The sequence below is a fragment of the Capra hircus genome, chromosome 5 (assembly GCF_001704415.2).
Source record: "Capra hircus breed San Clemente chromosome 5, ASM170441v1, whole genome shotgun sequence".
In the NCBI taxonomy this organism is placed as follows: Eukaryota; Metazoa; Chordata; class Mammalia; order Artiodactyla; family Bovidae; genus Capra; species Capra hircus.
Window position 1 is genome coordinate 892,827 of NC_030812.1, and position 288,358 is coordinate 1,181,184.

Genomic DNA, 288,358 nt, shown 5'->3' on the forward strand with positions numbered 1-288,358 from the left:
CCCTGTAATACATCAGGTCTCATTTGCTAGCAAGCTCTGCAGACATGGTACAACTGTCCTCATCTTGCAGATGAAGAAACTAGGCTCACAGGTGAAGTTGCTCCAAATCCCACAGCTTGTAAATGACAGAACAGAGATCTGAACCCTGGCCTGTGAGGACTCAAAACCTATGCTGTGCTGCCATGTCCTGTGGCCCTTCTCACTGGTGACCTAGCCAATGACCTTCACACCATTCCACCCACTCCCAGAGACCCTGATGCGAAGTTAGAGAAGATGGGAGTAGGAAAAAAACAGAAAGAATGTGAACAAAGGAGAGCAAGGGATGGCAAGAAAAAGACATGGATCACCTCTTAGAAAATGTATTTAGTATACTAATATATTTTTAAAGCTGCAATGAGATTTTTTTCTTTCAAGTACAATCTAAAATCTATGCAAAAGGAGAAAAGTCAATGAAACTTACAATCAAAATCTTAGTCCTTGTTAAAGAAAAATTAAAATAAACAGGCTCTTTTATTAATCCACAAACCTAACAGCACTCAACAAAAAGTTTCTGTAAATTTTAATTGCAGCAATCTGGGCAATGTTTTATTATGACTCATTGACTTGAGCCACAAAGTTTGTGCAATATAATTTGCCCTGCTTTATGAGACTGTAACTGCGGTGAAATGCTACTATGTGTACTCAATTAAAATGCACCAGACTTATCAAAATAAAGCATTTGGGGAAATAGCGTGCTCTGAATTTACTTACTTTCCTTTGTAAATTTGACATGTCCATGAAATAAAACCCATAAATTTGTTCTTCTAAGTGAGCTGAACAATTCCTTCTCACTTTTTACTATTACTTATCTGTTCAACACCTCTGGTTTTTCTTTCCTGAAATGTGTTTCCCAATCATTATTAATCCTCTAGTGTTTGAGAGAGAGAGAGCTCCTAATATACAGAATGGTCTCTACCAGCTACGCTACAGATACATGTGTACCCAGAGGAAGAAACAGGAAGCTGTGCCCTGTACTCTGCAGAGGGGGACGTGTCCAGTAACAAGTGCTCACTCCCCTGAGCTGACCATTTTGCTTTGGGTTTTACTTGCAATGGAACTTCCTACCTTTGCCTCATCCAATGCTCCTTTTTTCTGTCTTTCTTCTAAAAATCATTTATGAGATGACTATTACAAAGCTTATTGATGATTTATAGGTATATAATCCCTTTGCCAAAAATCTCAAGGGCGCAGATGCTGTAAATGCAGAATATGGGGTGATTTTAAAATTGAGACTAATAGCCCATACATTGTCTAAAATATTTAGACCGATGGCTCCATGTATTATATAAAAACCCACTCAAGTCTGAGGAAGCAGCCTGCAATCAACCACATCAACATTTCTGCAGCAAACTGAGCCAATAACAACATGAAATGGGAGGGAGAATATAAACAAATTCATCCCTTCCATTCACACTGTGCTACCAAATTTGTTTCAAAAAACCTTTCCTTTTGCAGAGCTCACTGGGTTTCAGAATTGCAGTTGAGAGAACAGAGATCTGAATATACTCAAGCATGAGGCCTTGGGAGAGGCATCTCTGCCAATGGAAACCTGCCAGGATCTCATCATTTGGAAGCATGGTGTGGGCTCTGTCTGAGCATGTGGACATGATAGATGGTTAAAAATTCTAAAAGTGTAGTTTTAAAGAAATCATAAAAAGAGTCATCACAATGGGTATAAGGAAAAGTCTGTCTGTATACTAAGGGGATTGCTATTGCTAAGTCACTTCAGTCGTGTCTGACTCTGTGCGACCCCATAGATGGCAGCCCACCAGGCTCCCCCGTCCCTGGGATTTTCCAGGCAAGAACACTGGAGTGGGTTGCCATTTTCTTCTCCAATGCATGAAAGCGAAATGTGAAAGTGAAGTCGCTCAGTCATGTCCGACTTAGCGACCCCATGGACTGCAGCCTACCAGGCTCCTCTGCCCATGGGATTTTCCAGGCAAGAGTACTGGAGTGGGGTGCCATTGCCTTCTCCATATACTAAGGGGATATTTAGCAGAATTTGAAAAGCATAGGAATAAACAAGAAAATCATTTAATTGTGTTTTATTATTTTTCCTCATTAATCTTATTCTTAGTTTGCAAAGAAAACCTCCTCCTGATTTACATGTGAGTTTGGACACATGTTCCCAGAAAGTAGGTGGCCCACCAGCAGACTATGTTCACTATCACACTCGAAATAAAACAAGGAAATCAAAATGAGCTACAGAATTACAATACCATGTACCACTGTCCTTTCTTTTAGCATGTTGTGAACATGTGGATATATTTAAAGGTTTCCTTTATGTTGGGTAATATCAAAGACAGATCCGATTGATATTATATAATAGGCTGCTTCAAAGTAATGAATTAGCTGAATGAATGCTTTCTTGCTAAATAAATAATTCTGAAAGAAAATAGATCTTTATTCTTAAATCCCCCTCCTTTCTCAATTAATTAGGCTTTGTTGGTAAAAGGAAGTGAAGAAATTCAGCATAAGCCTGATTATATCATGAATGTAAAATGAGCAGGACAAATAATGGACTCTATACTCTTTCAAACAAGTTAAATAAGTCCATAATAGCCCACCAGTTGTGTAAACACAATTTCACTATACTTGTAAAAGAAATATTGACTTACCTGTTAGCTTAAATTATCCTGGCATGCTTCAACTAAGCTTATTAGTAATTCATGTGGTGTACACGAATGTTTTTAGTTGTGGACTTTTATCAAAGATTAAAGAATTAGGAAATCATCTGTTTAGCAAGCCCAGAAACACGTACCAGACTGTACTTTACCAGAATTGACTTTCGGAACTTAGTCTAAAAACTACAAAGGGATTACAGTCCTGGCTTGAGATATTCCCATTACACACCAACTCATTAACAGTCAGATACCTTCCAAAATCATGAATCATACAAACATCTCACCCAGACAAAACACCAAATGGACCTACTTCACCCTACTAACATTATTACATGTAAGGAGTGGAGTTGTTTTCCTCTGATGTATCACCAGTATGTATGCGTGTAACTGGTTGTTGAGAGAAACTAGAAATATGTATATATATATATTAAGGTGGAAAAGTTGAATATATACTTGTCCCTACTGTTCACATAAAAACACACCATTCTCTGCTCCAACTGGTTCCAGTGACAGTCCAAAAAGGCTTTAGTTTTTTTCTTTACCAAAATATGTGAATTTTTTTCTCAATAAAACAAGTCTAAGATTCTATGCAGCTTAAGTCTCTGTATGTTTAGAATTTCCAAGGGATTTGGGAAAAGGTACAGGGGCTTCCAAGGTGGCACTAGTAGTAAAGAATCCACCCGCCACTGCAGGAGACGTAAGAGATAGGCGCTTGAATTTGATCCCTGGGTAGGGAAAATCCCCTGGAGAAGGGCATGGCAACCCATTCCAGTATTCCTGTCCACTACTAGAAACTACTACTCAGAGGCCTTACAAGAACTTTCTTTTTTCTTTGTAGTACACAGGAATCTGCTTTGCTGTATTTTCATTTTATTAGCTAAGGTAAAGTAATTAACATGTGCATTCAGACAACAAAATTACCATTAAAAGAACTATTCTTATTTTCAACTCATATGTTTTAAGGTCTGCAAGACCTTGAATTTCATCAGGTCACACTCAAGTATTCATGTTTCCTGGACTTTTACGTTTTTACTAAGCATCTCTGATTGCAAGTGATCACAGAAAAATCCTTACTCGTCACCTTAACCAACAAGACAAAATAAAATTGACTGGTTCATCCAATTGGGAGGTGATAGTGTAGTAACAGCTTTAAAATCAGACATTGAAAAGAGGACCTTAGGATTTTGCTTTTTTCCTCGCTAAAGCTGATGTTCACTTTGTGGTGAGCTCTCTCCACAAGGCAGAATGACGGCTCCCTTGAGCTCCAGGCTTCCTTGTCCTGAACTCATGAAGTCAGAAAAGACCCTCTCATCCCAGGGTTCATGACAAGCCCTCAGATGGATTCAGACTGCTCTGCTGGGGTCATATACTTACCCCAGGGGCAGGAAACTGGGACACATGATCGACAGTTCTACCAGAGTCACCTAAGGTTTGGGAAGTGTTTCCCAAAGGAAAAGTGTGGCATGCATTAACCAAAAAAGAAAGAGGAGAAATGTTGGGCATGTGGCAAAAAAGAAAAAAAATGTTCATTACACCTGGCTTCTTCCAGAATAGCTGTCTTTCCCCTTTGTAACTGAGTCAGAAATCCCTCTGCTTTACATAAATTTGTTAACAAGCTTCAATCCCTGAACAGAAGAGGAAAGGCACAGACACAGGTGGGAAATTTGCTCTAGGCCAAGTTTCAGACATTTCCATGTTTAGAACTCCGTAGGTGAATAACAATCCTTCTTTCAGTTCAGTTCAATCGCTCAGTCGTGTCCAACTCTTTGCGACTCCATGAATCGCAGCACGCCAAGCCTCCCTGTCCATCACCATCTCCCGGAGTTCACTCAGATTCACATCCATCGAGTCCGTGATGCCCTCCAGCCATCTCATCCTCTGTCGTCCCCTTCTCCTCCTGCCCCCAATCCCTCCCAGCATCAGAGTCTTTTCCAATGAGTCAACTCTTTGCATGAGGTGGCCAAAGTACTGGAGTTTTAGCTTTAGCATCAGTCCTTCCAAAGAAATCCCAGGACTGATCTCCTTTAGAATGCACTGGTTGGATCTCCTTGCAGTCCAAGGGACTCTCAAGAGTCTTCTCCAACACCACAGTTCAAAAGCATCAATTCTTCGGCGCTCAGCCTTCACAGTCCAACTCTCACATCCATACATGACCACTGGAAAAACCAAAGCCTTGACTAGATGGACCTTAGTCAGCAAAGTAATGTCTCTGCTTTTGAATATGCTATCTAGGTTGGTCATAACTTTTCTTCCAAGGAGTAAGCGTCTTTTAATTTCATGACTGCAGTCACCATCTGCAGTGATTTTGGAGCCCCCAAAAATAAAGTCTGACACTGTTTCCACTGTCTCCCCATCTATTTCCCATGAAGTGATGGGACCAGATGCCATGATCTTCGTTTTCTGAATGTTGAGCTTTAAGCCAACTTTTTCACTCTCCTCTTTCACTTTCATCAAGAGGCTTTTTAGTTCCTCTTCACTTTCTGCCATAAGGGTGGTGTCATCGGCATATCTGAGGTTACTGATATTTCTCCCGGCAATCTTAATTCCAGTTTTTGTTTCTTCCAGTCCAGCGTTTCTCATGATGTACTCTGCATAGAAGTTAAATAAGCAGGGTGACAATATACAGCCTTGACGTACTCCTTTTCCTATTTGGAACCAGTCTGTTGTTCCATGTCCAGTTCTAACTGTTGCTTCCTGACCTGCATACAGATTTCTCAAGAGGAAGGTCAGGTGGTCTGGTATTCCCATCTCTTTCAGAATTTTCCACAGTTTATTGGGATCCACACAGTCAAAGGCTTTGGCATAGTCAATAAACAAAAATAGATGTTTTTCTGGAACTCTCTTGCTTTTTCCATGATCCAGCGGATGTTGGCAATTTGATATCTGGTTCCTCTGCCTTTTCTAAAACCAGCTTGAACATCAGGGAGTTCACAGTTCACGTACTGCTGAAGCCTGGCTTGGAGAATTTTGAGCATTACTTTACTAGCATGTGAGATGAGTGCAATTGTGCAGTAGTTTGAGCATTCTTTGGCATTGCCTTTCTTTGGAATTGGAATCCTTCTTTACAGAGACTTATACAGGCTCATTCTGTGCTTTCAGTCATACTGTCAGAATCTAGATTCAAGTCTAGTTCTACCTGATTCATTCAATGAAGTGCTATACTCTTTTTGGAACCCTGAAGTCATAGAAACTATTGACAAAAACCCTTAGTAAGATGGTGGACACGATCATATTTGGATGCCTACATTGATAAATCAGTCAGTCAGTAAAAATTGGTTAAGTTTCCACTGATTCCATTGATACAGTGAGTTCATCGTAGGAGTCCTCCACATAAAGACAAGCGCCCTAGTCCCTGTCTCCAAAGCTATCACAATAAAGTTGGGAAAGCAAAACACATGTGCATTCAAGAAAATTTTAGGGCTCAGTTGTGTGATATTTAGAAGATACACTTTCAGTGAGATTCCTAGAATTTCTGTGCAGTCTGTGATCTTCCTTAGACTGCAAGCTCCATGGAAGAGAGGTAACTGGGCCACTGTTGTATCACAACTGTAGCTGTTCTACAAAGATTTGTTGCTTGATGACTAATATAGACTATGGTTACAGAAGGTTTTACAGAAAAAGTAAGTCTTGAATTGCTTTCTTACAAAATAAGTAATCTGGGGCTAAGTTTTTTTTAAGGGAAAGAAAATGAGTAATCAGTAGGCGTTCTATAAATGTGGAAGGAATGGCTAGGAGAAGCAAGAATAAAAAAATTAGCAAAGGCGGACTGGATAAAGAAGGTCTATCACAGCATTGTTAATCAGTTATACTCCAATATAAAATTAAAATTAAAAAAAAAAACAAGCAGAGGTACAGTAGTGGTCGTGATGTGCAAAGAGACAAGTGAAGGACCGAGAAAGAAGTAGGCCCTGCACTGATATCCAGAAACCAGGGTTCACTCACAGTTTTCAGCAGCCATTGTCAAATGTTCCCAAATCTCTGGGCTGCAATGTCTTTATTTGCAAAATGAAGAGGATGGGGTATATACAAAGCTTAGCCACTCTCTCCTTCCATCCAATCCAAGGACTCAAGAACTCGCTAATGATGAGATTCATGATAGAAAAGAGCATGTTCGGAATACTGACTTAGGTCCAGGAATCTAGATATTTTTTAAAGTTCCACAGGACGTCAGCCAGGTTTGCAGACCACTTCTTAAACAAAGGAGAGTAAATACACTTAATGACAAAAATCTTTCCAGCTGTAAAATTCAGAAGTTTATATGGGAAACTCAGCAGGATGAACTAAGTGGGAGAAGGCTGAGAGGCCTTCAAAGCCATAAGCGTTCTCCCTCTTCATGAAACCAGCAGGCATTGTGCCCAGAGTGAAAACTGTGCATCTTTGTGAGTTAAGTGGCAGGCTTGGGCCGTAACATTTTCAGCCACTCACTGGGGTCCGCAGACGTGGATGGGCTCTGCACCGAGGCCTTCTCCCAGGAAAGCCCTGCGTCCTTGCCCTCCTTGCTCCGGCAGGTTCACTGCAGGTCGCTTTTGAAGCGTATGAGAGGTCGCAGTTTGCGCTGACAATGGTTCTCACATCTGGGCGGGACCGCACTTATTTAGAAACCCCGGGACACTTTAGGATGAAAAGGCAGCCGAACAAAAGCAAACATCTGTCCCGCACTGCGGCACTAAAGGTGACTTCCAGAGGATCCTAACTCACTTTTTTTAAAAGTCACTTGCACATCTAACCCCATGGGTTAGACAACATTGGAGTGCTTGCTCACGAGCTATATTTATTTAGCGATTAGCCCAGCGTTTCGATTTTAGGGCAAAAGGCGAGCCAGATCGGGCGGCTTGAGTTAAGGATCAAAAAGGTCACCCATCTTTTGCCTGGAGTCGCTTGCCTCCTTACCCCGTTAGTGTGACTATTTTTCTGGATTGGATTTTTTTTCCCCCCCTTAGGTACTCCATGTAGCCCCTTCATTCTCGGAAGTGGGCTTTGGGGAAGCGTGCAGCATCCTTCGGCCCCTGCGTGTCCGTCTGTACCCGTCTGAAGCAGGTCCCTTTCGGCTCTCGGCCCCGGGCGGCGCGCACGCCCGAGAGAATGGAGGCAGCCGGGGTCGGGAGGGAACGGGGTCGCGGGTCCCTCACGAGGTGCGGAGCGCCGGGATCCGCGCCGGGGAGGCAGAGCCGGAGCGCTGAGGACTCCGCTGCACCGCGCGCCGCCAGCCGCCTCCCGCCGCGGAGCCGGGGAGGGAGGGAGGGGGTCGGAGGAGGGCGCGGGGCCGGGCGGGGGCCGCCAGGCGGCCCGGCTGCGCTGACGTCACCGGGCGCGCGATTCGGGCTGGAGCGCTTTAAAACAGGAGCGTGCGAGCGGAGATGCTGCTCCGCACCGAGCAGGCCGCCGGCAGCAGCAGCGCTCACGGCCCCTGCAGCGGCCGCAGCCAGGGCCGCTCCTGGACCCCGCGCGGCGGCAGGGACCCGGCAGGGCCCCGGGGCGCTTCTCCTTGGCGGCCCCGCGCTGCCCGCGCCCGCGGAGCCGCAGAAGCCCGCAGAGCTGCGCCTGGCGCGCCACGGTCTGCAGCCCGGCCGACCCTCCCCTCTCGCCGCCGAGGTCCCGCTGCCCGGGCACCATGGACACCTCCTCGGTCGGCGTTCTCCTGTCCTTGCCGGTCCTGCTGCAGCTGGCGGCCGGGGGCGGCTCGCCCAGGCCCGGCACGCTGCTGCGGGGGTGCCCCGCGCACTGTCAGTGCGAGCCGGACGGCAGGATGCTGCTCAGGGTGGACTGCTCAGACCTGGGGCTTTCGGAGCTGCCCTCCAACCTCAGTGTCTTCACTTCCTACCTGTAAGTGCGCCCCGGCTCTGCTTCGGGAAGCGAGCAGAGGGAGGGAGGCAGGCGGGCCCTCCACCCGTCTTTGGGGCTCTTCGGCTCCCGCGTGCTGTGGAGGGGGCGGACGAGGATGCCAAGGGCGGCTTGGTCAGGCGTGTTTGGGCCCCTGGGAAACACACGTGTCTTGGGGTAGCGCGCCGACACTTTCTGGGCCCTGCAGAGAAACGGCGGCTCCAAGTGCAACCCTGGGGAAAGCGCTGGTGCGCTGCAGCTTTGCGGTCCACATCTAGGCAGGTCGCCGCGCGAGTTCCTCCGACTGCAGGCATTTGTCTGCGATGTGAACATCTGTGCCCCTGAAGCTGGAACCCAAGGGCAGGCTGCCCAATTTGTCCCTGCCCCAACCTCCGCCTCCTTGTCCTGTCACGTTCCGCGAAGAGATGGGCTGGAAAACGTTTCCCCAAAGGAGAACTGCAACTTGTCCAGCTCAAAAGGAACTTACTCTTCATCCTTTGCGCTGTCGCGTGATGTAACCTTTTTCTGTTCCGTTCTGTTCTTTCTACCCCTTCCACCCCCCTTTTTTAAATGAAGTGATTAAAATGTGGCAACCACAAACCCCGATTAGAGCTGCCAGAACGTTATCTTTACCTTTGGCTGCCCGAGCCGCCCTTTGAAGTGCCCGCCGCCACTTTGTAATCTTTAACCATCTCCTCCTCCCGGGGAGGAAAGGGAAGTGGGTTTAAGGCGGCGGAGCGGGTAAACAGCGGCGCCCACACCCAAGTGGAGACCTGAAGCTCTCTGGCATCCCTCGGGGATCCTACCACCCCGTCTCCCACCCCCACCCCACCCCCGTCCCCCATCACAGCCTCCAAAGCCCCAGTTGCGGAGACGAGGCAGCGGCTCGTTTCTTAATTTTGTCTCCGGAAAATCCAGGCCTGGAGGGTAACAGGTGGCTGGGTGGATGAGATGACCCAAGGGGACCCCGATTTTTGGGAACCGAGGCGACAACTGTCCATCTCCCCATCTGAGGCTCGCTTCCTTCGGGCAGAGAGACTAGGGTTGGGACCACTCGGGGAAAGAGGCACTCGTGACCGCAAGGCTACACGTCTGGGCTTTAACTCCAGGCCCGCCGGTGAACCCACCCCAAACCCTGGCAGTCCCAGTTTCGGCTTCTCTGATGTACCTTGGCAGGAGCGAACTGGAATGTTTGTGAGCTCGGTCTTCCCTCTGTTTAGTTGTTTTCTGGAGGGAAGAAACATGAAGAGGCTTGCACAACGCTTTGCACTAGATAGTGATTCTTTTTCTAGAGACAGAGTGAGGGAAAAAAAATTCTTTTTTGCTTGCTTTGATTTTGTGTTGAAAGGGAGGGATTATCCTGCTAGATTTTAGTATTAGTAGGTGGCAGTTCCCCTCCTCACCTACCATAAAACTATTTTGGCTGCTTTCCTTATCTGAAAAGATTATAGAATTAATCTATTTCCCCACAAGGTTTCCCTTCAGTGGCACTTATTGCGTGATGCAGTGATATTTTTGCAGCAATGGAAATCCACTCCCCTAAGTGATCATTCTCTTAAGAATTCACATTTCCTCCTCCTAAACAGCTCTCTGTACTACAAAGCAGTCCGTACTACTTACCTCCAGTCTCTGGATTTAACTGCTAAGTTTAGTGTTTCAGGAATCACATATTCTTCTGCGTGGTGCATTTCTGTTAGTGGTTGGCAGTTGCATTCAAGAGCCTAGAACTGCTCTTGCCCGTCATCCTGAAGAAACTAGTTATATACGAGGGAGGTGTGCAATCCCCTCAAACTCTATGTAAACCATACAGTTGTTAGAAAACTCCTTAAGCATACGGAAAATAAATGTCAGGACTTTTTCTTTTCCTCTCATTTATTAGGCTTCTGTTACTAAAAGTTGGCATAAAATACCACTTCCAGTCATTTCCCTCATACCTCAAATGCATTTAACTGCTTCTTCCGTGTGCTGGGCAGATCTGACTGCCACTGTTTGCTATCTGGCTATCATTATAGATACTCCCTCAGAGTTAAGATACCATTAGGAAGGTAATTGTCAGCTTTCTCTGTGCTGTTGATGACAGCCTATATCTGGCCTAAAGTGAAATTTCTCAGTGTTTTATATATTATTAAAACCCAACATGTCTGTGAAAAAAAAGTGTCACAGTGAATGCCAAATACTTGTATCTAATGGTTAACTTTTCAGGGAATGTGAGGGCTAAATGTAGAAATCAACCCTGAAGTAAATAACCAGACTGATACTGTCCATAATAAGCAATTTTAGAATCTGGTCTCCATATCTAAGACATAATGCCTGAGGCCCCTGGATGCTCTGGCTTAGTGGCTTGAGGGGTTTGGGGCTTGAGGGGTTTGTTTTGACAACCTCAGGAACTCTGCTGACAGGAAGTGCAGACGGTGCCCTCTTTTGGTTACACCTAGCATTAAGTGACCATTTCTCCTTCGCTTGTGCACTCACACCCTGAATGAGAAATCTTTATTTATTCATATCTGAATAAATAAGCTTGTATTTTACTGGTTATATTATTTTAAGAGATGACTTCTTTTTGCTCTTGAAAAGAAACATGAAGTTATAGCCCGGCTCCATGGAGGGCCCAGTGGTAATGAAGCTCTGATGAGAAAGTTACTGTGTGCAAAGACTAACGTGAGTGAGAGGCCATACTACTATCTCTTATTGTTTGTACTAAGTTAGCACCATTTCTCTGAGTCAAAATGTTATCTCTTAATCTTCCTCCCCTCCCTAGAAGAGAACAAGCATTCCATTTTCTTCAAACAGCTTGATGATGGCAAGTTGCAGCTGTACACATTTGGCAAATAGATTTGCCACAATCTGATAACTGGCTAGTCCAACCCATAGGTAAGGAAAGTTTCCTAAACCTCTTTATAGGAGGTTAGAGTTATTTTTGTACAGTTTTATGATCTTTCTTCCCTAGAAAAGCTAAACGTTAAGCCAGTCCAAACATTAATATTAACTCTCTTTTCTTACTGAACTGCATTCTCCAGTGAATCTGTAATTGGGCCACTGAACATGCGTGGTAGAAGCACTGGAAATTTTCAGCCTTAACCTCTCTCTCTTATTCTCTCTTCCACTAATTATGTTCACCTAGCAGAAAATAAGGAACACACCAAGATTAAGACATAAAAACAGACAATAACTGTTTCCAGTGTTTAATACATCTCAACCTACCAGTAGTGATCTGTCAGAAATGAAGTAGTTCTAGTATCTAATCTTATAGATAAGTTGTTTCAATGCATCAAATTGGACATTTTTGCTAATAGGGTCTTAGAAATAAGCTCGTGTACTACTTTGATGTATCTTTCATCCAGTTAGTGTAGTATCCAAATAGAAAACTAAATCCTAATGAACTTCCTAATGTAGTAAATGTACTTTTCTTGAACAGTCATTTTATTTTTAAATGAAAACTGAGTTTTTTCCTGCAATTGCTTAAAAACATGAACATTTCAGCCACAGGCAAATACATGTCACATGAAACAAAGTTATCAGGAGAAAGAATTCTTTTTTAATTTTATCAATTTGGTTACTTTTCTATATGTAACTTCCTAACAAAATTTAATTTTACACACAATTGGTAAAACTAGTTTTAATAAAAACCAATCAAAAACCTCGGTTATAACCAATTAGCGACGGCCCTGGTATCATACATGTATTCAAAGCATTTAATATACACTTTCAAATTTAAAGAAACTTTTCAGAATCTTCCATGAAAATTGTTTAATATGTTTCTACTTCCCTTCAAGCAAAGAAAACTATTGTAAATGAAGGAAATTTTTGTACTTTAGAGATGGTTGCAAAAGCCTTAATTGTTACAACAGTCTTAAAATTTAGGTCAGTTGCAAACTATAGTGTGCTCTACAACATACTTGCAAAATTCATTAAAAATATAATGATATCAGTGACTTTTCTGCATTGTAATATTCTTTCTTTTTCTCCAGGATGTCTGGGTTTTCCTAGTAGTGTTTTTGTTATGGGGGATAATTACTGAAACTAGTTGAATGAGTTAGTCTGAGTGATTTTTTTTTTTTTGAGATAGTGTTTCTAATTCAAGCAATCTTAATGGTATAGATTTACAAAAAAAAATTTTACTGACTATGTTCAGCACATACATGGCAAAGTTTGTGTGACAATACTGAATTTTTACATATAACTAGCATAATCTTCGCTCAGATCTTCAATCCTTTCTCTCTTTAAATATTTTCTTCAAAGTAAAGGTGGAGTTCTGATCAGCAACAAAAGTGGCAATCACAAATGAGTTATTAATAGAAGACGAATCAAAAACTAACCTTTGTAATTAAATAAAAGTATATTTTAATAATGAAACCATTCCTACTTGGATGTGCTTGAAAAAGCTTAGAAACACAAAACTAGTCTGTAATTTCTCAAAGTCAAGTTTTGAACTGTTTGATAGTTTTTAATTCCCAAAGTATGTAACTGTCAAAGGTATAGACATAATACCCAAGCAAACAATTAGCTGTCATAAATTAAAAGACATTGTAGAATATTTACAGTTTTAAACTGGCACCTAATATCTACTTACTTTAATAAAACATTTTTATATTTCTTCTATTGAATTTATACATGGGAGTCGTTTTAGCTATAAATTTAAGTATGTTTCCCATTAAACCAAATCGTATATCATAAGTTAGAAATGAAAAACAGTAGTGGGCACTGCATTGAACAATTTTGTCAAGTAATTCTCTTGGTTTTATTCACTTATTTATATAAATTTAGAATAATGCTAAACAGAACATTTCCTTGTGAACACCCCACAAGTGGATATTTCTGATAAACTGAATTCTTCATGAGAAGGCAAATTCCTTCCTAGGAGATTCAACGTCCTCACTCCTGTCGCAATGTTTCACTTTATACAGTCTCATTTTGTAGTAGAAAGATGAATCAGACTGGCATTGGAGTCATTTGATTACTGGCATTTGATTACTTATCAAAAATAACAAGCTGGTAATTTAGTCCTATTGCTATTTTTTAGTATCTTAGAATTTCGTTTGTTAAATTACCCATGAATTCCAACCTACTACAACTCTTTGATTCCCAGATTCTATCAGCTGCAATCCACAGTTTTATTCAGTCATCATAGATACCAACTATATGTTCAGTTTCACCCATGGAATTCCTTAGCTATGGGAAAAGGAGACACTGCGTAGGCTATGAGGTGGAATGTTTCATAAATATCTTCTTAATACAAAATTATTTTGTTTCTCCATAGATGACATAGTAGGAAGCAGGTTCATTTCTGAAATCTCTGGCATTTTTTCCCACTTCTTCAAGTTGATTTTTTTTTTTTTTTTTTGCACTGAGTCCAGTGGAAATATCTTATTTGAAAATAGTAGGTAAAAGAATGTTAATCATTTGATTTCAAAAAAATGGAATAATGTTATCTAGTAGTAATACTAAAAGATGGTTAACAGGGTGTTCGAATTAGAAGGTTAAATTTTTTAATTAAAAAATATTTAATTTTAATTGAGATATAATTGATCTATAATATTAGTGTCAGGTGTACAACGTAATGATTCAAATTTGTATCAAATCATGATATGATAGCCATAGTAAGTCTGGCTAGCATCCATTAACCACACACTGGGTTAACTAAATATTTTTAAGATGCTTTGGAAGCAGGAGTCCTTTCTCATATCCTCATTCTCAATATATAAGATGAATTGACACGTCATTTATTTGATAAGATGACACATTATTTATTTGATTCAGAATGGAGAATTAGTTCAAGTTTTTATCTATTCAATATTTAAATCTCAATGTTTAGTATGGGTCAGGAAGCTGGAATTTACTTTGAACGTATGCAAAAGAACCATCAATTGTCCATGAAACCATCTTCCTTAAAATCAGATGGATTAATTCTCCAGGAGGTAATGATGTGCTCTCTTTCCTTCAGGGTTTATCTTCCTCCCTAGACTGTGAGCTCCTCCAGGCTAGGAAATTTTTCACTTTATTTCCCAACTGCTCAGACCAGTACCTGGCAATTAAGGGATGTTCAGTAAATACTTGAGGAGAAGGCAATGGTACCCCACTCCAGTACTCTTGCCTGGAAAATCCTATGGACAGAGGAGCCTGGTAGGCTGCAGCCCACGGGGTCACACAGAGTCGGACACGACTAAAGTGACTTAGCAGCAGCTGTAAATACTCATAATGTTGAATTGAATAGAATTGGCTTAACCAGCTGCTGAAATCCTAATGGCTAAAAGGGCTCAGAGAAAGATGACAATTGTCTGCAAGTAACAGAACAACACAAATCTGCTGGTATCCCACAATTGCAGCTCAGCCCCCTTGGAAATATAGTTAAATTCTGCTTATCTTAAATGATGCTATGAGTTGTTTAACAGACAGACCAGAATTTACATGTCTAAATTACTTTATTATTATAATATGACAGCTGACATTTATATTATTCTTTCTGAGTGCCCGGCATTATGGGGCTACTTTACTCAATCCCATGCCCCTCAACAACCTTTTGACACAGGTACTATTCTCATACCTGTCTCGAGTGGCCTGTTAGCTTATTGCAAAACTATTTCCAAGGCTCAACATGTTTTAGGGCCTCTTTGAAATTATCTTTAGGGCTAGCTTATCAGAAAACAAGGAAACCATCCTTCTAATGTTTAGTTATGCCTCACAGTAATTGTAATTAGTGCTGAAATATTTCAGCACATTTTTCTTCTTAGGAACATAACTTATGAAGCCCTTATATGAGAAATATTTCTTCAAGGAATCCTAGGAAATGTAGTCTTCGGTTTTTGATAAGATGAGAATAATATTATATAGCTTAGAGCCAATATGTTAAGTTTAGTAGCTACCTTTTCCTATATCCACAGAAACTATTTCTCTGGTCTCCAAGTCAAAGATAAATTGTGGTGGTGCCCAAGTATTATAAAGAGTGATCAACTGACTAATAACTTCCAAGTTGAAAATGAAACTCTTTTTTTCTGTGACCAGATCTATGCATCAAATAAAGTAGCTAACTTCTTTGAAACTATTTCTCAATTCCGAGAGAGATGAGAGAGGTATATCCATAGAGCTGATTCACTTTGCTGTGCAGTAGGAGCTAACACAATATTGCAAAGCAACTGTATTCCAATAAAAATTAATTTTTTTAAAAGAGACATGAACTTTCTTAATAGGCCAATTTTATTTAAGTTTGTGTTTACCTTCAAAACTGATAAGATGAATTGAGACATCATTTATTTGGTTCAGAATAGAGAATTATTTCAAGGTTTTATCTACTTGTAAGCTCACTTGTAAGATCACTATGTAAGCTCTGCATGGTTTAACAATTAAGCCAGTGAGACAGACTTCTGTGTAAATTAGAAATCTGGATAAGGCAGAGAAAAGTCCCTTCCTTCAAACAAAGAAGAACTGAACTATCCATTTAGTTTCTTCAGTCCTTCAGTTCATTTGCTGCTATAAACCTGTGTGTTAATCATTTATTATATTACAAAGTCGACATGAAAAACCAATAGTTGACCAATTAATTATAAAGCATATTCAGCATAAAGAACACCTCCTCAAGTAAGAACTGATGTTTAGAAAATTTAGGTTACTTTGAGATACAGTCTTTAAAAACTCTTAAAACAGTATGCTTGACGTCAGTTTTCTATGAACAATAACAATTTTAGAATTATAGCAGATACAAACTACTTATATACTACCTATAAGATAGGTAAGCAACAAGATCCTACTGAATAGCATGGGAGCTATATTCAGTATCTTGTAATAAACCATAATGGAAAAGAATATGGAAAAGCATGTATATGTAAAAATTTATTCAGCAATCCCTAATTGTCAAGTGTCTCGTTTTTAACATATGCACATTTTTCCACGTTCATTTTGTCCTTCTTTGCTACAGGAGTTTGACCTCACCTTCTAACAGAGACTGTGATGGTCAAGGAGAAAGAAAGCCATCTCACATGCATGTTACACACACACACACACACACACACACACACACACACACACACACACACACACACACACACACACACACACAGCAACACTCCAATAAGAAACAGTTTCCTTTGTGCCACTTGCTCGGTGGAATGGGTGGAAATGATACACATTGACATGGCATGGCAGTGGAGGGCCAGCCCTTTTCAGGGGAGAGAAGAGGAGCTGCCTGTGAAGGCACCTTCAGTTCACTTCAGAAGCTGAAATGCAGAAGACAATTGTCCTGGCAATGGGAGCCCAGCTCCAGCTGAGAACGCGTGCTCTGAGCTGACCTTGCTCATCAGCCTGCCAGCTGAGATTAAGCTTTCCTCAAGTGGTCCCTTGTTAGTCCAGCCTTTTCCCCAGTGTTGCTCATCTTTCACTACTGGAAGCCAAGTGTTTCAAACTGTTACTCAATTTTGCAGCCAAATTCCTTTATTTTCTCCTCCACCTCCTCTTCTGCCCTCTCTCTGTCTGTCTCTCTCTCTCACACACATACACACCAAATGATGACTAACCTTACATGCATGCTTTCCTTTCCAAAGTCCGCATTAAGAAGAGGATCTAAGAATTTTTGTTTCTCTAAAAAAAAAAAAAACTAGTAAATATTCTTGTGCTCCTTTTTTTTCTTTTTTTGAAACCTTGATTAAGTAGAACAGGGACCTCTACAAAAGATGGCTCTGCAAAAATAACCTTCCTTTGATCAAAAAAGCCACAAAAGTGTACTTCTCAGGAAAGTACAAAACCACACATGATCTCAAGTGGAAAAAATATAAAGAATTTGCTGAATTTTTAACCTTAGCACATAACAAAGATATTATTTTAAAGTTGGTTGGTTAATGTGGGCTGTGTTAGAACTTTCATTGTGTTGTGTTTGGGTTTACCCAATGTTATTTTAATGAGTTTATTGGTTCGACACACAAAACACCACATGGCGCTTAAAGGTTTTAGGTTATAAATTTTCTTGTGAGGCACTTACTTGAAGGAACTCTTACATAATCCATTGGTCTTTAAATCTATCAGCATAAAAATAACCTTTCACTTTTTACGTACATAAAAGATTATTTAGCTATAAAAACCAAATAAAAATTTCCATGGAAGGAGCTCCTTAATCATCTGTTATGTGTATAAATTAAGGTTTTCACCATAAGCATTTATTTCTCTGTGAGTGTTGAATGACTCTACAGGATGAGTTTGGAGTGTTCTAGTAAAGACTGAAAGAAGAAATCTCCCTCTTTATTTTCTCTGATTTCCTGTCCTGAAGGGACCCTTAGACCTGCCTGCATTTGGCCATGGATGTACTCTATAATTAGTGGTGTTAACTGCCCAATAGAGTAAAACCTAGAAAAAAATAGCAAGAGAGATGGAAAGAATAAGTGGGGAAATCAGCCACTCAAAGAAGCAACCCAGACAGAACAGAGAGAGACAGCAAGCCCCAAACAGACATTCAGCCTCAGATGGTACCCTTCCCTCGGGTTTCTCTTGATGCTTCTCCATCCCTCTCTATCAGATAGTATCAGAGGAGGACTGAAGGGCACATCTCCCTTAATGCAGACACTCTTCCCCACCAGGATTGCAATCTACAAGATGAAGGGAAGTTTAGGAAGATGAATCTTGGGGATTAAAGTTATCAACCCTAAGCGCACCAAAATTGGGGTCTTTGATTTTAAATTGAGGAAGCCACATTGCTGTTGCTTTGGTGGGAGACCTGAACTCACTGAAACCCCCACACCCCAGCAGCTGTTGTTCTCTGGGGCTCTGTGCAGTGGAGTCCAGGAGGAAGTTCAAGATCTTTTTTTCACTGAGTCTTCAAGCTCGAGTAACAAAAGGAAATCCCAGTTGAACCAGATTCTCCCAGGGTGTAAGCCAATCTCATTTGAAGATCTCAGAAGTTTTAGCAACATGATTAACTGACAGGATCCACCTTCCACCCTGAAGCTGCTGACCTTGAGCATAAAGTCCACTGTCCCAAGGTCTTGTAACAGTAAGAAGTGTCAGATGGATACAGTCTGGTCCTGAATAACTATTACATAGTAATTTGAAGCCCCCTTTGCCTTAGCAGGAGGAACTCCTCAGAACACAGTTAATTGTATAAAGGGTAAAGAAAGGCTGATTTGGGGAGATTTATATTAAGTACGGTAAAATTAATTCAGAGGTTGAGCTAACTACATTTAGAGTAAGTTCTACTGTAAAGAATTAAAAGGATTAATCTTTTATCCACAAATTACCAGAATTACTAAGCTGTATACCTAAGGTCACATTACATAGGGCAAAACTGAAATTTAATCATGATTGCTAGAGTATTACCCTAATTGCCGAAATAAACAGAATTAAAATCACTTGGATGGATTGCAGAGGTTTTTGAGGAGTCAAAAGCTATATCTAACCATAGGCTTTAGAATAAAAAGACCTTCAGTTCAGTTCAGTTCAGTCGCTCAGTCGTGTCCGACTCTTTGCGACCCCATGAATTGCAGCACACCAGGCCTCCCTGTCCATCACCAACTCCCGGAGTTCACACAAATTCACATCCATCGAGTCAGTGATGCCATCCAGCCATCTCATCCTCTGTCGTCCCCTTCTCCTGCCCCCAATCCCTCCCAGCATCAGAGTCTTTTCCAATGAGTCAACCCTTGGCATGAGGTGGCCAAAGTACTAGAGTTTCAGCATTAGCATCATTCCTTCCAAAGAACACCCAGGACTGATCTCCTTTAGAATGGACTGGTTGGATCTCCTTGCAGTCCAAGGGACTCTCAAGAGTCTTCTCCAACACCACAGTTCAAAACCATCAGTTCTTCAGCGCTCAGCTCTCTTCACAGTCCAACTCTCACATCCATACACAACTACTGGAAAAACCACAGGACCTTAAAGTTGCCCTAATCCAACACCTTCGTTTTCACAGATGATGAAATTCATGTTCATAAGAGATAAACAGCATGCCCCAAATCACATAGCTGGTAAAGACGGGATTAGAACCCAGGTCTCCCAGAAACTTCAGTTGAATGATTCTTTTTTTCACGTTTTTGCGCCAACGCCAGATACCCAGGTGAATTCTAAATACTCCATTAGTTCTCTGGATGTTGCCAAGTATCCTGTTGTTTAGGCATGATATATGTTCATTTCTAGGTGTGTGCTGGAATCTTAACCCAATAAAATTTTGTTGCGTTACAGACACAGATAAAGTTCTCTCTCACCTAAAAATCTGTATGGCAGAGAGAAACAAACGTTTAATTTGAGGAATAAACAATGTCCCAAGTTTCAGTTCATGGTCAGTAAACATGTCTTTATTGTCATTTAAATTTCACTTGGGATTTTAATTTGACCAAATTCAGGTTGCCTTCATATTTGTCCTGCCTGTTCCCTTTCTCCTCTAGCCCCAAATTCAGGTTCTCCTGGTTTTTGTGTGGATAACTGTTGCAGTCTCCTTTGCTGGTTTGCATAGAGCCCCACAACACACACGTACTCCCTGCCACCCCATGAGTTTGTCCAGGAGGCAAGTCTGTTCATGTCCCCCTTCCATTCAGTCCTTTAGTGGTTTCCCGTGGCTTTCACAGTAAAGTTTAACTCCTTAGTTTAACCTACAGAATCACCATGTCGCGCCTCATCCCCCACCGACAGCCTGTTGCCAGCCCTCCCCTCTTCAGCCCCATGTCCTCTGGTCTCCAGCCATATCCAACTACATCCTGTCGTTTCCCTGTTTCAGACCTCCAGCTTCTCAGATGTGTCTGCCTCTGCTTGGAATGCCTTTCTTCTTCTTCATCTTCACAGCTTCTGTGAGTCTTCCCGTATTTAATTCAAGCATCACCTCCTCCAGTTTTCCGTGACCTGCCAGTCTCTGGGGCTTCCGCATCATGCTGAGCCCAGCCCTGTCCCAGCACGCATCTCTCGTGATTACCGTGCTCGATCTGTTCTCACTACTGGACTCCATATACCCCTTGATTCTCTTAGAACAAAGAAGAAAGGAGTCTCCCTGGATTAGAACAGACTCTCTATGTACCAACCATGGCCTTCATTTTCTGTATTTTATGATGGCTTGTTATCTTGGGCCCTTGCATACCCAGGAGGGACAGAAGGGCTATCTAATCCTGGTGATAGCAGCAGCAACTCCCCTGTAAGTGTGCCTTTCATGTGCAAACCAAGCAACGCAAGCCCACACCCCACCACCTTCTTTATCAGGCTCTTGCAGGGATTTTACCCTCTAGGTCAATATTTCCTGCGCTAATCCCCCCGGGCCAGGTACCAGATAACTCGGGGCCGCAGCTACACCTTGAGCCTGACTGATATTATTCAAACTAGCCGATTTCAAGTCTGCTTATCCTGCTCACTCTTCCCATGGGAACCACAATAAAGGCTCTAGCCCCCGCTTTCTTCCCTCTCCTTCTGTCACCCATGTGGTCCTGACCCGATATGTCCGCCTGCTCTTGGCAACGTGCATGCTAAGTTCCTTCCATCGTGTCTGACTCTGCGATGCTATGGACTGCAGCTCGCTAGGCTCCTCTGTCCATGGGATTCACCAGGAAGGATTGGAGTGGGTTGCCATGTCCTCCTAGAGGGGATCTTCCCGACCCAGGGATCGAACACACATCTCCTGTGTCTCCCACACTGCAGGTGGATTCTTTGCCCCTGAGCGACGGGGAGAAGCCTGGCAACTGTGAATGACAAGCTGTCTTTTGCTAGCAGTCATCTTGAATTCTAGGGGCGACACCATACCTGAATAACACAAAAACCTACATCTCCAAACCCCTTTGCCCTTGCACGCCTGTGCCTAGTCAGCTTCAGAAGCAGCTGCGGCTGCGGTGCACTTGAGGGAGAGTCGGCCCAGTTTTCTCTCTCTAGGGGACCCGCCTAGTGTTTATTCCCTTAAACACTGCATAGGGCTTGTCTGTCATCCCTGCCTAAGGTGCCGCCAAATGTGTAACAGGGAGATGAGCTGATAGAATCTCCGGTATAATCTTATAATGTGGTGACCAGGAAATCCTTCCCTCTAAACTTGGCAGACTTCATTGTTTGTAAATTCCCAAGACAGAAAAAAAAAAAAAAATCAGAAAGTGCTCTTTAGGAGAGACTTCCCTGGTGACCCAGTGGCTGGGACTCCAAGTCTCCAGTGCAGGGAGCCTGGGTTCAGTCCCCGGTCAGGACCCCACATGCCGCAGCCAAAGATTCCGCCTGCTACAGCGAAGATGGAGGGTCCCAAGTGCTGCAACTAAGACCTGGCGCAGCTGAATGAATAAAATGTTTTTTGCAGTGCTTTTTAACACTCTTACTGCCAGCGTTTTCATATGAGTCTCATAAAAGTTATGAATACCCCTATTTTAGAAATGAGAACATCTTTTGACAAAGCTCACAGCCTCATCTTGAATAACCTTAGCAGCTTACTCCGGATCTCAGTTTTCTCATCTGTAAATTGGCAACGATAATGGCATTTACCTCACTGAATTGTTGTGACTGCTGGTAAACTAACATATGTAAAAATTTCCCATAGTACCTCCCATGTGGCGTGTGCATAAAACATTAGTGCTGTTGGTTTTGTTGGTCACAGTGGTATAGTTGGTGTAACACTAAACCCATGTTTTTCAAATATGCAGGGTCGCCTCTTATTATTATCCACCCCCCCAAAAAAACAGCTGTCCATGGGCCTAAAATGTTACAAAGGTAACTGCAGTTTCCATTAAACAATATTTTAATGTTAAAAACAAAGAGAAGAACAAGGTGCCTACTAGATACAAGAGTAGGGGAAGCTTGAAATGAATAAGACATCACCACCACCTGTTCAGGTAAAAGACTTCTATGTATGTATGTATCTATGTATTTGGCTGTGCCGAGTCTTAAGCAGTATTCACGATCTTCAGTTGGCAGCATGTGAGATCTAGTTCTCCGACCATGGACTGAATCCGGCCCCCGCACTGGGAGCTTTCAGTCTTAGCCACTGGACCACCAGGAAAGTCCCCAAGTAAAAAGATACTAACTTTCAGCTCCGATTTTTTGTATCAAATAGATAAAAGATTCCGTGTATTGCATGGCGTCCCTATTTTCACGGGTGTGTGAGTGCTGTAGACCCTGCAGGAGCCTCCGGGTGGGCCATTGAATGCAGGCTTCGTCACAGATGTGAGCACGTGGCCCAGTGTGAGGGGGGCACTCCTCCAACACGATGTCATGGATGGCAATTCGTGGTCCTGGGTTTGAGTTGCTTTTATCTTCTTCCTTCTTGTCACCCATCCTCCCAATTTTCCCTGAGTATGTGGGGGAAATGGAGTTTGATAACTTCTTGGACGTTCAGAAGCTCACATCCCAGCAGTGGTCTTGCTGTGGCAGAAGGGGAGAAATGATGGACGCAGGGGACTTGGAGGAGAGGGGGAGCCCAGCCTTTTCTCAGAGCCAAAGACGCACTCAGGGGAAAAACAAATTGTCAACACAACGGACGTGGAGTTTTTTAATATTAACAACTGAAAAAATAAGTCCATTCTGAAGGAGACCAACCCTGGGATTTCTTTGGAAGGAATGATGCTAAAGCTGAAGCTTCAGTACTTTGGCCACCTCACGCGAAGAGTTGACTCATTGGAAAAGACTCTGATGCTGGGAGGGATTGGGGGCAGGAGGAGAAGGGGACGACCGAGGATGAGATGGCTGGATGGCATCACGGACTCGATGGACGTGAGTCTGAGTGAACTCCGGGAGTTGGTGATGGACAGGGAGGCCTGGTGTGCTGCGATTCATGGGGTCGCAAAGAGTCAGACACGACTGAGCGACTGAAATGAACTGAACTGAACTGAAGGAGATAAAAGCTGATTTAAGGAATATGCTTGTCTACCTGAAATTATCTTCAATAGAGTTGAACTTTCATGAGGAATTTCAGTAGTTGTCTTTGGTGAAGAAGCAATTTGTTCAGTGCAATTAATTGCAGGAAGGATCTTTGCAGTCAGTGATGACAATGAGACTAAAATTATTTCTTGGGGACTCTTGGATACCAGTGATGTGAATCTGGGAGTGAGGGAGGGACTCAAGGTTAAATAGGGGGTCAGAGCACCACCAAGCTTGTATTTAAGCAGGAGGCCTCTGGAATTAGGCCCAGTGATCCGCAGCAGGGAGAGGAGATGGGCGATGGTGGAAGGTTACTGGACCAGAGAGTCTTTAACTTTGCTGGATGAGCCCATGTCTCCATGTCTCCAGATGCTTGGTACCCCTCTGCAGAAGAAGCAAGCTGCTTTACCCCTGACCAGTGAAATTAAGAGAGCAGGTCTGAAAAGAAAAAGGGAAATCTCACCTGTAGGAATACTTTTCTCTCTTACAATATGTGAAAAGATGATTCTGGAATTCTCGAGTATTTTGCAGCCCCAAAGCCAAAACGAGAGGGAATTTCAGACAGACCCTACGTGTTATCTAGCAGCACAGATTGGAGACGTGGGATCCATCAGCCCAGCTTCATTAAGCAGTTCGAATAATCACTAAACCAAGGGGGATTAGAAGGCAGCGAAACTTGAACAATTTCAAATGAAATGTCAGAAGGGTCTATATCTTAGGTAAAGTAGGTAAAGCAAAGTTCTTTAGGTGGAGGGGGAATAAGAAGAAAGTGACAGTCCAGAGGAAACTGTGGCAAATAAGAAAAGAGTTTTTAAAGTGGTGATGTTCCCAAATGATTCAGTGGTAAAGAATCTGCCTGCAGTGCAGCAGCCACAAGAGACACAGGTTTGATCCCTGGGTCAGGAAGATCCCCTGGAGAAGGAAATGGCAACCCACTCCAGGATTATTGTCAGGAAAATCGCATGGACAAAGCAGCCTGGTGGGCTACAGTCCATGGGATCACAAAGAATCGGACACAACTGAACTCCCAAACATGCACATGCAAGAGAGACTCAAAGGTGAATTGCAGGATCACAAGGAAGTGAGACCAGAGGACGGGCTGCCCAGTGTTGCAGAGACCCTGGCTACTGTCTCTGCTGTGAGGTTGACTCAGCCAAAGGGTAGCATTCGGTCCTTCAAGGGTCTATACACACACATATACACGGGTGCATCTATGCATTTATACAATGGACACTCATTTTGAAAACAACCTCCAAATCTCAAAATACATGTATCTGCTCTATCTAGAAGGCAACTGACACACCGCTAGGAGCTGGGAAATCGTAACATCACAGTGCAGCAAAACCAAAGAAAGCCAACCATAATTGGAAAAAACACATGTACCCCAATGTTCATTGCAGCACTATTTAAAATAGCTAGGACATGGAAGCAACTTAGATATCCATCAGCACATGAATGGATAAAGAGGCCATGGTACATATATACAGAGGAATATTACTCTGCCATAAAAAAGGAACTCATTTGAGTCAGTGTTAATGAGGTAGATGAACCTAAAGCCTATTATACAGAGGGAAGTAAGTCAGAAAGAGGAAAACGAATATCACATATTCATGCGTACAGATGGAATCTCGAAAGATGGTACTGATGAGCCTATTGCAGGGCAGCAGTGATGACACAGACAGGAGACAGACGTGCGGACACGGGGGGCAGGAGAGGAGGACGCATGGAGAGAGCAGCTCAGAAACACACACACTAACGTGCAAAGTAGAGAGACAATGGGAATGTGCTACATGACTCAGGGAACCCAAACCAGGCTCTGTGACAACCTAGAGGGGTTGGGTGGGTTGGGGGCTGGGAGGGAGGCTCTAGAGGGAGGGGACATATGTATATCTATGGCTTATCCATGATGTATGGCAGAAACCAACACGATACTGAAATTATCCTTCAATTAAAAATAAATTAAGGGAAAACACTCCTGAAGCCTGCAGAGGAGCAGTGCTCTAGATTATTAGTCTAGATCCATGGTTCCCAAGCTTGTCAACAGCTCAGCTTCATATGAGACCTCGTGGGAACTATCTCCAGGCCCAGATCACACACCAAGCTAAGCTCAATCAGAATCTCTAAGGGAAGAAGCTAGGCATTGGAATGATTTTTCACTCCCCAAGGCAAGCGGGAGGTTCCTACACACCCACAGTCAAAGCCATTTTTTGCAGCAAATCTGGGCTTCCCTCATAGCTCAGTCCATAAAGAATCTGCCTGCAATGCAGGAGACAGGGTTCGATTCCTAGGTCGGGAAGGTCCCCTGGTGAAGGAAGTGGCAACCCACTCCAGTATTCTGGACTGGAGAATCCTATGGACGGGGGAGCCTGTACAGTTCAGTCCATGTACAGTACAGTCCATGAGGTCGGTCACAAGAGTTGGACATGACTGAGTCACTTTTACTCACTCAAGGCAAATGCAACAGGCAGTCAATTTTGAGGACCCCTGGTCTAGGTCTAGCTAGCCCATTCATGAGCCATCGAATCTCCGTAAGAGGCAGAAGCTCGCTGCCTCAGTTTTCACATCTGTAGAGCAAGAGAAATGGGCACATCCTCAGAGCTTGCTCCTAGTTCGATCATTCTATGAATCCATCAGCTTGACATGTGAGGGTATTGTCCTAGGGCAGGTGTACCAGTTTTGCAGAAAATGGGAGGTTTCTACACACCCACAGTCAAGCCCATTTTGTGCAACAAATCTGGGAACATTGTTTACTCTCCCGCAGTGAGTGTTACTTAAAATGACTTTATTTGTTTTACAGTTTAGAGGGCCTCTGTAGGTAGCCTCAGGAGCCTATTCATTTCATTAACATTAAATCAACAAGCAGACCTTCTTTCTGCCTCTCTCAAGCAGGATTAATGGATTTTGGCATGATTTGTGCATCTACAGCAAAACCTCGTGCTGAGAGAGCTAGCAGGCTTGACTAATTCCCAGCAGTGCTAACTTCATAAACTTACTTTAAGCTTTTAACTTTGACTGAAGATTAAAGGTAATGACTTCACGCTGTTACATGTGAATGCATGATATTCAGGATGCATAGAAAAACTATACAAAATGACAAAGTATTTGATGAACTAACATTCTATGTGTTTGCATGCATATGTATGTGTATAGCTATATGGTTTATATGCTTATGAAAATACTCAATTCTATGATGTAAAAAAAAGATCTAAAACACTGAGATTCACCTAATAACCATTACACTAAACAGGGTATTGATAGATGCATATGTAAAGTGTGAGCATGAGAACCTGTAATTAGAATATCGTAAATACTCTAATAGAAGGCCCAGTGTTGTGAGAAGCTGTAACATGATGGACTGTTGACTATGAATAATTTTCTAAGAAGCAAAATGATTCTACTCTCTGAGACCAGTTATCACCTATAAAGAATCCTCCATACAACCACACTTATCCTTTTTTTCCTTCCAGACAGTCTTAAATTCAAAATTCAGAGAGGTCTGCATGAAGAAAAGAGAGAAAAGGGAAAAATACAATATTTCCAGCCCATCTGACAAGACTACATAAAAAGCTTTTGATCAAAGGGTCTTAAGTACACTTTACTGGTGTGACAAACAACATTTTTATCCCTTTATTAGATTTATTTTCTTCTGAAAACTGCAGTGACCAGGGTGTGGTTTGTGAAAGAAAGCTGGCAGGGTTGTGTTCTTTGATTCCTAATTAACACCTTCAGTCTCAAAGGAGAACCAGCAGAAATACCATCAAGTGTTGCAGCTGCGTCGTGATTCCGCTTGGTTGGTTTGCTAAAAGTCGGCTGGGCATCGGCAGCTGCAATAAAGAGAAAGCTCAATGGATGTTTTGTATTGTGCCCACTGAAGTGAGAGAAGGCAACCATTTTAATTTTCAAATGGGCAGCTGCAGAGGGAGATTTAAATGGAGCTAAATACAAGATTTACTGTTAATTTATAGTAAATAAACAAAGAAAATAAAATCCAATTTTCAAGTTTTTATGATCATATAGGAATTTTAGTGAGAAATTACAAACGATAATTTTGGCGCTTTTTAGCTACTGACTGGAGGAATTTGGCAACAAGGGATCACATTCATTATGAAAAATCAAAACAGGTTTTTGAAAAGAGCCAAACTTTTAGAAATTGACATCTCCACTTTGAGAGGTAAAAGTTTCCCTTTCCTGTCTTTGGTCATGTAACTCCTTCGTCCTACTTCATGGAAACCCTAAAATTCATTCAGATCAGAATTGAGTAAGATTCCCTATGCACACACCCCCACCTCACTTTTCTTTAAGAGCGTGGAGTTGAATTTTGGCTTGAGTAGGAAGGGGAATAAAGGAGGCATTTAACTCTGGTCAGATAAATCTCACTCACATTCAAAAATGCAATTAAGGAAATATGTAAATCTAGATGTTTCATCAAATGCTAGCTAAGGGGTGACTAGTTCTTTTCAAACACAATGACTGAACTAAAGAACTTTAGTGTCTGTGTAAGAACCATTGTCCAAGCTGCAGTCCCTGTTGGTAACAGAGCCCGGCCTGGCCGTGGGAAATACCTACATATTTGACACAGGCCCTATTTCTGAGAGAAAGGGGATGGAAGAGAAAGTATGGCGATTTTACTGTTGCATTCTAATCAGCCATGATCTGCCTAATTTGCTTTGATCAGGAAGATAAACTAATTTTTCTATGGGCTGGATAAAAGTAATTAGCAAGCCAAAGCTTTCATGTTATTTCAAAAGAGCTAAAGTAAAGAGGATCAGAAATTGTAATGGTGGGAGCTAAATACATCTTTTCGGTTCATCTGAGAGCATTGTTAGTTCAAAATAGAATACTGACACAAAAGAGGAACTCTGGCTAAAGATAGTTTCATGGACTGCACAACCATTGTAAATCCTGGAGCCTACAGTGCTATGTAACTAAACAGAATTACAAAGGGTGTTTTATAATTGGTATCTGTCATATAGCCCTGTCCTTTTGTGAAGAGACCTTTACCTTCATGTGAAAAGGTAGGATTATTGCCTCGTCCTGAAAACACTGTTGATTTTTTCCAAAAGCTCTGTATTTAAGTTGTTTAAGTGGTTGGAGTAGTTGGATGTGTTTATTTGAACTGTAAAGCTCTGCTCCTCTAAAGCATGCAGATACAACCTACTTGGGATCCTACAATCCTGGATATACTAGAGTGAGATCTGAGATCAAACTGAAAAAGCTACTTGGGAACCTGACTCCCCAGATGCTTAAACTTCACAGGCTGGTTCACTGGTTTTTGTGCCAGTTACCAGCTTCAGTAACGCCGCGTCCTTCTCTCCTGTTTTTTTCTAAACACCCAAACACGTGTAGTTATTAGATGAGAAGGAAAGATTTTGGAATATAGGATTTAGTTTCTTTAAAAAAATCCACTACTTAGTGTTACTTTTTCTCTTGTTGATGTGACCTTTGCATTACTTCCTTTTCCAAGCTGTTGTACTAGATACGGTATCTGTAACCTTACTGTAAACTTAATTGCCTTTTTGGTTACTAATCTCCTTTGCTAGGGTTCTTAGATACCACAGTATGCATTTCATGTCAGGCTCACTGTGTCTTATAAAATAAGTAGATCTTTTTCAAAGGATCTCTAGGTGAGGTTGGAGCTCACCAAGTTTCAAAGTTATATAGAAACAATTGTTATAGAACAATTCCAAAGGAAACTGAAAAACAAGAGCACTATTCTAAATTACTCAAAATCATTTGATTTACTTTCCCATGTCTTCCCCTCAGTTTGGACAGCTACAGTCAGCAAACATGTTAACTCTCTATCACTGTCATAAAAGTTCTTAATAATAGCATTGCTTAAAAATGCAAACAAGTCTGTTTTTACTTTGTGGCTAAATATCACAAGATCTAGAAAAGAGGGTAACTGTTAGGACTAAGAAGGCAATCTACGGTGTGGAGGAGATCTTAATAGTGTCTGTCTCATGTTCCCTCCACGGGGCTTCTCAGGTGGCGCTAATGGTAAGAACCAGCCCCCAGATCAGGAAGATCCCCCAGAGGAGGGCACGGCAACGCACTCCAGTGTTGCGCCTGGAGAATCCCACGGACAGAGGAGCCTGGCGGGCTATGGTCCATCGGGTTGCAAAGAGCTGGACTCGACTTAAGCAATTTAGCACACACACATGTTCCTCCATGTTCATTCATTCACTCACAAAATAATGTTTCAGTTCAGTTCAGTCCCTCAGTCGTGTCCGACTCTTTGCGACCCCATGAATTGCAGCATGCCAGGCCTCCCTGTCCATCACCAACTCCCGGAGTTCACTCAGACTCACGTCCATCTAGTCTGTGATGCCATCCAGCCATCTCATCCTCGGTCGTTCCCTTCTCCTCCTGCCCCCAATCCCTCCCAGCATCAAAGTCTTTTCCAATGAGTCAACTCTTCGCATGAGGTGGCCAAAGTACTGGAGTTTCAGCTCTAGCATCATTCCTTCCAAAGAAATCCCAGGGCTGATCTCCTTCAGAGTGGACTGGTTGGATCTCCTTGCAGTCCAAGGGACTCTCAAGAGTCTTCTCCAGCACCACAGTTCAAAAGCATCAATTCTTCAGCACTCAGCCTTCTTCACAGTCCAACTCTCACATCCATACATGACCACAGGAAAAACCATAGCCTTGACTAGACGGACCTTAGTCGGCAAAGTAATGTCTCTGCTTTTGAATATGCTATCTAGGTTGGTCATAACTTTTCTTCCAAGGAGTAAGCGTCTTTTAATTTCATGGTTGCAATCGCCATCTGCAGTGATTTTGGAGCCCAGAAAAATAAAGTCTGATACTGTTTCCACTGTTTCCCCATCTATTTCCCATTGCTTATTCTGTGCTAAAATGAGTATCACAGTGCCCAAGATGAACACAATCTCTGCCTTTACAGAGGAGACAGACATTAGGAAAATGCTTATTTAAGTAGATCTTATTAAGATTATGAAAGTGCTCTGGTGGAGTGCATGAAATGAAGACCTTCTAGAACTAATGTTCTAGAAGTGAAGCACAGGCTGGAGTCAAGATTGCCAGGAGAAATGTCAATAACCTCGGATATGCAGGTGATAACTCCCTAATGACAGAAAGCAAAGAGGAACTTAACCTCTTGATGAAGATGAAAGAGGAGAGTGAAAATGCTGGCTTAAAACTCAACATTCAGAAAATGAAGATCATGGCATTTGGTCCCATCACTTCATGGCAAATAGATGGGGAAACAATGGAAACAGTAACAGACTTTATTTTCCTGGGCCCCAGAATCACCGCAGATGGTGACTGCAGCCATGAAGTTAAAAGACACTTGCTCCTTAGAAAGAAAGCTATGATAAAACTAGGCGGGGTATTAAAAAGCAGAGACATTATTTTGCTGACAAAGGTCCATATAGTCAAAGCTATGGTTTTTCCAGTAGTCATGTGTAATTGTGAGAGTTGGACCATAAAAAAGGTTGAACACTGAAGAATTGATGCTTTCCAACTGTGGTGCTGGAGCAGACTGTTGATAGCAAGGAGATCAAACCAGTTAGTCCTAAAGGACATCAACCCTGAATGTTCATTGGAAGGACTGATGCTGAAGCTGATGCTCTAATACTTTGGCCACCTAATGCAAAGAGCCAACTCACTGAAAAAAATCCCTGATGCTGAGAAAGCTTGAGGGCAGGAGAAGAAGGGGACAACACAGGATGAGATGGTTGGATGGCATCATCAATGCAATGGACGTGAGTTTGAGCAAACTCCAGGAGATAGTGAAGAACAGGGAAGTCTGGTGTGCTGTATTCCTGGGGTCACAAAGAGTCGGACATGATTGAGCGACTGAACAACAAATACGAGAGAATCCATCCAATGTCCATTTTAGGGCAAATATCAGCCTGGGTTAACTTCATGTACAGCATGGAATGCTTGACTTGCAAATTAATGCCCAACCATGTTCAATTCACAGGCATTGAAGGTCCACAAACCTGTGGAAAAGTAGAAGTGGAATCAAATGGGGGGAGGTGGGGGAGGGGGCGCTTTCTCCATATCAGCTTCTTTTCTCAGGAGTCATCCGGCTCCACACCTTCCTCCTCCCTTACACAGTGGCTTCCATGCCAATCTGCCTTAGACTCTGCTTCCATTTCCAGTTGTTAAAGAGGGATGATTTTCTTCCTTCTCCACATTTTTTCCCACTCTCCAAAATGAGAATAAATGAATGTATGGTTTCTCAACAATGCTCTCAACTCTGCTGTGTCTTGAAACTTAACCCCACCCACTTCTGAGTCCACTGTTGTCTCTGCTGAAAGCAGGATGACAGATCTGCCCCCAGGAACTACTCCTTATCAGTTCTCATCTGGGGGCCATAATCACAACTCAGACACCTTTTGTGGCCATGAGCGCTGCAGCTGCAATCCACAGTTTAGCTTTATCTAGACCTCCAGACTTCTGGTGACCTATGAGTCCCCCTGCCCCGCTCCACCTCCCCCTCCTTCAGGTCTCAGAAGGGGCATGTCCTGCCTCTCTTCCAAAGCTACCCCCATCTTGGATTTCCATCTTATCTCCTGGGACCCATGCATGGGTTGTTTATTGAGCAGACATTTTTGAGAGTGCGCCATGCAATGTGCTTTGGAAGAACACAAAGAGAGACAATATCAGGTCATTTTCTTCTGGAAGTTTGAAATCAAAAAGGTTGGTTTTCTTCCATACTATATTAAATTTGGTAACCGGGCACATTATCTGATAAGAGGATTTCCACTTTAAGGTAGTTATGATGAGGGTATCCTCTATTTCTTCCTATTCGGTCTATTTATCATCATGTTCCCCACCGCCTAGCACAGTACCTGGCCCCTATACATGTTTTATAATATATCTTTTCTATGGGTGGAATGAGGGGTTCTTTCCTTTGTTCTGCTGTTTCCTCAAACTGTTCTCGCTTCTTTCTGCTTCCTCTTACTGGCAGAATCCTTGAATGAGGAGGCTGTATTCACTGCCACCATTTCATTACTGCCCACTCACTGTTTCATTCCTTTTGAAATCAGCCTGTCACCCCCACCGTTCAACTGAAATCACCTTCTGAGACACCACCACAGACCTCCTCCTGCCAAATCCAGCTCGTCTTTTCTCAGCCTTCAATCTTCCTATCTGCTCTGCTGGAGTGGAGTCTGTCAGCCATCCCCCAGCAGGGTAAGTTCTCCACAGTTCCAACCTCCAAATGCATGCATTTTGGAACCTGCCAGGCCTGGGCTTGGCCACAGTCCAAAGCTCAGTTTCCTTATCTGTAAAATGGGGCCAATAAAGCCTATTATCTCTGTCTGGCCCACACACAGACAGCTTCCTAATTGTTCTCCTTACTTTCCTCTCATCTCATACATGAGCTACTGCCAAATTTGTCGTCCTAAACTTCCCTGTTCAGAAAGCTCCAGCAACATCCAGAGACTGGAAAGCTCCGATTCCATCACCTTGCACATGACGTCTCCACAGGCAGCTCGGTCAGGCCCACGTGGGCTCCAACAGCAGGAACCTGCAGGAACGCTTCAGGACCAAGCAGAGGCAGATGGTCCCCTGGCCTCAGACTGGCCTCCTTCTGGCCCTCATTTAATATCTTGTTAAGATCACTTAATATCTTTTTGTCTCCAGTGTCTTCATCAGCAAGCTGAAAGATCAGGTTACTGTGAGGCCCCTCTTAGTTCTGCGCTCTCTGATTTCGCCTTTGACGAGTGCGGCTTTACTTCCGTACTCTTCCGTTGCTCCTTGTCTTCAGGCGGGTTGGACCGGACCCCGTTGTTTGCTGCTTGCCCCTTGTTTGCCTGCCTCCACACCTCTGCTCCCACCAGGCTTTCTGGTTGGATCGGCTGTTTCTTCATCTCCACTGTGAAAACCCTTCTTCCAGGCCCTTCGCAAGCACTGACTCCAGTTCCGTGGCCGGGAATAACTGTCCCACATGACGGATGCCAGTCATTCTCTTTTATGATGCATTTTTAATGCATTGTCTTCCCTCATAGCTCAGCTAGTAAAGAATCTGCCTGCAATGCGGGAGACCCAGTTCAGTTCAATTCCTGGGTCGGAAAGGCCCCCTGGAGAAGGGATAGGCTACCCACTCCTATCGTGGGCTTCCCTGGTGCCTCAGACAGTAAAGAATCTGCAAGGCAGGAGACCTGGGTTCAGTTCCTGGGTTGGGAAGATCCCCTGGAGGAGGGCATGGCAATCCACTCTAGTATTCTTGCCTGGAGAAGTCCATGGACAGAGGAGCCTGGAGGGCTACAGTCCAGGGGTTGCAAAGAGTCGGACATGACTGAAGCAACTAAGCACAGCACAGCACACGACTGCATTCGTGTTAAGTCCTGCTTGGACCACAGCAGTTTTCTCTTCACAATTTCCCCTGCCCTGTTGTCTCACCTTTGCGCTTGGGCCAATTCTGTCTTCCTCTTGCCAGCTTTGTCTGTGCCACTCCTTATGCCCTAAGGAGTGCCCACTCCTAATGCCTTAACATTGCCCAGTGCCTCGAACCCAACATCTTTATCCAAGACTTCAAAACACTTCACTAAAATGTCGCAGACAACTTTAAACCTCTCATCTGTCAACCACTCTTCAGGGCAAACTTAAGCCAATGTAGCTGAGGTTGTATGTGGAGGCCAGTATGCTGTAAGGGGCTTGAATTTTTAATCTTCAATGTCATGGACTAGGATAATGCATTTACAACTTAGTATAAAATGAGCAAAGAAGCAAAATTGTGCTTAAAAAGACAACAACTGTGGTGATATTTTATTAAAAATCTGGTCACAGAGTTATGGCAGTAGCATACTTAATTAAGCCACTGAATAATAGAGCAGATAAAACTCCATAAATATTTGAATGCATTTATACTCTAGTTCAACAATTCATAACTGGGGCAAAAATCAGAATCACTCATGGATTTTTTTTTTTAAAGTCCACATTTCTGGTGCCACCCCACGACTGTGGTTTAGTAGATCTGAAAAATGAACCTGGGCATCTTTTTTGAACAGGACCTCATGCTATCAGGATCTCTGGACCGCACACCTCCAGGAACTGTGCAGTGCATGGCTACAGAACACTAGGCAAAAACCTCGCGTAGTTCTGACTTCATATTCTCTTAGCCTTAGTCAAGAGCTTTACCCAGACTTCAGCATCAGAAACATTTAAGTGAAAGTGTTAGTCAAGCCCATGGACTGAAGCCCGCCAGGCTCCTCTGTCCATGGGATTTTCCAGGCAAGAATACTACAGTGGGTAGCCATTCCCTTCTCCAGGGGATCTTCCTGACCCAGGAATTGAACCCAGGTCTCCCTCATTGCAGGCAGATTCTTTACTGTCTAACCCACCAGGGAAACCCCAAAACATTTAGGTTAGGGATAAATTAGTACTTTGGGATTAACAGATACACACTACTATATATAAAATAGATAAATAACAAGGAGCTACTGTATACCACAGGGAGCCATATTCAATATCTTATGATAACCTATAAAGGAAAATGATCTGAAAAGAATATATATATATACACATACAACATTGTAAATCAACTATACTTCAGCTAAAAATATAGAGAAAAAAACTAAGGTTAGGATCTTAGCTTTGTCACTTAAATATGTGACTTTGAGCAAATTACTTTATCTCTCAAAACCTCAGTTTCTACATCTGTATACAATGATAATAATCACTCTGGAAGAAAACAAACTAGATGGAGTCAACAAAGTACTCAGGATAGCACCTAACTTATGGAGAACGATCAATAAATGTCAGTTATGATGACGACGATGATTTTTAAGTCTCTCTCTTCGAATCTCTAATTCAAAACTCTTTCACAGAGTACTGAAAGAAACAGTAACACAAGTTAATTGATTACTCAGCTTGAAAGGATTACTGGTTGCATTTCTTATTATTTCTCTGTAGCTTATTCCAATACATTTTAGCCTATATGGATCATATTTTGTGTATGTAATACATATGTATGCGTGCATGCGTGTGCGTCTGTGTGTGTGTGTGTAATCTCCAATACAATGTGACCATATAAAAGTTTTTGACCTTGTCTGGCTTTTAAGCCAAAAGTGTTTGGATGGCTTTGTTGCCATAGGTAAAAGCAAAGCACTGTATTGGAGGTGACTTGATGGCTCTCTGAAGTGTAAATCTTTGGCTAAAATGATATAGATGCCTCTGCCAGAATATATTATTATATAGTGAGTTTAAATATTAGTTTTAAAAAGATTATTATCATGGTTTTATATTTTATTTTGCTTCACAGTTACAATTGTAATTAAATATTATTTGCATTATGATTAATGTCTGGTTTCATGACAAATATATCTCAATGTCAGCTTCTAGAAAGACAGGAATTGTGTAATATCCTGTGAGCCTAACGCAGTGCCCGCCACACAGGGAGTGTCAATAGGAAGAAAAGAAGACGGGAGAAATGGAGGCGTGACTCTATATATTCCCACAGAGTGGTTATTACAGAACCAGAAGCAATATACAGAATAAACTTTGAGCTGCAAGTGGAGTATTCAAAGTTTACAGTCTGGCTAGGGGCATCTGACATATTCAGAAATATGTACCATCCAGTATACTTAATCAATGCGTTAGGAAGATGATGACTACCCAGAGGGATTAACATAAATAGAGGAGAAGTAGGGCTCCAGACTGATGCAGAAGATGGAATGAAAGAGATGAAAAAATGAACAACCAAATTAAGAAAAATCAGAATTATATTCCATAAGTTGCAGTTATAGCCCTCAAGTAGACAAGCAAGAAACCACCCTAAGCCCACATTAAAGTGAATTTCAACAGGCCAGGCAGCTTGAGGATAAGTGCGTTGTTTAAGTACATTCAATATCATAATTGTTTTTATTTATTCTAGTAGTGATATTTAATTTGAAATTCTCTGAGCATTAAAAATTGGCATACAGTTTTTATGTTCAGAACAAGAGTGTAAGTCAGAAAAGAAAAGACTTGCTGGCAAGCAGGCTCAGAGCTGGAGACGTGAGTACAGAAAGTTTCCTGGGGCATGCCCTCAGGACCATCCCTGTAGGGAAAAAGGGAAGTGATGGAGGCAGGACTGGGCGGAGGAAGAAGCTGAACTCAGATGAGGCTGTAAGCAAGCCCTTAGCCAAGCCTCCAGGAGCTCTGACACTGGGGTAGGAGGCCCTTCAGAAGTGTGCCTTCATACCTCACACCAATCAGTTATTAGATGTAGGTTTCTTCCTTCCAACCCTTCCTCACCCCTAGACTGTGACCTTGGGCAAGGAGGATCACTTTAACTGCTCAGCAGGGTGACTAAGCGGGAGCTCTAGCTGTCTGGAGGAGCAACTCAGTCAAGAGGGGGGCATCTGAGCTGCACACCTTAATATCGCTACAACTGGTCAAGAAAGATTTTGTCTAGAAGAGGGAGGGAATAGGTCAGGCTGCCAGATTTCTCACCAAAGTAATCCGAGTTGACTTACCACAGTGAGGCAGTGCTCCTCTGAGAATAGCCAGCCCTCAATAGGATCTTGGAAATTATTTTAGACTTTAATTCTCCTTCTCTTCCTTCTTTATTTTCCTTCTCTTCTCTTGCATAGACTCCTTTAACTTTTCAGCCAGTTCCTTTTCTGTCTCAATCACATATATGTATCACTTATATGCTTTCCTCATAGCTCAATTGGTAAAGAATCCACCTGTAATGCAAGAGACCCCAGTTCAATCCCTGAGTTGGAAAGATCTCCTGGAGAAAGGAAAGGTTACCCGCTCCAGCACTCTGGCCTGGAGAATTCCGTGGACTAAGTCCATGGGGTTGCAAAGAGTCAGACACGACTGAGCGACTTTCACTTTATATATATATATATATATATATATATATATATATATATATGCAGGGTCTCCAATTCTTTACCAGCTGAGCTACTCAGGAAGCCCATATATATATGTGTGTGTGTGTGTGTGTGTATATGTATATATATATACACACACACACACATTTCTACTGTCCCAAATAATGTTTATGCTCTTTGGCTTTTCTCTGTCTTTTAAACAAAACTCTGTCTCCTAGGATTCCTCAGACAGTTACAGTTGTATTGTATGTTACTCACTCAGTCGTGTCTGACTCTCTGCAACCCAATGGTCTGTAGATCGCCAGGCTCCTCTTTCCATGGAATTCTCCAGGCAAGAATACTGGAGCGCATAGCCATTCCCTTCTCCAGGGGATCTTCTTATCCAGGGATTTAACCCTCCTCTCCTGCATTGGCAGGCAGATTTTTTACCATCTGAGCCACCAGGGAAGCCCAAGAATACTGGAGTGGGTAACCAACCTATCCTTTCTCCAAGGGAACTTCCTGACCCAGGGATCAAACCACAGTCTCCTGCATTGCAGGCAGATTGTTTACCAGCTGAGTTATCTGGGAAGCCTATATATATACATTTCTAACGTCCCAAATAATGTTTATACTCTTTGGTTTTTCTCTGTCTTTTAAACAAAACTCTGTCTCCTAGGATTCCCCAGACAATTACAAGAGCCTCAAAATACTGCCAGACTAGCTTCAACTCCCAATTAGCAGCATAAACTTCCTCTCTTCCTACATTTATATTCTCCTGGTCCACTGGGTAAGCCTTCTGCCAGGTAACAGCAAAAGTATGTTTCTCAGTTCCTCGATTAGGAACTTACCTCAGAACCCCTTTTCAGGTAATATAAACTGATTAACTGAATATGAGAAAACAAGCAATCTCTGTAATTCACAGTATAAAGTAAAAGTACTGGAGTTTCAGCTTCAGCATCAGTCCTTCCAATAAACACCTAGGACTGATCTCGTTTAGGATGGACTGGTTGGATCTTCTTGGAGAGTCCAAGGGACTCTCAAGAGTCTTCTCCAACACCACAGTTCAAAAGCTTCAAGTCTTTGGCACTCAGCTTTCTTTATAGTCCAGCTCTCACATCCATACATGACCACTGGAAAAACCATAGCCTTGACTAAACGGACTTTTCTTGACAAAGTAATGTCTCTGTTTTTTAATATGCTGTCTAGGTTGGTCATAACTTTTCTTTCATGGAGTAAGCGTCTTTTAATTTCATGGCTGCAGTCACCATCTGCAGTGATTTTGGAGCCCCAAAAAATAAAGTCTGACACTGTTTCCCTATCTATTTCCCATGAAGTGATGGGACCGGATGCCCTGATCTTAGTTTTCTGAATGTTGAGCTTTAAGCCATCTTTTTCACTCTCCTCTTTCACTTTCATCAAGAGGCTCTTTAGTTCTTCTTCACTTTCTGCCATAAGGATGGTATCATCTGCATATCTGACATTATTGATATTTCTCCCAGCAATCTTGATTCCAGCTTGTGCTTCCTCCAGCCCAGCATTTCTCATGATGTACTCTGCATAGAAGTTAAATAAGCAGGGTGACAATATACAGCCTTGACATACTCCTTTTCCTATTTGGAACCAGTCTGTTGTTCCATGTCTGGTTCTAACTGTTGCTTCCTGACCTGCATAGAGGTTTCTCAAGAGGCAGGTCAGGTGGTCTGGTGTTCCCATCTCTTTCAGAATTTTCCACAGTTCATTGTGATCCACACAGTCAAAGGCTTTGGCATAGTCAGCAAAGCAGAAATAGATGTTTTTCTGGAACTCTCTTGCTTTTTTGACGATCCAACAGATGTTGGCAATTTGATCTCTGGTGTCTCTGCCTTTTCTAAAACCAGCTTGAACATCTGAAAGTTCACGGTTCACGTATTGCTGAAGCCTGGCTTGGAGAATTTTGAGCATGGCTTTACTAGCGTGTGAGACGAGTGCAACTGTGTGGTAGTGTTCTTCAGGGCCCTGGGCCTTTGACTATTACTGAGGCAGTTAGCTGGCAGCATTTCTTACCGGGCTGGGGAGGCGGGTGTGCCCACTGAGGGGAGCCTTCCTGTGTTTAGCCTTTCAGCTTCCGCTTCACTGGGTTTTCTCAGTTTCTCTGCTTTGATCTCATCCCGTCTCCTGTCCCTTTCGATTTCTTTGTGTCAGTGTCGCTTTCTGTCAGATCACTGTCAGCGGCCCGGGGAAACGGGCAGACGAGGCCAGAGAATGCTGCCTCTAACCCTTGGGTGCCCGGGGCAGGACAGGGCCACGGAGCCCGCCAGGTGGCGGCCAGCACGGAGCGGCTCACCCGGATCGCTGGGGATCCGTGAGCAAGATGGGAGGACTGCGCGGCCGCCCTCAGATCTCACTGCGGTGAGCACAAGAAGGGCAACCAAGTGCACCGCAGGGCCACTTCCCATCCACACTGTGACTGGGCAGTATTTTAAAACTGTATGCAAATTTTTACCCTGTTAGGGAAACATTTTGAATATAATCTTTTTGGAAATGTGTAACTCTTCAGGCTGAATACAATGGCAAGATGCATAGAAGAATGAATATGGAAAAACAGTGATAAGCCTGTTCATGAAAGTCTGATTGATAACATGTATGTGTCTGTGACATTTCAGAAGTCTAAAACAATCTATGTACTAACATAAATACAAAAAAAATATCTGAAAATCTTTCAAAACCTTTAATTGTGTACACGGACAATGTTGCATTAAACTTTCACTACTAGGGTGCTGTGCACAGCCCTATATTAATAAAAAGGTAACTGAGAAAGATACGCTATGTGCACAATTCCCTAGTAAAGTGTGTCTAATTCTCACTGACAAAAGAAATATAGGTACTTACTGACACAGGAATATGTTAGCAGAAGGCTAACTGTCTTCTTTTTCTGGGCCATATGTTGTAGCAATTCAGCAAAGATGTAGGGGAAAAAAGGCAGGAAAGAGAAAACTCAACACATCCACACACCTAAAAACCAGAGCCTACCAAAGAGATCCTCCTATAATGGGAGGATTTCCTTTAAATCCTTTCCGAAAGCATATGGCTGACTTTGAAGGCTTAAAAGGCATTTGTCAACCATCAGTAAATCTTTAAAATTGTTTCTGCAAATAGGCCAACTCAGTTTCAGTTTTTCCCATTAATCTTTAGGTAGGAGCACTGAAAACTTTTTCAGAGCCTACATAATGCCTTGATTAAAAGGCTCATTCAAGACAGGAGGCTTCAGCATTCACCTTGGGTACATAGTAATTTCTCCAGGGTATTCATGCGCTGTTATTTCAACTCTGCAATTGTGCCCCAAACAAGACACTTTTTGCCACAAAGCTTTGAGTAGAGACATTCTTTAGTGAATACTGAAATCATGCCTTTCTATTTGTCACAGCTTGTTATTTTTTATCTAGTGCAATCAGTTCAAATAAAAGCCTTAGATTGACAACTTTACAACTGTTACTGTTTAAAACAGACAATTCTTTTTCCATGTGCGCCGGTGGTCTTGCTCAAATTGTGTGTACCTGTCTTGGGTACTGCCTCTCTTATCAGTTCATCATTTACAGCACAGCTTCTGGCGAGCAAACATAACACAGAAACAAAATAAATGAAGGCTAAAGCATGAACAATATTTGATTATCATTTTTAAAAATGAATAACACCAGTGAAAAATAATCTGCTTATCACACATTACTATTACATAATGTTCCTTGGTTTATATAATATTTTAAAAAGTATCTCAATTTTAAAGAAATACAGTGAGAATTAATAAGAATTCAGATAAGGCTCTGTGAGATCGTTGGATGCAGTGGTGCTATACACGTTTGAACAAAATACTTCATTGGATTTTTATGAGGTTAAAGTACACCTGGGGCTTCCCAGGTGGTGCAAGTGTTAAAGAACCCTTCTGCCAATGCAGAAGATGAAGGAGATGCAGGTTCGATCCCTGGGTCGGGAAGATCCCCTAGAGGAGTGATGGCAACCCGCTCCTGTATTCTTGCCCAGGAAATCTCGTGGACAGAGGAGCCTGGCAGGCTAGAGTCCATAGGGTTGCAAAGAGTCACATACAACTGAAGCAACTTAGCATGCAAAGTACACCTAATTAGGGATTTCACTTGAGGTTCATCTCTAGAACTTACAGTATTGTCATGAAAATGACGTGAACAGAATAGTTTATAGGCACAAGTATTCAGAAGTATGGCAACTAAATTTATGTGCACATCATTTTCACGTAACCTGCCAAACTGGTGTCAATTATTCTGTTTTTTCAGGTCCAGTGGAAAATATCAGCTTTGATTTCTATCATCATTCCAAATATTTTTTGATGTTACTTATTATACTGACCTCACTTTGCAGATAACACTCTACTTAAGAAAGAGCACCATTAACTGTCAAACAAACACAACCACTTTGATTACCCCAGGAAATATCATGATAATCAGAGCCACAATTGAGATGACAACCAGCCATTCCTGATGCAGATGTTGAAACTGATGGCAAATGGGAAATGTACAGTATCTTTTGTACTGAGTCCCCTGGTATTTATTGTGCCACCAATTCTTCAGGCAAATTCATTCCAAAAGGCACTGCCACACCAGTGAAATCTTGAACTATCCTCTCTCAAATATAGTTACCTTTACCACTTTTTACAGTAATTTTTTTGTTAACTGAAACTTCAGCCTTCTGAAAGCAACTGAAGATTGTCATCACAGCTGATATCATTAAGACAAAATTCATATCTGAAAAATCTTCTTGAAGTCCTGGGGAAGGCATAGGCTTTGGAATCAGACAGACCTATTTTCAATTTCTCTCTCCACTATTTATTAGGCTTGTGACTTCAGAAAACTATTTAACTATTTTTATTCATTTACTTATGGAGCAGAAACAGCAAAGCTCCCTGGTATAATATCAGGAGTAAATAAGATAACATAGGGGAAGTCTGGCACATCATAAATGGTGACTATTTTTGCTAAAAAAAAAAAAAAAAATCTGGTCTACATTATTTTTCTTTATGCTTTCCTCATCCTCCAAGTATTCAGACCCTGCCTCAAATAACTATTTTGGTAACTCTCATTATCACTCAAGATTCACTGCAATGTTAAAATTAGTTGTATTCTCTGTATTTCCAAGGAGGAAATATTGCCAGCTTCACTAAATAATAGCTCCCCAAAGAACCTTAGTTACAGCTTAAATTTGGAAAATCTGAAAATGACAACCAGACCTTAGATAACCAAGAAAGCCTTTTAACTTTTCAATTCCTTATAATTTCCCAGATCTTCCTTAGATACAACCCATAAAAGGCCAGGGCAGACAGAGGAAACTGTTAATCACATGTAGAATCTACTTCTTTTTTTTTTGGCAGGTAACCCAAATGCAAAAATAGTATCATCATGAAAAAGCATAGATGCAGAACATCCTTTGTATTACTTCATTTTTATCCCCCAAACCAAACAAATGATTTAAAAGCTTAATCTGCTACATTTACTTTCCATTTCTTCATTGTCTTCCTGTTTAAAGGTGTCAACACAAAATGATTTTTCTCTGCATGATACCCTCAATTCCACACCACCTAAGATTTTAGCAGCAAGAAGAATTAGTGCAAGCTTAGTAAGAACACCTGCAATTTTAAAAACTCCATTTAATAAAAGAAAAACATTGCTAGAATGAAATGAAGGAATGTTAAGCCCTTTCAGAGTTGATGATACAGAAGTAACATAAATTTATAATCCTCTTTGCTCCTTCAATTCTGTCCCCTTGATTCATAAAGGATTATACCAGTATCTTTTGTCTTCGTTAAAAAATACAAACAAAAAAATGGTTCTATTCAACTGATAATCCTCATAGCAGTCTGTCTAGGTGCTGTAATTCATGACTTCCTACTTCTACATAAAGGCACGGCCATCACTCGAGTACACTGGCCATCTAGTTGGTGGCAGCCTGCCAGTCTTCCCAGGTGCAGTGCTGGATAAAAAATTATCTCATTCTATTGAGTTCTAACAGTGTGCTGAACATGGTGCCATGGGTAGGGGCCCAGACAGGTGCAATTACTGCCTTTCAAGAATTCATAGATGAAAACCAACAAAACGTCTTTGCTGCTGGCATTTCACTGAATTATTTTTATTTAGATTTTTTCTGAGTGGTTAGGAAGTTGCCATTTGATAACCCCTATACTGTGGATTACTTCCCTGGTGGCTCAGATGGTAAAGCGTCTGCCTGCAATGCAGGAGACCTGGGTTCGATCCCTGGGTTGGGAAGATCCCCTGGAGAAGGGAATGGCAACCCACTCCAGTACTCTTGCCTGGAAAATCACATGGGCAGAGGAGCCTGGTGGGCTACAGCCTTTGTTTTCTACAGCTACAAGTCTATTTCCATTGTGTAGACAAGTTCATTTGTACCCCTTTTTTAGATTCCATATGTAAGTGATTCCGTATGATATTTATCTTTCTCTGTCTGACTTACTTCACTCAGTATGACCATCTCTAGGTGCTCCCATATTGCTGCAGTGACATTATTTCATTCTTTTTTATGGCTGAGGGTAACTTGCTTGTAAGGAGCAGAGTGGAAGGCATCTGACCCCCAGGTCACCAGGCTCTCCCATATACAAGTGTGCCCATATATAAATACATCACAAGTAGGGTAATTGTCTACAGACAGAACTGCCTGAATGGATATGACAGGTTCCACAATGCTCTCCTTTTTTAAACACATCTCCCACATCAAACTGCCACAACAAGCCTTCCTGTCTTGTCTGAGATTTTACAATACGAAATATTCTTTTGAAATGGAAATAGGCAGAGCTTTTGTCTCAAGAATGCTGCTAAACAAATATAACCTGAGAAAGGTGGGCCTGGGGGGTCTGTACCACACAGGCAAGACGCTTGTCTCTCAACACCGGCATTATGACACTATTAAGAATACTGGCTAAACCAGTGCTTATAGCATCTGATTTCAATCATCGTAGTCAGTAGCAAAAAATGTGTTACACATGGCGTATGCATACCGCAGCATGCGTGTGTATGAGGTACATCCTATGATCAAAAAGGATGATGCAAAACTAATCCTAAGTGGACAGCAGAATTCAGTTGGAACATCTGGGTGCAAACTTTATGACTTCAGGTCAAATTCCCTCTCTTGTTCGGTATTCAGTAAATCCATTGGTCGAGACTTCGGATGAAATATACTATATAATAAATAATTCATACCTGAACATAATCACATTTTCGTTTTCTCACTAAATCTCTGCTTTCAAAGAGATTAACAATCTAGCCAGAAAGATTTTAACAGTGTCTATGTCAGTGTTTTGACTTTGCCAAAGCCTTTGACTGTGTGGATCACAATAAACTGTGGAAAATTCTTCAAGAGATGGGAATACCAGACCACCTGACCTGCCTCTTGAGAAATCTGTATGCAGGTCAGGAAGCAACAGTTAGAACTGGACATGGAACAACAGACTGGTTCCAAATAGGAAAAGGAGTACGTCAAGGCTGTATATTGTCACCCTGCTTATTTAACTTCTATGCAGAGTACATCATGAGAAACTCTGAGCTGGAAGAAGCACAAGCTGGAATCAAGATTGCTGGGAGAAATATCAATAACCTCAGATATGCAGATGACACCACCCTTATGGCAGAAAGTGAAGAGGAACTAAAAGGCCTCTTGATGAAAGTGAAACAGGAGAATGAAAAAGTTGGCTTAAAGCTCAACATTCAGAAAACGAAGATCATGGCATCTGGTCCCATCACTTCATGGGAAATAGATGGGGAAACAGTGGAAACAGTGGCAGACTTTATTTTTGGGGGCTCTAAAATCACTGCAGATGGTGACTGAAGCCATGAAATTAAAAGACACTTACTCCTTGGAAGAAAAGTTATGACCAACCTAGACAGCATATTCAAAAGCAGAGACATTACTTTGCTGACTAAGGTCTGTCTAGTCAAGGCTATGGTTTTTCCAGTGGTCATGTATGGATGTGAGAGTTGGACTGTGAAGAAACCTGAGCACCGAAGAATTGATGCGTTTGAACTGTGGTGTTGGAGAAGACTCTTAAAAGTCCCCTGGACTGCAAGGAGATCCAACCAGTCCATTCTGAAGGAGATCAGCCCTGGGATTTCTTTGGAAGGACTGATGCTAAAGCTAAAACTCCAGTACTTTGGCCACCTCATGCGAAGAGTTGACTCATTGGAAAAGACTCTGATGCTGGGAGGGATTGGAGGCATGAGGAGAAGGGGACGGCAGAGGGTGAGATGGCTGGATGGCATCACGGACTCGATGGATATGAGTCTGAGTGAACTGGAGCTGGTAATGGACAGGGAGGCCTTGCGTGCTGCGATTCATGGGGTCGCAAAGAGTCGGACATGACTGAGCTACTGAACTGAACTGAACTGATGTCTTAATGCATTCCCACACTTTTCATGGTCCTGGTATATAAAAGGTTCTCAATAAATGTTGGTTGAGTCAATAAATGAATGTATGAGTGAATGAATTATGACTTAGGGAGAAATTATACTAAAGTATTGATAAATAAACATTTATTCAATACTTTTAAAAATGTTCATTATCAATTTGTTGATTGATATATGAATGAACTTTGAATGAATTAATGTGACATGCTGAGTTTTTAGAAAGAGACTGAAAAGTCAGCAAGTTTTCCTCTAATTTACACTGTTTTTTATTTTAAGAAACATTTAAAATTCATTTTAAACTGTTTTTAAGATTTGATTTAAAAAGAAGAGTAAATCAGGGATGATAATGGAAGTCACCCTTGACTTTCAAAGTATAATTACTCAGTTTTTAAAATTACTGGTGTTATTGTGTGAAACAAAGTAATTATAAAATAGTCATGTAACTTCAGACCCTGAAGTGATGCACTTTGTGTTCATCTCCAAGAGTCAGTGTCGTACCAACCTGATGAATAAGGCCCAACTTCAGCCACTTATAACAGAGCTAAGAAATGTAATGTGACTCTTGAGTGTCAAATATTACTGTACAAATCCCATGCACTAAAGCCTCTTTTAAAAAGGAGCCTTTGACTCTCTTTCCTATCTTATTTGTTGTTTTTACATATAAACTTGATAAGCTCGATTATTTAGCTTCTGAATGCATGTTAAATATAAATGGCGATTACATAAAAGCTAAACACCAAGACGTCTTTTGTTTTTCAATGGTAACTGCAAGATTTATCAACTGATAGTCCAATCAATATCAGCAAGTAGACTCCCAAATTAGACCCCCAGGGACTTCCCTGGCAGACTACTGCATAAGACTTTTCCTTCCAATGCAGGTTCAAACCCTGGTTGGTGAGCCAAATTCCCACATGCCTCAGGGCTAAAAAGCGAAAACAGAAAACAGAAACAATATTGTAACAAATTCAATGAAGACTTTAAAATGCAACCCCCACCCCCACACACAAACTTTAAAAAAACTATTAGATCCTGCAAATAAAGCAAATCTATCTTCTATCATTTGGTGTACAGAGAAGGAATCCTACAGACATCACTCAATAGTCAAAAGATATTCCAGCCCAAGGACTGCCGTTATGATAGCAACCATAAATATCAAGAAAAAATTTAATTATTCTTAAGAATGCTTTATAGAATTTTTGTAAATTTAAGATTTATTATCTGAAATTTCAACATTTTAGAAGTTAGGCAATGTAAAGGATGATATTCAATTTATGTGGGAACCCATATCTAAATAGAATATGTATTCTAAAATGGATCCAAACTGGAGAGAAATTGCTCATTTTTCATTTAAGGATTGTAAATGAGTGGTTTACTTCCAAGATCTTTTGAAACAGTGGATTAATAAAAATACTACAAAGCAACATAAGTTAATGTACTCTAGATTATGTCTTGCCTATGTTCAGTTCCGCATGACAGTGTGTGGAAAAATCAATTTACTTAACTTTAAACTTTCAGGTTTCCTTTTAGATGATGTTAAAACTAGAAACAATGTGGCAACTGAGCATCTAAAGAATGAGGCTGATAAAAAGTGAATTATATAAGGCTTGACTTTGGAAAAGGAGGAAAATACATCATAGCATAGAGTTACTTTAAAGCTTTAATGTTGGCCAAGGGAGATTAAATTGCATTTGGGGTGTACAGATGCAGAAGATTCCATTGGTGTGATTTTCAAAGCAAAGACAAATGATATTAGGAAATAAAGCATGAGGGCTTCTGCTTTAATCTGTCCACGTTAATGTTTTAATCTATGACTAATTGGAATTGCACGTAAGTTCAGGAAGATTCTTACAGCCTGTCTAAAGCTAGGAGACATGTAAGTCTTTTTAAAAAATACATCTAGGAAGATTGCTTGGCCACAAAAGCAAGAACGTGTGAAGAATTGTTCTAATGAAGCTTGTCAGTGTGTCTAATTTGAAATTAATATGGAATATGCACCAAAAAATAACACAGTAATGTGTGCTATCAAAAAATAGTGAAAATAAACTAAAATATACTACACGATCTCCAAAAACAAAACATCACTGCCTTTAAAAGTCTTTAAATAAAGGAAAAAGAAATACCACCCAAGAGAATTACTAAATCCAAAGATGATGTCATTTCTCTGCTTAAAATCCTGCAGTGGCTCTCAGAGCCTCCAGAATACTCTGAGCCTCTCAACATGACATATGAGGCCAGCTTGATCTGGTCCTGGCCCTTGAAGCTTTATAGGTCTTGTGTTGGGTCATGTTGCATTGCAAGCACTCCACTCAACTATGCCAGCCTATTTGTAGTTTCTGGAGAGCAGCCTGTTCTCTTATGCCCAGATGCTTTTGTGCATGCTGTCCTCGCCTAGAAAGGTCTTCACCCCTCCCTTCATCTCAGCCAACACATCTCTCTAAGACTCAGTTTAAACATTGGATGCCTCTGAGAACTGTGATAATAAAAACATGATTAACTGTTTAATGTCATTGGCCTGGAAAATCCCATGGATGGAGGAGCCTAGTGGGCTACAGTCCATGGGGTCGCTAAGAGTCAGACACGACTGAACGACTTCACTTTCACTTTTCACTTGCATGCATTGGAGAAGGAAATGGCTACACACTCCAGTGTTCTTGCCTGGAGAATTCCAGGGCCAGAGGAGCCTGGTGGGCTGCCGTCTATGGGGTCGCACAGAGTCAGACACAACTGAAGCGACTTAGCAGCAGCAGCAGCAACTGTTTCATATGAGTAACAAGAAAGTTCTTAGAGAGTTTGGTGAAAGAAGAGATAAATTCCCAACCAGCTAAGGTCTGGGAGAGATTTTATGGGGAGGTTTATGTTAGATTCATAGGCCTATGAAGCTTTTAACATTTTAAAACTTTAAAATGTTTAAAACAAAAGCTTTTATTCTGTATATCTCATCCTCCTTGGTCATTTTACTCCTACGTTGGGACCTTGAGAGTTAGCTTGGAAGAGCTAATAGGATAGAAAAATCACCAATACGTCAACAATTAAAACATAGATTTCTCTGTGTAGGAAGGTTGTTCTCTTTGAGTAGATGGTCAGATGGGGCTCACTTATTAATGAGGGAAAAATAGAACACTGTCCAGCCACCCAAATCAGATCCTACACCATGGAGATACACAAACCCACCTGTTGGAACTCCAGCCATTCCCTCTGAATGCCCACCTTACCTTACTTTCTTTTGACACTAAAAAAAAGCTGCTGAAATCTCATGTTCCTCAAGAAGCCCTCCCAACTAACAGAAAATGTGTTGACAGCTTTATGGACATGTAGAAATAAAAGACTTGTGTTTTGGAGGCATACAGACTTGTAAGTAAGATCGCTCTGGGTAAGTTACTTAACTTGCACCCACGTTGTCTCTACTCTGGGATTCAGGCATAACTGAGGAAGAGCTTATTCACAGGGAGGACCCAAGACCCTTGACGGATGAACGTAAAAGGAATTGTGCCCACCTGCAAAAGTTTGGGTCAAGAGCAGTGGCACTGCCAATGGTGGTGGCATGGGCCAGTGATGCCGACAGAGCCCTAGACACTGCTAGTCTCAAGTGGGAAGTACTTGGGTTGAGCGTCTGGGGCACAGTTGAGTGATCATTGATAGCATTTTCACATATCACCATGGCAAGCCAGGGCAGAAGAAGGGGTAAACAGTAGATACCACACTATGGTCAAAAGAACTAGTTCCTGGCATGCAGATGAGTCATCCCAGCCAAGGCTGGAACTTCTAGAATGATTTGGGAAGAAAATCCATAAAGAAAATTAGGGGACCAAAGTTCCTCCGTATGACTAGGAGAAATGTCATGAAAAGAATATATCATGACTATTTTTAAAATCAGGCTGTTATGGATTCTAAGAGTGAAATATTATACCTGAAAAAAGTGATATTTGAATAATTGGTATGTGGCTTCAGCTTAAGGGAAAAAAATCAAAAACAAAGCAGATTAAATCCATGTTTATTTAAAGTGGCAGAAAAGCAATTTAAAAAGCATAAACCTACAAAAATAAAGAGAACAGGAGAGAAAATCATAATGGGAAGGATGTGTTAACAAATGTGTGAAGTGAATTAGCAGAGAAATGGCATGGACTAAGTCAAGAAGCAAGTCAATTCTTGTGTAAACTCCTAGAAAAGGTTCTTGTTTTGTGTGTGTGTTTGGCTGCACTGGCTCTTTGTTGCTCTGAGCCAGAGCTGTTGCCAGCTTGTGGTGCAGGGGCTCTTCAAAGTGCCGCTTCTCTGGTTGCAGAGCCCGGGCTCAGACACGCAGCTTCCGCAGTTGCAGCATGTGGACTCGGCAGGTGCAGCTCCCCCTTATTCGCTCCACAGCAAGGGCCGAGGGAGTGAGCCTGTGTCCCCTGCATGGGCAGGTGGATTTTTAACCACTGGACCAGCAGGCAAGTCCCTGGAAGAGGGTTCCTTTTAAGGTCAAAAGTTATTGAAAATAGGGAGATTCACTGAAATTTTTAATAATAAGCTGTTCAGCGTCTTAGCTCAGACAGTCAGACAACTGCAACCTCACCATGCAAACTCCTGCCTCAGGGAGTAACTCTAGCAGAAGACTGGAAAACTGCACTCTGAAGAGAGTGATCTTGAGAGACTCGAGACTCTGAGGTGCAAATGGTTGCTTCTGAGAAGTGGGACTCAGGAACAGAAAGGGCAATAGGGGCCTGCGGGCTTAGGTTTTGTGTTTCTATTTGTTTTTTTCTTTATAAGGCTTGTAGTTGTTTTATATGTGTGTGTATATGTATACAGGCATAAACATATGTGTGTGTAATCATTTTGATTTTAAATAATATTTAAATGAAATTATAATTTAAAGTAAAATAAGAATAAAAAGTTTCATATTCGTGAGCACACATTTAAAACTACACACTATTGTATTAATTCATAAAATCTTTCTTGCGTTACTGATCATTGATTCCACAAGTGGTGCTGGGGATTTTTCTTTTTAATAACGGCCTCCTGTCATGACGATGAACTGCCAGGGACCTGTAAGTAAGCCTGCCATGCACAGGCACGTAGGCTGTGGATGCCCCGACTCCAGGGCAGCCGACACTGGCAGTGTGACAGCTGACGGCAAGTCTCCACGAGCATCAGCATCTACTTCCGTCTCGCTTGCAGTCAGGTTTGTGAACGCGCTCCCTCGCAGTTGGTCCGCTTTCTCGGGCGTTGCTCTTCTGGCTTCATCACCAGTATGCGCTCATTGTGTTCCCGTAAATGGCTCAGTTCCCTTCACAAGATGTTAAGATACAAGCATGAATTTTACCTTTGTAGGATTTCCCCATTCTTTTCTCTTCCATTTTTTTCAGTTCATAATTGTACATTTGATAGGGCTTACACTAACATTTGGAATTTCTGATTATATATGTAGTCAGACTTGATCTAAAAGACTCTGTTACACTTATTTTTACATTTTCTCAAGCTTTGCAACTTATTAACCAATAACAATGAATGATTACAACTTTGGTTGTTTTTAAAAGTTCATCAGTGACTTATTGGCTCTTGAGAAGCTTGGAAGCATATCAACGAATGTTCTGTAGCAGCTGTTAAGGAAAGGCAGACAATTGCTTTTATGACAATACTTTAGAAAGTAAATGGATAAGCCAAGTTATTGGTAGGTAAAATTAGGTCTTATGTATTTCTCAGGTTAATTCAGTCCTTGGTCTTTTCCCTGTTGAATGAATATCTGAGTTTTAAGTCTCTCTTCTCTAATTGTTGACTTTGCTCCCTCTACTGGAATCTTGCTTAAACTGAATGGAAAGAGTTTATCTGAAATTGAATAGTTTCTCTTTAGAGTTGGTGTATCAGCCTCGGATTGAAATGAAGACTAGGAAATTTTTCCCAAAGCATAACTTAAAAGTGCCAGTGTCACATGGAGAAATTTTTGTCTCTCATCTTTCAAATGCAAGCCAGTGTACAGGATTATTTTGGTTTAAAGAAAAGGAATGTTTAAATCAAACTCGTGGGTAATTTAATTCAGTTCAAACCTTGCAGCATTCTGGCTTTTTGGAGAGTTACATTTCTGTTTTTACTACTTTGTCATGAGTTTTAAATGCTTTAAAGCATTGCAAAAATGATAGGAGTTGATTAAGTATATGGTAGGCACTTCAAAGGATCTCAGAATACATTTTATAAACATTGCATTCTCATTCTCCATATAGCTGAGGTAAAAACAGTAAAGATTGTTTCATTTAATGGGAGAAAGCCTTCAATTTAGAGAGAAGGGGATGTGTCTACGCAGGTTCACATACTATTCAATAGCAAACTAGTAGGATGTATGCCAAATTCAGTCAGTTGAAGAAAGTAGGGGAAACCATTAGACCATCAGGTATGACCTAAATCAAATCCCTTACGATTATCCAGTGGAAGTGGGAAATAGATTTAAGGGCCTAGATCTGATAGACAGAGTGCCTGATGAACTATGGACGGAGGTTCGTGACATTGTACAGGAGACAGGGATCAAGACCATCCCCATGGAAAAGAAATGCAAAAAGTTGGAGATTTAGCAGCCCTCTGCCCCCATGGCATTCAGGAAAGGAGGACAGGAAAATAAATGAAGACATGACTACCAACTATTCTTCAGTGAAAAGAATTGTGGTGAGAGGTGGCCAGTGGCGCCCGTGGTTCTGGAAGGAGGGGAGTAGAAGGAGGTGGGAAAAGAACAAGCAGAAACGGGAAAGGACCTCTTCTAGATGGGAAGGTCAAGAAGGCTTATCTGAAGGGATGCTTCAGAATGAAGAGGAGCCACCTTTGGAAGGGAGGGTGAGGTATAGTTGCGTGTCACGGGCCTGAACACACGGAAGAGATCTGAGGAGGGGAGTACTTGGGGTCTCGGGGGAGCCGCCCCATGACAGGCATAAGCCAAGTGCGTGAATGAGGTGAGTCAGCAGGGGAGGCAGGGGCCAGGCCACCCGGGGCCTTTCAGCCAGGCTAAGGGGTTGGATTTAACCTACAAGCAAACGGGAATGTGCTGGGGAGCTTCAGGCTGTCCCAGGGAATTCTCTGTTTCTGGTTTGCAAAGTTCCATTTTGCCACCGTGTGGAGCTTGTACAGCGGGGCTGGGAGTAGAAGCAGGAAGAGGAGGAACACTTGGGAACGACAGATGGGGAGGATGCCGCTGGGCTGGCGTGGCTAGGAGGGGGTGGTGGCAGCTTCCTATGCACACGGCCTGTGCCCAGCACTTGACTTGCACGTTCTTTGGTCTTCATGACTACTGCAAAGCCTAGGCATAGGAAATCACAGGACAAGTTTCCTCCAAATCCCTTCCCTCGACCAGAAAGTTCACTGGAGATATATCTTGTGTCAATCTAGAGGGCGAAACTTCAGGACATCTTGGGAGAATAAAAGCCACCCTGGTGTGACTGGAATATAGACTGTGTGAAGGGTTTAGAGGGACTCTGCAACCCAAGGACTGTAGCCTGCCAGCCTACTCTGTCCATGGAATTTTCCAGGCAAAAATACTGCAGTGGGTTGCCATTTCCTCCTCCAGGGTACCTTCCTGACTCAGGATTGAACCCGAGTCTCCTGCATGTCTTGCATTGGCAGGCAGATCTTTTACCCCTCTGCGACCTGGGAAGCCCCTACACAGCACACAAACCTAATCCAGGGGGTCAGGACTGAACCACAGAGACTCAAGCTGGGACAGCCAAGAACAGAAGCTGGAACTTGGATTCTAGTGCCCGGTGTAGCTGCACAGGGCTGATCCCACACGCTTTGAAGTCAGGTGGACCAGGTTCAGACCCCAGCTCTGCCACTTAGTGCCAGTGTTAGCTTAGGAAAGCCAAAGATAAGAAAATTCAATGGGAAAAGCTAGTTGGGAAAAAGAGAGAAAACAAGGAGTCAATACGTTGTTTTAGGTGACTGACCAATTAACCACATGGAGAAGTTCAAATATAAACCTGTTAGAAACAAACATCTGTAGTGCAGGTGCAAGTTCAAGGCTAGAATTGTTCACAGAGAATAGAGAGAAGTAGAAGAGATAGAACTTTAGTGTATTCCTCGATTCTTAAACTTTTCTGTTGATTTTGTACCGTCCTTTAGAACATATAAAGCTCTTCACTAACTTAAGGGGAAAATTTGGTTCCAAATTGGTTGAAAGCTTTTGGAATATCTAGAACTGTTATTACATTAAATGAACAAAGATCAATGTGATTGATGATGATGATGTAATTTTAGCTCTTAAATCTGCTTTTCCATATCATGGCCAGCCTCATAGAGTCTTCTTCCCCCAGGTAATTTGCTACTGTGAATTTCAAAACCAAGCCAAACCAACAAACAAAAACCAAGATTGTCCAAATAAAGAATATTTTCTTTCTGACTGGTACCTTTCCCCTTGAGAAAAGTATATAAACATTCACTGGCTGTGTAGGCTTCTGATTCTGATTGTTAAAAAGATTTTATTTGCAGTTGGTAATTTTTTCTTTGTTCATTTGTTTTTATTTTGTTCTGTGTTTGTTTAGTTCTCTATTTGGAGGCATGTTCTGAATTCATGAGGTTTTTAAGTAAGTGATCCACCCAAAAAACTGTATCTCTTCTCTTATTATTGACAGAGCTCTGAGGCTCCATCTTTTCAAAGCTTCTATTAAGAATTAATGCTAATAAAGCAAAGGGACCAGTAGAACATAAGCTTACTATCTCTAAACAGTAACTTTAAAGAGATTTCTTTCAAGATAATCATAAATACCAATAAGCTAGCATTTCTCAACTCTTAATACATCTGGACAGGTAAGAGTTTTCATTTGTAAAACCGTAAAAGGGATTCTATGTTATAATAATAATGATAGCAAATATATAGTACTTGTAACATGTCAGATATTGTTCTAAGTACTTTACACAAATTAGCTCAATGATTTCTCACAGAAATTCCATAAAGCAGATACTTTTATTAGGTCCAGATTATTTCACAGATTAGGTAACTGAGGCACAGAGATATTAGATAACTTGCTCTGGGTTACTAAGTTCAAAAACAGCAAAGCCAGGACTAAGGCAGAATAGCTCCCAAATAGATGCTCCGAAGTATTATACCATCAACTATCTCAGAGAATGACTTTGAGGCCTCAGAAGAATGATACTATTAGAAGAGGAGTAAGGAGATGATTAGCTTTTTTCCTTACACATCAATGCATAGTCTCACTTGTTACAACAACTGAGTTTTAATTTTACTTTGAATGTCATCAAAAAAGATATTTTTCTGGTACCTCACAGAAAAAGAGTATCTTGATGGTCAGGAGTCACAGGAAAAGATACTCAACTCTCTTAAACATGAAGGAAGTGATAATTAAAACCACAATGAAATACCATCATATATACATTTAGCCAAAATGACTAAGATTTAAAGCAAAATAATACCAATTTTGGCAATAACAAATGGAAACAATTGGATATGAAACAACTGGAATTCTCATACACTACTGGAGGAGTATGAATCAAGATAGCCAGTTTAGGAAACAATTTGGCAGGGTTTATTAAAGCTGAACATACATATATACCAAGACCCAGATATTCCACTCCTAGATATATACTGATCTGTTCAACTAAAGGCATATTCAAGAATTTTTATAGCAACATCATTCATAATAGCCACAGGCTAAAAAGAGCCCAGTTCAGTTCAGTTCAGTTCAGTCGCTCAGTCATGTCTGACTCTTTACGACCCCATGAATCACAGCACGCCAGGCCTCCCTGTCCATCACCAACTCCCAGAGTTCACTCAAACTCATGTGCATCGAGTTGGTGATGCCATCCAGCCATTTCATCCTCTATCATCCCCTTCTCCTCCTGCCCCCAATCCCTTTCAGCATCAGGGTCTTTTCCAATGAGTCAACTCTTCACATGAGGTGGCCAAAGTACTGGAGTTTCAGCTTTAGCATCAGTCCTTCCAATGAACATCCAGGACTGATCTCCTTTATGATGGACTGGTTGGATCTCCTTGCAGTCCAAGGGACTCACAAGTGTCTTCTCCAGCACCACAGTTTAAAGCATCAATTCTTCGGCACTCAGCTTTCTTCAGAGTCCAACTCTCACATCCATACATGACCACTGGAAAAACCAAGTGTTTGTCAATAGTCCAGTAGATGAACCGTAGTATAACCATAAAATGAGACACTATATTGCACTGAGAAGGAATTTACTATTGCTACATGCAACACATGAATAAATTTCATAAGTGATAAAAGACACTAGAGAAAAAAAACTCAAAAAGCTATGTTCTGTAATACTTAGTGAAAAGAAGTCAATCTGAAAAGGCTACATAACTGTGATTCTAACTCTGACATTCTGGAAAATGCAAACCTTATGAAGACAGTAAGAAGATCTGCAGTTGTTGGGGGATGGGGGGATGACTAGACAGAGCACACAGGATTTTTAGGGCAGTGAAAACACTCCGCATGATATTATAATGGTGGCTGCATGTCAAACCCAGACTATAAAGCACCAAGAATGAGCCCTAATGTCAGCTGCAGACCGGGTGACTATGGCGTAGCATAGGTCCATCAGCTGTAACAAATTTACCACTTTGCTGGGGGATGTTGATGATGGGGGAGGCTATGCATCTGTCGGCAGAAGGGACAGATATAGGGGATCTGTATACTTTCAATTATGCTGTGAGCCTAAAAATGCTGTAAAACATAAACTCTTTAAAAAAATACTATGCACTCTGTAATTCCATTTGTAGAAACATAAAATCAAGAAAACTAATATAAAGTATTAGAAGTTAGCAGATTGGTTACTTTTGGGGGGAGTAGTGGGTGGAAGGAAAGGTGAGCCTCTGAGGTGGTGGCAGTGTATTAGTTCTTGATTTGAGCTAGTTTACAAGGGTGTGTTTGCATTGTGAAAATTCAGTGGGCTGGACAATTAGGATTTATTCCTTTCCTCATATATGTTATAATTCAGTAAAAAGTATTTTTCAAAGATACATTGTTCTAAAGTTAAAGACAATAATATGGAAAAGTATCTGGCCATAACATTATTCATGCCATCATAAAATGCTACTCAAGCCTGCACCTTTCTCTTTGAAGTTCATAGGAGCTTATCTCTAGAAACCTATTTAAAAAGTGATCAATTTAAAAATGCCAAAATGGTTCCAGCCTGGATTCTTAGTTCACAAAGGTGTCTGGAAAAAAGGTAAATGTTATTGGCTCTCCCAAAACAAATTTCGTATGATTGTCATTAGAAGAAATAGGAATTGTGTGGTTCTGCTAAAGAAGAAAATATTTGTCTTCAAGTGTGGCAGAGATTAAAGAACCATGTGTTGTAGTTTTCTTCTTTGTTTAATAGTCACACTACAAGGAATGACCTCTCTGTTCACTGGTTCATGTATCAGGTCTCAAATGGAGACAGTATGGCTGGATTTTAAGATGATGGACTAGGTACCTGCTGTAGTCATGCATCCTACAGTGAATCCATGGAAATGATAAGAAAGATATTCTTCAGGAGAAAAGGAAAAGTTGAAGGAAGAAGAAGAGGGGAAGAGGAAGGAGGAGGAAAAATATGAGGAGGGGGAGGGCAGAAGGACAGAAGGAGAGAAAGAGGAGGGGAAGAGAGACATCAGCATAAAGGTGCTTGAGTGTGAGAGTAGAAGGGGGCCTTCAGTGGGTGAGCGTCTCTGAGGAATCCCTAGGACAGAAGACAGAGAGAACCAACTGAAAAGGGAAACCACAGCCCTAATTATGAGCAAAAATCATCCCGGAAGATGGGCACAACACAAAGTGTTTTATACCAGAAGGTATACATAGCTCACACTTAGGAGATCTGTAGTCCTTGGATGAGACACTTGATTTTAATAGATGGGGGAGATCATCTGCCCACTCATAGGACAGATGAAATAGAAGAGGGTTCAATTCAACATTCACTGAGTGCTTCCTACATAGAAAGACTGGGCCAGACATTAGAAGCACTGTGATGAAAATAATGGCCGCTGATCGTGAGGAATACAGCCTAGCTGCAGAAGATCAAGACATCACAGCATTTCACTAAGATGTCGTTAAGTGTGTGAGGGTGATATAGGATGACAGAGAGCAGATCACTTACCCTGATCTCAGAGCTGAGGCAGATCTCCTGGAGGAGATGACATCTATGCAACTGGAGTCTTGAAGGATAAATTATAATCAATATGCCCAAGTGGCAAAGGGTAGGTGTGCTACAAAAGTGGATATCATTTGGAAGGTGAGAGGGAAATTGAAAAGTTTTAAGAAGGGTGGCTAATTCTGCATTCCTGGAAAGCTCACTCTAGTTGTCACTTGGAGGGTAAGAAATAGGAATCTTCTAGAAGCAGGCTCCTATGGAGTTAGGAGACAGTTTCAGATGACTGGGTCTGGGGTACTAAGGGCAGAGTTGGAAAAGAGAAAAAGGAATAGGCAGAGAGGATTAAGCAAATGGCAAGGCTTGAATAGTATCTAATATTTGGACTTTTTGACAGGAATATGGTGATGGTATTAACTAGAAACTGGCCCCACAGGAGGAAAATGAGTTCGGAATAGAAAATAGTTATTTCCGTTTTAGACATGGTGCATTCCTTGCTAAATGGAATATCCAGAAGGAAATTAGATATATAATTCTGAAGAAGAGAGATGAAGAGGAAGAATATGGCTTTGAAGGGTTATGGGCATCTAAGTAATACTTAAACACATTGGAGTAAGTTCAGTTCAGTTCAGTCACTCAAGGTGTCCAACTCTTTGCAACCCCATGAACTGCAGCACGACAGGCCTCCCTGTCCATCACCAACTCCTGGAGTCCACCCAAACCCATGTCCATTGAGTCAGTGATGCCATCCAGCCATCTCATCCTCTGTCATCCCCTTCTCCTCCTGCCCTCAATCTTTCCTAGCATCAGGGTCTTTTCAAATGAGTCAGCTCTTAGCATCAGGTGGCCAAAGTATTGGAGTTTCAGCTTCAGCATCAGTCCTACCAATGAATATTCAGGACTGATGAGAGTAAATACCAGTCAGCAAGAAGAAAGGGTAAGGATTGCAGAGCACGAGGCCCAGGGCAGAGCTCCAGGGAACCCTGCCACTGAAGAGGAAAATAGAAGACAGTGCCACAAAGAGTCTATGAAGCAGCAAGCTGGGAAAGTATGGACAGAATCCTGCCAGAACGATGCCTTGGAAGCTGTAGAGTACAGAGCTTCCAGAAAGAGAGTCTGGTGCAGGGGAGAGGTCCAGGCGGTCACGTGCTCGTTAGATTTGACAGCCTGGAGGGCGTTGTTTGTATGGTGGGAGCAGTTTCACTGGAGTGCAAGGGTGGAAGCCTGAGTGTGGTGAGCTAGAAAGGGAATAGGAGGCAGAGGCTACAATTAGAGACAAGAAACAGCCCTAAAGGAATGAGCAATATTGGGTAGCAGGTAGAGGAAGAAGGAGAGCCAAAGATCTGGATTTGCTTGTTTGTTTTAGTCACAGAAAAAACTTGACTACGTTTGTACATTGGAAGGGAAGAGAAAGAAGCTGAAAATGCAGGAAATAGAAGAAACTGTTCATGAAATAATGTGCTGTAGCATCCTGAGGGTGGAGGGTGGAGGGTGCTCATCCATGAGCAAGAGAAAGGTGTGGGTATCATAAGCAGGGGCAAAAGAGAACCAAAAATTGGCTGATTTCATGTTGGGTCCAAAGAATCCCAGTAAATTCCACAAAGTCAGAGGGACAGTGCCCATGATGGGAGTGGTTGATTGAGAGGTGTGAGGCCAGTGGGGAAGGTTGGCAGCAGTCCCCACAGGAGTAAATTGAGCCATAGCAAATACCAGGACTGTGCAGCAGTGTTGAGAGCCCACAAAACCCATGAATGTATAGTAACTCATCTGCACGTTTGTGAGCCTTCCTTTTGTAGTAGCACTCAGCGCACTGAGAGAGTAGCAGAGAAGGGGAATTATGGTGTTCTCCCAGAGCTGGGGCTTTGCCAGGAGTGTGAAACAAAAGACAGTGGAGAGTGATGGTGAGATAGTGATCCAGGAGATCGAAGTGTGATCTTAGGTTAAGACAAGGCTTTGATCTTGGAAGTTATCAAAGGACTAGAGGTTGAAATAGAGAACAACTAAGCTGGAAAAAGAAAAGGTTATGTCTGAAACACAGGCATCTGTTAACACAAAAGTAGTTATTTGGAAATAGGATAATGCATTTGAAAGAAAGAGAATCACATGTATAAAGACAGAGGCAAAGAGGAACAGAGAGAATTTTAGCGTAACTGGAACACATGTTACATAAAGTAGCATGAGATCAAGGCAGAAACGTGCTTTAGCCCTAAGAAAGTTGGGACACTGGCTCCTCTAAGAAGCCTGGAGTCAGTCCAAATTCTCAGACAGGGCTGTCTAAGCTGGCTATGGTTGTGCAGGTCATGCCCAGCACAGGGACTGTCCGAGGTGGGCTGAACTCCAAGCCAAGCTCTCTTTGCCAAACCACTCAGCCCGCTCTGTGGCTGCTTGAGCAGGAGGAAAATGATCTTTTCTTTAATTTACCACCCTCCCCTCCTGGAGGGGAAACACTTCTCCAGATCATCCCAGGGGGTGACTTTCTCATTGGCTAGCAGTGGCTGAATGGAGTGACATGCTCGGATGGATTTTCAGGATGACCTCTCTGGCCCTGGTGTAGATGACCTAGAATAAGGAGACACCGTACATAGGAGAACAGAACAGTTATCTCCAGAACAGGGACCTGACAAAGATACAGCTGAGAGGCTAGATCCAGAGCAAGCTTTGTAGCAGAATTAACATTGAATACCTTCAGCATCTTACCTCAGATATGCAGATGATACCATTTTAATGGCAGAGAGTGAAGAAGAACTAAAGAGCCCCTTGATGAAGGTGAAAGAGGAAAGCGAAAAAACTGGCTTAAAGCTACATTCAGAAAACCAAGACCATGGCATCCAGTCCCAACACTTCATGGCAAATAGATGGGGAAAAAGTGGAAATAGTGAAAGATTTTCTTTTCTTGGGCTCCAAAATCACTGCAGACGGTGACTGCAGCCATGAAATTAAAAGACATTTGCTTCTTGGAAGAAAAAATGTGATAAACCTAGACAGTGTATTAAAAAGCAGAGACATCATTTTACCAAGAAAGGTCCATATAGTCAAAGCTATGGCTTTTCCAGTAGTCATGTACGGCTGTGAGAGTTGGACCATAAAGAAGGCTGAGTGATGAAGAATTGATGTTTTTGAATTGTGGTGTTGGCGAGGACTCTTGAGAGTCCCTTAGACTGTGAGGAGATCAAACCGGTCAGTCCTAATGGAAATCAACCCTGAATATTCATTGGAAGGACTGAAGCTGAAGCTCCAAAGTATTGGAGCATAGAGCAATAGTCAGCTCTGATGCAAAGAGCCGACTCACTGGAAAAGATCCTGATGCTGGGTGAGGGCAAGTGAAGGGGAAAACAGAGGATACCATGGCTGGATGGCATTACTGACTCAGTGGAAATGAGTTTGAGCAGACTCAGGGAGAGAGTGAAGGACAGGGAAGCCTGGCATGCTGCAGTTCATGGGGTCGCGGAGAGTTGTACACAACCTGGCTACCGAACAACAACAAACTTAGAGACAGCAGAAAAGGGGAAAGACTCGCCTTTATTCTCCACTGTGTTCCCAGACCTTACCACAGCGAAGGCTCAATTGTGTGTGCATGCTTAGTCACTCAGTCGTGTCCAACTCTTTGCAACCCCATGGACTGTAGCCCACCAGGTTCCTCTGTCCATGGCATTTTCAAGGCAAGAATACTGGAGTGGGTTGCCATTTCCTACTCCAGGGGGGTCTTCTTGACCCAGGGATCAAATCTATCTCTTGCATCTCCTACATCAGCAGGCAAATTCTTTACCACTGTGCTACCTGGGAAGCCCCAATGCTCAATTAATATTTTGTCAAATGAAGAAAAAATAATAAAGTTGCAAGCAACAAGCACATTTTCAAGAGAAAGATACCATCTGCTTAGGTGGAACTCTCTACCCAGAGGAAACAGTACCTTCAGTAAGCCTATTAAATTTTGAGTAAGTTGTAAAACTGAGAACACCCATCTAGAAATTTAGAAGGAGTTCAGTTCAGTTCAGTTCAGTCGCGCAGTCGTGTCCGACTCTTTGCAACCCCATGAATCACAGCACGCCAGGCCTCCCTGTCCATCACCAACTCCCGGAGTTCACTCAGACTCATGTCCATCTAGTCTGTGATGCCATCCAGCCGTCTCATCCTCTGTCGTCCCCTTCTCCTCCTGTCCCCAATTCCTCCCAGCATCAGGGTCTTTTCTAATGAGTCAACTCTTTGCATGAGGTGGCCAAAGTACTGGAGTTTCAGCTTCAGCATCATTCCCTCCAAAGAAATCCCAGGGCTGATCTCCTTCAGAATGGACTGGTTGGATCTCCTTGCAGTCCAAGGGACTCTCAAGAGTCTTCTCCAACACCACAGTTCAAAAGCATCAATTCTTCGGCGCTCAGCCTTCTTCACAGTCCAACTCTCACATCCATACATGACCACAGGAAAAACCATAGCCTTGACTGGACGGACCTTAGTCAGCAAAGTAATGTCTCTGCTTTTGAATATGCTATCTAGGTTGGTCATTACTTTTCTTCCAAGGAGTAAGCGTCTTTTAATTTCATGGCTGCAGTCACCATCTGCAGTGATTTTGGAGCCCCCAAAATATAAAGTCTGACACTGTTTCCACTGTTTCTCCATCTATTTAAGCAATGTTCACATTCTTGACTGAATATTCAAATAACATGAGAAGCTTTTTAAAATTCCAGTGCCCATACTGGACCAGCTGACTCAGAAACTCAGGGGATGGGATCCAGGCATCCATATTTTTTAAAGCTCCTGTGATGATTCCAATATACAGTCACCAACTTTCGTGGAACTCTGCAAATCCTGTTCTAGATTTCTAGATATGGTCATTAACACAGCATAGGCAAAACCTGGGTCAGAGACAGGGCAGAATAGTTTAACATATTTGATCATCTTGTGGCAATGAATCCTTCATTTCTGATGAAATCTTTTTACCTAGTGATCAGTTCTTCAAAATTCATTCCAACATCTTGGCAAAAGATGAAAAAAAGTAAAGAAATGCATTACATTGCTTCACTGATTTTAGGAAACTAAACTGTGGGTCAAATATGCTATAAAATAGGGGCTTTTTAATGATAGTTTAAAAATGAGACAGATATAAACACAGACAGAGGGCACAGATATAAGCTTTTTTAAGAACTCTTCATTCTGCTATGGTTGTATGTGTTTCGTGTGAGTCAGAAAAACTAGACACTGCAGAAAAATAAAAGGAAGAGTTTGAAAATAATTTAAGAGTAAGAGAGAGGATATTTCTGTACAGAGTGGAAAGTTTGTAGGAAGAAAGGAAAAGCAAAAATCCTAGGGCAAGTATCGATCTAATCTTCAACCCAGGGGCTTTCCCACTGAGTTCTGCACTGTGACTTGGAGACCCGTCACCTCTGTGAACTTCATTTTCTTCCCTTACAAACAGGTGTCCACGCCCTGGTGAGCACCAGCCCTCTCTAGTAGCCAAACATTCTCATTCTATTATGTTTTACTCTAACTTGAACAGGCTAAAAGTCATTTAAGCCTTGCCCTTCTTGACCTGAAGGAAAGCACAGACATTGCTCACCAAAACGAGAAGTCTAAGACCCTAACCCAGAACAGGATTATTTTTTACCAATCTGCAACAGATAAGGATTTGAGAGTAAAAGTTTAGAAATGTTCACAGTAATTGAATAATCTCTGTCAAGTCACATAACAAAATATTGAGGCTTATATTTTGTTTATCTTTGTGTTTTTGACTTCCCTGGTAATTAATTTTATAATATTTTCTAAAGATACAAGTCCACAGTAAACCAGAACTTTTCTGAGTCGGTCTTCTACCATGGATAGCTTGGGAAGCACTCAGATAGGCCAGTATTACATTTGAACATCAAGGGAGAAGGTGCACACAGAAGAGGTGAATGCTGACAAGTTCATGTTTACCCTACCTGCTTTGAATGTATATTTTAAAGACCTATTTCATTTTACTCTGAATCATCATTATTATTTTTTCTACTATAGGTTTATCTGCATTGTTAGCGGCTCTTATAGAGGAAAACAGTCTGTATTAGAAAGCACGTGGTAAAGAGCTGTTTTAGCAATCCAGTGGTTGCTCAGTATGCTCAGAGGATTGGTCCTAGCAGCACCTGCAGATACCAAAATCTGAGGATGCTTACGTCTCTTAAAGGGTTTGGTCCAATGAAAACCGTCGGCCCTCGGAATTTGCCCCTGCCAAACCCACAGATATGGAGGGCCGACTGTTATGAGCTCCTTTTCTGAACCAGTGTCAGGTAACAGGGAGAAGTGATTAGCTCCTGTTGGGAGGGAGGGGTACTCGCCTTTCCAAGAAGCAAATTAAGTCACTCTCCCTCCTGACTGGAAACAGCTATCCTTGGGTATGAAACCATTAATGTAGGGACTTGAGTGCATACTCACTCGTGTCTGTCTCTTTTACGACTTCGTGGACCGCAGCCCGCCGGGCTCCTCTTGTCTGTGGAATTTTCCAGGCAAGAAAACTGGAGTGGGTTTCCTTTCCTCTTCCAGGGGATCTTCCCGACTGAGGGATCGAAACCGCGTCTCCGGCGTTGCCAGGGGTATTCTTTACCACTGAAACAGCTGGGAAGCAATGTAGGGGCACCCTGGGTTAAATACGAGGAAGCCTGCTCAGGGAGGTTCATTTCCTCCAGACCGTGCAGCTAAGTGCACAGGGAAAGCAGGATGCAAACCCGAGACACTGCTCCAACTACGCCTGCTCGCTGCCGCTCCGCCGCCAAAGATGCTCTGGGAGGTGCCCTGAGGATGCACACCGATACAAGCTTCACTTTCAGGCGCCTGAAAGAGGGTAATAAACAGTAAAAGAATATGGAGTGCTTATGAATCTCCTTCATGTGTAAATTTCCTTGTTCTAGTTAGAGCTTTCTGCACATAGCCAAGCTCGACGTTTGTCCCTAACCGATCTGCGCATCACACAGGGAAATACGAAAGGAGAGGAATGTCACTGCCATCCACACCAGCTTCTGGAGACTGGTTGGATCTAAGTTACAAATAAACATGCTCGGAAAGCAAATCACCCAATCCTTTTAGGAGATAAGTGGGATGTGAGTTAAAAGTAAGTGAATAGCCCTGAGAACTAGCAAGTCTTTGCAGAGATTATAGAGTCATTGTAAGGAATTCAGAAACTGTATTGGTTAGGTTAATACATGCCTGTTCAGTGAACTCAGCCACCTTCCTACTTCAGAGAAATAGCTGCACTGGGAACTAAAATTGCTAATCAGTTAGTTATTTGCCTCTCTTATCTAAACAATGTCAGGAAAAATATTCAGATTCTGAATATAGGGGCAACATAAATTTTTAGTCTATATTTTTAGCATTGTTCAGTTTTGCTTGAGAATATAGCATCTTACTTGGCTACTGCATTGTTATTAACATATTAAAATTAATAATTCTGGGGGGTTTGCCATATTCTGAAACATTTAGCAAAATATTTTACATTCCCCATACATGCTCATGATTTTTTTTTTAATTTTTATTTTTACTTTATTTTACTTTACAATACTGTATTGGTTTTGCCATACATTGACATGAATCCACCACGGGTGTACATGTGTTCCCAAACATGAACCCCCCTCCCACCTCCCTCCCCATAACATCCCTCTGGGTCATCGCTGTGCACCAGCCCCAAGCATCCTGTATCCTGCATCGGACATAGATGCTCATGATTTTTTAAAGGCACAGAGTCAGATCCTTTAATTCTTGGCATCCCTGATTAAAAGTTAATATTTGATAAAGGCATCAAGCTATCAATACTAAAACCTGCTGGTTAGGTGCAATGGATGTGATCTCTTCAATAACAAAAATAATTCAGATTCTTTTAAAAGCTCCTGGGTAAAATTGGCATAGGTGGTCAAAAGATACAAATTTCCAGTTATGAGAGAAATAAGTCCTGGGGATATAATGTACAGCATAGTGGCTACGGTTATAATACTTGTATAACAAATATACTTGTATATTTGAAAGTTGCTAAGAGAAATTCTCACCACACAAAAAAATTTTTTGTAACTGTGGTGATGAATGTCCACTAACTTATTGTGGTAATCATTTCACAGTATATGAATATATCATGATGTTGTATACTAAAATGAATACAACGTTATATATCAATTAAACACTTTTTAAATAATAAAAAGAAGCTCTTTATCTCAAGATAAACTTTATGTCTGTATACTTGCTCTGAGACGATAATGGTGTTAGTTCTGAGTCTTCAGGCTTGAATGAGTCATTTTTTTAAATTCAGTTTATTTATGTACTTTTAATTGGAGGATAATCACTCTACCATATTGTGATGGTTTTTGCCACTCATCAGTATCAATCGGCCATAGGTATACATGTGTCCCCTCCATCCTGAACGCCCACCACCTCTCTCCCCACCCTATCCCCAGGCTGTCACAGAGCACCAGCTTTGGGTGCCCTGCATCCTACATCAAACTGCCACTGCCTATCAATTTTATATATGGTAATGTATATGTTTCAGTGAGACTCTGCCAAATCATCCCACCCTCACCTTCTCCCAGTGAGTCCAAAATCTGTTCCTTAGAGCAAGTCATTGATTAAGTCCACCTTCAGCTGACTGTTTTGTGGTCTTGGCTTGTCCTGAGTAGACTCTGTCTAGCAGCTGATCTTTTGGCCTCTGAGATGCAGATGGCATATGCCAGCGATGCTGTAGGATTGTGTGAAAGACAGTAAAGAAATAGAAAAGTAAAAATGGAATAAAATCTAATTACACGGAGTTTCACTTAAAACAAAAATTGATTGAGTTCCGCCCAAAGTGGCTTCTTGTTTCCTGTGCCAGGAACTACTGTGCGGACCCAGCAGGAAGTGTGCTACAGAGCAGGATCGCATTACACCCTTGTTTTATGGTTCATTTCACTTATTTAATGCAACCCGAGAACCTGCAAAAGGAACACGTTCGAAGGAGGGAATAGGCTTTTTGTCTTGTTTTGTTTTAAGTTTCTTTGATTCAAAACATTTGTTTTTAAAAGGTGCTTATAGTCCCAGAGAAACAGGACTTTCACCGTTGCATGGTGAAGACATTTTTCTTTGTCACAAAATTTAAAGCAGTACCCAACATTGAGTTACATCTAGCGTTGCGTTATGTCTGTTCCCTCTTCTGTGCTCCTCAGGTCATTTTAAAGGTGAAGAATTACAACCATGCCCACGAATGGTCTAAATCGTGTTGAATTCCATATAAGCTCCTCCTAGGATCTCTGATTTGAGGGCCCATGATGTTGAGGGGATGTGGGAGGAAAGGAATATATTTAAGATGCAAAAGGACAATTCATTCATCAAACAGAAGAATGAGTTCCTTTGGCTGTCTTGCTTGAAAATGTGTGAACAGCTGGATTTCCGTGTGGTGGCAAACGCGGCTCCTCACATGCTGCCTCTTCTTCCCTCAGGGACCTCAGTATGAACAACATCAGTCAGCTGCCCCCGAGGCCTCTCCACAGTCTGCGCTTCCTGGAGGAGCTGTAAGTATCACCAGAGTCGTGGTGCGTCCAGTCAGTGCTGGACACGTTCTCACATTCGTCTCTCATATTTACTCTGGGAACCAGATAAAACAAAGCAAGAAAGCTGTCAGCACCAACGGTTTTGGCCCATGAGGAAACACTTAGTTGGGAGGGGAAAAGAGAGAATCACTTAGGATTCTGGAAATCAACTTATAAAAGAGTTTACCATAAGGCTACAACTTTCTAAGGTGAGACTGAGCCAAACAAATTAAAATTTTAAAACAAAGGCTGTTTAAAAGAGCTGGATGGCTCTTTGGAAATGGTTAAGCAGCAGGATATTAGAAGTTTGAATACTGGTTCATGTTTATTAAAATAGCAAGTGAAGCTATAATCAAAACCAAAAACTGCCTCTTGGTTCAGCTTATGACAGGGAGAATTGAGTCCTAAACTCATAGCACCAAAACTTCTTGTTCTAATCACTTTTAATTACTATTTTTCTACTTTTAAATTTAGCTTCCCTGAAGGCTTGAACAGAAAAACATGAAATTCACAGAGGACTTAAAAGTGGTCTTTCCCAAACTCATCGTAAAAAAAAAAAAAAGGAGAGAGTTAAAATTAGCTAATGATACACAGAGGAATCTTGATTAAGTCTGGTAATCACTTTCCAGAAGATGAAAAAGAACTCTGTAAACCAAAATCTGCATTTAAAAATTCTTTTGATCCTCTTGCCCTTTTGAGGGGCGGGAACTAGGGGGGATGTACCATTGTAGTCTTCATGAAGAAAGTTTGGCACCATCAGCTAAATAAATCCTCTGACTGTTGATTAAAGGAATTGTTTAGGCAGTGACCTCTTTTGAAAATACTTCCTTTATAATTCCTAGTCAGGGTCCAATTTGAGGAGTAATTTAAATTGTTGATACACCACACCATCTACCTTGGGAGGTTGAAGAACCATCCATCACAACTAGATTACAGTACATCGATCATATTTTTCCAAGAGGATAGTATTCTCAGATTTCTCCCCTTGAGAGCTGGATCTATATTTATTTTTGATGGCATTACCTTTTTCACAAATGCTATTGTTTTTCTACTGGAATCAGCTGAATGTGCCCTGATTGTTATCAAGGGGTATGGTGGGGACGCTTAAATTATTAGATTATACAGCAAGTTTTTATTATTCAGAAAATGGATTTTCACTTTGGCTTGTCCAGGCTCTTCTTTTTCCTCTTCTATTTTCTCTCTGGCCATTTCTGTTACTAAAAAATTAACCCTCATCAGGACAGGGACCATATCTGTCCTACTCTTCGCTTGCTGGTATGTAACAAATAATCAGTACATTTTTGGTGAATGAATGAACTCATGAGAAAGCAAAACGTGTAAAAGGAGCTGCTTGTTCACCACCTTAGAAAAAAGTAACAGATTTAGTTGACATTAACCAATATTTTTAGATTTTTTTAGTGAATTTCAAACATCAGTGTTTTTTTCTTATTTACATTCTTTTCATCCACTCTCCATCACCATAATTTACATGCAATACTTAGTCTTATTTATCCCCATATTTCTAAAATATGCATTCCCAGTGCTTTTCTCTTTAATTTCTTTATAATATGCAATGGCGAAAGACTTCCATTCTCCCCCAACACACAGCTCAACTTTAGACCACAAGCCAAATCAGTAAATAATCCACTTCTTCGAGGATTTAATAGTTCTTCCCTTGCTGACCCAACTTATTCAGAAAAACTCCTCTTTCTTCACGCATACTACATACTCAGCTGCTTCTGTTGTGTCCAACTCTTTGCGACCCTATGGACTGTCGCCCGCCAGGCTCCTCTGTCCATGGGATTCTCTAGGCGAGATATTGGAGTGGGTTGCCGTGTCCTCCTCCAGGGGATCTTCCTGACTTGGGGATCCAATCCACGTCTCCTGCATTGCAGGCAGATTCTTTACTGCTGAGCCACCAGGGAAGCCCCCTTTCTTAATGTAGTAAATGTTATTTCTCATCTAAGACCAGTTCTTCAAAAGATAGTCGAGAAAAAAATGGGGGGGGGGGTTATGGTAAAAGGGAGAAGGAACTACCATAGGAAAGGGCTGTTTTTCTGAATTGTCTTTTTTTATATCTCTGGAAACTCCATCAAGAATCTTGATTATGAAATCATAGAATTTCAGAAGTAGAGGAACTCCTTCAAAGACTATTCATTCCATTTTCTCCTGTTCGGAAATTCCCTTTGCTGAGCTGGCCAACTTGCTGAATTTAAAAGCAAGATCAGTTTCCCATATATAATTCCATGCTCCAGTTAAATGATGTTTTGAAGGTATCATTATTGATTTAGTAGCAAAAAGGGATAATATTTACAGAACCTGGAAAAATGATTAACTCTGCCTAGTTTATTCCTTTCTTCCCAAGGCTAAATTGAGGGTGCTGTGGGTTTACACACACACACACACACACACACACACACACACGCACGCACGCACGCACCTCCATGGAGCAGAGCATTTTGATTATGCTTTTGTTACATGCTGATTATTTCTGTTAGGCTTAGCTGTGGTTAAGTCTATATTCTCTTGTGGAGTGTAAAATCTTTTATACAATAACATAATGACAACAACACTAGCTTGCTCTGTGACAGGCACTGATCAAAATGTTTCACACATGTCATTCCACTGAGCCCTCTTAACAACCCTGTGAAAGTAGATATCATCATTGTTCTCAGTTCAAGATTTTTTTTAAAGTACAGAGAAAACAGGAAGTCACCCTAAATAATGGAGTGTGTAAGTGTCAGAACTGAAATGCGAGCTCGCTTTCAAAGCCGCACTAGGGAAGCAGGAGGCTCTGGAACTGTGGGTGACTCATGTGTGCATTTCTTTTCCCTGGTAGGACTTAGTACAGTGGTTTAAACGCCTGCACACTTCAAGCTGTAGTTCAGCTGAGTTTCATAATGATGGGTGTGTTCATCTGTTTGTGTATGGGTATATATGAGGGAATGAAAAAGAAAGAACAAGACAGAAAGCAAGTAAGATCTGTCTCTCCAGCAGGGAGAGATTGGATATTCAGGTTATTCATTCAATATCCTCAAATACTGGCTTTGAAAAAAGTATTTCAGGAGCAGAGTTTCACCAATTTCACATTACTCAACAGGAACAAAACCTTACTTATTGTTTTTACATATGCATACATATATTTAAGCAGCATGTTTTATATGGTATTCTTCTTGAACTAATAAATGACCATCCACACAGCTAGACATAGACATTTAGGTATCTGTCATTGTGGTTGTGTGTGTGTGTGTCTTTTGTTGTGACAAACTGTTGAAATGTTAAACTGTTCTGAAAGTATTCTTTCATTCTGTTTACTCAGTTTATCTCTATGCTTTATTCTTTACCCATTCATTCAAAAACTGCTATTGATATTCTAAATTAATAATTGAGAATATTATATTAATAATATAATGAAAGTGTTAGTCACTCAGTTGTATCCGATTCTTTGTGACTCCACGGACTGTCACCCACCAGGCTCTACTGTCTATGGGATTTTCAGGCAAGAATACTGGAGTGGATTGCTATTTCCTTCTCCAGGATCTTCCCAACCCAGGGATCAAACCCAGGTCTCCTGCATTGCAGGTAGATTCTTTACCATTTGAGCTATCAGGGAAGCCCCAATAATATAATAAATAGATAAAATAATAATATATGAATAAAATTCCCACCACAAAACTCAAGTTATTTTAAAAAATCACTATTGATAGCCAAGTTACCATCCTTGCCCTTAGCTCTAACCACCTAATTATTATCTCCCTGATATGATCCATCTAACTATGTTATAAACTGTGTAGCCAGTCATGATTTATCTCTCCTCTACCACTGGTGCCATATTTTAAAATCCTCTAAGAATCAATAAAACCCCAGAGGTATGACTAACATATTTTTAAAGTGTTGTAACTCTGGGGAAAGTGACTATGTGGAGCAAACATTTAAGAGGAAGTAAAGTCATCACGACTAGTGGTCTCCTTCCTTTCCTCCTGACATTCTGGAATACTTACTACCTGTATCACAGGCTCATGTGTTGGTACATTCAAGTCTTGTTTATTAATCATTATTTATGTTTTATGAATCTGCAAGGTTCACTAGACATTCATGGCCAAACACCTTGCTATTGCAACATGATAGCACAAGGAAGAGAGAGAGCCTTTTTCTTAAAAGAAAAAAAACGTTCTGGGTGTGGCCAGCCTATGCTGTGATGAGAGGAGAGGATAGCACCGAGCGGCAGAAGCAAGCCCCATACTCCTGCCCTGACTTTGCCCCTTACTAACTGACAACCCACCTGACCTCCTGGGCCTCAGGAGAGGACAGTGAGTGCAGCCTTTGCCTGTATTTTGAGATTCTGAGGACCAAATGAAATGATGATGAAGAAACTTTGGTAAACTATAACTTACATATTGAGTTATGTTCCTGAATGAAAACACTTTTAAGAAAATTCTCCCTTCTTTCTTTCCTATTTCATGAGCTTGTTTTTGTAGTAATCCCAGGGATTCAGGATTTGTGAAGGAAACCCTTTCTAACTATGAGATTTAATGGATGTAGGCAATCAAAACAGATAGTTTTTTGCCAAATTTGAACATCCTGAGCAATAATTGCATTTCTCTCCAATGTCTCTCTCCCACTTCTGTTTCTTCAGTTCTACTAAGGACTTCATTTTTGCTTTTTGGACAAATAATAGATCCTGCACTTGGTCCATCAGAGTGTGGTTCAGATTTTAGACAACTAACAGATTGTGCCTAATGCTGACAGATACATGTTCCTTTAAACTTAGATCAGTAGCTTGATTAAACCAGAAGGAAAAATGAATTGTTACCATTTTAAACAGTCTAAGTGAAAGGCCTTTGTTTCCAAGTGCTATTTAAATCTTCCCAGATTTGAATGCTATTGGAAACAAATACTCAGTTTAGAAAGAAACCTGAGATACTCTAGGGATGTTTGTTTTTAAGTTACTATTGTTCCCTGGAACTGTTTGATCCTATTATGGTTGGCCTTGAAGAATCCCCATATAAATAGTAGATATCCATTATTTCAGATGAAATTAGTAATGAGAAATACCACCAAACTTCCTGAAAGCACAATCTATGCTTGTTATTTCTACTTGTTATCATCACATTGCTGAAAATAGTGAGAGCTATCCTGCCTGCCTTTTGAGATATTTGAGGATCAAATGAATGGTTGATGAGAGAATTTGGGTAAACTCTAATTCACCTATTGAATTGTGTTAGTAAAGTGAAAACACCGCCTTGCCCGTAAATAATCTTCCTGACCCTTAGCCTTATCAGAGTGTTCCATCTCTCCTCTTCATAGAAATTGATTACAAATGCTGCCTTTTTACCTTTATCTTTAAAAATTATATTAAAAAATTTTAAGATTTAAAATAGGAAAAGTAGTACGACAAGGCTGTATATTGTGACCCTGCTTATTTAACTTATATGCACAGTACATCATGAGAAACGCTGGACTGGAAGAAACACAAGCTGGAATCAAGATTGCCGGAGAAATATCAATAACCTCAGATATGCAGATGACACCACCCTTATGGCAGAAAATGAAGAGGAGCTAAAAAGCCTCTTGATAAAAATGAAAGAGGAGAGCGAAAAAGTTGCCTTAAGGCTCAACATTCAGAAAATGAAGATCATGGCATCCAGTCCCATCACTTCATGGGAAATAGATGGGGAAACAGTGGAAACAGTGTCAGACTTTATTCAATAGCAGAGATATTACTGTGCCGACTAAGGTCCGTCTAGTCAAGGCTATGATTTTTCCTGTGGTCATGTGTGGATGTGAGAGTTGGACTGTGAAGAAGGCTGAGCGCTGAAGAATTGATGCGTTTGAACTGTGGTGTTGGAAAAGACTCTTGTGGGTCCCTTGGACTGCAAGGAGATCCAACCAGTCCATTCTGAAGGAGATCAGTCCTGGGATTTCTTTGGAAGGAATGATGCTAAAGCTGAAGCTCCAGTACTTTGGCCACCTCATGCGAAGAGTTGACACATTGGAAAAGACCCTGATGCTGGGAGAGATTGGGGTCAGGAGGAGAAGGGGACGACCCAGGATGAGATGGCTGGATGGCGTCGCCGACTCAATGGATATGAGTCTGAGTGAACTCTGGGAGATAGTGATGGACAGGGAGGCCTGGCATGCTGCGATTCATGGGGTCGCAAAGAGTTGGACACGACTAAGCGACTGAACTGAAATGAACTGAACTGAACTGAACTGAACTGAAAATATAACTAATGAAAAAAAACCAAGCGCTGCTTCTTTGAATCTCTTTTTTTGTCTAGCATTATTTTATTCTCTTCCAAATGTCTATTCATATAGATGGGTATAGACATTTAGATATCTGTCCATGTGTAAATATATATGTGCGTGTATGTATGTAGACCATTGTTATGGCAATTAGGACACTGTTCCCTTCCCATATTAGGGAAGTTTTCACCTATAATGTCTTCAAATATTGTGGGGGGGCTTTTTCTCTTTCTGTTCTTCTGGGACCCCTATAATTTGAAGATTAGTGCGTCTAATGTCCCAGAGGCCTCTGAGACTGTCCTCAGTTCTTTTCATTCTTTTGTTTTTATTCTACTTCTTGGCAGTTATTTCCACCATTCTATCTTCCAGCTCACTCATTTGATCTTCTGCCTCAGTTGTTCTGGTATTATTGATTCCTTCTAGTGTATTTTTAACTTCAATTATTGTATTGTTCACCATTGGCTGCTCTTTAGTTCTAGGGCACTGTTCTTACAGTGCCCCACCTCTCTGCTTCCTTTTCTTTTTTTCCTTAGCCTTCTTTTCTCCTCCACCCACAATGCCTGTGAAATATAGACATTGCCTAGATTTCTGCACTTATTTGTGTTGCCTCCATTGTCTGTTTTCTTCATTCATTCAACATGTATTTATTGAGCCAATGGGAACCTAAGAATGCATATGGTTTGCTACATTTCGTGTAGTCACCAAGTCCTCACCCAGGGGAGCTTACAATCTAGAGGGGGAGATAGATGATAAGCCAGGAAACAAGCACATAGGACACTTGCTGATTGTGACAGGAGAGATAAAGAACACAAACACGGTCATTAAGTAGAAATAAATAACAAGGGATGACGAAGAAGGAAAGTGTCTCAAAGAAAGTGACGTCTGAACTGAGATCAGGAGGGTTCAGGTGAGTCAGTGGTCTGAGGACCTACGATAGAATACTTCTAGTAGGAGAATAGCGTGAACAGAGGCCCTGAGGTAGGAAAGACTGTGACATGTTCATGGATCTGAAAGATCAGTGTGGCCAGAACAGGAGACGGAGGGGAGGTGACGGGATGAGGTTGAGGAGGAAGACAGAGGCCAGATCATGCAGGACCAATCAGGCTGTGTATAGAATTCAAATAAGAGCAATGGAAAGCCTGTGAAGGATTGTATGCAGATAGGGTTTGAGATTAATAACAATTTCTCTGATTTCTGTATGCAAAATACATTGAGGAATTACAGAAACAGAGAAGCCTGTTAGAAGGCTGAAAACTCATTTGGAGACAGCTGCAGTTGTCTGAGAAAGAAACTCAAGATTTGGACTACCTCCCTTATGTAGATGAGGCCCAAATCCGTGTTTCTAGTTCAGATCTCTTTTGTCATTGAGTGGTTCTCAAAGTGTGGTCCCCATACCAGCAGCACTGGCACCACATGTGAGCTTGTGAGAAATGCAAACCCCAACCTCTGTGCCCCACCCCAACCTAGAGAACCGGAAACTCTGAGCTCAGGACCTTGTGCCCCACCCCAGCCTAGTGAACCAGAAACTCTGGGCTCAGGACCTTGCCTTTAACAGGCTCACTAGGTGATTCTGAAGCATGATGAAGTTTAAGCACTGCTACCCTAGGCCAGTGGTGACGTCAGAATTGCCTACAGTGCTGGTGAGAACACGCATCGCTGGGCCCCACCGCAGTGTCTTCAGCGAAGGGGAAGATGTCAAGAATTTGCATTTATACCAAATTCCCAGGTGATACCGATACTGTGAAGCTAGGGACCACACTTTGAGAATCCTCCGCTTCCCAAGTGACACCTCCACCTACCCCACCAATACCTTAAAATTCAGCAAATGTAGAACCAGATGCATTCACGCACAGACACACATCACCCTCCAAACCAGCCTTTCTTCTGCCTTTCCTGCTCGCCATCAGCATTCTTATCATCCAAAGTTGCGATCAGTGTGTCTATCACTGCTCTTGCACCTGTCATTCTTTCTCACCTCCTGTATCAATTTCCAAGTCCTAAAGCGCTTAATCCCACGTTGTCGTTCTCACTTGTTCACTGTTTCGTCGCCGCCTACTTTAGGCTCTTACTGTCTCCCCTGGATTCCTGTTCAAATTGGTAACTAATCACCCCTCCTGGCTCTCCCAATAATCAACAAGTGAATCATGTCTCCCAGGATGGAGACCATGAAAGTCTCTAGGTGATCTTATCAATCTAAAACTGTGAGGACTATTTCAGAGTTTCTCACATTGCATAGACATTAGAAACACCCAGAGCGTTTTTAAAACTACTGATTACCAGGGCATAGTCCCACAGATTAATGGGTCTCAATGGAGACACTGACATCAGTTTTTTTTGTGTTTTGTTTTTTGTTTTTTTAGTTTTTTATTTTTTAAATTTTAAAATCTTTAATTCTTACATGCAGTCCCAAACATGAACCCCCCTCCCACCTCCCTCCCCATAACATCTCTCTGGGTCATCCCCATGCACCAGCCCTAAGCATGCTGTACCCTGCATCAGACACAGACTGGCGATTCAATTCTTACATGATAGTATACATGTTAGAATGCCATTCTCCCAAATCATCCCACCCTCTCCCTCTCCCTCTGAGTCCAAAAGTCCGTTATACACATCTGTGTCTTTTTTCCTGTCTTGCATACAGGGTCGTCATTGCCATCTTCCTAAATTCCATATATATGTGTTAGTATACTGTATTGGTGTTTTTCTTTCTGGCTCACTTCACTCTGTATAATTGGCTCCAGTTTCATCCATCTCATCAGAACTGATTCAAATGAATTCTTTTTAACGGCTGAGTAATACTCCATTGTGTATATGTACCACAGCTTTCTTATCCATTCATCTGCTGATGGACATCTAGGTTGTTTCCATGTCCTGGCTATTATAAACAGTGGGATCCTCTATGATCCACCTCCCAGAATTCTGGAAATAAAAGCAAAAATAAACAAATGGGATCTAATTAAAATTAAAAGCTTCTGCACAACAAAGGAAAATATAAGCAAGGTGAAAAGACAGCCTTCTGAATGGGAGAAAATAATAGCAAATGAAGCAACTGACAAACAACTAATCTCAAAAATATACAAGCAACTTATGTAGCTCAATTCCAGAAAAATAAACGACCCAATCAAAAAATGGGCCAAAGAACTAAATAGACATTTCTCCAAAGAAGACATACGGATGGCTAACAAACACATGAAAAGATGCTCAACATCACTCATTATTAGAGAAATATGACATCAGTTTTTTAAAGCTGTCTTGGGAGCTAAGACCCACTGGGATATGCTGAAGCTTTTCAACAAAGGAAGAGTCAGGCACTCATCACTGGATGCAGGGACTGAAACGAGGTCTTAAGGTGAGAAATAACCCTGAGTAAGGTTATAACATTAGGTACTAGGAGACTGGTGAGGCACTGTCAATGGAACGGGGAATTCAAAGGGAAAAACTGATACTTTGGAGGCAAGAGGTTTCCTGGTCTGGGTATATAAGTGCAAAGTACTAGCAGAGCATCCACATGGAAATGTCACTAACGAAGCTGGAGTGTGAGTCTGGAGCATGCTGAGTCTGTTCCAGAGATGACTGGAGAGTTATTTATAAAGAAGTGATCATGGAAGGTGCTGGGGCAGATGAGGACCTTGAGAGAGAGGGTAGAGGCTTTGCTTCCCAGTGTGGGTAGATCCTGGGGATCTGAAAATTTGATGACTCCTAAGACAATGAGAGTTGGACTGTGAAGAAGGCTGAGTGCCGAAGAATTGATGCTTTTGAACTGTGGTGTTGGAGAAGACTCTTGAGAGTCCCTTGGACTGCAAGGAGATCCAACCAGTCCATTCTAAAGGAAATCAGCCCTGGAATTTCTTTGGAAGGAATGATGCTAAAGCTGAAACTCCAGTACTTTGGCCACCTCATGCGAAGAGTTGACTCATTGGAAAAGACTCTGATGCTGGTTGGGATTGGGGGCAGGAGGAGAAGGGGACGACAGAGGATGAGATGGCTGGATGGCATCACCGACTCAATGGACGTGAGTCTGAGTGAACTCCGGGAGTTGGTGATGGACAGGGAGGCCTGGCGTGCTGCAATTCATGGGGTCGCAAAGAGTCAGACACGACTGAGCAACTGAACTGAACTGAACTGAACTGAAGGCAATGGCCAACTGTGAGTGCTACTGTTGTTGCTATCATTCAGTCACTAAGTGGTGTCTCACTCTTTGCAATTCCATGTAATGCAGCAGGAAAAAAGACAAGATGCAAGGACAGAAACTTGAAGAACTTCTATGTTCGGAGGATGAGCATTAAAAGAGCGGCTAACACAGTGAAAGACAAATATGATATTGCATCATTTACTTGTGTAATCTTTAAAAAGTGATGCAAATGGATTTATATGCAAAACAGAAATAGACTCACAGACACAGAAGGCAAACTTATGGTCACCATAGGGAGGAAGGGGAGAAAGGGATAAAAATTAGGAGTCTGGGATTATAAGAGATACATACTACCATATATAAAAATAGATTAACAACAAGGTCTTACTGTATAGCACAGGGAACTAGAGTTCATATTTTGTAAAAATCTAGAAGGGAAAAAAACTGAAAAGACTACATATATACACATATGCATGCATGCTATGTTGCTTCAGTCGTGTCTGACTCTTTGTGACCCTATGGACAATAGCCCACCAGGTTCTTCTGTCCATAGGATTCTCCAGGCAAGAATACCAGAGTGGGTTGCCATATCCTTCTCCAGGGTATCTTCTAGACCCATGGACCGAACCCCAGTCTCTCATACCTCCTGCATTGGCAGGCAGGTTCTTAGGTTCTTTACCCCTAGTGCCATCTGGGAAGCCTATATATATATATATATATATATATATATATAAGCCTATATATATATATGAGAGTTCCAGAAAAACATCTATTTCTGCTTTATTGACTCTGCCAAAGCCTTTGACTTTGTGGATCACAATAAACTGTGGAAAATTCTGAAAGAGATGGGAATACCAGACCACCTGATCTGCCTCTTGAGAAATCTGTATGCAGGTCAGGAAGCAACAGATAGAACTGGGCATGGAACAACAGACTAAATAGGAAAGGAGTAGTCAAGTCTGTATATGTCATGCTTATTAACTTATATGCAGGTAATCATGAGATACACTGGAACTGGTTCCAAATAGGAAAAGGAGTGCATCAAGGCTGTATATTGTCACCCTGCTTACTTAACTTATATGCAGAGTACATCATGAAAAACGCTGGACTGGAAGAAACACAAGCTGGAATCAAGATTGCCGGGATAAATATCAGTAACCTCAGATATGCAGATGACACCACCCTTATGGCAGAAAGTGAAGAGGAACTAAAAAGCCTCTTGATGAAAGTGAAAGAGGAGAGTGAAAAAGTTGGCTTAAAGCTCAACATTCAGAAAACGAAGATCATGGCATCTTGTCCCATCACTTCACGGGAAATAGATGGGGAAACAGTGGAAACAGTGACAGACTTTATTTTTGGGGGCTCCAAAATCACTGCAGATGGTGACTGCAGACATGAAATTAAAAGACACTTACTCCTTGGAAGGGACATTGTGACCAACCTAGATAGTATATTAAAAAGCAGAGATATTACTTTGCCAACAAAGGTCCATCTAGTCAAGGCTATGGTTTTTCCTGTGGTCATGTAGGGATGTGAGAGCTGTACTGTGAAGAAAGCTGAGCACTGAAGAATTGATGCTTTTGAACTGTGGTGTTGGAGAAGACTCTTGCAAGTCCCTTGGACTGCAAGGAGATCCAACCAGTCCATCCTAAAGGAGACCAGTCCTGGGTGTTTATTGGAAGGAATGATGCTGAAGCTGAAACTCCAGTACTTTGGCCACGTCATGCGAAGAATTGACTCGTTGGAAAAGACCCTGATGCTGTGAGGGATTGAGGGCAAGAGGAGAAGGGGATGGCAAAGGGTGAGATGACTGGATGGCATCACCGACTCGAAGCACATGAGTTTGGGTGAACTCTGGGAGTTGGTGATGGACAGGGAGGCCTGGCGTGCTGCAGTTCATGGGGTCGCAAAGAGTCGAACATGACTGAGCAACTGACCTGAACTGAACTGAACTGATACATATATATATATATATATATATACACACACACACATATATATAGACACACACACATATATATACACATACATATATATGTATATGTGTGTATATGTATATATATGTATCATATATACATCATATATATGTATGTATATATACATCATATGTGTGTGTGTGTATATATATAGATGTATATATAGGAGAAGGAAATGGCAACCCACTCTAATATTCTTGCCTGGAGAATCCCATTGACAGAGGAGCCTGGCAGGCTATAGTCCATGGGGTTGCAAGAGTCGGACACGACAGCAACTAAACCACCACAAATATATATATATATATACACACACACACATATGTATAACTGAATCACTTTGCTAGACACCTGAAATTAACACAACACTGTAAATCAACTATACTTCAATTTAAAAGAAAGAGGGGTTTGCAAGAAGAGAGGGAAACAGCCAGTCATAGTCGTGAGAGCAGAAAGAGCGCAGACTGGGGTCCAGAGGGCAACGGGAGAGCTTTGAATGAGAAACGGTGAACGTCAGTTTTCCGTAGCCAGTGCCTCAAGTGATGCACCCGTCGTGTCCTTGCGCTTCTCTTGTTTTAGACTGGTTGCTCCTGGTTAACCCAAGCTCCAGACCAACCTACTTTGAACCAAAGTCATGTTTAAAACCTCAAATGTCAGAGCCAAAATGCAATGGTTGAGCCAAGTTCTGTGAACTTTTCTATGTAAGGATAAGCAAATAACCTCTCATAGCCTCAGTTACCTTGTAAAATGGGTATAATCTTATCACCTGTTTAATGTGATTTTTAATAATTAGCACAATGTATATAACACAATTTACATTGTGCCTAGAACTCATAAATAGTTTTACAAAAGGTCTGTACTGTTTGTGTGCCCTAAAGGACTGTATGTGGCATATGAAAGTGCTCAAATACAGTGCTGAGTCCAAATCTGATGCATGATGAAGAAGGAATATTCTTCAGCTATTTTTGATCTGGTAATGTAATGGCTAGCCAGCCATCTTGCAATAGTTATACCAGACCTGAAGCAACTCTAGCACTGTAGCCAACTGTCTTTGGAAACAAGATCAAATGATCGATCTATCAGTAAATTACTGATTCAGCTCCCTGCTCTAGACAGGCGATAAGATTCTTGACCTTAAGAGTCAAGTCAGGTAGACTACATAAATGAATCTTTATAGATAGTGTTGTACAGAATATAACCTACAGGGAAGTTGGCTGAGGTAATTAAAGAATACTTCACAGAGTTGAAATCTGAGCTTCAGTGGACAGAGGAGCCTGGCAGGCTACAGTCCATGGGGTTGCAAAGAGTCAGCGCACACACACACTTACTCTGGGGGCTTGCCAGATGGTGCTAGTGGTAAAGACACACTGCAGGAGACACAATCTGGAGACACAAAAGATGCAGTTTCAGTCCCTGGGTTGGGAAGATCCCCTGGAGAAGGAAATGGCAATCCACTCCAGTATTTTTGCCTGGGTAATTCCAAGGACAAAGAAGTCTGGTGGGCCTGGGGTCGCAAAGAATTGGACATAACTGAACACACACCATGCTCTGGCTAAAGAAACTATAGGGCCATATACCTACAAATGGATATCCCTGTTGACCTGAAGAGTCCATGTATCAGGCCAGTGGCCTCAGCCCTTAAACCTTGAAATCTGATTTTTTTAATCTCATGTGATAATGAAAACTGGAGCTTCCCTGCTGGTGCAGTGGTAAAGAATCTGCCTGCCATGCACAAGACCCAGAAGACACAGGATCGAGCCCTGGGTCTGGAAGATGCCTTGGAGGAAAAAATGGAAACCCACTCCAGCATTCTCACCTGGAAAATCCCAAGCACAGAGGAGCCTGGTGGGCTACAGTCTACAGGGGCACAAACAGTCAGACGCAGCTGAGCATACACACAATAATGAAAACAGAATGGACCGTTCATCAATGCGCAGTTAACGAAGGGATGATTTGTGCCTAGATTTGACCAATTAGATATGCTTAATTTATTGGGGGAGAGAAGGTTTTTTAAGTGGCAATTTCTTGAGGCATGTTAAGATACTTTTTTCTCCAATGGGAAGAAAAGCAGTTGGTAGATTGTCATAATCCTTGTATTCAAGTTTTCTGAGTAGCTTCAGCAAATGTTACCGCAGATGATTGCCAGAGGGTTAAATTCGAAGTATCTGGGCCTTTCTTTTTTCTTTTTTTTTTTTTTGGGGGGGGGGCGGTGGGCGGAGAATGGCATTGAAACATGTATCTGGGCCTTTCAAACTAGCACAGGCATCTTATAAAAGAAAACTTACCGTGGTGGACTTAGTTACAGTGATGGTGCATTTCTGCCAGCAGAGGCAAGGTTATGAGATTACACTGGACTGGCTTTCATCCTATTTGTGTCTAACTCTTCAGTGACCCAGACTCTTGGCTTCTGTATACAGGAACCCAAAGTCATTAACTTTGTTTTAGGATATTTTTTTTCAAGTGGGAATATTTTGACACCTCAGAAATTTTATGTGTAAGTGATAGCTGAACTATAATTATTCAGGTGAATTACAACTCAGAAGAGTGAAAAGAAATTCAGAAATAAGAACAGAGCCACTGAAACTATACTGGAAATCACAAAGAAGGAAAATAGTAAAACTATTTCCAGAAAACTGGAAATAGGCAGATCTTAAGAATGAGGAAGTGGGGAAGGGGGTGGGCGGGGAACTATTACCATCAGGCCTGATGTTAGCCCTCACCAAATTTCGGAAACGAATTAATTCAGCATGTATAGAATGTAAGCCTCCTAGATCTCATGTACTTTGTAAAAGTTGGAAAATGAAGCAGTAATTCTTAAAAGCCAAAATGAAATTGCTAAGTAGTCTGAAATGTCTTCTTTCAAATCATAAGGATCGTCATATTCACTCACCTCGGAAAATACTACCCAGCCAAGGGGCCCCATGTTGGACTGTGTTCCCTGCACAGTCATTGTCGTGAGAGTCCCAATCAGAGAGTGGGCTGGGGCACCCCTCCCCTCTCGGTGCTCCCCCAAGTCTGTACACACACCTCTTCCCTCCAGACCGGCGTCCAGAGGGGAGAAGTCACAGCCCACGTCTGACTGCATTGCTCTTGTCCCGCCCTTTTACAAAACGAAGCTGCCAAAAACAGACTTAGATTCTTCCAGGGACTCAAATTGCTATATAGGGTCACAGAAGCATACATTCTCAAAGCTAGTTTAGTTGGTTGTTACAGCACCCAAACATCTGCTTCAAAACATCTGCTTTAAATAGACATTTGAAGATGGATGTGTCTACTGTAATGTATTGATTTTCCCTTTTTGTGGCAGTTAAGTCAGTGAAACTAACAGTGATAGGATAATGTGAATCTTCTTTATGGAGAAGTATCTTTAAGGACAAAAACATTTTTGTATCATATAAAATGATATAAAGGTTTTTTCCTGTTAACTTGTATCCTATTATAGAAACAGAGATGAAAGAAACATTTCTATGAAATAATTTTAGAAACAGAGGGAAAAATTAAACCTTCCAACCAAATGGTATGTGGGTCTCTATGATTGGAACATAGTTGCCCAAAAATATGTCAGTTCAAATCTTCACAGGAAAGATTTGGTATAGTTCTCACTATTTTTGTATTCATTTATATAAAAAAGATCTCCTATAGTTTATATGTATTTCATTTTTAAATTGCTAAAACCATTCCACATGGTAAAGAAATGAGAGGAAGAATGCAATGACTTCTTAAGTTGTGGTTTTTGACAATGAGATATGTCTCCTACCAGCATAGCAAATAGCTAATAGCCTATCATAAATTCATTTGTTTTAAGACAGACTCCCCTGATAACAGAGGTCATTGGTTCCACAGATTAGTTCAGAATGCGGTCTGAGGTTCTGAAAGTCCTTGCCCAGAAAAGAAAAACAATTCATGTGAAGTGAGCTTATGACCGTGTACAGGATAGTTAAGGACATTTTGGCTGAAATAACAGTTCCTGGCTAATTTTAGTCCGATCAGTTAAGCCACCTGTGAGCATCACCCACTCTGAGTCAGTTAATTCAATCAGCACTCTTTTATAGCACATGCATGCATGCTAAATAGCTTCAGTCATGTCCAGCTGTTTACAACGCTATGGACTGTAGCTTACCAGGCTCCTCAGTCCACAGGATTCTCCAGGCAAGAATACTGGACTGGGTTTCCTTGTGGGATTCCCCTCCTCCTAGGGATCTTCCTGACCCAGGAATCAAACCCAGGTCTCAAGTCTCTCGCATTGACTGGTGGGTTCTTTACCACAAGCACCACCTGGGGAGGCTCAGTCTTACACAAATCATGTCCTTTGTCCCCAGAGCCTATTCCCCCTTCGAGAGGGTCCCATCAGAAGGACCCTTTTAAAACACAAAGCTGATCATGTCTGTCCCCTGGTCAGAGTCCCTGCTGTGGCCTCCAGAGCCCTGCATGGTGGGCCCCTGGACTGCCCTCCAGCCTCACCTGCTGTCTCCCTTCCCTTGGTCGTTCCACTCCGGTCACTCCGGCCTTCTGGCAGGTTCCAGACCACACCAGGCACATTCCCTCCTTGGTGTTTTGTACTCCTGTTCCCTTCACATAGGTCCCTGCATGGCTCAGCCCTCTGCTGAAATGTCCTCTCAGCAGAAGGTCTGCCCAGCCATTGACTGTCTGACCTGTAGTGATGGCCCATCTCCCTGACAACCGCTGCCCGTGGTTCCCTCTCTACTCCCTTGTCTAGCTTTTGTATTAAAAAAATTTTTAAGTGAATTTTTTTCCATTTTTATTTTATTTTGGAGTATAGTTGATTCACAACGTTGTGTAAGTTTCAGGTTACGGCAGTGGGTCAGTTATGCATATACATATATCTTTTCTTCAGATTCTTTTCCCGTATAGGTTATTACAGAACAGTGATAGAGTTCCCTGTGGCAGACAGTAGATTCTTGTGGGTTATTTATTTTATATGTAGTAGTGCTAATTTATTCCTCCCCCCCACCTTTACCTTTTGGTAACCGTGTTTGTTTTCTATGTCTGTAAGTCTGTTTCTGTTTTGAATAGTATAGAAGTTCCTTAAAAAACTAAAAATAGAGCTACCATATGATCCTGCAATTCCACTTCTGGGTGTATATCCCAAGAAAAACATAATTCAAAAAGATACATGCATCCCTATGTTCACAGCAGCAATATTTACAATAGCCGAGACATAGAAGCAACCTGACTGTCCACTGACAGACGAATGGATAGAGAGGTTTATACATAGCTTATACATAGTATAGCTTATACATAGTGTAATAGTATACATAGTATAGTGTAGCATATACATAGTATAAGCGATTATATGATTTATTGTAAAATAGGTAATTGATTATATTTCTTCTTTTGCCTGCTTTTTGATGAGAGATTTACAGAAATTTTTTGCAAAACATGACAAAACAAGGTTCTCTAGAGTTGCTTTTGGCATTTATGGTCTAAACATAATCGTATTGCATTTTTTAACAGCTAAATGAATTCCATAAGAAGAGAACCATACTTACTCTCTATCCTCTCTGCTTGAAACCCACAGACGTCTTGCTGGAAACGCTCTGACGTACATTCCCAAGGGAGCATTTGCTGGCCTTTACAGTCTTAAAGTTCTGTAAGTAAACCGAGTATTGTTTGTTATAGTTCTGACTTTAGTGTCAAGTGGGTGCTAATTAATTTGTAAGGACTGAGTTCCTCTAATAAACCATTTAGAGCTATGGGATAATTTATCTAAATTCTAGTCTGTCTTCATTGGTATCATAGAACCATGTATCTGGCTGGGTTCATGTGTTAAAAAACCTCATCTCTCCTTTTCTTACCTTAATATCAAAAATGTATTTGCCCCTAAATAACCAGCTTATCAGCTCCAACTTGTGAAAGAGTATTTCCCTTTCTTTTTTGTGCTATGAAGGCAGTATCATGACTGTTTCTTTTTTCCAATTTAGCCTCAATTCCCTGTTGTCTGTGGTGGGATTTGCCCTCAAGGGCCTCTTGAAGTACTAAAAAACAGATGCTCACCTCAGCATGTGATGGAACTTTGAGATAGGCTGGGTGTTCTCTGTGGTATTTCAGTCCTATCTTGTAAAAGAGAGAGGATTATTTTGATATTACTCTTGTCAATAAGAAGCATTCATTTGTGAGACTCTCCATGCTCATTTGTGAGAATGTAATATGTCTTGGCATGTTATCTTTATTTTAATAAAAGTTATTTCCTTCTTTCCCATAAAATATAAAGTAAGCATATTCTGTTACGTCTTAACTGTAGATTTTAGTCTAGTATCCATTTAGACCTCTACTCTCATTTCCCTGTTCTTGGACGGAATAACTTCTGATCATGTATTTTTCTCATATCCAACCATCTTCATTAAAAACCGAGGCAAGCATCTGACTCTTTCGTAGAAAGACCTTCTAAGATAGTCACATCTGAGCATCACATATACAATGATACATATATCCCCTTATTATAAATTACTTCTATTTCTCCTTTATAATGCAGTTAAAGCAGTATATTATGTTGATTCTTTTCCTTTAAAATGATGTGTGTAGATAGCTCTATTTTTATGAACTTTATCTTAACATAACAGATGAAGCATTACAAAATATTTGGTTTTAACGGGAAAATTGGGTCCAATAAGGTTGCAAACCACAATGCTAGAGGTAAAATGCTGAGCAAAGCAGCTATAAAGTCCAAAAGTCATTGGAAGAAAGAAATAATTGACTATACTGAGGCATGGTGAGAAAGGTAACATCTCGGGCCCTGACCAATATAAGGAAGGTAAAAAGAAGGGCAGCTGGTAAAAGGAGGAGAAAGATAGTAGTGATTCAGTCCTGCTGCTGCTGCTGCTGCTGAGTCGCCTCAGTCGTGTCCGACTCTGTGCAGCCCCATAGATGGCAGCCCACCAGGCTCCCCCGTCCCTGGGGTTCTCCAGGCAAGAACACTGGAGTGGGTTGCCATTTCCTTCTCCTAGAAGATGGGAAATGAAGACCCCAACAACCCTTCTTGGTGAGAGCTGTTTTATATCAGAAATCTTATTATTGTGAGCTCTGGAAGATCATTAAAATTTAAGATGACTATTCCTGTAAATATAGGTCTTCATAAAAATTAATTATTGGTTTGGTATTGCAAAATACCCAGTCACGTGGAATTCTGAACCAGGCTCCCCTCAACAAAGGCTCATTCTCTTGTGTAAGCCATTCAGTCAAGCAATGGCTTGTCCTCTTTTGCCACCAGCACCAGAACCAAAGCCACATGGACGGAATGGATGAAACTAGCCAGCGGAGTGTCACGACTACCCAGAGTTCTCTCATTCCAAAAAAAGAGCCTGGAAACTACTTGATATCTAAACACGGGGCAAGTAGGCAGAGAGAATACCTAAGGATCAAGCCAGTATTACAGAGTACCCTTTCAACATATAACTTCATCTCTCTTACATCTCTGTACCTGTACCTGATCTTATTTAGTGCTGTTGGCCAAAAAGAAGATAATTTATTGTTCAAGTAGTTTGGGGACGCTATAATGTAATTGTGAATATTTTAAAACTCCTAGGGGAAAGAAATTAAGAAAATATGAGGTCATCCTTTGTCTCTAGAGAAAGTGTTTCATTTTCTTTTCTTACCCATATGTGAATGATAAAAATGAAGTTGTAAGTACCTAAGCCGTCACTCAGTTCATGGTAAATTCTGCTTATACTGACTGTGCTGAATAAAGGATTATTTATAAAAGAAATCAGCAGCTGTGTTGTGAATGCACTCTGTTTTAATTGTACTCCATAGTGCTATAAACCCTTTGTTTTGTCTCCCACTGGAATATCTTAAACAAAAACAGAATTTTCTAATTAGCTCACTGGAGACTTGTAAGTCTATAATGAAGATAATTTATTTTTGTTTTGTCATTTGAAAGTAATTAAACAAAAGTTATTTATTTAGGGAGAGATCAGAACTTAAGTGATTTTTTAAAATTGTATTTTTGGTGTTTTACTGATAGATATGGTAGAAAATTAAATTGCAGGGAGGTGGCTCAGGGTAGCTTTAAAAGTCATCATTAGTAAAGTTTGTTTAAGTTCCATTTTCTGAAGTCAAATATATAAAACTACCAAGAAAGTTTGCAACTATTCAGTGAAGAAAAGCTGTTTAAATATCTCTTACCCTCTACTCCAATTTTCCAATATTTTAGAAAGACAACAGTATAAAACTTTCAGTATTTGGTTAGCAAAGCATAGGAGGACAATTCAATACATACTTTGAGCCAGTAACATTTTACCTACAAAGCTTAGACATCATTTAATTCCATTATCTGTATCTTATCATTTAAATTTATCACACAATTAATGAGGCATTTAGAAAACATTTTTGTCAAGTTAAAATTATATCATATATTAAAACTGCTTGGAAAGGTATAAAATAACATAGAAATGTAAACTTTTAATATTTAGGTAAATTATGCAAAGTACAGCATTTGAGCTACAGTTTTCCCAATTCTCTAATCAGTAATTAAAGTGTGAGGTTTCTCTAAATCTTGACCTTGTTCTTAAAGAACCAATATATTTTGAGACTTTTGATTTATGAAATGTTAATTGAATGCAAGATTAAAATAATGAAATTACTTGTTTAAAACTACTAGATTACAAGTGACAGAATTATATTTCTTAGAAAACTGAATTTCAGTCCCAGTGAGAAAAGCATACATTTTATGATCTCCAAATGGCTCAGATGGTAAAGAATCCGCCTGCAATGCAGGAGACCTGGGTTCGATCCCTGGGTTGGGAAGATCCCCTGGAGGAGGGCATGGCAACCCACTCCAGTATTCTTGCCTGGAGAATTCCCATGGACAGAGGAGCCTGGCGGGCTACAGTCCATGGGGTCACAAAGAGTGTGACACGACTGAGTGACTAAGCACAGCAAATATTTTTCACCTCTTATTCGATATGAGCTTACATTTGCATATATGAAAAAGTGAGTGTTAGTTGCTCAGCTGTGTCTGACTCTGCAATCTCATGGACTGTAGCCCACCAAGTTCCTCTGTCCATGGAATTTTCCAGGCAAGGTTACTGGAGTGGGTTGCCATTCCCTTCTCCAGGGGGTCTTCCTGACCCAGGGAGTGAACCCGGGCCTCCTGGACTGCCTGCAGATTCTTTACCGTGCAAGCTACTAGGGAAGCCCTAGCATATATGAAAGTATAATAAATGCCCTCATATTTTAACCTTCAAACACCTTATCAATCAGATGATATCATTCTATTCCCATTGTACAGATTTTTAAAAAAAAACCACCAAGAATCAAGAAAGTTAAATGGTTTGTTTGCCAAGACTCAGAACTAGACCTCATCTCCAAGCTCAAGACAGCCTCAAGTTCAGGTGAACATATTCTTAGAAATATTTAGCAGAGTAGAGGGTGGTTCTTTGTGTGCGGTGCCTTTGCCTCGCAGCACCAACGTCATCTGGGAGTTTGTTGGAAATGAAAATTCCCTGGCCCGTACCCAAACCTACTGAACTAGGAACTTTGAGGGTGGGGGCCCAGCAAACTGTTCCAACAAGTCTTCAATGAATTCTGATGACCCCTAAATTTGAGAACCACAGGCATAGAAGTTTTTTTATTGGTCAATTTTCTCATTAATTAAAATGTTACATCCAGTACAGCCTCACTGTATCATTAGTCTGGAGAAGAGGTTTAACAATTCACACAAAAAGGGCCAACTTTATTGAATGTTTACCAGGCAGCAGGTATTGTTCTATGTACTTTCACTTATTAGATCATCACAATAAGCCCTGGGGGTGGGTATTATTACCGATCACTGAGATGTGGAGAGATTGAATGATTTCCCCGAGGCCATGGGGCTACTGGCAGGGAAGAGGTAGTCAGATCCAAGAACCCAGCCTCTTAATCATACTGTATAAGGCGTACAACCCGAGAATGTATACATTTACTCCTCAAGAGAATGCTGCAAGAGCCAGTGGAAAGTATATCAGGCTTTGGAGTCAGAGTGCCTGAAAAATTAGTGTCATAAAGGTTTATGAATAAGCTAGCAGGGTATGACATGTAATGAAAATTCTTTCCATGCTGTTTCCCACTAGCAGTGATACATTTCACTTCCTTGTTGCCAGGTGTTTCCATTCTGTAGTCCCCGTGTTCTGGAAAGAACTATTGCAATAGTTCAGAAGTACAATAGTTCACAAAACATTTAATTTATATCAAAATATGACATGTAAGAAGGAGGAATATCTTTAATAGTCTCCTACTGTTATCCTTCCCTGGTAGCTCAGCTGGTAAAGAATCCGCCTTCAGTGCAGGAGAACCAGTTTGATTCCTGGGTTGGGACGTTCCCCTGAAGAAGGAATAGGCTACTCACTCCAGTATTCTTAGCCTTCCCTGGTGACTCAGATGGTAAAGAATCTGCCAGCAATGAGGGAGACCTAAGTTCAGTCCCTGGGTTGGGAAGATCCCCTGGAGGAGGGCATGGCAACCCACTCCAGTACTCCTGCCTGGAGAATCCCCATGGTCAGAGGAGCCTGGCAGGCTACAGGCCAGGGGGTCACAAACAGTCAGACACGACTGAGCAACAAAGCACACTGTTATCCTTACTTCTGTCTTGTCTAATCTATTTGTCACCATGGTGATCCATTAGAAACATGAATAAGATCACATCATTTCCACTCACGTAAACCCTTCAAGGAGAGTTTCTCACTGTGACTCCTTCCCGAGACAGCCTTAGCTTGGCCCCAGTCTCTTGTGCTCACTTATCCCTCCTGGTCACACTGGTCCTTGCTACTCCTTTAATGAGTCAAGCAAGCTCCAGCCTCAGGGCCTTTGCACTTGCTCTTCTCGCTTCCTCAGTAACTTCTCAGATGTTCAAATGTTTTGCTCCCTGACACCATTCTGGTATCTCCTGAAAAATCACCTCCTCAGAGAGATCTTCTCTTGACACCTTTCAAATTAAACCCTCACCCCCTTGTCACCATCTTTGCCAAATCCATGGTGCTCGCTTTATACACGTATATACGCTTATAGCACGTATACTAAGATTGGCCCAATACAGAGAAGATTAGCATGGCCTGTGCGCAAGGATGATGCCCAAATCCATGTTTTGTTCTCTGTGTGTGGCATCTGTCACTTGCCTCAAGTAATATACTCGTTTGTTAATTTTTAATTACCTGTCTCTCCACATAGGACTTAAAGCTCCCACAGGCCAAGGTTTTGTCTGATGCTCTGCTGTTTCCCTGACACCTAGAACAGTACCTGACATTGTTATGCCAGATTTTGTTAATTATTACTAGCTGTCATTAATGATTGTCTCCATTTGTTTTGATGTGCAGTATGCTACAGAACAATCACCTAAGACAGGTGCCCACAGAGGCGCTACAGAACCTGCGAAGCCTTCAGTCCCTGTAAGTATAGTTGAAATTCCAGCATGTTCTCTGGGTCAGTTTGGGAAGGAGCACTGAAATGTCCAACTGGCCATTTTAGTAAATTCCTTGGCTGGGGGCTGTGCTTAAATAAGCTGCAAGTGAGGCTTTCCATTAGAGCAACAACGAAATTGTTCTTTGCACCCTCATTAAACAATATATATGGAAAACACCCGTGTTGGAGTTTGGGGTTTCAGGGCAGAGACTTAATCAGAAGACCTGAAATGAAAAGCCTGTTGTATATGTTGGTATCAGGGCTTCCCAGGTGGCTCAGTGGTAAAGAATCCTCTTGCCAATGCAGGAGACACAAGAGACACAGGTTTGATCCCTGGGTCAGGAAGCTCTCCTGCAAGAAGAAATGCCAACCCACTCCAGTATTCTTGCCTGGAAAACCCCATGGACAGAGGAGCCTGGCAGGCTCAGTCCGTTGGATGGCAAAGAGTCAGACACGACTGAGTGACTGAACACACTCACATATGTTGGTATCCCCCCCTCTATACAATATTTTAGTTTCTGAATTCAAATCAGGAATGATACGTTCTCCTTTTATTTAGAAAAATGAGAGTCAAAATCTAGACCGCTTGGCATCATCCATTTATTCTGTGTTTAGATTATCAGAGCTGCCCTGTAATGCAATTTTGCTGAGTCGAATAAAGGCTTAATTTTTTTTAAGTTTATTTTTAATTGATTGATTGCTTTACACCATTGGTTTGATTTCTGTCACACAACTAACCACAGGCGTACTTTTGTCCCCTCACTCTTGAATCTCCATCCTTAATTTTTTCAGTTCTGTGTGTGCATCAGGGGGCCTCAATTCAGGAGGCTACGATCTAATGGTATGTCTTAAGATCATACCAGGTAGGTCTCCAAACCAGAGCGTACTCACCACCCCACACAGGGAGACAGACTAACTCAGAGAGTCCCACGGAAAACCACACACACCCAGATTCACACACCACACACAGGCACAGTGACCCACACCGCAGTGGTGCTGGTGGTCCTTAGTGTGAATCCACAAGTTTCCCGTCAGGAGTTTCCACCCTCCTCTGATTTAAAGCCTCTGAATGAACAAAAATTGGTTATTCCTCACGGATAGAACTTTCTTACCAGCTAGATGTTTTGGAGCTTGAGTTATAAGCAATTGTTTACAGTGACTGTTTGACAACACTGTACCATGAGTACCTGATCAGTCAATGTCCACCTCATCAGAATGTATGTGTTTACAACATATTGCATGATTTCCAGTATCCACATGTATAATATATGCTTTCATCTTACTTACACTGAAGGTCCTCATCTGTCAAACAATACTGATTTCTGGTCTAGAAGGATGAGGGAAATAAATGTATAAAAAAAAGACGAATATTGCAGACTTGAGTTGAACATCATGGTAAAGAATCCACTGGTTAATAATTATACATAGTTTGCTTAATGCCTTTTACCAAGGTGACTCAAGAGAAGGAGGAACATAAGATGACTCTCTGTTCCTTTGATCTCTTTTTTTAACGAAAGTAAATCTGTGCTGGAGACCATTTTAAGCTTTTGATTCCAGTCGAACAAAGTGACTTCCTAGGTTTTCACCAGCCTAGAGATAAACAAGCCCACAAGAGCCCCTTTGTGGCGTTTTCAGGAGCTCTGTGGTGACATCACTGTATCACCCCCTTCTGTTGCACAAGCCTCTTCCTGAAGGAAAGAAGCAGCCAGAGCAGCTGAGTGCTGGAGCTGGTTGTCTGTGTCAGGGCACAGGGCCTAGTGGTGAATTGGAAAGCGAGATCATGGCAGAGGCCAACAGGAACTTTAAACAGCTGTGAGGCAGGCAGAAGATGGGAGGATAAGGGTTTGTAACCAAAAGCCACCATCAGCTGAAAGAAGACCACAAACAGAATACACACCGAAGTGAACTCTTTGAGAAAGTGAGAACCATGAATCTTTTGTTCATTCGAACTGCGCGGTGCCTCTCTGATCAAGGTGTTCAGATTTAGTTTCTTACCGTCTAGCCATTTACTGTTCACCAGGTGTCTCTTGCACTTGGTGTCCAGTTCACAAAAACAATGGCGTTTGAAACCTTGTAAGTATGTGTTCCCTGTGAAAAAGCCGAGGGTTAACTTTCTAGTGGGATGTTGGCACATCCAAACTGAGGCATGGAGATGGATGGTTGGTCCCCAGTGCACGCTGGATTGTACCGCCGGTTATGTGCTGTTTGTCCCGGGTCCCCTTGCCCAGCACACAACAGACCATGGAGGTGTTGGATGTTGGCAGTGTGTGCTATTATGACACTTGTCTCACAGTTTTTGTAATACTTTGATACAAGCATTAAGATTGGACAGAAGAGCATTATGAACTTTAACCACCAGCCACACAGACACGATACTGAACCAACCAAAGGCGTCCCTTACCCACTTTGGAGATTTGGGCTACTATGAGCTGTTTTAAAGCTTTACTATTACCCCAGAGGCAAGATGGTCTTTTGTTGTTGTTGTTTTTAAAATTTATTTATTTTTTAATCGAAGGATAATTGCTTTGCAGAATTTTGTGGGTGTTTTAATAATATTTCTCCTGCTTCTTTCAAGCAGGAGAAAATAGAAACGGTTCGCATCAAATGGTCATTACAAACATGCATTCCTTGTCCACTGGCCATTCGTCTGCCATGCATACGTCAGCCTCCATGCTCCATTAGCTCATCCATGACAGCTGGCAGGCTTCCATTCAGCTACCTGTCTAGCTTTTCTTGGACTACTGTCAACCCTTAGACCTCCACTTACATGTTTTTAAAACTATTTATTTATTTGGCCCCGATCTTCACTGTGGCAGTCGAACTCTTTGTTGCAACATGTGGGATCTAGTTCCTTGACCAGAGATTGAACCCAGCGCCTCTGCACGGGAGCATGGAGTCTTAGCCACAGGACCACCAGGGAGGTCCTGCTCACCTTTTTCTAATAGTTCCTTTTTTCTCTCTCTTGAATTCACTCCATTTTTATCCACTTTATTATTTTCCTTGTTATTCATTCACTCTCGAAGAAGCACTCTGCACTTCCCAGGGGCTGGGAATGCATCACCCCTGTGCATTCCTGGCTTTGAAACTTCTGAAGTGAATTGTTGATTTTTGCTGCAGTGAAGAATTATCTGGAGAGTCTGAGAGCCTACGGCTCACCCCAGAGCAATTAAAATCAGACCCTCTGTAGGAGACCCAAACATTAGTGATTTCTAACCGGTTTAATGATATAGTTAAGTGGTTCTTAAGTGAGTATTGGGGAAAATGAGTGTCCTGAGATGATTTGCAAATATCCTCCTGAACTCTTTTCAAATCTGAAATAATAACAAAGCCCATATTTTGCATTCCAGTAAAGAATCCACCTGCCAATTCAGGTAGACATAAGAGACATGGGTTTGGTCCCTGGATCAGGAAGATCCCGTGGAGAAGGGTATGGCAACCCACTCCAGTATTCTTGCCTGGAGAATCCCATGGACAGAGGAGTCTGGAGAGCTGCAGTCCACAGGTTTGCACAGAATCGGATGTGACTAAAGCAACTTAGCACTCGCACACACGCAGGTCCACACACAGCACACAGGGGCTAATATAGGGCTTTGCAGGTGGCGCTAGTGGTGAAGAACCCACTGGCCAGTGCAGGAGACAGCAGAGACTTCAGTCTTCAGGTCACGAAGATTCCCCTGGAGGAGGGCATGGCAACCCACTCCAGTACTCTTGCCTGGAGAATCCCATGGACAGAGGAGCCAGGAGGGCTACAGTCCATGGGGTCACAAGGAGTCAGACACCACTGAAGCGACTTAGCATGCACGCCCGCATGAACTAATGTGAAATGAAAGTCAAGAGCCTTTCATTCACAAAGTTGGCTTGTTTGTGCTTATTTGAGATAGCTCAATCTCCCTATTTAGTCCTACTGACAGTCTGGGGTAGATGAAGGAGGAGGCCACATGCGTATTACCCTGCTCTCAAATGTACCCATAGAACAGCAGCATCAGCACCTCCCACGTAGACTTGGCTTCACTGAATGAACTTGAGAAACTTGATATACGTGGAAACTGGTAACCTACTGCGAGGAAGAAACAAATTGTACTCATGTTTCAAGGGATGTGATTTTCACTGGTTCCATGTTAACAACAAATAGTTTGCGTTGTTCACAATGAGAACACATAGGTACGTTTGTGTTCTTTGAGCTCTCCTGATGCTTACAAACTGTTCAGCTAAAGAGTAAGAGGGCAAGTCCGTGTACCCGAGCCCAGCAGCCCGGAGCCTGCCTCTGTATAATACGTACCTTGTACACTAGCTTTCTGACATGGCAGTGACTGCCCAGACACCAGTTGGACTTTTTTGTAATGTAATCAAATATAACTTAATTTCCTTTCTGTTTTTTGGAAAGGAATAGGAAATGTAATCAGAATTCACAGTGAACTGGATTTCACCAAGAAACGTTTGGCATTACAGTTACTGGAGGACTAGGATCAGATTACAGTGAGTTGATGGAATCTCAAAACTTAACCCTCCCACGTCCTCACATATATTGTTAAAAAAGAGATCACTGAAAAAACAGAAAATCATTGCTTCATTGGCTGACAGCCATTAATAATATTCAAGCATCCCCCTGTCATTAGTGGAAGTTCAGGGTGATCAAAGACAATGACATATTCATGTCTGTCCGGCTAATATTCAATAGTATTAAGTACTATGCTATTTAATATATGTTGATTTTCATGCCAACTCTGCAATAGCGAAACTAATTGTGGAAAATGCACAATTGTAAAAATCATGAGCTGGTAAATAGAAAATGAAAGGAGAATTAAACATGTCTTTAATATTGTCTCTACTCTCCAATTAGCTGATAATCATCTTTAGAGTACAGACATTATTTTAAGACCTGAGAAGAGTATCTAACTCTTGCTGGAATATGAGCTGCCTGAGCATCTCACTGTGACAGTGCCTTAAGGGCTGTAGACACCCTCCTCCTTGAACCCTGTGAAACATCAGTAACTTCCCCTTGACTCTTCAGAGTAGGGTTTTGCTACTAAGAATCCAAAAAGAGTCAGCAGCAAGAGGAGGAGGTGAGGAAGAAGAGGCAGGGCTCACAGTGCTGAGCAGAAAGGAAGGCAAGCCTAGAAGCAGCAGCAGATCCCCCAGTCAACAGCCAGGAGCCTCTTGGGTTTCAGCCTGAGGATAAAGGAAGTAACAGAAGACAGCGGGGTGTAAACAGATGAAAAGAAAGCAAAGGGAGGTAACCAAGGGGATAAGATTAAAAGATCAAAAGGGTTAAAAAAAAAAAAAAAGCAATGGTTTTAGTATCAGTGACATTATTCCTTCCACTAAAATAGTGTCCAGAAAGAAATTTTAAGCTTACATAATTAAAATCCCCCATGGTCTTGGTTTCATTTTTCACAAGGCCAGTACATTAGGTCTGTCTTGGGATGGAGGAGCACTGGGAAGTTCTGGAGACTAAGACTTTTGACTGTTGAGCTATCTGGAGTTCATTTCACACACCACATGCAAACCAGCACCCAGTGAATTGTTCTGAGGAGAATGGGTTTTGCCTTGTCCCCCTCCTCCCATTTAAACACTGGGAGAGGGGACTGCCCTGGTGGCACAGTGATTAAGACCTCACGCTTTCAAGGCAAGGGTGCAGGTTCAAGCCCTGGTTGGGGGAACTAGGATCCCACATGCCACGAAGTCAAGAAAAGCACACATTAGGAGAAAATTATTTTCAAAGGCAAAGCCCTTCTCCACAGAAAGAGGGAGCTCAAATTGGAGCCTCAGAATCAGATGAAAAACAAAAGCAAAATGTGAGCACTTTAAGCAAGACCCGAGGTGTGAAATACTATGATAACTGCTATTACAGGTTATCTACCAGTTCTATAAGGCACAGATTTGACAATCATATCAGACAGGTAAATAACTAAAAGAGAACATAGATGTTATGGAATGAGAAGTAAAATCAGCTCTTTCATCTCGTGGTGTCACATAAAGTTTAGCTTTGAAAAGTAGGTTGGACTAGCGAGAAGCTGAAAGGATGCCGACTCTGGGAAGGCACACTGTGAATGGGGCGGAGTGTCCCCTTTTCTGGAATAATGGGGGCTGGATGAATTGTGAAAAGGCACATAAGAAGCAGTAAAGTTTAGGAACAAGACAAAGATAGAACCAGAAATGCTCAAAAGCTGTTCATATTTATTCAAATTCTTACCTGCATCATCTCACTTCACCCTAAAATCAACCTCATGAGACAGGATCTGAGGTCACCCCTTCCTTAGTGATGAGGGAGGAGAAAGCTCAGAGGTGTTACTGAGCCTCCTGAAGGTCATTTGTCTTCTAACGGAGTCAGGCTACAGGGGAGTATGGGGTAAGACCTCTGCCCTTTCTACCTCGAAAGTCTTGCTATTTCATCACTATTCTGTCCTGTCTTCCTAAGAGAATCCCCTGCAGGGAATGAGCACACGACAAAACGTGCTAACAAGAGGGCAAGGAGCCTGATGGGGACACACAGTCGCTTAGGCGTGTGGCTGCGGAGGTTCAGGAAAGAAACCCATAAATTGATGATGGGAAGAGAACAATATTGATTCATGCGTGGGCCAGTCAGAGCTTTCTCAGTATTTTCCTGAGCATTTGGTTGTCCGTTCCCTCATTACCTGGGAGGTGGAACTTGTCTCCACTTTCCTGATGAAGGAAACCATAGGTGAGAAAGGGAAACTTGTCCTTACTGCGAAGGGAAAAGTTGATTAGACAAAGACAAGAGGGAAGAACTTTCCAGCAAAGGGAACAACGTGTGCAAAACTTTGTAGTGCGGGTGTGGGGAGAGGGGAACTGGTCCACTGAGAATGAGAGACAAGATTAGCATGGCTGAAGCTGAAACAGCAAGGCAGAAGTGCAACCAGAGCCTGGTGAGGCAGGTGGGGTCCAGACCCCTTGAAAGCACACTGGGACATGTCGTGGATTTTAGACTTTATTATGAAAGCAATGAGAATCCACTGGAAGATTCTGAGCCAGAAAGGGCATGATTGGATCTGTGTTAATGAAATAGTCTAAGAGAGAAAGGAGAAGTTTGTCAGGATGGGGGCAGTAAAGATGGGAAAAAGGAAATGGATTTGAGAAAATTTTAGGTAACATTACCAGTATTTGCTAATGAATTGACTATGAGGAATGAAGGAGAAAGAGACGTAGAAGATGTTTCCTAACTTTCTGATTTCTGTAATCACGTGTTTGATGAAGCTTATCACTGAGATAAGAAATGCTAGTCGAGGACTATATTTGAGGAGATGAGTTTGGTCTCGAACATTTTCAAGACCAGATGTCTTATCTGAAGAGGAACAACTCGGAGACGTCACATAGGCAGTTTGAAATCCAGACCTGGATCTCAAAGAGAAGTGAAATTTAAGTTAGGTCCTTCTACCATGCATTTCCTGTTACCTAATACTTTATTGTAGTGATTCGATTGACTACTCTTTAGAAAATATGCTCCATAAAGACTGCAACATGTCTGCCTGCTTTATTGCCAGATCTCCAGCACCACACACTGTACCTGCAAAGGAAGTCCCCATGAAATATTTGCTGAACTGAGCCAACACCTCAAACTCTAAGTGATGTTCTAAACAGCTGCTCAGGCTCAGCTGATTCCCCACTTTGGCTGTGGCCTGCACTCACTGGTCTCCCTGGCTCCCAACTCATACCTCTGTACTCTGGTTTTCCTGCTGCCCTTCCCGAGCTGTACATCCCACTGTTTCCTTGAAGGGTTTAGAAGTTGATCTACAAGATTCAGCGTTTCTGTTGTTTTAACCCCACTGCAAGAACTCCCTACTTCAAGAGAAGGGTTCAGAGAAGAGTAATAAAATTCTCAGGTTGGGGAGATTTGGATAGGCAGGAGTAGAAGTTGTTTCTGAAGACAAGGTTCAGAAGCACTGTGGGGAGCTTCCCTGGTGGCTCAGTGGTGAAGAATCCACCTGCCAACGCAGGAGACGTGAGTTCAGTCCCTGGTCCAGGAGGATCCCACGTACTGCCGAGCAACTAACCCGTGCTCCACAACTGCCGAGCCTGCGCTCTTGAGCCCAGAACCGCAACCACTGAGCTCACGTGCTGAAACGACCGCAGCCCGCATGCCCTGGAGCCCATGCTCCACAACGGGAGAAGGCACCGCTCTCCTCAACCAAGGGGAAGCCCGCACAGCAATGAGAGCCAGCACAGCCAAAAATAAATAAGGACGGAGCTGAGGAAGGGCTTGAATGGGACACAGAAATAAGAAAAAACTTGGGCTAGATAAGGTGGATACGCTCTGAATATCAGAACAAAAAACTGGGATTTGAAAGGAATGGCAATGTGGAAGAGCTGTGGGTTCCTAAAACGGGGAAGAGCCCCATTTTAGGGAGACTCATCTGGCAGCAGCCTTCAGGATTAATCAAAGAGATAAGAGATCAAAGGCAAAAGGACCAGCTAGAGGCTATTGCATAATGCAGGTGTGAAGAGATAAGACACTTTACTAGGCAGTGGAATTGAACAATCTTGGAGATGAAGATAAATGGAGAAACCTTGGAGAATGATTGTCTGGAAAGCAATGGGAGATGTGAAGATGACCCCCAGATTTCAGACTCTGCTGATAGCTGGGAGACTAATGATGCCCCTGACAAAAAGGAGGTCTTGGTTTTCTATGGAGAAAAATGAAACGAAAGAAATTAATACTCATGGTGCTTTCGTTCTGGGTCATCTTCCTGTTTAAAAATTCACAGCAGTGGTAACCTCTGAAAACTGAGCTGCTGCTGCAAGAGTACTGGAGTGGGGTGCCATCGCCTTCCCCGGAGAAACTGAGCAGCTGCATGTAAATTGACTTTAAAATATGTTTCTCATTGGGATCTTGTACTTCCCAATGATACCAGAGAGACAGAAGCTTGATTCTGTTAGACACTTCATCTGGTGTGAGATCACTTGTCTCATTCACTTTAGAGACGAGTCAGCTGAATCGTCTCTAAATTATTATACCTCCATAAACCTGTACACCTTCTCTCTCCCCAAGCTGCAGAGATGGAAAAAACCTTTTTACCTTTTCAGAGGTAAGTCTAAAGCAATAATTTTTCTTCCTGGTTTACATTAAGTTTATCAGTAAATAAGATGGAGAATAGAAAGATAGAAGCAGAAATCCCCATGTAAGCAATCATGGTGTTCATATGAATTCATATGCTTAGTATCTCCCTAGGTTATAGATGGTAAATTTCACTAGAAAGTTGAATTCCACATTGTCATCACTTCATAAATGTTAAAAAACAATAACAAAAAGTGACTCATTTGATTACGAAGATTCATATAAATCAATACAATCTATAAGAGTTCATGTGGATAAAATTCTATCTTGATAGTATTATTATCAAAATGGTCTGGCAAATTCGATTCCAATGACCGATTTCTAAGCAGTAAAATTTCACCATAACAAAGACTTGAGGGATTTAGTCAAATTGTGTCATATACAAGCTTAGAACTACATGCTTTTCATTTAGTAGCAAAAGTAGGATAATCATTGAAACTGCTCCCATTTCTTAAAATGTTATAAATGAACTAAATCACTGTGCTAGTTTGACTCCCAGGAATTGTTCAAAGTGGTCTCCTCACAAAATGTACAAGAGAGTTGATCATTTATTTAAAAGAAGAGAAATGCTCGTCCAACTATAAAACAGCTATGTCAAACGCTATGCTTCATAGGTCCGTGTATTGGCAGAGTCCCCATAAGCTGCATTAAAGCTGCAGCTGCAACATTCTTCACACCTTTGCCCTTTTTCCCCTCGAGTCATCCATGTTAATAATTGACAATATTACAGTCATCTCAGATGAGAATTAGCCAAGATCAATGGCTTATCTTTTGACTAACTCTTTCTTCCTTGTAGTTAATGGCTTATCAAAGATATTCTCAAAGATATAAGTTTGTGTTATACACCGGACAAGGTAGCATATACAAGATACATGTAAAGGTCTATTTTCTAGAGAAACAGTAGCTGGAGTGACCTCATCAACTCACTAATCTCTACCATAATGCCATCTATAAAGCAAAAATTCCTTTCAAGAGTGTGGAACAGATTAACATCATGTTCCTTTTAAAAGAGAAAAATTGCAAAAGTAAGCTTTTTTGCATGGAAGCTATAGAGAACTTCAGAGAGAAGGTAAGAAAATAACTTTTTTTTTTGCTTTTTCCTGACATTAAAAATTGATTTTTTTTTCTTGCCCATTACCTCACATAGGCTACATTGATATTGCAGCACTGTGTTCACAGTGAACATGCAGATCTGTTTTGCCTTTCATTTATATAACACTGGCTAACGCTCACCCCTGCACAGTTCCGTCTGCCCAGCTGCCCGGAACACTGAGCCACCATAGCTTCCGTGCCTTCCTTTCTGGTCACATCTACCAAGTCACCCTGTTTGGCCAGGTTACTTATTTAGTTAATGTCCTTCACCCCAGGCCTTCCTCCACCTTTACACACTTCTTTCTAGCACGCATCCTTTCTCACCCCGATGACTGCAACCACCTTGGTCACTTCCTGTCCCCCAGCTCCTCCTGCACCCAGCTACCAGCGTGACCTTCCCACAACACACCCATTATTAGTGTGTCTAGTCTTCTGCAGGCAGCACGACACACCCACCCCAGAGGAATATTTTTACACAGATCTTAAAGAATGCTTGAGGGGGGTGGAGGTGTTGGCAAGACATTTCTCACAGGGAAGTAACCCAGAAACTTCCTGGGACTGAAGTTATCCCAACTCCAAATGCTTACCTTGGATATTCAAAGTTATTGAAGCCCATCAGGCTGAAGTGGATGGTCCTGAGCAGGTGCCAGTGATGAGAAGACATGACCCAGGGCCGTGAGAAACAGCCCCCTGGGCCCAGCAGTTAGTCCAATAAAACCCTTGTAGGCATCTGTGGAGCCCCCGCCCTCCAGTCCTTCCCCTGAGAAGTTGTTTCAACATACACCCAAAGTCAGAACAGATCCATTTCTCATCGGCTGTGGTCCTCTAAGTGACATTGCAAAAGCTCATACTTAATAAAAATTGTGTTCTTGCATCAGATGATATCTTCTTTCTCCTCAGCCGCTTTAGCCTTTGAGGCCTTTTTGGACCTTTGCTAGAGGAACACAAAAGATCTGTGTATCTCCTTTTCTCTGTGAGGGAAGCCTTCCTATAACACCAATCAAAACATGCACTTTAAGGATGTACAGTGAGTGGAAAATCAGCCGTCCTGCCGGTTCACATGACAAAAAAAAAAAAAAAAAGGCAATCTACTATAGAGATATTTGACATTACAAATGATTAAGGCCTTCAGAAAAAAAAAAATAAACTTCAGGAAAGCGGGGAATGATGCCATTTCCTAAATGCGAAACTTTTTCTCACATAAAAAGCCTATCATTTGTAAAGTGATTTACCTCTTACAAAATCCTTCCACATACATTTTTCTCATTTAATTCCCATAATAATTTTGTGACCTGTTATGATACTGCTTTACAGATATGGAAATTGACCCTCAGAGAAATTAATCAGGATGCTCCCTGATCTCAGAATTAATAAGTGACAATCTTGAGTTAAATCTGTGTCTTATTTCTCCTAATTCAGTGCACTTTCCAGTTTCCCATACATTCCTTATGTAGGTGGTTCCATGCGACTTTAAGAAGTAGAATGAAATGTTATTTTATCTATCGTTTTCTGTAAGTTATAACAAATGGTGCATACAATGCGTGTCATTTCCCATATAGTCATTACTTTTCTTTTCTGTTTGTTTTATTTACTTTTTAATTGAAGGATAATTGCTTTACAGAATTTTGCTCTTTTCTATCAAACCTCAACGTGATTCAGCCATAGGTATACATATTCCCCTCCCTTTTGAACCTCCCTCCCATCTCCCGCCCCAACCCACCCCTCAGCAAATTCCCAGTGGCTATCTGTTTTACATATGGTGATGTAAGTTTCCATGGTACTCTCTCCATACGTCTCATACTGCATTTCAAGATCATAATTAAGAGGTTTGTTTGTCGGAAAGAAGATGGGGCCATGTTAAAGTGTTTTATTTCGCTACACCTGCTTGCAGGCTTTATGCTGCTTCTGCCATATTATGAATGGACATTTCAATGCCAAGATCATTGCTAGAAACTTTCTCTGGCGATGTGCCATCTGCCATATGTCATCACTTCTCCTTTGCCTTCAGAGTGAAGATGTACTATTCAGTAATGTAACAGGAACAAAACTATTTGCCCTTTGTGATACTCACACACACACACACACACGTAGTGATAATTACATGTGTATCAGCCTCCAGTGATAATACTGGAGGCTGGAAAGCAAGGGTGACTTCTGTTAAGTCTGTTTGCAGACACCACTTCATTGCTTCTGTTACAAGGGATGAAAGAGTTGTCTGCATGTCTCAGAACTGAAATTTACTGACAGGTGACACTCAAGTAGCCAATGTTTGACTAAGGGAAAATGTGAGTTTCTTCTTTTTTTCTGACTGGTTTCTATGTCAAAGCACAAAGACACCAACTGTTAACCCACTTCAAGAAATAATAATGTAAAGTCATTAAGGGGCTTTATGGTTTACAAAGCCTCGTTGTATCATTTTCTTTGATCATAAAGCCATCCGTTAGGTAGAGCGGCTACCCCCAGTTTATGGATGTGAAAGCTGAGGTCTGTTGCCTTGGTCACGGTCATATAGCTGTTATTTGACTTGGACTCAAAATTTCTCATCCCAAATTTCTTCACTTTTTCAGATTCTGAGATGACTGAACACACACACGCACACATCTCTTGTGACTTGCAGGAAATAGGAATGATGACAAAGAAAGCCTTAAAAAGTGGAGTTACATACATGGTTATTTTTGCTGCTCCTGACATTTCTACATGTGTTGTCATGTACCGCGTGGTGGTGTTTTCCTTAAACTCTAGCACTTCAGTATTGCATTTTTCAAGTATGTGAATGGACAATGTCCAGCTGCCTCTAAAGACCAGGTTGACATAATATGAGCTCTTTGTTTACTCACTGAATAGGCACAACTTGTGCCCTGCCCTGCTTTGTCCACAGTCTTAACCTTGTTCTGTAAGAACCACCTGTACAAGTGGCTGAATAATGAATTCCGCACTCAGATTTGTCTTGAGATCTTCTGTTAAGATTAAATCGGTTACTACCTCTGAGCATGAATAATATACCACTCTCTGAAATAGATTTGGACCACTGCAGCCAGATGGACATGGACTTCAAAACACTACAATGAGAAGGAGTATATTTATGGGGAGCTTCTTAGATGAAGAAACTGCTGAGACAGAGAAACATTTAGTGCCACACTCAGGATGCCAAGTAACAGATCTGGGTGTGTTAGAATTTGGAATATGGACAATTGCCCAGTCCTACTCATTTCGTTTCAAATAGTACATTGCTCTAAGATTATGGTGTGAAAACCAGATTACATCCTTTTTACTGGGGGGAGAAGTGATTCATAAAAGACATTTATCCAGAGAAATGGGCTTTTTAACTTTGGGAACTGATGCCAGAATCACTTGAGATCCTGCAGAAACTTTAGTAGTAACTTAAATATCGAAAAAGAAAAGCCCATGACTCAATGCAGAGAGAGCCTTTTCTGTACATGCTCCCCCTTTGCAATGAACTTGAAGGTCAGTCCTTTTCAGGACTTAGAAGCCACTTGTAGTTTCACCGCATAAGCCACTGGCAATCATCAGACAATATGTCAACAAAAACTCGGAAATTCATAGTATTTAAATAACGTCTTCATGCTTTAATCAGTGCAGTCATTAAGGAGAGTTTACATATGTGCTTTACTCCTAGTCAAACAAAAACAAGCACCTCCTCATGCCCTGATGAAAGTGAACCTTATTTAAACATGGGCCAAGCATGTTGTTGCTGGACGGAGGGAAAGGGACCACGTTGGGTTTGCCTGAACGTTTCCTGTTCTGTTTGTAGACAGAACCTCGAGATATCTGGAAGTGCGAGTCTGCTACCTACAGTGATAGCTATTCTCCTGGAAATTTGATTGTGAGTGGACTGTGGCGTCAGACTTGTTTGTTCCAAGTGACCTTATTTCAGCATCAAAACTTGACCTAGAGGGGTGGGTGAGGGAGGGGAGGGAGGCTCAAGAGGGGAGGTACTACAGGTATAATTACAGCTGATTTGCATTGTGGCATGGCAGAAACCAGCACAACACTGGAAAGCAATTTTCCTCCCTTTAAAAAATTAAATTAAATTTAAAAGCTTGGCTTGGGGCCTGGAGGGCATGCCTTCTCCCTTCAGTCGGGAGAAGCAGGGGCCAGAACAGGAGTGGAATGACACGTGTGACTGAAAGTGGGGAAGCCACTTTTCGTGGAGAGGCGCTCCCTACCACAGAGAATGCTGCTTCTAAGCTGTTTAAATTTGGTCTGCAGGGGATTATTTCGTGATCCTCGAGTGCTTCCTGCATCTGTTTAGTCTTAAATGCTTCCTAAAACATTTTTCAAAATCCACTCGTGATGTTCTAATCCTTCCTAATACATGCACTGCTTAAAATGCAACTCTTCTTTTTTAAATCCTAGCTTTGAAAATGCAAATAAATGTGAGTCTTAAGAACAGATTGAAAAAAAAAAGTGAGGGCTGGTGGATGCATAACTGAATGTCAAGGGTCCTGTGTTTCATGCACTTTACAGAAGACTTCAATCTGTGTCTGTCTGGTCACTTCAATAAGAAAAGTTAAGGCAGTGCTGTTACAGCCACTTCTAGGCTGAATTAGGGTAAAATAAATGTATTGCACTCCCTCTACTGGCTCTGAAGCTGCAGCAGCTTATTAACTAGACCTATTTTTAGATGTTATTTCCCCATTAAAAAAAAAAAAGTGATGTGTAGAAAAAGCAAGCAAAAACTGGGAACGCTATTAATTTTACTATTCATTTAAAATGTCAAGGAAAGTAAACATCTGCTCAATGCCGTTGGTTAGGATGAACAGGAAAGCCTGCTTGTTTTAGGCTTTGCAGCAGAGCACTGAGGGGCGAGGGGCGCCTCCCCTCCCTGAAGCATACCTCTAACAGCCTTGTAAAAGTTACTCATGCATGCGTGCTAAGTCACTTGAGTCGCATGCGACTCTGCAACCCCATGGACTGCATCCCGCCAGATTCCTCTGTCCATGGGATTCTCCAGGCAAGAATACTGCAGTGGGTTGCCATGCCCTCCTCCAGGGAATCTCCCTGACCTAGCCTTGTAAAAATTACTCAGTCCTTTTCAAATGCTGAAATAATCTTTTCCCACAGCTCAGTGAACCAAAATAAGTATGTTTTGTGTCTTCAAAACAGTCCAGGAAAGCAACAGCATTTGTCTGACTTGGTTGATGTGGGAAGGAGCAGAGGGGTTTTCTTTTCTTCTGGTGTCAAAGAGGAAAGCTAAAGGATCATCAGCTGAAACACTACAGCCCAGGGGAGGCCACCTCCTTGCCCGAAATCATAGTCCTCCCAAACCTGGAAGAGACTCACAGCCATGTGGGATCTCACAGCAGCGGTCCTGCTCGCACCCGGAGCGGAGGCTACCAGGAGGCAGACGCCCCAGATGTCGGGCTCCTGCGGCCCCAGCCCCGCCTCTCTCTTGCTGATCGGGTGTGTGGAGGTTCTCCTGCAGAGCCTGTCTTCTGCCTGCACTCTGCTCTCTGCTTTCCACTCTTTCTCGCTTTTTTCCCCAGGCGTCTGGATGCCAACCGCATCAGCTCCGTGCCCCCCAGCTGCTTCAACGGCCTGCATTCCCTGAGGCACCTGTGGCTGGATGACAACGCGCTGACGGAGATCCCAGTCCAGGCTTTCAGAAGCTTATCAGCACTGCAGGCCATGACCTTGGCCCTGAACAAAATACACCACATACCAGACTATGCCTTTGGAAACCTCTCCAGCTTGGTGGTTCTGTAAGTTTTGTTGATTCCCCCTCCTCCCCCAACAGTTTCTAAATTCACTAAGATCTTGTAATTCTCTGTGGGACCTTGACCTTAGAATGATAGCCCTTCAGACTTTGAAGAGGGACATTTTAAGGGAGGAAAACCCCCTAAAATAACTCAGAAATGTTCTAATCGTGCAAAAGAATTAAACAACATTTATTGAGCACCTGGTAACTGCTAAGCACTGCTAGGCATTCAGAAATAACAAAATATGACCTCTCAGGGAAACTGTTGTATATTACAGGAGTAATTACCACACTGTATAGTTAGTCCCATGACCAAAGGTAATAAAAATCCCTTATTTCTGATACTAATTTGTAATGCATGTCAAGTTGAAATATGCCCTTCTTATTATTTCATAAGTACCTCTTGAACCCCTTCCAAGGTAACAGAAGCAAGGGACAAACCCTTAACAACAAGTTATGCATTTGTAAAGCTTTTTCCCTTTGAGGTCTAGATTTCATTATTTTAAGTAAACTAAAACGATCTCAAGTAATAGTAGGAAAAATAAACGGCTCAAGAGGGCAGCAATATGCCCCACGTATATAATACAGTCAGTGCTGACAGAGGACAACAGGAGCTGCTTGAAAGGCTCGAGAATTAGCTTGCTTCGAGGAAAGCGCCTGCTGCACTGTTTCTGCCTTAGCTGCTTTCCTGCCCCCAGCCCACCGCGGGCTTCAGTCATTGCACTTTGCTTGTTGATAGGGCCGTCTCTTGCCCTGCGGTGTGTACTCCTTTGAGGGCTGGCCAGCATCTCATCCATCTTTTGAGGTTCCCATCATGTGTTGCCTGTAAAAGATCCTCAATAAGTGCCACATAGATCTCACATGATACCAGCATATATTTATTAGAATAGCAACCTTTGTCTGAAAGGATCGGACATGCGGGGTGACGTTAACAAATTTCTATCCTGAAGTAGTTCATATACAAAGGTGACGCTTCTGTTCCACCAGAAGCTGGGTAGGTGCCTTAATGTTTCCTTCCACTAGAGGGAATGAATTTACAGAGATTCAGCTCTTCTCTCCCCCCAGCCCCCTTAAGCCCATTTCCCAAAAATCCCCCTGGGACTTGGTCCAGTTCTCAGTTATGCACACAGCTGTTCTCGCTGGCCCTGACGTAACCGACTTATCATTGAGCCAAAGATGATAATCAGACACATTTATACAACAAGATAACTAATCTCCTTGGGCAGTCAAAAAATCTGATCCCCATTCTCTGTGGCTGAAATTGTTGTTTCCTATTAACCTGTGGCCCCACCCTGGCAAAGCAGCCGCGATAAGCCATCAGCTTTGGTGGAAACTGAGCACACCTCAGACCACCTCCTCTCCACCCTCCGTTTGTCGATGTTGGTCAGAATCTCTATTTAACATTCTGTATTCCAAAGCCACACTGATCAACCTGAATTTACTTTTACCAGCCTTGTTGCTAATCCCACAATTATTATTCACTCCATGATATCTCAAACCCAAAAGGTAAAACTGTGACTGTTAAATTCTGTGGTGTAGAGTCATCTCTGGTAAGAGTGAATGGGGCATAAAGCCTTTAAAGCAAGCGAACAGAAATGTTAAACAAAGCATCTCTTACATATAATTAGTGCATTCTCTAGAGTAAGTGTTTTTGGATTTCAGCAATCAAAACGTTTTGCCTCACTTTCCATGTGCAATGCGCCCTCTTGACTGTCTGTAATGTTCTCCTCCAGACATCTCCATAACAATAGAATCCACTCCCTGGGAAAGAAATGCTTTGATGGGCTCCACAGCCTAGAGACTTTGTGAGTTGACCTTTTATTTGTTGCCCTTTTCTCAGTGTTTTCATGACTATTTGGAAGGAATCAAAATAGCCTTAAAGTAAAAATTGCTATTTGGTTTGGTTAATTGCCTGAGCTTTAAACAGATATTTACAGTGGCTTTATCTTACGCCCCTATACACACTCTATAGAGCCAAACAATAAAACTGAGATTTTATTTTAATCTAACGAGAGTGATAAATTAGTTGGAATCATTAGAAGCTAAATGAGATGTCCTCTACTGAGCAGGGACTGTTTGCTCAGGAATGTGTACTCTCTGTCAGGGATCAGTTCAGTATTGTCACTCAGGCTCACCATTCAGGAGTTAGGCCCTCCCCACTGAATGAGAGGATGCAGACGAACAAGTGTCAGACTCTGTCCAATCAGAGAGGAACAGGCATCTCATCAGCAAACGGAGGTTCCTGCAGGAGCAACTCAAAAGCCTAAAACTTAATAACAGCTACCCTTTATTGAGTATATCTCTAACCAAATATTGTACTGAGCACTCAGCACACATGGTTTCAAATCAGTCCTACAACCATCCTATGAGAACACTAGTATGACCCCTTTTTAGGCTCCAGGACTTCCCTAAGGGACCAGTGGTTAAGACTCCACACTTCCATTGTGGGGGGCTCAGGTTCAATCCCTGGTCAGGGAAGTTCCTCATTCTGAGTGGTACAGCCAAAAAAGAGAGCGAGAAAGAGAGAGAGAAAAAAATGATAACCATTTTTAGGGTCCAACAGACTGGTTCCAAATAGGAAAAGGAGTGCGTCAAGGCTGTATATTATCACCCTGCTTATTTAACTTATATGCAGAGTACATCATGAGAAACGCTGGACTGGAAGAAACACAAGCTGGAATCAAGATTGCCGGGAGAAATATCAATAACCTCAGATATGCAGATGACACCACCCTTATGGCAGAAAGTGAAGAGGAACTAAAAAGCCTCTTGATGAAAGTGAAAGAGGAGAGTGAAAAAGATGGCTTAAAGCTCAACGTTCAGAAAACGAAGATCATGGCATCCAGTCCCATCACTTCATGGAAAATAGATGGGGAAACAGTGGAAACAGTCTCAGACTTTATTTTTTCGGGCTCCAAAATCACTGCAGATGGTGACTGCAGCCATGAAATTAAAAGACGCTTACTCCTTGGAAGAAAAGTTATGACCAACCTAGATAGCATATTCAAAAGCAGAGACATTACTTTGTCAACAAAGGTCCATCTAGTCAAGGCTATGGTTTTTCCTGTGGTCATGTATGGATGTGAGAGTTGGACTGTGAAGAAGGCTGAGTGCCGAAGAATTGATGCTTTTGAACTGTGGTGTTGGAGAAGACTCTTGAGAGTCCCTTGGACTGCAAGGAGATCCAACCAGTCCATTCTGAAGGAGATCAGCCCTGGGATTTCTTTGGAAGGACTGATGCTAAAGCTGAAACTCCAGTACTTTGGCCACCTCATGCAAAGAGTTGACACATTGGAAAAGACTCTGATGCTGGGAGGGATTGGGGGCAGGAGGAGAAGGGGACGACAGAGGATGAGATGGCTGGATGGCATCACGGACTCGATGGACGTGAGTCTGAGTGAACTCCGGGAGTTGGTGATGGACAGGGAGGCCTGGCGTGCTGCAATTCATGGGGTCGCAAAGAGTCGGACACGACTGAGCGACTGAACTGAACTGAAAGTTATTTATCAACATGACATAGTCAGTTAGCAGCAAAACTGAGGCTTGCTTCCTTCTCTAATTTGACTCCAAAATCCATGTCTGGGACTTCCCAGGTGGTTCAGTGATAAAGAAACTGCCAGCCAATGCAGGAGACGAGAGTTCGATCCCTGGGTTGGGAAGATCCCCTGGAGAAGGAAATGGCAACCCACTCCACTATTCGTGCCTGGGAAATCCTATGGGCAGAGGAGATTGGTGGGCTACAGTCTGTAGGGTCACAAAGAGTCAGTCATGATTGAAGTGACTTAGCAGGCACACAAAATAAGCCACACAGAATCACTGAAGCTGCAAAACCAGCTCTGACCTGGACAGCAGAAGGCTGTAACCAAAGAACACCTCTCCTGTGGCCTTGGAGCCCGCTGTTCATTTGCATATGGAACTTAGCGATATGTACCTGATCAGCACAGCATCTCACCGGACCTGGGTTCACTCATTTCCTGAAGGGCCTAACGGCTGTCCTTCCGGGGTTACTAAGTCACTGCACTTCCTCTGAGAAGGAGGAACCATCCTCATGTGGAGATGCCAAAGGTGAATGTGTCTAGGCAGGACTTTGAAGTCAGTTTAATGGCACAGGCCAGCTGTTCCCATCAGCTGCTTGGAAAAATTAGAAATTCTCCTTTAATTACACAAGGGCTGGATTGGGGATCTTAGCAATGGAAAGCACCTTCCAGTCCTTTTCAACTCAATAGGAACAGAAAACAAAGATGGGCTTTGATAGGTTATTTACATAAATAGTCTTTCTTTTTTTTTTTTTTCCCCCCATGTTTGACATGAGGACCCAGGATTGCAAATTCAGGAAATTCATTCATTCAGGGCAAATTCATATAAGTCTCAATGTCCCCTCTTCCCTCACTTTGCCCAGGGCTCCAGAGGATAGGTAAAATAACCAATTTATTCCCAACATCTTCCTTTCCACTAGAAATCTGGGTAATTTATAAGGATCCAATCCTCATTTAATCAAAACAGAGCATCTGGAGAGACTTACAAACAGGAAGAAAATTTATGTCCACAAAAGACACAAGTTTCCTGCCTGCTGTATAGCTTAAGGATGGTTTGTGCCAGACAAGTAGGAATCTTGATTCATGTTTAACTCGGTCAAATTATCTCTCTCTTAAAATTAAATAGCACTTCTTCCCCACAGAGGAAGATCTAACCACATCTGATTGCCTGACCAAAAGGTTTTTCTGCATCATCTGGGAAATCTGCCTTTCCCAGAGATCGGGAGGCAATTACTTTTTCATATGGAGATGTAGCTCAGACGTGGAGTAAGTCTATAAAGCACTTGTGAGTAATGGGATTGAAAAGCCATTTGTGTCATAACAGAGAGACGAATGACTTGAGATTGATTGTCTGGTCATTCCCTGTCCGTGCATGAAGGATGATAGAGCTTTGCCTCACAGACTAGGAAAACGAATCCTCATTTGTGACCATGTGGATATTCTAGACCTGATGTCCTTCTTCAGAGCACCCTGTACCATATCAGCGCCTGCAGAAGCAGGCCGTCACCCTGGACTTCAGGCTGGGAGAAAGGCCAGTTACTGCACCTGAGTCAGGAATAAAGCCTCCTTCCTAGAGGTCCTCTCAGGAGAGCCTCTGAAAAGTGACGGGCCAAAGTCAGAGGGTTAAGGCAGGGCCAGGAAAGCAGAGGCGGTCGAGGAGGGCACACACTCGTTGGCAGCTTGGTGAGCCAGGTTCAGGTGAAGAACGGCATCGGCCAGCCACAGACACCTGGCCACGTGTTCTAGACACTTGGACATTTACGATGCTGTACATGTCCTTAAAAAAAAAAGGGGCTTATTTTGTATTAGGGTATAGCCAATTAACAATGTTGTGATAGTTTCAGGTGAACAGAGAAGGAACTCAGCCACACATATACATGTATCCATCCTCCCTCAAGCTCTCCCCTCCCATCCAGGCTGCCACACGACCTTCAGCAGAGTTCCACGTGCTATCCACAGTAGGTCCTTGTTGGTCATCCTTTTAAAATATAGCAGTGTGTAACGCCCATCCTAAACTCCTTCCCTTTTTTTAATGCCCAGGGCCATTGAGCCTTGACTCTTTGAAATTTCTCACAATCAGCCTAACAATCATTTCAGTGCAGATACTTGTGGAATGATGGTGCTCAGCAAGCCAACAAAGTCTCTCCTTAAAGAGACGGAATTGCTATCAGTGATACTGGTCCATGGGAAGATCATGTTAACGTTCCTTGTAAATGTCATGTACATGAATTTTTAAAGGAAAACCTGAACATGCTATTTACTTATTTTCAGAGACTTAAATTATAATAATCTTGATGAATTCCCCACTGCAGTCAGGACACTCTCCAACCTTAAAGAACTGTAAGTAGGACACATTTAGTGGGAGAACTATTCTTTGTGAATGTATTTTAAAACGTGTTTGACTACTGTATATAATATGACTAAGAAGAATTTGAAAGGTCATCTAAATAATGGTTAACTACATCTAAAATGTATTTTAATTTGATTCTATCACCAAAAATAGCAGATAATCTTTTAAAATTTATGATGGATTTCTCTGTGTTTATGAGGAAAAAAGTATGTATTTCTCTAAGCCATTATCTTTTCCTAAGTCGTATTCTTCCAACATTTCTATATGCTCTATAGGTATGTAGAGAACTATATTGGAATTCACTAATTTGCTGAGCATATCCAGCAACAAACTTCTCTAGGTTGCATGAGTCTAGGACTAGATGAATACAGTGTACAGGCTTAGTATAATGTTAGATGCCTTCCTATACATTATTCCATATTCCTTTAATGCTTCATAAATATTATTTGATTTTTAAAGAACCCCACCATTTTACTATGATAAAGCTACCTTTCAGCTATTAGGTTGCATATATCATCTTTTTATATTTATAATTTAATTACTGTTCTTAATACCTAAATACATAAATAACCTTTGTAATGTTCTAACACTTGGAAAGAAAAATAAACACAGAGCCTCTTCTCTCGGCAGACAGAAATAAGACACACAGCTAAAGGAGGTAGACAGCAGGGCTTGTTTATAAGAAAAAGCCTCTGTGGGGTTCTGCTGCAGGACGCCCATGTGGCGCTTACCCGAGAAGTCATCACTGTCTGGCTCAGGCAGCCCCGAAACTGCCACTCACCTCCTTCAGCCACAGACCCACATAGACCAAGACCACTGACTCTGCCCCTCTGCCAGTCAGATGACATCACAGCGATAGATGAGAATCAATTTGTTATTACAGACTCACTGAGCTGGGGCACCTTTCTTCGGCTCAGGAAATTTTGTCCTCATAAGGAGATTACCTAAATCTCCACTTAACTGCAGCTTAAGTCAATTTTCTCTTCTCCTGGCTGCAAATGGGGTCAGGAGGAGTGATCATAATCTTTTCTCCAAAGATGGTTTCCTCTGTCTCAAGTCGTTAGACCACGATGCTCTGTTGGATAGTAATGGATAGATGGTTTCTTTTTATAACAGTAGGTTAAAAGTTTCCATAAAGCACGGTTATTATTTTCAGATTCCTTATTCCTCATTCAAGATGACAGCTTGTGATTTCCTTTTCTCCTAGAGAGTGAGGGCGTGAAAGTTTCAAAACGCTTGGAGGAATTGAACCTTATCCTCTGGTTACTAAAAATGCTGATTATTGCCACAGGTTTGGGGAAGGGACTATGAAATGATTTTACCCCACCGGTTATTTTCTATAAACTGTCTTTTCTCTCTTTCTAGAGGATTTCATAGCAACAATATCAAGTCAATACCGGAGAAGGCCTTTGCAGGCAACCCTTCTCTTATTACAATGTAAGTGGTCGTAGTTCTTTTCGATTTTTCTATCCTGCAATATAGCATGCATTGTCCTTTTAAGCATAATACAATAAATGTTCTATATTTGCCCAAGTTTTGTCTCAGTCACTGTAAAAATCCATACAGAGAAGTATATGTGGAGATGTTTTGCTAGATTTTAGCTGAATGCTGAAGTTATATTAAAGATTCTTTTTCTAGGACCTAAAATATTCATTGCCTTATGTTTGGTATCTTCAAATGCTTCGTCTCACTTCACAATCATCTTATGAAATGCTTTTTTGCTTATCTCTAAAAAAAAATCTGATTTTTAAAATGTCAGTGTCAAGGTCACCTAGTCATTCAGAACTTGAACCCAAGTATACTAGAAGAATAGCTTATTACATTAAATGTTCTCACCAAAAAAGATAAGTGTATGATAAATAACTACATGGGGGGAATTCGTTCACAATGTATGTGTGTATGCATACTCAGTTGTGTCTGACTCTTTGGGACCCTTGGACTGTAGCCCACCAGGCTCCTCTACCCATGGAATTTTCCAGGCAAGAATACTGGAGTGGGTTGCCATTTCCAACTCCAGGGGATCTTCCTCATCCAGCGACTGAACCTGCATCTCCTGCATTGGCAGGCAGATTCTTTACCACTGTGCCAACTGGGAAGCCCTCACAATACATACGTACAACCAGTTGCCACCATGTAAATTTTAAATATACAATATTATGTTTCAGTTAGGGCTTCTCAGGTGGCTCAGTGGGAAGAAAAAAAAACCCACCTGCCAATGCAGGAGATGCGGGAGACCTGGGTTCGATCTCTGGGTCGGGAACATCCCCTGGAAAAGGAAACGGCACCCCACTCCAGCATTCTTGCCCAAAAAATCCCATGGACAGAGGAGCCTGGTGGGCTACAGTCCATGGGGCCACAAAGAGTCACACACGACTGAGCATGCACAATAATACATGCGTGTGTCAATTAGACCTCAGTAAGCTAAAATATAAACAGATACATATATATTATTATATACAATGGAGGTCCCTTACTGCAAGAAGGAGGGGGAGATGAGGGAACTACTGTTTTATACTAAGTCTCTATACACAGTCATGTTTAAGTCCAAACACTGAGTTACTTTTATACAAACTAGGGTGTAATTCTAGAAAGGTGCCTGTGTCCTAGAAATGTGTATGTGAGGATTTATATGCCATAATGGCATAAGATAGAGTTACAGCTTCAAAATATGATTAATTTTGTGTTTCATATTTAGCACAAACAGAAAATTAATCATGTGTAGGTATATAGAGGAAGGTGAAAATATGTAAGTATTAGTCTGGCTCTTAATTAAAAGGCAACTGGCAGGTTTGGGGCATAGTATTGGCCTGAGGTCATGGGGGAGAGGTCTGAAATATGGAGGAGGGGGAGTAAGGATAACTTCTGAAGAGGACTGTAGGGGCACTTCTTGGCAGGTAGCCGTTCTCCTGTGCCAACTTGACAGAGAGGCTTTCTGGAACCGGGTGGCATTTGTCACAAATGAGCTGGAATCCCAATTAGCCCTGACAACTGAGAAAAAAACAAGCCATTCATCATTTCTGAAATGTTCTGACAGTCTGTTGGCAAACTAAGGGGGTTAAAGTTTATTGCCAACAAACATTAGTTCTCATTAGAGAGTATTTACATACTGAAAGTTGGCAGACTGTATTGCCTTTCTTTACCCCTTTTGTTTCTTGAAGCCGCAGGACTGGTTTTCTTAATCACTCTTTTGGTATGGTAATGACCCATGAAGAGGACTAACAGTCCCCGATATCGATCAGCACTCCTATCCGCTACAGGACGGCCGTGAGTGTTTCCTCCAGGAAGCACTTTTCTCCTTGCTTCTACCTGTTTGTAGCCCTTGCCACTGCCACTCCCGCCCACACTCCCCACCCTGACTCAATTTCTTTGTTTTTCTTGTTGCATTGGTTACCCAGGCTAATTTCTACCTCTGTAGACCCCATCCTATTCATGACTTCTTTTTTTAATATAAATTTATTTATTTTAATTGGAGGTTAATTACTTTACAATATTGTATTGGTTTTGCCATACATCAACATGCATCTGCCACAGGTGTACACGTGAGGCAGGGAGGCGAGTCTTAGACTGGTCAAAATCTAGAGGATTTAGAGGGGGGAAATGAAGTGGCAGAGGGGATGGAAAGACCCAGTGTACCGTAACTTCTTTCCATCCCCTCTGCCACTTCATTACCATAACTTCTTTCCATCCCCTCTGCCACTTCATTTCCCCCCTCTAAATCCTCTAGATTTTAACCAGTCTAAGACTCGCCTCCCTGCCTCTACCACTAGCAGAGTGATCCCCCTGGAAGCACAGCATCCGTATTGTCATTCTCTTGCTGTGAAACACAGTCAGGGTTGTCTATTTAACTTAGACACCTACTCGTTTTGCCGATATTCTCAGCTTTCCGCACGGCTCAAGCCAACCCTCCTGACCATCCCCCCAAGTTCTCTTCAATTCCCAACTACCAGGCAGTTCAAATATCATTACATTGAAAACATCCATAAAACAAAATATTTTTTCAGTTCTATTAATGTGTTAACTTTTAGAGCAATAATTAAATTTTTAAAATCTAAAGTTATAAAACCCAGAGTAGCAAATTTCCTCTCAAATATATTTGAAGAGTCCTTTGTGTATGCTGTAAGATTTGACTAGAGGATATTGACCCTCATGTAAATATAGAGAATTTCATCTTCCTTTAGCTAATGATATAACTGCCAGCACCTTGAATAACATTTTGCCACTCGATGGATATTCTAGATATTGGAGGTAGAGGAAGAGTCTTAAGTGTTACACAGTCAGTTCAGGCTTCCCAAGTGGCTCTTGGTAAGATTTCACCTGTAATGCAGGAGACCCGGGTTCATTCCCTGGGTCAGGAAGATCCCCTTGGAGGAAGGAATGGCAACCCACTCCATATTCTTGCCTAGAGAATCCCGTGACAGTGGTGAGGGGTGGGCTATAGTCCATAGGGTGGCAAAAAAGACACGACTTAGTGACTAAAAAACAGCCAGTTCACTTGCTTTTCTCCATAGTAGCTAACATTCATATCTGCCTTGTCAGAAATTTTCAGTAGTATGGATTTCCTACCAAAAGCCTCATAATGTGAGTGAAATAGTTTTGAAGTTTACCTGAAGTCAAATAATCAAAATTACATAAATAACATAATTTTATTTGTTGAAATTTGGAAGGAATATTCATTTGTCATGCAAGTTTTATAATAAGACATTGGTGTTTGGATTTTTTCAGACATTTCTATGACAACCCCATCCAGCTTGTTGGGAGAGCTGCTTTTCAACATTTACCTGAACTAAGAACACTGTAAGTGTTTATTTCTCTTACCAATTATTTTCCCTTTGCAAGGTTGCTGTGAAGACCAAATGAACATTTCAAGTGTTTTGAAATGGCCATAAAAATGACCCTTTCTAGAATATTCTGCCAGTAATACTCAGATAATCCTCCTTCTAGGACTTTGAATGGCGCCTCACAAATAACTGAATTTCCTGATTTAACTGGAACTGCGAGCCTGGAGAGTCTGTAAGTACTTGAGTAGGCTCTTGACTTTGCCCTAAATCACCACTGCCCTTCAAGCCTGACCAGTCTTAACATCAATGAATCAAAATATGTCCCTGTATGATGTCTGAATACAAGAATGATGTCTGGTTTGTGTTTCAACAGGACTTTAACTGGAGCCCAGATCTCATCTCTTCCTCAAACTGTCTGTGATCAGTTACCTAATCTGCAAGTGCTGTGCGTATCAGTAAGGCAATAATATTATGTAAACAGGACTGAAATGACAGGCATTATTTCAGTAATCCTTTAAAAGAGGAGAAAGTTCTTTCCTTGAAGGTCTTCAGGAGGTCAGGCCTCCTTTGCCTGCCTTGGTCCAGGGAAGTGGCTCTTGGATATGACCCTAGTAATAATGGCAGTGGAATGTTCCAGGTGGCTCAGTGGTTTAAAAAAAAAAGCCAGTGCAGGAGTCACAGCTTTGATCCCCATGTCAGGAAGATCCCCTGGAGAAGGAAATGGCAACCCTCTCCAGTATTCTTGCCTGGGAAATCCCATGGACAGAGACTGGCGGGCTGCAGCCCATGGGGTCGCAAAGTGTCAGATACAACTCAGCAACTAAACAGCAACAACAACAATAATGGCAGTGGACCCCTGGTTTCCAAGTCCCAGACAGTCTCCCATTAGCATTTCAACTGGAGCACATTTCCTTTCAGAAAATGGATATGAACAAGGCAATATAACTTCATTCCCACCTCCCTCTAAATCCTCTGCAAAGCAGGGAAAAAAAAATCATGGATCAGAAACCCAATATGGATGCCAAAATAAAATTATGAGACCCACACAAACCTTGATAAAGGCAACCAAACATTCTTCCAGTATAGTTGTGGGTGCCATGTTCTAATGTTTCATCTAACAGGTAAACAACTTGCTTGTGTTATTTCTGTTGCCTTGGGACTTTCGTTCTCTGCCCTTTCCACATTTTACAAAACGTAGTTTATAGGAATTGGGAGAGCCTGGTTTTGACCTTCCGTTTTTCAGCCTCCTCCTTCTATGCCCTGTTATCACCTCCTCCAGCACTGCAGGGATGTCATGAAAGCACCCTGGGTCCCTCACAGGGCTCTGTTCTCAGAAAGGAGACTGCTGTGGCAGCTGTGATTCTAGCACAAGCTTTGTCCAGTAGCAAATGGCAAGCAGCTCTACAATGTTAAGTGGAAGAATGGGAACATTTTTCAGGGGCTGAATAACTGGGAGAAAGCGTCTAGACACCAGTAGGTGGAAATCTCAGCAGCCATCTTGGAATTCTGCCCGCCATGCCTAAGACAGCCCGGACACATGCTCAGTTTTGAGGAAGCTGGCTGAGTAACAGGACCAGGATTTCACCCATTATAACTGATAAGTAGGGAGGCAGTATTTTTTGTTTTGCTTTGTTTTTTGGGAGGCAGTATTTAAATTGCATCTGTCTCCACAAGGTCACACAGAATGGTAAAGCACCTGAGTCTAGAGCTGCCTACACTGAGGCTGACTGGCAAGCTGGTTAAGAACAAAGGCTCTGGGGTCTGTTTTTCTGGTTCAAATGTGGCCTCTCTGTCTGCGATCATAGTATTTTGAGTGAGTTATTTATTCCTTCCAGGGCTCCATTTCCCAGTCTATAAAAGATGCGCTCCATTTCCCAGTCTATAAAAGATGCGCTCCATTTCCCAATCTATAAAAGATCTATAAAATCTACTTCCTTCAGGGGATCATCATGAGGATTCAGTAAGTTACTACAAGCCCAATACTTATACCAGCACCTGGAGCACAGTCATCGTGCCCAGGCGTTAGCACTTCCCCAACGTGCCCAGGTGTTAGCACTTCCCCATCGTGCCCAGGTGTTAGCACTTCCCCAACGTGCCCAGGTGTTAGCACGTCCCCACTTTGCCCAGGTGTTAGCACTTACCGTCATCTTTCTCACTTCCTTTACAACATTATTCTTTCCTTAAGTGGAAACCCTGAAAGGCCTGAAAGAATGCGATTGTATGAATGGCAGTGTCTTGCTACTTTCTTTTTTGTTTTTTGGGTTATTTTGGTTTTTGTTTGTTTGTTTGCTCTTTTCATTTTTTCTTTTTTGGGCCATGTGGCATGTGGGATTTCCTGGCCAAGGATAGAACTCAGGCCCCCTTTATTGGAAGTGTGGAGTCTTAACCACTGAACAACCAAGGAAGTCCCTATCTTACTATTTTCAAAATATGTCAGTCTATAGTATTAATTTGTTCTTTATAGCAACCCATATCTTTTCATTTAAAGAGAGAATTGAAAAAGACATTAATGCTGCACTCAGCACATCAACCAAGTAGAATTAAAGTTGAGAGCACAACCACAGGTCTTGACCTTGACTCCAGTCTGCTTTATGTTCTGGAAGTATAGGTCTGAGTGCTCCCTTCCTGTGGCTGGATCATCCACTGAGTACCTGCTGAATGAGGCAGTGTCCCTGTACATGAGTGATTTTTCCCTCCCATGGGAATGACTTGGCTATGCATGGCTTTCCCCATTGACTAGCTGGTGCTCTTAGTCAAGTCATTTTGCTTTGTATGGGAATCAACACAATATTTCCCTCATAAGGTGACCACTAGGATTAAACAAAATAATTCAGGTCAAGCTGTAAACATGGTGTCTATATATAAGAAGTGCTTGATCAATGTTAGCCATGAAAATCATTAGATAGAAGGTAGGTAGGAGGTGACACTGTGTCTTTATGTAGAAGAAGGTTTCATATACCCCTACTGAGAGTTACACAGGAAGGCTTGGTCCCCTTGCAGTCTGTGGAGGTGAGCAAACCAAATTATTAGCAGCTTTTATGTGTGTCCACTTTATCACATTCACTACTTTTCAAAAATACACACGACATTGTTAATCAAGTGTTATTTGTGTATAGATGCAGAGTATTTTTTTCACTGGTTTGGTTTGGTCTTTTAAATCTCTAGTGTAAACTACAAATTTGTGTTTCCACACAGCTTTATCTGAATTATTCATGTGTAGTAAGTTGAACTGTACTTCTATTTAAATTCCATGTATTCAATAAATATAACAAAAGTAATCAATTACAAGAATAAAATAATTCAAAATACTCTCAGAAAACAGTATGGATTTTTAAGTTGCATAAGTGGTGATCTGGTTTTAAGATTTAGAATCAGGCATGAAAATAAGTTAGCTGATTAGCAGATAACTTTTAAAACATGAGACAAGACTTTTTTAATATCTATCTGTTACTTTATCTACTAGCTTTCTTTTTTTAAGCTTTCTGCAAATTATCATGGCTTGTTTTCGATTAGCTCTATTATACTATAAATATGTCCAGATGTTTTTGTTATTCTGTAATTTGTTGAGTTTTGGCTGAAGACTTTCTTAGATTTCCGCCCCCCCCCACACACCTCTTGTAATGATTGATTTCAAAGTTAGTGCTGTGTTTTGAATTGTTGAAGGGATTTTTTTTTTCTGTTGATTAGAAAAGAACCAACAGTGATTCTCTTAGCTGTACAGATATAGCAGCTCTTAGAAACAGAGGCACAATTATTTAACTTAATTTGTACTCGTTTCTGTAAGATAATAGCTAGAACATTGTAGATCATCACTAACAAAATATAAATAAATTCATTAAGTAAATTAAATCAATTAAAGAAGTATAACAGTTACATTTCAGTTGACATCTGAATCTACTGCTTAATCCAATAATGCGTATGACTACCTGCTCCATGTCAGGGCTGGGGAAACGTTCAGAGTCTGCCTTTGGGAGCTGGATCATCGTGAAGGGACAGGGAGAGAAAAGCACATTTCCTGATGACTAACATGTAACAGATTTTTCCCTTTTAACCTTCTGTTTTTCAGAGACCTTTCTTACAACCTGCTAGAAGATTTACCCAGCTTTTCAGTCTGCAAAAAGCTTCAGAAAATGTATGTCTGTAAGAGTCTCTAAGTCACCAAGTGAAAACCAAGAGCCAAAACTCACATTTCCAGGGGTCATTGGTTTGCTTACCCTGTGGTTCACTGGGGAGACATGTGAAGCTTGCCCTTCTTACACACATGACTGCATAGGATGGCTGTAAAGTTGGGAAACATAGATAATATTATTTTACCATACATTACACTATAAGTAAAGCACTTATTATAGTTTTTTTCTCCCTAACCTGGTATAGTAATGAACTGGGTTTGTTTAAGCTCTGGATTTTTTCTAAACTTATACCTTCAATGAGTGGCATTAATATCTTTTTTTTTTTCCTGAACACAAGTGAAACTCATATGTATGGCATTAATTTTGAAAACTGGGGAACTTGAGTTTATTGGTATGTTTGCTTCATGATAATCACCTTCAGAGGAGACTCCATATTTGTCTTATTTCAGGAGCTACTGTTGCTACTTCTGCATAAAATATTTTAGAATTCCTCTCTTAAAATTGCCTCCTGCATTAGACATCAGCCTTTTTGAGTCATGCTTTGTTTTTGATCAAAAAATATTAACCATCTATCCTTTGCCACTTAATTTTTCTCTGAATGCCTTTGGGCAATTAAGGGAGGGGGGGGAAAGCCATCTTTGGAAGATAAACATTTGACACTCCTGAAGACCCTCAAGGAATATAAGGCTCAGAAGGCAGAACCTGGAGAGGCATCCTCAAAGTGTTTGAACGATGCTCCATTGGGAATGTAGCTCGAGGCTCAACAGTAAACAATCCACCTGTAATATAGGACACTCGGGTTTGATCCCTGGTCTGCAAGACCCCCTGGACGAGGACATGGCAAGCCACTCCAGTATTCTTGCCTGGAGAATTCCATGGACGGAGGAGCCTGGTGGGCTGCAGTCCATAGAGCCTCACAGAGTCAGACACGACTGAAGCAACTGAGCATGCTCACCCAAAGGAATAATAAGTATTTGTTTGAAAGAGAGGCAATACTTATTTAAGTGTATAAATCGTCCTGTTCTTTTTAAAACAAAATGAAAATTTTTTTCAGTAGTCACTTGGCAGTCGTAGTTCACGTGTTCCTTGATTGAGGGAAGGTAATCACTTGTAAAACTTTTCTGAAGACTTATCTTAGAAACCGATGACTCTGAAGTCAGTCTCTGGAACCTATCATTTCAGAGACCTGCGGCATAATGAAATCTATGAAGTTCAAGCTGACACTTTCCAGCAGTTGTTCAGCCTCCGATCTCTGTGAGTACCGCCTCCCAGTACTTTCCCCATCATAGAGCAGTTTTTATCTCTTTTGGGTCTTCCTCTAACAGTTCCTTTTCAATGTATGCAGGTACTGTTGGGCCTTTGTATGTGTATCTACCATAAGAAGGCAAATATTTTTCTCATGATCATTTCCAGGAACAAGTTCAAAAGTAGTAAATTTGCAGTCAGATCTTTGCTGGTCAGCAGACATGAGACTTAGATAAAGAGGAAGGAGGCCAAGCTATTAAATAGCCTGCAAAATGTGATTCTATTCTCATCCAGGAACTGGCAGAGATCGTTTGGCATGAAAAAAACAGGGTGACCACACAGTTCTTCCTGCCTGTTTTTCTTTCCTGGTCAGTTTTTCAGTGCAAGTCTCTCTGAGTGCATAAGAATCACCTGGAGGTGACTAAAAGTATTCAGAGTCCAGGCTCTCACCTGCCTCATGAGTTAGACCCTCTGGAGTGGGGCCTGGGAATCTACATTGTAACAAGTACACAAGGGATTGAGCACAACTGTCCTGGAAAATGCTTCTGTTGCTCAGATGACTAAGATTTGTAAATATTAGATTCCATTCTATGATTGAAAAGACCACATATTAACTATAAGTTTTTTTAAAAAAAACTTAGTAATAGATTTTTTATGTGTGTGAGACAGTTAAAAAAAGATTAAACTTTTCCATCCTAAAACTGGATTTCAGTCATTTTGATGAATGATGGCAGTATGTAATGTTTAAACTGCAGTACATAAACCTTTTCTTTCCTAAAGTTTTTCTTAACATTTAAGAGACCGTCTAGGTGATCACTTACCTAGAGCCAGACATCCTGGAATGTGAAGTCAAATGGGCCTTAGGAAGCATCACTACAGACAAACCTAGTGGAGGTGATTGAATTTCAGTTCGGCTATTTTCAAATCCTAAAAGGTGATGCTGTGAAAGTGCTGCACTCAATATGCCAGCAAATTTGGAACACTCAGCAGTGGCCACAGGACTGGAAAATGTCAGTTTTCATTCCAGTCCCAAAGAAAGGCAATGCCAAAGAATGCTCAAACTACTGTGCAATTGCACTCATCTCACATATTAGCAAAGTTATGCTCAAAATTCTGCAAGCCAGGCTTCAACAGTACATGAACTGTGAACTTCCAGGTCAAGCTGCATTTAGAAAAGGCAGAGGAACCAGAGATCAAATTGCCAACAACTGTTGGATCATCAAAAAAGCAAGAGAGTTCCAGAAAAAATTCTGCTTTATTGACTAGGCTTTGACCGTGTGGATCACAACAAACTGTGGAAAATTCTTAAAGAGATGGGATTACCAGACCCCTTTACCTGCCTCCTGAGAAATCTGTATGTAGGTCAAGAAGCAACAGTTAGAACTGGACATGGAACAACAGACTGGTTCCAAATAGGGAAAAGAGTATATCAAGGCTATGTACTGTCACCATGCTTATTTATATGCAGAGTACATCATTCGAAATGCTGGGCTGGATGAAGCACAAGATGAAATCAAGATTGCCAGAAGAAATAGCAATAATCTCAGATATGCAGAACCATCTGCAACCACCCTATGGCAGAAAGCAAGGAAGAACTAAAGAGCCTCTTGATGAAAGTGAAAGAGAACAGTGAAAAAGTTGGCTTAAAACTCAACATTCAAAAACTAAGATCATGGCATCCAGTGCCATCACTTCATGGCAAATAGGTGGGGAAACAATGGAAAACAGTGAGATTTATATTTGGGGGGCTCCAAAATCACTGCAGATGGTGACTGCAGCCATGAGATTAAAAGATGTTTGCTCCTTGGAAGAAAAGCTATGACCAATCTAGACAGCATGTTAAAAAGCAGAAATATTACTTTGCCAACAAAGGTCTGTCTAGACAAACCTTTAGTTTTTCCAGTAGTCATATATGAATGCGAGAGCTGGACTATAAAGCTGAGCACCGAAGAACTGATGCTTTTGAACTGTGGTGTTGGAGAAGACTCTTGAGAGTCCCTTGGACTACAAGGAGATCCAACCAGTCCATTCTAAAGGAGATCAGTCCTGGGTGTTCATTGGAAGGACTGATGCTAAAGATGAAACTCCAATACTTTGGCCACCTCATGCAAAGAGCTGATTCATTGGAAAAGACCCTGACGCTTTGAGGGATTGGGGGCAGGAGGAGAAGGGGATGACAGAGGATGAGATGGCTGGATGGCATCACTGACTCAATGGACATGAGTTTGAGTGAACTCCGGGAGATGGTGATGGACAGGGAGGCCTGGCGTGCTGCAGTTCATAGGCTCGCAGAGTCGGACACGACTAAGCGACTAAACTGAACTGACAGAAAAACCCGAACAAACATTTTGGCCAACCCAATAGTTTAAATATTCCAAACAAGTTCTGTGCCAAATAATGGGGACTCTGGAGCCAGTTTGCTTAGATTTGAATCTCAGTTGCTGAGTACTCTGTGACTTGAAGCAAGTCACTTAATACTCTGTGTTCTATTTCTCACCAGTAAAATGGGGCTAATGATAATACTTACTTCATCGAGCTGTGTTGAGGGCTGTGAGATTTCATGTGTAAAGAAGCTGGTGACCATACCTGGCACATAGTGAGCGTGCATCAGTGTCGCTGCCATCGTGATTGGAACCAGCACATATGCTTTTAGGGTTATATAAGTGAGAGTTCTCACAGGAATCAGAGTCAGTTCTCACAGACTCAAACACCCCGATGGCCCAAACGGAGGGACACCTACACAGGTATTGGCAAGCAAGGGACAGGCGTGTTGAAACCAGCAGCATGACGGAGACGGGGGCTGAAGAGACAGGGAGGAATGAAGGGTGTTTGCAAAACCCAGGAAGCCCTGAGGCACAGACAGGGGGTGCTGTGGTTGGGAAAGTGCACAGCTGTGCCAAGATTCCAAAGCCAAGGAGCAGACCGCAAGCCCCCGACTGCTCTCCTCCAGGGACTTGCACTGGGAATCCAAGAGAGAACCTCGGGGAGCCTTGAAGGTGCGCCCTGAGAGACCAGGGCAGGAGAGGAGAACTGGCTCCCCTGGGCCTGTTGGGAGGATTCCCAACAGGAAACCTCCTGTGCAACCTGTTGGGTGCACAGGTTCATGACTAGGAATGGAATTACTGTCCTCTGAGCACATAAGTGCTGCACTCAATATGCCAGCAAGTTTGGAAAACTCAGCAGTGGCCACAGGACTGGAAAAGGTCAGTTTTCATTCCAATCCCAAAGAAAGGCAATGCCAAAGAATGCTCAAACTACCGCACAAAACTCATCTCACACACTAGCAAAGTAATGCTCAAAATTCTCCAAGCCAGGCTTCAGTGTGTAAACCATGAACTTTCAGATGTTCAAGCTGGATTTAGAAAAGGCAGAGGAACAAGAGATCAAATTGCCAACATCTGTTGGATCATCGAAAAAGCAAGAGAGTTCCAGAAAAAACATCTACTTCTGCTTCATTGACTGTGAATCACAACAAACTATGGAAAATTCTTAAAGAGATGGGAATACCAGACTACCTGACATGCCTCCTGAGAAATCTGTATGCAGGTCAAGAAGCAACAGTTAGAACTGGACATGGAACAACAGACTGGTTCCAAATAGGAAAAGGAGTATGTCAAGGCTGTATATTGTCACCCTGCTTATTTAACTTATATGCAGAGTACATCATGAGAAACGCTGGGCTGGAAGAAGCACAAGCTGGAATCAAGACTGCCAGAAGATATATCACTAACCTCAGATAGGCAGATGACACCACCCTTATGGTAGAAAGCGAAGAAGAACTAAAGAACCTCTTGATGAAAGTGAAAGAGGAGAGTAAAAAAGTTGGCTTAAAACTCAACATTCAAAAACTGAGATCATGGCATCTGGTCCCATCACTTCATGGCAAATAGACAGGGAAACAATGGAAATAGTGAGAGACTTTATTTGGGGGGGCTCTAAAATCACTGCAGATGGTGACTGCAGCCATGAGATTAAAAGATGTTTGCTCCTTGAAAGAAAAGCTATGACCAACCTAGACAGCATAGTAAAAAGCAGAGACATTACTTTGCCAGCAAAGGTCCATCTAGTCAAGGCTATGGTTTTTCCAGTAGTCATGTATGGATGTGAGAGTTGGATTATAAAGAAAGCTGAGCACTGAAGAATTGATGCTTTTGAACTGTGGTGTTGGAAAAGACTCTTGAGAGTCCCTTGGACTGCAAGGAGATTCAGCCAGTCCATCCTAAAGGAAATCGGTCCTGAATATTCATTGGAAGGACTGATGCTGAAGCTGAAGCTCTGTTACTTTGGCCACCTGACGTGAAGAGCCGACTCATTGGAAAAGACCCTGATGCTGGGAAAGGTTGAACCAGGATGAGAAGGGGACGACAGATGATGAGATGGTTGGATGGCATCACCAACTTGATGGGCATCAGTTTGAGCAAGCTCTGAGAGTTGGTCATGGACAGGGAGGCCTGGCGTGCTGCAGTCCATGGGGTTGCAAAGAGTCAGACACAACTGAGTGACTGGACTGAACTGAATGAGGTGGATGAACCTAGAGCCTATTATACAGAATGAAAGTGAAAGTGAAGTCACTCAGTTGTGTCCGACTCTTTGCGACCCCATAGAATAGTAGCCTACCAGGCTCCTCCCTCCACGGGATTCTCCAGGCAAGAGTACTGGAGTGGGTTGCCATTTCCTTCTCCAGGGGATCTTCCTGACCCAGGGATCGAACCTGGGTCTCCCGCATTACAGGCAGATGCTTTAACCTCTGAGCCACCGGGGAAGCAAGGTTGCTTACAGAATGAAGTAAGTCAGAAAGAAAAGCAAATATTATATATTGATTCACATATATGGAATCTAAAAAGACAGGTCTGATGTAGCTACCTGCAAGGCAGCAATGGAGATGCAGACATAGAGAACACACTTATGGACACAGTGGGGGAAGGAGATGGGGGACAGTTTGAAAGAGTAACACTGAAACATATATATTACCATATGTAAAATAGGTAGCCAGTGGGGATTTACTGCATGATGTAGGGAGTGTAAAGCAGGGCTCTGTGACACCTTAGAGGTGTGGGGTAGGGTGGGAGGTGGGAGGCGGGTTCAAGAGGAAGGGAACATATGCTTACCTGAGGCTGATTCCTGTTGCTATATGGCAGAAGCTAATGCAATATTGTAAACCAATTATCCTCCAATTTAAAAAAAAAGCTTTCCAGTTTCCCCCAGCTTGGGAGTACTTTCAAACAAGAATGTAAATGTTCTGTGAATACCATTTATCCTAGGTAACTTAGGGGCCCAGCACCATGAATAAATTACTTTGCATTAGAGAAAAGTTGACAGTGGTCATTTTCAGTTTCTTCAAATGTCTACGCTTTAGCTCCCCTTTTGAGTCATGAATTTTGAAAATACAAATTTTAAGTCCCTTGCTCTTTTTTAAAAATGTAGAAGTTCTTATTCTTGTAAATTACCTACATGTTGTTACACATAGGTGTGGAGGAGAGGGGCCAGTGAATTTCTCAATAAATTATAGACTTTGTTATCAAAGAATTTTGCTTCTAACATATACTAGCCCTTTTTTTTCTTCATTTCCCAGTTAAGAATTTAAATGTCTATTCTCTTTACTGGGAATGTTTTTGAAAGTATCTCTGTTTCTCTTAAGGTCTGACATGCGTGGACAATATACACAAATTCTTTTTGGGTTTCATTACATATCAGGGGACATTTTATAACTTAAAATTTACTTGCCCGTCAGAAGAGCTTCAGAAGTTCCTGTCTCTCCCAACTCCCCAACCCCCACTAATCTTAGAAATGCCTTAATAAAATTTTACAACCATGTTAAAGTCAACTTTTTATCAAGAAAAGAATAAAAACTAAAATATCCACCTGAGTGATTTTCCTGGATTGATTTAATAAACAAGGTTGCTTTAAAATTCTCTCTTTAATCATTTTATACTATCCATACCTGCATCTGAAGGATAATTTGATCAAGTTAATTGACTGTGTCCTGAATGGAAGTTAAATTGTGTTAGAAGAATGAATATATATGGTAAAACTTCACAAGGTCTTCCTTTATATAATCTTCTCACGTGCCTTTTTTTTTTTTAATAGGAATTTAGCTTGGAACAAGATTGCCATTATTCACCCTAATGCATTTTCCACCTTGCCATCTCTAAGAAAGCTGTGAGTATTTCATGACTTGTTTATGGCATGTCTTTTGATAACTGGGCACTATCTGATGAATTAAAAATGAATGTTGGTTTTGCCGGAAAAGCCTGAGCACAGAATGCTGAGTCCTCAGTGTCCTCCACACTAGAGTTGGATCAAACCAGAAAGGAGCAATCAATCCTGCTCCCTGCCCCTCCAAAGCCATGTGGATCCTTATAATTGAAGATCTGGGTGACAGCTGGCTCTGGTTATTGAAGTGAAATTTTCCATTTTTGCAAGCTATCAGGTGGAATGGGATAAGACATCAGTTCATTTCTAAAGGACTTTCATTTTACAGTTGGCCATATTGACTAACAGAAAAGCTTCCTGCCCGTTTTTATCCTCCCTTTCCACTCCTTGCTTCTTCCTCTCCTCCACTCCCCTGTCTCAGAGAGAAAGAAGGAATTGGGTCAGACAGAAGTTAAAGAGAGGAGGAAGAAAATAAAACCCAAACAACGTTTTCAAATTAGATGTAGCACCTTCCGCTGGATTTTAGATGTCCCACCCCCACCCCTCCAGCAAAAATGAGGCATGGCCACCCACTCCAGGATCCTTGCCTGGAGAATCCCATGGTCAGGGGAGCCTGGCAGGCTACAGTCCATAGCATCGCAAAAGTGTCGGACATACAGCACGTCACATCTGGCAAAATCAAGCTGAATGTAGAAATGACAATTTGGATATGATTAAAACATTTTTCTTTCTGCAATTCTGATTGCAGATACAAAAGTTGTCAGGAGCTAAAACCAAAATGGTTCCTTTTACCATTAAGAGTAAGGACTCTGCTTAGAGGTTACGCAGTTTGGAGCAGTTTCATGGAGCAGTTTAATAATCTTGAGGTTACTTTTTTAATGTAATCATTATATGCTAACACAGACTAAAAGCCAATTGTTGTTTGACGTTTTGCAGGGACCTCTCATCCAACCGCCTGTCATCTATTCCTGTAACTGGGTTACATGGTTTAACTCACTTAAAATTAACAGGAAACCATGCTTTACAGAGCTTGATATCATCTGAAAACTTTCCAGAACTCAAGTGAGTTTGCCATTAAAGCTAATAAGATACATTTGTGGTCATGTGAAATAATAGACATGTTATAGTGGTTTTCAAAATTTATGGGACTCTTTTGAATTGCATTTCATGCCTTCATGTCCCCCACCCCTGGGGCATTGTTAGGACAAACCTTGGAGTAGGAGAATGTATCTTCCTGACCGCATTTCCTTTGTTTCTCAAAGATGCCTCCTGGAACATAGAGTTCATAGAAAGAGTTTGAAAACCATTGATCCATGAGATTAGAAACTAGAACATGTAATTAAATAACATTATAACATAGTTGTACTCCTGTTGACATTTTAAAATTCATCTTGCTTATGTATATGTTCTCATAAAATGTATTAAATTAATATTTGTTTGAAGAAGTAATGCTCTTTAAAACCTGTCACACTTATTATCAATAAAGAAGTCCCTTGAAAAATTTTATATTCTTTACGACTGAGCCACCGAGGGAATATATATATTATAATATTAAACCACAGTACTTTTCATATAATTTTAAAACCCCAAATCAGAGTTTAGAAATTAAAAAAAGGAAAAAAGTCTATAAATACTTTAAAAACATTTTGCTATTTCCTTCCAGATTTGGTTTCCAATGTATTTTTAATTGTTAGACCACAGTACGTATACAAACTTGTATCACATTTTTTGTCACTTAACACTATATGATACTATAAATACTACTCAACAGTGCTACAATTTCCCCAGCAATCCTTTTTTTTTTTATGTTTTTATTATGGAAATTTTCAAGCACAAAAGTAGAAAAAATAATATATCCATTGAACCTCAGTAACTATCAATATTTCATGACAATAATTTCTAACTCCACTGTTATTATGAATAGCACTGTAACCAACATCTTTATGCACATACTTAATAATTTAGATTATTTATTAAGGCTAAAACCCACAGGCAGAAGTATTAAGTGAAAGAAGAGCACTATATTTAGCAATCTGTTTCTTTAAGTGTCTGTTTTTGTTTGGTTTTGTTCATTCAAAGGGTTATAGAAATGCCTTATGCATATCAGTGCTGTGCATTTGGAGTGTGTGAGAATGTCTATAAAATTTCTAATCAGTGGAATAAAGGTGACAACGGCAGTGCAGAAGACCTTCATAAAAAAGATGCTGGAATATTTCAAGTTCAAGGTAAGATCAGCTATGTCACTGACAAAACTGTGTCAGAAAGGGGCCTGAGAAGTCATCAAACAGACCATCTGAACTCCAGACAAACCTCCATATAATCACCCCAACAAGCTGAGAAGCAATCCTATCTTTTAAAGAGTCTCAGAGAAAGAGAAAACTCCTTTAGGACTCAGTCTGAAATGTCATCTTTTGTGTCAGTGAATTCTTCATGCTTATCCTTTTAGCATACAGTATCCTCTGGGGTAAATATTAACACTGATTCTCAGTACTTTCATAAACTTTTAAGAGGGTCTCATCCCTGTGGATACCTTTTTCAAACATGCTTCTGAGCTTTTTACTCCAGAAGATAAGTATTTTTATTCTTAAACCCGAGTAGAGTGGAGGATATGGACATTTTAGGTGCCTCCATATTTCAGCAGAAGAGCTTAGGAATCCAACTTCTTACCCAATTAATCCTAAAACATTTTCATCTCCTACCCCCCACAAGGCTATCTGTTAGGAAAGTGAAATGAGATAATGTCTGTAAAGCACTTGGCTTTCCTTGAAGTAAGACCTGACTTAAATAGACAACAATGCACCTCAAACCACACCTGTGGTAACAAGCGGGTGCTTTCCTTTTCTTGCCAACCTTGCAAGTTTGCACAGAGTCCAAACAGACTGGCTTTTCTTCCTCTGGGTGTTAATGATTTGTTGATTCCCAAGCAAGTATGCTTTGTTCTGTCTGCACATTTCGTTGACTTGGCTTCCAGCACACGTATCCGATTAAGGAGCAGGTATTCTAGCCCTTGGCTTTTTTGTTTCAGGCTATAGCGTGTGTCTTGCTCTTGTTCTTTGTTGCTTTCTGTTTTGCTTTTCCTGCCTCGTTCACCCTAATTTCTAGTATATTTATTCACCAACCCCTCCTCCCCCTCAAAAAAAAAAAAAAAACAATTCGAATGTCTGAAATGTGCCAGGCACTGTCCTAGGTCCTAGAGGCACACAGTGAACAAGAGAGAGGACGTTCTTCATGGAGTTTATTTTCAGAGACTGTGATTCCCAATCCTGGGCTGTCTGCTGAAATCACACAAAAGTTTTTTAAAAACTCTCCTGCCCGAACCCCACACCAGACCAATTAAATCAGTGTTTTGGGGAAAGCGTGTTAGATTAAAAAAAAACTCCTGTTTCACAGGTAGCTAACCCAAGCACCGAGCAGTTATGTGATTTGTCCTCTGTTTAGCAGAATACCCCCAAAAGATGGAAACTTACTAATTCTCCCTCTTGTGTTCAGAGAACACAGTCCAGAACAGCTGCACTGTAGCCATCTAAGCCTTAGAACATTGGATAAAGCGGTTCTTCCACTGAATGGAGAGACCCACACTCTCTCTCTAATTTAGGTCGGAGTGATTTGGGGCCGTAGTGAGCTTCAGGGAACAAGAACAGAATGAGAGAGCGCCAACATTATGACAAGGAACCCGGGGTTGGTTACCATCTCTCATCCCCAGTTCTGCTGGGATAGTTGTCAAAGAGCAGCTTGAGTGGAACATCCCAAAGCAACTACATCATAGACTTGAGAGAAAGCCCAGGGAGAAGTGGGGTGTTTGCCCTTCAGTTTCCTCTGTGACACTTCATTTCTCCAGAGCAATCCAGGCCTCTCCTCCCTGGGAGTTGGTCCCTCTAAAGAGAGAACTAATCATTCCAGAATTTCTCATTCCTGCAGATGAGCGTGATCTTGAAGATTTCCTACTTGACTTTGAGGAAGACCTGAGAGCCCTTCATCCAGTGCGGTGCTCACCTTCCCCAGGTGAGAAAGGTGTCCCAGCAGCCTCAGGAGCGGTACCCACCCTTAACGCTGAAGCTGTCAGTGACATTCAGCTACACCTCAAGGCAAAATCTGTGCCATCTTAGCAGCTCATCAATATCCCATCTCATGCAGACATTTAAAATACAAATATTCATTCCCTGGAGTTGGTCTCCAGTCATAAATAGGATTTTTATAGGAGACTTTTGATTCAGATTAATGGAAATTAGAGAACAAATCATGTAGTTAGAGGTATATGTAATTTTTAAGATAATATTAGCTCTTTAGCCTGAGCTGGTATGCAACAGTCTTGCTTCATGTAATCACTGATTTTTGACAGTGATTTCTTAGGTTCTCTCTAAAGAGAACCTATCTGGTTAAAGCAAATAATAATAGTTTTAGAGATAAGTAAAAATATCTATGTATGTTAATTACTTCATTGTTAGTCCCTTTCTGTGAAATAGGATAATCCAGTGGTGGGGAGGAGGAAGACAGCAGAGGAGGGTTGATATTTTGCTTTCAACAGTTTGATGGTTCCTTGCTCTTAAACAGCAAATGTCAGTCTAAACCTAAGATGACATTCTCATGAAATGCATATGACTCACACTTCCTCTTCTAAAATCAGAGTGTATCCCTAGGATTCTGCTTCCCTATGTACAGAACGTTTTTGAAACATTCTGGAAAGATATATTAATAATAAAAAGTCCAGGAGATCTGGTTTGTTACCTGGCCCCCATACCGCTATATTTGGGGAGCCAGAATCCAATAATGTAAAAACTCTCTGGCTCCATTTCTCTGGGTATAGGTTGAAAACCTGGGCACCTGGTATACTTATCTTTACATTAAATAGTGATTTAATGAAGGGGATTCCCTGGTGGCTCAGAAGGCAAAGAATCTGCCTGCAATGCAGGAGACCCTGTTTCGATCCCTGGGTCAGGAAGATCCCCTGGAAGGGAATGGCTACCCACTCCAGTATTCTTGCCTGAAGAATTCCCCAGACAGAGGAGCCTGGTCGGCTATAATCCATGGGGTCAGACTCAACTCAGCCACTAACACTTTCACTTTTTTTTTTCCACTTCATAACGTGGAGTGTGTCACAAGAGAACAGTGTATTCCCAGGGCTGTTACTGGCCTGTATCTCTTGGTGTCCCGATAAGAGAAACCAAAAGGGGAGTGTGGCAAAAGTCGTGAACCCTCATTTGACACCTATTTGTCTCTTCTTTGGACTTCTAGGCCCTTTCAAACTTTGTGAATACCTGTTCGGTAGCTGGCTGATCCGAATTGGAGTGTGGACCATAGCGGTTTTGGCACTGACGTGTAACGCCTTGGTGACCTCCACAGTGTTCAGAGCCGCAGTGTACATATCCTCCATAAAACTGTTAATCGGGTTAATAGCCGCGGTCAACATGCTCATGGGGGTGTCCAGTGCAGTGCTGGCGGGCGTGGACGCCTTCACTTTCGGCAGCTTCGCGCAACACGGTGCCTGGTGGGAGCAGGCGGTCGGCTGCCGGGTCGTCGGCTTTTTGTCCATTTTCGCTTCGGAATCTTCAGTTTTCCTGCTCACCCTGGCAGCCCTGGAGCGTGGGTGGTCGGTGAAACGCTCAGCAAAATTCGAAACGCAAACTCCCTCCCCCAGCCTGAGAGCAACCCTAGCGCTCTGCGCGCTGCTGGCGGGGACCGTGGCCGCCGTGCCCCTGCTGGGCGGCAGCGAGTACGGCGCCTCCCCGCTCTGCCTGCCGCTGCCCTTCGGGGGGCCGCGTGCTACGGGCTACATGGCGGCCCTCGTCTTGCTGAATTCGCTTTGCTTCCTCGTGACGACCGTCGCCTACACCAGGCTCTGCTGTCGCTTGGAAAAGGGAGACCTGGAGAGCATGTGGGACTGCTCCATGGTGAAACACGTGGCCCTGCTGCTGTTCACCAACTGCATCCTGCACTGTCCCATGGCTTTCTTGTCCTTCTCCTCTTTACTGAACCTCACCTTCATCAGCCCGGAAGTCATTACGTTTATCCTCCTGGTGATCGTCCCCCTTCCTGCCTGCCTCAATCCCCTTCTCTACATCCTCTTCAATCCCCATTTTAAGGAGGATCTGGGGAGCCTGGGAAAGCAAACCCACTTTTGGACAAGATCGAAACACACAAGCCTGATGTCTATTAACTCTGACGATGTGGAGAAACAGTCCTGTGACTCAACCCAAGCCTTGGTGACCTTCACCAGTGCCAGCATAGCTTACGATCTGCCTTCTGGTTCCGGGTCAGCACCAGCTTATCCGATGACCGAAAGCTGTCATCTTTCAGCTGTGGCATTTGTCCCGTGTCTTTAATTAATATTAGAGAAAAAGTTGTCAGAAGTTGAAAACCCAAAAATATGAGGTTGAGTACATCAGAGCAGGAACCAAAAAGAATTGAGTTGAAATTCGATTTTTTAAGAAAGTCTCTGTGTCAAAAAGCTGATAATTGTTGATACTAGAGAGTGAAAAATGAGTATAAATGCTGCTTATATAATTTGTTCAGCTATGGTAGATAGTCCTACTTTTCTGGTAACCCTAAAATACGTATATATTTAAAAAGCAGATTGAAATATCCAAAAAATTCTCCATGATTTCAGTTGAATTCTTTTTCAACTCCCTTGTTTACAAAAGAGGTTTTAAACCAGAAAATCCCTTAAAATATGCTTGGAGATATCAGGAGAATAAGAATTTTAAATAGCCTACATTACTAAGTAATGGTTGTGACCAATAGGATTTCATCTCAATGACCGTGTGGAGATGTTTGTACTGCTTCACTTTTCCCAGAAAGGATCCTTCCAGGTCACCAATACCCCCGTGAATGGATAACATGAGGTACTACTCATTCATTCATGTTCACATCAGTTTTAGAGATGCTAGATTTTATGAATCAGCACTAGATGATTCTACCCTCAGTGGAATAAAATTGCTTACAAATATTTTGAAAGGAAAATGAACTTAAATTCTTAAATTACCATGAAAGCAATCAGGTACAGACAAGGTTTGATTTCTCTAATTCATTTTAACTCCTTGGTGCCCAGAGATGAGAAGAAAGGTCCATTGCCGGCAATGGATATATTTAGAAAAGATGGAAAGCAACCTGGGATTTTTTTTTACCTTGGTTGAGTGCACATTTTTCACAGGAGGTTTTATCACTTGATTCACACTGATGTGTATCATAAGGTAATAATCAAATGCAGACACAACATTAAATCCACCGACATAGCTTCTCACATGTATCTCTAGCAGCTTTGGCAACAGTGTCTGAAACCAGTTTTGGCTCACCAGAAACTTGGTAACATATTCTCCTGTTTATTTGGCTTGGTTTTAGCTGTGTTGTCTTTGGGTCAATCCACTTGATGTCAAAAACATGACTTCTCTGCTTATTCCATGTTTAATATGTGTTAGGTATTATAAGAGGCAAAATTATTAAATACTAAAGGTCAAATGATTAATTCATAATTTCTGTTATACTACATTAGCTTCAATAAATCCAAACCAAAAGACTATTAGGTAGATTTATTTTTATATAAGCGTGTTTATTTTGATCAGATGTTTTAACTTGGAATTGAAAAAAATACATTTATGAGATGTTTTATAAGATGTGTAAATATAGAACTGTATTTATTACTACAATAAAGATTCAGTAACACTAAGAACCAGATAATAAACCATGTACAGTGGCATATTCTTTCATATATATTATGTTTCTCTGCCCATTCATTAACTGTATATAATATATGTAAATGTATATAGTTCTTGTAAATAGATTTCAAACTTGCTTTTCTATACAAAATAAATTTGTAATAAAATGTGTGACTATAAGACAAAATATTTTCAAGTGTTTTATTGAGTCCATACATGGACTCCTAAATACATGATCTCCTAAATGTTTTTGAGTTTTGATATGTAAGAGTACATTTGCTATCTGAGTATCTTAAGTATTCTGGACTTGTTTTAAGAAGTAAATCTTTCACAAGAACAAGGCAAAATATCTTTACAAACTCCTGGATTGCTTTAACTATGACTGATAAGCTATTTTGTCACAACAAATGACTTGGTGTATTTCATTGTCCCCAGTGACAGTTTGGACTTTATAGCCAGAATCTACTTCTTTTGCAATGTAAAAACAAAAACACAATTAGAAAGAAATGTATAAAAAACAAATCAATCCTAAAATCCTTCAACATGAACATGGCTTTTCTATAAATTCTTCCTTTAAGGAAAACATTTTATGACTATGTCAAAGCCAAAAGAAAACATATGATTCTCAGGGCACAAAGAAATACACTATTCCCCTTTTGTTCCTATCCCCCAAAATATAAGAAATGAAATTATTTTTCTAAACACCTAGTGCCAGACACTCCCAGCTTCAGTGATAAGTCCTGCTCTGCTTGTACAAGTTGCAAAATGAAACCATCAAGTAGTAGCTGGAGCTTCAGCAGTATCGCTAAGATGAGTCCATGTCAATAAATTATGTGTGCAAGTGTTTAAAAAAAGAAAATGAGCCCGTATCAACTGAGCCCCTCCAGCGTACCTGGCACTGAGTTTCCCACCCATCTGTCAGACATGGGTGATGGATGCTTCAACCCAACCTTGCACTCTACACTTAATTTCTCTTCAACTGAGACAAGTAGTGTAGTAGTGTTAGTCACTCAGTCATGTTCAACTCTTTGCACCTCTATGGACTTTAGCCTGCCAGGTTCCTCTGTCCATGTAATTCTCCAGGCAAGAAGACTGGGGTCGGTTGCCATTCCTTTCTCCAGGGGATCTTCCCAACCCAGGGATAGAACCAGCGTCTCCTGTCTTGCATGCAAATTCTTTACCATCTGAGCCACCAGGGAAGCGCAACTGACACAAGGGCCATAACAAAATCTCGCTCCTCCTAGTCCAGGCAGCAGATACAAAAGTCTAGAGCAATGGATCACAGTTTATCTTCTCAACATACTTGCTTTTGGGGTCCCAGGGTTAGAAGCATCCTGGCAATCCACCCCTTTCTCTTTCACTCGGAAAACACAAGTCAGTAGTATGGTTTTTTAAAAGGGGAAAAAACCCTACTCTGATTTAGTTCTTCAAAAATCCATGAGCTCTAATACTTTATTAGCAAAACCTAGTTATAACACACCTCACACCAAACACTGCTCTGTTAAGTGTCTGAAAAATGCTCTCCACTATAATCCAGTAAATCAGAATGACTGGAATCACATCCACAAATAAATAAGTCTACTTCCCTGATGCTTCAGACGGTAAAGAAGCATGCGTACAATACAGGAGATGCAGGTTTGGACCCTTGGTCAGGAAGATCCCCTGGAGAAGGAAATGGCAACCCACTCTAGTATTGTTGCCTGGAGAATCCCATGGACAGAGAGTCTGGCAGGCTACAGTCCATGGGGTTGCAAAAGAGTTGGACATGACTGATCAACTAACACTACAGTGAGGAGAAAAGATATAATAAACTGTTGACAGGCTGAATAACAATAAAAACAAAAGAACACAAATTGGTGGGCTAGCCTAGAGTAAATGGTTAACATTTTTATGTTTTCAAAAAGGATTTATTCAGTCAACAAGTACCATGTGCTTACTATGTGCAGTGTTCTAGGCACAGAGGTAATAAAACATGGTCTAGAGTTTGTATTTCAGTGGAGGAAAGATAGAAGATAAGCAAATATAAACAAGGAAATATATGATAGGAATTTGAATGAAAGGAATGAAGCTAAATAGCATGACTAGAGTGGCAAGTTACTCTGGATGCAGAGCTCAAGGAAAATCTCTTCGGAAAGGCACATTTTAACTAAGATCGTGGGGCTTCCCTGGGGACCCAGCATTTAAGACTGTACGCTTCCCACTGCAGGGGATAAGGGTTCAATAGCTGGTCTGGGACCACATGCAGTGCAGTGCAGTCAAAAAAAATAGAATTAAGCTAAGATCTTAGAGAGAAGTTACTTTTGCTTTAGTGTTCAACCACTTATGTCAATAAAGCTTATTCAATTCCTCTATTCTGATATCACTTCTTACAAACTGTTTTGAATGGCATTTTAATATAAAAATATATTAGGCGGCTGTTATTGCACATAATTTTTTCTCACAGCTGTTACTGGAGAAAATCATTCTTACAAAAAATAGGAAACATCATTTTGTTTTGGCCAAAGGAGAAAAGGCCAGGTAGTAAAAGGTAATAAAATTAGCTACACCTTGTTCCCTTAGGACCAGAAAATCTCTAACATCTGAAAAAATACAATGTCTTTTTACTTTTGTTGTTTCATCACATTTAGCTCAGGGGCCCACTCACCAACAAGAGAGTAAGTCCTAGATAAATAAAGGGGGCTCCTTGTGACGACACAAGCCCCATTCTTGCTCTTCAGCATTTGGAAATCTTATTTTACAGTTTAACTATGTAGATACATTATCAGCACCTGCTGCTGCTGCTAAGTCACTTCAGTTGTCTCCGACGCTGTGCGACCCCATAGACAGCAGCCCACCAGGCTCCGTCCCTGGGATTCTCCAGGCTAGAACACTGGAGTGGGTTGCCATTTCCTTCTCCAATGCAGGAAAGTGAAAAGTGAAAGTGAAGTCGCTCAGTCGTGTCCCACCCTCAGCGACCCCATGGACTGCAGCCTACCAGGCTCCTCCGTCCATGGGATTCTCCAGGCAAGAGTACTGGAGTGGGGTGAAGGGTTCCCTTTTGTCCACATCCTCATCAACACTTATTTCTTGCTTATTGTAAAGATATGAGGTGAGGGACTTACTTGGTGGTCCAGTGGCTTAGACTCTGACCTCCCAAAGCAAGGCCCAGTCCGATCCCTGGTTAGGGAACTAGATCTTACCTGCCACAACGAAAGCTCTCACATGCCACAACGAAGAACTGGCACAGGCAAATAAATAAATAATTTTTTTTTAAGTTGTGAGGTCATTTCTTATTGTAGTTTTAATTTGTATCTCCCTGATGATTGATAATTTTGAGCAACTTTTTATGTGCCTGTTGGCCATCTGTATGCCTTCTTTGTAAACTGTCTATTCAGATCCTCTGCCCATTTTAAAAAGTCAGATTTCTTGGGGTTTGTTGTTGTTGTTTTGCTATTAGTAGTATATTTTGAATAGTAACACCTTAGCGGATATGTAATTTGCAAATATTTTCTCCCATTCAGTAGGTTGCCTTTCATTTTGTTGATAATTTCCTTTGCTGTCCAGAAGCATCTTAGCTATCATCCCAACTGTTTACTTTTGTTTTTATTGCCTTTGCTTTTGGAGTCAGGCCCAAAAGCTCATCGCCAAGATCGATGTCAAGGAGTTCAGCACCTGTGTTTTCCTCTAGGAATTTTATGGTTTCAGGTCATATATTCAAGTGTTTAATCCACTTTGAGTTAATTTTTGTATAATAGTGTAAGATTCGTTTCTTTTTTCTAAATGTATTTTTAATTGAAGGATAATTGCTTTACAGTATTGTGTTGGTTTCTGCCAAACGTTTGCACGTGGATGTCCCAACACCACTTACTGAAGAGATGGCTCTTTCCCACTGTTTAGTCTTGGCTTCTTTATCATAAATTAGCTGTTTATATATGCATGGTCTTATTTCTGGGCTCTCTGTTCATTGTATCTATGTGTCTATTTCTATGCTAGCATCACACTGTTTTGATTACATAGCTATGTAATACAGTTTGAAACCAGGGAGTGTGATACTTCCAGCTCTGTTCTTCTTTCTCAAGATTGCTTTGGCTATTTTGGGGTCTTTTGTGGTTTTCTATAAATTTTAGGATTATGTTCTATTTCAGTGAAAAATGCTATTGAAACTCTGATATGGTATGGTAATATGTACATTTTAACAATATTAAATTTTCCTATTTGTAAGCATGGAATATCTTTCCATTATTTGTGTGTTCTTCAGTTTCTTTCATCAGTGCCTTGTAGTTTTCAGTATACAGGTCGTTCATCTCCCTGGTTAAATTTATTTCTAGGTATTTTATTATCTTTGATGTCATTGTAAGTAGGCTTGTTATTAGTTTTTCTTTGTGATAGTTCATTGTAAAGTGTATAGAAATGCAACAGATTTTGTATACTGATTTTGTACTCTGCAACTTTACTGAAAGCAATTATTAGCTCTAACAGGTTTTTTTTGTTTGTTTGGTTGATCTTTTTGGCAAAGTCTTTAGAATTTTCTGTATATGAAACCATGTCCTCCACAAGTAATGACTTCTTCCCTTCCAATCTGGATGTCTTCTCTCTCTTTCTGTTGTCTAACTGCTCAGGCTAGGACTTCTACTGCCAGGTTTCAGTGGTGAATACAGATGTCTTTGTTCCTAATCTTAGAGGAAAGCTGTCAGGTTTTCACTGCTGAGTGAGATGTACAATATAATTGTTTTACCTGCAATCTGAGACTACATTTTTAACTCCCTTTTTGCTCTCAAATAGGAAATTTGGACAAAGAGAATGGCCGGGTTCTAGGTCACATCGTCTCGTGCTTGAGTGCCAGCGCCACCATTTATCAGCTGGGTTGGCATATTACTTAATTCTGGGTGGGCGTATTTTTAATGTAGTGCAGGCATATCACTGAGTTCCTCTAAACAGACGTTTGCTCATCTATAAAATGAATGAAATAATGGCATCCGTCTCATAACTTACCTTGAGAAATTATTAGTGTGTAGTTGAGTTTTAATGTGCAAAGTGCTTAATACTTCATAAGTGCTCAATAAGTGTTTAACTATTGTTTGGGAAAGCCCAATAAATAGAATCTCCTTTCCTAGCCTTCATTCTGAATTTGTTGAAAAACCAGGACGAACAGTAAGGCAGCTGGAAGTCAAACATCCCCCTTATTACTGAAAAGCTGATAAAAGACAACAGAACGTTCGTCTGCAAGCAAGTAAGATTCCTAATATTTAACCAGAGAATTAAGCAAACTCATCCACTGAGTCACAGAGAACATTGAACCACCATGGACCACCACACACATAGGAGTGTGTTTTTGTGAAATACAGCACAGAAGAACAGAACTAGATGTAAATGTCTTAAGGGCACTAACAGAGGGAAGAAAAAGACTGAGTTCTTCCCCAACATTCTAATAAACTATGTCACCTTATCCTCCCTACAGGACAAGTCAGTGATAGAGTGCAACACTGCCAGGACTGTTACTCTAAAGAGCTCCTTCCACATGGAAGGATGAATCAGGAAGGGAATATAACACCCCTCAACCTCACTGTGCGGAAAAGGCAATGGCACCCCGCTCCAGTACTCTTGCCTGGAAAATCCCATGGACAGAGGAGCCTGGTGGGCTGCAATCCATGGGGTCGCTAAGAGTCGGAGACGACTGAGCAACTTCACTTTCACTTTTCATCTTCATGCATTGGAGAAGGAAATGGCAACCCACTCCAGTGTTCTTACCTGGAGAATCCCAAGGATGGCGAAGCCTAGTGGGCTGCAGTCTATGGGGTCACACAGAGTTGGACATGACTGAAGCGACTCAGCAGCAGCAGCAGCAGCAGCAACCTCACTGTGCTGTATTCTTTTAACTTAGTCTGCTAGGCTTAACCAGTAGGGCTGTGGTCACTTGGAAGGGTTGCTGTCCCTTTAGAGGTGACTCTCAGCTGTGTATTTGGGCAATTTTAGTCCCACCTTCACAAGTTACTCCCCTAAAGCATCAACAGCTCCTAGAGGTATCTTTCTGGATTCACTTGGGGAAAGAGATTTCATCTCCAAAAGGATCTCTGATGCCATATTCTCCAAAGACCCAGTCTTTTCTCAGCTTTCAAATGCCCCAGACTTGATTAAGACCAGTGCAGAGTGAGTAAAGACATACACTCATCTGTGGATACATACCTCTGTCAACCTTAGTAATCTGCCAAAGTCAAAATACTACATAGCTGAAGGCTCTACCTCATATTGGATTTCAAATGTTCCAATAAATAGCATCCTTTCTCTTGGCCTGAGTTCTAAAGAAGTGACAAGAAAAAAATAAGGTAGATACGGATCAATCTGTCACATTTTCTAATAATAAACTCAATAGGGCAGAATGTAGCTTACATATCTTGGCAAATGAGTTTTCCAAAGTTAGTTATATTTTCTTTCCCAGACAAGGGCTACATTGGATGACCACAGTCTTTCTACATGAAGGCCAGGCTTTCTACAGTTACCCTGTGGAGTAGTAAAACTGTTGGTTTCTGTGGACAGCCTAGGTCCAGATTTTAAAAAGAAGATGAAGAGGGGTTACTCAGGGAGGCCAGATGTCTCTCCCAAACTCATCAATAGTCTCTATCACTCTTACTCCCCTGGGAGAAGTGAGTGAGTGGGCAGAGAAGCCAAAATAGCAACAGTAATGGAGCTCTCACCGCTGAGAAGAAAGTATGAAGACTGATGAATATGTTTGTATTGCTAATAGCTATTATTTTGCTGTTAGATGCATTAAGTGGTTGCACGTCTGGAAAAGCCAGCTCATAATAATAACCTTTACTGGAGGCTTGGTCATGCCTGGCAGTGTTGGGTGCTTCTCTGTACAATACTTGATTTAATTAGGAGACAAGTTTATGAGGTCAATCCTGTTATCATCTCTGTTTTGTAGATGAGCACGCTGTAGCACAAGGTTTGATTGAACAAAGGTTTGACCACTTGCCTGATGAATAGTGAAGCTGGGTCTCAGGGACATTTCTTTGTAATTTTCAAAGTGTGGTCCCCAGGAACTTGTATGTGCTCAGTCAGTCATGTCCGACTCTTTGCAACCCTTTGGACTGTAGCCTGCCAGGCTCTTCTGTCCATGGGAATTTTCAGACAAGTATACTGGAGTAGGTTACCATTTCCTTCGCCAGGGGATCTTCCCATCCCAGAGATCAAACCTGTGTCTCTGGTGTTCCTACATTGCAGGCGGATTCTTTACCTACTGAGTTAGACCTCCTTTCAGATCTACTGAATTAGAAACTGGGGTTAGCCCAGCAATGTGCTTTACCTGGCCTTGCAGCTGACTCTAACGCAGGCTCAAGCTTAGAATGACTGCACTGTACTGTCCATGGGACCCAGGTCTTAAGGGGGAATTGAGCTGTCACCCCTAGAGCCAAGGACACCAGGAAACAATAGATAAGCAGCTATCCTGAGCGTAAAGAAAAGGGGAGTTGTGGGGGAGAAAATTTATTTCAAATTAAAGAAAAATGAGTGAAAATGTTGGCTAACATATTGACAAGGAGAAATATCTATTAAACTCTCTAAACATCTCTATCCTTTGTTTACATTTGTCTACAAAGAATTTGTGTAGCACACATTTAGATTAATTCAGTCATTCAGTAAACATGCACTGAGTGGTTACTTTGAAGACGAATATGATACAGTGATTAAGCACCGAGATTCTGAAGCCAGGTGGTCTGTGTTCAAATCCCCGCCCTAACACTTACTAGTCATCTGGGCTTGAGCAGACTTCCTTACTTCTTCAGAGTGCTCGTCTATAAAATAGGGCTAATAAAACACCCACAGTGTACTGCCAACGAATTTCATTTTCCAATTAAATGTAAAAATTAAGAGTAAAGGGGCATGGAGGTATACAAGTTACAGGAAAGGTTTTATTTTTGTTGGACGGATTTGCAGTTCATGTATAACTGATACTTAATCTGACTCGCTGCTCAAATTTTAAATCTTCATTCCACAGTAGAAAAAAACATCTTACTTGACATTTTGTTCAAAACTTACTGACCACCGAGAGGTTTATTGGAAACAATGACAGAAAACTGGTCCACAAGAAGTAAAAGGAAAAAAAAAAAAGCTTATACTTTCTACCCAAGTCTTTTCTCTTAACAACAGCAGATTCGGCCCTCTGGGATATAGAGGAGTCTTTGATCAAAAGTATACTAAATGTCGTTGTTTCTGATTAACATAACTTTATTTTCAAATGGAAAAATGAGTTCTTGATATGCTGCTTTGTTGCAGTAATTAGAAAAAGATTGTGTAGTTGATTTTGCCAGCTACAATCTCTGGAATATTCAGAGGTTTTCCTCTGAATACGTTTGTAATGAGGAAGAAATTAAAAACTTTTTTTCAGCCACACTGCATGGCATGTAGGATCTTAGATCCCTGGATGAACCCATGCTCCCTGTAGTGAAACCTCCAACTCTTAACCACTGGACCACAAGGGAAGTCCCTTAATATTTTTTATGTATGAACTGGAGGTATCTGTCCCAGTCAAAATTCCATGTAGCTGGACAACAGTAACACTTCTATGCACTTTTTTTCCATTTTAATAGTTTATATAGACAACGGGATGTAAAATGGGTTGAGCTGATCATGCCTGGTTCAGAGCGAGAGGTTGCATAAAGATGCACAGAGCTGAAGCACATGGTGTCACATGAAGCAGAAGGATGACGTCTCATTTCAAAGGGAAGTGGTGCCAAAGTGACAGAAGCTTGTTTCACTGTCTGAAGGTCTGTTTATAAGAGGAGCTGCAAAGTTTCCCCAACATTTGGCTGTGTTCATCATTCATTGTGGCCAACCTTTGATGTAGGAAGCTTAGTAGACTGGCAAGTATGGCCTCTTTAAAGGAGTCAGTTGACTTTTTCAAGTAAAACACCCTTCCCTACTTTTTCTTTTTTAATTTTTTGTTTTTCTTTTGAAGGATAATTGCCTTACAGAATATTGCTGTTTTCGTCGAACCTCAACATGAATCAGCCGGAGGTATACATATATCCCCTCCCTTTTGAACATCCCTCCCATCTCCCACCCCATCCCACCCCTCTAGATTGATAGAGAGCCCCTGTTAGAATTTCCTGAGCCATACAGCAAATTCCCGTTGGCTATCTATTTTACATATGGTAATGTAAGTTTCCATATTACTCTCTCCATACATCTCACCCTCTCCTCCCCTCTCCCCATGGCCATAAGTCTATTCTCTATGTCTGTTTCTCCATTGCTGCCCTGTAAATAAGTTCTTCAGTACCATTCGTCTACATTCCATATATATGTGTTAGAATATAACATTTATCTTTTTATTTCTGACTCACTTCACTCTGTATAATAGGTTCTAGATTCATCCATCTCATCAGAACTGACTCAAATGCATTCCTTTTTATGGCTGAGTAATATTCCATTGTGTATATGTACCACAACTTCTTTATCCATTCATCTGTCCATGGACATCTAGGTTGCTTCCATGTTCTAGCTATTGTAAATAGTGCCAAAGTGAACCATCGGATACATGTGTCTTTTTCAGTTTTGGTTTCCTCAGGGTATATGCCCAGGACTGGGATTGCTGGGTCATATGGTTGTTTCATTCCTAGATTTTTAAGGAATCTCCATACTGTCTTCCGTAGTGGCTGTATCAATTTACATTCCCACCAACAGTGCAAGAGTGTTCCCTTTTCTCCACACCCTCCCCAGCATTTATTGTTTGTAGACTTTTTGATGATGGCCATTCAAAAGTGAAGATATAAGCATCTGAATGCAGAGTTCCAAAGAATAGCAAGAAAAGATAAGAAAGCCTTCTTTAGCGATCAATGCAAAGAAATAGAGGAAAACAACAGAATGGGAAAGACTAGAGATCTCTTCAAGAAAATTAGAGACACCAAGGGAACATTTCATGCAAAGATGGGCTCGATAATGGACAGAAATGGTATGGACCTAACAGAAGCAGAAGATATTAAGAAGAGATGGCAAGAATACACAGAAGAACTATACAAAAATAGATCTTCATGACCCAGATAATCACGACGGTGTGATCACTCATCTAGAGCCAGACATCCTGGAATGTGAAATCAAGTGGGCCTTAGAAAGCATCATTATGAACAGAGCTAGTGGAGGTGATGGAATTCCAGTTGAGCTATTTCAAATCCTGAAAGATGATGCTGTGAAAGTGCTGCACTCAATATGCCAGCACATTTGGAAAACTCAGCAGTGGCCACAGGACTGGAAAATGTCAGTTTTCATTCCCATCCCAAAGAAAGGCAATGCCAAAGAATGCTCAAACTACTGCACAAGTGCACTCATCTCACACGCTAGTAAAGTAATGCTCAAAATTCTCCAAGCCAGGCTTCAGCAATACATGAACCGTGAACTTCCTGATGTTCAAGCTGGTTTTAGAGAAGGCAGAGGAACCAGAGATCAAATTGCCAACATCTGCTGGATCATGGAAAAAGGAACAGAGTTCCAGAAAAGCATCTATTTCTGCTTTATTGACTATGCCAAAGCCTTAGACTATGTGGATCACAATAAACTGCGGAAAATTCTTCAAGAGATGGGAATACCAGACCACCTGACCTGCCTCTTGAGAAATCTGTATGCAGGTCAGGAAGCCACAGTTAGAACTGGACATGGAACAACAGACTGGTTCCAAATAGGAAAAGGACTATGTCAAGGCTGTATATTGTCACCCTGCTTACTTAACTTCTATGCAGAGTACATCATGAGAAACGCTGGGCTGGAGGAAGCACAAGCTAGAATCAAGATTGCCGGGAGAAATATCAATAACCTCAGATATGCAGATGACACCACCCTTATGGCAGAAAGTGAAGAAGAACTAACAAGCTTCTTGATGAAAGTGAAAGAGGAGAGTGAAAAAGTTGGCTTAAAGCTCAACATTCAGAAAACAAAGATCATGGCAACCGATCCCATCACTTCATGGGAAATAGATGGAGAAACAGTGGAAACAGTCTCAGACTTTAGTTTTTTGGGCTCCAAAATCACTGCAGATGGTGATTGCAGCCATGAAATTAAAAGACGCTTTCTCCTTGGAAGAAAAGTTATGACCAACCTAGAGAGCATATTCAAAAGCAGAGACATTACTTTGCTGACTGAGGTCCGTCTAGTCAAGGCTATGGTTTTTCCAGTAGTCATGTATGGATGTGAGAGTTGGACTGTGAAGAAGGCTGAGCACCAAAGAATTGATGCTTTTGAACTGTGGTGTTGGAGAAGACTCTTGAGAGTCCCTTGGACTGCAAGGAGATCCAACCAGTCCATTCTGAAGGAGATCAACCCTGGGATTTCTTTGGAAGGAATGATGCTAAAGCTGAAACTCCAGTACTTTGGCCACCTCATGCAAAGAATTGACTCATTGGAAAAGACTTTGATGCTGGGAGGGATTGGGGGCAGGAGAAGAAGGGGACGACAGAGGATGAGATGGCTGGATGGCATCACTGACTCAATGGACGCGAGTCTGAGTGAACTCCTGGAGTTGGTGATAGACAGGGAGGCTTGGCATGCTGCGATTCATGGGGTCGCAAAGAGTCGGACATGACTGAGTGACTGAACTGAACTGAACTGATTCTGACCAGTGTGAGGTGATATCTCATTGTAGTTTTGATTTGTATTTTTCTAATAATGAGTGATGTTGAGCATCTTTTCGTGTGTTTGTTAGCCATCTGTATGTCTTCTTTGGAGAAATGTCTGTTTAGGTCTTTTTCCACTTTCTGATCGGGTTGTTTGTTTTTCTGGTGTTGAGTTGTATGAGCTGTTTGTATATTTTGAAAATTAATCCTTTGGCAGTTGTTTCATTTGCTATTATTTTTTCCCATTCTGAGGGTTGTCTTTTCACCTTGCTTATAGTTCCATTTGCTGTGCAAAAGCTTTTAAGTTTAATCAGGTCCCACTTCTTTACTTTTGTTTTTATTTCCGTTATTCTAGGAGGTTGGTCATAGAAGATCTTGCTATGATTTATGTCATCAAGTGTTCTGCCTATGTTTTCCTCTAAGAGTTTTATAGTTTCTGGTCTTACATTTAGGTCTTTCATCCATTTTGAGTTTATCTTTGTGTATGGTGTTAGGAAGTGTTCTAATTTCATTCTTTTAAATGTAGCTATCCAGTTTTCCAAGCACCATTTATTGAAGAGGTTCTCTTTGCCCTATTGTATGTTCTTGCCTCCTTTGTAAAAAAAATAAGATTACTGTAGGTACATGGGTTTATTTCTGGGCTTTCTATATTGTTCCATTGGTCTATATTTCTGTTTTTGTGCCAGTACCATACTGTCTTAATGACTATAGCTTTTTTAAATTCCTCCAGCTCCATTCTTCTTTCTCAAGACTGCTTTGGCTATTCAGGGTCTTTTGTGTTTCCATGTGAAATTTTTTGTTCTAGTTCTGTGAAAAATGCCATTGGTAATTTGATAGGGATCACACTGAATCTGTAGATTGCATTTGGTAGTAGTTATTTTCACAATATTGATTCTTCCTATCCAGGAGCATGGTATATCTCTCCATCTGTTTATGTCATCTTTGATTTCTTTCATTAGTGTCTTATAATTTTCTGTGTACAGTTGTCTCCTTATGTAAGGTTAAGTTTATTCCTAGATATTTAATTCTTTTTGTTGCAATGGTGAATGTGATTGATTCCTTAATTTCTCTTTCTGATTTTTCATTGTTGATATATAGACATGCAAGTGATTTTTTGGGTATTGATTTTGTATCCTGCAACTTTGCTAAATTCACTGATTAGCTCTAGTAATTTTCTGATACTATCATTAGGGTTTTGTATGTACAGTATCGTGTTATCTGCAAACAGTGAGAGCTTTACTTCTTTTGTGATCTGGATTCCTTTTATTTCTTTTTCTTCTGTGATTGCTGCAGCTAGGACTTCTAAAACTATGTTGAATAATAGCAGTGAAAGTGGACACCCTTATTCCTGATCTTAGAGGGAATGTTTTCATTTTTCACCATTGAGAATAATGTTTGCTGTAGGTTTATCATATATGGCCTTTGCAATGTTGAGGAAGGTTCCTTGTATGCCCATTGTTTGAAGAGTTTTATCATAAATAGGTGATGAATTTTGTCAAAGGCATTTTCTGCAACTATTGAGATGATCAGATGGTTTTTATCTTTCAATTTGTTAATATGGTGTATCACATTGATTGATTTCCATATATTGAAGAATCCTTGCATCCCTGGAATAAACACAACTTGATCATGGTGTATGAGGTTTTAGATGTGTTGCTGAATTCTGTTTCCTAAAATTTGTTGAGGATTTTTGCATCTATGTTCATCAGTGATACTGGCCTTCAGTTTTCTATTTTTGTGTTGTCTTTGTCTGGTTTTGATGTCAGGGTGATGGTGGCCTCATAGAATGAGTTTGGAAGTGTTCCTTCCTCTGCAATTTTTTGAAAGAGTTTTACAATAGGCATTAGCTCTTCTCTAAATGTTTGATAGAATTCTCCTGTGAAGCCATCTGGTCCCAGGCTTTGTTTTTTTGGGAGATTTTTGATCACAGCTTCAATTTCAGTGCTTGTAATTGGCTTGTTCATAATTTCTATTTCTTCCTGGTTCAGTCTTGGAAGATTGAACTTTCCTAAGAATCTGTCCATTTCTTCCAGGTTATCCATTTTATTGACACATAGTTGTTCATAATAGTCTCTTATAATCCTTTGTATCTCTGCATTGTCTGTTGTAACCTTTCCTTTTTCATTTTTGTTGATTTGGTTCTTCTCTCTGTTTTTCTTGATGAATCTGTCTAAAGACCTTCCCTACTTTTGATGCAATTATGAATTAAAGAATGGCTGAGAATGTTCTGCATCCAATTGTTTGGAATGTAAAGGCAATTCAACTGGATGGGCTTTCCAGGGGGTGCTAGTGGTAAAGAACCCACCTGCCAATGCAGGAGACATAAGAGACCTGGGTCAGGAAAATCTCCTGGAGGAGGACATGGCAACCCATTCAGTTTTCTTGCCTAGAGAATCCCATGGGCAGAAGATCCTGGTGGGCCACAGTCCACAGAGTCACAAAGAGTTGGACAAGCCTGGGCAACTACACACGCACACACATGAGATCTGCAAATCATTGGTTGTTTCAGTTCCCTCTTACCACAGAGACCGAGGACACACCCGGCTCTACAAGATACACCAGAGTAGCCAGCTCTAAGATGGTCTGTCAGTGATCTCCACCTGCTGATATTCACATCCTTGTGTCACATTGTATCAAGGTTGGTCTGTGTGACTAACATATGGCAGAAGTGATGGTATGTCATTTCCATTGTTAGGTTATAAAAGACTGCAGCTTCCATCTTTAGTGCCCCCTCTCTGTCTCATTCACTCTGGTAAAACCAGCTGCCACTCCAAGCCACCCATGCAGTCTATGGTGAGAAACCAGGCCTGCAAACAACTATGTGAGCAAGCTTGAAGGTAGAGCCTTCAGTCCATATTAAGCCTCAGATGACTGACTGCAGCCCCAGTCAATAGCTTGATACTGGGACTTCCCTGGTAGTCCAGTGGTGAAGAATCCACTTTCCAATGCAGGGGACTTGGGTTCCATCCCTATTCTGGGAGCTAAGATCCCATGTGCTATGAAGGCAACTAAGCTCATGTGCCACAAACTACAGAGCGAATATGCTCTGCAGCTCATGAGCGCCAAACTAGAGAGACGTTCACATGCCACAGTGAAAGATCTCACATGCCTCAACTAAGATCCTAAGTAGCCAAAAAATGAAAATAAATAAATATTTTTTTAATTAGCTTGATACAATCTCATAAGACATTTTGAAAATACCTATTTAACCCACTCCTGGATTCCTGACCCACAGAGACTGTGATAGAATAGCCTCTGGCTTTAGGTTGCTTAGTTTTGGGGTAATGTGTTATACAATGATACATAATTAACCCAACTCTCCTGTGAATAAACAAGGAGTTAGCACTTAAATTTCACAACCACCTAAATATTTAAAACTTGAAGAGCCAGAATCCTTAGCATCAGTTTTAGTGTAAAGGACACTGATGTGGATATAGATCAATGGTTAGTGCTACATTTCCAAAACCCGGTAGACATAAACCTCATCATGAAACAGAGCCTGAAGAAAATTATGTGGCATGTAGCACTGCATTCCCGTTTAAATAGATGTTCAGTGATTTGGGACCACATTCTTGCACTCTTTTGAATTTCAAACAATGAGATCCATGCATTTTTCTCTAGCCTTAAGACTCAGTTCAGTTCAGTTCAGTCACTCAGTTGTGTCCAACTCTTTGCGACCCCATGAATCACAGCACACCAGGCCTCCTTGTTCATCACCAACTCCCGGAGTTCATTCAAACTCACGTCCATCGAGTTGGTGATGCCATCCAGCCATCTTATCCTCTGTCGTCCCCTTCTCCTCCTGCCCCCCAAACCTCCCAGCATCAGAGTCTTTTCCAATGTGTCAACTCTTTGCATGAGGTGGCCAAAGTATTGGAGTTTCAGCTTCAGCATCAGTCCTTCCAATGAACACCCAGGACTGGTCTCCTTCAGAATGGCCTGGTTGGATCTCGTTGCAGTCCAAGGGACTAAGAGTCTTCTCCAACACCACAGTTCAAAAGCATCAATTCTTCGGCGCTCAGCTTTCTTCACAGTCCAACTCTCACATCCATACATGACCACAGGTAAAACCATAGCCTTGACTAGATGGACCTTTGTTGGCAAAGTAATATCTCTGCTTTCAATATGCTATCTAGGTTGGTCATAACTTTCCTTCCAAGGAGTAAATGTCTTTTAATTTCATGGCTGCAGTCACCATCTGCAGTGATTTTGGAGCCCCCCAAAATGAAGTCTGACACTGTTTCCCGGTCTATTTGCCATGAAGTGATAGGACCAGATGCCATGATCTTCATTTTCTGAATGTTGAGCTTTAAGCCAACTTTTTCACTCTCCTCTTTCACTTTCATCAAGAGGCTTTTTAGTTCCTCTTCACTTTCTGCCATAAGGGTGGTGTCATCTACATGTCTGAGGTTATTGATATTTCTCCCAGCAATCTTGATTCCAGCTTGTGCTTCTTCCAGTCCAGCGTTTCTCATGATATACTCTGCATATAAGTTAAATAAGCAGGGTGACTAGTGCTTCCCAAATTTTAATGTGCATCAAATAATTCAGGGATCTGATTAAAACACAGATTCCAGTTCAGTAGGTCTGGAGTGGGGATTGAGATTCTGAGGGTCTAAGAAGCTTCTGATGTTCCTGATGTGGTAGAATCACACTGAAGAGAATGGCCTAGATCACCATAATCTCTTTAGTACATTCCCCACAGTAGGGAATTTCCATCTTTTTAAAAAGCCATAGTTTCATCTCTTTGCAAGTGCTATTCTCATCCATTAGCACCATTTTGTTTCCAAACCTTCATTGGAAGTTTGTCAAATAAACATAGGTCTAAAATATATATATATATATATATATATATATATATATATATATATATATATATATATATATATAAAACTAACTTACTTGATTACTCCACTCTCTTTGTCCCGACTTGTTCTTCAGGTCTTATTTATTCTTGGGCATTTTATCAAGTAATGAGAACCCCTCCCCACCACAGCAACCACAGGCCTTCTCTTGTTGTACTGAAATGCTGCCCTGGCCCACATTTCTGTGGTTTCTTCCCTCAAACTGCTTCTATAATCTCATGTCTGCTGTAGGAGGCTAATGCTATTGAGTATTTAGTGTTCCAGGCACTGGTCTAAGCCCTTAAACTATATGACCATATTAGCCTCAGAACCCCAAGCAAGATAAATAAATGCTAGTTTTAATCTCTTATTATGAAAGAAATGTTGACTTAGAGGAGTGAAGTGAACTTTCCCAAGCTTATGTAACCAGACCTTGAAGCCAAATTAAAGAGGCATTATTGCTATCATTGTCTCTGAAGTTTGTCCTTTTTTCAGCCACCCCCGCCCCCACCGCCACGTATCTACATAGGCAACTCTCTGTCCTTTTTCCTATACCTCTCAAGTTCAACATAAAGTTACTACTTAAGCCTGTCTAGTAGGTAGCTCTGAGGACCTACTCCATTTTCAGTCTTTAGTGTCTTAATCAGTGTTGCAACTAATGTTCTTCAGGCATAGATCCACAAGTGTTTAACTGAACGTAGTTAACCTATTGCGCTGTCAGAAGACAACTATACTGAATCTCAGAAGCTCCAATTTAAAAAAAAAAAAGGTGTATGGGGCAGGTGGAGGTAGTTTATGAGAATAAAAAAGTTTAAATACCTGAAACATCCAGGGATTTCAGACAGTGGATCGCATGAGCACCAGGATGTATCTCTTTCCTCCTCTGAGCTTGTTTCCTCTGGCCCCACTCCCAGCGAGCTTTCACAGAACCGTGGTGAGGTGGTTCCAGGCTTACATTCTACTAGTCCAGTGACAACAGCAATAAAGAGCCCCCTTCTCTATATTCCCTCAAATGCCCCAGAACTGCTTTTGGGTGAACCAACTAAAGTCACTTTAAAGGTTCTAGGTTTCCAATTAAGGGCATCACTCAGAAGTCAACTTCGTGGGTTTGTCATTTACTACCTTTGTGTCTCAGTAGTTACTTAACCTCTTGTGACTCAGTTTAACATTTATAAAATGGGGATTTTAACATCTCATAGGGCCGATGTAAGAATTTAATAAACCTCAAGTACTGAGAATAGTGTCTGATACAGGCTAGACCTGGGAAATGTGGTTTTCCTATTTCCAACAAAAGATTTACAGAGAAGGATTATAAAACTGGAAGGGCTTTTAGTGGTTCACCATTAAAGAGTTTAAAAGATCAGAACTAGGTTAAAGCCACAAACCTATCGTAGTCTGTTTACTCTATTTGATTGTGGTGTGGCTGAGATGTTTAGCTGCCCCCAAATATGTATCCTGTCCTTCATCCTTGAATTTTTGCTGTCCACATAGCCACCTAAATAAAGACTACATACCCCAGCCTCCCTCACAGTGGCCCAATGTCTGAAGAATGGAACAAAAGCAGATATGGTTATATTCAGCTTCTAGGAAGTACTATCGAGAGAGGCGGTTTGTGGGGGTAAGGAGAGTGGGATGAATAAAGCAGCATCAATATAAACACACTACCATGTGTAGAGCGGACAGCTTGTGAGAAGCTGTTAGATAACACCGAGAGCCCAGCCTGGTGCTCTGTGATGACCTAGAAGGGTCGGGGCAGGGGAAGCTCGGGAGGGAGGCAGGAAATGTATCATTATATCTGAATTACATTGTATGGCAGAAACAAACAACATTGTAAAGCAACTTTCCTCCAATTAACAAATTTTTTAAAAAATAGAGGAAATTTCTTTCTCCTTGTTCTTTCCTGATAACTGGAATGTGAACAGAAGACCTGGGACTGGAAAAGCCATCTTGAATCAACAGGACCACCAAACTGTGTGCGATTCAGAAAAAGGCCTTCTCCCTACAGAACTAGGTGTCCAGGGGGCCCTTGTGCGTGAATTAGAAAAAGGCCCTTCTTTCTCCAGACAGACTCAACCAGTGCCCTGGGATGCTTGATAAGCTAGCTGGTCATTGGCTTAATTTCAGCCCCTATTTAAGTCTTTCCACCAGGTACAGGACATGACCAGCAGAACCACATGCAGCAACTCTCTTGGGAAAGGAGATCACAGAGGAGAGTAATAAGACATGCAGTGCCACATCGGTCAGCCCCAATCCACCTGCCAGGGTCTTTACTTGGGAAACCTCTGTCTTGTTTAAGCCACTGCTATTTTCTTTCTTCTCCTTTTTAAAGTTTATAAATTTTTAACTTTTTTAAAGTTATGTAATTTTTTAAGTTGATATACAATGTTGTGTTAGTTTCAGGTGTATAGCAATGATTCAATTAAACATGTACACATATTCTTTTTCAGATTCTTTTAAGTTACCAAAAAAAATATTAAGTATAGTTCTCTTAAGTTATGCAGGAGGTCCTTGTTAGTTATCTAAGCCAATGGTATTTTCATCTGCCCGTTCTACCACAGGCATCTCGTTCACAACATACTGGAAGTTCCGGGTTTTACTCTTGACGGTTTACTCAGACTCTCCTTCCTCTGCCCCTCACCAGATCACACTTTTACTCACTACTGCATTAATCAATCACCAAAAGCAAATGTTACCAATTACATCCTGTCTGTGCTATGATTTTTATCTCTTTCCACCACTGAGACCTGAGCTCCTGCCAGATTTGGCCTTATTACAGTAAAAAGTAAAATCATAGTTAAAAAGAAAACAAGGCAATTCTCTTAAAAGCATATTCCTGGAGGGTTGTCTTCAGGCTGTGGATCATACAAACTTTATGCAAGTTCTCTTGCCTGATTAGGTCATTTTACTACTCCTGCCTGGAAGCATAAATTGGTCAATATTGCCACACCCTTCATAAGCAATTCCAATAAAAGTGTGGAAAGTGTTTGGATTACTGACTACTCTTTGCACTTAAAAACTACCAATGATTGCTCGGTCTAGACACATCAAGTGAACAACAAGTACTAAGTTAAGGAGTGGTCTTTATCCTCCATTACATCAAAGAACAAACCCACCCAATGTCCTGAGAATCCTCAGAATTAGAATCTTCATGTTTACCCCTCTGACTTATTTCTCATGGATACTTACCTGTTATTTTAGGCCATACTGAGCCACTAAATTTAGATGGCAGTGATCTCTTGTGCTTTTCAATTAAAGTCAATGATTAACTCACTGTTATGCACTCCAACTGATGGTAATAAAATTATGTCCAAAAGAAGTAAACTCTTATAGCAGCCCTTTGCCCTCAAAATTTTGGAAAGTAGTATTTTTAAGATAATTTCTACTATATGATCTCTCAACACCCCTGAGGTAAGTACATGTATTTCCCTATATTGTATATGTAGGAAAAGACAAGGAGCAGTGAAATGGCCTGTCATGACTGCATAGCTACTTAGTGGTGGAGCTAAATCTAACATCCAGATCTTTTAGATACATGCTTATTACATTGGTTCACACTTCTCTATTTCCTAAAACTATCTTTCTGTAGCTCCATTTCAATCAACATGAAGTGCCAAATACATCCACAGGCGGTCTAATTTGGACGTTAAGTTGTGCCAAGCTGAGTGTTTGTTTTGGCCTTGGCTGTAGATGCCCTGATTATCTCCATTAACGCAGACAGCTCACCAACTCTTCTATCACCCTTCCTAATTGGTTCAGCTCCCTTAGGCTGTTGGCTATCATTCCATTTCATAAGGCTTACATCACTAGGTAAGAACATTTGCAAGATTTAATTTGCTTGGTAGACCAAACAATATTGTAAACCCACCTTTGATTTTGGCTGAAATGATAATCAATCTTGAAGCTTTCAAATTACCCAGTAAAGGGCAAATGGAGTATATTCTCTTTTAGAACAGCTGTGCAAATAGCCTTCATGTTTGGAGTTAGGCTTTTACTTTATTGAAGATGGCCTTTAAGAGTCATATTTGTTTCTATCTTTGGGTGGGCTCCAAAATTTACTGAAGAGTCTTACATAGAAGCAAAATACTCGTAATTCTACATGGTACTTGTGACATGATTGACTCAAGTTAACATTCTATTGTCTCCTACACACAGTTGTGTCTTTAAACTAGAGGAAAGCACTGAGACCCACCAGCACTCACTGTAGGCACATCACTTAAGACCAGTCGAATTGGCCTCAAATATTTCAGATCTTCTGCTTTCCTGTTGAAACCAAGAAGCACCTATTCCTTTTAAGATCATGCAAAATTTTTTGCTCCCCAACTATATTAATTTTCTCCTGGCATTACTGAGTTCCTATCAACTGAATTATTTCTGTTATCGGGTTAAAATATGTCATTTGGAAAAATCAGTTTAAAGCATTGAAGGCTGGACCATCTCCGGGTAGTTTTTCTATACAAATGATTCATAACAGAGTCACAAAATATATCTCATAGCCTTGAGTAGGAATGAAACAAGGCTCTACAAGTTGTAATACTAATAAATGTTCAATGTAGCATTTCTTTCTTTCACATATTACCCAAAGTTAGGGGAAAAAATGAAAAAAAAAAAAAACCAGCTGAAGCAGCTGCAATGCCAATCTAACTTTGTATGTCAAGGCTGTTTAAATTGAGCTTGATATGGCTGACTCCCACTCAGTCCTGCTCATCGGGATTTAGAAGCACAGCATGTCTCAAGAGGTCTCTCTTCTAGATCGACATGGTTGTTAGTGAGTTTCACATCTTACCTGCATCGTGTCTAACAATCTGTCAACTGTGCATGAATCAGCACAAAGCCAGAGAGGTTTTTTAGGAAGTTTTAAAAACAGCTTTCTAAACACTGCAAACTGTCTTCTAATACTCAGGTATATAGTAGTACATACTTTTTGAAAATAGTATTACTGGCCTCAACTTTTCTTCCTCCTGTTTTGTGACTTAGCCAATAATCCACTTCCATCTGGGAACACTTTCCCAATCTCCTTCCCCAAATTTGGAGGCTTTTTGGAAATGCTTTCTTGGCATATACTCTTCTGCTCTGTTAAGACTCAAGGAGCTCTTCATTTCTCCTTGTAAGTGTCTAGCACAGCGCTCAAATTGATTCTGGAAGGAAAAAATGCCTGACTCTTCACTGTGGGTCCTCTGAAAACATGCTGTTGGGTCCCTCTTGTGAAGATCACTAAAGGAAAGTGGAGAAAAATTCAATAGCCATTGTACCATCTACAAAAGACAGACACCACTTTCTATTATCTACCTCAAATATGTCAGAGAAAAAAATGAAAAACTCTTGTCACAATTATTGCACGCACCTCAAGCAAGCAGTATTCAGGAAGTATCCTATCATTGTATTACTGAGGAAGGCTACGTGAGTGCTGGTAGAAGATGCGGATGAAACACAGGACGGGGCCACACAAGCTCAGGGGGCTGTTCACTGGCCCCTGAACAGCGAGCACACATCTGAAGGACACCTCAGAAAGCGAATGGGTTTTGTTTGGTGGTATATGGAATACAGTCCTAAAATTTTTTAAAAAATTAAAAAGTCCTCCCTTTTCAGCTCAGCAATACCACCCGCATTAAGAAGTACCACAGCTTGGAAAGACAGAAACCCAATTGTTAAAACTCTGAAGGACAAAAGAAGAATACAAAAAATGTCCCTTAGAAGCCTACCTTCTCTTGAAAAGCTCTTGTTCCAAAATGCTCTGTATAATTACTGTTAATTTGTACTAAGGGGCAATGATATATGGGCAGGCAATAACTGCAAGGTAACGTAGTTGTATTCCCCATTCTTCCCTTGCACTAATGTTAACAGAAATATGAAAGCAAGTGACTTAAGGTAGTTATAACTCATCTGTGAGTGCACGACAGCCTCAAGCGAGGGTACCAGCTCCTGCTTTTTCAACAACCTTGAAAAATAAATATTTGAACCACAACCTTCAATAAAGCCCCTCTACATTTGTTGTCAGTCTTAATCACCTTCTGCTGTCTGCTTAGTGCCTTTAGCTCTTAGATGTTGCACCTGGAGATTCTTGCCTGCTTTTATGATGTAGGTTTATATGCCCTTTAATTGAAAGCAAACCGCCTTAGATAATCCAGTGACAATGTTACAAGGTCCACTTTCCGTTAAAAGGTAAATAGAAATATTAGGCTGTTCTCTAAAATGAAGAAAAACACATAAAAATACATTGCAATTTGCCACACCACTTCCTTTATCAGAGATAAAACCCCATACCCTAAAAAAATCCCTCTTGTTTTTTCCCCCATGACAAGTGTGGGAGAGTATAAGGAACTGCAGTTCTCAATGACTAATTTCTTCACCCTGTATAATATTCTTTGCCTAAGAAGACTCCAGTCATACAGTATGTTAAGTATTATATTCATGTTACTACAATAACTCTAGCAACTTTAACCCTAAGTTTTAATTTTCTAATTATTACTTGTTGAAAACACTTCATCAAACAATAAATGAATATGGAAGGATGACAGGAACATACACCACACCTGTAAGCAATGTTTACTATTTTGGGGGGACGGTTAAAGTGAGTTTATAAAACGGTAGAGAAAAAACATGGTATTATCTTTAAGGCAGTATAATTTCTATAAAATAGCTTCATGATTTTAAGTAGCCATATGACAAATGATTAAAAATTAAACAGCTGCTTAACACATGCTAAGACCTCATGCTGAGTCACAGCCTGCATAATGTGCACATGTGAACTGGGACCTCTGGAGTTGGTACAATAGACAGTCTGCATGGCTGGATGTTACAGCTGCATGCACCAACGCAAAGTATTCTTTTTGAAGGAAAAAAAAAAGAGGCAAAAGTCACTGCTGATGGAATTGTTAATGCAGCAAATGACAGGTTTTGAACCAAAGTTCAAAACTTTAGCACTGTCTCTAAAAACACTGAGATATTCAATTAATGCCAAAAATATGGGGGAAATATGGAGGAAAAAAATCAGTATTTTTCCAAGCACCAAACTGCTTTTCAAATAATCAGGCAGGAAAAACTTTCAAGGTTAAACAGTTAATTGCATACATTGGAGGAACACCCCTCAGAGATACTATCTTCCACTCAAGTTTCTTTGGTTTTAGACAAAAACCATTAAACCATTGGTTTAATGAAACATACTGGCCAAATGGGTTCTGTTCCTGACCTCACCAAACAGAAGAAATCTGCACTGTCTGGTTGGCACATTAGTAGAGCCTCAAACATGGCAAGCATTATAAAAATGTACAGATGTATAATTTCCCTAGTATTTCATGGGGCTGCTGCTCTGCCTTCAATAATTAGATTGCACTTGTAGCTTAAGACCACATTTGTGGCAGTATGTGTGTGTCATTAACAATTTTTCATCACGTGCAAACAATCCACTATAGACTGATAACAAAAGTCTCCTTTGCATGGAGTCATATTGATATTCAACATAAGATAGCAGTCATTAAGTAAGTCATTCACACTATAGTCGGAAAAACTTTCTAAATACTACAGGCTTAAGAACAAGGAATGTAACAGTAGTGCAAGGCTATATGTTCACTGTCCTCAAAACAGAAAAGGACCCACCCTTCTCATGAATTTGAAAAGACACTGGAATGTTTTTATGGGAAAGCATGTTCAGGATAAGAAGGTACTGATATAGTCACAGTGAATATCCGTATCTCCTACTTCTACCCTTTCCCACCGGAGTGTGAAAAGTGAATAAAGACAGCAACATTTTTCAAAAAGTTAACTTATATTAAAAATATTTTATAAACAATTTTAATACTACAAAGTAGTATTGCCATACAAAGCAGTTCAAATATTAACTGTTCTTTAAACTGTTAAACTTTATTATAAATTAAAATTTCTTTACAAAAAAATTGCACATAATATTTGACCACTCTTAGGTTCTGATGCACTGGCATTTGCAATAGTTTCTTTAATCTTCAAGTTAAACAGTCTCGGCAAGGAGTCCAGAACGTAGAAAGGGCAATAAACCACCCTGTTAGAGCATTCAAGTGCAACTAGCAGACTTGTGGCCATGGCAGTTACACTTTCCTTAAGATGGACTGCTTAAGTTTTAGATCCTGAAATGAAGAATCTCAAAAGGTTTAAAGAGGAAAAACTAAAAGGGACTGCCGGCTTTTTACTGTAAACACAGCCCTGGAAATTAAATCCCAAACAAGAATCTCTCAGGCATCAGAGAGTGTCAAGTGAATCAGGAACAGCACAACATAAAGGAAGGGGGAAAAGTAAAAAATAAAAACAAAAACAAAGCAAAATGAAAATAAATGTCAGTCACTTTGAGGAACTATACTTACGTACATGATGTTATGAGAATCTGGCAGGGCCCAGAAGCAGGCCAAACAGGAAGTTCATTTATCCAACCGAAGAGGGTCATGTTCATTGCTTCCGGTTTTGAGGATAGGATATTGTACGGGACTTGATATGATCAGTAATGCTTGTCTGCATTACACAGACCTTAGCCAGGGATCAGCCTAATCTTGAAGGATCATTCAAATAATTTTGGCAATTATTAAAAGGACTTAGAACTGACTGCACCCAGTGTTCAGTGATTCTTGCTTTCTGTTTTGTAACTGTTTAAATTTAAGAGCTCATTTAGGCTGACTCCAATCTCTTGGCACTTGGAAACTAGTTTTCTCAGGTTATCAGTTTTACCTCCTTCTGATGCTTCAAACAAGAGTTGCTGTAAAAGACAGGGAAGCATAGAAGTAAGACTTAGCTAGATTTTAAGCATTACCACATCAATGGATATGGCACATGCAGAAAATTTATAGGAAAACTTCAAGATGAAATAAAAGATAAAAAGCATTACATCTTTCCACAGTGATGCACAAAGAGGTAACTTCTGTAAGGCTCTCTGATATAAACGGTGGACCTATAAGATAGATATATATACAACTGCATCAGGAAATGTGGTGAGAAACACCTTCATAATCCTAACCATCTGAATGGTACTTCATAATATAATAACATTCAAGACAAAATGGTTATATTGGGTTTTGGAGTTTCCAAACATGTAGAGTTCTTAGGATGTTAACTTCCATACTTTAATCCTTTTAAATTGAGAAGTCAACAAAAAGGGCAGAATAACTACTTAAAAAAAAAAAAGGCAACCCATCTGATAATCATGGCTTACCTCTCTTTGTCCCTTTAGAACAATCTCAGCAGCAATGGCTCTAAGAAAAAAAAAAGGAATATAGAAAAGGAAAAAAAAATTTATATATCTTCGAACAAAATGAAATACTACCACTCTCAGAATACTGACTGTGGGAATCTGAGAACAAAACTTCCTGAAAGTAACAGGCTAAACTTCCAAGGAGGGTAACCTATAGTGAAAAGAAAAATTCAACAATTTTTATCAACTTTACAATAATAAAGCAGACCAGTGTTCTGAACATAAATTAAGGTTCATGAAAAATACTCATAATTGCTAGTAAAAAAATAATAATTAGCACTAACACGTACAAAAGAAAGAAGACATCCAATTGTAAAAGGGGGAAAACCCTGCATTTTTCAAGAGACACTCTTAAAATGTGTATAACAGATCTGTTTGATAACAGTATTGTTATCCACATATTCTCCTTCAAGGAAAATTAATCTAAATTAGAGATCTCTCCACGTGGAGAAATAGACGTCATTTCAGATTTTTACCTGTCTGGAGCAAACCTTATAAATAAAAGCATTTGCTATAAGAACATGTACAAGATTGTTGCATTACATTTTCCAGGTGGCCAGGCATGTTGGGATATTATATGTAAACATCTTGGCTTGAAGTTTCAGAATCTGAACATTGCTTTCTTCCCATTCATGTTGAAGTAGCCTGTAAAGTACATTCAGGGAAATGAACAAAAGCATTGCAAGTATGAGGAACTCAAATGTGCTCTATGAGCAGAATGTTTGATTAGTTATAATTTTTGATCCATTAACTTCCATCAAGGCTATTCAGCAAGTAGTTGTAGGAAGCCTCTTATTAAAATTACCCTGTGAAAGAAACATGCAAACTAGCAAAAGGTCCAGTCAATGTCCATACCATCTTCAACAAACTAACAGTATTCCTGCTGCTACTGCAAGTCGCTTCAGTCGTGTCCGACTCTGTGCAACCCCATAGAGGGCAGCCCACCAGGCTCCCCCGTCCCTGGGATTCTCCAGGCAAGAACACTGGAGTGGGCTGCCATTTCCTTCTCCAATTCAGGAAAGTGAAAAGTGAAAGTGAAGTCGCTCAGTCATGTCTGACTCTTCACAACCCCATGGACTACAGCCCACCAGGCTCCTCCATCCATGGGATTTTCCAGGCGAGAGTACTGGAGTGGGTTGCCACTGCATTCTCCAATAGTATTCCTACAGGATACCAAAGCACCTCTCCAAATTAACACTCTACATGCCCCTCCTTTAAGCCCCAAGTCTTCTAAAATAATGAACTGATATATATATATATATATATTTTTTTTTTTTTTTAATTTTAAAATCTTTAATTCTTACATGTGTTCCCAAGCATGAACCCCCCTCCCACCTCCCTCCCCTTAACATCTCTCTGGGTCATCCCCATGCACCAGCCCCAAGCATGCTGTATCCTGCGTCAGACATAGACTGGCGATTCAATTTATTAATACGATTTCTTGGTATTTTTCTTTCTTTAATAAACAGAGTATACTTAATTTCCTTGAGCTAAAATGTAATAAGTACATTGACTAATTATTAAGTTCTCTATTCTGAAAAAAATAGGACAGGAATGACTATAAGGAAATAAGAATGATCAAAAGTGGAGCTTTACCAACAAAACCAACAATTAAACTACCTATATTCCAAAATACCCACCCATTACAGAAACTAGTCAAATACCACTACATTTTCTATTTCACATGTTTTACCAAAAGTGATGATTTATAATACAAATTTCTATAATTAACTTTGGTAGATTAGCATACTTACTGAGAATTTTTATTATTAAACACTGTAGTGTTGTTATTTTTGTCATAGTCTTAGGCTTTTGAATTTTTTTCAATCTCTTACACCATTTTTCCACATACATGCTAAGTGGAATGTAAACATGAAGGAATATCTGATAACCACTTTAGGCACCTTGTGTGAGTGCGTGCTCAGTCGCTAAGCCGTGCCCGACTCTGTGATCCCATGGAATGCAGCCTGCCAGGCTCCTCTGTCCATGGGATTTTCCAGGCAAGAATACTGGAGTGAGTTGCCATTTCCTCCTCCAGGGGAACTTCCCAACCCAGGGATAAAACCCGCTTCTCCTGTGTCTCCTGCATCGGCAGACGGATTCTTTACCACTGAGCCACCTGAGAAGTCCTTAGGCACCTTATAATCCGTAAAACAAGCTTAAAAGCATAAGACACAACTGATGCCGTGGAAATGATGGCACAAGTAGAAGCCAGAGCAATAGTATGCAGAGTACCTTTCTGAATCAAAAAGCACAATTCTTCACAGTTAAAATGGATTTTATTCTATCAGAGCAGAAAAACTACAAACAAATGCTCTAAAAAAAAATCTAACTGAATGTATGAAATCCGTGGATGAGTGTTTCTCCAATATCATTAGAGAGCTATAACTCAAGAAACTGCATTTTAAATGAGTATCCCAGGAGATTCTGATGCATGCTAATATTTGAGAATGACTGACCTAAATGAAGTCATAGTAACTAAAATATATATGGATGGCTGCTTTTCTCTTTCTCTCTTGTCCCCTTATAATCTGCAGGTTTTCTGAAGTGACTAGATTTTTACAATCACTTTTACGTGAAAAACTACGTATTGCTTAACAGCTCTGAAATTAAAGTAGAATGAGGAAATAGTGAGAGACTATCCTTAGTAAGTATTCAAGAATCATTTTATATGAAGAGCCGATACAATTGAACTGAGAATTTTATTTTTCCTTACCTCAGTGCAAGTCCAGAATTAGTTGGCATAATTGAGCAAAACCGTTCCAAGGTTTTGGAATGCTGGGTCTTTGGAACACAGCTCAAATAAAAGAAAATAACCTGTAAAGGTTGAGGGGGGAAAGGAACGCAACAAAATGTGAATCCAATTACCTATGTGTTTTAATGAGAAAACTAAAATGGTCTTTAAGACATGAATGTATAAATTACAGTACTGTATGATGCTGTGAGTTACGGTTCCTATCATTAACTATATCAGTGACTTTCCAAGTATGAATTAGGAACTATGATCCAGTGAGGACAGCCATGGACTGAGAACACTGACGAGCGGCCAGGGGTCTGGGTTTTTATTCCTGAGTCTACCTTTACTTGCTGTATAGCTGGGCAAGTCATAGGGCTAATAATACCTGCCACATCTTGCTCAAGGAATGCCCGTGTATAAATGACTTAATGTCCATAAAGTGGTTTGAGATCCTGGGATAAAGAACGGCATAGAAGTACAAAGCACAGTAATTGGTTATCCTGATTAGCAACAAAACCAACTCACCAAAAAAATAAAACACAGAGATGTTTTAGTCTACACTGAGCTTTAGGCAGGAGTAGATTTAAATTTACACTGCACTGAATAATAGGGGTCTCTGAAAATAAAACAATTTTAAAAGAACACTTTGCTTCACTGCCTGTAAGATGATGACCTTATAAACACATGAATATTCAGATTCTACTTTAAAAATTCCAAACGTCATCTGATTTCAGCTTTCTTATGTCCCATGTATGCCTATATTTTCTTGACAAAATACTGATACAAAGAGCAGCTACAACACGTAAGGACATTATTATTCATTTTAAAGTTACAGAGTTTTTCATTCAGTAAAATTTCCAGTTACTCAAGAAAAATATTACTGATATTATTACAGTTACTTCTTTTGATCTCTCTTTTTAAATATGTATTAAACATTAATATCGCTTCACTTGTGCTTCAATGTTAAATTTGCTTAAGTAGAACATAATTAATATGCACATGTATCTTAACTGAACTTTAAAGGGCTCTGTTTTGAGACTTTGAAGAGATAAATAGAAAACAAGGTCAAGAATAATAGTAAATGCTAGCAAAGTGGTCCTAAGAAAAGCTCTCCTGATGTTAAACCGGAGTTTTGCTATCATTTAAGTTCCCTTCTTTTGTACAAATATCTAAAGAAAAAAGTTTTAAGCTCTTACCCTATTATGAAATTCATAGTTGGACCAGTAATCAGCACTGCTAAAAGGAATGGGGTATCGGGCAGGGACTGTAACCAAACATCTATTCACTAAATCAGTAAAAAATCTGAATTCTTGGACTTTGTTTCTGGATCCAGCAGCTCTATTATTGGCAAAGACAAGATAACTGCCAAAAGAAAAATATTATAATTTAGAATAATTAAGCCAGAAATTCTCTAAGAAGAAACCCAACCAATTTCCCTTATTTCAAATCCCCTTCTTATTAAGAGGAACTAAACTTACTCCATCCAAATCTTCTGCACTATATCAGATCTCATGGCCACCCCTAATGCTGCCTCATATGCCTCCACTGTCTCTTTAATACTTGATTGAAGAGGATGACAAAGGCTGTTTAAAAAATGAAGGAAAACATTGTATGTCTACAGCTCAATTCAATTAGATAAAGGAATGACAAAGTATAAACACTACAGATATTATTACAATGGAATCCTTCTTTTGATCTTCTTTAATAATGAATAAACCTTAGCATCCCTTCAATTCTGCTTCAGTGATTTTAACAACAGGTTAATTTTAATTTAGTGTAGTTCAGTAGTAAATAACAAGTGCAAGCCTCATATGCAACATTTCTCTCCACAGTAGATGTCTCACCAGTATATCAGCCACAAATAAGGAACTTGGTGGTTAAACATTTCATCATCAAAATTTCCTTTACATAAACAGGCTGGAATGTCAAGTGGTCCTGGGATATTCAGGAGATACCTGAGGGGAAAAAAATCATACTCTTTAAAATTATGCCTATGTATATATGGATTATTAATACTTTTTTAAAAGTCCTCAGTTTCAACTAAAATTTCCTTGAAATATTTTTATAAGGTAATGAGACTTTATTTTGGGGTGTATACCATATCATTTTGGTCACATCTCTAGCATCATATATTTATTATCTTTTACCTACTTAAATGGGATTCCCTTGTAGCTCAGTCGGTAAAGAATCTCCCTGCAATGCATGAGACCCAAATTCAATTCCTGGGTCGGGAAGAACCTCTCTGGAGAAGGAAATGGCAACCCGGTCCAGTATTCTTGCCTGGGAAATCCCATGGACAGAGTCTGGTGGGCTACAGTCCATGGGGTCATAAGAGTTGAACACGACTCAGTGACTACACCACCACCACCACCACTTACTTAAATAAATCTTCTAAAACAAATTTTTAAAAATCTTTAGCTCAAATTAAACAAACCACCATAATCATCTAATGAAATCTAATTAAAAACAGAGAACAAATGAGACTACCCACAAAATCTGTACATTCTTGTAAAGAAAAAATTCTCTGAGTTACAAAACTTGCTATCTGAAAACTGTCTCTCCCTCAAATAACATACATACAGACAAATACCACTATACTTAATTTTAGACATATCAAAGTGTATACTATAACATATTGGCCTATAAGACACTTGTCAAAAAGAGGTCTATGATTAAGTAAGACTGAGAAATACAGAAAAATAAAGTCTGCTCTTAAAAAGCCACAATACTAAAGGATACTAAAAACTATTTTTTTGACTTTGCTAATTCAGATTTCCAATATATTGGAATCTGTGTGTATAACACTACCAGCATCTTCAGGAACAATGTTTTTAAAGGAAATACACTGATTTCAACAAGGACAACCAACTGGATTTAAAAAATTATTTCAAGGGACTACGTTTTAATGTGTTAGAGAGGCTGTATGGGGTCTGGGGTGGGGAAGATTTGAGTGGAGAGGCATAAGACAGGGAAGAAATGGTAAATCTAGAAGTTATCCCAGCTTGGCCATAACTAGCTGTATCACCATGAGCTAATCACTTAACTTCTAAGAGTATCAGCTTTCCTCAAAACTGAGGTAAGTAAGAGAAGATAACTTCAACTCTCATCTATGTAAGATTATCCTTACTAACTTCAGTAAGGTGAATGAAACACCCAAGTTAATTTTTATGGTTATCTACTAATCTTCAAATTGATTTGAAACACATGAAAATTACTGCTTCTAGCTCTGTTTTTATACTAAATTTGACACGTAAAATTTTACAGCATAAAATTTATCCTAAATGTTACACAGAAAGAGAAACGAGACTCCAATTCTAATATTACAGTTCTAAGTACTTTACAATTTCTACTCATGAAATAAGAATATTTTGAACCTGTTATGAGCACTGACAACTATTAATAAGCTTTGGCTCTTTTATAATAATTACAAATATCTGTATCAGGGACTACCCTGGTGGTTCAGTGGTTAAGACTCTGAGCTTCCAATGCAGAGGGCATGGATTCAATACCTGGTCTGGGGCTAAGTTCCCACATACTGAGTGGTGTGGCCAAAAAAATTTGTTTTATCAATACTAGTAAGTATGGCTGGAGAAGGCAATGGCACCCCACACCAGTACTCTTGCCTAGAAAATCCCATGGATGGAGGAGCCTGGTAGGCTGCAGTCCATGGGGTCACTGAGGGTCGGACACAACTGAGAGACTTCACTTTCATGCATTGGAGGAGGAAATGGCAACCCACTCCAGTGTTCTTGCCTGGAGAATCCCAGGGATGCGGTCGCACAGAGTCAGACACAACTGACGCGACTTAGCAGCAGCAGTAAGTATGGCAATGCTGAACACTCTCTAACTTACTGCCATTCTCTTAATATTTGATTCAAAAACGATTTCCTCAGTTATCGGAAATGCACTGTGTAAAGAAGGACTTCAAATTGTCTATATAAACTAAGCACAGGACATTTTTTCCTCATAATTCTTGGTGAACTGTGAATTATGCCTTTACAGTAACAAATTAATTAAGCAAAATGACTTAGTAAACAATGAGAAGATTATCTGGAGGTAGCCCACTTTCAAATTTTTATTGACCCAGACTAAATTTCTACTTTATTAGGCTGACATCAAGAAGATCTCAACATTTTTGACCATGGCACAAACTGGCAGCATTTTCTTCAAAGCTAAAATGATTACCTTCATGCCAAAAGGAAAATCAGAATTGTCAAGTTTTAAAAAGTCTTGTTCAGCCTTGAATTTAACCTGTGCTCTGAGATGTTAAAGCAATCTAACTCCAATAGGGAGAAAGTCAGCATGTGGAAGCCGAACAATCTCTTAATTGCTCATCTTTAATTTGCCTTTCAAATTATTCTTTTGTAATTAACTGTAAGATGTTAATCTAGGTATAGAAAAGCAGAAAGACCTTTAGGAAGAGCACTAAAATCATGATGTCAATAAACTGGCAACCATCAGAGGACAGAAGAAAAGCCTCAGGTCTGGTAAAGAATAGTGACCCCAAACTTTTTTTGTCAAATTTCAAAATCTACAGCAGATAAACCACTGACTTAACAAAATGTGGGTTATTTTTGAAAATATGTTTTTACATAACATTACGATACTGAGGGACAGGATGCAGGGAGGGGTGTCTAAGAAAAGAAAAATGCATGTAGGCATCAAACTAGCACATATAAATCCAAGACTTTGCCTCTGCTCAGTAGTTTCTATAAGAATCCTTTCAAGGAGACATTCAGCTTAGACCTTCCTTCCCAGCTCTTCCTAACGTAAAATAACAAAGCTGTATCACGATATTTTCCTTTCAATGCTATTTCACTTACGCTCAGCAAACGAATCCATTGTCATAAATAAACTTTGATTGGAACACAGCGATGCTCGTTCATTTATATACTGTCTACAGCTGCTTTCCTGTTATGAAAGCAAGGCTGACTAGTAGTGACAGGCCATATGGCTTGCAAGTCTAACATATTTAGTATCTGGACCTTAAGAAAAAAAGTCTGCTGATCCCTACTGAAAGATAAGGAGGAAGAATAAAAGAGAACTTTTTAAAAGCCTCCAAAAAACCCACTCCTTATGATGTGCTGTGGCCTCTTATTGTTGTTAGAACAAGAACTCACAGGGAAGCAAATAAAGGCAGTAAATACAGAATTCTCGATAAGCTACTGAGAGACTGATGGTTGAAAAGAAAATTCACTGAAGGTTCTAACTCAACAACCTTTCAGAAGTTGAAGCCGTTGAAGCAGTCCTCTTCAGAATTTTTTTTTCAAAAAGGCATATTATTTAGATTCACTTTAAGTCACCAATCCAATAATTTGAAATTTATTTTTCCATAAATCACTGAGATTATCTCAGGATAGTCTGTTGATATAGTATTAAGTGCTAAAGTTAACAATGACAATAATTAAAAGCAGAATGGATCACCATAGTGTTAACACAAAACTTCCTTTATAAGTGTTCTTAATACAGAGTATAAAGCATTTTACATTTTGTGTCCATTTTTACTAAATTTTATTGCTCTTATAACAGATCTATAAGAGGGTATTCAAGTATCTTAAAAAAAAAAAATCTAACCTAAAATATCCACCAAAAACTGGTAGTCTTTCCACTAAGCTACACCATTTCTCAGTCTTCTACAAACTTACCGAAACAGATCCAAGTTACTATACTTCTCAAACCCAGGTTTAAAGAAGGATGCAATAAACTTCCGCAAAAATGGAAGAAGATTATCTCCTCGATTCTATTTTTAAAAGAGGGAGGAGAGATATACATTAGGCTTACAATGTCTAATTAAAATCTTTCAAGGGAGGAAAAGCCCCACCATCAACATCACCCCCAAAATAATGAGTAGATTAGGTTTTTTGAGTAGGTGGAGGTAGAGATGACTTTTGTATTTTGATCTTCAAACTGAATTAACCAATAAACAGCTTAACATCCAATATACAGCAAGCAAATTTCATTCACCAATTTCACCAATTAGCCACTAAGCTCTATTACATGTTTGGCTCTGTGCTAGGTGAGGAGTAGGGGAGCTTTTTTCCCTCTAGGAGTTCTTCGTATAGAATATAAAGTAGCCATAAGCAAATTCACAATGTGATACAATGGCTGAACTATGGATGGAGTATTCTGGAAGAAAGAGAAGGAATACCTAATACAGTTTGCAAAAGGCAGACAATCAGTAAAACATCCGGGAGAGCCTGATGCCTGAAACATCTTAAAGGACAAATGAATGTGAAAAAAAAACATCATATTTAAGAATTATGAAAAACAAAGAATTTTTTTCTTTTCTTTTTTTTTACCTGTAAGATGAAGAATTTGCATGTATGATAAAAAACTTCTGCATTCTGAGGATTTTTTTCAAATGCAGTAAGCCACACTGCCCTGGCTTTGTCATGCTGATTCATCTTCAAATATAAAGCAGCAAGGGATTCCAACAACTGGCAGTTCATGGGACATGATTCCAATAAACATTTACAAAGCTCCACTGCAGCCTCATACCTTCACAAGAAAAACACACATCTTAACACATGAAAAATTGATTTTTAATATGAGGTTAACTGCTAGTCAATTAAGTTTTACCTCTCAAGAAGCTGGTGCAGAACAATCATGTTTGTGTAAAGTGGGACACAGGTCTCTACTCTTTCCTCAACAGTAAGGCTCTCATCTGTGCAAGCTTTCACCGCATCTACCCAAAAACATGAATCAAATACAAAATGAATTTTTCTTCTTTTGTTTGACCATAACTTATTCACCTTTATTAAGCTCAAAGCTTTCACCTAAAGGAGATATTTCAGATTATCTCCAGACTCCTAAAACTGTTCTCTTATCCTCACTTTCCTGTTAAGAATAAAACATCCATTATTAGCTCTTGCATCTAAATATATATCTTTGCATTTATACTAGATTCCAAAAAAACTGTATTAAGAAAATTAAAGAATCAGTTATCTTTTCATCTTTCTCTCACCTGCTTCAAGAGGACTTGCTGTGCTAATCTACAGTCATTTAAATATATCCCCCTAAACTTGATTTTCTTTTTCCCCAGTTTTGTCATGGTTAACACTTTCCTTATCTTTTTTTGAAACTTCTTTTCTTTTTGTAAATTATGAAAGTATGGTAACACATTTACAGGACAACTGGAAAATACAGAACAGAGTTACATATAGTTCTATATACTATAATTTTTTAAGTTATTAAGATTTTTAGTAGGAGCTTCAATATCAAACTCTCAAAAACTAACAGAATGAATATAAAGGCAAATAGAAGGATACAGTAGACCTGAAAAGCACTATGAACCAATTCAACATAATTAAGATTTATACAACTCTTCTTTCAGAACACTTTTCCCTTTATAAAGAGTCCTTTACTTGATCTGCTTCTTAGAGAATAGTCCTCCATTGTTTCACTCTGCACCACTGTCACCATTTCCTTCCTGCCCAATAGTGATATGACTTCTCAGATTTGCTAGGTTAAACTTAGATTTGCTAAGCTAAACTACTCAGATTTGCTAAGTGAAAGCCACTCTGAAATAGCACTTGTGAAGTTAGCTTTTAAGTATCCTATCTAAACAAATCTATCTTTATATTAGCATATGATAATGTTCTTCTTCTTAATTTCTGCTTGCTTCTGCTTCTAAGAGATTGTATTTTTTCTTGGTCTCATTCAACTATTAAATAACTTACTGTGGGAGCACATTAAAAATTGCAAAGTACTAATACAATAACTTCTATGTTGATAACTTTCAAATCCATTTCTCTCCATTGACTGTTCATTTAAGGGATACTTCCTTGTCTCCTTCTAGCAACAAGTATTTCTACTTGGGTGACCAATTATCAGTCACACCAATTATCATTCACACTCTTACTGGCAGTCTTTCCAATTCACCAATTTTCTATTAGTATACTTTCCTTTTCCTGGACTCAAAACCCTGAAATCATCTTTGACTATTTTTTCTCTTCTTCCCTGATATTTAATCTGTCTCTTAGATATCTCCAATAAATACTCTTTCCCAGGTTACTTTCTTTAATGCCTCAGTTATGGCGATTGGCTTCTGGTTGGTTTTACTACCTTTGGTATAATTTCTCTCCAGCACATTCTTTCTTTCTTAAAGATTCTCTATTGCCATTAAACCTACCACACAAACTTCTTGAAAACCTAGTATCATTCCACATATTTAGTTTAATTCCTACTATTCTTTATCACAAAAGTCTCCCTTTGATTGGAGAAGGAAATGGCAAGCCACTCCAGTATTCTTGCCTGGGAAATACCATGGACAGAGGGACCCTGGCAGGCTGAAGTCCATGGGATTGCAAAAGAGTCAGACACGACTTAGCAACTAAACATCACAACTCATTTTGATAAGGACTCTTCCGTCTTCTAATTTCTCTTTAAATACACTGCACCAATTCTTATCTACTTGTTGCTTTTTGTTTACTTACTTCCCCTAATAGGAATGCCCTTCTTTTACTTTTTTCTTCCCTAGTTTATTCAATGAACATATGCTAAGCACTCAGCCAGACATTACAGGCCCTTGAGAAACAGAAATAATACAGAGTCCCAGCTTCGAGAATGAGGTTCACTGTGTCAGTCACATCATAATCCAGCTTCAAAGTGCAGCTCCAAGTCCTAACTGTTCTATGGAGACATACTTGATCGTGCCAACCTGCAGTAACCTCTTCCCTTTAGGTTTATGGCCTGCACCATGTAATTCTCTAAATCACAGATCCCAGCCTCTTCTCTAAGCACAGAATCTAGACTATATGCTGAGACAGTTATACTTCTCTTATGTTGATTGATGTTATATGTATAGATTTTATCTTCTGACTAGGCTATATACTTCTTATTAGAAGGGAACAGACTTTATATTTCAAAGCAGATACCTTGGTTAGTAAAGAAGGAATCAAACTCAACTGACTGAGGGAGAAAATACTAACTACTTGAAAAAATAAGGTATTATCTTTTAACTTTCACATTGATAGATTGCTTTACAAAATTTACTTGGTTCTGTGACTCAATCAACTCATTAAACCTACGTAAACATGCTGTATTATTTACATGCTTAGCTGAAACCCTCTGCCGTAGTCAGAAAACCTATGTAATGTAGTACAGTTCCTGGTTTTCACCCATGACCATGCTCACTTTATCTGATTTAATCTTTAAAGCATTTATATAATAAAACTACAGGGGCTTCGCTGGTAGTCAAGTGGTTAAGAATCTGCCTTGCAATGCAAGGGACACCAGTTTGATCCCTGTTTCAGGAAGATGCCATATGCAGCAGGAGCAACTAAGCCTAGGTGCCACCACTACTGAAGCCCGCACACCTCAAGAAAGAGTAGCCCCCACTCACTGCAACTAGAGAAAAGCCTGCGTGCAGCAGCAAAGACCCACCACAGCCAAAAATAAAGATAAATAAATCTTTAAAAAAAATAAACTACAATTTGCAATACATAAATTTGTTTCACTTTATTATGAAGCAATAAGCTGATGTTCTAAATAATTTATAAATGTTTATACTTACCTTCAAATACTGCAAACAACATGTCAGGATTAGTCTTTACATCTTGAACTGCTTGCCACGGCATTACAAATGGTTCTATGTTAACAATTCTTGAAGGATTGGCATTAGATGGATCATAAAATTTTGAAGGAAGAATGTTGAATTCAATAAGATGTATGTAGGCCAGCCATGCCAAACATCGATCACTTGTTTTAAGGTATTCAGCTACTATTCCATCATTAGCCAATTTCAATGCATTCTAGGTAAAATGGAAAAATAATCTGAAGGTGTTTTTAAAAATATTCCTAATAAGATTCAACTGCAAAGGCAAAGAAGATTATAAGTGTTTTATTTCTTTGGCATGTTTCTTAAACAGCTAAGTCCAATTTTTGATAGTCACCAATTTTTTAAATGAAAAAACTCTTTAGAGATCAGTAACAGATTAGCATAATTTTCACTATACTAAGGTTTATGACATAATTAATGAAAAGGTTAAATTTATCTATATATTTAAAGTGTCTTAACATTCAGAATCTAGTAAGAATAAAAATGACAAACAAAAAAACCCACCACACCCATATGGAAGGTTTTCACTATGGACTAATTCCCTTAATGGTGTGAATCCCCAGAATATTGAAGTTTATTCTGGTGGGTACTCAGCAAGTATTATCTTCATTTAAACCTCATAAATATTCTAAAGAGTGTTCTAAAGATTTTATCCCTACTAATAAGCAAAGGAGGAAACAGTCACAAACTTGCCCAAATTCACACAACTTACTAAAAAGTGGCAAAGATTTAGAATGTCATTAAATGCTATAATAAATGCTTACCTGTAAAATTGCAAGTGCACTTTGGCATCTTCCAGTAAATATGTGCAGCTGAACTCTAAACAAAAGAGCCTCTAAAAGTTGAAAGGACAGAGTATCTGATGCTTCCCTCTTGGCTGCTCCCATGAGAAACTCCACCATTCTCTCACATACGTAATCTTTTTCTTCAAAGGTGCTTTCCAGGTGCAGAAACTGTCCAAAGGGATTTCATATGATTAGTCCTACTTCATAAGAATATCTAATACTCAAGATTTTTCACATTTCACTAAGAAAATGTCATACATTAAAAATTCAATTTCTGCAAAAAGGATAATTAAAAATATGTATAAACACATCTTCCAGTACTAAGCTGGATAGTGGAATCAGATGACAACTAAAACAACAGAGATATACAGTTAGAATTATCATTGAAGCCATTTCACCTTTGATTGAAATCAATAGATAGATGGCAGCAAGACCACAATGGATCTTCAAAAGCTCATGTGTTTACGACCACATGCAATTTGCACTGCTCAGGTGTGTGACTGTATAAACATTTCAAGAGTAACATTCATATAAGAAATAAGTGACAAAATAACTGCAAGAATTAGGAAGTCCTTTAAAGACCAAACAACTTCAGGACAAACGTTACACACTGTAACTTGAGTTGATCAACAGCATTAATTTTGATATAAAGCTTCAGGTTAATCTCAAGCATTTCTCACTGTCTGAATCCGTTCAGTGAGTTGGGGGAATAAGAAAGTGGCGTGTTCATTCACTAAAGGTGTCATGTCATCCAAGTCTGTCTGTTCTGAACTCCAGTTAGCAAGTAAATGACAGATCTGACAGCCATAGGCTTATATGAAAGCTTATCTGGGTCTAATAATTCCTGAGTTCAGCTAGTAAAACTTCACATATCAATGAATATTTACAAGCAGATTAATTATAATTTTAAACATAGGTAGGCAACATCCCATTTTCTCAGAGAATGAGGAAAAACTTTGTCACCAAATCTTTTTAATTTGGCAAGGTTCAATATTAGTATGATTCACAGATTATTTTCGTAAGTAATGAGAACATAATAAAAAGACCAAAATGTTTTCTGGCCTTCATGAAAATATTACACAAGCATAAAAGGTTTTTTTAAATTATTTTCAGATACTTAGCAAAAATTCACTTAATTTGTCTAAAATAAAATTGCTTATGAATAGGTAAGTGTGAAATGCTTTAAAATGTTTATCTTTTTTCATTACCAATAAAGTAAACAACAACAACATAAAAACACCTCTTCACTAAATACTGTTTTCTTTTTTAGTTTAAATTAATCTGGACCCAGAGAAGTGGTTTTAAGGTTACTGGACAGTGAAAGTAAGCTCATTATTATATCTGTATGCAGACAAAACATATAATCTATGAAGTTATACATCAGTATTTAAGATGGCCTGAAGAATTATTTGATAATGCACACACACACACCACTTTATTGTTTCTACTCACAGTCCAAAAACTTTGATAATCAGGCGCATATTCAACAGCTGTTTCACACATTTCCTGCACCTCCTCCTTGGTTCCTCTTTTTGAGAACAATCTGAGATAATGGCACCAAATTTCTGGATTGTCTTTGTTGTTTTCCAAAGCTCGAGCCAGAACATTTAAAGCAGAATCCAAAGACTCTGAACACAGCCTACATATTTGAAAGAAAAGGAGGAGCATCTTTTTTAATGCCTGAAAATACTTTTTAAATCACTGTAGTCTAATAAGTCAACTTTTAAATTCCATTTTCTATTAGAACCTACCAAGAAGCTAGAATTATCTACGATAAAGAGAAGTAGATTAAATTTTTATATCACATTTGTCCAAAAAATGTCCTGATTTTCCCATAAAGCCAACAATTCCTTTTTAAGTGCATGTTCAATGTGCATTCACCAGATAAAAATATGGTGTTGTAAAACCACTAGATCATCAACTTCAAATGTGCTTTCTGTCCATATTCAGCAATATCTCATGATTTACAGTAGCCTGGGAATGGGAAACAATTCTCAAGGCCAGCTACTACCAGCACAAAATAATCAAGGCTTTCAATATAATAGTTCTTTTCAACAGTCAAGTGCTTGCTGTCTCTTGGAGAAGAAAATTGTCTCTCATGATCCTGTTCATAAAACAATGTACAGTTTTTGGGCCTTCATTCAGTAAATGAGTCAGAAGAGAAAACACTTTAACTTATCCCATTAACATGAAAATGACACATAAAGCAAGTTAAAAAGCACCATATTCAGGTATGTGTGTTGTACTAGCATTTTGTAGTGCTACCTTAAAAAAGTTTTTAGATAAAGCAGCCTTAAAAAAAAAAAAACCTATTATAATTTCAAAATTATAGCAATAAATATTACTCCTGGTCATAAAAGATTATTTCTGCAACCCTATCAATAAGTAGGAGTCAGAAAACATAATTATGTAATAGGAGTTGTCATTTTTGAGATAAATTAATATTTATCTTATGTGAATATACATAATGTAACACTGACACAGAAACTCAGTCCACCAGAATTTAGAGGTTCTTAGACAACCTTTAAATCTCTAAATGATAATTAACATAAAATTTAACCTGTTATACTGTGACTTAATCAAAATTTTATTAAGAGACCATGACTACCTGACTTATTAAAAAATGCAATGATTAATTCTTGGACTGCTCAGAATTTACTGTTTTAACTGATACTACTTTGAAGTGGCCTACTTAAGTTAAAGATTGTAGCTAAATTATTACCCATACACTGAGCCATGCACATAACTCAAGATGTAATCTTAAACTTTTTCTAACAGCTTTTACACAATTAAGGACTTTTCGCTTTGTCAAAAAACAAAGGCTCCACTGATACTAGGAGGGAAACCTGATTACCAGAGATGAAATAAACCTCAAACATAAAAATATAAAAGTGCAACAGCTTACACAAAGATTAGAAGGAGACCTACCCCTCATTTTGGTTCAAGTACTTGTATGCAAGTTTGAGCCAAAGTTGTACATGAGAAGGATTTTCTAGCACACTTGCTTCTAAATTAGCAATGTCATCAGTCTCATTGGTAAAGTATCTGACATCATCCGGAGTGACAACTGTATCCAGAGCTGGAACATTTATTCGGTTCTCTGGCTGGAAAGCTATAAGGAAAAGTAAGTTAGCCTCACAATTTCTCTAATCCGCAGATCTAAGGAGTACATCTTCTAATCTACAAATAGTACATAATTATGAAAACCTGACATTATAATGTAAGATGTGCTTGACAGTAAAGCACTCATTCATACATTACTTTGTTCACTCATTTAATTAATTCATTCTGTGAGCCTACTGTATGTCAGAAAACACAGACTCAAAGATTAAACAAAATAGGATGCCTGTTCCGAAGAAGGACACAGGCCAGGCAGTAGTTCTCAAATGGGAGCAGTCTCCCCACTCAAGTAAGTTTAGCAATATTTAAAGCCTTCACATTTACCAAAGGGTGATCCTTGCATTTACTGAACATGGGTCATGGAACAACATTCTTGCAACATAAGGGGTAGTCTTGCATAAGGAAGAACTAATTGCCTTAAACACCAACCAGCATCACTGCTTTTTAAAAATGAAAAACTTTTAAAAGCTAGTAGATTATACCAAGGGGCTTCCCAGGTGGAGCTAGTGGTAAAGAACCCGCCTGCCAATGCAGGAGATGCAGGAAACACAGGTTCGATCTCTGAGTCAGAAAGATCCCCTGGAGGAGGAAATGGCATCCCACTCTAGTATTCTTGCCTGGAGAATTCCATGGACAGAAGAGCCTGGCAGGCTACAGTCCATGGGGTCACAAAGCCAGACACAGCTGAACAATTGAGCGTGCATCCACAGATAATACCAAAAGATTAGCAAAGTGTTAGACAAAGAAATGACACCAGAATTTCATGATTCTGGATCTTAAATTACTTCTTACCATACTTAATTGGTCCTGTAGACTGTTCCTCATCACTACTGAAATTGTTCTCTGAAATAGGTTTTCTCCAAAACTTTGGCTTCCACTTTCTTTTATCTTTGTAGGTTGTAAACGGAGGTGCTAAAGTAGATAGAAGACTGTTAGTTAACAGAACTGGTCTTTTACAGTTCTGAAAAATAACTAAACAGTGCTCAAAAAGAGCTAAATTTATTCTATCATGTTACTCAGAAAAGATAAATATATTTTTTATATAATGTCAAAAATTTGTTCTCATAAACTATAAGGTCCTTTTATGTGAGAGAAAGATATAAATACTCACTATGGCCTTTACTTTCATTGATATTGCTCACAAGGAGAACAGCCATCTGGTCCATTGACATTCGATCTTTGTTTACTCCAAAAAGTTTCTCAACGTATTTTTCTGAAATTAGAGCAATGTTATCGTCATAAAAAGTATAAAAAACACAGACTACGGAGATGAGGCTAATTAAAGAGTATGAAGAAAAGAACAGTTTAAAAATTAAAGGTACTAGCCAAAAACATCTATGACTTCTAAAGGGCAAGGTCTACATTATCTCAACTAATACAGCAAACCCTACCATATCACGCACCCCAATTTGGGTTGGAAAAAAAGTAAGCAACCTAAACAAGTGAAAATTAAGGTCCTTAATTAGGAATGATTAAACAGATTGTTTTGTTACAATCACTAAGAATTGTGATTATAGTGAATTTAACAAATATCAATTTCCTTACTTCCGAAAAGACTTATTTGGTACTACATCTGGGGAAAAGCTTAACAACATTTACACACAATGTCTGGCAGTAATCTACGCTTTCTACAATGTCAAACTGTATAAACTTCCTTTTTACTTCATTGTAGAATTTGAACCTACAGTCATCTCAACTTCCAATCCCCTCTATTTCTAAAAGGAATAAAAATAGAGACTTTCTAAATCACCAGTAAAAGTCCTAACCACCATGTTAACATACTCTTTTTAGACTGAAGCAGTTAGATGAGCTCTGTGAAGAACTCCCTACAGTAACGGAAGTGTGCCACATCTGCACTGCCTCACTGGTAAGCCGCTGACCACGAGACTAAGCTCGAGAGTGGCTATGAAGCACCTGAAATGTGGTTAGAGTGACTGAGAAAGTGAATTTCTGTTTTAGTGACTACTGTACTGGACAGAGCAGATCTAGATAAGGTGTCACAGATAACTATACTCAATTTTTATAGCTGTTTAAAGATATCAACAACTGAATATAAAACTTTTAAATTGCCTAATTTCAATTTTCACTTGGGAAACAAGAGGTCTTTAAAACCTGCTGCAGCAGCAATTTCTTCATCAGTGCTTCCTTCTGAACAACCAATCAAAGACAGATTATACGACAGAACGTCCTGGAATAGCTGTTTTCGGCTTAGTGTATAGTCTTGTGTATGCTGCCTAAAATAAAATAACAACACAGAAAAGATAATCATGCATATATATCAAAGCTAAACGACCAAGATTGGTTTTTAAATTATAAAATATTCACAAATAAAAACTACTCACCACTGACAATCATCATCATTACATGTTCCTGTTAAATCAAAACGGCAGAAACACTGATCCGGTTCGATCATATTACTATATGATACTGAGCTTAGGGGAAGTTTTTCCTTGGTTCGATAGTATGGACTAAATCTAAGAAAAGAGGCACATTATGATGCTCCATAAACAGTCCTCAGCAAATTTTAAATTTTTTCATTTTTTTTCTTTCTCAATTAAAGTGTCTATGCTTTGAGTTTACTATTTATTTAATTACTTAATACTAAAATTAACTCTAGAAAACAACCAGAATATCAAGTCAGAAGGACATACTACTTCTACACTCAGGACATAAAATACCTGAAATAGAAAACAAAGAACAAAAATATCCTAGTGTTTTTAAAGTAGTGTTTTGTTTTGTTTTTTAACCACATAATAAAATGCTATATAACATTGGTATTTCTTCTACATATTACCAGCCACCAAAAAAAACAAAGAAAAAATCTATACTACCTGGTAGGTGCTTTGCAATTTTATGATTAAATCATACCAATTTAACAGTTTCAGAGATTCTAATAAAACCATATCAATTTAACAGTTAAACAACTTCTAAAGAGTCTCAAAAAAAAAAAACAACCTGCCAAAGTTAATCATCTGAAAATGTCAAATCAATTTTATGAAAGCTAGCTAATGTATTCCTTAAAGTAACAGTATAATTAAAAAGCAAAATTAAAAATTCACGTAAGAATCTCTCTCAGTTACTTTTCCTAAAATCCTTAACAGATAGTAATTCAGAATTCTCCACAATTCCATCAGTAGCCAAAAATTAGTATTTGATAAGAATTAATAAACCCAAGTGTGAGTTAACTCTTAATTCCTGTTTGGTTCAAGTCCTACAACAAAGCACCTAAATCTTTTTATCTCCTAAAATGACGAGCTCGTTTTTTGAGTGATTGTGATTCAATTTTTTTCCGCTGTCATCAAACATTCAAGATTAAAATATTATTAAGAACAAGGAGCAATCCTGAAACTCAAGCTTACTGAATCTTTTTTCTATACCTGTAAGATTTAAAAACTAGAAGGGGACTATGGTAGGGTCTAAATGGGCATGGCTTCACTTCTGTTGTTTTACTCTGTGCTGTCACAAAATCCACATCCACAGAAATCTCCTGCAAAAGAAAACAGCAATTTCAAAAGGCAAATAAGGCTAGGGTGAATTCTATATTTCATAAAGAATATGAAATGTTCGGTTACCTGACCATGCAAAACCTTGTCTGAAATGCCTGTGGTGGTTTTTAAAATCAGTTGTTTTAAGCTGTCAGCTTTTGAATATAATTTCTGCAATTCACCAATTTTTAACCCTAGAAAAAGTTCTGGTTTTTCTACTGTATTCTTAGTAGGTTTGTTTATACATTCTTTGTTAGGTGTATCGGTGTGCTTAAGGTTAGGTTTAGTAAAAGAATTGGATTCTAAGAAAGATCTTCTTCTTTCTCTGTTTGAACCAGACAGAATCTCATCATCAACATCGTTTTCTTCAGTGTCCAGACTTAGTTTATCTTGAGTCAGGTCATGAAGTGAGGGTTGAGGTAAAGAAAATTCAGGTTCTTCTTCCACAAGCGGAGCGATATTTTGTTGTTCCTTTGCTTTTAGGGCCCTGGCTTCTTTTAGTTTCTGAATTTTCAGGGCATATTCATATTCCAGCTTTTGTAACCGTCTTTTTTCCATAGCAATTAGTTCTGCTGAATGCCTTCTTGGACTTGATATTGGAGAATTGTCCAGTCTCATCATTTTGTTTGGCTGGGGGGAAAATGATATCAATACTCCATATTGCTATGATTTTATAAACAATTTTTGTTAAGATAATTGTGCTATCCCAACAATACCAACATTATAAAACTAAGTCAATAACAAGAATAAAACAGTTTAACAAAAGCCTCCAACAGATTTGCTAGTTAATGTGTGGTGTATAAAAAACAAAAAATAAAAATAAAAAAATAAGCTTCCAAAAGTGTGGATGTCATTTAAAAACAAACCTTTAATCTTATTCTCTTTGAATACGCAGGGAAAAACCTTGAAGTTTTCATGCATCTCTTACCCCCAAAAGAATTATTAAAACCTTCTCCTTTTCAAACATAAAATATTTCTACCAACAACTTACTCCAAGACGATCTTGTTCCAGTTTACGTTTTCCGATTTCTTTACTAGCCACTGCCTTTGCCCTAGCAAGTTCTTCTCCATACTTCAGAGTCAAAGCTTTCTTAATTGTAATGCGTTGTTGAACTCTGTGAATCTGAAATAAAGGGTAATTCTGAAAATGTAAATCTTAGGAGAGGCAATACCTTCTTAAACATAATAGCTTTAGGGTATTCAACTGAAAATTAAAATGTGCTAACATTATGTCTCAATGAAGAACAATATATAGTTTATATATTTTGATGGCTTTGGTCTATGGGTTTATTAAAAATTTGGCCCATAAAAATGTGTAGCAAACATGAAACTACAATATTTGAATTAAAAAAGAACACTACCTGTTCCTGAAGCTTCTTCAGAAACATTCTGTTGACACTGAGAATTTTCTCTGTTGCCTGAAGCTGCTCTGTAAGTTTTGTAATTTTTGTTTCAGCATTTCGAACAGATTCTTTCTTCTTAGCTTCTTGCTGTACTAGATTCTTTAAAACAGATTCATCTTTCATCAAGAGAATCCTAATTGGGAAATAACAAAATTATTAATGTTTTTCTAAACTAGTGGACTAACATCATCAGAATAAAAAACTTACAAAGTACTACCTCATTTTTAAAATTATGTTCATGATACAGAGAGGTAAATATTTAAAAGGATAAATATTTTCATATTCATCAATCACAAAAGTATTCAGATACACACTGCTAAATTTTATGGTTAATTTAGCTAAGGGTTAATCTTTTCCTGGTTCCACCATTTGGTTTGTGGGATTTTAGTTCCACATCCAAAGCAGATATTGAACCTGGGCCCTCAGGAATGAAAAGCACAGAGTTCTAACCACTGGACCACCAGAGAATTTACAAGTCTGAGTAATATGAATATAGCTGAAAAGCTATCAACAGTAAATTTCAACATAGCCCTAAATAACTCCTGAAAAACCAGGACTTAAGACAGAAAATCCTCACATTGGTTTCATTTATAATGTTCCTAATAAACATACAAATAAACATCTAATAAACATAAATAAGCACATTTAATTAACTTACAAGTGTGAACTTAAGAAGTATAAATCAGGACAGAAAGACCAATTTATGGATAAAGATTTCCATCTTTTCAACTACTGAATATTATGCTAAAAAAAAAAAGCACCTTTCCCAGAAAGATACTATATTTCAAACAGTCACAACAACTGACATCTAGAATGAATCATAAAGACAGAGGATATGTGATATGTGATAAAGAGGATGGGGAATAGAAAGAATTTTTTAAAATCTTTTCATTTGTTATGAAAGTTATTAAAGAAACAGAATCTAAACGAATTTATTTTAATTTCCTTTAAAATATACATACCCATACCATTTCCTTAAAGATTTATGGTCACCACAGTATTTCATCTATGAGCCTTAATACGTCTTAGTATTACTGCATATAACACTCTGGATACGTCTTAAGGTTATTGCATACCATGGTTTTTATAACAACACAATATTTGACTATGTGTCTTACTGAACATACTAAGTAATGACTTATTGCAAACAATTAAGTCTACCTTTAACAATAAAAATATGCTTCTAGTAAAGATATTTCTAAAAACATGCCAGAGGTTTTAAAGAAAATTCCAAAACAAAGAGTTTCATTTTAGCAATGAATAGGCCATACATAAATCTAAAGAAAACTCTTTTGAAGTCTTGGTATTTTTATTTAAATATTAATACTATTACTTTATGTAGTGTAAATGGACAATTCCACAAAATGATAGCCTCTCTAGCTCTACCAAGTATGAAAGGCTGAGTAATCATACAGTGTACTTATTACTGACACACAGCACAAAAATACATCCTTCTGATATAGAACATTTTGGTACATGCAGTATAACCAGATAATGAGACTTACCTATGTTTTTTAAGCTTTGCTTCTGCGTCTGTAACCTGCTTAGTAACCAATGCTATCCTGCCAATCCCGTCAATTTCTACATCAGAGTTTGCTGGGGATGATGAGCTTGTCTTCAGTTGATCTGATTTAATCAAACGCTGTTTTTCACGACTAAAATAATCAATAAAGGTTGATAAATTATTCCCTGAAAAACTTAAATTATTTTTTAAAGGTGTATTCCTTTTCATAAAATAATGTAAAAATATTAAGTGACTAACACTGACTAATAACAATGATGACCAATATGCACGCAAAGCTGATGGTGTAGTTAGTTCTCCTTAGAACAGCATTTATCTATTTCTAGGCTGTCTGTATCTCAGTGCATTACTGACTGCATTCAAGTTTATAGATAATCATCTGGCTCCCCCTTCTGTGCAACTTATAAAAGCATTAACTCTTCATCTTGGATAAAAACATCATTTTCATTTCCCAATGCCAATAAACTCTATCCAGATTAAGTTTTGCAAATAGCACACACCTTTAAAGCAAACTACATAAAATGCTGCTTACTTGGCAATCTCTTCCTTTAATAATCGATACTCAATCTTCTTTTCTTCAGGCAGAGCTTCAGGTGTTCGCATGGGATCATTCTCTTTTTCAGATTTTGGAGGTACTTTCGGTTTCGAAGCTTGCTAGAAAACATTTGAAGTCAACCATATCAAAAACTTTCACAACCTCAACTTAGATCTATATTTTAGATTATCCAGTACACATCATATATTTAGAAATAAATATCTTCATCATTATTTTCTATTCCTTTCAAAAAAAAAAACAATGCTGGCCTTTAACCACCAATTAACTGTACACTCCACTAAGCAGTCAAGACCTATGGTTTAAAAATGACTGAACTATCTCATATCTAAACACACGCTGCTATTACAAATAGGGACAAAAGCTGTACTTAGATCACACACTTCAGTAAAACTATTTTCTGGTAATATAACACAACTGCAAACCAATAAATTTCCTTAGTACAGAGGACAATTATCCACACTATTTTACTATTTTGAAAGAAGGATTAGTCTGGAGACAAAAGGGGTTTTTAAATAGTTAAATCTATCTAAATTTATACACACTTCATTATATAAACTCAATAATACAAGTACAAAAAATATTTTCATAAATTCAATATATTAAAAAATCTAAACCTCCAAAGTCTAGTTTTTAGGAAAAATAAGCAAATTTTAGTAATTGTCAATAAATCTTTCCATCTTTCATTACTGCATTTAATTACCTCAGCAGTTCGTCTTGCTTCTTTAATCATAGACTCCAATCCACCAAAAACACTATTAGTTGACTTGGATGCCTCTCCATCAGATTCACTATCATCGGAATCATTTAGTGTTACGACCACTGATTTATGCTTTGGAAGCTGCAAAGCCAGTATATTTGTTATTCTTGACAACGAATGTATCATTATCCTTTCTTAGCTCTACCACAATTAGCTTCACAACACTGAACAAGTCACTTTATCTCTATGAATTTAAATTCATAAAAATAATAGGTTTCAAGCAGTCTATGGTTCCTTCTGCTTATACTGCATTAATTGACCAACTTCGTCCCACTCTACAGATACACAAAAACATAAAAGATTCTATATTTTACTGATATACCAAAAACTTAAAATAGTCTATATTCTATACACTAAAATGAAATATTCTAGATACTACTATCATCATCTTTTTCATTAAGTTTTATTTTAACCAACTTTCTATAAAGAAACATAACACAATCTAGACTAACTTTTTAAAGTCAGAGAAAAAATAGTAATTCCACATTATTACTAATAAAACTTTATGGCTTTCATGTGAATATAGAGGACGTACAGAGGATATGTCTACATAACAGAGGCAAGATTTCAACTTGGCTTTGCTTCATTTATTTTATGCACGCATGCATACTAAGTCGCTTCAGTCGTCTCCGACTCTGTGCGACCCCATGGACAGTAGCCCACCAGGCTCCTCTGTCCACGGGATTCTCTAGGCAAGACTACTGGAGTGGGTTGTCATTTCCTTCTCCACATTTATTTCAGTCATTAGAAAACAAAGTAGAAAGAAACTGTCATTTCAAGCTCCTTAACAAACAGTGAAAAACATTATAAATTCTTCCATTATAGTACAGTCATTAACAAAAAATATGAGCAAAGATAGATAAAACAATACATATATATATAATTTGCTAAAACTGACTCTAGAATAGATGAAAAATCTAAAAGGACCAATTTATATAAAACAAAAGTTGAGGAAATGGCAGGGCAAAGAATACCCCTCAGATGAAAATAATGCTTTCCCAAAAATATTATCATAAATTCCACCAGTTTTCAAGTGAAAAGGCTGCTCCCGTTTCACTATTAATAAATAAAAATAAGCATGTTTGTATATAATACACTAGAGGCAGGGAACAGGACAGCAAAACTGCATAAACTTTCTCACAAGATATTTAAGTAAGAGTAGGGACTAATTATTTTGTTTTTACCGAGATCACAGTACGTGGAAGGCGAGGTCCTCTGTGAAACTTTGGGTTTTGTATCCTAGGCTGAGACACTGTATTAATACTGACTATGGACAGATTGCTTCTTGGCATAGGCTGTGAATTGTTTACTGGAGGTGATGGTGGGTCACTATTACTGGATGTTTCCTAAAGAAGGAAGAGACAGATATGAAGCCATTTTAAATAAAATTCCTGTCATCTTTAAAGGTACTGAGCAAATTAGTTAACCAACTTATCCCTACTTTACTGAAAAGTCCAATAAATTCCAAACTAGCAGAGTAGTCCTACCTAAAACTAAGCTCAACAGCACCACCTAGAGGTTCAGGTACCTAAATTACCTCTGGCTTGAAAGCTCTTTTATTTGCTAGAGATTTAAGTAGTTCTTCTCGAAGCAGCATTTCCTCCTCTTCTTCCTCATCTGCAAAAGGCGGCTTTGGAGGTTGTTCTGGATCTTCAGGTGGAAGAGGTGGTAAAGGTGGTAGAGGAGGTAGAGGGTCAAGAGAAACACACAAGCCTTCCACATAAGGCTGGCTCAGAGGTGGTACAGACTAGCCAATTTTTTAAAAAAAAAAAGAAGAAATAATAATTACCATGCAAATTTTACTCATTCCAAGCATTTATTGCTATAGCAATATCAAATTAGAAAAAGGTAAACATCAGGTTATTACTTTACTGTAAGAATAAATGAACTAAGTATACTGGAAATCTCAAAACTAACCCAAATTCAATATTCAGCCAAGAAAAACTATAATTCTTACAAAAAGTTAAAATCAACTATAATTTAATTTATGAACTTCATGATAGAGAAATCAAATTTTATAGGCTCTATCTCTCTAGATGACTACCTGAAAACAGATATTTAAGTAAAAATTAAAAATTAGGAACCAAAGGGATTCTGGATGGGAACAGTCTAGAGTATATCAAGAATTAAATGTGAGAAATCACCACCACTACCCTCATAAAATCCTTGTGAAATGGCTTTTTAGAGAGCATCTGTAAAGATAGTTGATTTTACCCAAATCCCTGCATTTGCACACATTTTTGCTCCAAAGACCTTCTAATATTTCTCTTGGCACTTAAAACGATTCAAGGAAGGAAGAAAAATGTTTCTCTCACTCTCTACTCTAATATTCCCCTCATCTTAAACCTCCCAGGAAGACACCAGGTGTCTGCCTAGCACCTGTAAAACAGCAAAGTTCCTACTAACCATTAAGAGAGAACCAGTGTGAGCTCCAGGTTCTCTCAATCTAGAGAAAACTTACAAATCACCTTGTGATTCCCCCACTTCCTTTTTTCTTTTTTTAACAGGGGACTGGCAGTTCTTTCAAAAGTAGGTTGAAAAGAAATTAACTTTTAACTAGTCAATGCTTTTCCTTTACTGAATTTTCAAATTAAAAACAACTATATAATCAAAAGATGAAAAACAAAAAAGCTTCTAGAAGCACCTTCAGTTCAATCACTCAGTCATGTCTGACTCTTTGTGACCCCACGAACTGCAGCACGCCAGGCCTCCCTGTCCATCACCAACTCCTGGAGTTCACTCAAACTCACACTTAAATCCCAATTACCCTCTAAAAAAATCCAAATAGATAATTCTTATTCTGCTTAAGAATACATTTTCTGAGGAGCAAAAATAAAGAAGGAAACATGCTAAATATTGAAAGAAAGTCCAACATGAGACTAAAAATTAGCTATGAAAAAATCTACTAGATCAATAGCCTGCCATTAACTAATATACCATAGATTTCATAGCTATGAATTCTGGCAAGCAGACTTCATGCTCTCAAACCTATTAACTACATGCCAGCTTTTCAAAACAAGTTAGAAAAGACACAAGCCAACAAAACTTTCTTAGAAATCATACCAATCCTCACTTACAGAAACCTGAGGTGGTGGAGGCAAAGAAATAGATGGTGCTGGAGAAAAATACCCCAATGAACATTCAGAGAAGAATGGTGGTTGCACTGGTGAAGGAGCTGTTAAAAAAATTTTTATAGGAGTTTAATAACATATATTCAACAGGAATATATTAAATTTATACTATTTTTGAAGACATACAACTACATCTAAGTAAAATACAAGAGACTGTATTAATCTCCAATAAAATACTTAACCTCCATGAGACTACCTCTGCCTATTTATAATTAGTCTCATATCACTATAAAGTTAGCCATCCACTTAAGCTCTTATTTAGTCCCTCGAAAACTTTTCTATCTTGTTCTACTTTTCACCTACTTGTGGTAAAAGGGAATTAAGCAGGAAAGGCTTTTATTACTTTTGGGAAAAAAAAAAAACATACTTTTCAAGAAATAATAAAACAAAAAATTCCCCTGAATCTCTCAAAGTATCATAACCAAAGGAAAACAGTGATGTGACTCCATTCCTCCCTTAATGTGAAGAAAAGTGAGGAAATGGACTGTCTAAATTGAAGAGAAAGCAAAAAGAACTAGGAATGAAAATAATTACCTATTGCATTTAACATTAAAGTATACATTTTTTTCCAGATTTAGTAATTCTGAAATAGTTACTGATGCATCTCAGTTAAATTGTTAGCATTTTTTCCTTGGTAGCAGATAAAAATAACTGCTTATTTTACCTTCAGTGGTTTCTTTAGACTCACTGAAATCTGACAGATTTGAAGATTACTCTTGCTACCTCTAAACTATGTAACCTTTAGGAGAACTTAATCTTTCTTCTTTGCCTCAGTTGTCTTTCAAGTCAATATAAGTATTGACCACATGACTTACATGGAGCTGATTTGTGACCCAAATGATGCCATTTGATTATATTTTTTATATTATTTTTTTACAAAATTCTTCTAAAGGGTAAATCATAAAATTATTACAGAGTAATAATAATGTCAATATTTGAGAACTACAATGAATCATTTTCAAGAACTTAGAAATAATTAAAGGCTGACCAAAGAGAATTATGACATGAAAATACAAGATTATTAAATGTGAACCTAAACATTATAACCTGAAAATGAGCTTTTGCTAAACATTATCAAATCATATAGATTCTGCCTTCTCTCTAGACACACTAAAGTAGAATTCTAGTTTCATTAGGTCTCACAATACAACCACTGGAAGAAAAACACTAATCATATGACCTTGCAAGTAAGTATTCTAGTTTCTAGAATGCTAACGGCATTTTGTTGTCTGCCCCATTCTTATGTGTTTTAATCAGTAAGAGGATAGGTCCCTCACAGTCCATTACTCCTGAAAACCAACTAAATCAAGTCTCTAACTCTCAAGGATGGCCACATCCTAAACTGTGCACTCTGACTGAGGTATAGCCCTAACAGTTATAATCAGCTGATCCTAAAGCACCACTAGTATCACTTTCCATCTCTCTATTCCTACAAAGTATCATCAGCAAAAGGAGAAAAGAAGCCTGAACAAAAGAAAGATTTCTTTTTTTTACTAAAATGAAGAATGCCTTAGACATAAAGATACTTAAAAATAAAGAAAGATTTGTTCATTTGTTTTTTAAAGCAGTGTTCTCACCTTTCCCACAATATTCACTTCTTAGATCAAACAGTTAACAGCAGAATACTGCCTTTTTTATTAAAATACTATGCAGGAAGAAATACTAGAAAATAAAGGTTAATACTACAGTTTGAGGTTTGCTTTTGAAGTATTTAAACACTTTGGTTGTACAACCTACCAGCAAACTCATTATACATTTCTTTCAATGTTTTGGGTAGCTTCTTGACCATTTTCTACTTAATAACTGTGAATGTACAAATATTTTAAGTTTTAGCTCATACCTGGAGAATTGGTTTCACTATCTGTATCCATAGCAACTTCTTCATAGTTATCATATTGATAAATGCCTCCTCCACTATCAGTAGCTTGCTTATCTAAGGATCGTCTCAGGTCAGGATCTGAAGACTAATTATACAAGATTTATTTTTAGTTTCATAACATTTTCTATCTTAATCTATTCTTAGGCTTGAAATTATAAAACAATTAATAGTTATCTTTTACATAGAACAGTATCAAAACTCATGATGATCCAGTTAGAACTATCACATCTGATTTGGGAAATTCAGAATACATGATAGGTACATTGTGGCTGTCATTTTATAACTGTCAGACAGAAAATGAAGCTAGAAAGTACTACATGTACAGATGAAATCCCCCAGTGAGCTGAGCCATTAAATAATCAGCTATTCCTCTAGAAAGTAAGATGACACCAAGATCAGAAATACTAATGGTCTCTCTCTGCAAATTAAGAAATCAGATAAATGAATTCAAGTTTTATGTAATCAAGCTTTATTTAGAATATTGCCCGAATAATCCATTAACATTTCCGGTACGAATAAATTAATGATAACTGAAAACTAGAAACTCTTGGTCATATGCTTGTATGATGTTTTCTTTTTTTTCACTTCTTACAATCTCCACTCAGAGACAGTTTATAAGAATTTAAAAATTAGCAAAACCTATCCAAATGGATACAAATAATGTATAATACTTTTCTATAAAAAGATTTCATCAAAGTACTTTTCAGAAGCTCACAGTATGAATAGTTATAAATTCCTTACTTAAACAAATCTAACCCTTGACTCCCTACAATTAAAGAGCTCTTACTCTTTAATATCCCTCTATTCTTTAATATCAATAATACCCTTGCAAGTATAGTCTCAAAGCTCAGAATTCTGAAATTTGTCACTACTAATAGCACCAGATCAATATTAAATCTCCAGTTTACTTCCTGACACCAGCCATAAAAGGCAATGACTCATCCAGTCATTATCAATGACTTATACATAATAAGGTTCACAAAAGCTTGATGATTTAACTTTCTTATAAATAGTCCATATCGACTAATTATGATACATTTCTAATTCTACATGACTAAACAATGGGAAACTAAAAGGGAATAATAATTTTAAGAATAAGTCCTCACTGCAACTCAGGAATGCTTCTTTCTTCTAAATAGAAAAGGACACAAAAGCCAAAGAGAAGTTTTTCTTAACATAATTTTAGTCTATTTCTAGCATCTATAAAAACAATTCATTCTCAATTATAACCTATCTTCCCTTCTTCCCAAAGGAATTATTTATATATAACGAGCTTTATCAAACAAAAGAACTTAATACTTTTTCCTAGTTGACTGAATTTATGAGCTAATACAAGGATATTCAAATTTAGGTAATACTTTGATTTTGTATTTTTGAACTCCTTACTTTACTCCTTGATCTCCTCTTTCCACCAACCAATTTCATAAATCGATTGTACTGTTCTTCCTGATTTGAGAGATCTCGAATTTTTCTGATTTCTTCTTCTCTTTTCCTTCTCTCTTCTTCTTCGGCTTGCTTACGCTGATCCTCTTCTTTCTGTCTTTCCTGTTCTTTTTGCTGTTGTAGTTTCTTCCACGCCTTTGTTTGCTGCTTCCTCAATGCTTGTTTAGCTTTAAAAAATATAGAAACATCAGCATCAGAGTTAGAATTTTCAAGAACATAGAGAAAACAAAGCTTTAATAACTATTTTAATTACTAAGTTCTATTTATACAGGACTGTCCTTTATTCCCCAACTCAAAACTTTCTGAATTAAAACCTAGAAACTATACTGATATAGGAAATCAATTAAAAGAGTTTAATAGAAATGATCACCTGTAGTGCTAACTTTTTTGGCAGAATGTGTTTTCGTACTGGTTTTAACTTTTTGCTGTACAGTTTTCGTCTTAGTCAACTTTTCTTTGCTTTCTTTCATCACCTGCTGTTCTTTCTGTTGCCATTTTTTACTGGCTGACTGAAGAGCCAAGAGACGAAGCTGCAGTTCAGATAACTCCTCTTCATCTTCACCAAGCTTCTTTAACAAAAGAAATAGTTGCCATTTAAAAATTCTACTATTTGACTTTAGACATATTACCAAGTCAAAGCTGCTATAAGATCACAATTTAAAGTTAATTTTAAGACAAATACTTAAATGGTAAATACAAATAAAATAAGGAAACTGAATAAGTTACCATAGCCCTATACTCTAATTCAGTTCCTATAATACAAACTGAGAATCAATCTGTAGAAGGTATATGTATATATGAGAAGGGTTAGAGGGGGAGGGTACAACTGATGAAAAAAAGTTTGAGATTGGAATTTAACTGCTTCCCAAACAAGAGTAGAAATCTGAAGACAGTGAATGCAAGAAGAAATTAACCCAGGGGAGGTAATGACCAAAGAACAAAGTGGTTCCATAATCATGGGTGTTTACTAGCCTTACAAGTACTGCACAGAACAGGTACAGTGAAATGTCAAGATTCAAATTTGCAAACTTTTAAAAATATATTTTATAACTCTTTAAATCAGTTTTGAAAGAAAAAATACATAAAGATTTGCTTATATTTGAGCATTCCATGTTCTAAAGGTACAGATATTTATCTGGTACTGACAATATTTTTTACACCCAAGACTTCTTCAGGGAAGCTAAAACAGGGAAACAGGTTAGGAATAAATATTTGAGAACTTTATTCTAATTGAAATAACTTTTATTTTTTCACTGTATTTTTTTAGGTTAGTTTTAAAAATTATCTATTCTGTACATTTTAGCTAAAATGTAACAGAAAATGTCAGGCAACCTAAGCAAAAGTGTTAGACTGAAGTCCATGAGACTTTGGAGGGAGGGCAATAAGGGGGTCCTTTGGCATCCCCACTCCTTGAAGTTCAACACAAAGCTGTGCATGTTTCTCCCTTATGTGTATAAATAGAAAAGGAGGGGAAACTAAAAAGAGGCAAAGACTCAAAAAAGTTAAGGCTCACTTATCTAGTAAGTGAACTATTATACTTTTAAAATCAAATTAAATTATTTAATTCTTAAACATAAAACTACTGTAGAGTCTTATCCAGTGGTTTAACCTTCTACAGACTATCATAAACCCCTAACTGTACTACCATCACATATTTCGGTAGTTCAGTTTACCCAAACCAGGATATAGTTACTCTTTGCTTTCTTGGGAAATATATGTAAAAAATGAGCTGAAAAATTATCGAGTCTTTTTTACTCTAAGTCATTTAAACATCAAATTCTACTGCTTGGTACTGAAGATCTAGAGTCATGCTATCCAAAAAAATGGAACCAGTAAGTCATGTGTGGCTATTTAACTAAATTTCAATGAAAACTTTAGTTTCGCAGCCACAGTAGTCACATTCCAAATATTTAATAGGCACATGTGGTTCATAGCTACCACACTGGAGTGTAGATATAGAACATTTCCATTATTATAGAAAATTCTATTGGCCAGTGCTGATCCAGAGTTTAACTAAAATAAAACTATCATTACTGTTCCACAGAGACCTAAAAGTCTTTGATTATCTTTTGTTACTTGTCCTTTTGGAATGAAAGAGACCACTGATGCTGTCACTCAAAGCAGCTACTTGATCAGTAAGAAGAGTACTGAGGCTCATTCAAACTCCTTGCTCTGATATCTAATTCTTATAAAACTTTAAGCAAGCCAGTTAATCTACACATCTGAACTTTAGTTCTTCTGTAAGAGACACTGCCAACCTGCCTTACACTGTTAGGACGTTCAAAGCCACGTATGCACACATGCATGCATGCCTGCGGGGCTACCTGCTATTTTATCATCCTCACATTCAAGACCATCTCTTCCCTAAACTTCTCAGCTGTGTTCATCATTTCAATTTACTCACAGAAAGAAACTGAAATCTTAAAAGAAGAAACCGAGGATATTTCAGATATCTAATTCAGCAAACAAAAGGCTTGGCCCAGTGAATACTTATTAAATGTCAAACACAGTGCTTGATGCTCTTGCACTTTACCCTGCTGAACCTCCCAACAATCCAGAGAGCAGATGACATTAAACTCATTTTGTAGAAAGAAAACAGAGGCAAGCAAAGCCTAAGCAGCTAACACAAGATCACCCAGCTATTAAGAGGAACTAGAACTGGACACCAGGTCAAGGTATAACTTCAAAGCTTTCTCACACAGCATAATCCTTCAAAATAAAGAAAAGAAAATGTCTGGAAGAAAATTAAAAGTTTCAAAAAACAAGCAGAAAGTTCATCTATAGATACATGTAGCATTCCAATTAAATATGTTAATTAAATCCAGTGGAGATATTGATATTCCAAGATCTCTCTCCAGATTTTATCTTTAAGGCTTATATCCAAATGGAGGTACAGCAATGATTGAAAAAAAAAAAAAAAAGTGAAAACAAGACAGAACTTTCCATTCAAGAGAACAGAGTAAAGCAAAACAAGAATCAGTCTTACAGAGATATCCAATCCCACAAAGCATTATCTTACCTTTTCAGATAGAATATCTGAGGCACTAATTCTTCTGGTTAAATTTTGTTCCTTATCTTCTAATCCTTTAAAATAAAACAGCATACTTTGAATGCTTTAAAAGACTGCTACAATCAATTGAAAATAAAATGCTATGTGACATTTATACTAGTAATTATTTTTAAAGGTCTCAAAAAAGGGTTTCATTTTCTCAATTTCTCAACCAAAGGAAAGAATGTTGCCAGAATGAAAATCTGAAAAAACTTTCCATATCAGCTTCATTTCTGAAAGTTACAAAGGCAAAAATAATTCAAAACATTAAAATATAAATTAAAACTGCACTATGAAAAAAATGACTTCTGAATTAAAAGCAATTATTTCAAATAAGAACAGAATTTAGAGTAGACAGGCAAAAAACAAAGCTTCCTTACTAAATAGATAATACATAAAAAAGAATATGTGATGATTAATTCAGACCTTTGAAGCTGAAATGAATTCAAACATTTAGAGAAAGTATTGATTTATTAAAGAAATGTCCTCAGGACTTCTCTGGCGGCCAAAATGTACTAAAAAAAAGGGGGGGGGGGCAGAAGAAGAAATGTTCTCTACTTATCCAGAAAAGTATTTGCAGAAGTAGATTAAATGACAACAAAATTAAGTCCATCCACACATTTTCCAGAATTCTAGCCTTGGACCTGTTATTTTTGATAAAGTTATTACAAAATCTTACTTATATATTATCTAATCTGGGCTCCCCTGGTGGCTCAGTGCTAAAGAATCCACCTGCAAATGCAGGAGATGCAGGTTCGGCTTCCCAGGGCTTGGGAAGATCCCCTGAGAAGGAAATGGCAACCCACTCCACTATTCTTACTGGGGAAAACCCATAGACAGAGGAGCCTGGGGGGCTACAGTCTGGGGTTGCAGAGTCAGAGACGACTTAGCAACTAAACAACGATATTATCTCCTCGATGACAGCTCTACAAATCACACAATAAAGTTATAGTACCTTCGTAACAGTAGTGAGACTCTTTCATAAACTAAAACAGATTAAGTTAAAAACTAAAAAAATCTCTCAAGATGACACAACTGGGTTTGCAAAGCTAGGATTCAAACGAAGTCTAAACTCCAAGCCTAGGTTTTTTTTCCGTAATACCACTGCCAGTATTTCAAATATCTTAACTTGACTGCTTAAGATCTACTGGTAAAAGAATAGGCAACTTATTCAATATGTAGAATTAATCAACTACCCTAAAAAAGTAAATGGAAGGCAGCCACCAAACTTTGAGTTAGGTCAGTTCTGCCATATTACTTGTTTTGGAAATACAAATTTGTTGCAACATGGTTGCCATATCAGAAAATAATTTGAGGACAATACAAACTTCACATTTGCTTACGTACAGTTTGTGTCCAAGAAGCACTGTAAGAATGCGGAAAGCCACACCCAGCTGATCCTAGGAGCCATGTAGGAACATAGAAACCCCACGGGCCCTGAGCCATCTACCAGCTCTTCAGCTCACTGTACATGTGCACATATGTGATGAGTCACACCCAGCCCCATCTGGTGTTACAATTCACTGTCCAGTTTCAAATAACCTCCCTTGCTCTACTCACAGTAACTTGTAAGTAGAGCTGCTTCCACTTGTAACTTGTAGGCTGCTTCCAAAAGCACATTTTAGGTCTTTTTCAAGGTAAAGTGACATTATAGTATTTCAGGCATTTTTACCCATTTAATGTGTAAACTTGCACTACCATTTTTATTAGATTCCAATCTTTTTTTTTAATGTGCCACTGACAAGGTTTTTCAGTGTTTTTCCCCCTAACATGATCTGCCCATTAACCCTGTGGTTTTTATTGTGTAATTCCACAGTGTAGTGATTTTCAGGAATGCATGTCACCTTATAGCAAAACTGACCGTACTTTAAAGAATACCAGAAGAGTAATAACTATTACATAAAACTTAACAAGAAAAAAAAAAAAAGACAGACTCTCCATAATAAATGTAAAAAGAACTGAACTTTCCTCATACAGGAGAGGAAATCATTAAGTTAGGCGAAGTCTATTAGTTGATGACGCTCTCACTGGATGCTTGGGGCTGGCGCACTGGGATGACCCAGAGGGATGGTATGGGGAGGGAGGAGGGCGGGGGGTTCAGGATGGGGAACACGTGTATACCTGTGGCGGATTCATATTGATGTATGGCAAAACCAATACAATACTGTAATTAAACTCCAATTAAAATAAATAAATTTATATTTTTTAAAAAAAGGTGGCAGCACCTCCCTGTCAGGGAAGTAAAAGCAACTATCTACTAAGCTGGCGGATACCTAATGAGCACAACGCCACCTGAAAAACAAGCACAGACCATCAACTTCAGACCATAAATTCAGCTTCACGCAAAGAGTAATAAGGCAGGTTGCGGTTTAACTGACCAAATATGTGGTTGGTCCTTTTGTCCTCCCACTGTCATCAGTCTTTACAATATTATTAGATCAATTCTTACTCAATACTTCCAAAATGAAAATGGGTCTTATGCAGCCATGTACTATTTTTTAAATTATTACCTGAAATTTTAAACTGAGCAAGAGACAGTCAGGATTTGGGGGTAGCTGAAACCGTAATAACTGGACTTTCCCGGTGGTTCGGTGGTTACAAATCCACCTGCCAATGCAGAGGACACAAGTTTGACTCCTGGTCCCAGGAGATTCCTCATGCGTCACAACTACTGAGCTGTGCTCTAGAGCCTGTGAGTCACAACCGCTGAAGCCCGCGTGTCCAACAGCCCATGCTCCGCAACAAGAGAAGCCACCACAATGAGAGGCCCACACACTCCAACTGGAAAGTTAGCCCCTACTCGCCACAACCAGAGAAAAGGCTGCACAGCCAAAAATAAACAAAAAAACCTGTAGCAAATGAGAACAACCAAGGAGAAGAGAACACCAAAGATATCAACAGATAAGTTATAAAGGAAAAGTATTATTAAAAAAAAAACAGGAAAACCAGAAGGAAGTTGTAAGAAATTACTGATGTGTATGGTATCTTTGAAACCCTGAAATTTCAAGATTAATGAGAAAATTATCATTGAATGTAACAGATGTGTCTACTCCCTACAGAATATTCTCAAAATTGCAGCCAAGGTGAGCCTTCGAGAATAAAAATTATGCCAAACTTTGCTCAAAATCCTGTAACACCTCCTGTTTCACTTAGAATAAAAACTAAAGTTCTTGTAAGATACTGCATGATCTGTCCCACCCTTTATCTCTGACCTCTTCTCTCCCACTGTTCATCCCCCTCACTCCCTCTTCTTTAGTGGCACTGGCTTCCCTGTTACTCCTCATATGTGCCAGTACCCCTCTGCCTAAGGGTCATTACTCTAGTTCAGTGAGTCTCAAAGTTTAGCAGGCATCAGAATCAGCAGGAGGGTTTGGTAAATACAGACTGCTGGGCCCCATTTCCGGAGTTTCCTCTAGGGTTGCTGTTGTTCAGTCACTCAGTTGTGTCCAACTCTTTGCGACCCCATGGACTGCAGCGTATCAGGCTTCTCTGTCCTTCACTATCTCCCAGAGCTCGCTCAAACTCATGCCCATTGAGTCGATGATGCCATCCAACCATCTCATCCTTTGTTGTCCCCTTCTCCTCCTGCCTTCAGTCTTTCCCAGCAGGGTCTTTTCCAATGAGATCTGGCATAGGGCCTGAGAATTTGCATTTCTATTAAGTTTCCAAGTAAAGAAGGTCTAAGGAACACAGTTTAAAAAAATCAATACTCTAAGCTATCTATTCTCTTTACTAGGAAACCTCTTTCCCACAGGTATACATTTGGCTATTCCCCCACCATCTTCAAAGCCTTTGTTTAAATCTCACCTTCAAATTCAGGCCTCTCCTGATCACTCATTAATACTGCAGCCTGTATCCACTGCCTCCATTCTAACTTACTTACTGCTATGCTTTTCCTCTCTCTACAACTGTTATTTAGTCATCATAATTACTGTTTCCTTTTCTTAAAATGAAAGCCCACGAAGGAATAAATGATTGTCTATTTTGTTCATTGATGTATTCCCAAGAAGCTGGAACAAAGTGCTCAACTAACTTTTGAATAAATGGAAGAATGAAATAAAAAATGAAAGAAAATGGACAGTAAAATCTGCAACTAGGTTAAAGTAACCTTGTCCTGAGTAGTTTCAGTACTCTGGTAGGGGCAGAAAAGCAAACTGCATTGAGTTAAGAAGGAATGAGAGGTAAAATGAAAAGAGTCAGCGCAGACTGGCTTTTCTGGAAGTCTGGTTGAAAAGACAGAAATTAAGGAACAAGGCAGAATGGGGAGGAGGGATTGTTCAGATTCGGGGATGGAAAACACCAGTGTGTTTATAGTAAGTATTCTTTAAGAGAGAAAAGTGGTTAAAGAGGAAACAGAATAAAAAACCTTTGGAGTAAGATCCCAGAGAAAGTGGGAGAAATCAGAGCCAGGAATCAGGTTAAAACAAAATGGTCATCAACAAAAAGAGGGTCACCACTTCCTCAGAGTAGAGAACTGAAATGAAAATTGATATGCATACAAGCTTACAATTAGGAAGTGAAAAGTTAGAAGTTGAGTGAGATCATCTGAAATAGGAGGCAAGCTCACAGGCTGACAATAGGGATAAAGGTTGAGTAAATGGCCTGAAAAAGAGAGAAATGGGGCGGGGGGGGAAGCTGACCCATAGCAATCAAAAGGTTTAATGGCAGAGCAGCAAGTTTTGCTGAAGACTGGAGAAGGGGTACATGTGTTTTAACACGAATCAATATAATTTCTTGATTCGGATAAATGTTAGCTTTTTTGGTTTTCTTCCAATCCCTCTTTTACACTGCTGCCTGTTACTTTTCTAAAGCAGACATCTGATCACATCATTTTTCTGTTTAAAAATATTTGATGGCTCACCTGAGGTTTAAAGAAAATCTAAATCCCTTAAGCAAGATATTCAGTGCCCTTTGCATTCCAATCTCAACCTGTACTTTTATAAATTTATATCCAACCACTCAACAAACATACATATATTTCACATTGCACCTGTATTAGATCAATCTCAATATCCTTTAAAAGTTCTTTATGCTTTCAACAGCTCATTTGGTTCCTTCTGATGGGAATTCCCAAGTGGAAAAGATACATCTTCCAAGACATTACCATTACACATTACCATCACAATGAAAACTTTCTAAATCCAAATGAAGGTATTTGATCCTTCCTTTGCATTACTGAAGGCTTTCATACATAACTCATTATATTCCATATTTGTCTATGTGTCTTCTCTGCCCCACTGGGGTATACATAATCTTCAAAAGTGCCTGTCTGGAATCATGGTGCTAAACTGAGGAGGAATAAACATGTCCCTAAAACTGTGTAACCGGAATCAGTCACCATTCAGGTCTGCAATCAAATTTACATCACATGAGTTGCCTGAAGATGTCAAATATAACACAGTCCCAAATCAAAAGTCTACTTAGCTCCTTGGCAGCAGCAAAAGCAAATCCTCTCTAGGAAATTCACCTTTGTACAGGCCACCAAAACTCCCCACCAAAATAATTCAGAGGAAAATGAATACCTTACTTAAAAAAAAAAAAAATTAAACATGCAAGAAAAGAAGGTACCAAAAAATGAGAACCAGCAGGGATAGCAAAAATTAGAAATTAGACCTAGATACCAGAAACTAGCAGGCAAAGAGGAAAATCAAAACAAGCCCATAATTAAAATGTTTAAAGACATAAAGATAAATTTGAAAAACAGAAGAAAAAATTTAAAAAGTGACAAAAGAACAAAATAAAAATGAAACACTGAAACAAAAACTGTAACTGAAATTTAAAATTCAATAAGTGGGCTTAAGGCCAATCAGACAAGAGATAAAGAATTTGAGAACTAGGTGGACTGAAAGATACATCAGAGGAAATTTTCCAGAATGTATCACACAGTTACAGATGGAAATTTAAGAGAAATGAAAGGTAAAGTGAGATGATTTAATAAAACATACTGATACAATATAGAGTTCAAAAAAGAGAATGGGACAATATAAGAGATAATGACAATTTTCAGAATCAATGAAAACTAGATGCAAAACAGGTGCCAAGCTGAATAAAAATAAAAATTACAATTAACACATCACAGTTAAACTGTGGAGTATTAAGACAAAAACAAAGTCTTTAAAGCAACTAAAGAAAAATGATAGATTACCTTCAAATGAGAAGCTGTTAAGATGGACAAAACTGTTAAGATGACTTTCCAAAGTTAACAATGGAAGCCAGAAAGTATCTTCAACATATTGATAATATAATTAATCTAGAATCCTAAACCTGGGAAAAGTGTCTTTAAAGGGGGGTAAACAGAAATAACTTTTTCATATGGTAGACACAAACTACTACATGGAAATTCTTAAAAACGTATTTTAAGCATAAGAGATTCTAGACATAGAAGAGTGAGTCAAGAAAGAGTTAAATACACGGCCAAAGGTAGGCAAAAACTGTCCTTGTGTATCAGGAGGAGGGTAAGTAACTTGACTAACTTTAAACATTGGCAAGAATTCATGTTACAATTCTTAAAGGAATCAAAATGAGACCAAAAACTTAATATCTAACTTTCAAACCAGTAAAAGAAAAAGAAATTTTTTTTAACAAAAAAAAAGAAAGAGGCAAGAAAGAAAAAAAGAAAATACAAAGATAGTAATCATGAAAAAATGTGAACAAACTACATGTTCTTGTTAAAAGATAAAGATTATCAGGTTAAATTACAAATGAAATTGGCTCCATATACTGTGCAAATGACCTCCGGAACAAGAAGATACAGAAAGACTAAAAGGATAGGCACTAACATACAAAAAACATACACTGCTATGAAGAGAAAGATGGTGTGGCTGGCTATTAACATGAGACAAAATAATCTTTTAGGCAAAATTACTACTAGACATAGAGGTCACTACATAGTAGTAAGAATAATAATTCCCCAGCCTCAATGTATTTAAAGTAAAAACTGAAAACCAGAAATTCACCACCACCACTGGCAGATTTTAGCAAGCCTCTCACTAACTGATAGATCAAGCAGGTCAAAAAACTTTACATCTTCCTTCTAAGATGTGAACATAAAAGCCTGATCTAACAACCTAAGCATTCCTTTCAAACACACAGGAAGTTACAAAAGTTGATCACATGCTAGATAATAATGCAAGTGTCTAGAAATATTTCACAAGATTGGTACCACATAGGTCTCTGATAATGTGACTGACTTACAAGTAGATAACAGAAAAACAGCTAAAAAACCTACATGCTCGGAAGCTAAGAAATAGTTCCAAATAGCCTACAGGCCAAAGAACAACAAAAATTAGAAAATACTCAGAAATGAATGAAAAAATGTACATATCACAAGCTGAGATGCAACTAAAATAGAAATTTTATAGCCCAAGTGAAAGTTTCTCAGTCTTTGCAACCCCATGGACTGTACAGTCCATGGAATTCTCCAGGCCAGAATACTGGAGTGGGTAGCCATTCCCTTCTCCAGGGGATCTTCCCAACCAGGAATGGAAGTGGGGTCTCCTGCATTGCAGGTGGATTCTTTACCAACTGAGCTATCAGAGAAGCAAAATTTATAGCCCAAAATGAGGTTAATAGAATTTTATATCACAAAATGATGTCAACAGTAGAGAGAGAGGCTAAGAATTAGTGAGTTAACAAGCAGGGAACTTATTTTTGAGGAAATTTTAAAAGGTATGGGGAGATAAAATTTATAAATGCCAAAGTTAATAAAAAGGTGAGACATTTAAGAATAACTTAGTATAAACTGTTCAACACAGGAAATTAACACATTACTAGAAAAATACAGTTTACCTAAACTGCTTTACCCAGAAATAGAAAACATGACCAGTCAGTAGTTTAAAACTTCCCCAGGAAAACTCCATCCTGCCCCAGATAATTTTACCTGCAAAATCTACCAAATATCCCAGGAATGAGTACAACCTTAAACCTATTGGAAAGAGGAAAAACCACCCCTTAACTCATTATGAGCAGCATAATTTTATACTAGGCTCCCCCTCCCCCCACCCAGTAGAGAATTAGCCTGCAATGCGGGAGATAAAGGAGGGCCAGGTTCAATCCCTGGGTTGGGAAGATTCCTGGGAGGAAAAAATGGCAACCCACTCCAGTATTCTTGCCTGAAAAATCCCATAGACAGAGGAGCCTGGCGGGCTACAATTCTTAAGAGTCACAAAGAGTTGGACACACTACCAACCTTATACTAAAACTTGTTAAGGAAAAACAAGGAACAAAGCTACAGGCTATGAACATAGATGAAAATTTCTAAACAAATATTAGCAAACCTTTATTTACGAAGGTGTCATGACTGCCCCAAACTGAAAGAACCAAATGTCCCTCAAGTGGGAAATGGATAAAAAAACTGCAGCAAAGCCATACAATAGGACATGCAGCAGTAAAACCGAATGAGCTACTAATACATGTAACCACATGGATCAATTTCAAACACACTAATCAAAGAAGCCAGGATTAAAAAACAATGTTCTACATGACTATTTATATGACATTCTGGAAATGGCAAAAGTATAGGGTCAGAAAAACAGTGGCTACCAAGTTGGGTTGGTGGCATGAGGGAACTGGCAGGAGTTAATGGAACTGTTCTATATCTGAATAGTGATGGCTGGCAATGATTACCCAACTGCTTGCATCTGTCAAAACTCTAAGAACTACACAGTTAAATGGATAAATTTTTACTGTATCTAAATATACACTCACATAAAAGGAGAAAAGAAAAATTAACAAACCAAATCCATGATGTATAAAAATAATGTATCATGAACTAGCTGGGTTTATCCCAATCATATAAGAGTGGTTTAACTCTGTAAAAATCAGTTAATATAACCCATTACATTAACAAACAAGAAAAATTAGATGCTCTTCTCCATAATGAATAAAAAATATCTGATAAACTTCAACATCCATTCATGCTGAAAATTTCAACAAGGAATGGATTCGAGGTCTGAATTCCTACAATAAACTTAACACTATGTTTAAAAGTAAACAGCAAAGAAGGGATATATGTATGTATGGCGGACTCACTCTGCTGTACAGCAGAAACGCAACACTGTAAAGCAACTAAACTCCAATCAAAAAAAAAGTAAATGGCAAAAGTATCCCCTCTAAGTTAGGGAACAAAAGTGCCCATTACCACTTATGTTAAAATTGTATTATTAGCCTCGATCAGCACTTAAAGCCAAAATGAAACAGAATTTGTCATCATCCAACAATATGACTTGTCTATGTAGACAGTGCAAAAAGAATTCAGACAAAATATTAGAATCATTTCAATGAAGTATACTACCAAAATAACAAGTTACCCCTTCAAAGGAAATCTCATCATTAACTGAAATTTTAAATTCCATTACCTGGACTAGATTCAGTAGTGTCAGATTTCAGAGAAAGCTGTTTTGCTCCATCTTTAACTTTTTTCAATCGGTTCTTATCTCCTGGTAAAGTCAATTTTTGCCTGAGTGGTTTTAATTCAAATGCCTGAAAAGTTTTGACCTGTGTTTTCTCCTCAGGAGCTATTTCTTTACTTGAGTCTTTTATAATACTGACATTATCAGTGCTTGTTTGGTCCTCAAAGTTCAACGTTTTAGGATCTTCTTGCACATTCTCCTCTTTGCTACTCAAAGCCAGTTTTTCATCCTTATTGATGCACTCTAGTTCCAACTGTATTTGCTTATACTTCAAAAGTAAATCTTCAAAAGTTTCTTCCCCACAGTTTTCACTTTTTGATGAATAATTCTGTTTTCTTGATGGAGATCTTCCAAAACTTTTGGCTGAACAGCATATTAAGGAAACCAGCTGCCAAAAATTTTCCCATTAATTTAACAAAAACATATTAAGTTATAGATGAATTGTCCCCCTTTTTTGTGTTTTTCAAAGATGAACTGATATTTTAAAATTACTAAATTCCATTTAATACATGTGCTGTTATGTGTTAAGCATGTTCATTATATGCCCATCTTTCAAATTTAACAAGTATTCATATGAAGAGTCCACTTACAAGATCACCAGTGTCACTTATTACCCACAGTATCCACAGATACAGCACCTAGTTAGTTTACAGTATCTTTCTGCAGGTGTCAGGAAAGGCCATAGTAAGCTGGTTGTTAAATATGTGTTTCTGAAGGAAGAGGGGAGAAACTAAATGGTCTGTCACAGATGTTGATAATTTACACTTCAAATAATCACAAGACGTTTCTTTTAAATTAGTTTCTTCTTGTGTCTCAAATTTTTAAAAAGAGATAAAAAATGAACACTGATAGTTAATACTTAAGACTAAGTTATGAATAAGAAACACTGTATTGAAAACCTAACACATAGCAATCTTAGAACTCATCAAGCATACTAACATCCAAAATAGGTACAACTAAGACAATGAAACCAGCTAAAAAAAAAAAACAAAAACCTTAAGTTGTATTCAAGATGTATCTCCTAATTTTTCCTTGAAGATAAGGATATCTATAATCTGTTATTTTTGGTCTTTCTTTTCTTTAACATAGTGATACATAAAACATAACTTCATGGTTGGAAGTGGCTACAAAGTTCCAAACTAAAATTTTTATTCAAAATAATTCACACATGTAAAAACTTCCACCTCACTTCTCCAGTTTAGAAATTAATAAAAGACAAGTATTTTGGTTTTAACACAATAAGGCATTAATAGATCATTAAATTGGCTAGGACATAACATTATATTTCCCTAAATATAGTATCTTCTGTGTAACAACTTACTGGACAAACAATCTGCAAAGATTTTTAAACTTCTCCAACGACCAATTTAAGAATGGGAATTAACACCAAGTATTTTAGAAACTAAATGATCACTACAACTGAAAATCTTTAAAAGTTCTGCAGCAAAATTGTTCTAGCAAGTCTTTGGTTTTCTTATCTCCTTTTTACAGCTAGGTTTCTTGAAATAATACTAGTTTCTCATTACCTGTCTTTCTCCTCAACCAAATGGAATCTGGCTTCTGCTGGCTGAGTTTATCCATCATGTTTTCAAACCTTATTCGATCTGATTTCTTTGCAACATTAAACACTGTAAATACTTCTCTCTCATGGCTTCCGTAACTCCACTCTTCCTTTGTTTCTCTAGGTTTTCGGGTGGCTTTTTTTTTTGGTCTTTAATGACACCTTTCTCTCCCAACTGCCACACTAGTGCTCTCCAGTGAGTCCTACTTAGTCTCTCTTTTCATTTTGAGCATTCTAATGCACTCCCATAGTTCTGCCTGGTGATATTTGGGATTCTATCTCCCATAAGCCATATTCCATCCTATTGTTAATCTTTCCAGAACACAAATCTTATCCCTTGTTTTAATCTAAGAATAGAGTCCAAAATCCTTACAATGGCATATAATGCTTTCATGATTCCCTTCCAATCTCACCTCTTCCATGTTTATCACAATTTATGCATAGCTTTGTCTAGGTTCTTCTGGTCTTCAAATTTATCCCAATTCAAAAGCCCCCTCGCTATGTGAAGCTAGATAATTACTTGCTCCCCGACCCCACCATTACATACTCTGTACATAAACTTGGGTAATTATCTACATTTAAATCTCACTTTTTCAATGGAGTCACAGCAACTAAAAAAATAAGACCAGAGTCTTTGGAAACATTAAGAAAGAGAAAAGATTCAATACACTAACAAAAAATAAAATAACTAAAGGACAGAAAAAAAGGAAAATCAATTGAGCTATGACTAATTAATCTCCTTCAGGCTAAATGAAGTGTCCCTACCTACACAGAACAGTTAGAATGAAACCAACACTTAAATGATTTAATATAAAATTCGTCAACAAGGAGTTTCTAACTGAAACCTGGTTTATGTTAGCTATGACCAGATTTGAAAGTTTAAGCAGCAGCCATCCAAAGGAGACATATGCTAAGACTGACTGCCAAAGTGCCTATTAATAAGGAAAATTAAAAATGAACAAGAATGAAAATAACTACCTCCAACAGAATCTGGTTTATTCTATTTCTTTAAAGCTGCATCTAGCATATTTTAATTACTGAAAAAGTTTAAAAAAATACCCACCTGTATTCATGCTACTTCACTTCTACATTATGGAAATAAGTCACAGAATAACTCTTATTCTTTCATAATGCAATTCTTGTAACATAAAAATGTTACAATCACACAGTGGAAATAAAAATTAAACTTAGTATAACCATGGTATTAAAGGAATTTAAAGTAACAAAATCCTTTATTACAAAATTTATTTGCTCAGGTTACATAAGTGGCTGGGAACTATGTTTCTCTTCACAAATTCTTATAAAGAATTCCACCTCTAGGATGGATTACTGATACACCTCAAGGAAAACAATGAGAAAACAATCATCCTTGTGGAGGATGTGTGAAAAGAAAAACAGCAAGACAGCTCATTTCTGATAAGTTACTATAGAAATCAGACTGGACACTTTCTATACTTGTTTCACAACACCATATGCCTGTTCATTAATAAAAACATCTAAGGTTAACAATTAATAAAGGTATATGCTGCTGCTGCTGCTAAGTCGCTTCAGTCGTGTCCAACTCTGTGGGACCCCAGACGGCAGCCCACCAGGCACCCCGTCCCGGAAATTCTCCAGGCAAGAACACTGGAGTGGGTTGCCATTTCCTTCTCCAATGCATGAAAGTGAAAAGTGAAAGTGAAGTCGCTCAGTCATGTCCTACTTCGCGACCCCACGAACTGCAGCCCACCAGGCTCCTCCATCCATGGGATTTTCCAGGCAAGAGCACTGGAGTGGGGTGCCGTTGCCTTCTCCGAATAAAGGTATATGGCAGAAGCCAAATGATATCAAATGCATGGACAGAAAGAAGGCAAAAGCAGTAAGTAGGCAAGTTCATGGCATCACCCCCTTCTCTAACATAAAATAAACTAAGAAAAAACTTTAAGCTCCCATAGTACTTTTCACATACCTCAATTTGAACTTTTCACACTGAATATAATTAACATGTCTCTTCAACACACAAGTTTCATGTTTATATTCCTTTTTTATGCTTTTTAAATTTTTTTATTGAAGGACGATTGTTTTACAGAATTTTGTTGTCTTCTGTCAAACCTCATTTTTGTATTCTTAAATAATTTACGTGTCTGTAATTAAACAGCCCTTCTGTTCTTAGGCTCAGAACTGACAACTAACAAATCCTTGGTTAAAAAAAATATCTTGGGCTAAGATATTCAAAGAACATTTTCTTTTTAAAAGTTAAATACCTATGTGATTTTTTTCCTGAAACAATCCTGTGTGCTCCTGACCCAACTTGTGGTTGCATAAGTTTTTTTAGAGCACTAGCATCAGAAGCTCCTCCTCCTTATCTAAACTACATTTCTGGTCCTCTTTCTATCCTGACATCTGGCAAAGACCATTTGGTCTTAAGTATTCTGTGAAAATAACGTTGAATGTCTCCCCAACAAATGTCATTACATGTAGGTTTCATATATAGTGAATATATTAAAAACTCATTACAGCATGGAAGTTACAATCAGCAGTAAGTATTCTCAATAAACTATTTTTAGGCAGTTATCATGGAGTATGTCAAGACATAGTTCTACAAATAATCTGAAAAAGAAAACTAATATAATTACTATAATATATACATCTGCATCACTTTGCTGTATCTTGAAACACATACGTATAACTTAAAAAAAATTGTTTTAAAGGACAGTTCTACAAACACATCTTAAAATAGCAAATCCTCAGATGAATAAACTCAGGAATGTTTAAGATAACTTAAGAATAAGATTAGAGGGGACAAGAATCAGATATTTGCTATTTTCCTCCTTAACCTCGCCATTAGCTCCACCTCCCCATAAACCCCCACGGTTTCCAATGTATTAAAATTAAAATGCTGGTAAGTTTCATTCTCTCTCTAGTCCACAACTGTCAGCACCAAGAGTTATAAAATGCCCAAAATATGAACATAAGAAATAGAGAAGTTAAGGAGGTAAAGCTTCTGCCAAAGATCCACGAATCTCAAACCTCCGAATTAATAGTTGGTGACACTAGGACTTTTTTCCCCCCAACTTTAAAACGCAGCAATGTATAAGAACAAATCAAGAAAGGTTAAAAAAAAATCATCACAAATAAAAACAGTAGGATTCGGTGTAACGAAACTTCATAATCTTCAATGTGACAGTGCAATATGATATACGCAACAGTATTCCTCAAACTTTTTATGGCTAATTCTTTTTTCTCCCTCTAACAATCTAAAGCAGCTTCACATAACAAAGTTTACCAACAAAAACAAAGGCTAATGAAACCTGGGCTTGTGATGTAGTATTTCAAATCTGATTTTACACTTAGATTCCACTAGTTTGGCCCCCATCCAAAAACAAGTTACTGAAAAAGCAATATACCCAATCAAGTAATTTTAAGACACAAGGCGAGTTTGACACACGGGGTTTACCAACGAACCTCCTACGTTAAGTATTTTGACACAATGACGAATAAGCGGTTCTGACGGTTCAGAAAAGTTACTCATCTCATACCTAGTAATGACGCTAAAGGGAACTTTAGTGACACACCCAGGGCAGACCGCCACGTTAAGGATACAACTCTTCCGAGGTGGAGAGGGCTCTCGCCAGCTCTGACTGCTGCCGAATCCGGATCCCGCTCCTCCTCCCAGAGGTCTGCCCGCCGGCTTGCCTCCTCGCTCACCCCCTCCTCGTCCCCGACTCCAGCGACTCCCACCCCGGTAAGGCCTGCCTCGAAAACGGAAACGGTCCAAGGCGATGTGGCTCCGTTCCCAAAACGACGGCCGGGGGCTGCTTTCGGACAGTGAGCTGGAAGGCATCCTCACGGAGGGCGGATGAGACCGGAACGGCTCTTTGGGTCGGTAGCTGCTGTGTCCCCTGAGGTGGCCCCGCTCTGACGCGTGCCGCGAGCGTGAGAAATTCCTCAGCTGCAGCTGAGAAGACGACGACGACAAGGAGGAGCCACCGCCTCCGCCGGATCCACCGCCCCGGGCCGGGTGAAGAGGCCTTCGCCGCGGGTACGGTAACAGCCCGCCGCCACTGCTGCTGCTGCTGCTCCGGCTCCGTATCTGACTGTTATTATCGTCGTCGCTGATCTCCCCATCTTCAAGCTCCCCTTCTTCCTTAGGCGAGAGGCCACTGGAAGCCAGGGCCGGAGTATCTGCGGTCGCCATCCCGGGAGCAGCGCTCTCCACACAACCTTAGCCCTCTATCCGGGGATCCGCCCGACTACTGCCCTCCTCTCCGGTTTCCTTCTTTTCTAACGGACCCGGTCGGTGCGGCCTTATCCTGTTTGGAGACCTAACGGGCTCTGCTCCCCAACTTCCCCGCACCCCAGCTCTTTCTCGCCGGACCGTCGCAACCCACTTCCCTACCCTAGCGCCCCCTTGCTCCTCCGCGATCGGAGCTCTTCCGCCTCGCGAGAAAGTGGCTCTGGAAGTGGCTCCGTTCGGCCGTCACTTCCTGCGGCACGCCGGAAACAGGAGTCCCAGTTCACGCGATAATAATTAGGACAGCGCGATGGCTCCCTGGGAGTTGTAGTGTTTTTTTTAATTGCCGCTCGCTTTGAGGTTATCCTTCCAGTCTGAGGCTCGTACCTATTCTTGACTGGCCTTTGGGGGTTTGGGGAGCGTGGCAGGGTAGGCGGGCCTGTTTTTAATCTTGGCCTCGAGAGAGTTTCATAGTAAGAGGGGGGATAGGGGGCACACGTCGTCTAATTGCTCGGTGGCCCGTAGCTAAAGAGACGCTGTATAGTCCCACTCCCTTTCGGGAGCCGGGGAGAGGGCGGGTTGCGTCCGCCATGTTGGTGAAGACAAACGAGGGCGACTGGAGCTCCAGGACCGTCGGCTTTGCTGGCTCAAGTCCGCCATATTAATAAAGAGAAAGGGCAGGTTGACCCCTCCCGCCCCCCACCTGCTACACACGCACACACTCATACACACACATACCCCGTCTTCCCAGCCATCTCTGGCAACTCAGCTCGGTGGGCCCTTCCCCAGCCTTTTTTGCCTAGGGTCCGCCCGAAGGAAGCGTAGCATCCCGCGCCTCAAATTAGGCTTAAGACAGCGCCGAATGAGGTGGAAAGGGAAATGCCGACCAATTGCGCCGCGGCGGGCTGTGCTACTACCTACAACAAGCACATTAACATCAGCTTCCACAGGTAACCTGGGCCGGGAGTGGGGCTGACGGAAGCGGGAGTTCCTACACTGGGTATCACTTGTGTGAAAAGAGCAAGAGGATTCTACTAGTTCTAACTTAGCTCTTAAGTAGCAGGAACGCATCATTTTTGCCTTTTGTGTTTCTCAAATCTGTCCAGTTTTTCTCTCCCTTCGGGGAAGGTTTACTCAAGTTCTGTACAGTGATTAGCCCTTCTCTAGAAAGCGACAGGAGGATACCTTAATTTTCTGCTCTTTTATTTCCTATGTATTCGACCAGGTCTTGATGTTAATGACGCCATAAGAGGAAGCGAGATCTTCCTTTTCAAGTCAGCGATCACCTAAAAAGACGACTACGTTCCCGTTATAAGTCAGTTCTCACTAGCTATATTGACATGGGAAGCGTTTAAGATTTCTGATAGTCACATACGGTAACTGCGGAGAAATTGTCGTTAAGAGCAGTAGAATTAAGATATGAGAATGAAAATGGAAAAGATAAGCTTTCTATTCTTATTAGAACAAAGTAGTATACAAAGAACCTAGGTTACCTTCTTCTTTCTTGCCGAAAAGCAGTCAAAAGTCTTTAATTCGGTCAAATCAGAACTCTGGAAAGCACGTTGAATACTACATGAAATAATGACTTGGTAAACATTTGCCTTCTCTGCAAGTGCCTGCCGTATGCTTGAAGAAAAGAAGCATTCAAAAAGTTAAGTGCAAACAGTTCCACATTTATATACTTTGCAACTTAATAAGATCTTAGAATTCAGAAAATGAAATCCTTGACCTTTCTTCCCACCTCATTATGACTAAATGTACTCCCTATTAAAAGTTACCACCTAAAAAACAAAATCCTTGTGGTGTTTATGTTTTTCATGTATATCATACAAATGTAGTGCTTTATTCATTGATCCATCTAATGTATTAAAAAGCAGAGATACTACTTTGCCAACAAAGGTCCGTCTAGTCAGAGCTATGGTTTTTCCAGTAGTCATGTATGGATGTGAGAGTTGGACTATAAAGAAAACTGAGCACTGAAGAATTGATGCTTTTGAACTGTTGGAGCATCAGGGCTTTGGAAAAGACTCTTGAGAGTTCCTTGGACTGCAAGATCAAACCAATCAATCCTAAAGGAAATCAGTTCTGAATATTCATTGGAAGGACTAATGCTGAAGCTGAAGCTCCAATACTTTGGTCACCTGATGCGAAGCACAGATTCACTGAAAAAGACCCTGATGCTGGGAAAGACTGAAGGTAGGAGGAGAAGGAGAGGACAGAGAATGAGATGATTAGATGGCATTACCAACTCATGGACATGAGTTTGAGCAAGCTTGGGGAGTTGATGATGCACAGGGAAGCCCGGCATGCTGCAGTCCATGGTGGCACCATGGGGCCGCAAAGAGTTGGACACAACTGAATGACTGAACTGAACTGAATGTGTGCCAAGCTCTTAGCACCTGACACGGTGCTAAGGATCCAGAAAATTCCTGGACTTGGAATGAGAAAGACTGACATAAATAATTATGGTTAAATGCCACAGAAGACTTTCAGGGAGTCCTAATTTAGCCTTGAAAAGTCAAATAACACTTCTCAAAGGATGTGAAATTTCAAAAGAGACCAAAAGATGACATATATCTGGTCCTGTACAATACTTATAAGGATTTTCTGTTTTATCCAGTGAGTTCTTGAGTAGGCTTACAAAGAATGGAGTGATTAGATTTCCATATTAAAAAGCCTTCAGCAGTGTGGAGAATTACAGTGTTACCTAAAGTGCTGCTTAATCATCATCATGAGATGAATTTGACAAGAAAGGAGCTTATTACAGAATTTTAACACCTACTATTTCACAAGGAAATCCTGATGCAGCTCAGTGGAACTAAACAGTGTACTTCTGATGCTGACACAATCAGCCCTAGATTGATAGAGGAAAAAGTTAGGACCCTGTAATAAAATAAGGGAGACTCAGTGGTCTAGACTAGACTAGTACTGAGAGTAGGGATGGGAAGAAGTAGACAGATTTGAGAAATGTTTGAGGAGAAATTATCGTATATGGTAATTTGATTTGGAAGATGAGGAAGAGGGTGGAGTCACGGCACCAACAATGAATGTTTAGGAGATGTGTGGTGGTACACGAACATACATACCTCCTTTCCATGTTTGACCATTTGCTTGCTATGAAATTAACATATTCATGTGTAACCTCAGAAGTTTAGGCCTTAAAATAGCATTATTCATAATGAAATTAATTCCTATTTCGTAACTAACATTTAATTCACTCCTTTCCTAGGACATTGGTAGACCTCTTTATCCCCATATACAACTTACATTGCCTACACTTATTGTCCCCATTTTTCTTCTCTCTTCCTCAGCCCATTCCAGACTGAGTCTCCCCAGTAATCTTTTGAAACTGTTCTTGCTAACATGAATTGTCACACTTACATCTTTTTTCATGGCATGTGATCATTTCCTCCCTGAAATACTCTCTGCTTTGAATTATTTGACACTAATTTTGTGATTTTCATCTTACTTCCTTGGTCTAACTTCAGACTCCACCACTCTTATCACCTAGCCCATTCTCATCAAAAGGATTGCAGCTGTTCTACGGTCTTGGTTAACATTTACTTGTTGATGCCTCATAAATCTACTTCCAGTCTAAATCTCCAATGGGTTTTAGACCTTTAGATGAAGTGTCTCAATTATTTCCCCCATCTCTTCAGTTCCTCACATTCAGCATACTGAAACTGTACTCTTGAACTTGTCCTTCCCCAAAAACTACATTTCCCATATTTCCTTTCTCATAAAAGGAAACACCAGCCACCCAGAAGCTGGGAGGTTATCCTCCCTTGACTTCTCACCATTCCCTCTCAATTGAAGTATTAAAACAACTTCTTAAGTGGTTCACTGCTTCCATTCATGTCCATTTAACTGCTCTTTTGTAGTAAATGGTGTGTTGCTAAATGTTTAAAAACCGGATCTCCTGGGAAGGGCAAAAACCCTGATTTGTAGTGTTTGTCCAATTTGCAGGATATAAATATTCCCAACCATAACTGGTTTTAAGCTACCAACATGACATCACTGATCTTGGAGTTGGGAAGAAATGTACAATACTACCCTATTCTGTATCACTTATTTCATACAGGTTTCATACATACAAGTAACCTTAACTGTAGACAATAGTAAAATAACTAGGTGGTGGGTTTTTAATATGTATTACCTTTGTTTTTAATCTTAAATGCAAACTTACATAATTTTTAATCATGTCTGTGTTTAACAGTTAGTTAAAATATTTTCTGTTAACAGTCACTTCTAAATTAGGCCCTTGATGACTTACCAATACCATTTTGGATAAAATTCAAAATCACTGTTTATCTTAGCAGGCCCTCCATCATCATGTCATGTTATAACACTTCCCTGTACCCAAGATACTGTTTAACATTCTTCACTACTACCATTTCCCTAGCTAATTCCCGTACTCTCTTAAGGCCTCCTGATGAGATTAGCTCTTCCTATTATGATTCCATGCAATCCTGTACTTACCCTTTTCTAAGTTCATATAATTACACTTGTAATTACATTGATAATATTGGGTTGGCCCAAAAAGTTCATTCAGGTTTTTCCATAAGATGCTATGGAAAAGCTCGAATGAACTTTTTGGGCCAACCCAATAATAATAACTATTTTTTTAACATTTACCATGTACTATGCACTGGGCTGGGCTTCTCTGGTGGCCCAGATGGTAAAGAGACTGCCCGCAATGCCAGAAGCTTGGGTTCGATCCCTTGGTTGGGAAGATTCCCTGGAAAAGGGAATGGCAACCCACTCCGGTATTGTTGCCTGGAGAATCCCATGGACAGAGGAGCCTGGAAAGCTGTAGTCCATGGGGTCGCAGAGTCGGGTAGGACTGAGCAACTAACACACGCACACGCACACGCACTAAGCTAAGCATTTACTCACATTGTCTCGTTTAATTCCTAGAACCCCACTAGGTACCATTAAAACTGAGGCCTAAAAAGATTAAACAACATTCTTAAAGTCACCCAGCTATTCTGTGAAGGATCCAGGATTGATACCTGGTTTGATTCCAGAGAAACTGTTCTCGGCCACTCTTTTCTGCTACATCAAGGTGTTTGATTCTGTACCTTCCTCATTACAGTATACCCTCAAAAAAGGGGGATATCATAAAGGTAGGTCAGTTTTATTTACCACCATGGCTTCAGTGCCTAGGACAGTGCTTGGAGTGTTAGAGACATTCAGTTATTTATTAAATACCCTAGCAAAGTAGCACTGTTTAAAATACTGAGTGATTTTCCAGAACATCTAATGCTTCTGAAAGCATGCTTATATTTTTGTGTAGGCACGAATATATCCATCTAGTAACACTACTTCACTTATTTAAAACTAATATTTACAGGATTTATTATTACTTAAATTCAGCTTACAGGCTATTTCACTCACCCTTTGGATTTGCTGGGAAAAATCCAAACAACATGTGAAAAACATAATTAGGGTTAACTTTATAAGACATTATCCAAAATAAAATATAAAATTGTGGAATATTCATATCTTATTTCAACACAGATAATCTGAAGATTATTTAGTAATGCCAAACTAACTCCACTAACTTGTATATTCATTGATTCACTCAGAAAAATTTATTGAATGCTTACTTAACAGGATAAAGTAGTGAAATAAACAGCTTCTTCTTCTTCCAGAAGAAACCTGTGATCTAGTGATGGAGATACAAAAGTAAACAATTAGAATACAGTTATATTAGCACTGTATGATACAGAAACATCTAACCAAGTCTTCTGATCATGAAAAACTTGTTAGGAAAATGGGATTCCTAAACTGAGTCTTAAAAGAAGAATTTGATAAAGTTAAGGTCCAGTTGCAGGCACTGATTTCATTATTTAAAAAAGAGCTAAAGGTGGGTATGAAAAATAATATCTGACAGTCTTCATATATCTGAAGAGTCTTATACAAATGGTAATAAAATAATACTGATAGTACTTATTTATTCTGAGCCTTTATTGAGGTCCCAATAAGAAGTGTGCTTATGAATTAATAGCTTAATTTTTAGCTCAGTCCTCTGGAGAATTTTCAAATCATTAAATATTGGAACAGAGATTTGAAGTGAGAATATTGTTAAGAACTGAGAGGTAACAGAGTAGATTAATTCTCCATCAGAAGTATCTAGTGAAATAGAATAAAAGTACTTTATGAAAATACAGGAACTGTAGAGTGACATTGGAGAAGGCAGTGGCACCCCACTCCAGTACTCTTGCCTGGAAAATCCCATGGATGGAGGAGCCTGGTAGGCTGCAGTCCATGGAGTAGCTAACAGTCAGACACGACTGAATGACTTCACTTTCACTTTTCACTTTCATGCATTGGAGAAGGAAATGGCAACCCACTCCAGTGTTCTTGCCTGGAGAATCCCAGGGACAGGGGAGCCTGGTGGACTTCCATCTATGGGGTCACACAGAGTCGGACACAACTGAAGCAACTTAGCAGCAGAGTAACATACAAATGTCTTCAGATCAGGGTGTATTTGAGGTTGTGGGGAATGGGGACATGAGATGGCAGGGTGTATAAGTAAACCTGAGCTTTCATCTCTGTGCCCCTCCCTGCTGGTAATTTGAGCAACCCTAGTATATCTAATATAGCCAAAGCTGTTCTAGTGAATCTTCAGCTGGGGGCTTCAGAGCCACAGGATCTTCTAACATAAATTTAATGGCTCTTTTTAGGCACTAGTGAGTTCATAATTAATACTTAAAGGATAAGGTAGTCAAACTAACGAGTTCAGTTCAAACTTATTGTGTGTAAAAGTTGATTCTTCTATTTCCAAGTCAGTCAACACAGGGGCTTCCCTGATAGCTCAGCTGCTAAGGAATCTGCTGCTATGCAGGAGACCCTGGTTCAATTCCTGGATTGTGAAGATGTGCTGGACAAGTGATAGGCCACCCACACCAGTATTTTGGGGCTTCCCTGGTGGCTCAGCTGGTAAAGAATCCACCTGCAGTGCAGGAGACCTGGGTTCAATCCCTGGGTTGGGAAGATCCACTGGAGAAGGGAACAGCTATCCACTCCAGTATTCTGGCCTGGAGAATGCCATGGACTCTATAGTCGATGGGGTCACAAAGAGTGGGACACAACCAAGCAACTTTCACTTCACAGCACAGCTACTGTCAGAATTTTTAGAAGCCCCTTATATTTTTCTCTTCCTTAATGGCCGTATACTGGGTGGTATCACTGTATTTTATGTTTGAAATAAACAGGAAAAACATTCCAACTGGCTTGTCATCAGCGTTTTACTTCTTGTAGTAACTATGCTTTCAACTGTACTATGTAGCTTACGAGTTCATTTTTCAAAAATACATGCAGTTTAACTTCATGAAAGTAGTATAGTATAGTATTAATTTATATATTCTATATTTATAGTAACTAAGCACATTTTTGTTGAGTCCCAACTATTTGCAAGGCAATACCTAAGTGGTAAAGATAGATAAAAAGATACAATGATCCGTGTCCTCAAGAAACTGATCATCATTCATTTCACTGGAAATTTTTTAAAACAAAAAATTACAAAGCATGTGGTAAGTATCATAATGAACACAGAGAAGGAATACCAGAGTCTATCTTGATAAAATTCAATCTGTGGATTATCTGACTTGTCTGACCATGTATGTCAACAGCAGATCAAATCATTGTGAAACTATTCCTGCTTACAGTAGTTCCACATAAATTTGATATAGATCAAATTTAGTTTTACTTATTTTTTCTCCCTTGTTAAGGACTAGTTTGGGAAGAGATGTCTCTTTTTAAGACCTTGAAAAACTGATCCACTTAAGTTAGTTTTTTATTAAGTTTTAAGAACTTAAAAAATGAACATGAATTGGTTTCTGTTCCAGTGTTTGGATATTAGAAATTTTTAATTTGTTATATAAATGGAAGACATTTAAAATTGTCATTTTTCAAAATTTCTTTTGACTATTTAGTGCAACCAGAGTGTGTGATAGTTGGAATTTGAGTTGCCCTTTTTTTTTTTTTTAAAGGTTTCCTTTGGATCCTAAAAGAAGAAAAGAATGGGTTCGCCTGGTTAGGCGCAAAAATTTTGTGCCAGGAAAACATACTTTTCTTTGTTCAAAGCACTTTGAAGCTTCCTGTTTTGACCTAACAGGACAAACTAGACGACTTAAAATGGATGCTGTTCCAACCATTTTTGATTTTTGTACCCATATAAAGTCCATGGTAGGTAATGCTACTTTTCTTTAACTCCATTTTTAGAATCCATCCTTTTCTGTTTGTAAAATGGAATGATTCAGAATATATTGAAATTCAAATATAATACTGTATCTCAAGGAAACTGGAAAATTGCAGTAAAGATGCAGGCTAGAATTAGTGCTCAGATCTCCTGATTCTATTATTCTTGTCCCAGTCCAAACTGTTTTATCATATTGGAATTCTACATTATTGTTAATTATTATCAATAACTGACCGATTGGTTAAACTGAAAAATCTTAATGAAACCTCTAGCATCATTCTGCCCTGGTTTTAGGATGACATACAAATAATGTGTGATAAGTGCTTTCATGGCAGCACATCCAAAGAATACCAGAGTCAGACCAAAGAATATAAGGTCAGAGGGAGGTGTAACAGAAAACTTGGTAGAACTCCGGTATTTAGACTGGGTTTGAGCTTGGAGTTTGGGACTTAGGAGAGAGTTCTTAACCTTGCACAGGGCAGCTGCAGTAGTACGATGAGAACAAAAACTAATGAGTTGAGGGATGAGTGGAAAATAAGTATTAGTAAGTGATATTTAAAAAGAAGGAGAAATTTAAGATATAGTATGAATGTGTTAAAGCAATGTTTTATCTCCTCAGGGAAGATCTGATCAGAAAGAGAAAAGCTAGCTGCGAAGGCAGGATCACTGAAATGTTAGGGGGTAGAATGAACAACAACAACAAAAAAGTAAAAAATTTAGCTTTGAAAACGACAGATATCTTTTCCTCTGAGAGAGGAAAAAACCCACTGCTTTCTTGAGTTATTTTTGATGGGTAAATTTGTAAATCTACATGGTTAATATCTGAATGGGAGAGAAGAGAGAGGAGATTGTGGTAAACTAATTATTAATATTAACATCACAGATATTAGAAAAGCTCCAGGATGGCAAGCATTTCACTTCAGAATCCTCAGAACCTCAAATAGTGCCTGGTACATAGTACACACTCAGATGTTTGTTGAATTTGAAGTATACCTTGGTTTTGACACTGATCATTTATTCTTTCAACAGATACTTACTGAGCTTTACATATGTTGAAATCCAGGTTAGTTGCTGGGAATATAAAGATCGAAAAGGAGCTCCTGCCAATTGCTCTAGGCAGAAAGAATGCCAGTTTTAGATTTCATGACGACAGGAACCATATTTATCTGACTTATTCACTGTTGTGTTGTCTCAATACATGTTTGTTGAATGAATGAAAGACAAAGTTGTGAAATTGATGAGATAATGTGGGAATAAAAGTGTTTTAATATTTTTGGAATGAAAATTAGGATGGTGAATGGCAGAATGGGGTGAGATCCTAAATGGTATAGTATGCCATGTAAAGATTTTTTTGTTCTTTAGAAAATAGGGAGGCAAAGAAGAATGTAGTCAGTATTCAAACATCATCTCTTAGAAAATTATTCTAGTGGCACAAAATAGATTCAGTTCAGTCGCTCAGTCGTGTCCAGCTCTGCAACCCCATGAACTGTAGCACACCAGGCCTCCCTGTCCATCACCAACTCCCAGAGTTCACTCAAACTCATGTCCATTGAGTCAGTGATGCCATCCATCCATCTCATCCTCTGTCGTCCCCTTCTCCTCCTGCCCTCAGTCTTTCCCAGCATCAGGGTCTTTTCAAATGAGTCAACCCTTCACATCAGGTGGCCAAAGAATTGGAGTTTCAGCTTCAACATCAGTCCTTCCAATGAACACGCAGAACTGATCTCCCTTACAATGGACTGGTTGGATCTCCTTGCAGTCCAAGGGACTCTCAAGAGTCTTCTCCAACACCACAGTTCAAAAGCATCAATTCTTCTACGCTCAGCTTTCTTTATAGTCCAACTCTCACATCCATATATGACTCTGGAAAAACGATAGCCTTGACTGAGCAGACCTTTGTTGACAAAGTAACATCTCTACTTTTTAATATGCTGTCTAGATTGGTCATAACTTTCCTTCCAAGGAGTAAGCATCTTTTAATTTCATGGCTGTAGTCACCATCTGCAGTGCTTTAGAGCCCCCCAGTCACCCACTGTTTCCACAGTTTCCCCATCTATTTGCCATGAAGTGATGGGACCGGATTCCATGATCTTCCTTTTCTGAATGTTGAACTTTAAGCCAACTTTTTCATTCTCCTCTTTCACTTTCATCAAGAGGCTCTTTAGTTCCTCTTCACTTTCTGCCATAAGGGTGGTGTCATCTGCATATCTGAGGTTATTGATATTTCTCCCAGCAGTCTTGATTCTAACTTGTGCTTCTCCCAGCCCAGCCTTTTTTATGATGTACTCTGCATATAAGTTAAATGAGCAGGGTGACAATATACAGCCTTGACATACTCCTTTTCCTATTTGGAACCTGTCTGTTGTTCCATGTCCAGTTCTAACTATTGCTTCCCAACCTGCATACAGGTTTCTCAAGAGGCAGGTCAGGTGGTCGGGTATTCCCATCTCTTTTAGAATTTTCCACAGTTTATTGTGATCCACATAGTCCAACGCTTTGGCATAGTCAATAAAGCAGAAATAGATGTTTTTCTGGAACTCTCTTCCTTTTTCCATGATCCAGCAGATGTTGGCAATTTGATTTCTGGTTCCTCTGCCTTTTCTAAAACCGGCTTGAACATCTAGAAGTTCATGGATCATGTATTGCTGAAGCCTGGCTTGGAGAATTTTGAGCATTACTTTACTAGCATGTGAGATGAGTGCAATTGTGCGGTAGTTTGAACATTCTTTGGCATTGCCTTTCTTTGGGATGGGAATGAAAACTGACCTTTTCCAGTCCTGTGGCCACTGCTGAGTTTTCCAAATTTGCTGGCATATTGAGTGCAGCACTTTGACAGCATCATCTTTCAGGATTTGAAATAGCTCTATTGGAATTCCATCACCTCCACTAGCTTTGTTCGTAGTGATGCTTTCTAAGGCCCACTTGACTTCACATTCCAGGATGTCTGGCTCTAGGTGAGTGATCACACCATATTTGTGATTATCCAGGTCGTGAAGATCTGTTTTGTATAGTTCTTCTGTGTATTCTTGCCACCTCTTCTTAATATCTTCTGCTTCTCTCAGGTCCAGACCATTTCTGTCCTTTATTGAGCCCATCTTTGCATGAAATGTTCCCTTGGTATCTCTAATTTTCTTGAAGAGCTCTCTAGTCTTTCCATTCTACTGTTTTCCTCTATTTCTTTGCATTGATCGCTGAAGAAGGCTTTCTTATCTCTCCTTGCTATTCTTTGGAACACTTCATTCAAATGGGTATAGCTTTCCTTTTCTGCTTTGCTTTTCACCTCTCTTCTTTTCACAGCTATTTGTAAGGCCTCCTCAGACAGCCATTTTGCTTTTTTGCATTTCTTTTCCACGGGGATGGTCTTGATCCCTGCCTGCTGTACAATGTCACAAACCTCCGTCCATAGTTCATCAGGCACTCTATCAGATCTAGTCCCTTAAATGTATTTCTCACTTCCACTGTATAACCATAAGGGATTTTATTTAGGTCATACCTGAATGGTCTAGTGGTTTTCCCTACTTTCTTCAATTTAAGTCTGAATTTGGCAATAAGGAGCTCATGATCTGAGCCACAGTCAGCTCCTGGTCTTGCTTTTGTTGACTGTATAGAGCTTCTCCATCTTTGGCTGCAAAGAATATAATCAATCTGATTTCGGTGTTGACCATCTGGTGATGTCCATGTGTAGAGTCTTCTCTTGTGTTGTTGGAAGAGGGTGTTTGCTATAACCAGTGCGTTCTCTTGGCAAAACTATTAGCCTTTGCCCTGCTTCTTTCCGTATTCCAAGGCCAAATTGCCTGTTACTCCAGGTGTTTCTTGACTTCCTACTTTTGCATTCCAGTCCCCTATAATGAAAAGGACATCTTTTTTGGGTGTTAGTTCTAAACGGTCTTGTAGGTCTTCATAGAGCTATTCAAATTCAGCTCTTCAGTGTTATTGGTCGGGGAAATAGATTAATGAGGATAAAATGAGCCCAGAGATCAATAAAGTTTTTAATATATTCAAGCTAGACATGAATGAAATGGGCCTGATGTGGGTAGTAGCATTAAGAATGATGGGAGGATCCTAAACATCCTGATGAGATATTTAGGAGGTAGAATTAATAGGACTTGATGACTACCTGAATGAAAGAAATTAAAGGGGAAAAAGGGACCTCAGATTTCTTATCTGGACAGAAGTTTTCTATCCACATCTTAAATCCTTGATAGTATGATAAAACTGTGCATAATTAATAAGTAAACCTATTCAGGAGCTTGATTCTTGGGAATGTTTTTATTAAGTAGGATCACAGGTCTGAAATATTAATCAAATTGAGAGAATAGTATTTACTTTAAAAAGATCAAATCAGTATCACAAATAAATGTCTAAATGAATTCTATATTGGCCTTAGTGAGAATATCGCAAATAAATTTTTTAAGTCTACAGAATCATATTCAGTTATTTGAAAGAAACCTGAGAAGTGCATTGTCTGGTTCCAAAAAGAGCAGTTTAAGTACTGTTACCCAAAATTGGACAGAATTTGCTTATTTGCGATATTCTATAATTTATGCTCAACCCTCTAATTTTATTTGGCTCAGAAACTCAAGTCAAGAAATCTTTTGAAGAAAAACAACAGTTGTACACCAACCGGACCATCTAATTTAAAATCAAGCATTAGTAGTCAGCAAGTACTACTTGAACACAGTTATGCCTTCAGGAATCCTATGGAAGCAAAAAAGAGGATAATTAAACTGGAAAAGGAGATAGCAAGCTTAAGAAGGAAAATGAAAACTTGCCTACAGAAAGAACGCAGAGCGACTCGAAGATGGATTAAAGCCGCATGCTTGGTGAAGAATCTGGAAACAAATAATGTATTACCTAAGGGCACATCAGAATACATTTTACCAGCAGCCTTAAACAGTCTTGCTTTGAAAGATTTCAAGATTCTTGAACAAGATCAACAGGGTAAAACATTATCAGTTCTCTAAATCTGAAACAGACCAAGAGTACGTTCATTTAGGATTTGTTACTCAAACTCCATTCTATTCACAAGTAAAAACATTTAAAGAAATTCCCAAATTGAGTAGTTAATAAAGTTTTACTTGAAGTAACAACATTACTGTATAATTTATGAAGACTTGATTACAAAAAAATGGAGATCTTTCTATGAAACATTTAAATGAGAATAGAAGTGCCTTATTGTGAGAATTATGTACTTAAAATTTTTGCTAGAAAACTTAATGTTTGTAGAATGTTTTGTGTTTTTGTTTTTTTAACCTCTTTAAAGAACAATCTATTACAAGTAATGTTTTTAATTTATATTATAAAAAAATTTTTTCCTGTACCAAAGTTGGGATAGTACATTCTAAGTAATTTGCCTAGTAGGGATTAACCGACATGTAACTGTAAAACTGTTCAGTTTTTTATTGAATTATTGTTATTGGCACTGTGATTGGGAAAAATTATAGGGAAAAACCGCCTGAAATACAGGGCAAATTATTTTATTTAAACTTTCTGTATCTTCTTATCAGTAAAATAAGATAATCATGGCCTTCATCATAACAAAATTAGCTTTTGCAATATCTTGTAAAATATTTTGAAAATAGTATTTTCAAATGTGAAGTACCTTTGAGTTATCCAAGTACCTCAGACTACTAAAAACTGGTAGCTGGTTATAGTCACCTTCTGAGAAAATATACTATGAAATAACACGGAGAATGAGATCTAGCTTTTACTTTAATTGAACACAAAGATAAATGTATACCACGTTTTTCTCATAAATAAAAATACATTTTCAATTTCTAAGTTGATGCATTGATAGGCAAACATGCTACAAAGTTTCATGTTAGAAATACTCTCTCTGTCTCCATGTGTACTGATACCAAAATTCTTAAGCTTTCTTTTTTTCCTTAAACCCATAATAGAATTGAATTATGGAAAAATACTTACCAGATTGTATCTACACAGCTTATAACCTAAAATGGAATCAATTTATCTTACATATCAGTTTGCTTTTTATCTCTTTTAGTAAGAGTATAGTAACCATACTGCATAAGGGAAATGAAGTGTAGATCTCTATAAAAATACATGTGTCTGTGATAAAGCTATTCAGGTGCTAATTATTTTACAACAGAATATCAGAACTCTTCTTATAGTTTCCACTTGAACAATTAAAGGGTTTGCCTTATTTTGCCAGATAAACATTTAGTAAGAGCCCTTCAAACAGCTTTGGTCAAATCATATAAAAATTTATTAATGTACAATCAGGTTAACCAGGCCTAACTTGAGTTTCTGACAACACCATATGAAAATACAATATATAAAATCACATATTACTGTAAATCTTTCCCATAAGGTCATGGCTCCTTGATGATAAAAAATTTTTTATAACATTTGCTTAAATCCTAGCAACAGTCTTTTTACATTATTTGCACCCTTTCTTTTAATAAGGAGTGCCTACTAGAGTTACAAAAGCAGTGGTAGGAAAGATCCCTTTTAGTTTTCATCAGGCACTTAAAGTAAATATTTAAGAAAATCCTTTTGTGTATAGTGTAAACCATATTAGTCATGTTATCTTTAATACTGGATGTCGCTTCTTGGAATTGTCCTTTCATGTTTTCAACTGTCTTTATATGGTTTCAAACATAATCAACACTTACTGACCATTTCTATACTTCAAAACAAGTTGGGCAAATAATCATTTAAACATAAACTATGTTTTCCAAATATAAACTCTCACGTGGTTCACCACCCCTCCCCAATACAAAACAAAACACCAATGCAGGCTGATTCCCATGTACAATAGTACCTTAATATCTCAATATAACATTTTGTAAATCACAAAAATGAACCATTATAAAATACAACAAACTTTTGGCACATTAACTTTACTTCATTATTATTTGAGAGCACTGAATAAACTATCACTCAGTACATTTTTTGCTGTTTTTTCCCCGTGTCATTTTCATGTCACTGTTCTGATAACATGCTACAAACTCTGTCTGCATCAAGTTACATTAACGTATGTCTGTCTGCCTTAAAACTACTTGCATTCACAGAGAAAATCCAAGGAATTTAGTTTTACTTTTAAAGTTAAAGGAATCTTTTAAAATCCTGTTTTCAGTTTGTTGATAAACTTATCACTTAGCCTGTATATCATGAAACTCATCAGAATTATAGTAGCTCTTTGTCCTCTGCTGTACACATATGTCCTGTTTTATGTTCATCATTCATGCTGTGTCTGGTAGGCACTAACCTTTACAGAGAACCAGCCAAAGTCTAGGAATTTGATATAAAGATGAATATGACATGATTTTTCTGCCCTTAAGTTGCTCAAAGTCTGTTGAGAGAAACAAATATTATTTATAATACAATATGATAAATGCTATGACATGTGTGTGTGAAGTGCTTTGGTAAATGCCACTAAATTGGAATTTAATGAGAACGTGTAAACTTTAGACCTTTTTATAATAGATTTCTTTTGAAATAAATGGATTTCTTCTTATAATGACTTACCAAAGGAGATTTTGTAGAACATGGGTGTGAATTACATAGTGTTTATTTAATGAATTGTAAGACTTTCCTCCTTTTAAAATGAACACTGAACAAATTTGTTGTTTATACCTTGTTAGAAGGAAAACATAACTAAGTGATTATTATATCAAAGACAAGATTGGAGTTTATTTGATGTTTGATATTTTTACTAAACAACAAGCCCTACTATCACAAATTTTTTTAAAAATAGTTTTAACTCAGTCTTCAAGTTAACAATGCACTATAGCAACAATTAGTTCTCTTACTTGTCCTTTACAAATATTCTGTGTGGTAGGCGGTGTTATCTCTAATTTATAGATGAAGAAATCTTTGTTAATGTAATTATTCAGACATTTATAATGTATCTGGCACAAAGGGTAGAAAGGCAGTGATCAAGAAAGTTCTAGGTTGAACACTGGTCTTCAGCCTCCAAATCCAGTCTCTGACCTCTGCATTATAACCCTCTGTTAGATACATCATTGAAATAGGGCAGGTCATGTGTCTCAAAAAACTAAAAAAATATTGTGTGTATAAATATAGATAGATACATAGACATACACTAAAGACAGTCTATGAAGTCATTGTTGATCTCTTCTAGGTAGACTTTATAATGCTGGTTTTTTTTTTTTAATCTCACTTCTCAATGTTAGAATACGGGTAAATTGTAATTTTGGTATAATATAGAAAATGGTTCCTCTTTATGTCAGATTATGGGATTCTTTTACTATTTAGACAGTTGAAAACTATAAAATTAAGGAATTTATAATATATTAAACAGCTGCATATTGTTTTCACCAAAAATAATGTATTCTGAGTATGTTGATACTAAAAGCTTTTCTAAGGAAATTACTGTCATGCCTATTATTTCTAAAATATGTACATAAACATTTCTGTGGAAATTGTTCCTTTAAATTGAACCCCTGAAATACTAATAGAAGTCCCTCTCCTTAAATTGAAGCTAACTGTAAGCAAAATAAAGATATGTAAAGCCTAGAGGAGGAATTATCATTTCATTTTATGGCTCAAATTATATCTAAACACATTATAGTTTATTTTCACTGTTTTAAATACTGGTTATAAAATCTACACCAGAAATATGAAGGGCTATAAAAACTTATGTCTCTCCTCAATAATTTGAGGCTCGCACACAGATTGTAGATAAACTTGAAGGTGAAAGTTGCTCAGTAGTGTCCGACTCTTTGCGACCCCATGGACTGGAGTCTGCCAGGCTCCTCTGTCTGTAGAATTCTCCAGTCAAGAATACTGGAGTGAGTAGCCATTCCCTTCTCCAGGGTATCTTCACAACCCAGGGATTGAACCTAAGTCTCCTGCATTGCAGGCAGATTCTTTACCATTGGAGCAACCAGGGAAGACCATAGATATGCTTCAGTTCAGTTCAGTCGCTCAGTCGTGTCTGACTCTTTGCAACCCCATGAACTGCAGCACACCAGGCCTCCCTGTCCATCACCAGCTCCCAGAGTTTACTCAAACTCATGTCCATCGAGTCAGAGATGCCATCCAGCCAACTCATCCTCTGTCATCCCCTTCTCCTGCTCCCAATCCTTCCCAGCATCAGAGTCTTACCAGTGAGTCAGCTCTTCGTATGAGGTGGCCAAAGTACTGGAGTTTCAGCTTTAGCATCATTCCTTCCAAAGACACCCAGGACTGATCTTTAGAATGGACTGGTTGGAGCACCTTGCAGTCCAAGGGACTCTCAAGAGTCTTCTCCAACACCACAGTTCAAAAGCATCAATTCTTCATTGCTCACCTTTCATCACAGTCCAACTCTCACATCCATACATGACCACTGGAAAAACCATAGCCTTGACTAGATGGACCTTTGTTGGCAAAGTAATGTCTGCTTTTGAATATGCTCATCTAGGTTGGTCATAACTTTCCTTCCAAGGAGTAAGCGTCTTTTAATTTCATGGCTACAGTCACCATCTGCAGTGCTTTGGAGCCCCCATAAGTAAAGTCACCCACTGTTTCCACTGTTTCTCCATCTATTTCCCATGAAGTGATGGGACCAGATGCCATAATCTTCGTTTTCTGAATGTTGAGCTTTATGCCAACTTTTTCGCTCTCCTCTTTCATTTTCATCAAGAGACTTTTTAGTTCCTCTTCACTTTCTGCCATAAGGGTGGTGTCATCTGCATATCTGAGGTTATTGATAATTCTCCCGGCAATCTTGATTCCAACTTGTGCTTCTTCCAGCCCAGCATTTCTCATGATGTACTCTGCATATAAGTTAAATAAGCAGGGTGACAATATACAGCCTTGTCATACTCCTTTCCCTATTTGGAACCAGTCTGTTTGTTGTTCCATGTCCAGTTCTAACTGTTGCTTCCTGACCTGCATACAGGTTTCTCAAAGGCAGGTCAGGTGGTCGGGTATTCCCATCTCTTTCAAAATTTTCCACAGAAGCGCCCCAACTGCGACAGACCCTGCAGAACTGTGGCCAAGAGGAGCTACCCATCTCCCAAGGTCAGGGGCAGCGGCCAATAGGAGCTACCCCATGCCCGAGGTCAGGGGCAGCGGCCAGGAGGAGCTACCCCACATCCAAGTAGCGGTGCCTGTGACTGCACAGGAGGGCTGAGAGGAGCTACTCCACGTTCAAGGTCAGGAGGGGCAGCCGTGGGGAGATACCCCTCATCCAAGGTAAGGAGCAGCAGCTGCGCTTTGCTGGAGCAGCCGTGAAGAGATACTCCACGTCCAAGGTAAGAGAAACCCAAGTAAAACGATAGGTGTTGTGAGAGGACATCAGAGGGCTGACACACTGAAACCGTAATCACGGAAAGCTACCAATCTGATCACACGGACCACAGCCTTGTCTAACTCAATGAAACTAAGTCATGCCGTGTGGGGCCACCCAAGATGGACAGGTCACGGTGGAGAGGTCTGACAGAATATGGTTCACTGGAGAAGGGAAGGGCAAACCACTTCAGTAGTCTTGCCTTGAGAACCCTATCAGCAGTATGAAAAGGCAAAATGACAGGATACTGAAAGAGGAACTCCCCAGGTCAGTAGGTGCCCAATATGCTACTGGAGATCAGTGGAGAAATAACTCCAGAAAGAATGAAGGGATGGAGCCAAAGCAAAAACAATACCCAGCTGTGGATGTGACTGGTGATAGAAGCAAGGTCTGATGCTGTAAAGAGCAATATTGCATAGGAACCTGGAATGTTAGGTCCATGATTCAAGGCAAATTGGAAGTGGTCAAACAAGAGATGGCAAGACTGAACGTAGACATTCTAGGAATCAGCAAACTAAAATAGACTGGAATGGGTGAATTTAACTCAGATGACCATTGTATCTACTACTGTGGGCAGGAATCCCTTAGAAGAAATAGAGTAGCCATCATGGTCAACAAAAGAATCCGAAATGCAGTACTTGGATGCAGTCTCAAAAACGACAGAATGATCTCTGTTTGTTTTCAAGGCAAACCATTCAATATCACAGTAATCCAAGCCTGTGCCCCAACCAGTAACACTGAAGAAGCTGAAGTTGAACAGTTCTATGAAGACCTACAAGACCTTTTAGAACTAACACCCAAAAAAGATGTCCTTTTCATTATAGGGGACTGGAATGCAAAAGTAGGAAGTCAAGAAACACCTGGAGTAACAGGCAATTTGGCCTTGGAGTACAGAATGAAGCAGGGCAAAGGCTAATAGTTTTGCCAAGAGAACGCACTGGTTATAGCAAACACCCTCTTCCAACAACACAAGAGAAGCCTACACATGGACATCACCAGATGGTCAACACCGAAATCAGATTGATTTTATTCTTTGCAGCCAAAGATGCAGAAGCTCTATACAGTCAACAAAAACAAGACCAGGAGCTGACTGTGGCTCAGATCATGAGCTCCTTACTGCCAAATTCAGACTTAAATTGAAGAAAGTAAGGAAAACCACTAGACCATTCAGGTATGACCTAAATCAAATCCCTTATGGTTATACAGTGGAAGTGAGAAATACATTTAAGGGACTAGATCTGATAGATAGAGTGCCTGATGAACTATGGATGGAGGTTCGTGACATTGTACAGCAGGCAGGGATCAAGACCATCCCCGTGGAAAAGAAATGCAAAAAAGCAAAATGGCTGTCTGAGGAGGCCTTACAAATAGCTGTGAAAAGAAGAGAGGTGAAAAGCAAAGCAGAAAAGGAAAGCTATACCCATTTGAATGAAGTGTTCCAAAGAATAGCAAGGAGAGATAAGAAAGCCTTCCTCAGCGATCAATGCAAAGAAATAGAGGTAAACAACAGAATGGGAAAGACTAGAGATCTCGTCAAGAAAATTAGAGATACCAAAGGAACATTTCATGCAAAGATGGGCTCAATAAAGGACAGAAACGGTATGGACCTAAGAGAAGCAGAAGATATTAAGAAGAGGTGGCAAGAATACACAGAAGAACTATACAAAACAGATCTTCACGACCTGGATAATCACAAATATGGTGTGATCACTCACCTAGAGCCAGACATCCTGGAATGTGAAGTCAAGTGGGCCTTAGAAAGCATCACTACAAACAAAGCTAGAGGAGGTGATGGAATTCCAGTTGAGCTATTTCAAATCTTGAATGATGACGCTGTGAAAGGGCTGCACTCAGTATGTCAGCAAATCTGGAAAACTCAGCAGTGGTCACAGGACTGGAAAAGGTCAGTTTTCATTCCCATCCCAAAGAAAGGCAATGCCAAAGAATGCTCAAACTACCGCACAATTGCACTCGTCTCACACGCTAGTAAAATAATGCTCAAAATTCTCCAAGCCAGGCTTCAGCAATACATGATCCGTGAACTTCCAGATGTTCAAGCTTGTTTTAGAAAAGGCAGAGGAGCCAGAGATCAAATTGCCAACATCCGCTGGATCATGGAAAAAGGAAGAGAGTTCCAGAAAAACATCTATTTCTGCTTTATTGACAATGCCAAAGCCTTTGACTGTGTGGATCACAATTGATATGCTTACTATAGCATTATTTGAATAACAAGGGAATAAGATATTATTTTATTAATTTTTCTGATTATTAAATATTTAGTACTTTAATTTTAAAAACACTATCTTAAACATTCACGAAAAGACATTAAGCAAACGATAATGAACATGATTCCTATCCTCAAGTCTGTAGGGAAAAGAATATTTTTTTTGTTTATTCCTGCCTTACCATCTCCCTATCGCCCTTTTACAATAAGTTGAATCTAAAACAACATATCAGCCTTAGCTGCCTAGGCTTTTAAAATTTGTGCTCCAAAAGTAAAAAAAAAAAAAAGAAAGAAACTTTGGGTTCAACTTCAAGAAAGCAGATATGTGCCTGTCTTTTTCTGTTTAGTTATTTAAGTAGTTCAGTTCAGTTCAGTCACTCAGTAGTGTCTGACTCTTTGCCACCCCATGGACTGCAGCACGCCAGGCCTCCCTGTCCATCACCAACTCCCGGCGTTTACTCAGACTCATATCCATTGAGTCGGTGATTCCATCCAACCACCTCATCCTCTGTTGTCCCCTTCTCCTCCCACTTTCAATCTTTCCCAGCATCAGGGTCTTTTCAAACGAGTCAGCTCTTCGCATCAGGTGGCCAAAGTATTGGATTTTCATTTTCAGCATCAGTCCTTCCAATGAATATTCAGGACTGATTTCCTCTTGATGGACTGGTTGGATCCTCTTGCAGTCCAAGGGACTCAAGAGTCTCTCCAACACCACAGTTGAAAAGCATCATTTCTTCACTGCTCAGCTTTCTTTATAGTCCACTCTCACATCCATAGATGACTACTGGAAAAACCATAGCTTTGACTAGAAGGACCTTTGTTGGCAAAGTAATGTCTCTCCTTTTTAATATGCTGTCTTGTTGGTCATAACTTTTCTTCCAAGGAATAAGCATCTTTTAATTTCATGGCTGCAGTCACCGTCTGCAGTGATTTTGGAGCCCCCCAAAATAAAGTCTGTCACTGGTTCCGTTGTTTCCCTATCTATTTGCCATGAAGTGATGGGACCAGATCCCATGATCTTAGTTTTTTGAATGTTGAGCTTTAAGCCAACTTTTTCACTCTCCTCTTTCACTTTCATCAAGAGGCTCTTTAGTTATTTCAGACCTTGTTATCTCAAAATACTCCATTCTCATGAACGTGTGTTTTCATGCTTTTAACCACTAAATCTTTATATATTGCCTGTACTTTAGCTTTGTCATTTAGCAAACTCGCTATCATCTTTTTAAGTATTAGCTCTGATGCTCCCACTCTGACACTTTCCTATAACATATCAAAGTAACATAAGCACTTCTCTCCTTAAGTCCTGTTTTATGCATAACTTGGATAAAGTCATCATCTCATTATTATTGTCTACACATATATTTTCATTTTCTGTGTTTCTTCAAGGCTGTGTGTGTGTTTTGTTTTAGGCTTCAGGGTCTGACATGTATATGTGAAAATGAAAGTGTTAGTTGTGCAGTCTTTGTGACCTCATGGACTATCTCGCCAAGTTCCTCTGTCTATGAAATTCTCCAGGCAAGAATGCTGGAGTGGGCGGCCATTCCCTCCACCAGGGGATCTTCTAGACCCAGGGATTGAACCCAGGTCTCCTGCACTGCAGTCAAATGTGTATGTGTGTGATGGTTTGGGCCTCAGGGATCTGACATGTATATTTTAGCCATTAGCACATTTAGATTTCACAAAATGTAAAACACTCCTTTGGCCTAGATTCAAAGTGATTGTACACAGAACACACTGATATTTTCCTAGCATCAGTTAGGTGGTTTTTGCCAGTTGATGATTTTTACAATTGGTGGTGGTTGTGTAGTTGCTAAGTCCATGGGATTTCCCAGGCAAGCATACTAGAGTACTAAGTATCAAATGTTTACCCCAGAAAATGTTTATGTCAAAAACCACATAAGTAGGTATTTACATTGTGAAATTTAAAGATTATTAGTCCAACAATGAACTTTCAGGCTGTTGCTCTGATTATAATAACAATTATCAAACTGAAGTTTTATGAGGGAATGAAATCTGTGGTAAAACAACTCTGTTGGAAACATTCATATAAAAGTGTTCAGTTTCTTAACTTCTCAGAGCCTTAACTGCACTCTCCCAGTCCTTTGAGGAAACAAACCTCATATCTGAACCTTAAATTTTATTGGAGGTATTTTGGAAGGCTTTCCTCCTGGCTCAGACAGTAAAGAATCTGCCTGCAATGCAGGAGACCAGTCGATCCCTGGGTCGAGAAGATTCCCCCAGAGAAGGGAAAGACTACCCATTCCAGTATTCTTCCCTGGAGAATTCCATGGACAGAGAAGCCTGGCAGGCTGCAGTCCATGGGGCAAAGAGTCAGACACAACTGAGCAACTAACACTAAGACTATTTTGGAGGGAAGGTGGGAGTGGGGGAGGGTCACATATGTAATAATATCTTGAGCATAATTTAGAAAATGCTTGCCCAGAAATTCTGCTAGAAATGGCTTTTAAAGCAAATAGAAAAAGACTTTGTTGAAATATTTTCAGATTATCAAAGTCTATAAACATTATCAGATTGTAGAATGATGTTTCTTTTTAAAGAATATTTTAATTATGTCAATTCCCCCAAATTGTTTCAGCTTTAAGAGAGAATAACTTATTTTATGAAGAACAACAGCAGTAATTGGACATCTGGAATAAATGGAAGAGCACTATTCATTTGAAGAGTCAATCACAGATACTGTTATTATTTAATCTGCAAATTTAGCTAACATATTCATGAGAGAGAAAATCATCCCTGACAGTCAGGAACTAGCCTGACACAGCTGGACTTGAGTGTTGTCAGATGACCAGACACAGGTTTCCTATTGGACATAAAAATCTCATAGAACAGGATCAGGCAAGAAGACCCTGCGACCATGATGATGTGAAGGGGATAAATAAGCAATACCAGTTCATAACTTTGTCTAAGCAAAGACAAAAACAAGGTCACTTATTAATAATAACTCTACGGAGTAGTCTAGTATCGCTTCTATTGGCCAATATGCTTTCTGAAGTAATCCAATTGTTTACCTGCGCTGAACAGACCCAGACTAAAGTGGGTACATAATCTCTGCATAAAGAGTATATATGCATGTAGTGAAAGAAGTCCCTTACTATTTAGTCCTACTTCACAAATGTGGTTCTCAGGTGATTAATCAAATGCTTCCCTGGCGGCTCAGCTGGCAAATAATCCGCCTACAATTCAGGAGACTGCTTGGATTCCTGGGTCAGGAATATCCACTGGAGAAGGGATAGGCTACCCACTCCAATACTCTTGGGCTTCCCTGATGGCTCATCTGATAAAGAATCCGCCTGCAATGCGGGAGACCTGGGTCGGGAAGATCCCCTGGAGAAGGGAAGGGTTACCCCACTCCAGTATTATGACCTGGAGAATTCCATGGACTCTATAGTCCATGGGGGTCGCAAGAGTAGGAGACGACTGAGCGACTTTCACTTACTTACGAAAGGAAAGCGTTTTAAATAGTCTTTGCATGTTAACACTGTGTTTTCAAAAAGTAATTACTCTTAACAGGTTAAAACACGTTTGGGTACTACGTCTGAAAATTAGTTGCTGCTGCTGCTTACACTGTCAGCAATTAGCGGGAAAAGTTCAGAATATAATGTCATTATCAATTGCTGATGACTCAGCAAACAAAAATTAATTTCAAATAAAATGTGAAGTCACAAGATTCAGATTTTTAATGATGACAGGCTGTTCTGCTTTCTAAGTGAACTGACTGAATTCAGACTTCAAATAGGAGAGGTGTGGGTACAGATTTTCCACAGTTCCAGATAGTAACTGTTTGAGAGTTCAGTAACATGAGCTTTGTGGAGCTATCTGTGTATCTCCAGTGGTCAACAGTGTCCAGAACCTTACAGAACGACGTTGTTTTTAAACGACGTTCTCAGTCAAAATTCCCTTTCTGCAGTCCAATACGTCCTTTCCCCTAAAAAGTCCGTTAATACTGTATGGCATGGCCAGTTCATCCGAACTTGATGCTTGACGCGGACTTAACTGGATCTCAGTCCACTTGCTTTCATTCCTCTTGCTCTCGTGGTGGCGGTTTCACTTTTCCGCTCTTGGGGATGACCTCAAACTCAAGACCTTTGTATGGTGTTCCAATTGCCTAGAGTCTAAGAAGCACTACAGACGCACAGGGCACTCGCTTGCGGGATCCTCCAGGCCTGCCTGCCCTCGGAGCCGCCCTTTAAACGCTCCCTTAAGCGAGGCCACGCCCGCGGCAACCGCGGGGCATGCGCGCAGCAGGCGCGTCTCGGGCGCGGAAGAGAGGGCGGGCGCGCGCGGAGATCCGGGGCTCTGCGCCCGGCCGGCTGGACCAGGCCTCGGGAGCCGCGCGGCCGGCCGTGCGGAGCGACCACGCGCGCTCGGGCGGGACTCGCCGCCGGCACACCCCGCATCCTAGTCCCGCGTCCCGCCCCTTCGCGCCGCGGGCGCCCGGCCTCGGCGCACGGGCCGGCGGGGAAGGCGGAGCTCGCCGTCCCAGGCCTCTGGTTGGCTGCCCCCGCTTCCCTTTCCCGTTCGCGGCGGTGAAGTTCTGGTGTGAAGTAGCCGAGCTCTTCGCGCAGGCGCCCAGCACCGGTGCGGCTTGATTTCCTCGCCTGAGCTCCGGCGGCAGTGCTCAGCCCAGTATCTAGAAACAGGGTCGGTTTGTACTGTTTTCTCGGCTGGTGACAATTGTTAGCATTTATGTTCGCCTCTACACGAATGTTTTGCTGGCCACTTAGCTGACTTCATTTTTCTCCGAAACGCGAGATAGGTTCTTCCCCAGGTGTTTATATCCTTATTTTTCATGCAAGATCTTGACAATACGTACAAAAAATACATAAAGATGATGACTAATATAGTTATATTGAGCCTGATCATTTGCATTTCTTCAGCTTTCTGGATTATGTCTATGACTGCAAGCACCTATTATGGTGAGTATGAATGTTCTAATTTGTCTTTAATCGATGGAAGAATGTCCCATTTTGAAGGTCAAAACTCGTATCCTCTGAAGGGTTATAAACTGTTTATTTAACTTCTGTGGCCTGACTTGGATTTACTGACATGGAAATATACAGTGCCTTGAACGTTTTAAAGCTTTTAATAAATATTGTTTGTCATACTAGTTATACCTGTTCCAAAATATGTTTTATACTTTATGTAATTGTTACATCTATCTTGATGAAAACCAAGTGAAGTGAAACATAATTTTGCAAAGCAATTGCAGTGATACTTTTAATAAGAATATTTATAAAGTTCATCAGTTTCATGTGGCCTGTAAAAAAAATGAAAATAAACGACACAGTGTTCACATTTGGAGATTTGGAAGATTTGTCTGCTGTCTGGTCACTGCCGAAGAGCAAAATTGTTTTAAAGCCTGAAGCCAATTTGCATAAATGTGAGGCACTCTGAACTCAGAACTTGAAGGTTTTGAAGCTGCTGTAGAGTACAAGTATGCTTCTGTGCAGATTCCTTGATGCCCGTTTATACAAACAGAACACTGTTCAGTTGAAAGGAAAAGTGAAAAATAGAGTGAGAAAGTGAACTCATAAATGGTGATAAGTGATTGCCATTTTAGACCTTAGTCGTTTTTCAAAGAAATGTGTGAATAATCTAGTGAATGTTTTCCAAGATAGAGATTTCTGGCTGTTCATTCATGGTTCCCAGTAGGGGATGAGGGCTTGGGGAGGGAGGTAAGTAAGTAACACTGCCCCTACTTGGGGCAGTGTTAACTATGACTGGAACTAAATAGAGTAAGCCAGGATTTGTAAATGTAAGTGACCCCTTGGGACCAGGCACCTAATACAGGTAAGTGAAGCTGTCCAAGGCTTTTCTTTGCATGTTAAGCACATGAGAACAGTTTGCACTTCTAGAAATAGGATTTTCCCAGTTTTTTTTTTTTTAATGTTTCACCCTCTTTGTCTTGCATTTTCCTTTTTTTAATTTTTTAAAAATATTTATTGTTTTAGTTGATGTACAATATTATATGTTACAGGTGTACAGTAAAGTGAGTCATAATTTTTAAAAGTTATGCTCCATTTATCGTTACTATAACATTTTCCAAGTTTTGGTAGAAATGTGGGCACAAGCAATAGTTCACACTTATAATCACTATATATTAAAGGGGGGACTTTAAATGGTAACGCCATGAATGGTCGAAAGGAGGTGGTTTCTCTTCCCCTGTGGTCAGTTCTGCCATGTGAGCCTGAACATCCAGGTTTTGAAACAGGAAACAAGAGTCTGGATTTTTTATACTAAATTTCCTAATTTTTATTGACAATTATCTGAAAAAAATTATGCTAGCTGAAACAAAACAAAGCATGCCACCTTTGGAAAAATCAATTGCTAGCCTTTGAATCCTGAGGTGTGTATGTAGCCTGTGGGAATGTTTCCTTTTTAAGAAATCTCTGTGAAAGGCAGAGAGAGGAATAATTGGATTGTGTTAAAAAAAATTGGATCCTGTTTGTTCTGTGCAGTTCTTGAGGTTGAATATGTGCCTCCTTTCCAAAGAAAGAACCAGAAATGCATTTCACATCTTCAAATATGTATCAAATACCCATTATTATAAATAGTATAAATGGTTCTTAAAACTTAGACAGGACTTACTTTGTCACTCACCAGTAGGATTGTCTCTCTTAAACAAGTTTCAACGTAAATATTTTACTTTGGTGGCTTCATCTCAGTTTATCTACTTACAACAGTATTTTAATCCAGAATGCAGTTATCAAAGCTTGCACCCAAGACTAACCTGTGTAGGCTTGACACAATTTATGCTCTACTTCTATAATTTTTCAGGTAACTTTCAGCCTGTTTCTCCCTGGCGTTGGCTGTTTTCTGTTGTTGTTCCTGTTTTGATTGTCTCTAATGGCTTTAAGAAGAAAAGTCTAGATCACAGTGGGGCTTTAGGAGGTATGTTTTTCTTTTGAACGTTTGGCGTATAATAATTGCTTGCTTATGTAATTTAAACATGTGGCTTCTAAATTCTGAACATAGGAGACTATAAATCACAATGTTACTTGGTGTAGACAATGATAAAGTTATGCATTGTTCACCATTCCTATTCTGCCAGAATTTTGGATACTAACATATTCTCTCAGTGTGGCATACAAATTGAACTTTGTAGTTGATAACAAGTAAATTAGTGGGATAGACTTTTGAGGACCTTGATTACTCAGCTGCTGAGTTGGATTAAATTTTCTTCAGGGAGACACACTGGAGCATTTTACCTCAAGGTAAAATGGAGGAGCCATTGGGAAGAATGTGCTCAGTCATGTCCAGCTTTTTGGGACCCCAGGGACTGTAACCTGCCAGGCTTCTCTGTCCATGGGGTTCTCCAGGCAGGAGTACTAGAGCCAGTTGCCATTTCCTGCTCCAGGGGATCTTCCCTATCCAGGGACTGAACCCAGGTCTCTCGCATCTCCTGCACTGCAGGCAGATTACTTTCCACTGAGCCACCTAAGCCCATTTTGGGAAGAATAGCACTTGGAAATTACTATTAGCAGCCTCAAGCGGAGTAGGCCCAACTGAGTATTCTCAAGTCTTCAGAATTGCAATGAGGACAGGCCACTTATTTATTCTTCTGGCAGATATTTATTAAGCATTTACTGTGTGCTGCTCTGCTAGAAACTGGGGGAATAGCTGTGAACAAGGGCAAGGTTTCAGATTGTATGGAACTTCTATTCTTTAGTACAGATAGATAATAAAATACATAAACCTTTTCATATAATGATAAAGTTTATGAGAAAAATTAAAGATAATAAAGTGTGAATATTGGGGAATGTGGGACATTTTTCTGTGAGTAGGCTCAGGATTAACCTTTGTGTTAAAAGAGGTAGTTTTGAACTGGGACCTAAAAATGTCAGAAATGAGAACTGCAAGAAGCATGACAGGCTTTGTCAGGCTTGACAAAACAAGCAGAAAGGCCCTGACATGTTCAAGCCTGGTTTGTTTGGGAGTGAGAATAAGACTCATTCGACTGGAAAAGTCATGAGAGATAAACATTAAAGAAAGATGCAATGGCCAGATAATACAGAGCTGCGAAGCACAAAAAAGATTTCATCCCAAGCTAGAATCCCCTGGTCTCAAACCAGAGGAGTGATGGGATCTGACATGACTTTGGGATTTTTATATCCTGCCAATGGTATAAGCCCCAAGACACGAGGATTCCCCTCAAATACGTCCTATAGGCTGGGATCACTACACAATGCTGATATTTAAAACTGGCAGGTCTCAAAGCTGCCTACCCAGCCTTCAAGAGGCTGCTCATCATTAGCCCTAATGCATTGTAAATGTGCTCTCCTCTGTGTTCACATACAGCAGAGATTTTATAAAGTTTTATGAACTAGAGTGGGCCTTCATGGAGGCTAGATAGTCTGATAGGTGAAAGAACAAGCACTAGAATCAGGCAAGAAAGAGTTGGAATGATGGCTAGGAACGTCATGGGGCTTAACCTCCCTGTGCCTCAGTTTTCTCTTCAGAGAAGAGGCTTTTTAACATCTAACCTAGAAATTAACATGCCATTGTAAATCAACTATACTTCAACTTTTTAAGGAAGATGAATAAATGCTTCCTGTGCATTAAAAATACCCAGCCTAGAGAATGACAACACCGTGAAAGTAACAGCATAAACTCCATGGCAGCTCATTTCCAGCAGTGCCTTTCAAAGTGCAGGAAGGGCCCTAGCAGAGTGCTGTCATGGTCCTCTGGTTTTGTAAATTTTTCAGGGGTAAAAGATTTTTAAAAAAAAAAAGCAGGCTCCCAATTTGTAAGTTTCAAGACCCGCAAAATTCTGATCTACCCCTCATTTCATTCTTTGAGTTGCAGCAAGAATGAAATGATTTCTGTGAAGTTTTTAGCTCAGTGCCTAGACACATAGCCGGCATGTATAGGGTGATTACCGTTATTAGGCACAGGTCCTCGGGGAAGCATGCTCATTCTTGTTCTTCAAAACTGAGACACGCTCTTCAGGTTCTGTTGAGAAATTGAGAAATCTATCACTAGCACTTAGCAAACAATTTGAACAATCTCTGATTAAATATAACAATAATATAGAGTTATGCTTTGCTAAAAATGTTTTTTCTTGGGCAGCCTTGCCTTGGTTTCCATTGTTCTTGACCTGTGGGAAGAAGCATCAAGGTCTTGAAGTGCTGTCTCCCTTTGACTTCCATGCTGTCTATTATCCTGGTTTCTCCTCTTACTTCTCTTTTTTTTTCCTCTTACTTTTCTGATCTCCACTTTCTTTTCTTTCCTGCTACCATTTCCTTTTCTGCCTTCTAGCCCTTGGGCCTCTATTCCTCTCCTACTTGGCTTGATTTAGAATTAGAAGATAAACATTTAAATCCTGGCATTGCCACCTCTCTCTCTGTGAACTTGGCTGTGGCACCTATCTCCTCCGAGCCTCACTTTCTTCATGAAATAGGTCCTTATGGGCTTCTTGGTGAGGCTCAAGCAAGGAAATGTGTGGGACACCATATCTCTTTAGTCTGTGAGGTCTTACACAGTAAACTCCCCACAGACAGACCGTACCATACGCTTCTGTTCCCCACGCTGTTTGAATGGTGCTGCACACTGTTGCAGCAGTGCTTAGGAAATACATGTGGATGGATTTTAAAACGTCCACTCTCTACCTAATCACTCATTCTATAGAAAGTTGGTATCTTTTTTGTTTGGAGCTTCTTTTCCCCTTAAGGATAAAAAACACTACTGTTGATTCAAAGTATAATATCATACTTGGGAAATCTGTCCTAACGTGTGACTGCAAATCACTTAAACTTCATCTTAATGACTATTCCCACCTGTAAAATGAGAAGGAATAATAATGTCTATAGCACTGACTCATTGTGGGGAGTCATACATATGAAATGATTAGCATAGGACCTGGCACTTAAAATATGTATATTATAAATGTTAGTATTGTTTTCCTTCCACAATTACTATTATAGTCATAGGGATTTTATTCAGTTTTGCCATAACATGTCTTTAGTGTGCTTTGAACTGAGAAGAGTTTCAGAACATCCTCAGGATCTGGGTATTTGGAGTGCTCTCGTCCCCTCGAGAGAAAGAATACTTCTAGAATAAGGAGAGGATCACATAGGGCTTATAAAGCGCTGTGCAAGTGATCTGCTCCAGTCTAGTTATTCAGTGTGTTCCTTTGAACATGTCTGTGTAAATAATTTGTCATCAATCTCTTGATAAGTTTAAATTTAATTTCACTTGTCAAGACTCTCGGGTTTATTGATTTTTGCTTTTTTTAATTCATTCTTGCAATAAATATTTAGTTTGCCAGACACTGTTTTGGGCACTGAAGACTAAGAAGTGAAGAAAATAGGTAAAAATTCCACTGTCAAAGAGCTTACATTTCTAGTCAGGGGAAGCAGATGAGAAGTAGGAGGTGTTTGAGGCATTTAAGCCCAGGAAGATGCTGTAAGGGTGATGGGAGTGCACAGCCAGTGGGGTGTTGTCAGAAAAGGCCAGTGGTTGTGCTTCATGTGGTCTCACAAAAGTGGCCTTACCTCTTTGGTTATCATAGTTCAGGTACGGTTTTCAGTCTTTTCAGATAGAAATCTCATTCAGGCAGGTATCCAGAATTGATCAGAGCCAAGGAAAACTAGTTTATGTGGCCTACTGCCACAAGGGACTAATCAGTGAGCCAGAGTGATACTTTATTAATCTGATTAAATATAGAACTCCTGGGCCAACTGGATGCAAACATCACTGTTCAGGTCAGGCCAGTTGAGAAGTCAGCTTGTATTTAGAAGGTTGCTTTTCAGGTGGCTCAGTGGTAAAGAATCTGCCCGCCAGTGCAGGAGAATTAGGAGACATAGGTTCAATCCCTGGATGAGGAAGATCCCCTGGAGGAGGAAATGGCAACCCACTCCAGTATTCTTGTCAGGAAAAATCCCACAGACAGAGGAGCCTGGCAGGCTGTGGTCTGTGGGGTCAGAAAGAGTCGGACACAACAGCACAGACACACCTTGCTGAGAAACAGTCAGTAATGGAAATGCATCGTTCAGAGAGTCCTGACCTTGGTGTAGTATTCAAGTCTGCCAGCCTCTGGTCCTCTTGGCCTTCGTATTCTATATTTTGGGCTAACCAGCCTTCTTTTGATTCTCAGTCTTTCGCTAAGCAATAGTATGTAGGATATAATTGATTAGATTTGAGTTTATTAGATTAAAAAATTCCAATCATACCTTTCCCTTTTCTGCCTCCCAGAGATTATTCCCAGGCCCCTTTGGTTGCAATTCTAGGTAACTTTCAGCCTAGAGATCTCTTCAAGAAAATTGGAGATACCAAGGTAACTTTTCATGCAAAGATGGGCACAGTGAAGGACAGAAATGGCATGGACCTAACAGAAGCAGAAGATACTAAGAAGAAGTGGCAAGAATACACAGAAAAACTGTACAAAAAAAGATCTTCACAACCCAGATAATCACGATGGTGTGATCACTCACCTGGAGCCAGACATGATGGAATGTGAAGTCAAGTAGGCCTTAGGAAGCATCACTACAGACAGTTATTGCAGAGGATGGCATTCCAGTTGAGCTATTTCAAATCCTAAAAGGTGATGCTGTGAGAGTGCTGCACTCAATATGCCAGCACATTTGGAAAACTCAGCAGTGTCCACAGGACTGGAAAAGTCAGTTTTCATTCCAATCCCAAAGAAAGGCAATGCCAAAAAATGCTCAAACAACCACACAGTTGCATTCATCTCACACGCTAGCAAAATAATGCTCAAAATTCTCCAAGCCAGGCTTCAGCAGCTTGTGAACTTCCAGATGTTCAAGCTGGTTTTAGAAAAGGCAGAGGAACCAGAGATCAAATTGCCAACATCCGTTGGATCGTCAAAAAGCAAGAGAGTTCCAGAAAAACATCTATTTCTGCTTTATTGATTATGCCAAAGCTTTTGACTGTGTGGATCACAACAAACTGTGGAAAATTCTTCAAGAGATGGGAATACCAGACCACCTGACCTACCTCCTGAGAAATCTGTATGCAGGTCAAGAAGCTTCATTTAGAACTGGACATGGTACAGCAGACTGGTTCCAAATTATGAAAGGAGTACATCAAGACTGTATATTGTCACCCTGCTTATTTAACTTATATGCAGAGTACATCATTCGAAATGCTGGGCTGGATGAAGCACAAGCTGGGATCAAGATTGCTGGGAGAAATATCAATAACCTCAGATATGTAGATGACACCACCCCTATGGCAGAAAGCAAAGAAGAGCTAAAGAGCCTCTTGATGAAAGTGAAAGAGGAGAGTGAAAAAGTTAGCTTAAAACATTCAGAAAACTAAGATCATGGCATCTGATCCCATCACTTCATGGCAAATAGATGGGGAAACAGACAGTGGAAACAATGTCAGACTTTCTTTTTTTGTGCCCCAAAATTGCTGCAGATGGTGACTGCAGCCATGAAATTAAAAGACGCTTACTCCTTGGAAGAAAAGTTATGACCAACCGAGACAGCTTATTAAAAAGCAGCGACATTACTTTGCCAACAAAGTTTCATCTAGTCAAAGGTATGGTTTTTCCAGTAGTCATGTATGGATGTGAGAGTTGGACTATAAAGAAAACTGAGCGCCAAAGAATTGATGCTTTTGAACTGTGGTGTTGGAGAAGACTCTTGAGAGTCCCTTGGACTGCAAGGATATCCAACCAGTGCATCCTAAAAGAAATCAGTCTTGAATATTCATTGGAAGGACCGATGCTGAAGCTGAAACTCCAATACTTTGACCACTTGATGCAAAGAGCTGACTCATTTGAAAAGACCCTGATGCTGGGAAAGATTCAAAGCCAGAGGAGAAGGGACAACAGAGGATGAGATGGTTAGATGGCATCACAGACTCAATGAACATGGGTTTGAGTAAACTCCGGGAATTGGTGATGGACAGGGAGGCCTGGCGTGCTGCAGTCCATGGGATGGCAAAGAGTAGGACACAACTGAGCGACTGAACTGACTGATTCCCACTATCAGAGCTATTTATAGACAGTGTTGTCTCACTTCCCCAGATCACATCCGCCAGTTACAGAATTAACATGTTTTAAACTCAGAAGATAGCCATAATCCTTGAGTCTTCACATTCTTTGAAAGCTTCCCATTGTTACACGTATTAAGTCCTTAGCACTGAGGAACCATTAGAGATGTTAGAGGTGGGTTGAAGAGGTGGAGTAGACATGTGCTGGAGACAGCAGTTACTAATCTAAAAGTTCAGACATAACTGGGAGATACAAAAAATTCTAAGATTTTTAGACTACATCAAAGAAATCATTCCTTTGAAGCATGTTGCCTTCAATTTATTCCTCATTCTGAACCTATCATCAACTCGAACATTGATTGCTTCACGTGGTATTTTGCGGTGGCTGAAGTAAAGGGCAGCCCCCTGGAGAAAGGTGGGGCATGGTGTTCTTCAGGGAGAAAGACACTGACTGTTACTTCATATACCTCTGTATGTTTTAGCTTTCCTCTCCAGTGCTTGTGTACTGCGAGCATGTGTGTGCATTTGCTCAGCTGTGCCCAGCTCTTTGCGATCCCGTGGACTATAGCCTACCAGGCTCCTCTGTCAGTGGGATTTTCCAGGCAAGAATACTGGAATGGGTTATCATTTCCTTCTCCTGTGGGGGTGGGCCTTCCTTGATAGCTCAATTGGTAAAGAATCCACTTGCAATGGAGGATACCTGGGTTTGATCCCTGGGTTGGGGAGATCCCCTGGAGAAGGGAAGCGCTACCCACTCCAGTATTCTAGCCTGGAGAATGCCATGGAGTGGGTAGCCTGGGTCAGACAGGACTGAGCGACTTTTACTTTTCTCCAGGGGATCTTCCCGACTCAGGAATCAAAGCCATGTTACCTGCATTGGCAGGTGGATTCTTTATCACTGAGCCACCAGGGAAGCCCACTTGGGTACTACTTGTGTAATATATTAAAAAACAATTGAAAAGAATTGAAAGTTGGGTAACATAATAACCTCATTATTATTATTACAATAATAATCATAATTGCAACAATAATGTGATTGTTGAGATTTTGCCACTGTAACTGCTATTTAATATTATTGCCAATGATCCTCGTCCTGTGTGCTGGCTTATATAATAAGCATATTATTAAAATTATCTCATTTAACTTTTCACAGTAAGCCAATGAGGTAGGAGTTATTATCAATACACTAATGAGAAACTGAAGCTTAAAGTTAGATAACATCTAGTTATTCAATAGTAAGTGCAGAAGTTGAGGTTTTAACTTCAGAATGTTCAGCTCCAGAGGTGGAGCACTTTATTACTTTATTAGTACTTTATACAGCGTTATCCTGTTTCTTGCACTCTCAATTAAAATGTACTGAACTTAAGTAAAATGCCAATAATCAAGTAATTCAGTGACTGATGAATCGGTCTAGATTGAGCTAACCAATGGAAGGAATTACTTCAGAAATAGGAATCTGGGCCCTTGTTTTGTTATTTAATACTTAAATTATTAAATACATAGTAGCATACTTAATTGTCTAATATCTATTCTGTTACTTAGTAGTGTTTTGTTGTATTATTTAATAAAAATCTTCATATAGTAAAACTGAATATATTTATCTTAAGAGTTACAGAGAGCAGAGATTGTCCACCATGCAGTTAGGGGTGGAAGAGGTTGTAGTTAGTAATATTATACTAGCAGGTAGCCTGGATAGGGCCATAGAAGATAGCTGTGCCTGAATGTGCTCATCACATTCTCGGGAAATGCAAGGCTGAAAGTACTCATCTATATGCATGAATATATATGCATGAGTGTATTTTTGTGTGTGTGTATTCCCTTGCTTTGTCCACAAAAAGCAAATATATCTCAGTAGACATGGACAGACCATGAGCCTAGATTTTGACCTCTAATATCCATTCCCCACTGGAATGAACCAGAGCTCCTTAGAGAAATGGCTGCTTTCAGGGCTGGGGCAAAGTAGGTTTAAGATGAGCCTCAAGCATTCTGTTATGCCAGGAAGAAAAGAAATGCTTAAAAATAGATATAGAGAAAGATCATGCCGTATGAATCCAGTTTTGAGCTTATCCATTTTGTGTATTTTGTCTGATATTGGTGAAGCCACCCATGCTCTCTTTTGGTCGCTTATTTGCATGGATTATCTTTTTTAGTTCTTTCACTTTCAACCCATTGTGTTTTTAGATTTAAAGCAAGTTGCTTGTAGTAAGCATATAGTTGGACCAGTATTTTTATCCATTTTGCAGCCTCTGTTTTTTTGATTTGATCACTTGACCCATTTACTTTTAAAATAATTATTAATAAGTAGAGACTTATTTCTGTCACGTTGGAATTTGTTTTCTGTGTGCCTCTTTTCTCCCAGATTCACTCTTGGATGGTCTATTTACTGAATTTCTTGTAAAGTGGAAAAAAAGTCCCAGGTATGGAGGGGAAATGTAAAAAATAGAAACTTGAAAGACTATGCTGCTGCTAAGTCACTTCAGTCATGTCCGACTCTGTGCAACCGCTAGACGGCAGCCCACCAGGCTCCCCCGTCCCTGGGATTCTCCAGGAAAGAACACTGGAGTGGGTTGCCATTTCCTCCTCCAGTGCATGAAAATGAGAAGTGAAAGTGAAGTCAGTCGTGTCCGACTCCTAGCAACCCCATGGACTGTAGCCTACCAGGCTCTGCCGTCCATGGGATTTTCCAGGCAAGAGTACTGGAGTGGGGTGCCGTTGCATACTGTTTGGTAATGTCTTAGTTGGTAAAAATGTAAATATATTAGAAATGAACATTTCCAGTTTTAATATGAAAATAACTGAAAAAATTCATTCTTTTTTTTCACAGTATTAGTGTATGGACTAAGTGTAATTTTGTATATATGTGTTTCTTTCAGGGCTCGTGGTTGGATTTATCCTAACCATTGCAAATTTCAGCTTTTTTACCTCTTTGCTGATGTTTTTTCTTTCTTCCTCAAAACTTACTAAATGGAAGGGAAAAGCAAAGAAGCGTCTAGATTCAGAATACAAGGAAGGTAAAGTGAATTATATTTAATGTCACTTAAATTAGTAACTTTTATTTCATCTTAACATACCATAAGCGTTTAATCAGAACCTGTTTAGACTCATGAAACATAAATTTTATATGAGAGTTACTTAAAGTAGTGGCCTGATATAGTTTATTATTACTTTACCATGATAGTAAGAACAGCAGAATTTTAGAAGTACTAAAGTCTATCATTAATTATTCTGAAACAGTATAGAATGTGGGCAGCGTTATCATCCCACTTTTAGTCATTTTTAAAATTACAGTCATTTTTTTTTCTTAAATTTTACAGTGTAAATTAGGAGCAGTTATAGGTAACTGCATGATTTTCCTCCTGAGGAGGAAACACCCTTGTGCTTTTCTTTTCTTGTTGGATCCTAGGTGGGCAGAGAAACTGGCTTCAGGTATTCTGTAATGGCGCTGTGCCCACGGAGCTGGCCCTGCTGTACATGATAGAAAGTGGCCCTGGGGAAATCCCGATAGACTTTTCCAAACAGCACACTGCTTCCTGGATGTGTCTGTCTCTCTTGGCTGCACTGGCCTCCTCTGCTGGAGACACATGGGCTTCAGAAGTTGCCCCTGTTCTGAGTAAAAGCGCGCCAAGGCTGATAACAACCTGGGAGAAAGTTCCAGTTGGTAAGTCTTTATTTAAGTTTCTTTAAAAAAAAAAAAGTGAACAGGGACTTCCCTGGCAATCCAGTAGTTAAGACTCCGAGGTTCCCCTGCAGGGGATCCGGGTTCCAGCTGTGATCAGGATCTGAGATCCTTCATGACACACAGTGTAGCCAAAAAAAAAGCCTCTTGATTTATTGTGTTTCTTATTTAAAAGCCTTTTAAGAATTTGAGTTTGGGGTCTCCCCTAGTGGTCCAGTGGCTAAAGCTCCATGCTCCCAGTGCAGGAGGTCTGAGTTCCATTCCTGGTCAGGGAATTAGATCCTGCATGCCACAAGGAAGAGTGAGGACCTCACATGCCAAAACTGAAACCCAGTGCAGCCAAATAAATAAATCATTTTTTTTAAAAGAGAGAACTTCAATTTTCCCCCTTAATTGGAAAATGACTATAGGCTATTAAACTGGTGATAATAAGTAATATTTGCAGGAAGTGTTAGGAACTCCTAGATAAATTGTATGCAAACATAGAGATTGACCTGCAGGCTTCTCAGTAGGAAGGGAAAAGGAAAGAAATGATAGAGGATCTCTTGGGAGCTTGTTACCTGGTTAGTGCTTTGATGTGTATCTCATTTCCCCATTATTGTTATCAACTATTGCTCCTGCTGTTAATAGTACTACTACTGCTGCTTTATCATCATCTCCTCCTCTCTTTCTTCTCCTTTTTCCTTCCTTTTGTCCCCTTCATTATCAGCAGCAGCTGCAACATAACAATTAATTTATTTGAGTACCTGCTATGTGCAAAGCCGTGTTCTGACTGCTCTCCATTATTACTGTTTACTCTTAATAATCATGTGAATTGGTCCTTTTATTGTTTATATCTCACAAACAAGTAAACTAAGGCATAGAGAAGTTACATAACTTTATCACAGTCACCAAGCTTGGAAATGACGGAACTGAGAGTGAAACCAGGCAGCCTGGCTCTCCTAAACTCACTGCTGGAAACATCAGGAATTATTGAGGAGAAAAGCCTCTTTTCTAAGTAGGAGGGTCTTTGGATTGCATCAGGGTGAACCCTTTCTTTGAGTTGGTTTTGATTAGATGGGTACCAGATGCTTTGCTTCTTTTGACTGCATGTGTTGGTTGATTGTTCACCAGCTGATTTTATCATGTTCTTCTTTAGGGACCAACGGAGGAGTGACGATGGTGGGCCTTGCCTCCAGTCTTCTTGGTGGAACCTTTGTGGGCATCACTTACTTCCTCACACAGTTGGTTTTTGTTAACGATTTAGACATCTCTGCTCCCCAGTGGCCAATTATTGCATTTGGAGGTCTGGCTGGATTACTAGGATCGATTGTGGATTCATATTTAGGAGCTACCATGCAATTTAGTGGTAAGAACATAACCTTATTATTGCAACTTATTGGTGTATTAAAGAAATGAGGTCTCAGCCACACACAGTGGTAGTAGTGCCTAGCCGCTTCAGAGAAGATATGTTTTAGACATATCTTAGATATGTCATGTTTATGGACAAAAAATTCTAGGACTGTATTTTTGACTAATTGTAAACAAGTTATCTTAGTTTCTTTTCTGTGGAAAGTGGAAAGCATCACAACAGAGATACTTCATGTAGGACTGTTTTTTTTACCTACGCTGCTGGTTGATCGCTAAAGGTAGTAGTCTGATCATGACACTGAATAAATGTGTCCTTAAAACCGAAAGAAGAGAGACAGGGGCTTCTGTGGGGGTGCGGTGGATAGGAGTCTGCCCAGCAGTGCAGGAGACACAGGTTTGATCCCTGATTAGGAGGATTCCGCGTGCCATGCAGCAGCTGGGCCTGCGTGCCAGCACACAAACCCACCGTGCGGGAGCCCGTGCTCCGCGGCAGGAGGAGCCGGCAGGGTGAGGAGCCCGCACGCTGCAACAAAGGGACGCTCTCCCTCTCCACAGCTAGAGAGAGCCCATGCCAAACAGTGACACCCAATGCAGCCAAAAACAAAATAAATGTGTTAAAATAAGAGAAAGAAATGGGGAAGAAATACGCAAAAGGAAAACAGAGAGATAGATAATAAAAACAATCCCAAAGACACAGGTTGTTAAGGGAGCCAGAGTAATAGGACAAAAAGTCTGTCATACAGTTTTGAATTTCTTATTCTTTTGTGAGAAACTGACTGAAAGAGAATTATTCCCGCAGAGCAATGAGTAGAAGCTATCTAGGGAATGATCATGCAGGAGACAGATGGCATTTGTTTATGGGATTTTAATCCCAGGGAAGCAGAATTTGGGAGTCAGATCAGTCTTATGCCCCTCTTTCCATTTGTTTTCCAAATCCATTTGAGAAATAATTCTTCTGCTAACCTGATGCTACACAGATGATGTACTTTTCTACTGTGACGTCATGTCTGCTAGTCCTGCATCAAGATACATAAGCGTTTTCTCCAGCATTTTCTGTGCTTTGCACCTAAGGCTCGCCTGTCATGTCAGTGTGCCAACTCGTTCTCTTTGGTGTGTCTTTACTCCAGCCTCTGACCAACCACGTCTTCTCCTTTGATTCATACAGTGAAGAGGCTGGAAGTCTCCAGACAGTTCCCCAAATACAGTGCTCCCAGTCTCTCTTCACACCCCCGTATAATCTGGTTCCACCAACAAAACATCTGCTCTCTCAGCTTCATTAGTCTTACCTAGATGCTGGGAGGAAGCAGTCGGATTTTAATTTATACTAAAGGGTCAGTAACCATACATACAACACATTACACAGAGCCCAGGTTTTATTCTAAACTAAGTTCTTACTTGGAAATTTCTGATCATATTGAGTGGGTTGGGAAAAAAATGTTAGCTGGGGGGCAGATTGGATTCATCTCTGTGTGCCTCCTTTGTGTGAGCACCTTGCTGGGCCTTAGTGTCTATTGTAGAGGTTGCAAAGGTGACCCCTGCTTTCAGGAGCCTTCCATGTGGTCTTAGAGGGGAGCCCCTGGGAAGGCAAGCCCAATCTGCCAGTTTCATGCCACCTCTGCTTTTCAAGGCCTCCCTTCTCCTTCTGAAAGAACTCCAGCATTGTTGAGAGACCAGTATTGAGGCGTACTGAGACCCACTTCTTCAAGGAGGCCTTTTGTAACCATGGGTTCCGTGCCACTCACCATGTAGGTATCCGCTAAAGTCATTCTTTGAATGGCCAGGAATCCTTACAAGTTCAGCTTCTTTAGAGGGGAAAGCTAATTTGGTTTTTTGCTGTTGTTTTTTTTTAAATCAAGTCATTTGGATTTTCCACTTCATTCGCTTCTTTTCCATTCCAGGTTTGGATGAAAGCACTGGCATGGTGGTCAGCAGCCCAAGGAAGGAGGTGAAGTACATAGCCGGGAAACCCATTCTCGACAACAATGCCGTGAATCTGTTTACTTCTGTCCTCGTGGCCCTCTTGCTCCCAACTGCTGCTTGGGGTTTTTGGCCTAGACAGTGAACTTTACTTCATTTACCAAAGGTAAAACTATGACGAATGTAGCTAAGCTTGCAATTCCAAGTTTTATCCCGAGAAGAATAACTGTAATGACAGAGCAGAAGTGCCAGTTCCCCTCTAGTCATTATGACGGCGTGCCACGGCCTTCCTCTCTATGTGTGTTTCTAACAGCTCATATCTTCCCAGTGCAAGACACGACTCAATTTAGCTACTTTTCTTCTGCTGAGTAGAACTTGAACAGTGAGGTTATAATGTCCCAATATGTTGAACTGAAAGTTCCTGCATGGTAGATATAAATTTTGTTTTGTTTATTTAAATCAGCAAAGAGACTAAAAGTGATAACATTTTTAAATGGTTGAGTTGTGATGGAGAAATGCCTCCCTGCCAGTTACCCAGATGTCATATCCATTTTAAGTATTTAAACGAATGTGTGCGGAAGCCTGCGTAAGTGTAGTATCCTGGACTTCTCCCGTTACCTGCCACTTACTACTGTAAAAAGTGTGGAGCTTGGTTCCTGGTGAGCTGCAAGGCCTTCTCCACGTTTGTTCTTCCTTCCTCAGAGTTAGTGATGGAAAAAAAAGTAAATGTCTTTTTCATGTGACCATTAGAATGCACACAAAAAAGATTATTTTTAAGTAAAAGCAAAAGAGATTCCTGAGATCTAAACAATGTGCACCTTTCTGTGTATTTCAGTTGGTCTCTGAGCAGAAGTTATCTTAAATTTAATACCTTTGAGGTGTTTTGTAGCTTTCTTTGAAATTCGTCTATGAATGTGGTTTACATTAGCATCTTGACCAGTGAGAGTCACTGGAAAATTAGTGCAATTACTGCTTCATTCGCTGTCCTAGAATTCACTGGAAGATGCTGTGATTTCCTATTAAGGTATGCTCTCCTCTATTACAGCCTCAACCAAAGTGAATGCTACTTTCAGTTACGTTCTTCAGTTTGATGGAAGTGCTAAAGGAGTTTAATATAGTATGGATTATTGTGCTAAAAGTATTTTGAAATATCTCTCATGTGATTTCAATATCTTTCTTCCCCTGCCCCTTGTTCATTCATAGAAAAATTGAGGAGAGATTCATGAATAAGCCACTATCAGAGTGGAGAAAGCTTAGAATTCTTTATTGGTGACTGCTTCAGTGATTATCTAGAAATGACTTGGTTCAGGAAGAATTTTTTAAAAAACAGTTGACACACTTAAGCCTTAAGACAAACAACTCAGTGGGTCTCAACCTATCTGCTTTGTGTATACATTGACATCACCTGAGCATCTTTTTAAAGAAATACTTACATCTGCGCTTCTTCCAAAAATTCTGATTTATGTGGTCTGGGACACAGACTGAGTATTGGGAGTTTTTAAAGCTCTGGCTGCACCTTAGAATTGTGTTTTTAAACACAATTTTAATAGGGAGTTTTTAAAAACACTGTTGTAAAGGCTGCTCTTTAGACTAAGTAAATCAGAATGTCTGAAAGTGAGATCCATGCATGGGTTATTTTTAGAAAACTTCCTAGGAGAGTCCAGTGTTTAAACAGTTTGAGAACTATAAAATAAGAATATGCTGTCCTTAGTCATGCTTGACTCTTTACAGCCCTATGGATGGACTGTAGCCTGCCAGCCTCCTCTGTCCATGAGATTTTTCCAGGCAAGAATATTGGAGTGGGTTGCCATTTCCTCCTCCAGAAGATCTTCCCAACATGGGGATCAAACCTGCTTCTCCTGTGTCTCCTGCATTAGCAGGCAGATTCTTTACCATTGAGCCACTAGGGAAGCCCCAAATTAAGAATATCTTTATACAAATGTCAAATCATTATGTTGTACACCTGAAATTAATGTTGTATACCTGAAGTTAATGTTGTATATCAATTATAGTTCAATAAAAATAAATTAAAAAAGAATACCCCATACCTAAAAGTCTGAAAAGAATGGGGCTTTTCATTTTTATGCAGACAGCTATTAGCAACAGTACTGGGTGCTGTCTTTGTGGATGTGTAGCTTCTGCTAATACGGAGTCTTACGTGACTGCCCAGATCATTTCTCTGTCGTTTTTTTGTATGCAGCTTGTGTGTTGCTACAGCTGTTCTAACATTCCTCTTTTCTCTTCTCCTGGAGATTTAACCTCATGACATTCTTTGGGGAAGACATACTCATTGGAACCATTTTGGGGTTTGGAGGAATCGCCACATTGGTAACAGTTTGGGGACATACGCTTTACAATCCTTTATTTGAAAACCAAGGGCTAGTTGTGTTTTGGAATCAAAATTTTTCGGATTTTAGACAAGTGATAGGGTAAATATAAAATATTTTATGTAAAACTGGGCAAAGAGTCTAGAAGGGCCCCCATTACCAAATACACTGATATTTCTGTGGTGGATATATGAATACCACTAATAAATGTGATAACTAAAGATGCCGAGAGCATCAGATCAGGTCAGATCAGTTTTTGTCACAGAATTTAGGAAGAAACTCTCTGTTTGCAGAGCATGTTTGGATATGGTAATTGTAGACTTTTTAAAAATGTGCTTTTTTAAAAAACAATTTTCCATGTATTAGATATTTTACTGTGACCATAAACAGTTTATGTAAAAAATGCTTTTCATAGAAAGAGCTCCATGGAGGCATTTACTAAGTAATACGTGTACTGCTGCCTACCTAGGCAGCCTAAAGGCATACATTCTATTTCTTGCCATACTCTCACACAGTAGAAAAGAGCAAGGTATATCTGGCTCAGGGCAGCTCCTAAAGGAGATCTGAAGACTTCAAGGAGTATTATTTGAAGACTCATCAAAGGGAGCCATTAAGAAAACAGTGAACTGATAAGGCATTCCATTCGTAGCTTTTCTCATCACTTAAGTTATCTATGCTTTGGCCCACGTGCAGATGGTGGTAGTTTAGTCACTAAGTCATGTCCAGCTCTTGCGACCCCATGGACTGTAACCTGCCAGGCTCCTCTGTCCATGGGATTCTCCAGGCAGGAATACTGGAGTGGGTTGCCATTTCCTTCTCCAGGGAATCTTCCCGACCCAGGAATCAGTATCTCTTTCTTTTTTCTAGCTGCTTTACCTGTAGGATGCTGAGTCCAGAAATGCCAACCTCATCCCAATTAGGCATAGACTTAGTATAAAGAACAGTCACGTGAGGTGACATGTTGTAAACGTTGCCACATGCCTGCAGTGCAGACAGCTGCTGCCTGTCTGCACCTGGGAATCCTGGAGCCCCACCCTCTGGTGTTCCTGACGCCACCACAGTGAGAGGAGACTGCTTAGCCAGCAGATCCCAGGTGACTTGCAAGAGCTTTCAGCGTGAGTGCACAAATGTGCAACTGCACCACGGAGTATTGTTGCTATAACTTCAAATGGTTCTGAACATTTAAAAAATAAGTGTTCAGTATATGTTAATTAAGTTGTTTGAGCCTAATCAGCTTTCCCGTTTGAGTCACTAAAAGTTGATGATCAGGAACATATTTCTGGAAGAAAATTTAAAAACTAGTTTGGTTACCTGAACTTTACAGGACTGCCGTGATGCCAGTGTTTCTCAATCGTGTGACACAGTTCTAATGGCTTTGGAACTAATGAATCAGAAAGTGATTGTAGAAGGGGTAGGGTTGAGGTGGGTTAAAATGGCAAAGCTCCTGAATTTATTTTTCCTGACAATACATGGTAATTCCCTTTCATTTATCATAACCGCATCCTTCAAAACTTATTTTATACATGTGGCAACTCTTTTTTTAATGTTTGAATTTTTTTAATGTGCAATTCATACTCTGAATCTATCCTTTTTTAAAAATTGTAACACTAGAGGTCAACTAAAATATCCTTTGTCTCCTCAACAAATCTAGCTTTCTCCCACCTTCAAGATAACAACTGCTAGAAATTTGAGATATTTTCTAGATATTACTTGTTTTGAATGTCTTTTAATATATATAAATCAGTCAGATTTTCTGATAATTTGCACTGTCATTTTGCTGCTTCAAGTCAGGTACTTATACCCAAGAAAAACCTATTTAGGAAAAATGATCAGAAGTATATATACAAAAATATTAATGTGTTACCTGTTATGATTATAGATTATGTTTATTTCTGAAATAATTTTTAAGTTTATGATCTATTAATTATTTGCCAATAAAGCTACTGTTAAAATACCTATACAAATCTATGAGGTTTTTGTTTTTGGCTGTTTGTGCTTCTTGTGGGATTTCAGTTCCCTGGCCAGGCATTGAACTCGGGCCTCAGCAGTGAAAGCACCAAATTCTAATCACTGGACAGCCAGGGAATTCCCTAAATACTGTTCTAAAAGTCTGCAATCAAGTTTCTTCTGCAAATGAAAAAATGCTCAGAGTAACCGAAATAATCTCTGGGAATAACCTCTCTTCCCTACCACCCTTCCCCATTGTTATTTTAAATGGTATTCCCTCTCTTTATAAACAGCCTTATTAGCAATGAATTTGAAAAGTTAAATAGGGTTTCAAGCCACATAAATCCAGTCACCCAATGTTCACCTGATGTCTTTATGCTTCAGCTACTGTGTTCTGGATCTAGTGAATCAAAGATGGCTGATAAGGACTGTGCCCTCCGGGTCTGATAAGAGTGGGGAAGACAGACGTGTGTAACTAGCATGTTGAATAAATGTGACACGTGGACTGTGTTAATCACAGTCCACTTTTTGTCTTCTATTAGCCCTTCAAACTTCCCATAACCTTATATAGAAACATGGACATTTGCCATGTGAATAGCAAGCTGTGATCATTCCTTATTATTCCTAGAAACAGGTGGGAGAATGGGTGAACTCTCAGCAGAAAACCACATTCCCCTTCCCCACTGCAGGCTGCCAGCTGAAGCAGGTTCAAGCTGAGAGTGGGGATTTGGTGGGGGAAGATTTGTTTTTATGTTTGGCTTTTATTTTTTAACCCAGGTGTGTCTGTTCTAAATGCTGAACTGAAAATGCTGATAAACTCAAGTTTTGCTGATTCTGGTTGACTGAATGTTTGTATGGCCTCACATGTTGAAATCGTAACCTCCAGTGTGATGGTGGTAGGAGATCGGGCTTTGAGAGGTGATTGGATCATTGATCCTCCTGAGTGGGATCGGTGCCTTATAAAACATACGCCAGAGAGCTCTCTTGTCCTCTCCACCACGTGAGGACACTTGAGAAAATGGCCATCTGCAACCCAGAAGGGGGCCCTCACAAAATCCGACCTTGCTGCCACCCTGACCTTGGACTTCTAGCCTCCAGAACTGTGAAAAGTAAATTTCGGTTGCTTGTAGGTCACCCAGTCTCTGGTACTTTTGTTACAGCCATTGGAACAGACTGAGACACTGCTGTAGAAGCGGGAAGGGAGATAGAGGCAGGAAGAAATAAGTCTGCAATGATAGTTTTGGTTGTCTAGGCATGGCAGATGGTGACTGCAGCCATGAAATTAAGAGACACTTACTCCTTGGGAGAAAAGTTATGACCAACCTCGACAGCATATTAAAAAGTAGAGATGTTACTTTGCCAACAAAGGTCCGTCTAGTCAAGGCTATGGTTTTTCCAGTAGTCATGTATGGATGTGAGAGTTGGACTATAAAGAAAGCTGAGCACCAAAGAATTGATGCTTTTGAACTGTGGTGTTAGAGAAGACTCTTGAGAGTCCCTTGGACTGCAAGGAGATCCAACCAGTCCATCCTAAAGGAAATCAGTCCTGAATATTCATTGGAAGGATTGATGGTGAAGCTGAAACTCCAATACTTTGGCCACCTGATGTGAAGAACAGACTCATTTGAAAAGACTCTGATGCTGGGAAAGATTGAAGGCGGGAGGAGAAGGGGATGACAGAGGATGAGATGGTTGGATGGCATCACTGACTTAATGGACATGAGTCTGAGTAAACTCCGGAAGTTGGTGCTGGACAGGGAGGCCTGGTGTGCTGCAATTCATGGGGTCACAAAGAGTCAGACACGACTGAGCAACTGAACTGAGGCATGGCAGATGGCAAAAGCTGGTGTTACTGGATGAGTCTCGTATAGGAGGTTAAATTTGGTATTACCTTGTAGGGTGCTTTTGTGGGCTACTTGGAGGTTTCCTAGCGCTTCCTCTGGAAGTGCTAGCCAGTCTCTGTGCAATCTCTGGCTTCACTGTCAAAGAGCGAGTCAAGCACTTTCTTGCCCTCTGGGATCCCCGGCAGGGATTAGTCCCCTGGGGGTCTAACTTTCTCAGGCATGACTCGAGTACTGGCTTGCTCTCTCCTCTCCTTCACAGTTCTTAACACCAGCAGCTGCATCTGTAGTCCAAGTGGTTCGTTCCATCAGTTATCTGTTAAAGCAAACTACCCCAGAACTTCAGTTTGTGGCTGGCTACTGGGGTTGAGCTCAGCTGGGCAGTTCTGTTTTAAGTAACGTCACTGGGCTCGTTCAGCCATGTCTGCAGTCAGGTGACAGGTCAGCAGGGGGCTGGACGGGCTCTGTTGTATGACTGGCACTGTGGTGCTGCCCCTTGACTAGGCTTCTCTACATGACCTGTCTGTCATCCTTCAGACACAGGCATTTCAAGAAACCAAAAGTAGGAGCTGCAAGTTCTCTTAAGGCCTCGCCTTAGAAGTCTCATGATGTCATTTCTGTCAGTCCAAAACGTCAAAAGTCTACTTAGATTCAAGGGGTGGAAAAATGTACTCCACCCTTCGTGGAAGGAATACTAGAGTTACATGTGTTAGTCACTCAGTCATGTCCAGCTGTTTGCAACTCCAGGCTCCTAAGGTACCCTTCCAGGCTCCTCTGTCCACAGGATTTCTCAGGCAAGAATACTGGAGTGGGTTGCCATTCCCTTCTCCAGGGGAATCTTCCTGACCCAGGGATCAAACCTAGGTCTCCTGCATTGCAGGTGGATTCTTCACCATCTGAGCCACCAGGGAAGCTGTACTAAAGGAGAAAGGTGACGGAGGCCTGTGATGACGCGGCGGCATTATTCCAACAATCTCGCACTCTATTACTTCTCGATTTCTGGGCATCTAGCCTCCCTCTGCTGAGGTCATCTTACCTCTTGGGTAACCCTACTGGACAGGATTCAAGACAACCTCGTGATAAGGTTTCGCAGGTGAACTTCATGTGCTCTGTGAGAAAAGTCCGTGGGTTGCTTTGACAACCCCTGGAAGTGCTAGCCAAACTCAGTGAAATCTCTGTCTTCAGCATCTAACAGGGGGTCGGACACTGTCTTGTCCTCTGGAATCCCGGGCAGGGCTCAGTCCTCAGGATGAATGTTGCCATTAACTTTCTCAGGTACGACTTGGGCACTGGCCTTCCCTCTCTCTCTGAACTAAAGGAAAAACTCTCTCAGGTGCACTTGAAGGTTCCTCCCTGGGTTGAGGATTCACAGCCTGGCTACCACTCCCTCTAAAGAAACTGTTCACTCTCCACACAGAAGCTTTCTCCTCTCTGGCTGCATTTTATAACTCTGGTCCGGCTGAGGAGTCCAGGAGTTCTCCAGCAGGTTTCAGGTTCTCTGTGCAAGGGTGTGTGCATTATCTTCAATTCAGCCTCCAGATGTCAGTCATACTTGCATCTCCATCACAACGAGGCAGGTAGACTCACTGTCATCCTAACACTGTCTTCACATACATAATATTTTATCCAGGATACAAGGGTAAGACAAAGGCAAGTGAGAACCCTGCCACTAGCTGCTTGGTGATCTGAGAACACCTGGCAGAAAACATTAAGTGGGACACTAAAAATGAGTAAAAGTTCGTCAAGTCAAGACAGTGGGGAACTCCCTCCCAGAGGGTATGACGACACATCCAAGTACTGAGCTGCAAAGGGTTAACATTTTGAAGGGACTGTGGCTAGAGATTTGGTACTGACTAAAAATATAAGCATCTGAATGCAGAGTTCCAAAGAATAGCAAGAAGAGATAAGAAAGCCTTTTTCAGCAATCAATGCAAAGAAATAGAGGAAAACAACACAATGGGAAAGACTAGAGATCTCGTCAAGACAATTAGAGGCACCAAGGGAACATTTCATGCAAAGATGGGCTTGATAAAGGACAGAAATGCCATGGACCTAACAGAAGCAGAAGATATTAAGAAGAGGTGGCAAGAATACACAGAAGAACTGTACAAAAAAGAGCTTCATGACCAAGATAATCATGATGGTGTGCTCACTCATCTAGAACGAGACATCCTGAATGTGAAGTCAAGTGGGCCTTAGAAAGCATCACTACGAACAAAGCTAGAAGAAGTGATGGAATTCCAGTGGAGCTGTTTCAAATCCTGAAAGATGATGCTGTGAAAGTGCTGCGCTCAATATGCCAGCACATTTGGAAAACTCAGCAGTGGCCACAGGACTGGAAAAGGTCAGCTTTCATTCCCATCCCAAAGAAAGGCAATGCCAAAGAATGCTCAAACTACCACACAATTGCACGCATCTCACATGCTAGTAAAGTAATGCTCAAAATTCCAAGCCAGGCTTCAGCAATACGTGAACCATGAACTTCCTGATGCTCAGGTTGGTTTTAGAAAAGGCAGAGGAACAAGAGATCAAATTGCCAACATCCGCTGGATCATGGAAAAAGCAAGAGAGTTCCAGAAAAACATCTATTTCTGCTTTATTGACTATGCCAAAGCCTTTGACTGTGGATCACAATAAACTATGGAAAATTCTTCAAGAGATGGGAGTACCAGACCACCTGACCTGCCTCTTGAGAAACCTATATGCAGGTCAGGAAGCAACAGTGAGAACCGGACATGGAACAACAGACTGGTTCCAAATAGGAAAAAGAGAACATCAAGGCTGTATATTGTCACTCTGCTTATTTAACTTATATGCAGAGTACATCAGAGAAACCCTGGGCTGGAAGAAGCACAAGCTGGAATCAAGATTGCTGGGTGAAATATCAATAACCTCAGATATGCAGATGACAACACCCTTAAGGCAGAAAGTGAAGAGGAACTAAAAAGCCCCTTGATGAAAGTGAAAGAGGAGAGTGAAAAAGTTGGCGTAAAGCTCAATATTCAGAAAACTAAGATCATGGCATCTGGCCCCATCACTTCATGGAAAATAGATGGGGAAACAGTGGAAACAGTGTCAGACTTTACTTTGGGGGGCTCCAAAATCACTGCAGATAGTGATTGCAGCCATGAAATTAAAAGACGCTTACTCCTTGGAAGGAAAGTTATGACCAACCTAGATAGCATATTCAAAAGCAGAGACGTTACTCTGCCAACAAAGTTCCGTCTAGTCAAGCCCATGGTTTTTCTAGTGGTTATGTATGGATGTGAGAGTTGGACTGTGAAGAAAGCTGAGCGAAGAAGAATTGATGCTTTTGACCTGTGGTGTTGGAGAAGACTCTTGCGAGTCCCTTGGACTGCAAGGAGATCCAACCAGTCCATTCTAAAGGAGATCAGTCCTAGGTGTTCTTTGGAAGGACTGATGCTAAAGCTGAAACTCCAATACTTTGGCCACCTCATGTGAAGAGTTGACACATTGGAAAAGACCCTGATGCTGGGAGGGATTGGGGACAGGAGGAGAAGGGGACGACAGAGGATGAGATGGCTGGATGGCATCACCAACTCGATGGACATGAGTTTGAGTGAACTCCAGGAGTTGGTGATGGACAGGGATGCCTGGCGTGCTGCAGTTCATAGGGTCACAAAGAGTCGGATACGACTGAGCTACTGAACTGAACTGAACTGAACCGAAAGACTGAAAGTGAAGGTGTTAGTCACTCAGTCATGTCCAACTCTTTGTGACCCCATGGACTGTAGCCTGTCAGGCTCCTCTGTCTCTGGGATTCTCCAGGCAAGAATACTGGAGTGAGTAGCCATTCTCTTCTCCAGGGTGTCTTTCCGACCCAGTGATGAAACCCAGGTCTCTTGCATTGACAGATTCTTTACCGTCTCAGCCATCAGGGAAGCCCTGGTAGTTTGGAATCTGTAAAGAACCCTAATACTAACCCTGTGACCTTAGAGCAAAATATAGTCTTTCTATGTGGAAAATGGTGTTAATATGCGTAGTTTAGTTTCACATATCATTGATATCAAATCAGTCAGTTCAGTTTAGTTCAGTTCAGTCACTTAGTCGTGTCCGACTCTTTGAGACCCCATGAATTTCAGCACGCCAGGCTGCAATGTCGATCCCTGTCCATCACCAACTCCCGGAGTTCACTCAGACTAGTGTCCATCAAGTCAGTGATGCCATCCAGCCATCTCATCCTCTGTCGTCCCCTTCTCCTCCTGCCCTCAATCCCTCCCAGCATCAGGGTCTTTTCCAATGTGTCAACTCTTTGCATGAGGTGGCCAAAGTACTAGAGTTCCAGCTTCAGCATCAGTCCTTCCAAAGAAATCCCAGGGTTGATCTCCTTCAGAATGGACTGGTTGGATCTCCTTGCAGTCCAAGGGACTCTCAAGAGTCTTCTCCAACACCACAGTTCAAAAGCATCAATTCTTCGGCACTCAGCCTTCTTCACAGTCCAACTCTCACATCCATACATGACCACTGGAAAAACCATAGCCTTGAGTAGACGGACCTTAGTCGGCAAAGTAATGTCTCTGCTTTTGAGTATGCTCTCTAGGTTGGTCATAACTTTTCTTCCAAGGAGTAAGCGTCTTTTAATTTCATGGCTGCAGTTGCCATCTGCAGTGATTTTGGAGCCCAAAGAAATAAAGTCTGACAGTGTTTCCACTGTTTCTCCATCTATTTCCCATGGAGTGATGGGACCAGATGCCATGATCTTCATTTTCTGAATATTGAGCTTTACGCCAACTTTTTCACTCTCCTCTTTCACTTTCATCAAGAGGCTCTTTAGTTCCTCTTCACTTTCTGCCATAGAGGTGGTGTCATCTGCATATCTGAGGTTACTGATATTTCTCCCGGCAATCTTGATTCCAGCTTGTGTTTCTTCCAGTCCAGCATTTCTCATGATGTACTCTGCATGTAAGTTAAATAAGCAGGGTGACAATATACAGCCTTGACGTACTCCTTTCCCGATTTGGAACCAGTCTGTTTTTCCATGTCCAGTTCTAACTGTTGCTTCCTGACCTGCATACAGATTTCTCAAGAGGCAGGTCAGGTGGTCTGTTATTGCCATCTCTTTCAAAATTTTCCACAGTTTCTTGTGATCCACACAGTCAAAGGCTTTGGCATAGTCAATAAAGCAGAAATAGATGTTTTTCTGGAACTCTCTTGCTTTTTCCATGATCCAGCGGATGTTGGCAATTTGATCTCTGGTTCCTCTGTCTTTTCTAAAACCAGCCTGAACATCTGGAAGTTCATGGTTCATGTATTGCTGAAGCCTGGCTTGGAGAATTTTGAGCATTACTTTACTAGCATGTGAGATGAGTGCACTTGTGCAATAGTTTGAGCATTCTTTGGCATTGCCTTTCTTTGGGATGGGAATGAAAACTGACCTTTTCCAGTCCTGTGGCCACTGCTGAGTTTTCCAAATGTGCTGGCATATTGAGTGCAGCACTTTCACAGCATCATCTTTCAGGATTTGAAATAGCTCTACTGGAATTCCATCACTTCTACTAGCTCTGTTCATAGTGATGCTTTCTAAGGCCCACTTGACTTCACATTCCAAGATGTCTGGCTCTAGATGAGTGATCACACCATCGTGATTATCCGGGTCGTGAACATCCTTTTTTTACAGTTCTTCTGTGTATTCTTGCCATCTCTTCTTAATATCTTCTGCTCTGTTAGGTCCATACCATTTCTGTCCTTTATTGAGCCCATCTTTGCATGAAATGTTCCCTTGATATCTGTAATTGTCTTGAAGAGATCGCTAGTCTTTCCCATTGTGTTGTTTTCCTCTATTTCTTTGCATTGATCGCTGAAGAAGGCTTTCTTATCTCTTCTTGCTATTCTTTGGAACTCTGCATTCAGATGCTTTTATCTTTCTTTTCTCCTTGGCTTTTTGCTTCTCTTCTTTTCACAGCTATTTTAAGGCTTCCCCAGACAGTCATTTTGCTTTTTTGCATTTCTTTTCCATGGGGATGGTCTTGATCCCTGTCTCCTGTACAATGTCATGAACCTCATTCCATAGTTCATCAGGCACTCTATCTGTCAGATCTAGGCCCTTAAATCTATTTCTCACTTCCACTGTATAATCATAAGGGATTTGATTTAGGTCATACCTGAATGGTCTAGTGGTTTTCCCTGCTTTCTTCAATTTAAGTTTGAATTTGGTAATAAGGAATTCATGATCTGAGCCACAGTCAGCTCCTGGTCTTGTTTTTGTTGACTGTATAGAGCTTCTCCATCTTTTGCTGCAGAGAATATAATCAATCTGATTTTGTTGTTGACCATCTGGTGATGTCCATGTGTAGAGTCTTCTCTTGTGTTGTTGGAAGAGGGTGTTTGCTATGACCAGTGTCAATATAAGTAAAAAGCCTCTGGGAAAACCATGTGCTCTAGGCAGAATGGTCCCCAGAAGCTGTCCATGTCTCAGTCTTTGGAGTCTTTGACAGCCAGACTTGGGAAAGGAGACTTACAGATTAAGGTTAAGAACTCTGAGGTGGGGAGATTAGCCTGAAGTACCCAGGTGAATTCAACTTGCTCACAGGCATCCCTTAAAATGGAAAACTTTTCCAGGCTGTGATCAAAGAAAGAGATGTGACAACAGAAGAAGAGTCAGAGAGATGCTGGTTTTGCAGATGGATGAAGGGGGCCATGAGCCAAGGAATGTGGGCAGCTTCTAGAAGCTGGTGAAGTGAGGAAACGCATTCTTCCCTGTGGTCTGCATAAGAATGCAGCCCTGCCGATGCCTTGACTTCAAGACTTTTGACCTGCAGAACGGTAAGGCTATTGCAGTGATTTTGGAGTCCAAGAAAATAAAGTCTGTCACTGCTTCCACTGTTTCCCCATCTATTTGCCATGAAGTGATGGGACTGGCTGCCATGATCTCAGTTTTCTGAATGTTGAGTTTTAAGTCAACTTTTTCACTCTCCTCTTTCAGTTTCATCAAGAGGCTCTTTAGTTCCTCTTCACTTTCTGCCATAAGGGTGGTGTCATCTGCATATCTGAGGTTATTGATATTTCTCCCAGCAATCTTGATTTCAGCTTGTGTTTCATCCAGCCCAGGGTTTCTCATGATGTACTCTGCATACAAGTTAAATAAGCAAGGTGACAATATACAGCCTTGACATACTCCTTTCCCAATTTGGAACCAGTCTGTTGTTCCATGTCCAGTTCTAACTGTTGCTTCTTGATCTGCATACAGATTTCTCAGAAGGCAGGTCAGGTGGTCTGGTATTCCCATCTCTTGAAGAATTTTCCAGTTTGTTGTGATCCACACAGTCAAAGGCTTTGGCATAGTCAATAAAGCAGAAATAGATGTTTTTTCTGGAATTCTCTTGCTTTTTCGATGATCCAGTGGATGTTTGCAATTTGATCTGTGGTTCCTCTGCCATTTCCAAATCCAGCTTGAACATCTGGAAGTTCTCAGTTCGTGTACTGTTGAAGCCTGTCTTGGAGAATTTTGAGCATTACTTTGCTAGTGTGTGAGATGAGTGCAATTGTATGATAGTTTGAACATTCTTCAGAAGTGCCTTTCTTTGTGATTGGAATAAAAATTGACCTTTTCCAGTCCTGTGGCCACTGCTGTACTACCTGGGAAGCCCTTGGTTAATATAGTTTGATATAAAAAATATATATATTTTTCTTCCCTCTCAAAAAATAACTTACACGAACCTAGTAAATTCATATAACATTGGAGGTTATCTTTTTCACAGAATAATAACAATAATGTCAAATATAACAGTGACTTCCCTGAGGTTTGATATCAGGTCCATGAAGATTCCACATGATGCGGGGCAGCTAAGCCTGGCTGCCACAACTACTGAAGCCTGTGCACCTAGAGCCCATGTCTGCAACAAGGGAAGCCGCCACTCTGAGCCCCCGCTTGAGGAAACTAGAGACAGCCTGAGAGCAACATCGGAGACCTTGCACAGCTGAAAATAAATAAATAAAAATTCAGAAAAAGTAGAAATAACTTGCTTTCGCATGGCACTTTGGATGTGTCAAATAGCAATGATAACATTTGCATGTGTGCATGCTCATTTTCCCAGTTGTGTCTGACTCTTCCTCTGTCCATGGGATTCTCCAGGCAAGAATACTGGAGTGGGTTGCCATTTCCTCCTCCAGGGCATCTTCCCAACCCAAACTGAACCCGAGTCTCCTGTGTCTCCCACACTGGCAGGCAGATTCTTTACCCTGAGCCACCTGGGAAGTCCAATGATAACATTAACTATCTGCATATTATAATGCTAGAGACTGTGCTAGGTAGGTTAGAAGGGTGAACTCACGTGATCCTCACAGCAACATCGTGAGCTAGGTGCTATTAATAGCCCCATTTTACGGATGAAGAACCTGAGGCCAGAGAGGCTAAGTAAACAGGGTCATGCAGCTAGTGAGTGGCAAAGCTAGGCTTGGAACCCAGGCAGTCTAGCTCTATTGTGCTGCATCCGGCTGCCTTTCAAAGCTCACATGGTCTATTAGTTTTCTGTGGCTGCTGAAAAATGAAAAAATGATCACAAACTTAATGGCTTAAAACAACACTGATTTGAAGGGGACAACAGAGGATGAGATGGTTGGATGGCACCACCAACTCAATGGACATGAGTTTGAGCAAGCTCCCGGAATTGCTGATGGACAGGGAAGCCTGGCATGCTGCAATCCATGCGGTCACAAACAGACACAACTGAGCAACTAAACTGAATAGTAATCACAGGACTCCCTATGCTCTTTAAACTCATCAACAGTTATTTCCTTACACATGCTGCACATATCTGGGCCATCTGGACTATTAATACTCTCAGGATATCTCCTATGCTTTCAGATATCTCCATGTTATTCCACACATTCTTACTAGAAGGCTTTTGCTTCTATTCTGGCAGGAAGTTGACTGGCATCTGTGAGAACATGTATGTACTTGCACATGATAGATTAGATCCTAGAGTGATAGGAATATGGTAAAATAATTTGTGTCCACTTTCCAAACTCCTTTACCCTTTTACTTAATTTCCACCCCATATTCCCACTCCCAAAACCTCTATCTTTAGAGCCTTTGAGGGAAGAAACAAGAGTCATTACAAAAAGTAGGAAGTGCTATCTAAATATCCCGATCACCATGGTCCCTACTGGGTTTCTGCCTGGTGGAAGAAGAGAAAAATCATCTGGCTTGCGAGGACATGTCTTTGAGCCGTCTCTGTGTCTCGCTCACTGCCCCACTCTCCCTAGGAGCTGAATGAGTCTCACGCATTTTTACCCAGTGGCAGGTTAGTGGGTGCTCCTGGAAGATTTCCTCACCTCCCACCACCAGGTTTTTGTTTCCCTGCTTATAATCAGGGTTGCTAAGATGACCTCTCCTTGAGTGTGTGCATGCATGCTTAGTCACGTCCGACTCTTTTGCGACCCATGGACTGTAGCCTGTCAGGCTCCTCTGTTCATGAAATTTTCCATGCAAGAATACTAGGTTGGGTTGCTGTTTTCTCCTCCAGGGGATCTTCCTGACCCAAGAATTGAGCCTGAGTTTCCTGTGTCTCCTGCATTGGCAGGTTGATTCTTTACCACTGACCCAAGGGAACCCAGAGGGAAGCCCTCTGGGCACATTATAAATGATTATTTTTCTTCTTCTCCTGGAGGGAGACTTCTCTGTGGTATGACTCTTGGAGGTAAAATTCAGGAAATTGTAGAACCTCTCTAATCTGGGGTCCTGTAGTGGTTTTTAACTCTCAAGATGGTCTACACTGAGCTTCCAGCAATTCCTCAATTATAGTTAAAAGTCTTTCTACTGATACTGGCTCCATACTGGTTCCAGCTGCTGGATTTTGCTCCTGGGCTTCTGCTCCCTGTTATAATAGCTGTGATTCTCTGTATCCATCTGTCTCTCTCCAGTCTGGGGGGAAGCAGTTTGCTCTGTGACCTCAGTTCTCTGGGAAAGCAAAAAGTCATTGACTTTGTGTGTTCAGCTTTTGCCTTGTTGTCAGATGAGAAACTTGAATTCACCAATGTGATTTTAATCCTTATGTTAACTGATTATAAACTGTGCAATAATAAGCCTAATTTTCTAATCAGGGAATAGTCATATATACTTTGCAAAGTTGCACAGAGATTTGGAGTTCATGTATGCAAATCACTTGTAGGGGAACTTAATGACTGGTAGGTTTATTATTGATTGATGGCACACTTTCTAAGGAACTGGGTATGTTCCAAATAGTAATCCAGTCTGAACTAAACATTAACTTTCAAAAAAGTTAAACTAAGCCTTTATTCACCTCTGCTTTCACTTGGAACCTGAAGCTCGGTTCAGTTGCCTGTGTTTCTAGTACTCACCTTACATGATTGTACACTAAAAATTGCTTTTCTGAGTAATGACTGTGATAAACTTTCATTCATTCCATATATGTAAATTACTTTCTTGATCCTCTTGTTTTATATCAGTACAGCAAATCATTTATACTAGAAAGTTCACTGGACTGAGAGATGGGAAAAATGAGACTGAGTCCTAATTCTAGCACTAATTAGCTGAATGATTTTGGGCAAATCACAGTAATACCTGAGTATCAGTTTCTTCATCCAAACCACAACCTATTTGAACTAGACAATCAAAACCCCCTTTCAGGGCTAAATTTCATTTATTCATTTCTTCAATATTTATTCATGATCTATTGGATATACAGATCTTCTCTGATTTATGATGGTGTTCATCCTGATAAACCCATTGAAAACTGAAAATACCCTAAGTTAAAATGCATTTAATACACCTACTGAATATCATAGCTTAGCCTAGCCTAGCTTAAAAGGTCTCAGAACACTAACATGACCTATAGTTGGGCGAAATCATATAACACAAAGCCTATTTTATAATAAAATGTTGAATAGTTCGTGTAATTTATTGAGTAGTATGCTGCTGCTACTGCTGCTGCTAAGTCGCTTCAGTCGTGTCCGACTCTGTGCGACCCCACAGACGGCAGCCCACCAGGCTCCCCCGTCCCTGGGATTCTCCAGGCAAGAACACTGGAGTGGGTTGCCATTTCCTTCTCCAATGCATGAAAGTGAACAGTGAAAGTGAAGTCGCTCAGTCGTGTCCGACTCTTAGCGACCCCATGGACTGCAGCCTACCAGTCTCCTCCGTCCATGGAACTTTCCAGGCAAGAGTACTGGAGTCGGGTGCCATTGCCTTCTCCGAGTATACTGAGAGTGAAAGCAGAATAGTTATCTGGGTGCAGGGTGGTTGTAAGTGTATCAGTTGTTTACCCTCACAGATCATGTAGATCCCTGGGAAATCCAGCTCCCTGCTACTGCCTGGCGACATGAAAGAGCATCCTAGTGAATATCACTAGGCTGGGAAAAGATCAAAACTCAAAACTGAAGTATGATTTCTACTGAATGTGTTTCACTTTCACACCATTGTAAAGTCAAAAAGTCATAAGCTGAACCACTATGAGTAGGGACTATCTGTAGTATATAGTATTAGGCATGAAGCACTGGGAGTCAGACAAAATGAACATAAATCTTAAACTCTAGCCAGGAGTTAGGCATTAAGCCAATAATCCCACGACTGAACACATAATGACACATTGTGAAGGACGTGATAGGAGTTGTGAAGGCAAATATAATGTTGGTGGATGATTACAATAGTGGGACCTCGAAGGGCTAATTGTGTTGGAAAGTCAAGAAATATTTTTCTGAGGAAACAATAGTAGGCAATGGCCAAGTTTTGTTTGTTTGTTTTCGAAAAAGGGAGTGGGTGGGTAGGGAGTAGAGAGCATTCCTGGAATAAGAAAGAGCCAGCAGAAAAGCCTTGAAGCAGAAAAGAGCTTGGCCCGTTAAAGGAAGGCAGAGGTGGCTGTCAGGCTGGAGCATAGTGAACAGGGGCGAGAGTCATTCAAAGAGCATGGACGGAGCCCCTGACGACAGGACTGAACCCTGACAGAGCTTTGCCTTCTCAGACTCTGGGTTCTATCTCAGTGCCACAGAGAACAACTGCCAAGTTTTTCCAAATTTCCGTGAATCTGAGATTTAGCCTCACTCTATTCCTCTCTGTAATATCTGCATTCTGCAAAGCAAAAGAGTCTTTTTGAGGAAACTCATCTGCAGTGACTAATACAAAAGAAGCTCAATCTACAAACGCTCAGTTTTTTTTTTTGGTGTACGAAGGAATTAAGGCAATGTTTTCAGTGTTGGCTGCAGAATGAAATCACCTGGGAAGTTTTGATAATTCCCATTGCTTTGTATCTCCTTTGGGGAAATTTGATCTAATTAGCCATGGAGTTGCTAAGAGTTGGACACGACTGAGCGACTTCACTTTCACTTTTCACTTTCATGCATTGGAGAAGGAAATGGAAACCCACTCCAGTGTTCTTGCCTGGAGAATCCCAGGGACGGGGGAGCCTGGGGGGCTGCCGTCTATGGGATCACACAGAGACATGACTAATGCGACTTAGCAGCAGCAGCAGCCTGAGGTACATAGCAAGAGAGTTTTTAAAAGATTCTCTGTGATTCTAATGTGCAGCCAAAATTAAGAACAATTTGGAGGGAAAGCTAGAAAGCTCAAAGTTTTAGCAATTTGTGTTCACCACATATGCATCTAATTTCAGCACGAGTTGTTTTTTTTTTTCTTTTAAACAGCCCATATGTTTGCCAGGCACCGTTCTCACAAACGTAGACTTTGAAAAAGTAGTACTTCACAAAATAGACTCATAACTCTCACAATAAACCCATAAGAATACTATTTCCCCGTTGGCTAAATAAAGAAATTGAAGCACAGAGTGTGAATGGTTTGCCCAAGGTCACATCACTGGGAAATGCAGAGCTAGCATTTGAACCGAGGCATCTGGCTGCAAAATACACATTCTTATCTGCTTTGTTGTAAGACCTCTGTGAATTCAGAAGACAGGAGACAGCTTGCATGCTTTCTACACTGCCAGTGTCAACTGAAAGAAAAACACGCAACAAAGAAGTAGTGGGTTAAGTTTTATTCAACATCATACTGAGGACTATAACCCAGGAAATATTCGCTCAGTGCTGTGCTAAGTCGCTTCAGGCGTGTCCGACTCTGTGCAACATTATAAGCTGTAGCCCACCAGGCTCCTCTGTTCATGGGATTCTCCAGGCAAGAATACTGGAGTGGATTGCCATTCCCTTCTCCAGGGGATCTCCCAGAACCAGGGATCGGACCCTACATCTAACCTGCGCTGGCAGGGAGTTTCTTTACCACTAGCGGCACCTGGGAAGCCCATTCTCTCAGAAGTTCTAGGAAATTGCTCCAAAGAAGTAGCGGAAGAGACAGTATACACATGAATTTTTTGGCTAGTTACACGTGGTTATACATAAAAAGATTACTGACATGCACAACCTGGTAAAATTCTTGAATTCTAAAGAACAAATATTATTAATGCTACCATTTAGAAGAATAAGCTGCTGAAAACAGAAGCACCTTTGCATTACCTCTGTAACACTAGTAGCTTGAAGGCAGTAGATTAGCATCTTTAGAAAGAGAGAAAGCAAGTTAGCTATGATCTAATTAATCTGAGAATGTGCAATAACTCAGAGCTAAGATCATTCCCGACTTCCCTGGTGGCTCAGAGGGTAAAGTGTCTGTCTACAATGCGGGAGACCCGGGTTTGACCCCTGGGTTGGGAAGATCCCCTGGAGAAGGAAATGGCAATCCACTCCAGGACTATTGCCTGGAAAATCCCATGGACAGAGGAGCCTGGTAGGCTACAGTCCATGGGGTCGCAAAGAGTCGGACACGACTGAGCGACTTCACTATCGCTAAGATCATTCCCCTGCCTTGACTAGAAAAATATTAAAGAAAAGACAACAAATTAAGGTGCACAAATACTTCAAAACAGAAGCGGAGGAAACAGAATGAACAATACACATTGCTAGGCAAATGCACAGTTCCGTATAAATAGATGAGGATAGACTGGGCATGTGGACAATACGTGTACAATATAAACAGGAAAACTTGAAAGGAAAATCTAAGTGTCTAGGACTGAGAGTATGAAACTCAGAGGGACAGCATAAGAAGAGAGGACTTAAAAGTTTCTAAGACCTCATGGATAGAGGGACGAAGGAGGCAAGCAAAATTCTTCTAAAGATCTTAACATATTGGTAATGAGAAGTGGAGGAGAAACAGAGTTCCTCAGTGGAGGAAACTGTGTGTCTAGGTAGGGCAATCTTTTGTGTTTTGTTTTCAAATAATAGTAGAAAAATGTGTGTCTGATTAAGAAATGTAACGGAAGGTTTTAATAGAACTGTTGAAGAGAGGGGAGAGTGAAATATTACCATGATTGAAACAGCTGAAATATGGAAAAGTGTATGTAGAAAAGTAAGACATAAGTATTACATATAAAGTATGAAGGAAGGAATAAAATACAGAGATCATTATTCAAGGTGCCAACTCCATCGAGGCCGACTCTGCAACCCCATGGACCGTAGCCCACCAGGCGCCTCTGATTTCCCAGGAAGAAAGCTGGAGTGGGTTGCCATGGCCTTCTCCAGGGAGACTTCCCTGCTGGCTCAGATGGTAAAGCGTCTGCCTCCAATGCGGGAGACCTGGGTTCGATCCCTAGGTTGGGAAGATCCTCTGGAGAAGGAAACGGCAACCTACTCTAGTATTCTTACCTGGAAAATCCCATGGATGGAGGAACGTGATAGGTTTTAGTCCGTGAGGTCTCCAAGAGTTGGACACGACTGAGCAATTTCACTTTCTTTCTCCAGGGTATCTCCAACCCAGGGGTCAAATCCAAGTCTGTTAAGCCTGCCGCATTGGCAGGTGGGTTCTTTACTACTAGCACCACCTGGGAAGCCCAATCATTACACTAACTTTAAAAAGACAACACCCAGGGCCTTCCCTGGTGGTTCAGCAGCTAAGACTGCACACTCCCAACGCAGGTAGCCTTGATCCCTGGTCAGGGAACTAGACCCACCTAAAAATCCTGAGTGGCGGAACTAAGATTGGTGCAGCCAAATAAATAAGAATAAATAAAAAGACAACATTCACGTTAAAAGATAAAAAACTGTTTAAAAGAAGCATAATCAAACTGATAGAACTGACAATTAAGGGAATAGGCAAAAGATATCAAGAAAATTCAAACAAAAAGAAAGCAGAGGAGACTTCAGTGTTCCAGTGGTTAACAGCGTTTCCACTCCAGGGAAGTGGATCCCCAGGTGGGGAGTTAAGATCCCACATGCGGCGAGGCCAAAAAAAAAAAAGCCAGACTGGAATTTCTTTTTTTTTGGCTACGTGGCATATGGTGTCTTAGTTCCCAGATCAGAGATCAAACCTGCAGCCCCCTGGTTGAAAGCGTAATCTTAACCACTGGAACACCAGGGAAGACTCAAGACTAAATGGAATTTGAAGTTGAAAGTACTGACATTATGTAATTTTTAAAGACACAGTTTATGAAAAAGATATAATTAAAAATGTGTATGCACCCAGCATCAGAGTGATCAGATATGTAAATCAAAACTATTAGAAATGCATGAAAAAAATATGATGTTTAGTTAAAGACTTAACTATATCCCTCTTAAAAATCAATTCTAGGAAAGCTAAATAAATCAATTAACTTAATTAAATAGCTATATATAGGACCTTCATGCTTAAGTGCTCAGTGTCTAACTCTTTTTGACCCCTTGGATTGTAGCATGCCTCCTCTGTCCACACAGGATTTTTCAGGCAAGAATACTGGAGTAGGTTGCAATTTCCTCCTCCAGGGGATCTGCCTGAGCCCGGGATCAAAACTGGATCTCCTGTGTCTCCTGCACTGCAGACAGATTCTTTACCGCTGAGCCACTGGGGAGCCCATATAAAGGATCTTATGTTCCTCTAATACACAATATTCATTTCGTTTCCTTGGAAATGTTACATTTATCACATACTTGCCCACAGAGAAAAGTTTAACAAATTAAAAAAACAAATAAAGATATCACTGCCTACTTTTTTCTAATCATAACCCAATAAAAATTAGAGGAAAATATATAGAAATGACAGAAAATGTATCTTCACTGAAATTAAGAAATACACTAATTTCTGTACCTTTGGATCAAAGAGTAAATCAAAAACAATTTCTAAACTATGAAGCAATGAAAAGGAGAAGACTTCACACCAAAATGTAGGGAACGTTCAAAAGCCAAACTTAGAAGGAAATCTTTCTCTCGAAATAAATTTATTACTAGATAAGAAAAAAAATAAAAATAAAGGAACTAAGTCTTTATCTTAAGAAATTAAAAAATTAAGAAAGTGTACTATAACATTAAAATTTTTTTTTAAATGCTGAAATTGAGGAAACAGGAAACAGAAACAATAGAAGAAACAAATAAGCTGGCTCTTTGAAAATAAACTAGATAAAGTTATAGGTCTGCTTAAGTGGGAGAGAGCAACAATTAGGTATGAGAAAAAAGGCATACAACGTATTCAGCAAAGACTAAAACCATTATGAGAATACTACTAGCAATTCTATAACAACAAGATATGTGTATATGTATGGCTGAGTCCCTTCACTGTTCACACTATCACGACATTGTTAATTAGACCAGGGAGCTAAATCCCACATGCCGCAACTGAGACCTTGTGCAGCCAAATAAATAAATTACACAAATCTGAAAAAAAACATTTGAAAGCCTTGAGTGAAATGGATAATTTCCTAGCAAAATATAAATTACCAAATATGTGTATTTTATATAAAATTACAGTCTTTACAAAAGAGATATTAAAGATGATTTTTTTTAAATTTACCACTTAAAAAAGACTACAGTACGAGATGGATTCACAACTTTTAAGAACAGATAATTCTGTTCCATTTTTTAAAGTTATTGTTTATATAAGAAATTTTTCAATTTATTTTAGGACATGAGAATAAATTTTAAATATATTATTTTATGGAGGCAAAAACTATAGTCCTATCTCACAACTACAAATGTATAATTCTCTTCCAAAATTTAGTAAATAGAATCTATATATATATATATATATATATCAAAAAATAAAAATTAGGTTCAAACAAGATTTGTTTCAGGAATGCAATGTGTCTGAACATCAGGAAATGTACCAATGTAATTCATTACTATGACAATTAAAGAGTGCCTAGAATAGTTAAAGATTGCCTAAGAGATCCAGTGAAATATTTATTAATTATTTTAAGTAATAATTAATTATTTTATTTTATTCAAAAATAATAATAAAATTAAGTGATAATTTTTTAAGTAATAAAATAATACTTATTTTATTAACCAATAAAATACTAATCAATTATGCTATTAGTCAGAGGAGTTAGTAAGGTGGCTACATATCAAGACAATATATTAAATTAATTAGGCTTTTAATTTTTGGTAACAAGCATGTAGAAATGAAGAATGAGAAAAATATTCCACATTTTATTCATAATAGTTGAAAAACTAGAATTCTTAGAAATAAATTGGTCAAAAATATGAAAAGAAATTTATAAAGTAATATAAAAACATTAGACCTAAAGAAGTGGGAAATATACTATATTTGTAGATGGCAAAAATTAGCATAAAATTAGTATTTCTCCCCCAATTAAGATATTATTATCATTCCAACCATGTTTATTATATAACTGGGTAAAATGCTCTTAACATTTATATGAAAGAGTAAATGCTATTGGGGAGCCAAAAATATTATAAGAAATAAGAACAATAAAGTCATTAAATTTTGACTATTTAATATAAATATGCTATCAAACCAATGTGATGTAATAGGAAAAGACAAAAAGGTCACTGAACTAGAATAGAGACAATACTTTATATATGTTGAATTTAAGACTCACAGAGATGATAGATTACCTGGAGTGAGTATAGATTTTGTACCTTTTTACATTCCCACCAAAAGTGCACAAGAGTCATCCTTTTAGAGGACTGATTTTGTTCAATCTACTTGAGGATCAACTTGATCCTTGTGAGGCTTAGTATTAAGCTTTGCTACAGGGGATTCAGAGAAGACTTTGCTCTGGGCTTTTTATTCTTACTCCTGAGCCCTGACTCTCTTGAGGGCTGTACCTAATGCCCTGTATATGACAAGGTCTGTGACCGGCATGAGCACAAACTTCTCTGCCCTGTGTGAACGCCAGGAATTGTTTTGCTTACTCCTTCTCCGTGGCAGTTTCTAAGATTCCTCTCACTCGTGTGCATATCAGTACTCAGGTATTTGAGGAGACCCCTTTACAGTTCTCCAGACATCTCTCTTTGTGCCATGCCCTACTCTCAAGTTCTATCTCAGAAATTCTAGCAGCTTCTACCTCCCGAAACTCCCATATCTGCCTCCCCAACTTTTAAAATTATATTCCTTTAAAAATTTTACAGTATTTCTTGATGAGTGTTAGATTTTGTTCTGGCAGAAAGTTAAGTTACTTTGCGGTCAACTTCATCTTTTTAGAAAATATATTTATTTATTTGGCTGCACCGTGTCTTAGTTGCCCTACACCAGATCGGCAGTCTTCATTGCCGCATGGAGGTCTTTAGTTGCAGTATGTGGGATCTAGTTTTCTGACCAGGGATCGAACCCAGGCCCCCTGCATTGGGAGCATGGACTCTTAGCCCCTGGACCACCAGGGAAGTCCTCAACCTCATTTTTTGAGGTTTGAATTTAAGTGTGTTTTAGGTATGTGTGTGTGTGTGTAGCCTCTCCGATACTTTGGCCACTTGACGCAAAGAGCTGACTCATTAGAAAAGACCCTGATGCTGGGAAAGATTGAGGGCAGGAGGAGACAGGGGCGACAGAGGATGAGACAGTTGGATGGCATCACTGACTCAACGGACATGAGTTTGGGTGAACTCCGGGAGTTGGTGATGAACAGGGAGGCCTGGTGTGCTGCAGTTCATGGGGTCGCAAAGAGTCTGACACGACTGGGTAACTGAACTGAACTGAAACCTTTATTTAGAACCAGTTTAGCTCCACTGCTAAGACTGAACCTCTGAGATCTCTACTTAATGACCCATTTATTCAATGAGGTCTCCACTCTGTCTGATGGGCACTAGAATCATCTCAAGGCTTGGGTGAGCTCTAGGAATTGTCTTGCATTACAGAGCCTCTGTAAACATTCTCTGCTCAGCAGTGTTTTGCCCAATCTCATGGAGTTTTCCTTTTCATACACAAGACTAGAATTCAGTCTAAAAGAATCAAGGGAGGGACATCTGTGAACATTTCTGGGGTTCTCTTTCTAGTACCTTCCTCTCTGAGTCACCATCCCGCATACTTTAGCTATCTTCAGTTCAGTTCAGTCGCTCAGTCGTGTCGACTCTTTAGCTGTCTTGGCCTCCCTGAACTTTAATCTCTATCTTCTCATTTTAATGAGGCTTTCTGGCACTGTGATGAAAACTGTCCTTAGGGAGAAAGTCAGGGCCTTCCTCGTGCTCACTTAGTTTGTTTCCCTTTGCTGAAGGATCACAGTCCTCCGCCAACTGTTGCCTACTTGTTTCCTATTTCCCCTACTTCCCCGGATACTTTTTCTAGTTGTTTTGGTTAGGGGAAGGGGAGTTCCAGAACAGCAGAAAGACAGCCTTGACTTAGTAACCAGATTCTTTGTAACAGTCCCTGATGTTCTTAAAACTTAATAGTTACAACATTTGAAAATAGTTGATAAAAGTTCCTTTGCTCCTAAATGTGAAAAAAGCACACAAGGATGGAAGAAGTAAAGATTCTATCACTGATATCAAGCCCACAGTTCACTTCAAGTTGTTTTCCGAATGAAAACCACACTGGGGTCAATTATAGGTACATGAAAAAGACAGATCTTTTTAGGATGTCTTCAGAACATCTTAAGGGATCCCATTGAAAAAGAGAATGGTTAACTTTGAGCCAAGATTCACCTCCTTCTTATTCAATCATAATAACTAATGTAGCTCATAAAATCTGTGCCTGTGAAAGATTTTTGGCTCCCTGTGAAGAGGTGAAACAAACAATATACTCATTATCAGTAAATGGTTTTCAATTATTTGTTGATTTAACAAGATAGTTTTAATGCCTACAGTGTGCCAGGCACTATCATAGTCACTGGGCGTACAAAAATAAATAAGAAACAGCCTCTGATGTCAGGAGGCTTATGGGATAGTGAGTAGACAAGCTCCTGAGCATTTAATTATGGTGCCTTCAGTTCAGTTCCGTTCAGTCACTCAGTCGTGTCCAACTCTTTGCCACCCCATGAATCACAACACACCAGGGCTCCCTGTCCATCACCAACTCCTGGAGTTCACTCAAACTCACGTCCATCGAGTCAGTGATGCCATCCAGCCATCTCATCCTCTGTCGTCCCCTTCTCCTACCCCCAATCCCACCTAGCATCAGAGTCTTTTCCAAAGAGTCAGCTCTTCACATCAGGTGGCCAAAGTATTGGAGTTTCAGCTTCAGCATCAGTCCTTCCAATGAACACCCAGGACCGGTCTCCTTCAGGATGGACTGGTTGGATCTCCTTGCAGTCCAAGGGACTCGCAAGAGTCTTCTCCAACACCACAGTTCAAAAGCATCAATTCTTCGGTGCTCAGCTTTCTTCACAGTCCAACTCTCACATCCATACATGACCACTGGAAAAACTATAGCCTTGACTAGGTGGACCTTTGTTGGCAAAATAATATCTCTGCTTTTGAATATGCTATCTAGGTTGGTCATAACTTTCCTTCTAAGGAGTAAGCATCTTTTAATTTCATGGCTGCAGTCACCATCTGCAGTGATTTTGGAGCCTCCCAAAATAAAGTCTGACACTGTTTCCCCATCTATTTGCCATTAAGTGATGAGACCAGATGCCATGATCTTTGTTTTCTGAATGTTGAACTTTAAGCCAACTTTTTCACTCTCCTCTTTCACTTTCATCAAGAGGCTTTTTAGTTCCTCTTCACTTTCTACCATAAGGATGGTGTCATCTGCATATCTAAGGTTATTGATAGTTCTCCCGGCAATCTTGATTCCAGCTTGTGCTTCTTCCAGCCTAGCGTTTCTCATGATGTACTCTGCATATAAGTTAAATAAGCAGGGTGACAATATACAACCTTGATGTACTCCTTTTCCTATTTGGAACCAGTTCCAGCCCAGTGTATCTCATGATGTACTCTGCATATAAGTTAAGTGAGCAGGGTGACAATATACAGACTTGACATACTCCTTTCCTATTTAGTCTGTTGTTCCATGTCCAGTTCTAACTGTTGCTTCCTGACCTGCATATAGGTTTCATAAGGGGCAGGTCAAGTGGTCTGGCATTCCCATCTCTTTCAGAATTTTCCGCAGTTTATTGTAATCCACACAGTCAAAGGCTTTGGCATGGTCAATAAAGCAGAAATAGATGTTTTTCTGGAACTCTCTTGCTTTTTCAATGATCCAGCGGGTGTTGGCAATTTGATCTCTGGTTCCTCTGCCTTTTCTAAAACCAGCTTGAACATCTGGAAGTTCATGGATCATGTATTGCTGAAGCCTGGCTTGGAGAATTTTGAGCATTACTTTATTAGTGTGTGAGATGAGTGCACTTGTGCAGTAGTTTGAGCATTCTTTGGCATTGCCTCTCCTTGGGATTGGAATGAAAAGTGACCTTTTCCAGTCCTGTGGCCAGTGCTGAGTTTTCCAAATTTGCTTGCATATTGAATGCAGCATTTTCACAGCATCATCTTTCAGGATTTGAAATAGCTCAACTGGAATTCTATCACTTCCACTAGCTTTGTTCATAGTGATGCTTTCTAAGGCCCACTTGACTTCACATTCCAGGGTGTCTGGCTCTAGATGAGTGATCACATCATTGTAATTATCTGGGTCGTGAATAATACAGTTCTGTGTATTCTTGCCACCTCTTCTTAATATCTTCTGCTTCTAATAGGTTCATACCTTATATAACCACAAAATTAAGAATGTAAACAGAGCACCGCGGGAGCATGGAGAGGAGGTACTGGATGCATTCCCTGATTCTTGATCCCCCTCCCTACATCTTAAAGCTGTAGTGGTGGGTCATATCAGTCTGATCTTGTTTTTCTCATCACATCTCCTTTTCTGCTTCCTGTTTCCACTTCTAAGAATTGTTGTGGTTACAGTTTTAAGAATTTAAGAAGTTTTTAGGAACTGTGGTTACAGGGCTCCCCTGGTGGCTCAGACAGTAAAGAATCCACCTGCAATGCGGGACACCTGGGTTTGATTCCTGGGTTGGGAAGATCCCCTGGAGAAGGGCAGGCAACCCATTCCAGTATTCTTGCCTAGGAAATCCCATGGACAGAGGAGCCTACAGTCTGTTGGGTCACAAAGAGGTGGACACAACTGAGTGACTAAGCACAACACAGTGGTTACACTGGGCCTCCCTGGATAATTCAGAATCTCATTATTTTAAGGTCAGATGTTTAGCAACCTTAGTTCCATCTGCAACTTTAATTCCCTTGTCATGTAACCTAAAATATTCACAGGATCCAGAAATTAGGATATAGACATCTCGGAGGTTGGGGACAGGGAGAGGTTGGACATTATTCTGCCTTCCACAATAGCCTATGAATCAAAGAGGAAATCTCACGAGGGAAAAAAAATTATATATATATATGTATAATTATATATATATATATACAATTATATATATATAATTTTTTTTAATGGGGCTTCCCTGGTAGCTCAGCTGGTAAAGAATCTGCCTGCAATGTGGGAGACCTGGGTTCAGTCTCTGAGTTGGGAAGATCCCCTGGAGGAGGGCATGGCAACCCACTCCAGCATTCTTGCCTGGAGAATCCCATGGACAGAGGAGCCTGGCAGGCTACAGTCCATGAGGTCGCAAAAGAGACAGACACACCTGAGCAACTAAGCACAGCACAGCATATATTTTAATAGAGTGAAAGTGAAAATATATGGTGTTAAAATTTGTGAATGTGGCTATAATAAATACTTAGAAAAGAATAAAGAGATTTTTCTGGTGGTCCAGTGGTTAAGAATCCACCTTGCAGTACAGGGAACGTGAGTTCAGTCCCTGGTCAGGGAGCTAGTAAGTTCCCACGTGCCTTGGGACAAGTAAACTCGAGCTCCTCAACTAGAGAAGTCCGTATACCACAAAGAAGACCTAGCACAACCAAAATTCTGAAAAAGAAAAAAAAAAAAATCTAAAATCAGTAATCTAAGCTTCTACCTTAAGAAACTGGAGAAAAAAGAGCAAATTAAGCAGAAGGCAGGAAATAAAGATTAGAATTCAGTAAAATTAAGAACTGAAAAATAACTGAGAAAATCAATGAAATCAAAACTGATTCTTAGAAAGATAAATAAATAATTAATACATTTCTTGCCAGACTGACTAAGAAAAAAAAAAAACCAAACAGAATATACAATAACCAGTATCAGGAATAAAAGAAGAGAGACCACTATGTACCCATCAACACTAAAAAGACATTAAGGAGATACTGTGGACAACTTAAATTAAAGCCAGAGGTAGCCTGAGGAGAGTTTGCAACAGCGGTAAAAGAGGATGGGAAGAAGCTGAATCCAGAAAAGCAAAGAAACTGACAGGTAGCCCAAGATGAACCTGATGCCTATGATTTTGTGTTAATGCTCAAAGTCTAGGTGGCTCAGAAAATTCTCCTAGAAGTTAACTTGAAGGTTGGTGTTCTATGATGATGCAGTGGAAATGTTGAGTTGGCCAAAAAGTTCTTTCATGTTTTTTGTGCGATGTTGCGGAAGACTCAAACGAACTTCTTTGCCAACCCAAAATAAGGATATAAGAGAACCCAAGAATGCTGGTCAGAGAGAACCTAGATGCTCAAAGAGAAGTCCAAACGTATTGGAGGAGTCTGGGGATATGAGGGAGCTAGATACGGGGATGAAGAGACCAAGATCAGGCCAACAGACAGATGGCAGGGATGAGGGTGAGTTTTCTGCAGTACAGCTTCTCTTCCCTCCTCAGCAGTTGTTCTTTGCCCTCTCTCATGGAATTCCACCCTCCACCCACATGATTGGAATTTAATCTAAAAGATTTAAGAGAGAGACCTCTATGCAAATGGAGGGTGGGGGTTGGCAGCAGACAGAGGTTCAAGGAGTTAGAGGTTTGTGCAAATGCAAAAAATATATATATTGGAAAGGAAGGCCTGAGAGAGTTGGTCTTTGGGAGATTTGGTCAGGTTTTCTTTGTATCTCTCATGTTCCAGACGTTAATCTGGTCACAAAAGATAATGGAGAGCAAGGCAGACAGGTATTTCCTATCATAGAGCTTACAGCTGAAGTGCTGATAGGTAAATGCGCAATTGTGATCTTCAATGATACACACTAGGAAGCATTTAGAAATGGTATGGAGGAATGATGAAATTTTAAATGAGACCATACAAAGCAGGAATGAATGGCCAAGAGGAGAAAACCCTCAAGCAAGTAGTACTGAGTGCTATAATCCTCAGTATACATCTGTACTACTTACAAACTTCCTATTAGACAGTCCACAGCTATCAAAAAGCTCTCCAAACTCAACAACACAAATCTCCCATAAGAACTCTCAGCCAAATTATTTCACCAGGACAAAACAATTTCTCTAAGAGGCTTTTCTATCTCTACACTGATTTATTTCTCAAGATAGAATAGTCATTTAGGCCTAGTTCAAGTGGACAAATCTCTAGAATTTCCAGTTCCATTTAACTACTGATATTTAGTTTTAAAAAGTGAGACTGACTCAAACTGCTACCATTCTAACTGAACCTTTTCAGTTAGATACCTTCGTACACATTGCTAGAACATAGTTCTATTGCCAAGAATGTTGAACATGAATTTCCATTTGACACAACATCATGCTCTGTCTGGAGAAGGCAATGGCACCCCACTCCAGTACTCTTGCCTGGAAAATCCCATGGACAGAGAAGCCTGGTGAGCTGCAGTCCATGGGGTCGCTAAGAGTTGGACATGACTGAGCGACTTCACTTTCACGTTTCACTTTCATGCATTGGAGAAGGAAATGGCAACCCACTCCAGTGTTCTTGCCTGGAGAATCCCAGGGACGGGGGAGCTGGTGGGCTGCCATCTATGGGGTCGCACAGAGTCGGACACGACTGAAGCGACTTAGCAGCAGCAGCAGCAGCATGCTCTGTTTATTTCAAAATACATGTAGAATTTATAAATGGAAAAATAAAAAGCACATTACTTTTCAATTGTTTGGCTTCTTTGTTTGCTCTCCCTTTTTCACTATTGAGATTATATATTTTTATATATAATATATATATTTTATATATATTCTGAGAATCTGCAAGTTTTGGTTTAAATTCCTTCTTTGACAGGAATATGTAAAATTTCTTGACACTTTTACTCACCACTGGCATCTGAGGGATAAATGGCTTGGAAACGGTTTCTTCTCCCTCCCCTAGCCTGTATGTCCCTTGGAAATTTCTTGTTTTCTACAACTCAGGAGAAAATTGACTTCAAAATCAGTCTTGACAGGACTCGGCCAACCTGGTAAATCTCACTGGGCTGCTAGTGCCCTCTTGTGCCCAGTGCTTACAATTATAGCTCAGTTTCTGTTTGCTAGGAAGAGGCATGTGAATTGCTGCTTCACATGCATAACTATGGCCTCTAAAAGCTAGAAAGAACTGTAGAGAAATGAGATGAGGACCAACTGGAAGCTAGAGGCACAGGGGCTGCACAGGAGAGAGTGGATACAAGAGCAAGGAACAGACTCTCATTAAAAGGAGAAGAAAGTGTGAATGCCGAGTTGGCCACTATACCTTATGGTAGTTTTCTGTGTTGCCTGCCACACATACAAGCGCTATGAAGGCAAAAATGCTTGCCTGGCATTCAACAAAGGTTGTTTAAGGACTGAGCAAGGAGAGAAACAAAAGTGTTTAATTCACAGAAATTTCGCGGTAGATGATAGCTATTTTTCTTTGTATGATTAATTATTCTTTGTTATTTTTGTTTAGTTGCTAAGTCCTGTCCGACTCTTTGTGAACCTATGGACTGTAGCCTGCCAGGCTCCTCTGTCCATGGGATTTCCCAGGCAAGAATCCTAGAGTGAGTCACCATTTCCTTCTCCAGAGGATCTTCCTGACCCAGGCATTGAACTGGTATCTCCTGCATTGCAGGTAGATTCTTTACTGCTGAGCCATCAGGTAAGCCCTGCTTATTCTTAACAGATTCTTAAAATGAAAAATTTTTTTGACAGTTTTACTTAACAAATCCCCATATGTCCAAGAGCAGTTCCCAACCTCAGTATTTTATAAGCTTTAGCTTTTTTTATTCACTTGTTTTAATCTGTAAATATGAATTAAGCACTACATTCCAGGATCTGGAGATAAAAAATGTGATAAACACAATTCTAGCCCCTAGAGGAGAGGACATCAGACGGTTCTATTGAAAATCCCTATGTTGCTGCCACGCTCCAGATTTCAGCTCCCTCAGCTCTGGCAGCTGCAGGAATAATATCTCTACTTTGTTTCTTCCATTCCTTTATTTTCTAATTGTATTCCTGTTTTCTCTCCACTTTATCTCCTCATACTCAACTTATTCTTTGTCAAATGATTGCACAATAAACTCAGACTTTTTGCACTTGTAGAAATTCAGCTATACAGAAACATGCATCTATACCAGAATTTCTATAATCGGTTATAAAGGTGCGTTTGAATTCCCTTTTTGTCCCTAAGAAGAAACCTCATTAGAATAAGAATGTAGTCCCTGTAACACTTGCTTAAAGGAAAATATGTTCATGGAGGATTGTAAATACCTTGGGTATATAAGATGATTCTACATGAAGAAATGGAGCTGAGAAAACACTTAAATGATGATTTTAAAGACAATAGTGGCAACATTGGAAAGAGTTTTCTGAACTCTTGAGTTTCTCTCTTTTCTTTTTCTTTCTTAGTTTTTTTTTTTGTTGTTGTTGTTGTTTTTTGGCCACAGGGCATTTGGGAACTCAGTTTGCTGACCAGGGATTGAAGCCTTGCCCCCTGCACTGTAAGCACACAGTCTTAACCACCGGATCACTAGGGAAGTCCGAGTTTCTCATCCTTTTACTGCTTGTTCAGGAATGCTGTGTTTGCCCCAATAATATTAATACACCCAGCGTTCATGCATGTGTGTGTGCTCAGTTGCGTCCGACTGTTTGTGACCCTGAGGACTGTAGCCCACCAGGCTCCTCTGTCCATGGAATTTTCTGGGCAAGGATACTGGAGCGGGTTGCCATTTCCTACTCCAGAGGACCTTCCAGACCCAGGGATTGAACCTGCATCTCCTACATTGGCAGGTGGATTCTTTATGACTAGCGCCACCTAGGAAGTCCCTGATACACCCAGGAGATTTCTAATTACGATAGGCCACAAAAGTGTATAGACTTTATTAGGCTAAAGCAGGGTTTCTCGACCTTTGGGACAGGGAAGGGGAGTTGTGCTGTGCATTTGAGAAGGTTTACTCTCATTTCTAGCCTCTTCTCACTAAATACCAGTAGTGAAAATGTCACCAGATGTTGCCAGTGTCCCCTGGAGAGCATCATCACCTCTGGTTGAGAACTGCTGAACTACGTCCACCATTTTTAGTTCGTTCCTGAGCATTACAAGTTTAATTCAACCCCTACCATTCTACTGAAACTGTTAAACCAAGATCTCTAATTGCTACCTTGGAGCCAGTGACTGAGAGAGCATACATACACACACGCACAGAAACCAGTAGACATTTGCAGGTCCTTATTTAACTTGAATTCTCCAAAGCATTTAAAGATTCTTTCTTTCTTAAGACATTCTCTTCTCCTTAACATTGATTCCTAGTTTGCCTTTACTCCTTTGGCTGTCCCTTGAGGCTCCTCTTTGTTGTTGTTTAGTTGCTGAGTAATGTCTGACCCTTTGTGACCCCATGGACTGTAGCCCGCCAGGCTCCTCTGTCCATGGGATTCTCCGGGCGAGAATACTGGAGTGGGTTGCCATTTCCTTTTCCAGGGGATCTTCCGACCCAGGGACCAAACCTGTGTCTCCTGAACTGCAGGCTGATTTTTTACCACTAAGCCACCTGGGAAGCCCCTTGCCCACCCCTTAAAAGTCAATCCTTTCAGGGCCTCCCAGTGGCGCTAGAGGTAAAGAACCTGCCTGCCAGTGCAGAAGTAAGAGACGTGGGATCGATCCCTGGGTTGGGAAGATCCTCTGAAGGAGGGCATGGCAACCCACTCCATTCTTGCCTGGAGAATCCCACGGACAGAGGAGCCTGGCGGGCTACAGTTCATGGAGTCGCACAGAGTAGGACACGACTGAAGTGACTTAGCACACACACACACACCAGGAAGATCCCACATGCTATGGGGCAACTAAGCTTGTGTATCACAACTACTGAGCCCAAGCTCTAAAAAAAAAAAAAGTCAATACTTTCAGGACTTTCCCAGTGGTTCAGAATCTTCCTGCCAATGCAGCGGACATGGGTTCAACCCCTCGTCCGGGAAGATTCCACGCGCAACTAAGCCCTATGTGCCACACCTGCTGAAGTCTGTGTGCCCCAAAGCTCATGCTCTGTACCATGAGAAGCCACTGCAATGAGAGGCCCGAGTACCGCAGCTAGAGAGTAACCTCCATTCGTTGCAACTAGAGACAGCTCGTGCGCAGCAATGAAGACCCAGTGCAGCCAAAAATAAGTCTGATTTCAGGGTTTGGTCCTAGGCCCTGGGGCTGCTGATTTTTACACACTCCCCCTGCAGGATCTCATTCACTCCAGTGGTCAATTTCCCTGTTTGTATTGATGACTCTCTCATCCTTGCCTCAGGCCCAGATCTCTCTCCTATGCTAGCAGGTAGGGGTATTTCTATTTGGGAACTTCTCAAGCCTTCAAAATAAAAATGCCCCAAACCAAAAGAATATGACATTTTTTTCTTCTAGTATGTTCCTTATTTCGGTGAAAGGTATCACCATTTTCCAATTGCCTAAGCCAGAAATACAAGACTTCAATCGCTTCTTGTCTCTCTCACTTTGCTTAACCTTGTCTCCTAAAATCAGTGCTGTATAAACTTTAGTATGAATAAGAATCACAAGGAGGATTTGTTAAAACTCAGATTCCCCCAGAAATTCTGAATTAATGGAGGTTGGGGGTGGGAGTGAGCGATGGTTTAGCATGCTCTGGGCTTCCAACTGATAGCTCAGTTGGTAAAGAATCGGCCTGCAATGCAGGAGACCCTGTTCAATTCCTGGGTCAGGAAGATCCCCTGGAGAAGGGATAGGCTACCCACTCCAGTATTCTTGGACTTCCGTTGTGGCTCAGCTGGTAAAGAATTCGCCTGCAATGCAGGAGAGCTGGATTTGATCCCTGGGTTGGGAAGATCCCCTGGAGAAGGGAAAGGCTACCCACTCCAATATTCTGGCCTGGAGGATTCCACGGACTGTACAGTCCATGGGGTCGCAAAAGTGGGGACTGAAAATCTGAGAATCTGCCTTTCTAACAGGCTCCCAGATGACCCTGATGGTCTGCAGCCTCCATTTTGTGTCACATTGTCCTAAAGAACTTCTCAGTGTTTTTTATGATAAAGCCCTACATTTTTAGCATGAAGTTCCAGGTTCTATATGATTTTATTTAGTTCTTTACATTCATTTCTCACCATGCTCATCTGATTCCTGGTGCTTGTTTAATGGCATGCTGTGTCTTGAAATCTGAATATTTATTTCATTCCTTGGCTGATTCTTACTCCTCTCTCAGTATTCAGATTACTCATTTATTCTACAGAGGGTACAAAGTTTTTGCCCACAAACAAGAAATTTTATTTTTCTAAAAGTGAACTTACTTGTTGGACTTCTAGATAATAGAAATGGAATATCACTATTAGTAATCTTAATCAATTCAGACTGTCCTTCACATTCTGCCTGGGTTGCCTGGGTTGCCTGTGTTGTATCAGTATTTGAGGGGACCTATTTTTACCAAATTCATTGATTGGTCCAATACTGGGGACCTAGCCCAGGTTGAGACCCATTGTCTCAGCTTTTTTCCACTCAGATTTGTAGTCAGATTTGACTGTGGCTCAGATCATGAACTCATTATTGCCAAATTCAGATTTAAATTGAAGAAAGTAGGGAAAACCACTAGGCTATTAAGGTATGGCCTAAACCAAATCCCTTACAATTATACAGGGATTGACAAATAGATTCAAGTGACAAATAGATTCAAAGAATTAGATCTGATAGAGTGCCTGAAGAACTATGGGTGGAGATTCGTAACACTGTACAGGAGGTGGATCAAAACCATCTCCAAGAAAAAGAAATGCAAAAAGGTAAAACGGTTGTCTGAGAAGGCCTTACAAATATCTGAGAAGAGAAGCTAAAGGCAAAGAAGAAAAGGAAAGATGTACCCATCTGAATGCAGAGTTCCAGAGAATAGCAAGGAAAGATAAGAAAGCCTTCCTAAGTGATCAGTTCAAAGAAATAGAGGAAAATAATAGAATGGGAAAGATTAGAGATGTCTTCAAGAAAATTAGAGATACCAAGGGAACATTCCATGCAAAGATGGGCACAATAAAGGACAGAAACGGTATGGACCTAACAGAAGAAGAAGATATTAAGAAGAGGTGGTAAGAATACACAGAAGAACTATACAAAAAGATCTGAATAACCCAAATAACCACAATGGTTTGATCATTCACCTAGAGCCAGACATCCTGGAGTGCAAAGTCAAGGGGCCTTAGGAAGCATCACTACGAACAAAGCTAGTGGAGGTGATGGAATTCCAGTTGAGCTATTTCAAATCCTGAAAGATGATGCTGTGAAAGTGCTGCACTCAATATGCCAGCACATTTGGAAAACTCAGCAGTGGCCACAGGACTGGAAATGGTCAGTTTTCTTTCCAATCCCAAAGAAAAGCAATGCCAAAGAATGCTCAAACTACCACACGGTTGTACTCATCTCACACACTAGTAAAGTAATGCTCAAAATTCTCCAAGCCAGACTTCAACAGTATGTGAACTGTGAACTTCTAGATATTCAAGCTGGATTTAGACAAGGCAGAGGAGCCAGAGATCAAATTGCCAACATCCGTTGGATC

General features: G+C 40.1%; 4 protein-coding genes across 8 annotated transcripts; 3 read left to right on the forward strand and 1 right to left on the reverse strand.

Annotated features, from left to right (window-relative positions):
• LGR5 (leucine rich repeat containing G protein-coupled receptor 5) lies at positions 8,045-136,646 on the forward strand. Of its 2 annotated transcripts, XM_005679712.3 has the most exons (18): positions 8,045-8,486; positions 66,915-66,986; positions 84,895-84,966; positions 90,662-90,733; positions 106,419-106,634; positions 108,364-108,435; positions 112,438-112,506; positions 113,882-113,953; positions 117,239-117,310; positions 117,458-117,526; positions 117,668-117,739; positions 121,361-121,426; positions 122,607-122,678; positions 128,757-128,828; positions 129,759-129,884; positions 130,902-131,047; positions 132,741-132,824; positions 134,055-136,646. In XM_005679712.3, the coding sequence occupies exons 1-18, from the start codon at positions 8,275-8,277 to the stop codon at positions 135,140-135,142; spliced, it is 2,724 nt and encodes a 907-aa protein (XP_005679769.1). In that variant the 5' UTR covers positions 8,045-8,274; the 3' UTR covers positions 135,143-136,646. The 2 variants fall into 2 exon arrangements, with proteins under 2 accessions (XP_005679769.1, XP_013819089.1); XM_013963635.2 differs by lacking the exons at positions 108,364-108,435; positions 112,438-112,506 and having other exon boundaries at positions 8,046-8,486.
• Positions 160,723-211,028, reverse strand: ZFC3H1 (zinc finger C3H1-type containing). Of its 2 annotated transcripts, none has more exons than XM_018047558.1 (35): positions 210,079-211,028; positions 204,882-205,298; positions 195,496-195,560; positions 192,847-193,045; positions 192,420-192,643; positions 190,995-191,118; positions 189,101-189,198; positions 187,561-187,770; positions 187,208-187,369; positions 185,967-186,104; positions 185,243-185,364; positions 184,694-184,843; positions 183,147-183,321; positions 182,777-182,908; positions 181,873-182,415; positions 181,678-181,787; positions 180,643-180,774; positions 180,413-180,534; positions 179,412-179,513; positions 179,093-179,212; positions 178,109-178,292; positions 176,633-176,819; positions 175,160-175,348; positions 174,351-174,588; positions 171,416-171,521; positions 171,136-171,334; positions 170,482-170,576; positions 166,681-166,791; positions 166,315-166,419; positions 166,033-166,198; positions 164,816-164,916; positions 162,643-162,744; positions 162,061-162,100; positions 161,737-161,799; positions 160,723-161,607 (listed from the first exon to the last, which is right to left on the reverse strand). In XM_018047558.1, exons 1-35 carry the CDS (start codon positions 210,671-210,673, stop codon positions 161,470-161,472), a joined length of 5,964 nt encoding a protein of 1,987 aa, XP_017903047.1. In that variant the 5' UTR covers positions 210,674-211,028; the 3' UTR covers positions 160,723-161,469. The 2 variants fall into 2 exon arrangements, with proteins under 2 accessions (XP_017903047.1, XP_005679774.2); XM_005679717.3 differs by having other exon boundaries at positions 192,847-193,042; positions 210,079-210,907.
• THAP2 (THAP domain containing 2) lies at positions 211,046-227,417 on the forward strand. Its single transcript, XM_005679715.3, has 3 exons — positions 211,046-211,659; positions 218,707-218,902; positions 223,490-227,417. Exons 1-3 carry the CDS (start codon positions 211,589-211,591, stop codon positions 223,877-223,879), a joined length of 657 nt encoding a protein of 218 aa, XP_005679772.2. The 5' UTR covers positions 211,046-211,588; the 3' UTR covers positions 223,880-227,417.
• TMEM19 (transmembrane protein 19) lies at positions 235,713-255,615 on the forward strand. 3 transcript variants are annotated; one of them, XM_005679719.3, is made up of 7 exons: positions 235,713-236,337; positions 238,199-238,312; positions 247,255-247,392; positions 247,785-248,039; positions 249,196-249,405; positions 251,306-251,490; positions 253,056-253,096. In XM_005679719.3, the coding sequence occupies exons 1-6, from the start codon at positions 236,211-236,213 to the stop codon at positions 251,467-251,469; spliced, it is 1,008 nt and encodes a 335-aa protein (XP_005679776.1). In that variant the 5' UTR covers positions 235,713-236,210; the 3' UTR covers positions 251,470-251,490; positions 253,056-253,096. The 3 variants fall into 3 exon arrangements, with proteins under 3 accessions (XP_005679776.1, XP_005679775.1, XP_013819092.1); XM_005679718.3 differs by having other exon boundaries at positions 251,306-255,615; XM_013963638.2 differs by lacking the exon at positions 238,199-238,312 and having other exon boundaries at positions 235,953-236,337; positions 251,306-255,615.

What these genes read in the sequence shown, in the direction of transcription:
- LGR5 (XM_005679712.3), top strand. Translation starts at nt 8,275, where the DNA reads ATGGACACCTCCTCGGTCGGCGTTCTCCTGTCCTTGCCGGTCCTGCTG. An exon ending in CTCCACAGCCTAGAGACTTT is followed by an intron (nt 108,436 to 112,437) that starts GTGAGTTGACCT and finishes ACTTATTTTCAG; the next exon opens with AGACTTAAATTATAATAATC. An exon ending in TTACCTGAACTAAGAACACT is followed by an intron (nt 117,311 to 117,457) that starts GTAAGTGTTTAT and finishes TCCTCCTTCTAG; the next exon opens with GACTTTGAATGGCGCCTCAC.
- TMEM19 (XM_005679718.3), top strand. Translation starts at nt 236,211, where the DNA reads ATGCAAGATCTTGACAATACGTACAAAAAATACATAAAGATGATGACT. An exon ending in AGATTCAGAATACAAGGAAG is followed by an intron (nt 247,393 to 247,784) that starts GTAAAGTGAATT and finishes GTTGGATCCTAG; the next exon opens with GTGGGCAGAGAAACTGGCTT. An exon ending in CTGGGAGAAAGTTCCAGTTG is followed by an intron (nt 248,040 to 249,195) that starts GTAAGTCTTTAT and finishes GTTCTTCTTTAG; the next exon opens with GGACCAACGGAGGAGTGACG.
- ZFC3H1 (XM_018047558.1), bottom strand. Translation starts at nt 210,673, where the DNA reads ATGGCGACCGCAGATACTCCGGCCCTGGCTTCCAGTGGCCTCTCGCCT. An exon ending in CTCTCCACCTCGGAAGAGTT is followed by an intron (nt 205,299 to 210,078) that starts GTATCCTTAACG and finishes TATGCTGTTCAG; the next exon opens with CCAAAAGTTTTGGAAGATCT. An exon ending in ACAAGGTTTTGCATGGTCAG is followed by an intron (nt 181,788 to 181,872) that starts GTAACCGAACAT and finishes TTTCTTTTGCAG; the next exon opens with GAGATTTCTGTGGATGTGGA.
- THAP2 (XM_005679715.3), top strand. Translation starts at nt 211,589, where the DNA reads ATGCCGACCAATTGCGCCGCGGCGGGCTGTGCTACTACCTACAACAAG. An exon ending in ATTAACATCAGCTTCCACAG is followed by an intron (nt 211,660 to 218,706) that starts GTAACCTGGGCC and finishes TTTTTTTTAAAG; the next exon opens with GTTTCCTTTGGATCCTAAAA. An exon ending in GTACCCATATAAAGTCCATG is followed by an intron (nt 218,903 to 223,489) that starts GTAGGTAATGCT and finishes TATTTGGCTCAG; the next exon opens with AAACTCAAGTCAAGAAATCT.